The sequence below is a fragment of the Melanotaenia boesemani genome, chromosome 11, assembly GCF_017639745.1.
Source record: "Melanotaenia boesemani isolate fMelBoe1 chromosome 11, fMelBoe1.pri, whole genome shotgun sequence".
Lineage (NCBI taxonomy): Eukaryota > Metazoa > Chordata > Actinopteri > Atheriniformes > Melanotaeniidae > Melanotaenia > Melanotaenia boesemani.
Window position 1 is genome coordinate 19534140 of NC_055692.1, and position 216542 is coordinate 19750681.

General features: G+C 37.6%; 16 protein-coding genes across 32 annotated transcripts; 10 read left to right on the forward strand and 6 right to left on the reverse strand.

Annotated features, from left to right (window-relative positions):
• The first annotated feature begins 769 nt into the window (after window positions 1-769).
• On the forward strand, window positions 770-19934 carry LOC121649201 (apoptosis-inducing factor 3). 3 transcript variants are annotated; one of them, XM_041999849.1, is made up of 21 exons: window positions 770-1069; window positions 5894-6087; window positions 8853-9066; window positions 10442-10551; window positions 10636-10745; window positions 10849-10893; window positions 10982-11078; window positions 11219-11331; window positions 11620-11706; window positions 11786-11877; window positions 11974-12104; window positions 13605-13720; window positions 13982-14053; window positions 14978-15041; window positions 15124-15200; window positions 15297-15414; window positions 15528-15626; window positions 15817-15892; window positions 16013-16117; window positions 18472-18492; window positions 18605-19934. In XM_041999849.1, the coding sequence occupies exons 2-21, from the start codon at window positions 6057-6059 to the stop codon at window positions 18645-18647; spliced, it is 1821 nt and encodes a 606-aa protein (XP_041855783.1). In that variant the 5' UTR covers window positions 770-1069; window positions 5894-6056; the 3' UTR covers window positions 18648-19934. The 3 variants fall into 3 exon arrangements, with proteins under 3 accessions (XP_041855783.1, XP_041855785.1, XP_041855784.1); XM_041999851.1 differs by having other exon boundaries at window positions 8947-9066; XM_041999850.1 differs by lacking the exon at window positions 18472-18492.
• Window positions 19935-21255: 1321 nt separating this feature from the next.
• On the reverse strand, window positions 21256-36168 carry si:dkey-98f17.5 (uncharacterized protein LOC569123 homolog). The gene is made up of 12 exons (XM_041999852.1): window positions 35813-36168; window positions 32790-32901; window positions 31463-31556; window positions 30773-30827; window positions 27841-27981; window positions 27606-27766; window positions 27392-27490; window positions 26670-26815; window positions 26332-26503; window positions 24654-24766; window positions 23781-23868; window positions 21256-23491 (listed from the first exon to the last, which is right to left on the reverse strand). Exons 1-12 carry the CDS (start codon window positions 36078-36080, stop codon window positions 23438-23440), a joined length of 1503 nt encoding a protein of 500 aa, XP_041855786.1. The 5' UTR covers window positions 36081-36168; the 3' UTR covers window positions 21256-23437.
• A 3816-nt stretch (window positions 36169-39984) lies between these two features.
• slc2a11b (solute carrier family 2 member 11b) lies at window positions 39985-47835 on the forward strand. The gene is made up of 12 exons (XM_041999762.1): window positions 39985-40073; window positions 40198-40296; window positions 40599-40759; window positions 40958-41082; window positions 41762-41891; window positions 42135-42283; window positions 44243-44430; window positions 44530-44640; window positions 46334-46435; window positions 46518-46593; window positions 46963-47090; window positions 47189-47835. Exons 1-12 carry the CDS (start codon window positions 40002-40004, stop codon window positions 47381-47383), a joined length of 1536 nt encoding a protein of 511 aa, XP_041855696.1. The 5' UTR covers window positions 39985-40001; the 3' UTR covers window positions 47384-47835.
• A 1279-nt stretch (window positions 47836-49114) lies between these two features.
• LOC121649158 (solute carrier family 2, facilitated glucose transporter member 11-like) lies at window positions 49115-56008 on the forward strand. Its single transcript, XM_041999768.1, has 12 exons — window positions 49115-49292; window positions 49441-49539; window positions 49855-50015; window positions 50105-50229; window positions 50893-51022; window positions 51146-51294; window positions 51594-51781; window positions 51908-52018; window positions 52341-52442; window positions 52516-52591; window positions 52672-52799; window positions 54783-56008. Exons 1-12 carry the CDS (start codon window positions 49221-49223, stop codon window positions 54972-54974), a joined length of 1533 nt encoding a protein of 510 aa, XP_041855702.1. The 5' UTR covers window positions 49115-49220; the 3' UTR covers window positions 54975-56008.
• A 1907-nt stretch (window positions 56009-57915) lies between these two features.
• Window positions 57916-64396, forward strand: rbm19 (RNA binding motif protein 19). The gene is made up of 24 exons (XM_041999440.1): window positions 57916-58076; window positions 58153-58335; window positions 58426-58539; window positions 58679-58720; window positions 59090-59288; window positions 59762-60009; window positions 60098-60157; window positions 60245-60323; window positions 60421-60492; window positions 60816-61025; window positions 61138-61268; window positions 61405-61532; window positions 61625-61721; window positions 61847-61957; window positions 62056-62256; window positions 62345-62414; window positions 62522-62667; window positions 62769-62829; window positions 63011-63090; window positions 63177-63232; window positions 63428-63544; window positions 63626-63731; window positions 63872-63992; window positions 64105-64396. Exons 1-24 carry the CDS (start codon window positions 58041-58043, stop codon window positions 64185-64187), a joined length of 2751 nt encoding a protein of 916 aa, XP_041855374.1. The 5' UTR covers window positions 57916-58040; the 3' UTR covers window positions 64188-64396.
• Window positions 64397-64580: 184 nt separating this feature from the next.
• Window positions 64581-69747, forward strand: plbd2 (phospholipase B domain containing 2). The gene is made up of 12 exons (XM_041999441.1): window positions 64581-64824; window positions 65805-65898; window positions 65988-66146; window positions 66234-66334; window positions 66448-66662; window positions 67008-67102; window positions 67203-67363; window positions 68040-68135; window positions 68250-68321; window positions 68430-68582; window positions 68687-68849; window positions 69149-69747. Exons 1-12 carry the CDS (start codon window positions 64604-64606, stop codon window positions 69317-69319), a joined length of 1701 nt encoding a protein of 566 aa, XP_041855375.1. The 5' UTR covers window positions 64581-64603; the 3' UTR covers window positions 69320-69747.
• A 250-nt stretch (window positions 69748-69997) lies between these two features.
• On the forward strand, window positions 69998-73207 carry zgc:158398 (uncharacterized protein LOC568894 homolog). Its single transcript, XM_042000696.1, has 7 exons — window positions 69998-70119; window positions 70576-70768; window positions 70912-71182; window positions 71278-71377; window positions 71540-71681; window positions 71822-71962; window positions 72093-73207. The coding sequence occupies exons 2-7, from the start codon at window positions 70607-70609 to the stop codon at window positions 72111-72113; spliced, it is 837 nt and encodes a 278-aa protein (XP_041856630.1). The 5' UTR covers window positions 69998-70119; window positions 70576-70606; the 3' UTR covers window positions 72114-73207.
• A 566-nt stretch (window positions 73208-73773) lies between these two features.
• Window positions 73774-89794, forward strand: morc2 (MORC family CW-type zinc finger 2). Of its 2 annotated transcripts, XM_041999858.1 has the most exons (28): window positions 73774-73860; window positions 74469-74623; window positions 77209-77262; window positions 77379-77413; window positions 77498-77566; window positions 77687-77777; window positions 77887-77995; window positions 78441-78600; window positions 78721-78832; window positions 78985-79110; window positions 80761-80840; window positions 80922-81004; window positions 82348-82433; window positions 82881-83021; window positions 83103-83257; window positions 83541-83669; window positions 83766-83871; window positions 83996-84128; window positions 84268-84351; window positions 84835-85083; window positions 85178-85426; window positions 87128-87247; window positions 87542-87599; window positions 87683-87821; window positions 87912-88079; window positions 88183-88276; window positions 88478-88666; window positions 88788-89794. In XM_041999858.1, exons 2-28 carry the CDS (start codon window positions 74556-74558, stop codon window positions 88854-88856), a joined length of 3156 nt encoding a protein of 1051 aa, XP_041855792.1. In that variant the 5' UTR covers window positions 73774-73860; window positions 74469-74555; the 3' UTR covers window positions 88857-89794. The 2 variants fall into 2 exon arrangements, with proteins under 2 accessions (XP_041855792.1, XP_041855793.1); XM_041999859.1 differs by lacking the exon at window positions 87128-87247.
• A 1415-nt stretch (window positions 89795-91209) lies between these two features.
• Window positions 91210-99572, forward strand: LOC121649423 (acyl-CoA dehydrogenase family member 11-like). Its single transcript, XM_042000245.1, has 15 exons — window positions 91210-91287; window positions 91960-92255; window positions 94240-94463; window positions 95529-95628; window positions 96143-96260; window positions 96483-96625; window positions 96711-96863; window positions 97335-97429; window positions 97530-97629; window positions 97713-97853; window positions 97936-98028; window positions 98113-98220; window positions 98312-98483; window positions 98644-98710; window positions 98803-99572. The coding sequence occupies exons 2-15, from the start codon at window positions 91977-91979 to the stop codon at window positions 98915-98917; spliced, it is 1908 nt and encodes a 635-aa protein (XP_041856179.1). The 5' UTR covers window positions 91210-91287; window positions 91960-91976; the 3' UTR covers window positions 98918-99572.
• Window positions 99573-99707: 135 nt separating this feature from the next.
• slc8b1 (solute carrier family 8 member B1) lies at window positions 99708-107580 on the forward strand. Of its 3 annotated transcripts, none has more exons than XM_041998979.1 (15): window positions 99708-100116; window positions 101045-101197; window positions 101654-101706; window positions 102025-102082; window positions 102230-102335; window positions 102422-102589; window positions 103401-103514; window positions 103595-103669; window positions 104291-104421; window positions 104509-104650; window positions 104772-104893; window positions 106401-106554; window positions 106644-106724; window positions 106809-106873; window positions 106956-107580. In XM_041998979.1, exons 1-15 carry the CDS (start codon window positions 99970-99972, stop codon window positions 107142-107144), a joined length of 1758 nt encoding a protein of 585 aa, XP_041854913.1. In that variant the 5' UTR covers window positions 99708-99969; the 3' UTR covers window positions 107145-107580. The 3 variants fall into 3 exon arrangements, with proteins under 3 accessions (XP_041854913.1, XP_041854914.1, XP_041854915.1); XM_041998980.1 differs by having other exon boundaries at window positions 103598-103669; XM_041998981.1 differs by lacking the exons at window positions 104772-104893; window positions 106401-106554.
• A 535-nt stretch (window positions 107581-108115) lies between these two features.
• tpcn1 (two pore segment channel 1) lies at window positions 108116-119321 on the reverse strand. Of its 3 annotated transcripts, none has more exons than XM_041998977.1 (26): window positions 118660-119321; window positions 116022-116155; window positions 115707-115883; window positions 115036-115149; window positions 114722-114852; window positions 113480-113568; window positions 113307-113341; window positions 113107-113165; window positions 112891-112990; window positions 112653-112769; window positions 112403-112527; window positions 112270-112318; window positions 111052-111115; window positions 110921-110965; window positions 110780-110836; window positions 110631-110684; window positions 110436-110508; window positions 110077-110184; window positions 109814-109975; window positions 109510-109625; window positions 109292-109338; window positions 109130-109198; window positions 108935-109031; window positions 108624-108763; window positions 108467-108547; window positions 108116-108369 (listed from the first exon to the last, which is right to left on the reverse strand). In XM_041998977.1, the coding sequence occupies exons 1-26, from the start codon at window positions 118748-118750 to the stop codon at window positions 108226-108228; spliced, it is 2478 nt and encodes an 825-aa protein (XP_041854911.1). In that variant the 5' UTR covers window positions 118751-119321; the 3' UTR covers window positions 108116-108225. The 3 variants fall into 3 exon arrangements, with proteins under 3 accessions (XP_041854911.1, XP_041854912.1, XP_041854910.1); XM_041998978.1 differs by lacking the exon at window positions 118660-119321 and adding an exon at window positions 117102-117707; XM_041998976.1 differs by lacking the exon at window positions 118660-119321 and adding an exon at window positions 116280-117075.
• iqcd (IQ motif containing D) lies at window positions 117997-123835 on the forward strand. 2 transcript variants are annotated; one of them, XM_041998983.1, is made up of 5 exons: window positions 117997-118150; window positions 120970-121576; window positions 121691-121906; window positions 121995-122066; window positions 123044-123835. In XM_041998983.1, exons 2-5 carry the CDS (start codon window positions 120977-120979, stop codon window positions 123323-123325), a joined length of 1170 nt encoding a protein of 389 aa, XP_041854917.1. In that variant the 5' UTR covers window positions 117997-118150; window positions 120970-120976; the 3' UTR covers window positions 123326-123835. The 2 variants fall into 2 exon arrangements, with proteins under 2 accessions (XP_041854917.1, XP_041854916.1); XM_041998982.1 differs by lacking the exon at window positions 117997-118150 and adding an exon at window positions 119519-119573.
• A 19696-nt stretch (window positions 123836-143531) lies between these two features.
• Window positions 143532-156527, reverse strand: tbx5b (T-box transcription factor 5b). 4 transcript variants are annotated; one of them, XM_042000402.1, is made up of 9 exons: window positions 156198-156527; window positions 155190-155327; window positions 154773-154867; window positions 154398-154517; window positions 152768-152915; window positions 149329-149481; window positions 147646-147737; window positions 146396-146649; window positions 143532-145626 (listed from the first exon to the last, which is right to left on the reverse strand). In XM_042000402.1, the coding sequence occupies exons 2-9, from the start codon at window positions 155319-155321 to the stop codon at window positions 145046-145048; spliced, it is 1575 nt and encodes a 524-aa protein (XP_041856336.1). In that variant the 5' UTR covers window positions 155322-155327; window positions 156198-156527; the 3' UTR covers window positions 143532-145045. The 4 variants fall into 4 exon arrangements, with proteins under 4 accessions (XP_041856336.1, XP_041856334.1, XP_041856335.1 ...); XM_042000400.1 differs by having other exon boundaries at window positions 149329-149520; XM_042000401.1 differs by having other exon boundaries at window positions 155163-155327.
• Window positions 156528-162749: 6222 nt separating this feature from the next.
• On the reverse strand, window positions 162750-175070 carry plekha2 (pleckstrin homology domain containing A2). 2 transcript variants are annotated; one of them, XM_041999938.1, is made up of 12 exons: window positions 174832-175070; window positions 172291-172451; window positions 172102-172158; window positions 171688-171736; window positions 171457-171554; window positions 168608-168739; window positions 168201-168290; window positions 168057-168125; window positions 167879-167949; window positions 166084-166147; window positions 163789-163866; window positions 162750-163652 (listed from the first exon to the last, which is right to left on the reverse strand). In XM_041999938.1, the coding sequence occupies exons 2-12, from the start codon at window positions 172429-172431 to the stop codon at window positions 163224-163226; spliced, it is 1278 nt and encodes a 425-aa protein (XP_041855872.1). In that variant the 5' UTR covers window positions 172432-172451; window positions 174832-175070; the 3' UTR covers window positions 162750-163223. The 2 variants fall into 2 exon arrangements, with proteins under 2 accessions (XP_041855872.1, XP_041855871.1); XM_041999937.1 differs by having other exon boundaries at window positions 172291-172477.
• Window positions 175071-179778: 4708 nt separating this feature from the next.
• LOC121648930 (transforming acidic coiled-coil-containing protein 1-like) lies at window positions 179779-201415 on the reverse strand. 3 transcript variants are annotated; one of them, XM_041999423.1, is made up of 13 exons: window positions 201121-201415; window positions 193338-193429; window positions 188665-189088; window positions 185422-185476; window positions 185239-185320; window positions 184327-184379; window positions 183326-183460; window positions 183148-183224; window positions 182878-182921; window positions 182493-182653; window positions 181931-182037; window positions 181723-181843; window positions 179779-181597 (listed from the first exon to the last, which is right to left on the reverse strand). In XM_041999423.1, exons 1-13 carry the CDS (start codon window positions 201183-201185, stop codon window positions 181529-181531), a joined length of 1485 nt encoding a protein of 494 aa, XP_041855357.1. In that variant the 5' UTR covers window positions 201186-201415; the 3' UTR covers window positions 179779-181528. The 3 variants fall into 3 exon arrangements, with proteins under 3 accessions (XP_041855357.1, XP_041855356.1, XP_041855354.1); XM_041999422.1 differs by lacking the exon at window positions 201121-201415 and adding an exon at window positions 194824-195272 and having other exon boundaries at window positions 183326-183457; XM_041999420.1 differs by lacking the exon at window positions 201121-201415 and adding an exon at window positions 194824-195271.
• A 1582-nt stretch (window positions 201416-202997) lies between these two features.
• ddhd2 (DDHD domain containing 2) lies at window positions 202998-215943 on the reverse strand. 3 transcript variants are annotated; one of them, XM_041999973.1, is made up of 19 exons: window positions 215833-215943; window positions 215129-215302; window positions 213115-213307; window positions 212182-212375; window positions 211954-212043; window positions 211632-211752; window positions 210236-210325; window positions 209725-209866; window positions 209355-209563; window positions 209199-209260; window positions 208963-209082; window positions 208733-208828; window positions 208399-208554; window positions 207638-207793; window positions 207208-207310; window positions 206962-207123; window positions 206665-206763; window positions 205198-205366; window positions 202998-205073 (listed from the first exon to the last, which is right to left on the reverse strand). In XM_041999973.1, the coding sequence occupies exons 2-19, from the start codon at window positions 215246-215248 to the stop codon at window positions 204992-204994; spliced, it is 2364 nt and encodes a 787-aa protein (XP_041855907.1). In that variant the 5' UTR covers window positions 215249-215302; window positions 215833-215943; the 3' UTR covers window positions 202998-204991. The 3 variants fall into 3 exon arrangements, with proteins under 3 accessions (XP_041855907.1, XP_041855908.1, XP_041855909.1); XM_041999974.1 differs by lacking the exon at window positions 215833-215943 and adding an exon at window positions 215611-215741; XM_041999975.1 differs by lacking the exon at window positions 206665-206763.
• Between the last annotated feature and the right edge of the window lie 599 nt (window positions 215944-216542).

Consider the following 216542-nt stretch of genomic DNA (forward strand, 5'->3'; position numbering starts at 1 on the left):
TTAATATAACTTCAAAAAGATTTGATTACATTAAAATTAAGAAATTTGACCACAATAGGAATCTATCATCTATACTGTTCACATCATGTCTGTAGAAATAAATTTGCAATTCTCGGGTGAATGGCCATGTCCCAGCAGTTTTTAAAGGGGAGCCCGATTCTTCCCACAGTGGCTGCATAAGGAATGGAAATATCTTGGGAGCTCATTTCAGTAAGACTTAGTATACCTTTTTAATCCTGCTCCACTCTACCCCCTGACTGAAAGTGAGATTTACTGCAACAACCACACTTTCACTCTTTCACCCTCTGCTGATCACACTGAAAGAAGTGCAGCATACAGTAAAAGCTGTGTTAGTGCTTGTAGCAGTTTCACAGTAGTTCTTTTAGTATTCTGGTGGTCAGAATAAATGCAATCAATGCTGCGCTTTAAGGTTTTAACAAGAGCCGATATCCTTGCAGGATACAGACATGCAGCACAATGCATGGAAAGGAAGCAGGCAGTGCAGTGAGAAAAGCAGCAAGCCTTTGATCAGGTTTAACTGGCAAGTCAGGTCTTTGACATTTGAAGGGGGAAGCTGAAAGGGTCTGAATAGGAAAAAAAAAGGAGCTGAGAGAGAAAAAGAGAGAAATGGTACCGTTTCTGTTGGGGAAAGAGAAGAGGAGGGGTTGGAGGACAAGAGCATGGAACCTGTGAGGATTCATGCTGTGTTAGCATCCCCTCAGCAACTCCATCAATACTGCATACAGCTGAAAAACTGGCAAAGGTCCTACGTGCTGCATTTGCAGGCTCGACCAGAGAAAGAGAGCAACTCCCACAACCAGTCGGCTCAGTCTGCTGCTGGAGGGGGGCTTTGCAAGGTGCAGAGCACACACACAATCACACACTCTCAGGAACCTCTGCTGCATCAAGGGACAGAAGAGGAGAGCAGACGAGGGACACATAGACTGGGAATACTCCAATGAAGAGAGACTGCAAGCAGGCTCATGGTAATATGCTACCATGCTCCGCAGGGGAAACTGAGCCCCAGGGAGTTTGACAGGATCTCAGTGCACTTGCTCCATAAACACTGGTAAGCTGATTTATTCTTTTTACAGTCAGGAAAATGTTGTCTAGTTGTGTTACTGTTTACAAGCTGTGTTTCTGTGATGGTGTGTGTAAAGTCAGACTTATTTCTTCAAAAGCATTTTGCCTGCAGTGCTGGATTGTTATTGTATCCAGGACTTGCGGGAAGTTGCTTTCTATCTGGGACTCTATAGTGCTCCAGTTTATCAGATTAAATCCTAATAATATAATAATAACAAAAAGAAAAAAAACAAAGAAAAAATAAAACCATAACAAAAAGCATTCTATCAGAGTTTAGTTGATGTTTCAGTTCTAATAAATTCAGCTGATAATATATTATATTAAAGACCCAGTAAACACCACTAACTAACAAAAAAAGGAAAAACTAAACTAAAAATAGATGTTAACAAATGTCTCCTGGCACTTTAATAATTCTAGTAATTTGTTGTGGTTTTGTATTTGTGTCTGTTTGTGCTTGCTGAGAATTTGGCCATTAGCAGAACAATGACGTGGAAGCACAGCTCGTCTGTAGGGGTGTACACCTCACTCTATAAACCTCAATTCTTGTTTTCCATGACGTCATGGAGAGGTTATCGCTCAAAGCAAAAACATAATGACCCGATACAAATAAGTTCATCCTTTGTTCACCAGCTGTAGCTTTATAGAAAATGTAAAATCACAGTTTTGGTATTGTTTGGTTTTATTTGCCGTATACATTAAACCACTCAAAACTTTCTGGTGAACCATATGGTGTAAAATAATCTGAATTTGATGGTTTTTTTTAGTTCCACGTGGCATCTACAGTGTGCATTATAGGTAGCACTAAGGGTTTTTGAATTCCTTTTAAAGCTTAACTGTGACCACTGTAATCTGTTGAAAATATGGCTCACATCTCACGCATTATATTTAAATTTTTTGTCTCTTTTTCCAGTCAAGAGTTATTTGATAACTGCAATATGGAAAATCTACATGTTGTTGGAGTCACGTGGAGATGGTGTCCCTGCTGCCATTCAACAACAAGCAAACATATCAAACTCTTCACTGTGCTTCTCGTATTCATTGAAGGTTTCTTTAAGCTGACAGTAAACAAAATAAGTGAGCGCTAAAAGCCTGGTGAAAGACATTTGCTTCACAGCTTGCTTTGCAATCACAGGACAATTCCCCCAGGCTTATGTTGTACTTCAGAAACCAGAAGAATGAGCTGACCCCTTTTTTTTTTTACCCCTTTATCAATTTAGGATCAGATGACTTCAGTCATTAGCTGCAGGTTAACCCATCAGGATATCTGCCAAACAAGTTTATGAATAAATTAGACACCAACAATTTGAATTGCAAGGGGGTGATTGAGCTAGCTATTGGCAGCTCTTCTTTAATACATGAGCTACTACATATTCTGGGTTTAAGAAGTCTTATAGAATGACTTATAATTAACAAAAAATAATTAAATTTCAAATTTTAAAAATACAGATGTCACGGAAAGTTTCGCTTTTGCAAATGGGGTCAAGGTGAAGCTCAAGATTAATAACAAGATTTTTGATGCAGGTCATTGTGTGTTGTTTTACCTCTATGCAACAGTATAATGACTGCTTGAAAAACAGCTTTTGATTAAGGTTGAGTTCAGTATTGACTGCTGGTGAGGACTTTTAAAGGGCAGCAACATTAGGCCATTAATAGTCAGTTTACAGGTGGGCTTTCTGACCTCCTACAAGAAGCTGCATTTTGCTAATTCTCCCCTCCAGCATTCCAGTTACAGGTAATACATTTGTAGTGAAACTGACAGCTTGTTTGCTGGCAGGATTATTAGCACTGCTTGGGGACAAACCTAACAGTGAGAGCGCGGGATCTGCGTCATATGTTGTGAGGACCAAATCTGCTTAACCTACTTTAGTTTTTTTTTTTCTTTTTCTTTTTTCCATAAAAATATCTTGGATTTGCTGGAAATCCAGTATGGTAGCCTCTCAATGATCAAATGTGTTGTTCATCAAAATTTAATTGCTGACAAATTATTAAAGGGACAACATGGGTCCCAACTGTGTCTGCAGTTTCTAATCACTAAAACATGAATGATTAAAAACAATTGAAAAGCATAAAATTTAGGGCTGGGCATGTTAACAGTGTTAATTAACCAACGCTGTTATTTTTTACTTTTTTTTTTTTTTGTGCATCAAAGCAGTTTTTTTTTTCTCAAAGTTCTTGCTCACTGGCTCTGAACACAGAAACATCATGCAGGTTTGCAGTCCAGTGCCTCTTCCTCCATGCCTGGTCCTGCTGCAGCAGTGCATCTAATGTAAACAATCAGGAAAGAGGCTGCTAAATCTGTTTATTTGTTTAGTACAGGGGTCTGTAACCTTTATAATCCAAAGATCCATTTTCCCCCCATCCAAGCTAAATAAAACTCATTTAGAGGTGCAAATGTTACAAGACCTTTAAATAAAGCAAGACAACTTATAATTTTTGATAAATATCTACTATAGAAAAAATTTACCTACTATAGAATATATATATATATATATGAACTTTCATAGATGCGATGTTGGTCTTCAGAAAAGTTAATCCACTGAGTGCAACTAACTAAATTCTGGAAAGTACATGCTGCTGTTTAAGAATGTTAACTTTGCTCTTCAATCCCCAAGCATGATCTGTTTTTCTGAGCTTCTTGTAACTCCTCTAACATTTTGCTTTACAAAATTAATACAACTGAGTTTTTTTAAAAATATATTTTATGTATAATTTAAGTCAGCAGCTCATATTCTCTAGTTTTTGACATCCAAGAGAGAACCAGTTCTGTGATGTAGGGAGAACAGTTAGTTAATCTTTTAATGCCTAACCCAAGAATTAATAGACAGAAACTTCTTTTTTTTATCTAAAATATTTATTTGACCCTTTAACAAAATGTTTACAAATACATTAACAAAGATATTTTGTGTATGGCATGTATGGTAAATGTACATGTGATGTCAGAATTATTGTAGTGCAAAAGGTATCCACCAGGGGGCAGAATACAAGTATTAGATTTTATTAAACAGGGTTTTGAGTAAAGTTTTTATCATATGGTGGCCATATGTTGTTGCAGTAGGTCTTAAGAACTGTATGTATCAAATATTACACACACGACCTGAATGCAAACATATTTTAAATGGCAAACATAATTTTGCAGAATCAGGAAACAAGAATATAGTTGTCATATTTTTTTCCCTGATGGTTTAATGTCACTAGTTATTAATCTCAAATTAATTTATTGATTAATGATTGATCAATTCCTTACAATGAGCATTTGTTGACATTAAAACTACGAATTCACACCGTACATCACTACCGGTACACCTTACATAACTACAGCTCATTTTGATTTTAAACTATAATAAAAATGACTGCTCATTAACTTGGATGAGAAGAAAAAGATGACAGTCAGTCTCTAATGTCACTAACCTAAACGCTAATGACAAATAATTATTTGGAAAGGGATTGAAACTGTTGATCACAATTATCTGAATATAAATTAATTGTTAGCTAGTGTTTTATATTTAGCAATATGTTAAATGTGAGATACTGATATTATTAATAAAATAGGAGAGAATAGAGTGTAATCTCTAATAAAAACCTATGTTGTTATTTTAGAATTGATTAAATAAATATTAAGTTCATTTTTATCTTTTAGCTGTTATTGAAATTAAGCCATCTGTGCACTACTCTGTAAGGGGTAATCAGTCAATTTTCAACATTTGATTAGTTTTACACGAGAAGAAATCCTAGTGCTTAACAATAATAAAAATTAAATTAGTAGTGTGAACAGTTCTACATTTTTCTTTAAAAATGTAAAATACATTAATGTTATAAAACAAATGACTAAAACCATACTAAAATATTTAAGTTTATGTACATTGTTACTGTCAACCATTTCAAACAAATGCATAGTTTAGTCTCAACTTTAGCTGCAAAGTTAGGGACAATCAGGCGAATTCTTTCCATTTCTCGTTTGTCCTTAGGAACTTTTTCTAAGCAACACTCCATTCAGCACTGCACACTTTTATTTTTTCTAAAGTTCAAGGACATTAGGATGTGTTCAGAATATCAAGCAGTCTCTTGGTTGTACCTCAAAAAGGACAATTTGGTGATGAATAACACTACAGTGATTACAATATACACCTGCCCCTGTCTGTGCTTAGATTAATAATAGCCAGAGCTGTGTGAGTAACTGACTACAGTATGTGTGCGTAAAATACCAGAGCTGGTAGAAATGTGAGGGCAATGTGACAACAAAACAAAGGGGTTGGGGAAATGTTTTGAAACTTAAGGGGCCCTTCTCCCCTTTAAAGCACAGTGTGATGAGAAAGTTAATAGGTGTTGGAGTGCTGTTAATGTTTAAAAGTTTCCCATGCAATGTGCATGAACAAAGGTAAAAGCATGTGTGGAAATGTTCCTGATAACACAACTGTTTCGCTTTTACAAGCATTAACATCTCACATAGACCTACACTTCAGCATTGGATTGGTTTGCATTCATCAGCTCTAGAATATGTGATGGTGTGCTGATATATTTGGAATAACACACAAATGGTGACTTTTATTTGTGAAGAAAAATAAGCGGCATAAAATTTAAAAGTGTAGATGAGATGTTTCTGAATGAAAGACTAAAAACTTAAACTTAAGTCACTGTTACTTGCATATTGATGCCATACATCCCTTTTTAAATTTTATCTTTGCATAATGATAAATAAATTCAGTCAAATTAATTCCAATTTAGCTCCAGGAATAATAAAGTGTTTTTTTATTTTAAATTAATTTAATCCGTGTTTGTGTGTTGTCAAAAATGTTTCCTCGGTTCTATGCAGACTATGTGGAGGAGCTGACGTGTGGGATGGCTATCTTGGACATGCAGGTTCACATACTGCCTGTTCTGCATTACTGTTCCTGCCTCATCACACAGCGCAGCACAGAGATCTGACCACACCTCCCCTCCCTCTCCCCCCTCCCCCCCTCTTTCCTGGGCCCACCATGGGAGGATGCTTCTCCAAACCCAAACCAGGTGAGCAATATACATCCTAAACTCGAGCTGTGGTAGATTAGTTCAACCAGGCAACGTGAGTAGGTGAGATAAAACATACTATGTGGTACTTTGACCTGGTGGTGCAGTTGCAATGGTTCTTACTTATCAGGATGAAACCAAGTTACAGTATGTCATAATTACATGTCAGCAAAAGCCATTAAAAAATCATTGCAGATAAAAAGTGTATAAAAACATTAACAGGAGAAATGTTATCACAGCATTATTAAAACAAATAATAGTATTTAACTTTGCAGATTTTAGTAATAACTTCATAAATGACAAATATGGAGGGGGCTAAGGGGTCAAGATACTAAAATTCACTGCAGTTGGACATCTCTTGAAGAGATGCTGCAGTTTATGTAGCTGTGTGGAGGGAAATTTTGAGTATTAATATATAAACAATAAATAAGAATGTACCCTATTATGTTTTGTGATAAATTTCTGAGCTTTAAAATATGTTTACACACAGTTTAAATATTTCCTGCAGCTGCTGCCTCCAGATATTGCTTTAAACATCCTCTTAGCCTCCTGTATTTGCAGTGCAATGTCTTGTGTGGGAGGAATGTAAATGCGCTTTATGCCATCTTCAGTCAAAAGGATTACATATTACATGCTGACACACACGTACGCACACACACGCCCATGGTTGCTCTTAGTTGGGAAGTCACTGGTTCAGTGCTCAGCTACTGTGTGTTTTGGCACCTGCGTTGCTCCTCAACATGCTCCGTAATTGTAAGTTACTAATAATAAATACTTAAAAGAATATCTCTCCATTCATAGTGATACCATGGATGCTGTAGTTATCAGTTGACTAGGCAGCCTGCAGTCTTCAAGATGAAGTTATCATTATGCTGTCATTATGTTTCATGGAAATGATTTGGAAATCCTCCAAAAGTAACTTTATTGTCAAAAGAAGATTAGGTAAGGGTTACAGAAGCTCAATGTGGTGAACAACATGTCAGTCTAGGTGTGTTTGTGCTGTACTGGCACAGATACATTTAAATGCTTGATAGAAAATAATTATACAGCTAAACAGAAGGGAGAATTACTTTTTGTTTGTGTGGCTTGAATAAGAGACATCAAGGAAGAGCAGTTCTTTGCCCGTGGTATGTAACCACAGCTATGGTTTAACACTACAGTATATGGTAAAAGGAAGTTTGGCATGAATCATGACAATCAGCTTGGACAATGCTTATTCAATGTAGATATCCACTACATTAAAATATAAACTAAATAAAGTCCTTACAATATATAGTCTTGGTTGGAGGTCTGAAAAGATAATGTTTAGCCAGCAGTAAAAAGTGTTATTCTCGAAGCTTGAACTGACATAAAATGTTCATGATGAGAGCTTCCACCCTAGATATCCAGTAAGCACTATATGGATGTCTTTATTGAAGTGTAAGTGGGAGGAAACTGGAACTGTGACAGGATCTCTGAGCAAAGAGGCACTTCATTTGCATAAAAATCAGCAGAAAAAGAACAGTTAGGAAGTGTACTGATATATTGTATAAGCCTCAAAACACCCAGGGCTCATGCTTGAGAATATGTTGTCTAAATGCTTTAAACATCGTATTAAAAGAACAGCTGAAAATGTTTTTTGACACATTCTTAACCAGAAAACTACTTCGTACTAATGACATTAACCACCAGTGTGTTGACCTCTCATTAAGTCCCTGGTATTAAAGCAGCATCTGGAGATTCCCTTCAACTATGGAAAGCTTTCTCTTTCCTTTCCTCTGCAATTGCACTCACTATTATGATTTTCCATTTATTTTAATTAAGACTTGCTCAGCAGGAGAAAATTCCTGCCAGATTACTGTGTAAGAACCGGATGATCAGCACATTTTTCCAGCCGAACAGATAAAGCCTGCTGCAGTGAAAAGGGAGTTACACAACCATTTCTTAGTGTTCACAACTACAGAGCCAACAGCAGCACATCATGTGCCATCAAAGAAAACTGAACGTGTACAGAAAACAGGGATTAATAAACTCCACTCTGTTGTAATCCGTTGCTACTTAAGTAGCAACCATGTCATTTTCAATGTTGATTAATTGAGTGAGATCTATTTTCAGAAAAGAACATTAAAAGAAAAGAAAAGAAAAGAAAAGAAAAGAAAAGAAAAGAAAAGAAAAGAAAGGCCAACTGCTGGCATGCAGCAGACCAACCAAGTACGCATACTGAGGGACAAACACCTGCCCAGATATAAAGGCACCCTGCTCCGCCCGTCATCGGGGATGCGAAGTGGGAGGAAGGAAATCCTACTCCACCACAAAAAGAAAAGAAAAGAAAAGACAAGAAAAGAAAAGAAAAAAAAGAAAAGAAAGGCGAAAGAAAGAAAAATTGGAACAACAGAAATGTTTGCCTTCAGACTCTTAACTGATGTTCCTGTTTTTATTTGCTTCCGTTGGGGTAATGTCAGACTCAACTTTACACAAAGCTGTAAACGTCTCCAAATGTAAATGTTAATTTTTCTTCCAAAGCACCAGTGAAGGACAAACATAAAACAACAGAGAGTAAAAGTACAAAAAAACTGCACCTGTCGATGCCAATCGAATGTGGACTGAATTATCTGCCAAGATACCATAAACATATTTTTTAAACAGATGAACAAGATCTCTCTTTCTAAACATAAGCACAATCTCTGTCAGCTAGCAGAAGTTGTGAAGTATGAATGACTGCATTAGAGGTGTTTAGTTAGAAGTTGCCAAACAGTTTCTGAAAAAGACGTGTCTGTGTTGTGCAGTTGAAGTTAAAGTGGAACTCTCTCTCCTGGACAAAGAAAAAGAGGTGGATGGCCTCTCACCTAATGGTAAAGCTAGTCCCTTTGCTGACTGCAGACCTAATGGAGCCCTGGGTCACGGCTCCGATGACGACTCCACCCCACTCCCATTCAACCACAAGCCACGAGACTATGTGGAGGCATCTGTGTGTCATGTTAAAGACCTGGAAAATGGACAGTAAGAAAATGAAAAATGCTGCTTGTTTATTATCCCACACATCCACCCATAAAGATCACTGAGCTATGTGCTTTTGATGTACAAAATATATCAATGCCAGCATTATCAAACTGCAGATAGAAGGATATAGGCTTGCTCCTTGGAGTTAGATTAGAAAATGCAAAAATAACTTATGAGCTCACAAGTGAGGAAAGTGTCCAGATATAAATTTGAGTATGTAGTTTGTCCAGCGAGCATCCACAGTTCCCTTCTTACATTACAGAATGTCCCAGTGCTGGTTACTTTAGAGACAAATACAAGGGTCCATTATTAAATATTGCTAAAAACTAAAATCCACAGTATCAAATGGAGAAGAATTATTTAGTACTGTTTTTGAAGTATTTTTATTTAAATGATCATTTTGTTTTGAATTTGATGCAAGAGGCAGGTTGGAAAGGGGTTCACCTCTTTGTAAAATACTGCTTGATCAATAGATCAAATTACTGCATGGATAAACAATTTTAGAATATTGTTTATCAGCATCGACTACACAGTGATATGAGAATTAGGAGTTTTGTCTCACAAGAAAAGCTTTCTTGGTTTGTTTCTTGGCTGAAGTCTCTGTGTGGAGTTTCCATGTTTCCCTATGCATATGTGGGTTCTTTGTGTTCTCAAGCTTCCACAGTCCAACAACGTGCCTGTTAGATTAGTTGGTGATTCTAAAATGGCCTTTAAAGTGAGCATGCATGGTTGTTTCATTTCTCACTCTGTTGGCCGTGTGATGGACTGGAAACAGCCCCTGTCTCCCATTTGGGATAGGTTTCAACCCCCTTGCTTCTGTAAATGGGATAAAGCAGGTATATCTGAAGTATAATACTAAAGCAAGCTTCAGAAAATCTCTACAAAAATCTCTATATATTTAGGACAAGGCTTAGACCCAATTCTAAACAGCAATGACCTTGTGCAGCACTGCATGAATTACAGATTGGATTATGTCATGAAATTTCTATATGGGGCTCAAAAACACTGTCAGTGATTACATTTTGTTGTTAAATCATGTTAAAACTCCAAGGATGTCTTTGAGATGCAGAGAGGAGAAAACTACAACTAGTCTCCTTAGTTCCTAAATGCCTGCAGTGTAAAAGGAGCTGTTGCAACAGAATGACCCAACTTTTGTAACAAGCAAATGTCTTTCAAAAACAACTAAATTTCAGTTTTCATGTTTGATGTTTCACAAATTTTAATTTAATATAGCATCTTATAGTCTGTCTGACCTTCTAATTTAGCTGTAGCTTAAATTAACTGCTTACACTGCAGAAAGATTTTCTTTGCGTCTGTGTGTTTAATTGAAGCGACCATGAACATACACACACTCTTTTGTCTGTGGGTTTGACAGGATGCGCGAGGTGGACTTGGGGAGTGGCAGAGCTTTGTTAATCAAAGAGCATGGGGAGTTCTCCGCCATGGGCCACAAATGTCCTCACTATGGTGCACCCCTGGTCAAAGGTAAATTATATATTTTCTGTTGTGATTAGTATTCATTAAAAAAAATACAAAAGCATACAGATGACTTACTTTCTGTTATTCCAGGTGTACTTTCTAAAGGACATGTGCGCTGTCCCTGGCATGGAGCTTGTTTCAACATAGCAACAGGAGACATTGAAGACTTCCCTGGTCTAGACAGTCTGCCTATCTTTCAGGTGACCTTCCACGCTGGTGCTGTCTCATAATTTATTTTCTGCCTTATCATGTCTTTAAGCAGCATCAAAACGTGTACACACGGCTCATGTCTGTTTGCTCCAGGTCAGAGTTGAAAAGGACAAGGTGATCATTCGTGCAAACAAGCAGGTAACAGGAAAAATTAAGGTCTGGAATTTTTACGTAGACGTTAAAGAAGCTCCTCATGGACTAATAATCTTTCTTTAAACATTTACAGGCTCTTCAGTCACAAAAAATATCAAAACCCATGGCCCGATGTTCAGCTGTCATTAACTCCAGCACAGACTTCAGCCATGTTCTCATCATTGGCTCAGGTTGGTGTGTTAACTCTTTTAGCACTAAAGGGATTCAGGCCTGTTTAATGTCATAGCTACCCCTTAAATCCAACATCTTCCTTTAAGTTTTTCATTTTCAAAGACATCTCTGTAGGTAAAGTAGTGATTTTTTTTGGCAGGTCCAGCAGGTCTGGTGTGTGCAGAGACGCTGAGGCAAGAAGGCTTCACTGACCGCATTGTCATGTGCACCATGGACAGGCATCCTCCATATGACAGGCCTAAACTGAGTAAGGTTTGTACACAGACCTGCCCACATACACTAAAACACTTTGCCAGTAAAGTTATGTAACTGCAGAGATACTGCTGGGAAACAGCTACTCACTTTGCAGCAACCAAACTGAAGGAAATGCAGACGTAAACAACTATGTCTGAAAAAGATTGATAGTGTGGTTATCATTCACTTGTTTTAGGATCTTCAGGTTTTAATCTTAGCATATTTTTAGTCTGGGCCAAAACATAGTGGAAAGGATTGTTTTTAAGTTGAAGCATTCTTGTTTTATTTTAAATTGCTTACCCTTAGTCCTTAGACAGCACAGCAGAGCAGCTGAGATTGCGCTCCATAGACTTCCTGCAGGACCATGACATTGAACTACTCACAGAGAAAGAGGTGAGACATGGTGTCCTCTGAAAGACATTCCAAAAAATCCAACATTTATGACTCTGAAAGTCTGCAATATTTGTTTTAGGTTGTAGCAGTAGATGTGAAGACTCGATCAGTGACCTTTGAAGATGGCTTGAGGATGGAGTATAGGAAAGTCTTTATTGCTACAGGAAGCAAGTAAGAAAAATCTTTCATTCTTTTTTGATCCATAATCAGCTGAGATTATAAATACTTACCATGATATACGACTGCTTCCATTTCACTGCTTGAAAGACCAAAGCAGATGAACTACAAGGGTAAAGACGTCAGGAATGTGTTCCACCTTCGGACGCCTGAAGATGCTAACAGCATAGCGAGACTAGCCAACAACAAGAATGCAGTGATTGTGGGATCATCATTTGTTGGTGAGACAAAAGCTGCAAACACATTACTCATGTTTACTGTTAGAAATGATTAACCAGTTAGTTATTAGCATAGGCAAGTTTATTTGTATAGCACATTTCATGTACAAAACTATTCAAAGTGATTTACATAAAACTTTAAAAGCATTACAGCAGGGTGCAAAGGAAGAATTAAAAAGAACATTAAAAACAACGAAATAGAAGAAATTAAATAAAGAAAAAAAAAAAGCTAAAATAAAATAACATGCAAGAAATAAAGTTACAGTGTGTGGAATTTAACAGTTATTCTGATAAAAGGCAGCAAACAGAAAAGTTTTTAATCCTGATTTAAAACTGCTGAGAGTTTCAGCAGACCTGCAGGTTTCTGAGAGTTTGTTCCACATGTGAGGAGCATAAAAACTGAACGCTGCCTCTCCATGTTTAGTTCTGTCCAGAAGATCCTGAATGTATTTTGGTCCTAAACCATTCAGTATTTTGTAAACTACCAGCAGAATTTTATAGTAAATTCTTTGACAGACGGGAAGGCAGCGTAAAGATCTGAGGACTGGAGTTTTATGTCAAAAATCAAAGAATTAAGATTATGACATCTCAATAAAAAAATTAATAACTTGAATGGATTTTTTTATATAAAGTGCATAACAAGATTATTTGTTATGCACTTTCTAGTCTAGGAATTTTTCACAACTAAGTATGAAGAGTTTGCTACTTTGTGAAAACTATTTATTAAAACGATTAAGCCTAAAGATTGCCTTAATTGAACCTGAATTTATTTATTGACTGAGCTGACTTGAAGAGTTGTCCTATGGTCTGACTAATAAAAAAAATATTCTTTTGGGAAACCATAAACACTGCATCTTCCTGTCTTAGAAAGAGGGACTGTCCAGTCTGTTTGTGTTACGGATGGTGAAATTTTCCACAAATTGCCGTTCCTTGCTAAATTTTTCTAAATATATAAAAGGAAATTTAACCTTAGAAGCATGTGAAGTTTTATGTTGATCTGATTTTTCCCTCTATTAATAAAATCATTCATAAACTTTCAAATTTACTTTTATTCATCCTTATAACTTTCAGAATACTTTCCTGCACCTTTTTAGAAGAGCTGAAGCTGTACCAACACATACCATTAGTGCAGCTGGAAATGCATATGGGGATGCATTATAGTATGCATGCATCTATAAAGGCACCACTATGTTGGATAATATAGGCAGGTTTTGGCAACATTTTCTATCAGTCAGGTGATGCCTTTTTTCAAAGAGATAATGCATATTTTAGTAACACCATGTCAAACCACATTCTGCACACAGTACAAAAGTATGCCTTTATTATCAAAGACTCCCAGTTTTAAACTGTCTAACTGCTGGACAGATAAAATATATCAAGCAAGCATGAGAAACATTTCATTTTAAGAACTATATCATTTTTTGCATTATTCCGCTTACCTACGCCTCTGTCTCTATTTTGCATCTCTCTGTTTTAACCCTTGTGTAATTGCTGTGTTGGCAGGTATGGAAGTGGCTGCAGCTCTGACTGACAAGGCCCACTCAGTCTCTGTCATTGGGATCGAGTCCGTCCCCTTTAAAAAAGCTCTCGGGGAGAAAGTAGGGAAAGCCATAATGAAGGTAAAGGTACACTCCTGGGAAATCAAGCATTTCTTTTTCAGAACAACAAAGCACCTCCAGAATAACATCGTCAGCATTCTCCCTGAGAGGAAGCTGTTTGTTAAAATGCAAATCACTTTTTATTCCCAGTCAATGCTGCAGCACAGAGGGGAGGAGAGTTCGCATCATTAACAGTGATTGTTCATTGAGGCACATGGAAATTCAACTATAAACTACCTTTTCATGTACCATTTGTAACTGTGATATGCTTATTTTTTTCAGCTGTTTGAGGCAAACAGGGTGAAGTTTTACATGTTGAACGAGGTGTCGGAAATGATTGGTCATCATGGACAGGTATTCAGAAAGTGAGATAAACAACATGGCATGATGCTTGGGTGCATTATTCTCTCCTCTTTGATGTATGATGAAAATATGATAAAACTACACAAATAAATACCCCAAATTACAAGCCGTGTGAAAGACATAATACATTTTAACCAAAGGATGATGGTTTTACTACATAAAAAGGTCTGAACAGTCTATAGTTTCTCTTTCACAATGATAAAGTCAACTTCAGAAATGCATTAGGATTGAGAATTTAAGGTCTAAAACTTTGTCATGTCAACATAATTAAGTGGAATCGGTCGTTGCAAACTTGCCCAGTACTTAGAAACTGCTCACTCATAAGACATAAATACCCAAAGAGTGCCAACAGGGAAAATATTCAGATACCTAAAAACACCCATCCATTCATTTTCTGTACCTGCAGGATCTGGAGTCTGAGCTGATGATGCTAACCACCGCTGTGCAGCTCGACATAAATACAATAAAATAATAAAATAAAGGTTTAAACTCTGTTGCTGTTGTAAGGTGCTATGTTCATATTTTATGAATAACAAGACCTTCAAGAACACAGCTCTAAGAAAGGGAAAGAAAGACTGGGGGAGGTTACATCTTTTACTGTGTTGCAAGTTCAATGACCTGGAACATTTTATTTAAATATTCTATTACGAGAAATAGGTTCATTTGAATTTATATTGGAGAGCATTTAGAGTGATTAACTTAAAAATCAGAGGTGGAAAAATGTTCCAGGACCACATGGGAAAAGACCATTACAGCTATTACGTTTGAATTTTTTCTGTGTTTTGGACCCCAATTGTTATAAACCTTACTGATAAATATTCTTTCTGGGCCTTAATAGATACTTTACATGTAGTTTGAGAGGTGTTAATGAATGTATACACAGGACATAAGCATTATTTTTATTTTCTTACACAGCTAAAAGAGGTTGTACTGAAGAGTGGCAAAGTCCTGAGGGCTGATGTGTGTGTCATCGGAGCAGGTGATGTTGAGAAGAATGCAAAATATACTTTCACACATTTTTGCTTGTCCATATTTATCTGTTGACATGTCTCCTTCTGCAGGAAGTGTTCCTGCAACAGGTTTTTTGAAATCGAGTGGCATTCATCTGGACTCCAAGGGCTTTATCACTGTGAATAAGGTACTAGTAAATCCAGGGATCTACATTTAAGTGTTTTTGTTCCATTTTGTGGTTTTGTTATCTCTTTTTTTTTCTCTGAACTTTCCTCTACTGTAGATGATGCAAACAAACGCTGACGGAGTATATGCTGGAGGTGATGTAGTGATGTTTCCTTTCCCACCACGCAACAACAAGAAGGTGAACATTCCTCATTGGCAGATGGCTCATGTACACGGTGAGTGTGCGACAGCTTGTTCCAGACTACATGTGAATGGCTGTTTGTTAAACTTTACGGACATCCTTGAGGACAAACACAAGAGCGCTTCTTGTTTTCATCCCCACTGACAGGCAGGGTGGCAGCTCTCACCATGACGGACAGAGCCACTGAGATCAAAACTGTGCCTTACTTCTGGTCGGCCATGTTTGGGAAGACCATCCGCTATGCAGGTAAGAAGGCCTGTGTTTGCTGTATCCTGAGATCATAGCCAATTTGTATAATGAGGCGAGCATGGGGAAAGAGGGACCAAAGGTTGAAAGTGACGCTGTGAAGGGTTGTTACTACACTGCCATCTAGCTGTAAAACTAAGACCAAAGACTAAAATCAGAGCCCTACTTGTTCTTGTTTCTATTTGTGGAGGTTATGGAGATGGATTTGATGATGTCATCATCCAAGGAGATCTGGATGAACTGCGATTTGTCGCATTTTATACCAGGTAACATTTATTTACTTTGGATATTTGATGTTAGACAGCTAATGTCAGCCTTTTTTGTGAGCGTTCATGTAATTTGATGATGGTTCTTTCTGGTGGTTTCTTCTTCTTGTCCATCTGTAGGAGTGAGGAAGTGGTTGCTGTTGCCAGCATGAACTATGATCCCATTGTATCTCGAGTGGCAGAGGTTTTAGGATCTGGAAAGACCATTAAGAAGCGAGATGTGGAGTAAGTCTCCTTTTGAGATTTATATGTAGTCATGGTTAAAATAGCGATTATGTCCCTTAGGTCTACTAAGCCTGTTAAATGTCATGACTTAAACCATATGAAAAGTATAACAACCCCAAATTCAAAAACCATCGGTAAACTATGCAAATTGCAAATAAAAACCAAATGCAATCATTTACAAATCTCAGAAACATGTCAGATGTTGAAACTGAGACATTTAACCATTTCATGGAAAATATTGGCTCATTTTGAATTTGAGGGCAGCAACACGTCTAAAACAAAAGGCTGAAAAAGCAACTGGTACAAATCAATTAGATAGACATAAAGATTAGCACAGGTTCACCAATCTGCAACAAAATGCATTTAAAAATTGTGGAATGATTTCAGAAAATGTTTCTCAACATAAAACTGCAAAGGCTTTGACGATCCCACCATCAACAGTATATAATATCATCAAATCATTTGGAGAATCAGGAGGAATCTCTGTGCGCATGGGGCAAGGCCCAAGGTCAAAATTGGATGCTTGTGATCTTCGACCTCTGCAAAAGAAAAGAGGGAGCATCCAGCTAGCTTTGTAGCAAACAGTTCAAAAGCCTGAATATCTGATGGTGGGGGGTTGCATTAGTGCCATAGTGTGTGCAGCTTCCACATCTGGAAAGGCACCATCAATGCCGGAGGTTTTAGAGCAACATTTGATCTCATCCAGACATCTCTTTTAGGATTCTTACATATTTCAACAAGACAATGCTAAACCACATACTGCATCCATCACAACAGCATGGTTTCACAGCAGGAGAGTCCAGGTGCTGAACTGGCCTTCCTACAGTCCAGATCTTTCACCAACAGAAAGCATTTGGAGCATCATGAAACAAAAAGTCCAACATCAAGGACACAGGACTGTTAAGCAACTAGGATCCTGCATCAGACAGAAATAGGACAAGATTCCTCTCCTAAAACTCAAGTAAATGGTCTCCTCACTTCCCAAACATTTTCAGACAGTTGTTAAAAGAAGAGAAAGGGGCTGCTACACAATAACAAACATCAGCTTGTTCTTTTGTTTTTAGATGTGCTGCTGCCATCAAATTTAAAATGAGATATTTTACATAAAATGGAAAAATGTCTCAATTTCTGCATCTGAAATGTTGCTAATGTTCTATCAGGACTTAAATATGGGTTTATGATATTTGCATATCATTGCATTCTGTTTGTATTTACATTTCACCAAGTGTCCCAACTTTATTGGATTTGGGGTGTAAACAAGCAAGATGTTCTTTACCTGACTGATTAAACAGTTTTTATGGTTTCTAAAAACGGAAACCTAGGAAGTCTCCTAATTTAAAAAACAAAAGAAAAAAGAAAGAAAAGAGAGTGATAAGTATAGATTAATGAAAAACATATTTTTAAGCTAAAATGTACATACACATTTGTTAGATTTTTAGGAAAGCTCTTGCAGATCATTCTATTAAATGGCTTTTTTTTTTTAAAAAAAGTTATAAACTTACAATATAATTGCCCCGATTCAAACATACAGAAAAATAAAAGATCATGTAGAAAAAGAATAAAATAAAATGGATAATACAGTTATTTCAGAAACAACATTTTAAATTATTTTCATAGAACAGAATAATTTAATATATAAAAAAGTAACAATAATAGTAAAGCAAGGTTATAACCACATACGACTCACATGAGCAGCTCTTTAAAGTACATTGCCAAACTTTACATGTAGAAATCAACAACAGGATTTATTAAGATACCCTGAATTTAAAGACTTAAATCTCATCAAGCTTTTAGCTGCCGAACTTCAAAAAAGAATATAGCCTATCCATTTTAAATTATTTACTGACATTCATGGACATTACAATTTTCTGGATTTGGTTTTATTTTCATATTGGTTTAAAAGGTAGCATTGTTTCACAGAAGTGATAAAGTGGTTTAATAATACTTGTAGCTGAAGCCATAAAAGACTTTTAGATGTCAACTTATAGATTAATACTGCTTACATGTGTGTTGTACGGAAGTTCTGTGTGTTCAACTTAGTTCTTATTAAAATATTTTAACTCATTATCAGCAACCTTCTTTTCAACAGTATTGTATTAGAAGCAGTTCTACACTTATTTCTTCTCTAACTGCAACCAGTTGACATACTGGAGTTGTTTTAAAGTTGACTATCTTCAAATTATCACAGGGAGCCAACAAATGTTCATACACTGTAGTTTTGCTGCATTAGTGATGGACTAATGCTGTTGGCTGCTTATTCTTTGTCCCTGTGTTTTTTTTTAAATACACGACTGCAGTGTTCCTCATGTCTCTTGTGTCTTTTGCTTTCACTAATGCACACACAAAAACTGAAGGATGTTAGCACGGCTTGGCAAGTACGGACAAACATACGCTTTTTCCTATTTTCAGACATAATGATCATTGTAGGGAGCTGCAAGTGATGTCTTGAAGTGGTAAAGGTTATCCATCACTGTATTTGTGTTGCAGGACTGGGGACATTTCTTGGCTGATTGACAAAGGCTCTCACTGATGTTGCATCCCAAGTTCCTAAAGGACCGACCCAAAGTACACATGACATCTCACTACGGACACTTATGGTGCTGAGAAACTGAGCAGCTATCCCACTTTATTCACACACACAGAAACACACACTGGGCACATGACATTGCTTGTTTGAGACACCGACTCCGGGACAACATGGCAACTTGTTTTGCTCCTGGGAGACATTTTTATGTGACAAACTGGAGTTACAGACAGTCTGAACTCACTGTGGTGGAAGGTATTTTATTGACAATGTTTCACAACAAAGCAATATTGGATTCAGCTGCTGTGCTGCTGCAAGATGTATCTACCTGTACACTTGTTTATAAGAAGCCAGGGAAGGGCATTGGCTTTTTTTTTATTTTGTACAAATGACATTGTATATTGTAATAATCCTGAATGCTCTGTAACAAAACAAGTGCAGAGAATTTTAACTGAATAACAAACTTGGATGTGTGCTTGCATACAGACCTTGGATCTGCATGGTGAAACATGACTTTAAATGGCATAACAGGAATTACAATGAAGCCCCACATCAGACTTTTTACCATAGATGCAACAAAAAGCAACGCTTAAGAGCAACAGAAAAATCTCACTTATTCAGAAACCTGAATGCAGTTTTAACTGACTCACTAACTCACATGCACACACACACATAAATATATATACATGCAGCTTTAATTCATGACTAATTGTTAGAATCTTTTTGCATTGGTTGCCTTGCTAGTAGAGTGAAAATTAAATTCTAATCATACTTCTAATGATGCCAATTATCCACTAGTGCTTGAACAATAGATTTGTGTATTTTCTAACAGAGAAACAAACTCAAGATGAATGCAAAAGTAGCTTAAGGTTATTTTTTATAGCTGCCATCTCCATAGGGACATTATTTGTTACTAACTCAGGGAACTGAGGTTTGTACAAACAGAGAGAGTTGCTTCAGTATTTTCTTCCCACCACAGATTTTCTCATTTTCATTCAGAAATGCCTGTAATGTGCACTGAGATATAAAGTAGATGGCTGATTACATCCTGGTATGCTGAATATTCTGGCATATTTCAGCCCTGACCTGTCAATACAGCAATTTAAAAAGCATTATTCTTCCTACAAAGAAGCCTGGAATGGTGTTTTTATAACTAAACTTTAAAATAAAAATCTTCCAACAATAACTACACAATGGTATCAGTTTGTTTTGTTTTTCATGTCACTCTATGTGTGGTTCATGTACGTTTTTGACTGATGACAAAGCAGAAGCAGTAGATTCAAATCAGTAAAAGAGTTTAATAATTTCCACGTAGACAGAGCATAGGTTGGATGTTTTGACATTGATGTTTGAAACAAGATAACAAAAAAAACATTTCATACAATAAAAAGATTAAAATAAATGACACAAACTTTTCTAAACAATGCCTAAAAAGTGGGAAACCAACGGGAAATCTGACACAAAAGGAACTGAAAATGTTTACAATAATATTGCAAAAAGTCCAATCAGGATCACTGTAGAGAATTTAAGATAAGACATAAGGATGCACCGATCCAACTTTTCTCTTTGGATACAGATTCAGAAACTCGCATTTTATGTATTTTATTTTTAAGTCCACTCTAAATGTGGCTTAAATGCAACTGGCCATCTGATATATTTGTAAGTCTAAGTCTTTTAAATATAACTTCCTTTTCACTAGATAGGTTTATATTTCTACTGAACATATATGCAGTTTTTGGGATAATTTACAACTACACAATGATTGCTGAAGGTTTTATGATAGTAAAATAAAGAAGAACAAACACATTTTATGCTCATCTGAAATTAAAATAGCAAGAAGTTTAAATACAGTTCTACAAAATCTAGAAATGTGGTTCTTCTTAAAAACTTAATCCCACAATTTTTACCAAACAGAACTTTTGAGCCTAATTATCTAAAAGGTGTTTTGACTGTATGTTTTCTCAATAATTATTTTAAATGTCAAAAAATTTTAAAAATTGAAAGTTACTGTAAACCAGCACACATATGCAAAAAAAAAAAAATCCAAAGATCTTAAATTTCTTTAATTCTTAAATTAATCATTCAATTAAATAAATAAAAAAAATAAAAACAAACAAACAAAAAAAAAACAGCAATATTACATTCAGTGGATTTATTTCATAGGTAGTATTTTGTATGAGGTAAATAACATTTTAAAGTGTGTATATATATATATATATATATATATATATATAAAATGGACGAAGTGCTCGGTGAATGTCTCAGGCAGTGGAAAACAGATCATGTGGTGATAGAGGAGCCATCTTGGGAGGAAAAGCCCCTCCATGGGATGTACCACCGACAGATAACTGAAGTGGCTGATATCGAGAAATCCTACCAATGGCTAGAAAGGCCTGGACTGAAAGACAGCACAGAGGCACTGATCATAGCTGCACAGGAGCAGGCCTTGAGCACCAGAGCAATAGAGGCCCAGATCTACCATACAAGACAAGACCCCAGGTGTAGACTGTGCAAAGAGGCCCCTGAAACAATCCAGCACATAACTGCAGGGTGTAAGATGCTGGCAGGGAAAGCTTACAAGGAGCGTCACAACCAAGTGGCTGGTATAGTGTACAGGAACATCTGTGTGGAGTACAGACTGGAAGCCCCGAGGTCAATATATATATATATATATATATATATATATATATATATATATATATATATATATATATATAGTGGTATGATGTGGTGTAAGAAAGTTCCTGATTTCTAATTTTTTTGCATTTTTGTCACACTTAAATGTTTTAGATCATCAAACAAATTTGATGATCTGATACAGAAGGTTGCTGGTTTGAGCCTTGGGGGGAGGTTTGAACAGTGGCCGTTCTGTGTGGAGTTTGCTTGTTCTCCCTGTAATACTCTTTCTGGGTACTTCAGCTTCCTCATGCAATTAACCTGCATGTTAGGTCAATTGGTCACTCTAAATTCTCCATAGGAGTGAGCGTGAATGGTTGTTTCTCTCTGTGTTGGCCCAGCGATGGACTGGTGACCTCTCCTGGATGTACCCTGTCTCTTACCTGCTAAAATGCTGGGTTAGCTGCCCCGCAACCCTTTGTTGGACGAAGCGGTATAAGTGATAATGGATGGATGAATGAATGAGTAAGGGAGGAAAAACTGTGGTTTATCACACCTGAGTTCAATTTCTCTAGCCACACCCAGGCCTGATTACTGCCACGCCTGTTCTCAAACAAGAAATTACTTAAATACGACCTGCCTGACAAAGTGAAGTAGACCAAAAGATCCTTAGAAGCTAGACATCATGTTAAGGTGGCCCAACCAGTTATTAGGTTTAGAGGGCAAACAAAGGGATTTTTTTCTCCCTTAATAATAAAAACCTTCATTTAAAAACTGAATATTGTGTTTACTTGTGTTGACTTTAACTTTTATTTAAAGTTTGATCTGAAACATTTACAAAAAAAATAAATAAATAAAAAAGAGAAATCAGGAAGGGGGCAAACACTTTCTTGCAGCATTGTCTGTGTTGTGTATATGTATATATATATATATATATATATATATATGTGTGTGTGTGTGTGTGTGTGTGTGTGTGTGTGTATGAGAGAGAAAACATACATTTAGCATCACTAATTGCTGTATGAAATTCAGCACTAACTGATTAGTTACAAATTATCCTCATGCCATCTTAAATAATATAAAAAATGTTAACTCACTTGATGAAAAAACTCATAGATTTATGAGGTTTGGACTGGGATCATTTTGTGTTTGGTAATCTGACAGCGACTGCTGTGCCGAACTTGATTTTAAGTCCTCTTTGATTTAATTCAAACAAAAGGAAATGGCAGAAAATACAATTAATAAATTGAAATAAACATGAATCTGTAGTTAATGTGGCAACCAAAAGTTAATTTTCAACTCTGATAATCATGTGGTGTTGTGGATCAATGCATCCTTTAGAAACAGCATCCCCACCAACATTTGTTAAAACTAATAAAATATTTATAGAACACAAACACTAGAGTGAGAGCATGACAGGATGTTAAGAGTGAAATTATTCTGTAAACAACTTGCAGGGCTCAGTGCTAAGTAACAACTAGGAGGTACACATCAGATGTCACTGCTCACCAGCTTTATTAAACAATTTGTATGAAAATTATTCTAATTTTATAAAAATATTTGATGATTCACCAACACAAAAACCTACTTTACTGAGTTTTTGGAGTTTTTTGCAGTCTTAAGGTTTATGAACTCTACATTTCCAACTGTAATGCCCAACCAGGTGTAATTCTAGCACTGGTTATTGCGAATATGAGGGTGACATACAGCAAGAAAACCCACTCAGGTCACATGTTAGTCAGGATGGAGCAGTGAGGTTTTTGGACAGTGTCCACATGAGAACAGACATCACAAAAATATATTTGCTGGTAAAAGCAGAGTTTAAAAGAGAAAAGACGTCTTTCTAGTACTTTTTTACAACAAACGCTGGGAAACAAGTCATGAGTTTTAATTTGATCAAACAGCTACAATCACAGCTTTTCCTGTGCTCATTAAATAAGGCACTTTTTAAATCAGCTGTTGAGATGATAAAACTTGGCAGTGATCTCTGCTTCACTGGAGGTTACAGCGGTGACTGAGAGGAAGAAAATCAGATCATTCAGTGGACGATTGCCTAAAAAGTCCTGCTGATTCCATTATAAATGCCAACGGATACATTCTGACAGATGACCGGCTTTTTATAAAAACCATGTAGTAATATGCCGACATCAGAAAGCAGACAGTCTTCAGCTTACTTAGGGTCAGAGGTCATATTCTGCTGCGCACTGCTGCAGGTACCATTCATACAATTTTGCCTGTGAAGCAAAGTAAAAGTGTGAAAGATTATTTTCAGAAGCCTTGTTTGTTTTGTTTATTTTTTTAGGTGGGTAGGTAACGTATCTTGTAAATGAGACAGCAGCATAGTTATGAGGCATAAATTCAAATATTTTGAAGTGAAAGACATTAAAAAGCTCCAGAACTGAGGGGGAGCTGCAGATTTAGAGGTACGTTTCTGTCATCACAGTAATGTGGCTTTCACATTTGAACAACGCAAATAAAAGAAACTTGAACAGATGACATTATAATATTAAATATTAATCCAACCTTCTTAGTTTTGACGATATCATGGATGTAATCACTGTATTCTGCCATTGTCCTCTTCTCCTTCTTTGTCAGTGTCTTATTCCCTCGGCTGAATGTAAAAGAGATCACAACACTCAAAATCACATCACTTTACCTGTTTTAGTGTATGTGTGTGTAATAAAGAAAATAAATATGAATCTGATCAGCATGGAGGACACCTTCAGGACACACAATCTTGGACAAAAAGGACATCACTACAATAGTGGACACAGAAGTACCACCAACAATCTATAAACCTAATAAACTAGTTTCTGTTTATTGTTCATGGCAACTTTCCGTGTTTTATATCAGTGTAAATGGTTTTGGATTTACAGTTAGATGGGACAGTATCTGCTTGTAGTCACTAGTTTTTTAATTGATTCTTTTAATTATTTATACAAATGATTTAAAGTCTCAGACTGCATAAATGCAGATGTTCACTTAGCCCATATGGGACTTTTAACTATTTGAAATGGCTTAGTAAGTGCATGCATATGTCTCTCAAAACCTAGCTTTCAAATAACCAGCACTCTCGGGAAGATGCAAGTGTTTCGGCAGCAAAGGGATAACGCATTTCCAATTCAGCATTTCAGTTGCCATTTAAAGAAAAAAAGCATTAAACCTGGCTTATGGCTAAAGAACTAAATCCACCATTATTTCAGAAAATTAGCGATTGATAATTGTAACATATACACCAGACGTCCAACTGTAGTCTTTGCTTCTATGCATGTTTGTATAGAAATGGCTGAATGCAGCCAAAACCTTGAAAATTCAGTTTTCCTATCTTTTTTAAAGCAACTGTTTTAGTTTTTCATGCATTTTTATATGTCTATAATGAATTTTCGCAATACTTACCTTGCATAATGTTTGGACAGGAAAAGGAGGAAATAGCAAGAAGCCCCAAAAATTATCACAAACACCACTTGACCATCATCTGGTATCCAGTCCCATAAATACATAACTATTCCCTGTAAAACACATGTATAATAACAACAATCAGAGAACAAGGCACACATTCTACACATATGCATATTTATTTCTTTTTAATGCATGCACATGTAGTGTCAGGAAGTGATGCAGAAATGCTGGTTCTAAAGCAGAAACGAAGAATGTGTCTTTTAGTCTGATTGTTTAGCTTTAAAGCTCTGTAAAATGGTTCTCTGGACAAGACTAAGGTCATTTTAATCTACTGTCGATGTGAACTGAGTTACCACCATAGTATGTTGCATCTCAAACACCATTCAGAGAGCCCTCCTCCTCTTCTAAAGACAGCCCATGATGGATAGCTTCCAGCAGAGACGTCCTGATAATTCAACAAGCAGCAACCTTTCAACGGCTGATCTGGATAAACTAAAGAATCTGGAAACGGTGCTAGAGCCTGCAGGCAGTCTACTCCTGTTTATACGGTTGTTTCTAGATGAAGGTGAGGCTGTCAAAAGTGGTATTAAAGAGAGTGCATGTGTGAAAGGCGTGCGTGCATGTGTTTGTGTGTGTGTGTGTGTGTGTAAAGTGATTCAAACTCAGTGCAGTGCCTTATTCTATAACTGCATGTACATAACTGCTGACAGGAGTTTTAAAAACATGATAAATATCCTGTTATGGTACATTTAGAAACATTTAAATGCATTAAGAATTAATAATCTGTGATACATACATACACTCATATATATATATATATATATATATATATATAAGGGCTGTCAAAAATAACACGTTAAAAGCGTTAACTAATTTTTGTAATGATTGCGTTAGAGTTTGCGTTAAAATTTTTAATGCAATTAATGCATGCACGCCATGACAATCTCCATATATCCATCTTTTCTCTGTTATGAATAAACACAGCATTAATGGAGCAACCCATTAACGTCTCCTCCGTGGAGAATGGGGGTGTTTTAACACACTCTTTTCCCGGTGAGGGGGTTCCACACCTGCCCTTTTTTAAACTTACGAGAGCCCAGCTGCATTTTGCACCACTATGTCTGCTCCAGTGGCTCTCTAGTCGTTTCTGTTTGTACAGCGATGGCTGCAAGTGAACAGCTGATCGGCTTTTCTCTTGTTGCGTTTATGGTTCAGCTGAGAAGAAGGAAACTAGCGGTTCATGGTTCACACCATCACATATTTAACCCAAAGTATTTTTTTTTTTTTTTTTTGCAGGACTTTCTATTCTACAGTCATTTAGCAGAAGCTTTTATCCAAAGCGACTTACAATTGAGAGTAAGAACAACACAAGCAAGAATTCAAACAAGATGGGACATCATAACTAAGTGTTAGTCAGACTGTTGTGAGTCCAGTTGGATCCAGCTGCTGTCATGTATTGCTAGAGGTAGTGCATGTAATTTTTATTTTTTTTTTTAGTTTTCTATAAGTCATTTAGTTTAAATACAAGATCACGATTTCATCAAACAATATCAACTTGGGCATAAGTGCACGGTTTCATCACACAGTATCTCAACTTAACGATAAATGCAACATAAGAAAAGCCAATTAGCTGATCACCGACAGCCGTCAGACATCAAAGATTTACTGGACTTACTGCGAAAACTGTGACTGTACGAGTCGGCCCTTCACCGAACAGCTCATCCAGCTGCTCTTTAGAAAAAGTGTTCACAATGAAACTGAGGATGAAGAGGAAAGGTAGGAAAATGCCCAGAACCCCACACAGGAATGAGTGAAGGCGGACACTTTTGTTGTAGGACACATCAGTCCTGTTTAAACACAGAAAAAAAGTTTGCTTTGGGAATAACATCCTGCATGTTTACATGTCACGGTTTATTAAGGTCCCACCATTCAAACTGGATTTGGGTAAATATGAAATTTTTACCAGTAATTAAAGCAGAATAAAAGACCACACTGTAAGGTGAGAAGTCAAACCTGTCCTGTTCCAGTCTGCTACTGATGGTGGAACAAATGAGATCACAGTCTTTCTCCAGCTGATCCAAAGTTTTCTGAACAGCCTGGTTGATGGTCTTCTCAATGGTCTGACAAACGCCGTCGATCTGGTTCACACACCTGCTCGGCTAAACAGCAAAACAGATGTCTCAGATATGGAGGGTAAAGTCTTGTGCATCTCAATACAAGGTCTGGAAACTTCCACAACAAATCCCAAGGGAACTTTGACAGACAGCTTTGTGCACTTAGCAGGAAGTGAAGCTGCACTTGCTCAGCAAATAATAAACTGGAGCTCTGGAGGGACACACAAATCCACCACGCAGTGTAGCGCTTCAGAGTTGTAGATCAGAAGGTGGTGCGGCTATAACTCAGGACTGCAGCTGCCATTGTTAAAGGTAGCCCATAGTTTATGATCCCTGAGCCCCCAAGATTGGATAACTCTCATCAAAGACCACCAAGTAAACAGGATTGAAGAATTTACATTCAGAGTTTAATCAATGGCTCCTCAGGCCCTCAGACAGCAGAAAGCTTTGAAACCAGATACCTAAACACCACTGCAAGGTGGGCAGACAGCATCATTTCAAGATTTAATGTATTAATTTCCTGTTTTATCCATTTGTAAAACTAGATGTTACACCAGAAGCGTAACGCTTTATTAGCTACAGTCTGTGCAATAACCAGTACAGAGACACAGTTCATTTTACCTTTTGTGGGTTGGGGATGTAGATTGTTGGCATTTCGAAACCACATTTGTTCAGACCTGGACGGCGGCACAGTTCTTGGACAATCTGCATCATTACTCTCTACAGAAGAATAACAAAACAATGACTACTTTCCAAGATATTTCTTTAAATCACTAATAAAAGAATTTTTAAAAAGAAAAAAAAGAAATCTTAAACAGTAAGTGAATGCACCGACCTGTCTGTCTGTCTCCTTCCCAGCTTCATCAGCCTTGCTGAGGTAAAACAACAGTTTGTCGCCACATTTTTCACTCAACTTCTCCACTATGTTGAGAGTGCGTTTGCACAGTGCTTGGCCCATTGGGTCAAAGAACACAAATATCAAGTCTGCCTGTTCCCCTGCAAAATGTAATAAATTCCATTAGAGAAACACAACAGCTGCATATTTAACAGCATGACAAAAATGAACGTACCCAACCAGGTGATGGCGCTATTGACATCAAAGGGGTAGATCATGTCACCGTCCACCAAACCTGGAGTGTCCACAAATGTCACCAGGTTGAATTTCTTCTGCTTTGAGGTGGAGATCTCAGCAGAAAGGTAGTCCATAACACCTGGAAAATACAGATGCCGTGTGTGCAGGTGTCTCCTTTAAGATAAATAAACATTAAAGACTTCCTGCTGGAAGCTGTTGACTTTAACGTCTACATTATTATGGGCGACAGGAAGCCGCAGTGCAGTCAATACTTGGAGACCAGAGGGATATCGGTGACACCAAAGTCAAGAACTCAAAAGTTGACTTTTTGTGCTTGCAGCTTTGCATTTTCAGACACTTCGTCCTTTATGTGTAAAAACGTGCAGACAAAAAATCCTGTTTCTATTCTCATGATGAGACATTAGCAGCAGCCACACCCTCACTGTTAAATCTCATCATTTTCATACATTTTTTAAGTCTCAAATTTCACACTGTCCCCTCTGCCGAGAGGTCTGTTGTCATGGTTACACACAACAGCTCTTCAACTGGCAGCTTTAGTGTGTGGCGTGGGACATAAAGCTAGCCAGTGAAGAACGACTGTGAGGCAACGCACAGTGAGGTTATGATATTTCACCAAAACCACCATACAGAACAAGATCACCATTCCCACATATCACTAACTGCAAAGTAACACACCATCACTCCTCTACACACACACACTCACACATACAGAGCAGAGGCCTAATGACACTGAGGCTGTTTCTTACAAAAAGACAGGTGTCAACAGCCAGCACAAATCACATCCTCGTGCTGCAGAGAGCAGACCTACTGCTACAGAACACTTAGAGTATGACCACAATATCAACATAAATGCCTCATATCACACAAGCTAGAGAGTACTCACACAGTCTGGCGATATAAGGACACCCACATTGTCCAAAAGATGACTGCGATTTAAAACAGTCATTGTATTTATTGTGTAAATATATTATCAAAATGCCTCACGTTAGATCTCTTTAACCCTGCTGGTCTGAGCTACAGTTAGTCATGTTGACCTTCAAAACACAAATGCGTGCATCTGCTGATGAAATCTGTCAATTAACTGCCCTGTGTAGATATATCAATCCATGAGAGTTAAAGAGAAATCAAAAAGAAAATTAGAGTGGTGCTCGACAATAGCTGTTAAGTTCCTCCACTAATCAAGTGACAGGGTTATGTAGAGGATCCGGTACACGTGGAAAGCTGCAATAACGCTGCATTGTGCAGGACTTTTAGGAAACAAGCAAACTAAATAAGCATAGTCAAAGATCTTTGCTGTGTCAAAACCCTAGACAACAGGTTGAGATATGAAGACAAGCAGATTTCTTTTAGGCAATTAAAAAAAATAAGCTTAACAGGTTGCTGAAAGTATATCTTAAAAGATAAACAGCTGCTCCCAGGTAAGGATATATGGTGCTTTTCTGATGAGTCATCCTCAGTCACTGTGACAGCACAACAAATGCCCGATGTGGCGTTTCCAGAGGCAGCGATGAAGTTGAAATATAAATCCTGCTTGTGGTGGTAGCAGATCGCTCAGGCCTGCAGAGTTGAGCCGCTTCTGCTGCTGCTGCTGGAGGAGTCTGGGCTGTGCCGTCTCTAATGGCTGTGACATTTCTCAGTAGCTCCTCCTGACTACACTGCACTGCTGTCGATGGGGCGTGTGACTCATACGCCACGTTGTTAGTCCGCGCCCAGTGAGCCCTCACTCTCCCTGCACTCCCTGTCAGTGTACACACATCACCCCCACCACCATCTCTGCACACCCCCACTCAGGCAGTGGGCACACCCAGACATTCTCCTACAACCAGTGGCTGTCCAGTGACTCCCCATCACAGCTGATGCGCACATGCTCCCTCTGTTTTCTTGTACTCAATTCAATACATATGCACATATATATCTATATGCACGACACTAACAGCACATACAGTTTGATTTGAGAAGATCAGGAGACTGGTGGGATTTCTAACTGTGACATTAGGTCATCGAGGTAAACATAAAATCATAAAACATGACCCTGATCTGCGACTAGCAAAAATGCATAAATAACTTAAACTTCACAGCTTTGTTGTGATGTCATTGTAAAAAGAGATTTTTAAAAAAAAAATTGCTCAACTTTAAATACTTCATTTTATTCTTGAACTGAGTTTATAACAAGCACTTAGATTAACCAGATTCCAGAGGAAATATTCATGGGCCACACAGCAGAGCATGATCTTAAACCTACAATCTTTCACAATCCTGCTCACCGTTCCTGCAGAGCCTCTGGACTAATTTAACACTTTACCCTCATTTCTTCACTCTTAAATGTTTTATTTCATCGGGCCAACAAAAATAATTCCCAGATCAGAATCCACAATCAGCAGAGCACAACCAGATGCGCTTCTTTCATTGTATGCACAACAAAGGTGACATTAATTATGCTCATTCCAGCTTTCAGACAAGTTAATGAGACTGTCGTGCAGACTGCAGTGCTGATTTTATCAATAAAAGGGAGGCTATCTGGCACCACTTTCAACATCAAAGAAAAGAAGATGCAGAAGCCTCAAGATTTAATATATTAGCCTCATCAGGAATACTGCATTTAAAGCATGTCTTACACTCTTCTATTCTGAGACCTTTTAGAAATGAAAATTCTTTTCTGACGCATTGCACATTGAGCTGTACGAAATCTCCATGCCTACAACAGATCTTTACATAATGTATAGCTTACATATATATAATATGATTTGAATAAGAAAACGTTGCAGCTGAGAGGCCTTGGCTTTTCTGTTTGCAACATTATCACCATGCTTTCAGATAAATTCAGCACCCCCTCCAAAGAAAAAGAAAGTAAAAAAAGCACTTTCTAGTGACCTATTTAAGTTTGTAAAGAAAAAAAAAGAAAATCTTACCTTTAAATTCAAGGAGTGGTCGAAAGTGAGGATATAGATGTAGCGTTGCATTCCCCTGCAAAAGAATTAAAAATACAATGTGAGAGAGAATCTGATGGGACAAAAACTAACCACATCTCTACAGCAGATGCATTTTTTTCAAAGCATTTTCTACTCATTATGACACCAGCTGCTGTGCTGCAGCTCGGTATGTCCACGTTAGCCACGCTGCAGTCCTGCACTGTAATATTCATTTTCATCACTTTCACCACAGCAGGATATGAAAAGAGAGGCTGAGTTAAAGGATGAGAGAGGATGGATCGACAGGTGTCTCCCAAGCCTGTTTATGTGCTGCAAAGATACCTATGTGTGTCTGCGTGCACGTGTGTGTGCACAGCTCACACAATGAGAAATCACCACTAACTGTAGGAGTGCCTTTCATGCACAGTGAGCGTATTGCTTCATCAACCTTTATGACTGGCTGCATGTTCGGTTACCGTTACTGCAGTTAAAGATTCAATCCCTCTAGCATTAAAGTGAGAAGTGATATCCATACAGGAAGTATTGATCCGGGAAAGATACAAACGCGATCAAACGAAGGAGGAAAGGTCATCATAATGGTCTGCTCGCTAAGCATTAGATCTGCATTCTGAAATCCAAGTGCTTCTATAGCACTGCTGGACATGTCTGCAGTCTTTATGTTGTACTTACCGTCAGTGACTCTCTCTTGCGACCACTTGTGATGAAGGTAAACCCCTGAGTTTCAATGGCCACGCCTGTTTTCTGAATGTGCTCTTCAACATACCTAGAAAAAAAGCAAAATGCATCAAATAAAATATTAATTGTGACATCACTGTATGTGTAAATTATTTAGATCTGAAGCAAAAGTTTAAATTGGGTACAAAAAAAAAAAAAAAAAAAAAATAGTACGACAAACCATCACTTCATATTACTCATTTTATCAAACCACTGATTTTAAAACCAGCTTGGAAAAAGCTCATTTCCTCACATCCGAGATGCTCAAACAACAAAGGTTTACTTTATATTCATTAATAACAAGCAATGACTGAGTTGCTGGTAATTTTAATCAAATTTGTAAATTGTAATAAACGAGCCAGGTGTCTATAAAAGCTCAATTTTCTGTGTTAAAGGATAAACAAGGGTGAAATATAAACCCTTAACTGGAGTAACTGGAGAAATAACAGCTCAAAAGGCTAGACAAAAAAACACACAATGTCAAGTAGAAAGAAAAATTACATTTTATAGATAGACACAAAATAAAACATTTTTCAATTAAAAGTTTAATATTTAGCCAAATCACAAAATGAAAAAAACAACTAAGTTAGCAGAAGAATCACTGGAACACAGTGGTACAATATTCCTATTTCTCTCACTAACACTCACAAACATGCTCAAAGCACATACAGACCTTCAGATGGGTTCAACTGAAAATTAAAAATACAATTTGAATATTATGTTCCTTTAAAAAGATTTTTACAAAAGGTTTTCTTTGTAATTTGTCTTGGTGTATAAAGCCCTACTGGGTTCTGTGTGCAGAATGGAGTAATAATGTAATATTGAAAAATTTATTTCTGATGCTCTCAGATAGCTGTAAAAGTGCACAGTGAACGCATCATTCATGGCTTAATTCTGGTCTTTTATTATAAATAATGAAAACTAACCATAGGAGAGCTGTTATTTTGTTAGAGGGACAAATTCAGACTGAAAAAAAGACAATAACTCAGGATTTACTTTAAGTGTGACAGAATTTGAAAGACATTTTTACATGACGTTCTACCACTTTAAGCACATTTGTTAACATATAAAATCCAAAAAAACTTCTAATTTTTTGTTGCAAAACCCCCGACAGCTTTTAAAGTACAAAGCACCATTTTCAAAAAAAAAAGTGTGAGGACAATATTTTTAACTCAGATGCAGCCAAACACATAAGAAGAGACATCACACATTTTTCCATACATCACACACAATGTGATGTGTGTGGCGTCGTATTACTGAATCCATTGAACAGATGTATTACCAGTTAATGAAGGAGCTTTTTCCTGCTGAGTGGTTACCCATTATCATCACAATAATTTTCTTTCTCGGAGGAAGGAGCCGGACTCCAAGGCTGCTGGCAATCTTCACCAGGCCTGAAAACACACAAGTGCACAGGTTCCAACAGAGATTCAAAGACTGCAGAGGTATCTCCACAATGCCATGCCCTACGCTGGCTGTCATGGAAAAAAAACAAGTAACAAGGGAGCTTTCTTTACATGCACAGATAGCAGGTACACAAACGTGATTTCAAGACTCTGATTCTTGTTTGAAATACAGTCATGTTCTAATGACCTGAAACCTAGATTTAATTGGAGATATGAAAAGTGGAGGGGAAAATTGTCATTTTGAACTTTATGTCAGCAATATATAAACCTTTATACAGTGGCAACATAAGACTTGAAAAGTTGTATTATGTCAAGAATTTCAAGATTTGATCATCTACAGTACGCAACATCATTAAAACATTTAATTAAACAGAAATTATACCTGTGCAGGTTTTGAAAACCAACATTGTATAGCTAGGATTGTCAAGCTCTCTGGCAGCGTTCTATTAAAAACAGTCACAAGTTCAGAAATCAATACATGGGTTCAAGAATGGAAAAATTGAGCTGGGTCCCAGATCAGTTACGGTTGACTGAGGCACAATAGTCTGACCAATCAAACTTTTTTTTTTTTTTTTTTTTTAAATGGACAGTGTTCTCTTAGCTAGAGGATGAGGGACCATTCAGCTTATCAATAAAGTGTTAAAACGCCAGAATCCATGATGGCATGGGGGTCCATTAGTTCACATTAGTGGTAACTTGCACATCTGTGAGGGCATGATCAAAGCAACACTGTAAGCCTTAAAACTATGTGCTTCTGACTCATTTTGAACTACATCAACCTTTATTATTTACATTTTTGGGTCCAATATTGTCCTGGAGGCTGGTATATATTCAATAATTTCTCCTTTCTGTTGTTTGTTTCATGCTTCCATTAATAATGTTCTCTTGCATTTCTCTGAGTCTTTCCCTAGGTTTACAGAGGGGACGGCGATAGTACCGGATATAGGTAATAATATAGTAACTACACTATAGAATAGACTATCATACTACTGTATAGGAGAATCCCATGACTGAACTCATCAGTCTGAGTTTCATCTATGTTACCTACATTTACATAACAGGACATGCTAATCTCAGCAAGCTTAAAATCATCACTAAATCATGTTTTCATGAACTCTGTAGCTGTAACTGGTAGCCTACCCATTACATCATTACAACCTGTCAATATAGCACAGGTTTTTCCATCTTCACCACCCTGGAAGAGTGTAAAAATGTAGATATTTTTGTCTTCTTTCAGGGTGATATGTTTTCTGAGACCAGTCTGTCACAGAGGTGAGGAATGTGCTCACATGTGTGTGCGTGCACAAGTCTGTGAGGGAACATCGGGGTGGAACTCTGTCATGCATGATACAGAGAGCAGATATGACGTACTGTGGTTTAAATAGGATACACATCATCAGATTGATTATTTTTTTGTTTAATTTCTTTTTTTTAATGAAAAGAGAAAGCATAACCCTGTTCTAGAGGAAATGGAACCTGAAATGCCCTCTCTTGTCATAGAAAAAATAAGATTTTGTTGGGGAAACAATGTTTGCTGAATGAGCCATAGTGCTCATCCAAAAACAGCTAGTGTGGTGATATCCAACTGCTGGTTTGTGACATGGATACATAAAGCAAGACACAGCTGTCACGTGATGCTCCAGGCTAGAATATAAAGTTAGAAGTGCAGTTTCTCAACCCTGGGACTCTGCAAGGCAATGACAACAGGAATGTGTATAATGAATGCAGTGTGTCATCAAAACAAGTCAACGGCTCAGCGTTTGGAAACTGAAAACTTATGTTGTCTTGCTTTAAGAAAGAAGGCTGATTTCTGAGCAACATGTGCTGCCATCTGGACGATTTCTTTTTTAGGCAAGGCCTTGCTTATTTAAGCACACCACACATTTTACAATAACATGGCTCTGTAAATAAAATAGTTAAACTGATCAGCATGTAGAGGCTTGTAGTGAAAGCATATGCCATATTATAAAACAAAACAAACAACATTTGATATGTTGTCTATGTCCTATTTTTTACACACACAGGGGCTTTCAAATGAGTTACAAATCCCTGCAATTACATTTTATATAAAATATATAAAATGTCCCAGTTTTGATTTTAAAAGGGGGATTTGCACATGATTAAAACAAAAACAATGACAATTTTAATTTAATAATAATAATGATAACAATAATAATAAACACACTACAGATTCTGCATCAAAGGTTTTGGGTCTCATGTTTCTAAAATACAATCTTCATAGGGAAAGTGAGAGCCACTCTGGCCTCATTGCCTTTGAGAAAAGCCTAAAACCAGAAAAAGGCTGCAGTAAAGCTGCTGCTGGGTGTGGATGTGCTGAGAAGGCTGAACGTAACCAGCTTTACTTCTCACGTGTTACGCTTTTTTCTGTTCTTTCTGTTAAAAATGGGACCTTAATAGCTAAGGTAGATAGCAACAATGTGGAAGTTCCTTGAAGTGATTCAAAAGTAAAATTTCCACACAGATACACTGTGATTAAGGAAAACATGCACAGCAACAAGATTGTTATTGAGAACACCAGCAGGCATCTATATGTAAAAATAAAACCATAAATCCCCCATTAGGAGGCTGTGTTCAAGCACATTTCTAATGTTTTATATACAGATCATGTCTGACATTGACATCGTGTGCTTGTGCAGCAGCTGCGGGCGCTGCCCTGCGGAGCTGCAGAGGAGCCTCGCGCTGCTCGGTGTCATGTGTTTGACACTGACAGCAGCTGCTGGAGGCTGCAGACCTCTCTACAAACTGAACAAGAAGCGTTTCAGTATCAACTTTACAACATAAACTTCAGCCCGGGAGCACTCAGTTCAGTAACAAAACTCCTGTTTGTTACCTCTGCGTGCTTCAAACTTTGCTGCAATCCAGGTTACTGGTTATTTACCGTTTTCGCTGTCGACGTACAGACTGTGACATTCTTTCAGTATCCTCTCACTCGGTGTAATGATCGCAGACTCCAGAGGGTTTGCCACAGACCGGGGCTTTCTGCCCGACATTGCGAACACAGCCACTAACAGTGAATCTGCTGTTTCTCGAGGGGGAATGATTTGGGGGTTGCACGCACACTGTAATCCAGTACGGAAGAAGCGCCACCCCGCGGCCATATTAGCTGATACCTGTGCGACGCCTTGTGTTGGGTGGCACCGACCCATTTTGAGGGTTTAGAGTTAAAGAACCGTATAAATATCTCTGTTGAACCGAGGCTTTTTAACTTTGCCAGGATTAGGAACCTCTGTTTCATAAAACGCTCTTGTTGGAATGACAACCTTTGTGTTTTTAGGGTCGATTTTGGTCCAGTTGTAAAAAGAAGATTATAAAGCAATAGAGCCAAAGCTGAAATCATAGGTGCACTGTCGTCCAGCACACTGACAGCCTGCTCCTCCCAATCATTGGAGCTAGAAGATTCTCTTTTTCTGTTGTTTTGCAGTATCTGCATACAAACAAAACAAATAAAACTGGACATGTCCCGCGCTCAATATAAAATTTGTGACTTACAGAGTGAACATTTTCAGTGAGAAAAGTTCTGGATAATATTTTTGGTGAAAATAAGTGAAAATCGATACAGATGAGTGGCTTTCTGAGGAACAAGACAGTTTCTTCAAGAAGACACATCTGATAGAAGAGGTTATGACATGATTTGAGCTATTTATGCTAATTTCAGTCAAAATAGACATCCTTGGTTTGAGAAGCTTATGGGAACACTTTTTTTGGCCTTTTTCTTGAAGCAAATGGGTCAAAACTGACTTGTAACACCATAGGTGTTACTATAGTTAATAATATTAAAAAGAAACAATAAATAAAACACATTTATTTAAGAAATGTGTTCTAATATATTATTTATTTCTATGATTCCCTTGAGGCTCATTTTACCATCTCTTTTTATTGAAACCGAGAAGCATATTCTGACAAAAAAGAAGAAAAAAAAAAGGTCCCGGAGGCACACACCAACAACATTAAAGTCAATATTTTCATATATAAGTAAGCCTAACAAGGTAACCAAGAGATAAGAAAAAAATGGATGACAGATAAATGTTTTTGTGTATATTTAACAGCAGATTTAAGAAATTGACACATTATTATAAGAGATGGTAACAGAAAACTAATACAAGAGGAGGGTTAAGTGGTGAAGTTCCTGATTATGAGGAAAAAGAAGGAAATCTCAAGAACAAGAAGTAGGCCCAGCTAGTTGAGTAGATGTTAAAAATGAACATGGTTCAAGTAGTGTTTTAGACATTAGGGTGTCAGTTTTATACTCAAGTTTACTCAGCTACTTGTGATAAGGTCATTTCTAATTTCTCACATTAAATGTTATAAAAAAAGTGACCCTTCCTCTATCCGTCTAGGTAAATAGTATGAAGAAGTCCAAATTTACATACGGTCACTGCGCACAAAAAAGTTTTCACTTAAACTGTGCAAAATAAAAGCTGGTGAGAACAAAACACACATATAAAAATAAATAAATGAATAAATAAAATGTTTAGGATTCACAATGTGCAAATATATATACTGTATATAGATCATGCATGATTTTTACCATTTGTAAAACTCAGCTCTGACAAAAAGATGTAATCGGAGTTAATTGGAGATTTTGTACATATTTTCTGGAATTTTGCTCAAACAGTTTGTTGTAGGACAAACAAATGACATCAAAATCCCTCCCTTTGGAAGAATTCTTCCCAGAGCTGCAACAAGTAGTATTTTCACATGAATGGATCCTTTATTTTTCTTTGTGAAGCAGATCTCATTCAAAACCTGTCTGCAGACATTACTACACTCTGTCCCAAAATTAAAACCTTATGTAAAAATAACATCTGTTTGAGATGGACTTCTTGCTCAAAGCACCAACCATGTGACTGAGTAAGTGAACACGTTTATACAGATATATATAATATTATTGGTGTTTGGAAGATCAGTTTTGATGTCTTAAATGCTCTGCTAATGTAACAATAAATTTAGATAGACTTATAGGCTTTGATTTAAAATATTTAAAGCGTGTTAATGGTATGCTTCTTTTAGTAAATACAATACATTACACAAAAACTATGCTAAAGACAGTTTGATGGCAGCTGAATCTCTCAACTCCAGCTCTTATTATCATACCATTATTCTGGCACCAAAACAGAGTGAAATCACATCCTTGTGCTTCTGCCAAAAGGCAGAACAAGCTGCAAGTGTAAAAGTAAAACAAAGCCTGGATGATATTTTTGCACTTGGATCACAAATCCCTGCATTACCAAAGGAGCTCCAGTTCAGCACCAAGCAGGAATGTGCTTGAAGGATTTAATCAGCCCACGCCACCCAGAGTTAAGGTCATATGCTGCACCAAAAAACTGGCTGTGATTATATAAGTAGGCATACCCCAAGTGAGGTAGAACACACATCATTAATGGTGTGTTTAAACACCATTTTACCACAGCTTTCAAAATGACTTTAAATGAGGGATCCTCAGAACTGAAGAAGGAGGTAAGTTTAACAGCAGTTTGGTTTGACAGCTGAACACTAGATTTTTTTTTCTAAAGTTTTGTCTTTGTAGGTTTGAGTTTTTTTTTTTGTTTGTTTGTTTTTTTTTTTTTTATGAAAGTTATTTAAGAGATTAACACAAGAATTTATTTTGCAGTTTTGGTTCTGCAGCAATGCATTTCACATGTTTGGTGCTATTTGGGTTAATGCCTTTTTTTAAAGGTGTTTAAACTTGAGCCAACATCTGTAAAGGTTTGCATTTTTTTGGGAGGTTTCCAAGCAGGGATTGATGATTAAAAATAAATAAATAAATCAAATATATGAATCAAAGTCAGTTTTTAGAAAGAAAAAGTAAATGTGGCATTGATTCAAATTTGGGGTCTAAAAGTAGACTATCATTTTAGTCTATTGCTTTTTTACAGATACAGCTTCAGAAAAGGTAAATAAATGCATTTTATATGCATTATAATGTATTGTGAACATGTGATTCATTTACAGGTAAGAATTTATTTCAAACAATTAATTTTCCTGATGTTTAAAAATGTTAAAATCACTCTTTGAGACAAGTCCTGGCTTGCCAGGTTTTAAAAATCCTTATAGCATACATAGCTTATCATTGTTCTTTTAGTTCCTATTATTACTGCATGATTTTCCAGCTTGTAATCAGAATATAATCACTTATAATCAGAGTATTAGTGAGCTGCACTGAAAGGACATTATCTGAACATTTCTCAGCATTATTACAAGAAGTCCTTATGATAAAAGAACAAAGACACAATAGCAGCCAGAGAAACCATTTAAACATTGCTTACCTCAAACTTGTCTTAATAATGACAGTAATGTCCTTCACATCTTTAAGGGGATATTTGATTCATTCTGCAGTAAACCAAAATTTAATTAATTAAATAAAAGAAGATGGTGCATGTCATTGCTTAATTTCAATTTATGCAATAAGCAGTTGGAATGATGAATTAATGCAGACAGACACCAAGCCTTTGTAACTGCTCCTCTAATGTTTGAAACCTAGGGGGAGTCAACACAGCATGTTTACTGCTCATGGTTGTATAAAGGCATGTTGTCTTACCATTAGGATCTTATATTCTAAGTCTTTTGAAGTTGTCAGTTTTAAATCTTCCCAAAAATATATATTTGGCTACACTTTATGATTCATAAGGTTTGTAATTTGTGAAGAGGGGAGAAGGTAAGATCCATGTTTATTTTGATATGATGTGGTCATTTTGACTCTTTGTTGGTAAAAGCTTCAATAATGTTATCTGAACTGAATTAACCAAGGTTCCAAACTTTTTTAAATGTCTTTGATATAAGTTTGATTTGCTTAAATTCTGTTCCTTCATGTTTAAGTAGCAAGAGTGGGGATTTAAATCCAGTTATAATACCATGAAATCCTGATAAATATGGCAGAGCCAAATTGTGGAGCAGATTCTCTTCACTTCACGCTCAATTTCTGACAACAGTTCAATTGTATTGACCAAAGCATAAATTCCTCCACTCGCCTGATTTAAGTTTACTGTTTAGAAGAAGCACTTGCATGAAGGATATTCCGCACACTAACAAGACTATTGAAGTTAGAGGAACTCTGATGCAGCAGCAAAATGCCAAAAGAATATGTGGGTGAATACGAGCCTCTGCTCATTAAGGGAATCAAAGATACAAAGCGACTAAAGGTATGTGAGCTGTACTGAATTAAGACTTTTGAAGCTGGATGCGTTGGTGGGTGTGATTCAGGTTTCTGTTAATGCTTTTTTTTTTTTATCTAAAAAATGTGTTTCAACTCTTCTCTATTTTCAGTTTCCAAACAAATCACTACTACTAGCTGTGTTTGCCTCTTGTGTTGGTGGAACCTTCCAGTATGGATATAATATATCTGTCATCAATGCACCCACAAAGGTAAAAACAAAGCTTCATCTCTCTGTTATGCATTTATAGATCCAGAGAGGATGAATATGTCGGTCAGGATGAGTTTACTGCATATTTAGGCTATTATTGTGTTATTGGAGTGCATAATGGAAGGTAAAGTTAAAGTAGTCCACATCGGTCCTTTGCTACTTGCCTGCACAAGCATGCTACAAAAATTCCATAGAGTATAAGGCTTAACTTTACTGACTAATAATGAGTAATTTGGTATTTGTGAATAAAAAAAATTTATGCTCCATTTTTTTTAATGAATTGTCTTCCTCCTTTATCCTCAGTATGTACAAAATTTCATCAACATCACGTGGATGGAGCGTTACCAAACTGGCATATCAGAAGAAGTTCTTACTCTTCTCTGGTCCACTATTGTGTCCATTTTCACCTTAGGAGGACTCATAGGAGTAACAATTGGTGGGACACTGTCTATGAAGTTGGGGAGGTATGGATAAAAAAAAATGCTGGGTAATATAGTTTGATGTTTTGTTTTCTGTATCAAATATATAACATTGCAATATGGTTGTTCCAGGAAGGGAACACTGCTGACCAACAACATGTTCTCATTAACGGCTGCTCTGCACGGCTGTTTTGTTGTATGTATCAAAGAACTGACATTTTACATGTTATGTGGTTGCTTTAGGAAAGGGACTCTGTTGACTAATAATGCATTTGCGTTAACGGCTGCTCTCCTGATGGGTCTGAGTTCATCTGCTGGATCATTTGAGTTACTCATCATTGGACGATTAATCTGTGGGATAAATGCAGGTAAATATTTCAGGAACACAATCCTTAAAAAAGATGTAAGATATATTTTCCAAAGCACATCAATTTTATAATTAACATCATCTTAAAGCAAAGACTGCCGCTGAATTAAGGGTATTCACATCCAAACCCCAGGAAGAATTTTGGAATAATGGCTTTTTTGAGGGACCAAAAGAAGTCAGATATTTAACTCAAAAACAGTTTCGTGAGCAGGCTTGGTTGAGCTATTCCGTTCGTATTTCTTCAGCTGAAAAATTTGGAGTTGGCTCAGTGTTGCATTTGCATGTGGAAGCTTTTTCTGTAGACCTTCAGCATGTGGTCAGAGGAAAATTGGTTCTGTCTTATCAAATGCTGATGTGACAGATGACAGAATGACAGAAGCCGCTGGACACTCTGAAGTGTACAAGTACTGTCTTTCAAAACCAAAACATGTTCAGAAACTAACCAGGAATTTTTGAAAACTATTAAGTTATCATATATTTTCCAATTTAATTTCATAATCTAAAAAAAAAATAAATAATAATGTACTGAAAAAAATGCAATTCCCAATACTTCTACCAATTTAGTTGTGAATACTGTGAATAAAAGCTGTCTAAACATTTCCAGAACTACCTGAATCTATATAAAATTAGACTTGCAAACTTCTGGAAGAGTACTTTAAATTTTTTTCTGATTTTTGTAGGCATTGCTTTATGTGTTCAACCTTTGTACTTGGGGGAAATAGCTCCGACTGCACTGCGGGGTGCCATGGGAATGGGAACCTCAGTTTTCATCACTGGTGGGATCTTAACTGGACAAGTGATGGGCCTCAAGTAAATACTGAAGACTAAAATCACACCATGATCATAACATATAAATATTTACTTTCCATGCAGACACCGATTGCTGGTGTATATTATTAATCAAGCATGACTGGTTAACCATATGTGTAAATGGGAATCTATATATAATTCTCGTTAAATGAACTACACCAAATTTCGTTGCATGTCACATGTGATAACAGTAAGCAAATTTTATTGTATTCTATGCTGATATGATGATGTGTGATTGTGCAGAGAAATCCTGGGCAAAGAAGAGTTCTGGCCCATCCTGCTCTCCACCACATGCATCCCAGCTCTTCTGCAGCTCCTGCTCCTCCCCTGGTTCCCAGAGAGCCCACGCTACCTGTTTATTGATAAAGGAGATGATGAGGGATGTAAAAAAGGTAAAGCACTGCAAGTGTTGATACATTAATTCCATTTTTTAAAGATATTTTTATTTTTTATGTTAATTTGCTTTCTAATTTTTGGGGCCTACTGTGATTCAGGGGGAGAATTATTGTCTTTCAGTCCATAAATCATCTACATGTTGAAGTGTAATTCCAATTCCCAAAAAGTTAAGTCACTGTGGGAAATACAAATAAAAACATTTACTTTTTTGAAAAACATTAGCACATTTTTAAATTAATGGCAGCAACACAATTTTAAAATGTTGGGGTGGGGACAACAAAGTCCGGGGCAATATCATGAAATCTCTGTAATATAAGAAAGATGTTATTTCACATTATCTAGCTCAGTGGTTCCCAACCTTTTATCCTCAGGGACCCCCTACATGCATACTAAAATGCCATGGACCCCCTGCTCCACCCTGAGCTACAACCATGCTTGGTTTTAGACTTTCAAAAGTGAGATTCTCACCATATATAATGTATTCTGGTGTTCCTGAAAAAGCCAAAGTTAAATGAATAACATACAGCCATACTTTCTTTTTTTTTTTACCTTAAACTAGGGATCATTTGTGGACATAAATCACAATGGCTCTAATGTTCAAAGCCTCGGGGAACCCCTGTTCTCTTTGGGGGACCTCCTTGGGGGATCCCGGACCCCAAGTTGGGAACCACTGGTCTAGCTGAAATCTAAAAAGCCCTAACTAAAAAAAGAAGGTATCAGGACGATCGTATAATTTGTTCTAAAAGGTTTAAATACCTTTGTACATTAATGCTGCATTTCCAGATGTGTAAGTTTCCAGTTCCCTTGCCACATGTGCATTCCCACCACCAACAAAGATACCGGCTTTTAAACAGTGCACTATTAACAAGCCAGATAGTCTCTCTTCTCCTTAATCTGAAAGATGAGATGTCCATGATTTTCAAAAAGAATTTAAAATTTTGTTTAATCTGACCACAGAACAGCCCTCTGCATTCCCTCTGTCCATTTTAAATGGGCTTTGCCTCAGATAAGTTGTTATGTTCTCACATGACTTCTTATGTGCATGACAGAGCTTTAACTGAATAAGTGGTGTGGTGAACTGTGTTCAGAAATAGTGATTCCTGGAAGGGTTCTTGAGCCCATGCAGTGATTTCCATGACAGAATCAAGTCTGTTTTTAATTCAGTACCACATGCGGGCCCAGTGACTAAGGACATCCATAATTAATTTTCCTCCATATCCCTTGGACACAGAGATTCTCCAGATTCTTAGAATCTTTCAATGAAATTATGTTCTGTAGATGATGGAATAATTTTACATGCTGGAATATTCTTCTGAAATTGCTTTCTGATCTGTAAACACAGCTTTTCATAGACTGCCCAGCTTTACCTCTGAGAGGCTCTGCCTCTCTAAGGTGCTCTTTCTATTCCCAATCATGTTATGACCCATGTCCACATAACTGAAGTAGTTGCAACAGGTTATTGCAGACGTTTCTTTACAGTAACTCTTACTTTTCCAGGCTTTTGTTGCTTCACCGTAACTTTTATGAAACACATTGTTGCTATCAAATTGAAGATGAACTAATATCTATCATGAAACAGAAAAATATCTCATTATCAGTGCCGTGCCCCCCCCTACATTAACCAGATTAATTCATAAGTGCATGTGTATGATAGGGTTATGTGCTCATATTAAAGTATGAAATTTTTTGTTTGGATGACTGAATGTGGTTCGTAAAGCTTTTTGAACAAGAGAAGTACAATACTAATGGAATCCAATCCATTAACCATTAACTATACTGCCAGGGGGAGACATTTGTTTCTTAATGGCATGTGATCGTGTTCCCATGTGAAAGAAACCTTCTGATTAGACCCTGAAAGTTAGACCCTTGTAGGCTGATCAGATGAGAAGAATCGTGTCTTCAGAAAATTTCAGTCACTGTGTCATGTGTTTTTTTTTTTTTTTTTTTGTCTGCAGCCTTGAGACAACTGTATGGTTCAGCTCACTATGATGGCGCACTGGAGGATATTGAGAAAGAGAGAAATAATTTAGTTGGCTTCCAAGCTAAAAAACCCTGGGATCTCTTTACTGATCGCAGCATACGCTGGCAGCTTCTCACCATTATTCTGCTCAACATTGCACAACAGCTAAATGGCATTAATGCAGTATGACTTCTCTTTCAATGGCCACTTTAATAAATAAATTCATAAAGTTACATTTCTGTTTTCTTTTTTAACTTATTCTTCTGCTTATTTGTCTTCCAGATTTACTTCTATGCAGATTATGTGTTTAGACAATCTGGTATTCCCGCAGAGAAAATACCATATGTGACTGTCGGCACTGGTGCTTGTGAATGCATCACTGCTTTAACATGTGTAAGCATGTGTTTTTTCATAAAATGTGTAACAACACTGTTGGAGAATGCCTTAAATGTCTGTTGTTGTTTTTTTGTTTTGTTTTTTTTTTTTTTTTTGTTTGTTTTTAGTTTTTTTTTAACTTCTTGTTCAAAAAAAGAAAAAAAAAGAAAAAAGAAAAGAAAAAAACAGGGACACTGAGGGCAATTGATAGTAAGGGTGAAGTTCATTGCTCTATTTAATTAATTTAATTTAAATTAACTACAAGTCATCTAATCTAACCTGATATTAAAAATAATTAAATAGACAAAATGTACAATGTTAAAACTGAGAACTTTTCTACACTGAAAATGCCTGCACCTTTTGATTTTTGAGAGTAAAAAAAGTTTGGTAAGTAACACTGAAAATGTCATAAAATGTTCAAGAGGGTGAAGGATCACCTTGTAACTACTCATCCATTTAGTCATTCCCACTTCATCCTGTTCAGGGTCCAGGGGTCCTGGAACCTATCACTAATCAAACACAGGACCAATTCAACTCCCCTTGGACTATTGCCTTGCCTCACTTCTCTGTTTTGCAGAGATACGGTCAATGTTTTCTTTTAAGGAGAAAGAAATAGTGGTCATGTTGCCCTTAAAAAATGGCTGATCTATTTGAATGTCTAGACGATCTACCCCTTAATGTACATGAAATGTGCCATATAAATAAATTTGCCTTGCCATGCTTAAAGAAAACTTTACCATTAAAATACAGAAGTAAGGAAATGGGAATGGGCCAGTGAAAAATAAGAATAACAATTATGCACGGTCACACATGTGTACAGTCAATTTAGAATCACAAATTTACCTGCAATGCAAGACTTTGAACAGTGGGAGGATATCGGTGTATCCAAAGTAAATCCATGCAGAGGTGAGGAGAATTTACAACTCAATGCAGAAAGGTCACACCACAAACCCTCTTTCTGTTAGGCACAAACCCCTGCACAACCATGACATCTGTGTAAGGTAGACTTAACAGGTCAGTAACATGATTCAGAGAAATCTTTGTACACAAAGATGAAAACTGGGACTAAGTGGACTAAGTCAATGTGATTGTATGGCCCTCTGGCAGCACAATTTAAAAAAAAAGTCAAAATTCTGTGCTGGAAATCACAGCATAGACTCAGGATGAAAACTAGTTAAAGTGAACATAGACCATTGATTCTTCAGTAGAAGCAAGATGAAACACATTCATTAGGAAATATCTAATGATACCATATGTCATAAAATGAATAAATGTATAGAAGCTTCAAACTCTCAGTAACTGCTGCATCACACACCTCTGATCCAAGTTTCCAAAAACCGTTTGTTTTTAAGTTCAAAATTAGAATAAAATTTTCATGAAACCGTAAACTTTCTTTAGTATTCAATGTGTTTGTACTATTTTTTTTTTTTTTTCAAATTAAAGTAGTTTTAAAAGGTTTGCAAACAACTGCATCTGTTTATTTACATTTCACAAAGTAGTTTTTGAAGCAGGCTTATGGAAAAAAATTTACTCAATATATATTAAAATGAAAGACATTGTTTGTAACTGGAACTGTGAATTAAGAGTAAAATGTTAAAAGATAGAATTGCATGAAACAAGCCCATTACACAAAGGTCAGATTAAACGTGAAAGCACGTGTTTGTCTGGAGTGGGGGTTTTTTGGTCTTATGACATGCTGTGTGTCTCACAGGGTATGCTCATTGAGTCCTTGGGAAGGAAAGTACTCATCACAGGAGGATACATTCTGATGAGTATCTGCTGTATTTTATTTACACTGACGCTCACTTTTCAGGTAATTAAATTAAAGATCAAATAATCAGAGGAAGTGTGAAGCTTGTGTTGACATTTTCTCTGTGTGATTTCCCCTCTTTCAGGATGCCAGTCCAGTTTTTCCATACTTAAGCATGACATGTGTTTTTGCTTTTATCTTGAGTTTTGGCTTAGGACCGGGTAAGTGAATAAGATTGTGACTTTTCTCTGTACTATTCTCAGTTTAGTCAGACAACTCATTTGAATATTTATGAAAGGAATATGATTGGGGTGGTAGAGTAGCTGAAAAAAAACATGTAGGAATATTGTGAGAGGTAGCAGCAGCAGGAATTGGGGCGTTTAGAGCAGGCTGTGTATCATATTACACTGCAATGACAGCTAGCTGCAAGCAAGACAGGATCCAGATTGGATGTGTATGTTTGACATGTAGCATGTCATGTGTGAGGCAGATCACATGGTTAGTAGCAGGGCAGCTTGAGCTGCCTGGCTAACCTACGTCACAGATGATTCTTCATGCGTGGTTCATGTACTGTTTCTTCCTCTGTGAAGGTGGTGTGACTAACATCTTAACCACTGAGCTGTTCACACAGACCACACGCCCTGCAGCCTTCATGATTGCAGGTTCAGTGAACTGGCTCAGCTTCTTCTTCATCGGCTTGGTCTTCCCATTCATTGTTGTAAGGGTTCAAGAATTTTGAAATGTCTGTCAGATAGAGTTTGGAAACAGATGCAAGCTTGCATGTTTCTTGTACTGACTTTTTAAATTTTTTCACAGATCGGGCTGCGGCATTACTGTTTCCTGGTGTTCTTAGTCGTCTGCTCTTTGGTGACAATCTACATTTTCCTTGTTGTTCCTGAAACAAAGAACAAAACCTTTGTGGAAATTCAGAATGAGTTCCAGTCCCAGAAGAAGAGAAAGCTCTGCAGTTCTGATGCTGCAGGGACAATACTCTTATCAACCTCTATGTGAAACGTGACAACACTGTCCCTCTCCGTCACATTTATGTCACACAGTAATTAGGAATTATAGTGAGGACATTATATCTTTTAGACCTAGAAAAAATATTGAGTTATACTATGAACTAAGGTGTCCTCAGAGATGTACTGGGTAACTTTTTTCATTTACATACATAAAGTAAAGATATTTTAACACATTATTTGACCATTTTAAATGTTGGTTTGTACTACCTCCATAAAGAGTGTTTTGCTGAGATTTTTTCAATAAAGATCAATGAATTAAACATTTTTTTTGTATGTGAACAAGCTGAAAGTACATTTTACACACCAATGCTGCATGTTGTTTATTTTCTTTAATAAATGCATGATTTTTACTTTAACTGAGTAAATTATTTATTACTTCCTTTTGATGTGTTTAATGCTTAATTGAGTAATTGCAGTTATTGGCTGTGGGACTGTTTCCTCCTGCATAGCTACATTTCACCAGAAACAGACTGTAAACTACAAGTGTCAGACTCATTTAGCTTTTAATAATGTGTGTCCACTGGGCTGTGTGGGGACAAGGGTCATTACATAAGAAACTTGAAGTGCATGTCCCTTGGCAGCATCACAAAGGATGATGAACAATTCTGCTCCCCCAGAGACAGTTCCCAGAGTCAGAACCAGACACGGAGGAACTGCATTCAGCTTCTATGCTTCACATGTCTGGAACAAACTCCCAGAAAGCCTCAGATCACCTGAAACACTCAGTTTATTTAAATCCAAGTTAAAGACCCACCTGTTCTCTGCTGCATTTCAATAGTTTTTATTTAGTCCAAATCTGCATCTTTTTCTTTTAAGCTTGAATTTTTAAACTTGATCATGTTTTTAATACTGTTTTTCCCACACTGGAACTTTATTTCTTGCATTTTGTCTATTTTATTTTAGCTTTTTCTTTCTGTTTATATTTAATTTATTTTATTTCTTTTCTATGTTTGTTTTCTTAATGCACTTGTTATTGCTTCCTGCACCCTGCTGTGATGCTTTTAATGTTTATGTAAAGCATTTTGAACTGCCTTGTACATGAAATGTGCTATACAAATAAATGTGCCTTGCCTATATATAAGCATAGCACACTTTATTGCCATCTCAAGTAATTCATTATTAAGTTTGAATGGATTCTAACTATGGCTGCTGTTTAAACTAACTGCTCTTCTAACATTTGAAGCATAGGGGGAGTCAACACAGTATTTTTACTGCCCTCCATTGTACAGGGGTGTTCTTCGTTTACACATAACTGGAAATTGTTTTACGATTCTTAGCCTTTTCTGTGTTGCTTTTAGGACATTATTGCATCATGAATGACAAGCCATTTGTGGCTTGTCATTCATGATGAAATTTAAGCATAGCTACACTTACTGAAATATTGAGCTAATAAGGGTAAAAACAGGTGGGAATTGACATGTTTCCTTATTCGACCGATCTTTCGACACTCCGTCTATTTTATGAGCTTTCATTCTCATACCAGTATCTGAATCTATTTCATTTTATTAGCCTATTATTCTAGTAGGTATACTTTTAAAAAAATCTATATTTTTGCGTAAACTGTCTAATCAGCAGTAGCCTACATTTATTTTACGTCTTTTTTCTAAATTGAGGAGAACTTAAGGATTCAGCCATCATGAAATTCCGACAGCCATAAAATACTGCAGCTGATTCTTTAGAGCCTGGAGTCATTTTATTACAGTAGATCAATTGTATCATCCTCAGCACTAACCTGTCCCTCTGTCTATTTAAAGTGTACTGGGGAGAGCATGCGCCTGCATGAAGGATTCTCTGCGCGCAAACTTTGAGACAACAGAGACGGCGAGATGCCAAAGGAATATGCGGATGAATACGAGCCTTTGCTCATCAAAGGATATAAAGATTCAAAGCAATCAAAGGTATGCTAGTTGTTAATGATCACTGCTTTTTACCTGGAGCTGAATCTCGGTGTGATCAAGCTTTGTGTTCACAATTTTATGGAACTATTTAATCCTAACGATATGCTTGTGTGCGCGCGTGCGTATGTGTGTGTGTTTCTGTTTGCAGTTTCCAAACAAATCTCTTCTGCTGGCTATGTTTGGTACATGCATAGGAGGAACTTTTCAATGTGGATACAATATATCTGTCATCAATGCACCCACACCGGTAATATCTTGTGTTGCGTCTGTCTGTGTATAAGAATATAGACACCAAAGGGATAAATTGGTTTATCAGGATGGATTCACTCTGCAGATTTAATAAGAAATGGCCCAGAGCAGCATGTGTAATTTTCTGTACAGAAGTTAAATTTCTTCCTTACATGAATGGGAATCTGTGTGCCTGCACGTGCCTCATCCTTGCATCAATCTAAGCTCTGTTGAAGCCTAACAAGCACATAATTCGATTTGATGGCAGTTAGAATTAATGGTGTTCTACAACATGGTGGCATTGCTATTAATTTTCCTCCTCTTTCATCTTCAGTATGTACAAAATTTCATCAACCGCACATGGATGGAGCGTTACCAGACTGGCATATCAAACCATGTTCTTACCCTTCTTTGGTCCACTATTGTGTCCATTTTCACCTTAGGAGGATTGGCAGGAGTATCAATTGGTGGGACACTGTCTGTAAAGCTGGGGAGGTAATGGCTAGCAGTAATAAACTGTGTAATATAGTTTGATGTTTTGTTTTCTGTATCAAATATATAACATGGCAATATGGTTGTTCCAGGAAGGGAACACTGCTGACCAACAACATGTTCTCATTAACGGCTGCTCTGCTGATGGGTCTGAGTTCCACTGCTGGATTGTTTGAATTACTCATCATTGGACGACTTTTCAGCGGAATAAATGCAGGTAAATATTCAGGAACACATTTAAAGCCTTTAAATGAATGTTGAATAAGGCTCTGAGATGTTTGAACCAAGTGGACTAAATGTACTTGTACTAAGAACAGCATCCTAGGACTTTTTAAATGCTCTACTTAGTCACTTAAAGTCAGTTGTCACCAAAAAGATCAAAACAAATTAAAATAATAATAATCAAAGATAATAATAATTTAGATATTTAGAAAATACAGAAAGAAAAAAAGACTCCATATAAATAAACAAAGCAAACTAACCTTCCATTAACTGGCAAGGTTAATTTATTAGCTTTTATATAGTGTAAAATAGATATGTTATAACTTTGTCCTTCAGTTAACCAAGTTGTTATGGATGCTATTGTGGCTGAGATAAACTGAGACAAATGCTTCTGTTTATATTATTTATTAATGTTATATTTAACACTGTATCCCAGCTGTGTGTGAATCTACTCAAGCAGCTGAAGTTGTGACTGTGTTTTTGTATAGTTTGTTCTCTAGTATTCTGTAGTAGGATTTATTAGTTTCATGCGCTGCTTTTTCTCTTTGCCATAATAATCTGATCAGACTGAGCCACTCGTCACATTGTCTCCAGTCACATTTGCTGAAGGTTCGTTAAAAACGCAAGATGCACCTTTTCTTGTTTATTATCATTGCAGGCATTGCTCTGTGTGTTGAACCTATGTATTTGGGAGAAATAGCTCCAACTGCGTTGCGTGGAGTCATGGGAATGGGAACGTCTATTTTCCTCACTGTTGGGATCTTGTCTGGACAAGTGATGGGCCTTAGGTAAATACTGAACTTCAAAATGAGACCAAGAATATAAAATACTTATTTACAGTGGAAATCTGTTCTCACAAATGTCTACATTATTGAAAAAAGCATGTCTGATGACTTTGCATGATTTTACAGAGAAGTCCTGGGCAAAGAGGGGGACTGGCCATTCTTGCTTGCCACCACTTGTATCCCAGCATTTCTGCAGCTCATGATCCTTCCCTGGTTCCCAGAGAGCCCACGCTACCTGCTTATTGACAAAGGAGATGATGAGGGATGTAAAATAGGTAAAATGTCTCTGCAAGCTGTGGTCCATTATGTCCATTTAAAATTCATAAAACATTTTCTCTTTAAAGACTGACTTAGTGCACGTGTTTGTGACCCTCAAAAGGTTGGAAACTTCTCAGAAATTCCTAAGGGCTTCTGGTTAAAGCATGTGACCTCTTTCTTATTTCACAATGATGGAAAAGAAGGTGGTTTTATGAAGATAATGTTAGGGGTGAAGGGGGAAAAAAAGCCTGTAGTAGCTTGATCACATGAGACAAATGGTGTATGCAGAAGACTTTTTTTTCCCCCCTGTCTGCAGCTCTGGATCAGCTGCATGGTGTAGCAGCCAGTGATGGTGCAATGGAGGATATCCAGAGAGAAAAGAATAATTTAGTTGGTTTCAAGGCCAAGAAACCCTGGGAACTCTTTGCTGATCGCAGCTTACGGTGGCAGGTTCTCACCATTATTCTGCTCAACGCTGCACAACAGCTGAACGGTGTCAATGCTGTATGTATTACGTCCCTCACAGTGACACTTTAATAATTTTGCAAAACAAGGGGAAGAAGTTTTAAAAGCTCGTTGCTTTTCTATCAGTTTCTAATTTAGTGCTCTTGTCTTAATCTGTTATTACAGATGTACTTCTATGCAGATTATGTGTTCAGACAATCTGGTATTCCCACTGATAAAATTCCATATGCAACTGTAGGCACTGGTGCCTGTGAATGCATCACTGCTTTAACATGTGTAAGTATATGCTTTTCATATATTTAAGTAAATCACTTCAGCCAGACTTTCATCTCTGTTCTTTATTTGCTGCCACAACAAACACAAGTAATGACATTGGTGGTGAGTGATGACAGGTGACAAATCATATTCAAATGCTCAGAACTTCACACTTTAAAAACTAAACTATCAAAGGATATAGGCCATAAAATGTGGAAAATTGCTGGATTGAAACCATAAAGAGGTAAAACAGGAAGTGTGATTTCATTGAATGCTCTTGATAACATCTCATGAAAGATCAGTAGAGTGTTTTTGGTCTTGTGACGTGCTGTGTGTCTCACAGGGTTTCCTTGTTGAATGTCTTGGAAGGAAACTACTCATCGCAGGAGGATACATACTGATGAGTATCTGCTGCATTTTATTCACACTGACGCTCGCTTTCCAGGTAGTTAACCTCCGGACCAGATATTCATGCTGCGGTTTCAAACTTGTGTTGACATTTTTTCTGTGTCTCACAGGAGGTCAGCCCAGTTTTTCCATATTTGACTGTGGCCTGTGTTTTTGCTTTTGTCTTGAGTTTTGGATTAGGACCAGGTTAGTAAGTTAAGAATTAACATCTCTTGTCACTATATTCTGCAGTCAAAGCTTCTTATGTTGCTTCTTCTTTTGTGAAGGTGGTGTGACTAACATCTTAACCACTGAGCTGTTCACACAAACCGCTCGCCCGGCAGCATTTATGATCGCCGGATCAGTGAACTGGCTCAGCTTCTTCTTTATTGGCTTGGTCTTCCCATTCATTGTGGTAAGTGTTTTACTTTACTGAGAATGTATCTTCATTTTTAAATGTTTAGTCACTACCTCATACATTGACACTTATCCCCTGGAACTGTTGTGTCTTGAGATAATTGGACAAGCATTTAATCTTTAACACGTAACTCATAAATAATAATGATGTTTAACAACAAAACCACTAAATGAGCCTTTATTCAGCTAGGTTATTAACTTAAGTTAAATGTCAATAGATGTAATTCCTTTTGTGTTAAAAGAAAGAAACACGTGCAAACTTTGGTATCCCTTTTGGTATTTGGTATCTTTTGCTCTCAGCTGTCTCTACAGAGACAGTTCTGAACAAATTGGTTTTCATTTCAGATCCCTGTAACTTGCAGATAATTAACTTAATTTGAGGAAAAATAACATTAATCTAATTGGTTCAACTTCAACAGTCCAACCAAAAGTATAATAAAATATATATATATAAATTATTTCCTCTTCTGTTCAGGCAACATTTTCAGTAATGTACACATTAGTTCTGAAAGGAACTCTGTGTCCTTCCTGGTTCAGGGAGTTTTAGATCTACAGCTAAACTTTCCAGTGACTTAAACGATTCCACACCAACCAAAGGGGTTGAGGGTAGATTTGCTGATGTCCTGTCATATGGGTTTCTTGAAACCCATCTTTAAGGGAAGCTATGGTACCAAAGTTTCTTTTTCCTCAAATGGGAATTGCTGAATCTCATGTGCTGCCTGATGCATCACCACTGAACCAAGAATACACAAATGCTTTCAGAGCAATTATAATGACAGGGTTCAGGAAGATTCTGGCATTGGATTACAAACCACAGCAGGATCTTGCTTTGGCTCCTATAAAGTAGCATGCTCAAAACTTTAAAGAAATGCAAATAGTTCATGCAGTCATGCAACTGAGCATTTAAATACAGTCACTCATGTTTGGCTCAAAGGACAAGCGGAGCTTATTGAATTAATAGATGGTTTACTTTTGGATACTGTTGCATTCTGCTGGATGCACTTGGATTTTTCTAAAGAAGTTGGACAGGTGGTTGTTAAGGCCCTGCATTGCCAATCTATACAGATAGCTATTAGAATTTATTTTTCTTCAGACTCCAATCATGCAACCCAACACACAGCACCAAATAAGAATAGTAGAATAAGTAGTGTGACATTGGGAGAAAAGATTTGGTAAGTTTGTTATGGGCACAGCCTATATACTCAACTCTGCTGCTCATCCCATAAAAGTGTTTTGCTTACAAATGCAGCACTATTTCAAAAGGAAATGAAGATATTTTCTAGTGGTATATGATTTATTGCGAAGAAGCATTGTTCCAACAAAGAAATGATCCACCAAACACAAATTTCATTACTGTTTGTTCTAAGTTTATAAACGGTAATAACTGCAAAAGTAGAAAATAAAAACACAAAAAACACATAAAAATTGTTGGAACCTGACAATGAGACTGGAAGCAGGTTTAACTTAACTGAGAATTTATTACAAAACACACTGAAAACATGACTAAATCAGATATTATCAACAATGTCGAACAATTATTTAGCAAAAGAACTTGGGAAGTAAATATATTGAGGGAATAATGACAAATCAGAAGTAAGCGAGGTAATCTGCAACTAATGACCAGGTGTAAAGGGGACACAGAAATAAACTCTACAAAACAAGACAGGAAACAAGTTAACACAAGGGACTACCTGAACACAAGGGCAGCCTAGACTAAAAACATAGTTTCAGAAATCAAAACTAGGACCAATTCTGACATTAGAGCTCGAACACAGTTCATTCAAATAATGGAAATGAAGACATAAAAATAGCTTTGTATGCTATTTGTTCCAGACGTTCACCTGTAACAAAAGTTACCGACAAGGTTATTTATTTCAATTTTCCTAATAAGTTTTTCATTGTATTTACTTTTTCCATGTCAACAGGAAATAGACAAACAAGCTTGAATGTTTGCAGATTTACTTTTATTTCATTTTCACAGATTGGGCTGGAGCATTACTGTTTCCTGGTGTTCTTTGTTGTCTGTTCCACGGTGGCCATATACATATTGCTTGTTGTTCCTGAAACTAAGAACAAAAGCTTCGTGGAAATCCAGAATGAGTTCCAGTCCAGTAAGAGAAAGGCCAGCATCCCTAATGGATCAGGGGCGATGCTCATATCAACTTGTTTATGAAATGCACCTGATTCAAATGTTTAGCTGACAAAGGTTCCTTATCACCGTCAGTCACAAGATGAGTAGATTTATATATAGATTTATAGTCCCCACACCACAGAACATATCAATAGTTGCGTAATAATGAATAATGTTGTATCTTACTGTTTTTGAAGATATGTTTGTAGTTATAATTCAGTCTTTTCTGTTCATCATCAAACAATATAGTGCATTTTAAAATGGGAAGTGATGGTCTGTACAGCCTTTATAAGGGGTCCTCTATTTCAATAAAGCTGAGCTTACAAAAAGGGTTTTGTAAACAATGCACACTTTGCATGCCACTGAAGTTACTTGATATTTCAGTTTTCTAATCCTGCTAGGGGGACATGTGATTTGTTGAACAAAGCTTTCACTGAAGTGTGTGTTGTGCCAGCATTTATAGAGGAGGAAATAGTTTTAGCAATAGTAATTAGAATAAACATTAGAAACCAATGCAGATTTTCTGAAAAATCTTTTATCAAGTTTTTAGTTACATGGTTGTTGCACCAGATCTGACATCATTCTGAATACATGTGCTCAGTATACCAGACTTTTTTTATTACAATAAATTCCAGTTGCTTCAGAGGTTTTGTTTGTCCAGAAAGAACATAATTTTACTTCAATTAAAGTTTCCTATAATGTTCTCTGAAGTAAAGACTGGCAAAGTAGACTGGCCACTCAGTTTCAATAATCTTTCTGCTCTTAAGTACTTGGTTAATTTCCCAACTCCTTTAATAGGCTTAACTTCAAACAAAGCACAACAGCTTTGACTGAGTTGTAATTAGATTACTTTGTCTATCAATAATTGTTTTCTTTTTTTTTTTCTTTGTAGCCAGTGGAACATTTTATTTTAAGATCATATGTGATCTGTAATGAGCCAAAACTAAAAGGATGACATGAAGGCCTATGTAATGCAGAACAGCAGAGGCTCAGTGGTTAAGCACCACAACTAGCAGAACTAACACCTGACTGAAATGATACGCTTCACTTAGCGTAAAAAATGTAGGCAGCCAAAATATCTGGGCTACTGATTTTAAGCAACAAGCTCCCGACTGTGCTCAGATTAACCCACAAGAGGATAAGACAAAAAGACTAAAGAAGAAGAAGAAGAAGAAGAAGAAGAAGAGAAATAAACAGTTGACAAAACAAGCTTCAGGCTTTTCATCCTGTTCTCTTTGGATTGTGTGTGCCATGAACCCTGTTGTCTTCAGTCACCCTGAAAATGTGACTGACTGTGCTGACTGCAGGCTGATGTCAAATTAATGATATTTCCCCCACTTTCAGAAACAGTATTCTTATGCTGCCGTACTACACAGGCCTTATTTATAGTAACCAAACACTACGGAAAGTATTAAAGATGCTTTAAGCTGCATATTATTTCAGAAGATGCTAAAATTTTAATTCAGCACTCTAAAAAATTTAATTTGTTAAAGAAAAACAATAAGGAGATGAAAAAGAAGAAAAATAATTAGGCTATCTGGATATAGTTTCTTATGACAGCATCTCATCACATTACCATCATGTTGGGGATTATAAATGCCTTTTATTGCAACTTTGGCCCATCCTCAGCTGCTGGTTTCTTGTGTTCCCCAATCCAGCAGGTGACTATTGTACATTTAAACATAACATCATATTAACCATATGATCTAATCCTATCTGAGTTGTGGCCTTGTGAGACTAGTTTAGGTGTTGCACAGTAAATAATAGATCCAGTTAAAACAAAAAAAAAAAAAGAGAGAGAGAGAGAGAGAGAGAGACATTACACTGGTCATGTACAGTTTTTCATACAAGTTCAAATGATCCATAACAAAAGTAGAGAGGGGCATGTGTTGTAATGCTCAGCAACCAAACCAGGATCAATAAGAAAACACAAGTTAGTTTGACTTACCTACAGTTGTGTCTTACCAGAGAAGATATAGGAGGCGAGAGCAAGTAAAACTATTATTTGTGTTGACTTGTATCAGCAGTGTCAAATAAATTGTTCAAACAAGATTAGCCAGGTATCACCAATACTTAAAATAGTTTCTCACTTTGAAAAGTAATAAAAAACAAACAAAACATTACTTTTATGGGTACTAAAAGATAGCAGAAAATAAGTGGGCAGAAAATACAGGAAGATCTCAGGAGAGAATAAGTGGACATGATGGAATAAATGCTAAGAAAGCTAATGGAAAATATAGAGTTTCAAGTCAGATGATTAAACAATGACAAAATCCCAGTGACAAACAACAGTAAGACATAAAATATTAAGTAAGACTGGTACAATGAAGATGCAAAATAAAAAAAGCAAGCAACTTTTATAAGGATTAAAACCTGATCACAGGTACTTTGAGTAGTCACACTTTTTATTACGTCTGTTGTAATCAGTGTTTAGTAAAACAGGAAGAAATGTAATGACGAAAGTCTGGATTTAGTTACCGATCTGGAACAGAACAGAAGAGTTAAACATCTGCTCAGTATACTTCAACAGAAAATGTCAATGTATCATTAACTTGTCGTGTTCTGTGTTGTCTTTGTCTAATAAAGTCTACATGTGAGCAAGATGATGCAAAGAGACTGTTTAGATACAAGCTGTCATTGAACCGGAACATTTAGTGATCCGTTCATGGCTCAGACGCTTGTTATTTATTTATTTATTTATTTATTTATTTATTTATTTATTTATGCTGTGGTTAATCATCTTATTACAGAACAGCTTGCTATTAAATAAGAATTTAAACATTAAAAAGTTCTACATTTGCACTTAAAAGTTTAAAGAGGGTCATATTAAGTTCAATAAATTAAGTTCAATAAATTTTAGTTTCATTATATATCAAGATATATAAAAGAAAACGGATTTAACATAAAACTGTAGCAAATCAAGAGTAAAACCCAGGAGTGGCAGTAAAGTTTTTTCGGAAGACGCACCCTGCTGAAAATCCACAAAGAAGAACCGGAAGCCACGCCCACAAAACATGGCGGCTTAGAGGACTTGTCCACGTTGGTTTGTTGACATTTATTTTAAAGCCATTCATATGTTATACTAGTGGATTTACACCTACAAAAACTATGTCGAGACTTATCGTTAAAAACCTTCCTAATGGGGTAAGTAAAAACATTGTCAGCACACAGTAAATGTAGTTTAAGTCCCGCTGAAAATTAAAATGTATGTTGTGTTTAGATGAAGGAGGAGAGGTTCAGGTCCATGTTCGCTGCCTTTGGCAATTTGACAGACTGCTCCCTGAAGTTCACCAAAGACGGCAAGTTCCGCAAGTTCGGTTTTGTTGGGTTTAAAACCGAGGAAGATGCGGGTAGGGCGCTGAAACATTTCAACAAGAGCTTCGTGGATACATCTAGAGTGACGGTACTATTTCCTCAGCGGTGACACGGCCAGTCTGCATGTTGCTTTTACATTTTTATGCACGTGAATTTATAGTGTTCGGTCACCCTTTAGGTGGAAATGTGTAAAGCATTTGGAGACCCCACTAAAGGGAAAGCCTGGAGCAAACACACTCAGAGCTCAGTGCAGGACAAAACCTCCACTACAGCTGCCAACGACAACAAAAAGGTTCGTAAACCGGGTGTGAAATGGGAGAACACCACGAAAACACCAGTATGAAAATGCTGCAACCAAGAAGAGAATTGAATAGGCACAGAATACAGCTTTTAATTAAATGACACCAATTTGTCTTTGTTTTCAATTTTAGAAAGAGAAACAGAAAAAGATAACCATCAGTGAACCAGAAAATGTGAGTAAACAAGTGACTAAGTCTGTCCCTGTGATAATGATAAAATATGAAATCTCTTCATGCCATTTTGTTTGTTATATAGTGAGGTCATGAATTAAATGTCACATTTTCAGGCTTGTTTGAATTGAAATGAAAAATACTATATTTATTCCAGAGAGAACGTACAGTTTAATATCATGTTCTGATAATTTTCTATATCTTTTAGTCTAAATTTTGAACTTTAATCTTTTGATTTAAATAGCACTATTCACTGTATCGAGTATGTTTGCATCTCAGTTATTGAATATGTATGCATGTACCATATATGCATATTTTATGAACTGATGGATGAATGTGAATGTTAATTTCTGTGTTCTCAAATCACGCCAGCTTGAAGAAGAACAGGGCTTTAAGGAGTTCCTGTCAGTGCACCAGAACCGCAGCCAAGCACCAACATGGGCAAATGACACGGCTCAGGAAACAACTGATGTTAAGAACAAAAAACCCAAGAGCAAGAAGAAGCCTGCTGCTGATGATTATCTCAACTTTGATTCAGACCAGTCTGAGGACGATGAGGATGAAGATGAAGGTTAGCCACTTCTTGTGCTCCAATTATAGGGTTACATCTGTTTAAATTTGCCTAGGCCCTGTATTACAAAAACAGCATAGGTATATAATCTGAATTTGAAATGAAAGTAAGCTTGTCAGGGCTCCACACTGGTGTGATGGTTAACACCTCACAGCTAAAAGGCTCCTGGTTTGAAGATCAGCTGGGAACTTTCTGTGTGGAGTTTCCATGTTCTCCCTGTGTATGTGTGGGTTTTCTCCTGTTGATTTGGCTTCCTCCTCTGCACAACAAAACATGCATATTAGGTTAACTGGTGTTTCTAAATTATTCCTATGAGTAAGTGTGAGTGGTTGGTTGTCTCTGTGTTGGCTCTGTGATGAACTGGCAAGCATCTGGGATTGGCCCAATCACCTCCATGACCCTTATTTGGAATAAACAGGTATAGAAAAGAAAAGGATGGATGGAAATAAGCTTGTACACATTGTTGTTTTCAGCTCCCACTAAAGAGGCTCTGAAGTCTGGCTTATCAGATATGGACTACCTGCGCTCAAAGGTAGCACAAGTCGAGGACACTGTGGAGGAGAATGATGAGCAGGATGATGATGATGATGAGGGAGACGATGGTGGTCCTATTCAACACCCAGACAGTGCCTATGAGAGCGGTGACAGAGAAAAAGGCTCAAAGAGTAAATCCTCTTCTGAGGATAAAAAGCAAAATAAACTGAAGAAAACCCCCAGACAGGTTTGTCCCTGTCTGCATGTTAAACAGCATCATTGTGCCACATTTCTTTTTATTTCCATTTATTTACACCCACATCTGTTTGTTGCAGATGGAGCCGACGACAGAGTTCACAGTGAAGCTCAGAGGAGTCCCATTCAATGTTAAAGAGGTGAGCTTCCTCATTTCAACAGTCAAGGTATTTTCATTTGAAAACAATCAGTTTATTTCAACATGTTTTTACATATAACGTTTTCAGCAACAAATCCGAGAATTCATGACCCCGCTGAAGCCCGCAGCTATCAGAATTGTAAAGAATGAAAGTGGAAGTAGGACAGGTATGTCATTGAACATTTATATATATGTAATATCACATCACCTATAAATGGTGTATGTAAACTGCATTTAGATTGTTGTATTCCCGTTTTATTGTAGGCTATGTATTTGTGGATTTGCGCTCTGAGGAAGAAGTGGAAAAGGCCTTAAAGAAGAATAAAGATTACATAGGTGAGAAATATTAGCATTGTATATCACTGTAAGTACAAATATAAAGCTATTTACAGGTGTTATCATGGTTTATTTTATAACTGGCAGTAAAATATTTTTAAATGTAATTTAAAAAAAAAAGTCTCAGTTGGCTGTAATGGCTTGTTGACCAATTTGACTGAGAAATTTTACCAAAAAAAAAAGGTGTTTATGCTCAATGCCTGTCTTTACAGATGCTGTATCTAAACTGAGCTTATTATTTTGAAATGCTCTTTATAAATACCATCTGAACCAGTGTGTGTCAAAGCTGTTTTAACTAAAATGATCTGTGCCTGTGTTTTCAGGGGGGCGATACATTGAGGTCTTCCGAATGGATTCTTTTGGGGGAAATGACAAGAGGGAGGGAAAGGACAAAGAAACTGACAGAAACTTCCATAGGAAGCTTAAAGAGGATGAAGAGGAGGAGGATGTTTCAGAGTCCGGCCGACTCTTTGTCAGAAACCTACCTTACACCTGCACAGAGGAAGAGATCAAAGAGCTGTTTGATAAGCATGGTAAATTAGAGATCAGTATAGTTACAGTATATACACATTCACTGCACAAGTTTTCACCTGCAAAAGTTGATTTTTCTCTCATCCAGTTGTTGTGCAACTATAATCTTTACAGGTCCTTTATCTGAGGTGCTTTTCCCTATTGACAGTCTAACAAAGAAACCTAAGGGATTTGCTTTTGTTACATACATGATACCAGAGAGTGCTGTAGTAGCTCTAGCTCAGCTAGATGGACATATATTTCAGGTAATTGTTGATATGTCTTCACTTTGTCACATTCCAGGAATCTCAATTGATGTGTCCTTACTTCTGAATTCAGTAGTGTACCATTATAGATTCTCATTGTTTGGATACACAATGTTATTGTTTGTCCTTCTTTTAGGGTAGAATGCTTCACCTCCTTCCCTCCACAGTGAAGAAGGAAAAGTCTGACTCCTCAGATGCAGGTGGCCCTGGCTCCTCATCGTACAAACGACAGAAAGATGCTAAAAATAAAGCTTCAAGTTCCAGGTATACGTCATAATTTTAACAACCTGATTCCCAAATGTGTGTGTTGTGTTTTTTGTTATAAGTTGAATATAATTTTTCTTCCTTCTTTCTAGCTCACACAACTGGAACACTTTGTTTTTGGGAACAAGTGCAGTGGCTGACGCCATTGCTGAAAAATACAACACCACTAAAAGCCAAGTCCTAGACCATGTGAGCGACTTTAAATACACTTTTTTTACGTATAGCCTGCCCTTAACATAATGTGTATCCACTGCATATGCTGTTCAGCGGGTGCAGCTACAACATTATTAGAGGTTGGTCCTTGCTCTCTGCAGGAGTCAAAGGGAAGTGTAGCAGTAAGGATGGCTCTGGGAGAGACTCAAATTGTTCAGGAAACTCGACAGTTTCTTCTGGACAACGGTGTCTGTCTGGATTCCTTTAGTCAGGTAAGTACAGTATAATTTTTTTTTTTTAAACTGTAAATATTTAACTTTCAATACGTTTACTCTGATGAGTGCATTAAGATTCTGTCCTGTTTGTACAGGCAGCTTCAGCAAGGAGCACAACTGTGATCCTGGTAAAAAATCTTCCAGCTGGAGTGACAGCATCAGAGCTGGAAGGACTCTTCTCACCTCATGGCTCTTTGGGTCGAGTGCTGCTGCCGCCTTCAGGACTCACCGCCATTATCGAGTTCCTGGAGTCAACTGAAGCCAAACGCGCCTTCACAAGGCTGGCTTACAGCAAGGTGTGTTTAGCTCGTCACCTGCATAACCTTGACCACAAAGTTTGTGACACTGATGACTGATGGTTTTACTATTTTTCTCAAACCTCAGTTCCATCATGTCCCACTATATTTGGAGTGGGCACCTGTTGGAGTGTTTGTAGCAGCCAAACCAGAACCAGGTAAACTCACCAATACACTTGGCCGTATTTTTAAAGTGTAGTATTTTCTGGACATGAAAGAGACAATCTGAATAAACCAAATATATACTGGATCTGTTTTAAACAAGTACTTAATAAAGAGGAAGCAGTGAAAGAGGACAAGAGGGCTGATGAAGAGGAAGATGAAGAGGAGGAGGAGGAGGAAGCTATTCCAGGTTCTACACTTTTCATTAAGAATCTTAATTTCAGCACAACTGAAGAGAAACTACAGGAGGTATGTCACTTCATGAATAATAATAATAAATAATATTTTAGTCACAGTTAATAAGGGATTAAAGATGTTTAACATTGTTTTTTGTTTGTGTGTTACTGCAGATATTCTCCAAATGTGGCAAGGTCAAATCTTACAGCATCTCCAAGAAAAAAGATAAATCAGGTACTGAATATGATATCTAAGATCATGGGTCTAAGATGGATGGATTCATTTGTGGGAACATTTTTGTAAGAATTTTTGATTTGATAACATTTTAATACAACCTAATACCTAATACCAACGCTAATACTTAGCGACAGCAATAGCAAACTTAACCTTTCTCCATTTTTATTTTGATTTCCAGGTAAACTTTTGTCTATGGGTTATGGTTTTATCCAATACCAAACAGCAGAGGCAGCACAGAAGGCCCTGAGGCAACTACAGGTAATTTCCCCAAACATACTCACTGTTTCTTTACAACCTACATTTTAGCTAATCTCTGTTCTCCTTTTCACCCAACACCCCACCAGCACTGTAATGTGGATGACCACCAGTTAGAGCTGAAGATTTCTGAGAGAGCCACAAGGTAAGAAGTACATTAGTTTGTTTTTTTTAAATACATTTGTTTTTTATTATAATGAAGAATAAATTAGGTGTCCATTACTGAAGAAAGCAGGTGCTAAATTTAAGATATCTGATTCAGATGAAATGTGGAAAACTAAATTTTATATCCGCCTGCTGTCACTACTTCTCCTGCTACTCCTCCTCATCCTGTGTGCAGAGATACCGAGGTATCGCGCAAGAAGAAGCAAGTGGAGAAGAAGCAGAGAGGCTCCAAGATCCTTGTACGCAATATTCCCTTCCAAGCCACTGTCCGGGAAATTCGAGAGCTTTTCTGGTAGTAGTCACACACCTTTTTTCTTTTTCATTTTTTTATTTTATCGTACTGACAGTTATTATTTTATCGCCATCTTTTTAGTACATTTGGAGAGCTGAAGACTGTTCGTCTTCCAAAGAAAGCAGCTGGTTCAGGAAACCATAGAGGCTTTGGCTTTGTTGATTTCCTTACCAAACAGGATGCTAAGGTATGGCAGAATTATTTTTAGGTTATTTAAGTTTCTAGATGTGTATTTTAATAAACCAAAACATCAAATGTCTTGAAATATAGTATACTATGTTGCATTATGTTAATATTATAAATTGTCATCTTCTGTTTTCCTTATAGAAAGCCTTTTCTGCACTCTGCCACAGCACCCATCTGTACGGGAGACGTCTTGTACTGGAGTGGGCAGATGCTGAGGAAACAGTTGAGACACTGAGAAGGAAAACAGCTGAACATTTTCATGGTAAATCACTTTTATTTAAAAAAAAAAAAAGTTCTAACATTGCATCAACAAATTAAAGTTAATTTATTTTGTTACTTGATCAATTAATTAATTGATGTCCTTCCCATGTCAGTGGCTGCCAAAAAGCAGAGAAAAGCAAAGGTTTTGGAAGGAATTCTGGAGACGATGGAAACGGAAGATGGTGTTGAAGACTGAAGACTATAAATGCCTCTTTGCTTTGACAGAGACTGAACATATTATTGATCTGTGACAGTTTTTTTTTCTGTGGGAAGGACTGTGAACTAAATATACACCTGACTACTCTCTGTAGTAGCAGCAAGTTAAGATAAGTTGTATTTAGCTAATGGACATTTCATTCTGAATTTTCTTCCTTTCATCTGTTTTGTAATTAAATAATCCTTAAAAGAAATAATATGACTGTAAAGTTTGTATTTAAAAATAACAGTTTTTTGTTGTTTTTTTTTTTTTTTTAAGGCTCGTGTGTCATTTTATGTTGTGTTTTGTTTTTGCGTCTACTTTCTAAACTTCTGCATTTGAGAGCGAGTTAGCTCTTCCGGGTGTGATCAGATGACAAAAGTCACGTGTTATCATGTGACTTCTTCATTCCAAACATGGCGTCCAGGCAAAACAAGACGTTCGCCTTCAAACGCATTACAGCGGTTTTAGTTGTTTTGCTGCATTTAAGCCTGTTGTCTTGTTTATTTGTGCCTGGTCGTGCAGAAATACAAACTGCTGTTATTGACAAACATAGCGGACGATTGTCTGTCGTTGAAGGATACCAAGAAGACTTTGTGGCCTGGGCGAACTTCACAGACGACATAAAAACGTCAGGGTGAGTTGACGTTTACGTTTCGTCTAACTCTTCATTAATCTTAAGAAGTACGACTATTCGTGCAACTTTGCTATTCGAAATAACCAAACGATCGTCCTAAAATTGTCCAAATTATCCGCGGAAAATCATCAAAATTTTAGTAGTTAGACCATAAAATTAAAACCAAATCAAACCCCTAAAAATAATTTTCTGTCAGCTGTGTTTTCGGAACTACTTCTGTAGACATTTTAATCTATGACAAAGGCGTTGCAAGATAATACATAAACTATTCACGCATTCTGAATTTTAAAAATAAGTTTTTAAGTTTTGGGGGTGGGGGCGGATTGAGTACCCCAGTTTGTACGTCAACCATAGCTCCACACAAATAAAAAAAGGCTTGAAGTTCTCCGAAATGTCTTGTTATTGATTGTATTTGAGAATTTTGCTGCTTGGAAGGGGTCAAGAAAGGGTCCCTGAAAGTATCTTTCAGTTATATTAAGTATTGTAGTACTTGAATAAAACCACTTGGTTACATTACATCTTTTAAACACATAAAATAAGAGATGTTAAAATAAGAAATGTTACTTTGTAGCCTCTGCAAATTTTGAATAGTGGCTCTTGGTTAAATGCACTGATTGTTTAAACAAAATATATATAAAAAATAATGAAACTGGAAGAAATAAAGGAAATGAAAACTGCAGTGATTTTGTAAAAAAAAAAAAAAAAAATTGCCCAGCATTTAAGAGGAAAAGTGGACATTGCAAAATGTTATGATTGCCATGATGTCTTGGAAGCATGAAGCTCTACAGCAGAGGTTACCAGGTTTAGTTGCAATCACCTCTGAGATAACAATGAGTGGATTAGGCATGATTTGCTAACTTGTGGCCTTTTACCCTCTCACCATTAATATTATTTATTTATTCATTCATTTACAAGTGATTTAAAACATGCACAAAGATAGATTAAGTCCCTTCTTTTATTTTCACATGCTCACTTTGTAGCTGGTCCTTCCTGGAGGTCACTACTAGCAGTAAGTACAATGACAGCATCCAAGCTTATGCTGCTGGTGCAGTGGAGGCTGCAGTCACATCTCAGGTCAGCGTAAACCCCATCCTGTTAAAAGGTTATCTCTTTTTTTCCTCTTTTCATATTTTTGATTTAAATACCTGACTTCTTATGTTTAGCTCATCTATAAGCACTGGATGAACACTCTGATGGGTTACTGTGGGCCCTTCATATCTGAAACTATTTACTGTGAGCGTCTCCAAGCTTTCATCAAAGCCAATCTACAGTGGGTTCAGGAGCAAATAGAGAAGGAGCCGACTTCACCTTACTGGTACCAGGTACTCAAAAATCTTTGGATTTTATGTTGTGAAAGATACACTTAGCTCCTAGAGAAGAGATGTTTATTTTCTGTCTCTGCTTTTCAGGTGCGTCTGGCGCTCCTGCAGTTAAAAGGCATGGAGGACAGTTACAATGACTTGCTGTCATTTCCAACAGGGCCCTTCTCTCTCAATCCATTTGGCTTCCTGTGAGTTCTTGCCTCCATTTTGAATAAATCGAACATATTTATTGTTCCTGAGATGATAAACTTTGTTTCCTTCTCTCTATCTGATATGCTCTACAATTACTTTTTCAAACTAGGCTTTTCCAAATGGGTGGGGATCTTGAGGACTTGGAATCCGCTCTGAATAAATCCACCAAAACCCAGCCCCTTGGATCTGGTTCCTGCTCTGCTCTCATTAAGCTGCTGCCAAATAATAAGGAACTGCTGGTGTCACATGACACCTGGAACAACTACCAAGCCATGCTGCGCATCATGAAGAAATACATCTTTGCTTTTAAAACTTCTCCTTTAGGTATTTTACTAGTTGTGTTCGAAATTAAATACTAATATAAATATGAAAGGAATGGTTTTACAAATAAAAATGCTTTTTTTAATTTCTTGAGACTTAAAGAAGGAAGATAAATATATGTGCTGTATCTTTAAATTGCATAAACCAGCTAAGGTTGGCATGGCTTAGCTTAGCGCTTCAAACAGAAGAAAACAGATAATACTGACTGTGGTTAAAAAACATCTAGACTTTCAAGAGGGTCTTAGACTGGCACAAAAAACTGCCACGCTTTCTTTTTTGTAAGGACCAGTGACAATGCATTTGAATAAATGTCAGTCTGAGTTTCTTAGGTGCTCTGACTTTTTCTAGACAATGTCCCTCTTCCCGGGGGAACTCAGGCCTTCTCATCTTACCCTGGATCCATCTTCTCTGGAGATGACTTCTACATCCTAAGCAGTGGTTTGGTCAGTACTCTGCCATGGTGATAATAGAGCTGATAGTAAAGGAAAAAACTTCACAATGTGTTGTTATTATGTCTCTTATATAATGCTTTTGTCTCTCCAGGTTACATTGGAAACCACCATTGGCAACAGCAATCCTGCTCTTTGGAAGTTTGTTCAGCCCACAGGAGCGGTCATGGAGTGGCTACGGAACATTGTTGCCAATCGACTTGCAACTACTGGCAATGAGTGGGCAGTTATTTTCAGCAAGTACAACAGTGGAACGTGAGTTTAACCAATGACAAGCAATTAGCTTGTATAACAATAGGTTTTAAATAACATTGACCCTTTGTCCTATTTTAAGTCTTCAAAGAAAGATGCAGACTTTTAAAAAATGAGTGTACCTTTTCCCTCCATCTTTTCACACACACTTGCACATAAAAAGTCCCCCTACATGAGAAAACCGTGCTTGAGCTCTGTCAACAACATGCAAGTCCAGCATGAATCTTGTTTTTATTTTTGTTAGATGGTGGATTGCACTTCCAGCTCTAGTTTGAACTATAATCTACCAAAGTCATATAAACAAAGAAGATAATGATACACCCTGCAACTTTTTTTTCAAACCACAAGTCTCTGATTTGTGTCAGTGCTGTAGAACTGTGTTTTGCATGTCGATGAAAGAACTGAATGTTAAAGAAAAGAAAGCCATACTCCATATAGTTGTAGACAAGCCATGTTGATTGAGCAGTCAAGGCAAAACAAGACTGGTTATGATCTGGAGTCACATGAAAAGTCAGTTGGGTCATTATGCTCACCATGAGTGTTAACTGTGAAATGCTGAATCGATTACTTGAACATCAGTTGCATGGGACCAAAGTCAATAAATGAATACCACTGAATTCTGGTTGGTCAAAGGTACTATGCACATTTTGGTCTGTTTGTGTGTGTTTGCACTCTTTAGGTACAACAACCAGTGGATGATTGTGAACTATAACCGCTTCATTCCAGGAAAGACTGACATTAAAGAGGAACTTTTTGTTGTGTTGGAGCAGATTCCGTAAGTTTTTGCCCTAAAATTATTACAAACATACATCATGAATTCATAATTTCTACAATAAAAGGTTAACCTGATCCACTTAAAATAAACATTTCTTATCTTCCAATACTGCAGAGGACTTGTTGTTTACAGTGATAAGACTCAGGAACTGCTGAAGAAAGGATACTGGGCTAGTTACAACATACCGTAAGTGTCTTTAGAAACTTAACATGTGTGATTCTGCACCTCACTTAAAATGTTTACTGTTGTGCTTTTTTTATACAAATTTCCTTGATTGTACGTGCTCATATATAGATACTACGAGGACATATTCAATGCCAGTGGCTGCAATGAACTGGTTGAGAAGTTTGGCTCTTGGTTTTCACTGGACCAAAATCCTCGGGCTCAGATATTCAGGAGAAACCAGACGCATGTCACAGATTTGGACTCCATGGTCCGTCTCATGAGGTAAAGTTTGCTAAACACAAATAACCAATTATATCATTTTAAGTGAAAATTAGAAATTCATTTTAAATTTACAAGTGTATATGTGATATACTGTTATTCCTTAGGTATAATAACTTTAAAGAAGATCCACTATCGAAGTGTGAGGGCTGTAATCCAACCGAGAATGGAGAGAATGCCATCTCAGCCCGGTCAGATCTTAACCCAGCTAATGGAACATATCCGTTTGGTGCCTTAAGGCAAAGACCACATGGAGGAACAGACATGAAGGTTTCCATTTTTGTTTTTCAGTCCTCTGCCATCACACATCATACTTTCTTTTTAATCATTGGCTCAATCAAAAAATTACTTGTGAATGAGATGCTTTCTGTATCTAATGCATTGTAATTAAGGTACTTTGCACTCAGGCACTGCCTGAATCAGGTGATTCCCAGCTGAAGGACATCAATAAAGCAAAAAGAGCTGGAACTCACTAATGGATTTACACCTTTGTTGTGCAAACTTCAGAGGACAAACCTTTCGACACCTTCTGTGTCTTCATCAGATGCATTGTGTTTGTGTCTCTGCAGGTGACCTCGTATGAAATGTTCAAAGAGTATGCCATGGTGGCAGTTAGTGGGCCAACCTGGGACCAGGTTCCACCCTTCCAGTGGAGCACTTCTCCCTACGAAGACCTGCTCCACATGGGTCACCCTGATACTTGGAATTTCAAACCTGTAAAAGTCAGATGGACCACTTAATTGTTATCATAATGTGATGCGAGTTACATACCGTAAAAATGATTAACAAAATCCAGGGATTTTCAGAAAAGGGATGAGAACATTCTGGAAGTACTGCATTGTTTGATAAAGATTTGAAAGTTTTGAATGTGATGTAGTAAGGACAAGAATTAAGAATCTTTGTTCTGTAGGAGCTTCCATGTCAAATTTATCTCTGGTTTGTGTTTTCAAAACATTAATTTGCACAAATTTTTTTGATAATTAAAATAAAGTGGGTTACAGTTTTAATTGATTTATTTGATTTTATGCTTGTATGATGCTTCTCTGCTCTTTAGCTGATTTGAAAGCAATGTTTTTAATTATGATTTTATTAATTCTTTTAATATTTGTGAAGATTTTTATTTTTGAAAATTTTCTTTAATAAAAAGTTCCCTGGCAAATTTGTTTGTCTGTTTAATATGAATTTGACACAAAAAAAGAAGGAAATTGTGCATTTGTGAATTTGTGCAATAAATGTGTAGGTAGTGGACCCCCAAAAAGTTCCCTTTTATTCATTTCATTAAATGACAAATTATGCTAAAGCATTAGAAAAAAATAATGGGTTGAAAAGGAGCACCACAGCAGTTTTGAATAGCGTTAAATCCTGGGATGACCACGCCAGTCACGTGATTTGCGTCATGGCTGTGCATTGTCGTAAAGTGACAAAGTTGTCGTGCTAGCCAAGCGTTGCTGTTACTGAAATGACGAACGTTCGATTACTTTCCTTGAAGAAACTGGCTTTCGGGAAACCTGATTACGTTATCTCAAAAAAATTTTTAAAGGTACGAAAATATCTCTTATCTGGCTAATAAGTTAGCAACATTGCGCTGTAATGTAAGGAGCCCATTCACTTGGAAAGTTAGTAATGTTATCTGACAAGATACAACTGTTTTCTTCGGACAGAATGGCATCAGCAGCATAACTTTTTGTGATTGTTTATAATTTAGTAGTTTGGTTTGAATTCCACTTTTGATCACTGACGTTGTCATTTTACTAATACCTGAGGAATAATAACCGTATATCTAATACTGTCATTCAGAACCTGTGGAGTGATATTCAGTACCAGAATGAGGGGACTAGCTTGCAACTGAATAGCCTTGGTTGGATTGAACAGTTTAATTGGCTATCTAACTAATTGCTCAACAAACTTAAGAAGCTCCAATTCGTCTACCAAAGACATTGTGATAGAAAAAAGGTTATCACAACTCCTTTAAGAGTAGTAACTCTTCTTTTTACAGTTTGCCGCATCAAGTTGTATGTGGAAGTCTGATGATGGGTTTCTGGCAGCCAGTCTCAAACCTTAGAGAATATGTATCCCATAATCCTCCAGGAGCAACCTTTTTCCTGTGTCTGTTGAGTCTGGCTATCTCATTCATCTGCCTCAACATTTACAGCAGTACTCACATTCTGCCTAACCCTGACGTGGAAAAGGTAATGACTTGTTTAAATTCATGTTTCACCATACACTATTCTTAGGAGGTTGGTGTACATAGGAAAACATAATGTTTTGCAGGAATGTGGCTCAATGTATGCATACTTTTATCTAAGATTCACGTTTTATATTCTTCTTGTAGGACTGGAACCATCTCTTCTCCTCCTTATCTCAATTCCAGCTGTGTGTGAAAGAAAATGCAAGTTCATTTGCAGAGGTTTCCTCCAATTCTCCACTTTTGATGGAGCAGGGGAAGGATCAAATGACTTCCGTTAACTCAACAAAGAGTTCTACTTCTATCACTGTTTTGCATCTCAGGGTTCCCCTGACTGTGACTACCAGCTCACCAAATGGCTTGCTGAAAGATGTTGGTTTATTCACTACTTTAAAAGCAAGTCAACTTTATCTTGAAGGTAGGTTTTGCAATGGAAAACCAACCTATAAAGTAGAATTATGTTTAATATATTCTTGCTGTGTTTAATACCCATTGCTGTATTTAACTTCCCAGACAAAGACCATTTTAATTTGACACTGGAGATTGTGCCTGGAAACAGCAGCCACACTTGCCTCTCCATAAGGGCTGCAACACACCTCCTGCCCATGAATCTGTAAGTCCATTCACACTTTAAAGTCTGTGTTTCAAAGCTTATTTCATTTAAACAATTGACAATCTAGTAACTTAAAAAGAAAGCATGTAAAACAACAATTTTATATTTTTTATGTGGCATTTGGACAGATTCTTTATGAATGTGTGTGTTTGTATAAAATAGACTTCCACCAGAGTGCCCTGCATCAGGGAGAAATATTTCAACCATCCATGTAGAAGCACGCAATCAGCAGCCGTCAGCATCACAAACCTGCTACAGTCTTCACTCCAAGAATGACCCTGAACTTACTGTGATGTTAACACCGGTACAGTGTATCCCATCTGAACTATATTACTTGCTCAAAAAAGATAGAAATACTGTTTTTATTGTATTTGATTAATTTTTTTTTAAATATTTAGTCATCTGTGGTCTAATTCATTCATTCTGTGCCTTTTTATATTTCAGGAGGAGCAAAGTGTGGCAGCACAACATGTGCTGGAAGTCAGCATGTGTCTGCTTGTAGTTTGTTTGATGCTCTGTTTAGCTGCAAGTCGGCCACATTCGCTCACACAGCACCATCCCTGGAAGGAACTGGACCTCCAAAATGTAGGTCTTTTTCAAATCTACTATAACACAAACAGTGTTGAATTAGTCTTTTTGTCTTTATTATTGTTGTATAGCATGTTGAAAATTGTACTGACTGTTTAGCCCAGTTTGACCTCTGTTATATTTACAGGAGCCCTTGATTGACAGCTGAATAATTTTCATCCTTCAAGGATGAAGAAATCAGCAAGTGAATGAAAGAAGACAAAGTACAATATTACTTGTCAGCTAGCATCCCACAGGGTATACAAAAGACACATCTTTACATGTTGAGGGGAGTGCTGTTTGCTTTGTGAAAACAGTGATACGATGTCTTTTTTCCCTCTGGTGAAAAACTCTAAATCATGATAAATTAACCCTGTATTATAATCAGGGTTACATCAAGTTTGGTTGGTTTCATTTGGATACCAAGTATTAATATAACCTTTAGCTATTTCCAAATTTGATTTACAGAAGCTGCCAAACCAGCACATTTGAGTCCCTATTAAATCAACATTGCAGGACACGTTTCCCAACTTAATGAATGTGCAATATATGTAACTGTAATGGGACCATATTCCCAAGATTTAACTATTTAGGTAATGCCTGCATCATTGTCTATCATGTGCAGTGCCTGTTTACCTCACCTCTCCAAGTAAGTCTCAATAAACGGGAAAAATAATAATAATATTGAATGTAAGAAAATTTCTTTTGAAATTTTATGGGTCTAAATGTGTTTGAATGGACTGAACAATTTTGATAGTCAGCTTTTACAAATTTCCTTTGGAATTTTTCAATTTTCCATTTGGGATTAATAAAATACTTCTACCTTTTTAATTTATTTTACTTTATTTCTTTATTTTATTTCTCACCAGATTCAGTATCAATAATCTACAACTTTATTATTCTTATGTCTACCTGAATGAATAATTGGAGTTAACATTGTTGATACATTTAAATGTCTCTTCTTTAAAGATTAATTAAATTTGTTTTGATACATTAAAATGAACTTTTGAATTAGTAATGTAAAATTAACTTATAACTAAGGTAGGTCAAATTAAAAACTACAAATATTATGAATTGATTTATGCAACCAGAAATATGACTGCAATCACATTTTCTTAGACATGGTTTCCTTGCTTTAGGAACCTCAAAAAATGTTTTCATTTCTATTGTAATTTTAAATACAGTGTAATCATTGAATTAGATCCTTTGTAAATTCATGTTTAATTTTTAGATCTCCCATTTGAATAAAGATATATGTATGCAGTCATGTTGCTTGATTCCATACTGAATGCACACACAATATTGGAAATGTTAACAATTGATATATTAACCAGCTACAAGAATCCCCAGGACGACTGTATGTAGGCAATATTATTTTATAGTTAAACCGAATTATATATTTTAATATGTTAGTTAATTTTGGCAGTGATTTATTTTATCTATTAATTATGGATTGATATGTTGGTACTTTTTGCCAGAAACTGGTCATGCTTTTTGTCGGAGCTTGGATGTGAAAGTTAACAATGATGACGTGTGGTTCTCATTTCAGAAAATATTAGTTAATTTAATGTTCAAATTAAATATTGGAAATGGATTAACAAAGGTGGTGGTGTTTGTGTGCCTCGTGTTTTTTGTATGTGAATAAGCAGGAAAGGCTCTATAGATTTTGGTCCATATTTTGGCGCCACCATTAACTGGTGCACTGTCAGACCCCCGGTGCACTGGTATGTACAGCGTTCTACGTAGCAAAAACTCTCATCCAATCAGTGTTTACAATGTTTTTATGGTGAGTTTCTATTGGCTTACAGTAGGGAAGCAGGGGCGGGATTTGGGGAGCAGGGGATTCTTCTATCGACGTCGAAAAGATTGGATTGATCAAGGCCTGTATGGTTATTTCATGGCAAGGAATAGAAAACGTAGGTTACAAAGTATTTATCATTTCTTGGAATAATTATACTTGTGCAAGGCAATTCTAAATTTGTTGTCACATAATACAAGCCTACAAAAAAATGCAAAAACGTATTGACTTCGCTAACGTTAGCTTAACGTTTCCACAGTTTGAAGCTAGCTAGCAGACGTTACCTCAAACATTCTGGAAGACGCTAATATAGGTTAGCTACTAGCCTAACGCTGAGCATTAGTAACATTTGCTGCACAATGTGTAAAGTGTGTTTTCATCATATAGTATTATGTAAAAATTGTAAGAAATTAGTCTACAGTAATCCAGCCAGACTAGTAACTGACTAACAAAAATCTAACATTAATGGCTCAGCAGCGAACATTGCGTCTAAAGACGCTCTTAGCTACAGTCACAACATTTTGTTGTTCTCTCGGAGGCCCCCCCACGTGGTACATGGGTTGTTCCTTCACCTGAGGGTGTTGCATAATAAGATTTTGAGTGTTTTAGGTTGCATGAGACAATGTCAATTCTTCTACCGATTGTCGACCAATAAAGTTTAGAACTGTGCAGGTAAAAACACACAGTATTTGTGTTGGTTTTATTTATTGTCTCTTTTGCTTGTAGGATAATGACTCTAGCCTAGAGGTCGTTGGATCAAGAAGACGACAAATAGGAGGCAAGGAAGGGAATAGGCAGTAACTTTGGGGGGCCATGGCCTATTCAAGCTACAGCAACCTGAGCAGGGCTCAGCTTACCTTTGAGTACCTGCACACTAATTCGTAAGTACCAACTTTCCCATTATTAATGTTTTGCAGAGGAGCTTCTATCACATTGCACTCAGTTAAATTCAATAAGTATTGAAATTGGTCTCAAAGTACAGATCCCCATCTTGACAAAGATAGCACATATTGTAGATAACACATATCAGCCTGTGCACATCTTCTGTAAGGTACAGAGTTGGATAAAAAGTTGACATCCGAGCAATGCTCAACAATACTTTTATAGGTAGACAGAACACTGTTAACAGTTCCTATATCAGAGCTTAATCAGGCTACACAGGTCTTTAAGTAGATCAAGTTTAAAACTGTTTAACCTGGCTACGAATTCAAAATAGAGAAGAACAACTAATTTAACAGTCATTACCATTTTATGGGGCTATGCAGTTCCTCAAAACTAATGCCTAATTTGTATGCACTATTTGACATCATGTTTGCAGGATGTATTAGCTATTTTTATAGACTACCTATATACTACACAAGTGCAGAACCAGGATGCAAATTAAAATGCACTAGTGCACATAACACCTTTAATCATTGTCATAGTGGTGTCATGTCATGACAAAAGTTTCAAATTCAAACAGTTCAAAACTAACAACCAAGCCAGAAATCTGGGAATTGTCGTAGACTCAGACCTGAATTTTTGCCATTATATTAAGACAGTTGTGAAATCACTTAATATTATCACTTAAAGAACATATCTATTACATGGCTAATGACTTAGCAGGATTTAGAAAAACTTGTCCATTCATTTATCTACAGTAGACTGGACTACTGTAATGATGTCGTCACAGGGCTCCCTGAAAAGTCCATCAGACAGCAGCAATTAGTCCAGAACGCTGCCACTCGAGTTCTCACTAAGACCAAGAAAGTAGATCATATAACTCAAGTCATCAGATTTTTTACACAAGCTTCCTGTTGTCAAGGAATTGAATTCTGGTTTGTTATGAACCAACCAGATCCCTCAGGTCATCAGGGTCAAATCTACTTTCTGTTCCAAGTCAGATCTAAACGTTAGAGGCATCGTTTTGCTTTTATGCTCCTAAAATGTGGAACAAACTTCCAGAAAACTGCAGGCTTGCTGAAACTCTCAGCAGTTTTAAATCAGGGTTAAAAACTTTTCTATTTGCTGCATATTATCAAAACAACTGTTATTCCTCATACTGGAACTTTATTTCTTGCTATTTATCAATTTTATTGTAGTTTTTTTTCTGTTTTTATTTAATTTCTTTCATTTATTTTAAAGTTTGTTTTAATGTGCTTGTTATTGCTTTCTGCACCCCTCTGTAATGCTTTTATGTTGTATGTAAAGCACTTTGAAGTGTCCTGTACATGAAATGTTCTATACAAATAAACTTGCCTTGCCTAATTTCATGACACCAACACAGAAAAGGACATTGAAGTGACATTATGGTAACCCAGTAATAACACATAAACTTGGACAGTGTTTCTATTCAGACTTGGCATATGCAACAATAATGTGGGTTTTTTTTTTTTTCTTTTTTTGAATATGTAAATCTGTTTAAGTAACAGCATTTAGTCATTTATACACATGCCCCAATAAAACTAATGAACCTCATTAACTTGTTTAGACATACCCTTGAAAGTTACCAAAAGCACAACTGTGTGCATACTTTTTTTGGGTTCTTTGCATGAAATTTGTCGGTACATCAAGTGAGACATAACAGCAAAGCCCTTTGAAAGTCAGTTTCCTTAAAACAGTACACAACATGTCAACTTTTCATACTAACACATTAATTATTTATGTAAAACACACCCAGGGCCTCCTGCAGGATTTTAATCAGCTGAAATTGTAACTTGTTATAAGAGTGGTTGTTATAATTTCAAGAAAAATGTTACCTTTTGCTTCACTTTGAGAGATGTTATGCACTTTTATCTTAGTTATGTTCACATTTAATGACGTGAGAAGTCATTGTAGTGATATTTTGTTAATATTCAAACTAGGATTGGGACCAGCCTGAATCCAACATCTGATTCGCGGATGGGATATATGAGGCTGAATTCCCCAATCAACCTCATTGATATACAGAGGGACCTTTCTGGTCTTGTGGTTAGAAATTATGAGTATTATTCAGATTTATGTCTACCAAAATATGTTAATGCAGAATGAGTTCATGAAATATATCCATTAGAGCTTGTATGTATATATAAATAATTATATATATGATTTAGTTTTTAAGCCAACTGATATCTCCAAATTTTCCCTAGTTGTTAGTGTGAGTGGTTGTTTCTATGTTGGCCCTGGAATAGACTGGCAACCTGTCCAAGGCAAAACCTTAATTGACAAAAAAATGGTACATTAAATTGATAGATGGATGTTGTGCATTATCCTGTCACTTCTGTTCTTATTCTTCTGGGCCTGTTGCCCCAAAAGAGTATTATTTTGGATAGTAAAAATTATTATGTGAGTGGGTTGCCAGATATGCTTTAGTGGTTGTTTAATATACCTGGGTGGGCCACATGAAGGTAATTGTTTGGGAAACACTGGTTAGTGAAGTGAAGATAATTTTTTGCTTTAACAGCTTGTCCTGTTAATTGTCTTAAAATAATTATTTGTTTATTTTCAGGACAACCCATGAGTTCCTGTTTGGAGCCTTAGCAGAGCTTGTGGACAATTCAAGGTATCAACAATGAAATGTGACGGTGCCTATACTCATTGACAAATCATGCTGGAAAATCTTCGTAACATTTTACTTGTAAGTAGAAAGTCTTAACTTTTGGTTTATTTCTTCCCCAGGGATGCCAGTGCTACACGAATAGATATCTACACAGGTATGTTAAGAATAATTCACAAGTTACCACACTGAAGCCGTTCTTACACTTAATCTTTCTCCTGCCTATGTGTTATATTTACAGAAAAAAAGCCAGAACTGCGTGGTGGTTTTATGCTCTGTTTTCTGGATGATGGTATTGGGATGGACCCTAGTAAGTGTGGTTAAACTGGTGTTATTTGCTATATTGAAAGGTGCTTTGTGTAGATTGATAATGATGATTTCCGTAATGTATGGTATGTATTTTGGGTGTAAACCATATTTCTTTTATTAGATGAGGCAACACACGTGATCCAGTTTGGAAAATCAAACAAACGGTCTCCAGAATCCACACAGATTGGCCAGTATGGAAATGGGTTGAAATCGTAAGTCGTTGATCCAGTCTTTGTGTGATGAGATTTTGCAGTTGGCACCATAGTGTGTAAACAGTTTTACATAATATTTAATTACTTTTTTTACTAATTTATCCTGCAGGGGCTCAATGCGAATTGGGAAAGACTTTATCCTGTTCACAAAAAAGGATAATGCACTGACTTGCCTTTTCCTGTCAAGAACTTTCCATGAAGAGGAGGGACTCGATGAGGTGAGAGTTTACTGTTTTCTAAAATGTTTGAGCATGGTGTGTAATACCCCCCTCGAGATTCTGATTAACCCCTGAACTTATAACCAGGTTTAGTGTAGCATGGCTCGCGAACAGAATTTTGCATACAGTTTTTGTTTCAGTTTTATCCAGACATACCACTTGTTATCCCCTTTGCTCCTCAACCATTTATCGCCTCCATTTTATTACAGTACCATAGAAAAGACAAATCAAATAATGGCTCTGCAGCAGGGCTGTCAGTTTTTTTAATGCTTCTTCTATCGTAGCACTGTCATTTGGGATATGCAGCAAGTAAAATGCAAACTATGTTGAGTAAGAAATTAATGACAATCAGTATTTAAGTTAATATTAAAATGCCTCCTCAAAATGTGGAACTTCAACTTTTCATGGCATTGTGCCTAAAGGTTTTGTGTTTGTGTCCTTACAGGTTATTGTGCCTCTCCCCTCCTGGGATCTGAAAACCAGGGAGCCCCTGACTTCTGATCCTGAGAAGTATGCGATAGAGACAGAACTCATCTTCAAGTATTCACCTTTTAAAAGCGAGCAGCAACTGATGGAGCAGTTCAAAAAAATAGAAAGCAGCAGCGGTGAGCAAGACTGATGTTTTTATGAGCATTCATTTAATAAGTTCTATGATATTAACTTCTGGGTTATGACGTGATTTATATTTATTAATTATATACCTTTATGTTGTATTTTAATTAAAGGCACGCTTGTGATCATCTATAATCTAAAGCTGATGGACAACGGCGAACCAGAGCTGGATGTAGAGACAGATCATCAGGACATACTGATGGCTGGGACACCTCTTGAAGGAGTGTGAGTTTAATTATTTGTGATTTGCAAAATAACATGAAATCGTTTAACAGTGACTACAATCTGTGGTGAACACAATTATATTTAGTGTCTAATTTATTAACCCAGATTACATTGCTTGGAAATGCCCTCAATGTTGTATGTACCTTTCACAGGAAGCCAGAGCGGAGGTCCTTCAGGGCTTATACTGCTGTTTTGTACATTGACCCTCGCATGAGGATTTTCATCCAGGGTCATAAAGTCAGGACTAAAAGACTCTCCTGCTGTCTTTATAAGCCAAGGTAATATAATATCCATGTGCAGCGTACGCAATAGGGGAGTTGAATTTAATCGTTTGTACAATGCATCACAATGCGTCCGTGGCCGGTTCTGCATCGAAGCAGCAACAAAACAGTGGATCATAAGTTTGTAAATATTCTGCCATTTCTTGTGTTGTATAACATGATCTAGCCCTGTGGTTCCCAACCTGGGCTTCCCCAAAAACCACGGGGGTTCCTGAGGCTTTGAACATTCAGAGCCATTGTGATTGATGTCCACATATTGTCCCTGTTTTAAGAAAAAGAAGTAAGGCTATATGTTACCTTAACTTTGGCTTTATAGAAGGACATGACTCAGCCAGAATGCATTATTTATGGTTAGAATCTCATTTTTTGAAAGCATAAAACCAAGCATGGTTTCAGCACGAGGTAGGGCAGGGGGTCCATGACTTTTTAGTATTTGCATGAAAGGGGTGCTCAAGGAAAAAAGGTTGGGAACCACTGATCTAGCCTGCTGCAACAGCTTGGCAGATGGATAACGGTCTCCCAAAAAAGATCCGATGCTGAATCCGTTTTGAAACATTTACTTACAACAACTGTAAAACTAAGCAAACAAACAGAAAATGCATCAATATCTCACGGGAAATACATTCATTGTCTCAGTGAAATCACACAACACTACACATCAAAATGTATAAAACCGACTAGTTAGCTTAAGGCTAACATCTGTGGAAAATACCATTGGCAAGCTAGCGATAAGCATGCACAAACGTACTAAAGGGATTAAAACAACTGTCCATCAACAAATGTGCCTTTATGTGCAATGAGCAATTGACCCGTTTATTTCCTTTTTTGATGAGAAACTTCATCCGTTGCAGGGTGGGGTTGTGCAAGGGATGGTGTCCGTGTCTTTAAATTCCAAAAACGATGTAAACGTTTTCATACTTTCTCAGCACCTCATTCAGCCGTTCATTATATAAGTATTATATATATCCAAGCCACCTTTAGTGACATCCTGAGAGACCATGAGTTTGGACAATGTAGGGGACTGGTGGCACCGTCAGAACCAGCGGCCCAATTATCTGTATAGATAAAGATAAAAAAAATAATATTTACAATATTTAATTCACAAATAAATGTCCAGGTAAAAATATGAATATTGAGACAACATGGGTAACACAATCAAAAACAGAAGTACAATGGTGCATAAAGAAAAAAATAAAAAACAATTTAAAACGACAAAATCAAATACTCTGTCTGGTTGCAAAGTGGCCATTTGATAAGGTTATATTATGTTTGCTGTAAAGAAATAATTTATAAAGTTGCAATACATATTTTTCAAGGGGGTTGCAAAGCCCTCCCCCACAGTTTAAAAACATCCTGGAGGAAACCTTGTTTGTCAATGTCAGGACATTCAGATTGATTTCAGGGAGTTCTTAATTAGCTGACTGCTTGTATTCAATGATGAAGAAAGTAGCAATGTGTAATGATAAAGAAAATTGAGGATGTAACACATAGTGATGCATTGTTGAATCGAATCGTTGACAAGATAGTCATTGAATTGAATCGAAGATGCACAGCCCTAGTATGTAACTTCTTTTCCCAGTTATTAGACCTTTATTGATATGTTGTTTTTTTTTCTGTTTTTTTTTTTATTTGTTTGTGTTTCTTAAGAGTTTATAAATACACATCAACTCGCTTCAAAACCCGTGCTGAACAAGAAGTGAAAAAAGCAGATCACCTTGCAAAGATTGGTGAGTCAAACATATATTCTATTAATTCAACTTTTGCTTTAGTTTTATCTCATCTTGACTTCATGATGTTCTGTTTTCCAGCGGAGGAGAAGGCCAGAGAGGCAGAGAGCAAGCGTATAGTTATGGAGGCCAAATTAGGAGAGGACCTGTCAAAAGATTCAAGGGTAGGACAAAGAAGCTGTTCTTCCTACTTTTTCAAATGCAAAGGACTACTTTGATAAGGTTTTAAAAACCTATAGACATTTGTTACTAATATTTGTCCTAATTGATCAGATCACAAGTGGAAATTGTTACAGTTGGGTTTGCAGTGCAGTCCCACATGCATCCTGAGTAATTACTTGTGCATGGATGTTAGAATACATATCAGGGCTCTAGAGTGCGTCCATTTTAGCTCCATATGTGACCAAAAATTTGTTGAGTGCGACTATCTTTTTGTTGGTCACGCTGGTGCGCCTAAAATTTTACATGTCTGAATGAAAGACTTCTATTGTCTCTGAATGTCTGTCTGTGTATTCTGTGTTCATTCCCTCCTTCCCAAGCTCAGAGATAGTCCTGATAATCATACAATTGTTATTACTTTGTTGACAATAATCATACAGAGAAAATCTATAATCATGACATCCTTTTTTTGCAGAAGTAATTTTTTTGTTTGTTTGCTTGCTTTATGTTTGCCAGAAACTCAGAGAATGAGGGGCAAAAAAAAAAAAAGACATCTCATTTGAAACACCAATTCCTGAATGGAGTCGTGTCAGGCTAGGAGGTGGTTAATATGCATAGTAATATGTACAGATACATGAATATGCAAATTAGTGTCATCTGTCTCCACCTGCTTTCCTCAGCTCTAATCAGTTGCCACTGTCATCTTGGCAAGACCGACTAACTGCTACTGTCAGATAAAGCTTTTTCCTGCTCATCAGGTCTGACACGTTCTGACTGTATGGATCTTTTTTCCCCCCTCAGACTGGATATCCATTTTGTGGCAGAATTTCTAGGCTGTAGTGTTGACTGCTTGTTTTACACTTTATGCCCTATAGCTTACAGAATCAACATGTACATAATAACAAAGTTAAAGATTTATTTACTTTAGATGTTTATCACAGCAAAGAGTTGGAGCTGAACCTAAGTTTATATCTGCCTCAGAAAAATATTCTTTGTATTTAGTTTAGACTCTGGGAACAGAAGCTAGACCAATAATGTGAGAACTTCATAAGGCAACAGCAGTGTTTTGTTTCAGAACCAGGATGTAGTTTGTAAACTGACGGGCGTCTTTTAAAGTCCTTTGACTATCAATAAGCTAGTCCAAAGATGTGAGACTAGTGGAAGGTTAGAAACATAAAATAGTCCTCTCTTTATAATATTAGTTGCTATAATGCCCATATAGAGTTTATTTAATGTTGTTATAAATGTAGGTTATACTTGGCTCTCTAGTTTCTAGCAAAACTAAACCATTCGCTTTTTGACAAACTCATAACCACCCTGTTTGTTGTTTTTGTTCTTGTTACTTTAGGCAATTCTGAGAAAAGTGCAGGATTCAGCCATGATGCTGCGAAGAGAGGCTGACATGAGAAAAAGGAATCTTGAAGCCAAACAGAAGTATGTTAAACTACAGAAACTGTTTTGATATGCATTTACTGTCGGGATAGGAGTTATAGTGTTGATTTTGTTTTTTCTCAAACAAGATAAATAGCATTTATATCAATATCATTTGATGCTGCGTTTAGATGACTTTTTTAATTTGTAAAACAAATTAAATCAAAGTTGCATTTGACACTTTCAGAGCAGCTTTGCTCAGTGATGATAGACATGGATAGATGGTCAGTCTACATTTATTGTAAAACATTTGATTTCAGAAACTGAACTGAACACTAATCAAAATAGTGTGTAAATTAACATTTTTAAGATAAATTACAATTATTATGTCTCAATAATTTCATAACTATTAATAATAATAATTTTATGTTACGATATGAAAGATCAGCTAAACAAAACATTTTAAATAATTGTTTTGTTTTTTTCTATCTCTAATTTCTTCTTCATCAGAGCATTAAAGGAACCGAAGGACCTAAATTTTATTTTTGGAGTGAATATTAAACAGAGGGATCTTGACGGGATGTTTGTGTACAACTGTTCTCGTCTCATTAAGATGTATGAGAAGACAGGGCCTCAGCTGGAGGGTGGCATGTAAGTAAAATGTCCAAAACGACTGAATAGCAACATAATTCTTAATTCTAAACTTTTATTAATATGTTTTGTGTGTTTAAGGGCGTGTGGTGGTGTGGTTGGAGTTGTAGATGTCCCATATTTGGTTCTAGAGCCTACTCACAACAAACAAGACTTTGCAGATGCTAAAGAGTATCGACATTTACTGAAATCAATGGGGGAACATTTAGCTCAGTATTGGAAGGATACCAACATTGGTAAGTTTTCTTGTCTTCTGTGTTCTCAAGTGGCTTGAAACAGAATCTTTCTGTGAGCGTTTGCTAAGTTATTGGGGCACATAATGCACTTGAAAATTGAGCAAAAATTAATCATGAGATGGCAAGTTTAACTTTATTGTTTGCAAACCTTCAGCTTTCTGCAGGTGTGTTAACAGGTGGACTACTTTTTATGTTAAAATACCGACTTCAACTCACCTCTCTTTCTTTTTAACAATGAAGTTGTTGCTGTATAATGTGTTTATGTAGTGTGTTTGTTTTGCAGCCCAAAAAGGCATAGTCAAGTTTTGGGACGAGTTTGGATATCTTTCTGCCAGCTGGTCTGCTCCGCCATCATCAGAGTTGAGATACAAGCGACGTCGTGCAATGGAGATACCACTCACTATCCAGTGTGGTAAATTATCCCTCTGTGCACATATGGACATTCTTATTGCATTTTTTTAAAAAGTGACATATTACAACAAACTTTGGCTATGCATTTCATTTTCAGATAAATGTTTGAAGTGGAGAACACTCCCCTTCCAGATGGATGCAGTGGATAAACGTTACCCAGACAGTTGGGTGTGTCTCATGAACCCTGACAGTAACCAGGACAGGTACAAACACAATGCTGCTTTACTGGAGATGTTGCTCTGTGTGCCAGTTTTGTTACCATTTTCTATAAATTTCTCTTATTGTGGAATTTTACTGTGTACCTAACTTTGCCATTTGTGTCTAAAGGTGCGATGCTCCAGAACAGAAACAGAATTTGCCATGTGGTGTTTTAAAGAAAGACAAATTGACAGCTGAAGAGAAACAAAAGGATCTTGTAGAAAAAATCAAACTGCAGCAGGAGAAACTAGATGCCATGCAGGTGTCCCATCCTTTTCTTGCCATTACTTTTTTTTTTCTCAATTTGTATTTGAACATTTGTATTCTGTTGATTAATTTGTGTTATTTTTTTGTTTGGAATAAATAAATAGAAATATTAATATTTTATTTCTTTCCATCAGAAAACCAGCACGATCAAATCTGCAGCAGACATCAAAAAGCTGCCCCTGGAAGTCAGCATGAAACCCACAGAGAGCACCTCTCAGGTACAAACTGGAGACTTTTTGCTGCTTGCATTTTTTCAAATTCTTTGTTGAATCTTGGATTATTTCATTAGAAATACAGGTAATAACAAAAAAGCTATTGCAGTCATTTTAGAAAGAGAAAAATCAATAAAACATTTTAAATTATGTTTTTCTTAATAGAAGCAAATATTTCCTCTTAAAGAGAAAATCATTTTACATTGGACAGAAAAAAAATCACATGTATTTAAAATTACAACACACTGTCATGAATAACACAAGAGAAAAATTGGTGTGTCCCTTAATTGCATTAAAGAACAAATGCACAGTTGGCACATGGAAGAAAACGTTCCATTCTGAATTTACTTTTTCTTGTTCTTTTCTCATTAGTAATTTACAATTATTAGAAGTTTATATAATTTACACATAAAGTCAGGACAAAAGAGACTCCCTGATAAGGTATTGTTGCTCCAATTAAATTCTTTCTTTGTTGTGATGCTTATTTAGACAACTAGATCCTCTGAAAGGTCCATAACTCGCCCACGCTCCCCACCACTCCCAGCTCACCTAAAAAATGCTACAAATGCTCCGTCAGCACGTACAGCATCTCAGCGCACCACTCGAACCCCTGTGCCCCCACCACCTCCTAAAGTTGAACCATCCAGATCCAGAGCTGCAGCGAAGTCTTCTCCCTCTTCAGCAAAGCCTGTACCCAAAGCTACCGCAAAAACTCCTCCACCAAGCCGCACCGCACGAGTAAGTTAAAGGCACGAGGTACTCAAAGTAAAAGCATTCATCAAGTTAAAATCTAATATGATATATAATCATCAAAACTGTCATCCTTACTTAGGGCTCGACCAAAGCATCACCTGTCAGGCCAGCAGCTGCTGGACAGCGCAAGAGAATAATTGAGCAGGAGGACAGTGAGGAAGAAGAGGAGGAAGAAGAAGAAGAGGAAGAAGAAGAAGAAGAGGTGGAAGACAGTGAGGAGAGTGAAGAAGAACCACAGACAAAGAAATCCAAGATGGCCACAGCTGCTAGTAACCGTGGTAAAGTGGTGGAAAAGGTCCCACCTCTCAAGCGTGGCAAGTTAGATGAGGTAAACACACACAGTAGTTGCCACATATAAACAGATTCTTCTTGGCATGGGGTGAAAAGCAGTATGTTGCATATTTAGCATTTCAAACCCACATCTGTTAAATGTAGTTAAAAACAACAGAAGATGGTGAATACAGGGTAAGAAAACAAGAACACAATGCTTCAAGGTTTTTTACGAGCTTAAGCTTTCCTCACAGAGAGTTTGCATAGATGGATTATAACGGTGATGAGAAGATGTCTTTGCTGTTGAGCATTTTCCTTGCTGTTCTCACTCTGAGCAGACAGCAGTTGCAGAAAACAGACAATGTAACACTAGTGTTTGGTTTGGCATGCTTGTTGTGCTAGTTTTAACTTAAACACAAACACAGACAGTGATTCAGGTCTTGTGTAAAGTTATTGCTATTTAACGTCTGTTCCTTATCTGGAGTCCTGCACACATTGACAATTTTTTGTAGTCTGACATTGTTTTTTTACATTAGGCTATACTCAAGAAACTTCCCATAGTCACACTCAGTACAATATGACATGTCCTATCCTTTAAATACAATCTCAGAAGATCTTAAAAGATCCTAATTTATTTTGCATTGCAAACTTTCACTGCCCAGTAGCCTGGTATGCACACTACATCTTCTCTGGTCCTCTTTGCCTTTCCTTCTGCACGGACATAGTTTTCATTCCGCTAGTGAGTTTTGTATTTTTTTTTTAATATAAATTTTATGTAAAGAACAGAGGAAATATGATTATTTTTACCTATTTCTGCCATCGGAAGGGGAATGTGATCCTTCCAGAAATGACAATATCTTGTTAATGAGCCGCGGGGGTTCTATGCTCTTAAAACTAGATGAATGAAAAATACTATACAGTGTACATAACAAAAATATAGTTGTGCAAAATGTAAAAAGATAAGCTTTTAACTCAAAATGAGCTATCGATGTAAGCGATATTCCCTCATTCTATATCATGAGTGACAAAGTCTGGATATATTTAAAGATCTTTGAGATATTGTTTAACCCTAGAACCTACTTAATACTAAATATATAATTAAAGCTTATATTGCCAGTATGAAGAAGAGTTTGTTTACGTTTTGTTGAGTTGAGGCAATATTATCTATATAATAACGCAAGTCTCGCAGAAATTATATAATAAATTGAATTTTCTATAATTTAAGTGCGTAGTGCAGCCCCTGCCATTTCCCTCTACCCACCACCAAACATTTAATTACGTGTGCGTTGGTTGACCTTTTCCGAACCTAGAGATTTGTTAGGCTTTAACATGCTATAAACAAACTGCTTTTTTATGGGTTATTTTTATTTTCTTTACGGTGTTTTCAATTCTGTTATTCACTTCCTGAAATTCTGTTCTCATATGAAACTTGAAGTATTATGAAGTTTTGAGGAAAGAAAAAGAAGGATCTGGGAATAACTTTGAATATTTAAGTGGAAAAAGCTGTAGCATAATTTTCATTTTCACTCATTTGTCATGTACCTGATGATGGTAGCTTGAACTAAATATTCATCCTTAACAGAACATTAGTTCAGCAGCAGAATCTCTCCTACTGATTGTATTTATGATTGCATGCACTTGTATTGCTTAGACCAAACTTAATTGCAGTTTTATAGAACTGCAGCAAGCACTGCATGTTTGAAGGATCCAGCCTCCATCTGAAACTCCAGCCAGAACCAATCTGATGTTAACCTTGCAGGTTAAAACACAATCTCAGCCTGAGAAGAAAGGGATTTCTTCTCCTGCACGTCAGCAGCTGACCACACCAACCTCTGTTCTTAAACCTATTTCCACGCAACAGCAAGGGGCTAAAGAAAAGGTAGCTTTACAGGGTCCCTCTACTACTGTCAAATTAATCTGGGATGCTACTCACACAAATTTTAACAATCAAGACAGCTCATCTTTCAGCTCATGGGTGTATTGCCTGATTAACATTTTCTTTTCTAATATTCCTCTCTTTAAACTTCCTTTTGAAGCGAGCATGCCACCCAATAACTTACCACTTTGGGACCTTTACCTCTTTTATTTAAAGGCATATGGATGATTTTATCGCTCTCTTCTCCGTAAAACTGTTCTGCTATTTCTGTGGTGGTAATACTTTTTTTTTTGGCAGGTACCTGAGAAAGCTCCACAGAAGGAGCTGGAAAGTGACACTAAAAATGCTCAGAAAGGTGAGATGATGTACTGCTATAACTAATTGTCTTGAGCAAAAAATAAGGCATTTTCTAACAATGTATGTTTTTTTTCCCTATAGATAAGGGTGTGCTGGTTGAAGTTCGTGTCAATAAGGAGTGGTACACTGGCAAAGTTATTGCTGTGGAAACAAATAAACAGAGTGTTCGCTGGAAAGTTAAATTTGATTATGTCCCAAGATGTACCCCCAAAGACCGATGGTAAGATACTCAATCTGTCTGGTTGTATTCTCAACAGCTTTGCTTAGCAGATAATGAATGTCCTGCACATGTATGTATGTGTCTCACAAGGGTGTTTAAGGGTAGTGATGAAGTTCGGCTGATGCGGCCACCATCTCCAATCTCTCAGACACCCGACACCCAACAGGAGACTGAAAAAGGTCCAGCACCTATGGAGCCAGACACCACTCAACCTGGAACCAGTCGAGAGGTGACAGACAGTCTGGTCACCATGTTGAGGTGAGCTGGTTATAATAAATGTGTATTGTTAGCTCAGTAGTTTCAGAATCATTCCTCACTGAAGTCTTTTAGCGCTGCTGCATTCACAATGTTCATGTTCCAGGACGATGCTGCGCTACTTCTTCCCGCCTGCTTTTCGCATTCCAAAGGATGATGTAAACGGCATGACAGCTGAGGAGTTGGTGGCCTTTCCTTTGGTGAGATAATGCGTTATTGATCCACAGCCTAAAGAAATAAAATATAGATCACGCAAATGAGTAGAGCAAGGAAAACTATCTACAAGGAAATGTTGTTTAACACTACACATTCCAGAGATACCTATTTATTTTCATTTGGCATAACTGCAGTTATTTATATTATTTATAACTTTTATCATTTGCTTTCCATTCTCCATTTAGAAAGAGTATTTCCAGCAGTATGAGTCTGGTCTTCAGTCGTTATGTAATTCATACCAGAGCAGAGCTGATGCTAGGGCCAAAGCTGTGGAGGAAAAGAGTAACAACAATGAGCTCAAACTGAAGGAGGCAGATGAGAAACTGCAGAAACTGCGAACAAACATTGTAGCGCTTCTGCAGAAAGTACAGGAGGTAAGGCTTCTTAATCTTTACTGCACATTACTTTGTACAGTGATAATCTCCAGGAAAAAACATCATCAGTCTTGTGTGTGCAAGATAATGCAAAGTAATGTTTATCTTTTGACACTTATAGGACATCGATATAAACACAGATGATGAACTCGATGCCTACATAGAAGACCTCCTCACCAAGGGTGATTAGAAAATATGGAGAACTTTAACAAAAGTGGAGGAAGACATAAATAGACTTGATTTTGTCCAGCTGTCACTTGCTGATAACTTTCCAAGGACCCGTGCTTATGTACAATTGGCTGTGACTTTGGGAATTTTTTCATTTCTTCATCCCTCCTCTTGTTAAATCATAAGTTTGATTTATTTCTATGTGGTTGATTAGCCTCCTGACCTGTGGTTTTCCTTTTATCCCTTTTTATATATTGCACCTACTCATAGACTAAATGTTTATCTACGTTTAAAACATGCTATCCCAATTGAACTTTGGAAAGGTTTGTGTAGATTTAATGTACCAGTATACCATTTTTATATAGTCTGCTTATGTGACAGGGTAATATCTGTTCTTCATTTTGGTCCTCCATAAGGTAAGTATTACCTACTGCAAGTGACAACATACACTGTCTCAGTACTTGGGTTTAAGTGGTTTGTTTGTTTTGGTTTTTTTTTTTTTTTTTTTTTTTTTTTTTTTTTTTATTATTAAACTAAGTTTTATTTGTGTACTTAAAAAAAAAAAACATCAGTCTCACTTTTATCTTTCTCCATCCTGGTCAGTGAACCAAGTTGTCCTTTTACAGCTGTGTTAGATTCTACATACACATACTGGGTTTTATCAGTATATCCTTTCAAATACTGTCTACGCCTGAGATTCAACGGTTTTGTGAGTGTTTTTTTTTTTTGTTTGTTTTTTTTTTTTTTACGAAAACAAAGTTTAGTTCAGTACAAAATTCTATGTTCAGACATATACAGTGCCTGTGTACTTCTTTTTTCAGAGATTTTTAAACATGTTATGGAAACGTTTTATCCACCACTGCATGCGCTCAGTCTTGTCTTGATCAGATAAAAGAATTCTGTATTTTTGACAGTTCTTTATTTAAACAATAAAACAGGTTCATTCACCGTTTACTTTAACATGTGTGTTCTTGGTAAATTAAAAAATATTGTTTGTGGTAAATTTAAAGTGTCTAAAAAGCATTTTTTTCTGCACTGGCTTAGTTTGCACATGGTTTGAGGTTTTTAAAAAATGAAATTCATGTTGATGTTTACAGCATTCAAATTTTTAGTTTAAGTCAGTACTGTGAGTTTTTTTTTTTTTGTTTTTTTTTTTTTTACATCTTAGACTATGTATTTCTGCATTATCGGCCACTTGTTTTTAAATGAGTTATGTCCCTGAGTAGTTTGTCTCAAGCTTTTAGAAACAGGACACAAAGCTGTTGAGGTAACACCTTGCCCTATCACCCCACCATGTGTACAAAAATGATCTTATATCTAACACTCAATCCTGATGATGGGTTCCTCTCAGGTTTATTTAATGTTCTTTCATCTAATTTGCAGACAACAAACCCAGTCCCCTTCACCTTCAAGATGTTTATTGTAATGCTTCCCGGAAGGATACAGTTATTTATGTATTTTTTTATGTTTATGGAACTTTCTTTGGAGGTACCATGCATTATTTGTCTAAGAAACCACTCGTGAGAACATCTAATGATCATCTTTAATAATCTTTGGAGTGTGTTTAAGGAAGTCTCAGCTAAAGTTCCCTGACAAAACAAGCACTGCTTGATGAAGGTGCAGAGGATTTTAAAGATTCTTTGTGTGTAACCCACCAACTATTGGCTGCTTCACGTACATTAATAATCCTTGTATTGAGGAAGTATTTTAAACTGTTAGTTTATCTCTGGTAGGTTTCCTATAAATAAATACATGTCTGTTAGTCATGGGTAAACGGTCTTTAATTCAAGCTTCAAAGCCAGGCCATTTGGTTGCTTGAAAGTGAGCTTTACACTTTTTTCCATTTTTTTGTGTTTGGTGCCTTCAGAAATATTTACAATTCTGATTATTTAGCACAATCATTCAATGTACCACCGATTCATTGTTCAGATTGTGCTGTTAATTTAAATATCATTACTTTGGTATTCATATTGATATGATTTTCTTGAGTCATCAACTGATAGCCTCCTGTGGAGAACCAAAATTCAATCAGGAACACACAAAATTCTATAATTGAAAATAGACAATGAACAATTTCATATATTTGCACTAATGTAATTTTTATTTAGTTAGTTATTTTTGTGTTTATAGTAGTAGTCGTAGAGCGAAGAGACGAAGAGATAGGTCAAATAAATGGAGAAATACATAAATGAATGTAAAACAAATTAATGGGGTTTAAGTGAAAAATTATTTAAAATAAACAACATTTTAGGTTGATTTCTATTTCTGGAGAATATATTAATATTCCTGGATATTTCAGATTTGGTCCTCCGTCGTAGCCATCTAGGATTTACATTTATATGCCTCGTTTATCTTATTAGTCCTTGTGGAGTGTAGTTTTATCTGATGACTTCCCTTTAAATCCACAGCCAGTGTGCTGCTTTCGCTGCTGCTTGCTGTCGGGCCAACTTCCGGTACGTTTTCCACACATTGTTTACTAGCATTTTTATTGGATTTTAAGTTTGTCCAGTACTCAAACGGGTATTAGTGTAAACTTAAAAATAATTGAATTTAACTTAAACCTGTATAACTGTTGGGTGGTTAACTGAGCTAGCTTGTTCGCTGTCTGAGTTCTTATGTTGCAGAGCAAAGATTCACGTTGAAGCAGAAATATAAGTCAGAAATGCTATTGCATTCACCTATTTGCCATCCGCTTATTAATAAAATGTAAAATAGAAAACTATAATAAAATGCGTGGTGTACAAAACGGACAACGGAATCCAATGAACTTTCACCCACTTCAGTGTGTTTGCCAGTCAGGAGGAAAGCTGTTTACTTTCAATGCTCAAATTTCTCATTATTATCCGCGAACTACTTCATTTTAACCGCTAGTATAGAGCATAATTTATGTTTTATTATATGTATCGATGATTTATAGAAAATGTCACATATATAATTTTTTGAGAAAAAAAGACTTCTTAAACCCTAAAACATAATTAGAATACGTATTACTAAAGTTAATATTTTGGGAAAAGAAAAGTGTGACCTCCTAATATTTTGTGAATAAAACCCAGTTGTACTTCAGTTTAGATAATAATGTAAATGTCTAATGGTTGCATTGCACTGACTTCCTCTCCTCTGTTCAGAAAACACATCTTTTGCCATGTCGGTGTGTTCAGCCCTCTCGAACAGACGCTTAGCCAGAGGCTGCTGCAGGCTGCTGGGCAGTGGTCCTCGACCACTGGTGCACATCAGGTCAGCCAGTGTAGCTGAGGCAGGCACACGATCTGATGAAGAACAACTCTGGGAGGCACCAACAGGTTACCTGCCGTTCAGCAGAGCCAAGATCGGAGCGTTTTTTCAGGAACGATCAGTGCTGAAGAATCCATTTCTGGAGGATGCTTTGCTCAGAGGATATCTCAGGAGACACCTGCCCCATGAAGTACACAAAATGATAATGACTTAATGTAACTTTAGTTTTAATTCCTCTTTAATACTAATGGAAAAGTTGTTACTATATCTAACCCCTTGTCTGGAAGAATCTTGTTATATAATCTTCTGATCTTGTGTCAGCAAGATGTTTGTCTGGTACTGATGAGCTGCAAAGGAAATTAAAGCCGCAAGCGGCATCCATCGGGTCCGAGCTGCCTGGACCCCGCCACCCGTGTCCTCCACCTTTTCGTAGCATGGTAGGAAACCTGATAACATCATAGTTAACATGGTAAAACACCCAGCTGAAAATCTGAAATGTTGATATCCTTAGTTAGCATTTTTTCCTAGCATGGTAATTTGCTAGCTAACATGCTATGTTGCCATGACAACAGGTGTTGTAATGCGTTAGGGACCCAACAAGTATGAATCCAGTCAAGTTTGGTGCAGTTCCAATGTATTCCTGTGGAGATATGAGCAACCGTGTTTCATGGTGAGAAGGGGTTTTCTATCAGTTGCCACGGTAACACGGTTTTTCCTATTCGAAAGATTTGAATAGCGTTTGGTCCCCAACGTGTCAGGAAGGTTCCCACCAAGTTTGGAGTCAGTCGCACGAATCCCCTCAGACTAGTTCGTAGAAATGGCAGTGAAATCCAAGATGGCGGGCACCCCGTTGCCATGGCAACAGGTGTTCATTTGACTTTTGTGCTGGACTTGGGGTGTGACACGTATGAGTACTGTGAAGTTTGGTGCAGATCCCGTGTATTTCTATGAAGATATGATCAAACCGTGTTTCATGGCGAGGAGGCTTTTTCCGTCGGTTGCCACGGTTACAGGCTTTTTCCTATTAGAAAGATTTGAATAGCGTTTGGTCCCCAACTTGTCAGCAAGCTTCCCACCAAGTTTGGAGTCGGTTGCACGAATCCCCTCAGACTAGTTAGTTCAAATGGAAATGAAATCCAAGATGGCGGGCACCCCGTTGGCATGGCAACAGGTGTTCGATTGACTTCTTTGCTGGACTTGGGGTGTGACACGTATGAATACTGTCAAGTTTGGTGCAGATCCCATCTATTTGTAAGGAGATATGAGCAAACCGTGTTTCATGGCGAGAAGGTCATTTTCCGTCAGTTACCACGGTAACACGCTTTCTGCTATTGGAAAGATTTGAATAGCGTTTGGTCCCCAACTTGTCAGGAAGCTTCCCTCCAAGTTTGGAGTCAGTGGCACGAATCCCCCGAGACTAGTTCGTTCAATTACGATGTGTGTAAAGTGCCAGAAATGGCCAAAAAATGGCCGCACATGGCAAGCTGGCGGGCACCACGTTGCCATGGCAACAGGTGTTAGATTGACTTTTTTGCTGGACTCAGGGTGTTACACGTGTGTGGCGAGTTTCGTGTTCCTGCGTCGAAGTAGACATTTGGGTCCCCATTATATTGGGGGTAATTTATTTTTTCTAGGTGGCGCTGTTGAGCCACTTTTACATTGATGTGTATGTGGACCTTAGAATATTGCGATTTTCACCGGGCTTGACGTGTGTGCCAAGTTTCACAACTTTTCATCTGTGTTTAGGGGCTGAAATTTGGGGTCGAAGCGCTTAGGAGGAGAAGTATAATAATAATAATAATAATAAACATAGCAGAAACAATAGGGCCCTGCCATACTTTGTATGGCTCGGACCCTAATAATTTAGAATAGGCAAAGTGTGGTAAAATTGCTACTAGATAAATACTTTTTTTAGATTTATTTGTCAAATTTGTTTAAGAAATCAAAGTTTCCCACATGTGACACATAATTATGCTTTATGTAGCATCCACAACACTTTATAAAATCAAAACACCAGTCATGAAGTAAATTGTATACTGGTCCTCAGTATCCCCAATTTTAAACGCCTAAATTTGAGATAGAAAAAACCACTGAACAGGATCTATCTTCTCAAGCACATAAGATGAGAATTTTTTCAAAATGATACGATTGTAGGCATTTCTCTTTGTTCTCAGGCAGTTTTTTCAGACTTGAGTGCCTTTGGAGAGCGTGTGGCAAATGAAGTGGACGGATGGGGTAGAGAGTGTGAGGTTAACCCTCCACAGCTGGTGCATTTTGATCCTTGGGGTCGGAGGGTGGACCACATTGTGACATCTGCAGCCTGGAAACGCATGAAAGACCTATCAGCACAAGAAGGGCTGGTTGCCATCGGTTATGAGAGATCATTTGGGGAGTGGAGGTTCGTCTGTAATGCTTCCTTTTTCAGTTTATCTTCCAGTGAATTGCAAAAGTATCCATACCACTTGAATTTTTCCATATTTCGTCACATTACAACCACAAACATAAATATAATTTATTGGAATTTTATGTGAAAGACCAACACAAAGTGACACACAACTGTCAAGTACAAAGACAATTATACATGATTTTAATTTTGGTTTTTGTTTGTTTTTTTGCAGTATGCAAAAGTATACAGCCTCTTTTTCTCTGAGTGCAACCAGTTGCCTGATTGTTGAATGATTGAATGTTAACATGATGGCTAAATATAGTCAACCTTAGTACAAATACAGCTGTTTGCCAGAAGCCATGTGGGGGACACAGCAAACATGTGGATGAAATTTCTCTGGTCAGATGAGACAAAATTTGAACTTATTGGCCCGAATACAAGCACTATGTGTGGCAGAGAACTAACACTGCACATCACTCTGAACACACCATCCCCACTGTCTAACATGGTGGTGGCAGAATCATGCTCTGGGGGAAGACAGAGTTGGTGAGAAAATTGATGAAGCAAAATACAAGACATTCTTGGAAGAAAACCTGTTGGAGTCTGCTAAAGACTTGAGACTGGATCAGAGGATCACCTTCCAGCAGGACAACAACCTAAACATTAAGCCAGGGCTACAATAGAATGGTTTAAAACAAAACATATTAATGTGTTAAAATGGCCCAGTCAAATAAAGACGTAAGTACAATTGAGAATCTGTGGTAAGATGTGAAAACTGCAGTTTTAATCTGACTGAGCTTGAGTTGTTTTGCAAAGATGAAAATTATAGTAATTGCAGCAAAAGATGGTTTGCTTGTCTTTTTCTTTGTAATTCACAATTGTGTACCATTTTGTGTTGGTCTTTCATATAAAATTCCACTAAAATATATTTGTTTGTGGCCATAATGTGACAAAATGTGGAAAAGTTAAAGGGGTATGAACACTATTGCAAGCCAATGTATGTCATGCCAAAGTTCAGTTACTCATTTTTGCCAGTTTCTAGTTGGAAACATTTTTGTGTGTGCGTGTGTGTTCCAGTCGTGTGTACCAGATGAGCAAGTTGTACATTTTCTCCCCCTCATCCGGTCTGTACACTTGCCCTCTGGCCATGACTGATGGAGCCGCAAAAGTCATCCAGGTGAGTTCACACAATTCAGACTAACATGCTGAACATAATCTGCTGTAATCCAGTGCAAACATGGTATTTACTCGCCGATCAAACTTTATTTTATATATTAATCCCAAAGGACTCTGTAGTTATACATGCAAATGTTAAAACCAAAGATCCGATTCTTGTGTTTTAATTCTGTTAGGTAGAGTGAGACCTAATCATGTAAACCTAAACAGCATTAATACTCATACAGCACATGAGAATAATGAGACAGTATTTAAAGATAATGATGACAGAAATCATTTTTACTTCCCAAACTTCAAATCATATAAGGACCTCCAAACAAGGGTTTTTACAGCTTGTAGAGTTCACAAACTAATGCTCACCATGATGAGTAAAATGTTCATATCTAAAAAATGTGGTTTCTATGTAATGGAAACACTTCTACTGCATGAACTTGGATCTTAAACTAATGTGATTATTGCAGTGGAAGCAGTAGCAGGTATAATTAGTGTCTGATCGTCTGGCTATGTGTGTGAAGTCCATAGGTGTGTCACGGCCAGTCGAAGAAGCTTACAGCCGTTTGACTACCCGTCAACCTGAACGTTTCTGGACGTCAGGACAGTGGATGACTGAGAGACAAGGAGGATCTGATGTGGGTCAGTAGTAGCACATTTGCTTCATGTGGACCAGAATCACCTTCATCCTAATGAGGACGGCTGCAGTGGGCACTCTGTAACTGAGATGGTTCAAAAGACATGACTTTTAGAGTCAAACTCAGAAAAAATGTCATTAGATCATGTAGATAAGTAATTTATGTCATTTATTTATATATTTATTTCCTATATATTCTATGTGTAAATGCCTCTCATTGTCCTCAGGCAGCGGCACTGAGACAGTAGCTGTTCCCCAAACAAATGGCTCGTACAAACTGCATGGCTTCAAGTGGTTTACATCTGCCACAGATGCAGACATGACTCTCACACTGGCCAGAGTGCAGGACAGAACAGGAGCAACTACACCGGTATTGCTGAATTCCATCTTCTGTCATCGGTCACCTAAAATGAATTATGTCACTAGATGTCTGTGTGCTTGTTTCTTTGTGACAGGGTAGTAAGGGTTTGTCTCTTTTTTATGCGGAAGTGAGTCGAGATGAGGATGGCCTGCTGTGGGGCATAGAGGTTCAGAGATTAAAAGACAAGCTGGGAACACGACAGATGCCGACTGCCGAGCTACTGCTGGATGGCCTGCCTGCATATAGGGTCAGTTACAAGCATAGAGTCATTGTTTATTACAGAAAGGAGAAACTGGAAATTGTTTATTGCAGATCTGTGGTAGTTAACTAAGCAACTAGTGACCACAAGTTTTCAGTGTCATCTTCATGTCGCAACTTTTGATGTTCCTAAGAAAATTATTTGGGTCATTCTGCTTTTTTTTTTTTAACATATCAGTTGCATCTCACCTTAAAAAAAACAACCCATTCTCATTAACTCCTGACTCACAGTTCAAAGCATTTCCCAGTCATACAACTCTTTTAATGACTTATTGTCTGAGATGGGCTGTACTTGCTGTTATCTTCTCTTAAACAGGGTGTATTCATTTGGTTGCAGTCTTTTTTTTTTTAACTCTAGATGTTCCTAAATCTTTAATTCAGCTTCTTTAATCTCTTCAATAACTCTGATATCAAATGTTTAAAATTTTTTTAATTCCAAATATGTTTTCACCAACAACAGCTCTCTGAGGAAGGGAGAGGTGTGGCATCCATAGCTAACATGTTAACCATAACCAGGATCCACAACAGTGTCTCTGCAGCAGCTGCAATGAAAAGGCAGGAAACCAATTAAACTATTACACCACATCCCGCACTGATCTCTGAAAGCACACCTAAAGTAAACTAATTAAATGTGTGTATTTGTGTCCATTCACAGGGTGCTCCAGTTAGCCCGTGACTATGCCACTCGCCGCACTGCCTTTGGAAAGCCTCTTAAAGACCACCCGCTGCACATGCAAACTCTTGCAAGGATGGAAGTAAGCTAGCAGTGGTTGTGAACAAACCATTCAAACTCTATTTCCCATCATTCCTAAGTCAAACTTGCTTCTGACTTGTGCAGGTAGAGACCCGTGGAGCTTTTCTTTTGGTGATGGATGTGTGTCGTCTGCTGGGTAGAGAAGAGAGTGGCCTGGCTTGCGAGCTTGATACACACCTCCTACGTCTGCTCACACCTGTGGTGAAACTGTACACAGGGAAGCAGGTGCGCAGTTTGTGCATATGTGACAGTAGATTTTCATGAGTGTTTTGATCATTGCATTGTTTTGATATTGTGTTTGTCTCAGGCAGTGGCTGTTGTGTCAGAAGGCTTAGAAAGCTTTGGTGGACAGGGCTACATTGAGGATACTGGGTTGCCTGGAATACTTCGTGATGCACAGGTGAGGTTGCTACCTCGTCAGTACCTACTACTAGTATTTATTTAGTATTTAATGTTGTTGAGGCTAACTTATTTTCTCTCTCAGGTTTTGAGCATTTGGGAGGGTACAACCAATGTCCTATCACTGGATGTGCTGCGCTGTGTGGCTCGTAGTTCAGGAATGGTTCTTCATGCTTACTTTACCCATGCCAAGGTACAGATTGCAGAACCTGTTGGGCACGTTCAGGTATTCGTGACTTTCTTTAACATGACTGTAAGGCACTCTTGTTTTTGTCTCTTTGTAGTCATTGCTTGCAGGAGCCTCTGGCATTTCCTCACTTGCTCCAGCTGTGAAAGCAGTTGATCTTGCTCTGTCTAACCTGGAAGAGTTTGTTCAGGTAGCAGCCACCAGAACACCCAGCTACCTGGAACTATCTGCAAGAGATCTGGCCTACAGCCTGGCTCGTGTCTATGCAGGTCAGTACCTCACAGATAAAATACAAGCTGCAACATTTAGTTACTGAATAGTCTGAGGGCATTACACTGTGCTGATAATATTCTGTTGAATAAAACAGTTTAATTCACATTTTATTGCCTACACCTCACTGGTATGTTTTAACTACTTGTGTATTAACAGGTGCCCTTCTCATTGATCATGCCTGTTGGAAAAGTGCTTCTCCACACGACATCTATGCAGCTGTCAGGTAAAAAACAAAATTAAACAAAAAAACATAAACATACATAAAACATAAATGTGACATTCATTCCACATTTATGTTTTCATTATTTCCTTCAGGTGGTGTGAACAAGACTTGTGTCCTGTGGCATCTAAACAGAAGAGAGGCTGCTATGACTCCAGCACTGCAACACGTAATGCTGCCTTGGTCTATGAGCAGCCGATTCAAGGCTAAATGATCATTGAAAACTGAAAAAATATGGCTTAACTTCTTGTTGAGTCCCAGTCTAACAAAGTTGCATTCAACATCAATTAATTCATTTTTTTATGCAACAGATCATGTTTTGGTGAAAATTAAAAGCTAATCCTGAATAAGCTGAACAATAATACTGAGGATCATTTTCTAAATGCAGTTTAGGTGAGGCATTTGTAAGATTTGTATTAATGATACGTTGATAAGGTATTTGCATTTTGAGTACAGTACATAACTATATATACTAATTTTGTTTGCAAAATAGATGATTTTGGAGGGTTGAATGCCTTAAAAAGTGGAGAAGTGATGAAAACATGAGGCCAAGCTTTGTACACCACATTACGTCATGTGTTTAAGAGATTAAAGTAATTAAAAATCATTGATCAACTGATGAGCTGACTGATGCAAAAGGCTTACTTCTATTACTGTTGATAAAACTGCATGTACTGGCTGTTGTCTGAGCTCCAAAGGAACTGTGATGACTTTCTTCATTTATCTGCCTTCTAACTGTTTTGCATTGTATTTAAATTTATTTTAGATTAAGTTAAACATGTTAGCAGTTCTGTTAAGTAATGCATATCAGGTTTATTAATGTAAAATCGTATATAAAACGCATAATAAAGTAATGTTTTCTCAGTTTCTCTAGTTTTTATTTGTATTTCACTTTTATATATATTTCTGGTGCCCTTTTTTAATGGCAGAAGTCTAAATTTACGAGCATTCCTTAAACGCAGCACAAGTCTGGCTGGAAAACAATGGGCGGAGTTTCATATGAAGGTGTACAGAACGTACACGGACATTTAATCTGAATGTTGCTCTTTAAAGCGTTAAACAGGATAGCGTAGAACTACCACTGGCGCAAAAACAACGCAATATATTTATTTTATTTGTCTAGTTTAGCTCTTTATTTGTTTTTTTGGTTTGAATGGAAGCAGTCAAGTCTGGAGTTCAGGACTAAGCTAAGAGGAATACACTAACCTGTCACTATCCTGTTAACGCAACACCAGCATAGACATGGCACCAGGATAGAGAATATGCCTTTCAGTGTTTTCCTGTTACTTGGTGTGGCGTTGTGTAGCCAGGGGGTTGCCTCAGGCTCCCACAGCCTCAGAAACAAGCCTGGTGTCGGACTAGCTGGGCAGCTCTCAAATACCACGATGTCTGAAAGCAGCAGCGATGAGGTCGGTGAGACTTAATAACTACATCATAAACATGTTAATAGTGGAAAATTAATCGATCAGTTGACTGGTTACCTATATATAGAACAGATGTATTTCTGACTATTTTACACTGAGGGCATTATAGTGTGTTTTTCACATATTCCCTAATTTTGTTAAAGGCAAAGGTTTTTTATGAAGATAATACATCAAGTTCTGATTTACTGGAACACATCAAACTTGTGATTTATCAAATAGGAAAGAGTGAAGTTTGCTCTGGGTCCCAAAATTGTGTAGTATTTTCATTAAAGTGCTAACATAAGAAAACTGCTACACAACTTTGTAGTAAGTGTTTCATTATTCTAAGGAAAAGGTTAAGAATATGAACGATTTAAAATTTGTACAAGGTTAACTAGATAGTCAGGCTCTCAACTCTTCTTCAGATCAAACAAAATGAATTTTTAAAAACCTGTATTATTACAGTTAATAATTGTAAACTGTCATTTTCATAAACCCTTTAAGCTCCTGTATGATGTAGTGAAAATCTGATATTTCCCCTGTGATGGCTGTCTCTTCAGTATATTTGTTACATTAGATATTGAAGAAAAGGAAACTAAAATACCTAACATGTAAAAATGTATAGAATTTCTGTTAAATCTGTATGTTACAAACATACAGAAATGGATGATTTTTATCAGTACATACTCCATATTGTCAATGTTTGATCAGTGAACTAAAAGGTTGTTTGTAGTAATAATTCTACATAGCTGCATGTGTAGTCTGTGATGTGTCTTGTACTTTGAATTATAAAACTCTAACAAGTAAATATTTGTTATCTTCTCATTGATAAATCATTATAATGATGAGACAAAGATGGATGCAGATGTTTATACTTTTACTCTTGTCTCGACAGTAATTTCTGCAAACCCATGTTTGTTGTGTGTGTGTGTAGTGTGACCTTGTGATGAACCACAGTGCTGCAAACCGCTGTGCATTTGTGAAGGATACACCAGACTGTGGCATGGAAGATGGCTTCATCAACTACCTTGATGTGGCTTTTTGCCTACTACCTCCCAACCTCACACCTCTCACCATCACTCTCTGCGTAAGAACTATGTGTGTGTGTGTGTGTGTTCGTGTGCATAAAAATATGCCACTCAAAACTAGTTTATGAGGAAGTTGGCTTTGCTGTGGGAGAAGCAGGAATGTCGAATCATCTAAACACCAAAACACCAATTTCACTGTTTCCCAAATAGTGCATTTTCACAACTTTTAAACTTCCCCAGTTCCCTTCTTTGCATCATTATAAAACTGTCTCAAACAGTAAGTGAGGCGTGCCATTTCAGAGCACAGAGGAAACTGTTCAGCTAAAATGTAAAAGTGTCCACTACAGATAAGGAACAATGACAACAGTGTAGTCACACAAGGCCATTTCTATCCATGTGAATGTACTCAACTCTTGTTTTAAGACCACTTGAATAAGTAAGACAGCACTTGTGCCTCCACTCTGCATGTGTCATTAAAATAACAATCTCTGGGACTTTACTCTGCTTCTCCACAGGTTTTATGGCTGCTTGTCTTATTTGTTATACTTGGACTTACTGCATCAAAGTTGTAAGTGTCTCTCATGGTACTAGTTGCAATATGTCCTCTCTATGTGTCCATAGTTTCAGCTAAATACAACTTGTGCTGACTTCAAATACATTATGATGCTCTCACTTTAACAGTCACATGAATATAAGTCACATGGCTGGGGAGAGTTTACATTTCTGAGTTGTGAGATTGTGAGATTTCCTCAAAGGAAGCACTGCCTCTTCTGTTTTTTTCTCTCTACCCCATTGTCCATCTCTTTTGAAAAGATAGAGAAGCTACTGTTTAGTAAACATTTTGTGGAAATTAATAAATAGAAAATATTTCTTTGTTCTTTCCCAGTTTCTGTCCCAACCTGTCAGCCATCTCCTCCAGCCTTCACCTCACTCACAACGTGGCCGTATCCTTTCTACTCAGCCTTTAAACTCCAACAGCTGGTTTTTCAGCTTTCCATTTATTATTTTATTATATTATTTTATTTTATTTATTTTATTTTAAATCATAACTTTCGTGAGGGATTTTGTCTTTGACTGTGGTCTGTGCTGAGGGCGTGACATTACTGGCTCTGGGTAATGGCGCTCCTGACATCTTCAGTGCCATAGCAGCGTTTTCCCATCCACACACCGCTGGGCTGGCTGTTGGAGCCTTGTTTGGTATGCACATACTCTCTCTTTGTCTCATGCACTCCAAGACATAGAAATGCAAATCAGTAAAATGTGAAACCTGTCTGTTCTTTTAGGAGCTGGTATATTTGTTACTACAGTAGTGGCGGGCAGCGTAGCTATGGTCAAACCTTTTGCTGTGGCTTCCCGCCCGTTTCTACGAGACATCATCTTCTACATGGTTGCAGTGTTTTGGACTTTCCTCGTGCTGTACAGAGGAACCACAACGCTGGGAGAAATATTGGGTGTGCCCAAATTATGCATGAACACACATACTCTGTTATACAATTAAAATATGTCATTTTGGAACAACATCTTACACATAACAGAATCTTTAGTTGACTTGACAAAAAAAAGATGTTTTTTGCCTCGGTGACCTAGTCCTCCAGCGTCAGCAATTTATTGCCTCTATCTGTTTTGTTTGTTTGTTGTATTCCAGTTGTCAGGCTGTTTAAAGACCTATATAAAGATTTCTGTTACAAGTCAACGAGGATGCACTTTAAAGCAGTAACTACACCTATTACACTTCAATAACAGAAAGGATTTTTATCCTTTTTTATTATTTTATTTATTTATTTTATTTTTTGCTAAGGCAAGCATCCCAGAAGCAAATTGTTTTGTCGTTGTGGTGTCTTCCTCAGCTGCGTCAGACTGCAGTCTCACATATTCAGCTTAACAAGTCAACCACCCATAAGTTTATTCTAACTATGTACTCTGTGACGGCGCAAATCACCAGCTGAATAAAACTGAAAATGTGTTGAACTTTGGCACACAGATACTTTCATACAGTTACAGTTTAACCTGTAAAGGTTTTTTCATAACTATAATAAATATACACATTAAACTGGTCAAATGAGAAATCAAGAGAATCAAAACTTGTGAAAGAGAGAAAATTAATGCATGAAAAGTCAGAAGCAATCATCTTAAGTATATCTGGACTCTAGATGCATGCATAATGTGGATCATTCCCCTCACATCCAGTAGACCACAGTATCAAAGTACAACAGCCATTTTACTACAGGGTTTCACTTTGCTTCTTTTCCTTTTGTTTTCCAGGGTACCTGGGGCTCTATGCGGTGTATGTTCTGACTGTTATCATCAGTGCATACATCTACAGTCGGCAAAAGAATTTAATGAACACAAGTGTCCAAAATGTTCCACATATACCAGGTTAGACATCATATACTCAGGCAACATGACCACCGTTATTTTTCCATCGTTCTCACTGATGCTGCACATTTTCTTTAAAGCAGAGTTTCATTCATCTGACTCCTCCGATGATGATGTTCCCTACTTAGCAAGTGGGACAATTCAGCAGGAGTACGGTAAGGACTCATCACTCTTCAACACAAGAGTCTGTTCTTAAAATGCTGTTTAGCTTTATGAATAAAACTTTACAAATATGCATACAGAACTTTACACTAGATTTATGAAACTGATATGATTATCTAAAATAAATTGTATTCATCATGTAGTATTAGATATGTGTAAGCCTGATTCCCCTCCCACTCCGCTTTAGCCATGTCTGTCAACACTTCCCAAATTAATCATTATTACGTACTGTAAGGTAGTTTGGACCACAAAAAAATTAACATGACAATGACATCAGCTCAGAGACAAAGCACTGTTTCACCTCTACTGAAACTAAGACAATCATCAGTGAAGTAAAGAAAATTAAATCAGTTTTATCTGGTGATATCAATTACAGATTGATAAATTGCTGAATGGAAAAAACAAACAAATGATCAGCTCTGTGAGTTCAGAGCTAATGAGCATGCAGAGGTAAAAAAAAAAAGAAATTGATCACAAACAGGAAGCAATGAAATATGCGAGGAGTGCATATTTTTTCTTTCTAAACACCAGTTAATGTGTAGTAAAATGAGTGTTTTTGTGCATGTACATCCTTTGTATCTGGCCCATAATGTTTTGTGATGTTTGTGTTGCAGAGTCAGAGTACAGGCCACTTCTGCCTTACTCTGAGTCCACAAGTCAAATCCTGCTGAGCTCTTTGAATCCAGTGGACAGCAGGCAGTGGAGGAGGAAATCATGGACCTGGAGAGTCCTTAAAGTCCTCAAAGTATGTGTAAACTGGGTTCATACCGCAGGTTGAATCAGTCCACATGAAAACTCTTGTAATGTTTAGCTTTTATCCTCTGCCCCTCAGACACCTTTGGAGGTGCTGCTGCTGTTGTGTATTCCTGTAGTCGACCCTGACAAAGAAGACAAAAACTGGAGGCGGCCATTAAACTGCTTCCATCTAATCACTGCTCCGCTGGTGTGTGTGCTCGCCTTCCAGTCTGGAAAATGTAAGTGCATCATTTTTTATGATAAAGGCAAGATATTGTGTGTAGCTATAATCTGCTGAAATAACTGAGTGATTAGCTGAGCTTCGGTCCTAATTCTTCTTTTTGTCTCAACTAATGTCAGATGGAGAGTATATGATCCAGGGGCAGTTTCCTCTCTGGCTGCTGACTCTTCTGCTGGGACTATTCTTGGCTGCTATCGTTTTTTGCACAACCACCAATGACTCTCCTCCCAAATATCATGCAGTATGAATGGTTTCTTTTTTTATTATTTAAAAATACAATAAGGTAACATCCAAGATATATACCCTTCTCCTATGTAATATTATCGCATATTACAGAGGAGAAGATTTGAAACTTTGCTAGCAGCAATGTGAGGCTCTGCTATGGCACATCAGATCTTTAAGCTAAGTGATTACATCAGCATCCAAACATGCTGCAAGTATAATGATTACCATCCTAATTGGAATTTGACCATTTGTTGATAGTGAAAGCAACACATCAGTGCATCCAATTGTTGTTTGGATATTTAATTACTTTGAGAACATAGTACTCTTTGCAGACACTCAACTCATTGTAATTGTGTGTTTAATACATGATTTGCAAACTGTGTAAACTAATTTGTGTGTAACTTTGGGTAGTTATATGTGTAACACGTGGTTTGTAAACTGTAAAAACCATGTTGTGTACAACTTTGGGTATTTGCAAATGTGTGTTCAAACGCACACACAAATAATCTAGAAATTACACTCACAAAAAATCCATGAATCAGCTGGTACGTACAGACATTAATATTAGTGTCTGCTTATGTAACGGGAATGATGATATACTGTAATTGTAAAGTTGTGATATTAGGGAATGAAACCCCCTTTTAAAGCATTGAGACGGTGAAAAGACCAGACCCTTCAAATCCCTGAGAAGCAACTCGACATGCATCAGACGCACAGGGTGAAGCAGAAGTGTTGCGGCCGCCTCCTCGCAGCACTTGGGTTTCACAAGGTCCATGCAGAATCAAGCTGACAGGCTTGATCATAACCTCACTATTTAACAGGAATCTATATAACAATTACATGAATGAAACACAAACAAGAAATGAAAACTATCCATCATGAATAGCGGACTGTTCTGTCATACAGTGTCTTTCCCACTTTGAGATAAACGTAGAAGTAAATCTGATGACAATCCAGATGACCCAGCTTTCTACAAGCACATAAATGCACCATCTACACTAAGCTGTGAGGCTCTTGAAAGCGTGAAGTCTCAAAACCTCTTGAGCACTTGTAAACTGATCTGTACGTAAATGCAGTTTTGCTCGTGTGTACCAGGCAGTTTGTGCACACATATTTAGCAATTTGTATCCATAAAAACCTTTTTGAAAAAGAAAACTAATAGATTCATGAGGCTGAAGATAAAAATATTTGTTTAAAATATAAATATTTGCATTTTTGTAATTTGTGCATGTGTACATTTTTTTGTGAGTGTAATTTCTAGATATTTGTGTGTACATTTGAACACATTTGCAAGTACCCAAAGTTGCACACAACATGGTTTAGATCCAGTTCACAAACCATGTGTTACACATGCAACTACCCAAAATTACACACAAATTAGTTTACACAGTTTGCAAATCGTGTGTTAAACACAAACAATAATGATTCAATTTTCTCTCCATAGTACATCTTTTCTTTTATCCAGGCTCTCATAAAGTGTGACGTGCTGGTGTGAGTTTAATTCTGTCCCCTTCTCTCTACAGCTATTTGCACTTTTGGGCTTTGTGGTGAGTGCAGTGTTGATCAGTGCAGCAGCTTCAGAAGTGGTTAGTCTTCTGCACATGCTCGGGGTGGTGCTGAGTCTTAGCAACACTGTGCTGGGGTTAACGCTTCTGGCCTGGGGCAACAGCATTGGAGGTGATACGTGAGAACCAACAGCTGATTCTTTCCTGAATACACACATAAACGCTTGAAATGTGCGACCTGACGTGATCTCACTGTTTCAGACTGCTTTTCTGACATCACCATCGCTCGACAGGGTTACCCTCGGATGGCTATATCTGCATGCTTTGGCGGAATCATATTCAGTATCCTTTTTTTGTGTCACTATAATCACACACCTTATTGACAGGTATTAAATAAGACTGTGTCCTTGACTATATCCTCTTCAGACATGCTGATTGGAGTGGGTTTGGGATGCTTGGTTCAGATGGTTAAAACAAAAGCTGATGTGCAGGTATTTCTAACGTTCAGAGAATTTTTAGACGGTTTTATAAAATATGGTAATGATGCATCTTTTGTCTTTTTGTCTTCCTCAGTTTGATTCAGTGGGGCTGTTGACGTGGATTCTTGCAGGATCTCTTGGTTTGTCTTTGGTCCTGTCTTTTATCATTGTTCCACTGCGGCAGTTCCACTTGGGTCGAAGCTACGGGATCTTTCTCCTCGTCTTTTACGCCATATTTCTTATCATTGCACTTCTCACGGAGTTCGGCAAGATCCATACCTGACCTGACAGCAGATCTGCAACCAGTCTTAGGAGGTTTACCACACTCTTATGCAAAAAATGGAATGATGTCAGCAACAGTGGCTGCAATGAAATGAAAAATATTTATCCCAGAATGAAAATGCAAATGAGTGCAGATTAATTATATCTTTTGCATAATTAATGCACTAAACATCAATCAGGAGTACACTTTGTTTCACATGCTTGCTATCATGGATAGTTTGTGAAAGCAAGCAGCAAACCAACAAGAAGCTAAGACTTATCTGCTCAGGGACTAATTGCACTGTGCCTTTTTTCAGCTTCTTATTTCTGTCACTGGAGCTGACTTTTGTGTCCAGAGAGACACTAAATGCTGTAATTTAAACCATTGTAAATGTACTGTAAGTCAAAACATTAATGACCTTAAAGCTGCTTTTGGGTAATTAAAAAAATATATACAGTTTTAGTATTTGTTTTCAAACATAGTTTGAAGGTGGATGCTCACTTAATATACACGTGAATAATTTTCATCAGTATCTTAATACAGCAACAAAACATAGATGCACTTAAATTTGAATAGTTTATTCAAATTTCTTATTAACTCAAATACATAACAGAATGAGAAGTTATATAAAATACTTTAAGTTTGCTGGAATAGTTAGGAGAATCTGTACACTGTAATTTGCTGGGCTGAGCTAAAAGGAGTGTTGGTTTTTATTTATTTTTTTGGTATATATATACTCTAGTAGAAGTAATATCTGTGTTAATACTGAACAGATGAGCTGTTAACTAAGGCATCATGTTTAAGTACTACATGATTAACAATAGGGCACACAAGCCCTACATTCTACATCAGAATACATACACAACAGGTTGTGGTAGTACAGGTTTTCTGGTAGCATCTGGCATTCAACACTCCCATTTGGCTCAAGGATGGATTCACCATTAACCCGTCTCACTCGCACATCAGTCCAAAAGGCCCCAGGATTTTTTTTCTCTCCTACTCAGGGTTAGGGTAAGTGTTGGAGAAATGGAAGTGTCTGGGTTTCTTTGCTTGACATTAGTTTTTTTGTTTTGTTTTGTACATACAGCTTGCAAAATGTGCATTAGTTAACACTGTAATGTCCAGTCTGTGAGTTCAGCTGAGGCTCTGGAAGGGAAGATTGTTCCGAGATTGGACTGTCCAAATCTGGCTCCAAGCTTTGGTCTGGTTGAGGAAGGGTTTCCCTTGAATATTCTGCATACCATTCCTAGACAATAGAGACGACAATCAAAGCAGGGATCACTAGAAGTCACAACAGTCCATCTACTATTATGTTACACAGCACGATTTCTTCGGTCTCTCACCTGTATCTCTTCCTCATACATTTTCATGCTTAGGTCGCTTTTTGTCCTCGACCTGCGACCCAGGTACACCAGTGATGAATGCTGTACAAAGAAGGAGGATTTAGTAATGGTTTATATGCAAAGCAGAGGACAAAGACTTTCCAGTGCATGTATTTACCCCACTCCTGTCCATAGCTTGTAGGACTCCTGCCAGAGAGCTGAGGGAGGACAGTCCTGGACATGTCTGCTTGTATAGTTCAAGAGTGGCCAGAGCTTCATCTCGACTCACCTCTACCTCAAACACTATCCCATTCTCATCTAGAACATGTAAAATTACACATGCTAAATTAGTCAAGGGTATTTTAATCAGAGGTAAATCTCTCTTGCCGTTCCCAGTGAAGGAAATTATATAAATATTTGCATGCACAAGAACATAACACATGCCTGAATGCCAAATGTGCACATAACTTCATAAAGAACTATACACACCCTCTGGATTATCCACTGGTTCCTGGTTCTTGCGGCTGTAGTTCATACGAAACACAAATGCATCCAGAATAAAAGCCACAATGATTGTCATCACCACCTGATGAGGGGACAGACACAAACTCAGTAACAGCAAAAGAGGAAAGATGCATAGCATATCAGAAATAATAATGCACAGAAAACGTTTACAGGCCTCACCATCGTTACTATGTAAAAAGTCATGAAGTACAGACGACTCCAGTGGCTTGTCATAGAGGTGACTCCTTCCTGGGGGAGAGAACACAGCTGCAGTCAAAGCACAAAACCCACTGATCAGCTGTAAGACTGCAGAGCAACCACAGATTAATGACTTGATGTTACCATGGTGATGTACCAGTTGTTGACCACAGTCAGCTCAAACAAAGTCACTGCAGGTGAATGAGAAAACATGAAAAATCTAATTTACACAGAAAGAGAAAACTCCAAGAACAAATACAACAAATGCATTATTTATACTTTAAAATCTGAGGGTACTAATAAAAGCAGTGACTACTCACAAGAAAAAAAAAAAGTACTGCTTTAAAAGTAGGAGAAGTTACCAAAGCTGCTGAGAATGTTGTTGAAGTTATTGAGGTAATAGTAGCCCTCTTCCAACACTGTTTTGTTGCCGTAAGTGATGTTGATCTGTCTGTAAGAGTCAGCCACTGTGCTGGTGCTGGAAAAAAACAAAGTTCAATAACAAAATTTTTTATCAATTTTACTAACTCAAGGTGTAGAAGAACTCAGGACATTATAGTTAATTTCAATGTCTTTAAATAGGCTAGCATGTAGAATTACAAAGGACAAAACACAACTCTTTAAATTTAAATTTCTACAGATGATGATGATGATGGCATAACTTACTTGCAGCAGTTGGGGTAAACAACATTTGCAAAGAACTCCATTCCCACAATGGCAAAGGAGTAATAGAAGATGATTAACGTCAGTCCCAGACTTGCCATCCTGGGGAAGAGCTCGAACATGGTGTCCAGCACATTACGATATCTCTGCTTGATCTTAAATAATCTGTGAAGAACAACAGTTATAGGTTGGAACAAAATATACAGTATATAAGATTACACTTACAAATGTATGCTCTGATCTTAAAAATAGGAAAGAATACACACCTGAGCAGCTGGAGTGGTCTGAGCACTACAATAAAGTAGAAAGGTTCCATATTGAAGACGAGGGCAATCAGGCCCAGGAAGGCAAACACCGTCACTGAGAAGTCAAACCTGGACACACGAGCACAGTAAGGGTGACCACCAACAGCATGGAAGCATATAAGTTGTTTTCTCAATACATTTAATTACTTTTCACAAACTGTCATGTAAAAATACTGAAATACTTCCATAACAAGGTACTGACATTCATTAATACTCAATCCAAACATGGTGACAGTGCGAAAGTTAAAATGTGTTGTTTCAGCTTTGTTTTTTTTTTCTTTTTTCTTGAATAAAGAAATGTAAGAGGAGGTTTTACTTACAGATTCCACCCAGAGCTGAAATAAGCCAATGGCCCCAAACCGGTTATTTTCAATAACACCTCTACACCATAAACTAAAAGTAGGACAGAGGCAGAGCTAGTGTTAGTGCCAGTGGATATCAACCACTTCGATCATCTCCAAGTAATTTTATACCATTTAAGTGTTTGAGTGGGAGATGTCACAGGCTTTACTCACTTGTCAGGAACACAATGTAACTCCAGGGAATAACTTTGGACCAGGAATGACCACCTGCAGGAAGAAAAGGAGGGTAATAAATCATCAGCATTAGACCTTCTATCCTTTTATTATGCGTGCCACTCATTTATGATTGAAGAAGAGCTTACTATTCAGAGTGTACGTCTCCACAAGGATCCACACACCATTGATGGCTACCACCACATCTGCAGTCACAGTAAAAGGTTAAAAGGCCTGTGATGGCTAATCCTTCAGTAGGCAGCTGGGAGAATGTATATTATTACACTTACACATGGCATACTGGAAGGCCTTGGACTTCACAAGCAGGTTGATGCCTGTTAAAGAAGAATGCACTTATAACTAAGATTATTAAAAAAATATGTAAATACAATAAACAGAAGAAGAAAAAAGGAGAACTTGCCCTTAAAAATAAGGAAGGTTGTGTGTGGAAGATCATCAAACCAGTGTTCTCCACTCCGCCGTGGCTAAACAACAAACAGTTTCAGTACATGCTCATGGCAGTCAGTCAGCGGGACTGGTTTCAAATCAAATCAAACTTTATTTATATAGTGCTTTCACATACCAAGAGATACCCAAAGTGCTGCACAGGTAAAATAACGATACAAAATAAAACATCAAGCAACAATAAAATAAACAATAAAAGACAAAAAGATGTGCAAAGCCTGGCCTAATGATTGTGCTCTCTGGAGTTAAAAGCCCATATAAAAAGATGAGTTTTTTAAAGAGATTTAAATTAAGTCAAGGTTCTGGCAGACCTCACAGAAAGAGGGAGACCATTCCAAAGTTTAGGAGCTGCTGAGGAAAAAGCTCTGTTTCCACGAGGCGAGTCCTGGGGACTACTAACCGCATTTGTTCTTCAGATCTCAGAGCTCTACAAGGACGGTGATAGTGCAGAAACCCAGAAAGATCAGGAGGTGCCAGACCATGTGAGGGTCAAACGTGAAATAAAAAAAAAATTCTAAAATAGACAAGCAGCCAGTGAAGGGAGCGCAGTACTGGAGTAATTTGCTCCCACCGCAGAGTTATGGATCAACTGTAGACGGCGGAGGAGAGACTGGTCAATCCCAGTATAAAGGGAGTTGCAGTAGTCCAGTCTAGAAAAGAGGAAAAGCATGAATGACCCTTTCTAGGGCATCATGAGGAAGATAAGGCTTAATTTAACTAAGATGAGAAAAATTAGACTGGACTACTGCACTGACCTGCCTGTCAAATTTGAGGTTAAAATAACAACCCCAAGATTTTTAATAAAAGGTCACGTAAATGAGTCCAGAGAGCCAACAGCACTGTTGCATCCTGCCAGCAGGTCAGTATTCCCAACAATAATGACCTCTGTTTTATTCTTATTTATGCAGAGGAAATTAATCTCTATCCATGTCTTAATATCCCACAAGCATTTCTGTAGGTTCTCTATGCATTGATCTCCAGCAGATTTTAAAGTCAAATAAATCTGAATGTCATCTGCATAACAATGAAATGACACGTTATGTTTTACACAAATGGACCCCAGAGGAAGTAAATAAAGTGAAAATAAAATAAGGCCTAAAATGGAGCCTTGAGGTACCCCATTTTTGAGTGACTGTGGGTTTAAACCAATAAACACAAATGTAAAATCAATTACCTTCCATTTAAGGCCAATGACTTCATAGAACTTATAAAAGTCCTGAAGGCTGTAAAGGAACAGACACTCATTCATTTATGTTGCAATTGTAAATAAATGCAGAAAGGTTTTAATAAAAAAATATCTAAGAAACCTCAGCATAGAAGCCCCGGATGTATTAAGAGCTTTATACGTGAGGAAGCGGTCTCTTGGAGACATCCGTGGTCTGTAAAATCGCATCAGACCATCAAACTGTTTTAGAGAGACACCCATCGGCCTCTGGAGGTAAAACAGGAAAAAAAAAGAAAAAGAAACAATAAATGGCAACATTATTAAAAAGTTTACAGAGTCTATGAGTATTTCATTTATTAAAATATTTTTAAATATAAAACTAGCAAGTATACCTGTCTGCTGACTAAAAGCTGAAAAGCATGGTCAATAGCAGAGCGTTTGTGAAGCAAAAGAGATTTAAACTTCATCTTCTCGACACCATTAAATGTATCAAACACCACTGCCAGGAGCTGAAGGGGAACAGATAAAAAAAAAAAAGCTAGAAATGCTGGTTTGAAATTATGCAGCTAACTGGAAGCCATATTTTTAAAAAAAAGACATTTTAGAAGTAAAGAAAGAAACCATTTGTACCAGGTTCATGATGAAGTAGAGCTCTATGGAAAGATAAACAATGAAGAAAACACAAGACCATCGGTTCTTAGAGTACGCCGGCATCATCACGTCAGGGAAACTATAAGAGAGTCACGAGATACAAAAGAAAAACCAGCTTAAAAGTAGGAACTATACTGTTTGCATGCCATGAGTGTAAAGATAACTAAACAGTACTATATATGCTGTTGTGCTTACTTTGCTGTGGTCAGCAGCACGAACAGGCTGACGAGGCTGTTCTCCAGAGTGTTAAAGTACTGCGGTGAAAGAACAGAATTAAACTCAGGAAATCTCACCAAACAATAACAAACACATGAGTTGCACAGGCAGAAGAACCATCCAGGTCTCCACACTTGCATAACATATACAAACTACTGTCAGGCAGAGTGAAGACATACCGGGTCAGCAGTGTTTGTAGAGAAGAGGCAGAAACCTGGAGAAGGCAAAAGGCTGATTAAACACACGTACTAACAAAAACATAAATTACTTTACAATACAGTCCATGCTCAGTTCAAGAAGACAGAAAAGAAGGAAGAACATACATATGCATTACATTATTACATATTCTTACCCAAGATAGCAAATATAACCATGAAGAAAAGCAACAGCAGGAGTATGTCAATAAAAGGTGGGAGGGACTGGAAGATCTGGCGCAGGTTTCTGATTGGATGAAACACACCTTGTCAGAAACTATTACATTTAACAGGTAACCAATTTATAAAATAATTACATAAAAAACAAATGTCAGTAAATTGTGATGTCTGAAAGACATTATCAAATATAAGGGAAAGGTCTTGCATTTCAGATTCTGATAATAAAAACATTCCAAAACATCTTTACTTCTCCCTCCAAGCATTTAGAAAACCTCCAGACACTCATTTCTCCTCATCAAATTAAAACATGCACAACTGTAAAATGCAAATTTGCTCTGCCTCTATCTCAACGCTCGCCTGCCTGCAGCTGCTCACCTTCACCTCTGCCCAAACACTCTTGATTCTGTGAAATCAATAACATCAACCAACACCTAATATGTTGCTAGTGTTAGATAAACGCTGTTTTCATCGGTTCTAACTAGTCTCTTCCTACAAGTTTAAATGAATTGTTGGGGAAGTTTGTTACATATGAAACCCTGGCTGTCCAAACCCAACAGTCACAAATATTCTTGAGTCACAGCAGTGAATGATTGCAATTATATCCTTATAAATAGCTCTTATAGAACATTTTCAACATTACTAAAAACAAAGTTATGGCATTAAAAAATTGCTTCTGTTGGATGTTTTTAAGACAAAAATTGAAACTACAGGGGAAAGACAGAAACTGACTAGAAGAAGACAATCAGCTTAAAAAGTTTACATTTTTCCCGAATCCTCACACTGGATACAGTTTTAAAAAGAAAATATTTTTATGGACCTTGGAAAGATGCATTTTGAATTGTTCTGTTACTGGCTGTGCCACTACACCTAGCTGCTGCAGCCAACTCCATTTGTCACTACTATCACTCCTTTCATCAGCTGTGGTGAACCAATCATTGCGACTTGAAGTAAATCAAGACACATTACAGAAACTTTGGTAAAACACCGTGCAGTGTACTGTAAAATACAGATTTACTTGGTACTGTTGGGGTTTATTAATATTGTGTGAAATTAAAGTTTAAACTGAGGGAGTGGATAGCTCCTAGTTTGTTTCAAGTTTGCTAGAGTTTTAAAAAACAAACAAACAAAAACAGACAGGACAGATAAACTGAAACTTATTTTCTTTGGCTCTGATTTTGACCTGTGTGTGTGTGTGTGTGAATGTTTAGATAATCTTGTACCTCCGTACAGCCCCACAGTATCTACAGTCCACCAGGAATATGGGTCTGAGCGCTCTGGTTACTCGCACATGAGATGTTTGCCTGATTAGAACCACGATGGCCTCCACAAACTGTAGCAGCAACACACACGTCTGCACAAAGAGAGAAGACAACATGGGCAACACAGCAAATCTTAATGACAAAGCCTGAGATATGCAGGCAGCATGGCCGCCTTCCCATAGCTCAAGGATAGAAAATAACAAGACTTCTAAGTTGCTACTGTAAAATGATTACACTTCGACTTCATCAGTAAATATCCAGCATGTATATGTTACCTTCACCATGGTCCTCTTGTGCCGTATGAAAGTGTGGAAACCTAACCAGCGGAGTTTCATGCATAGCTCAAATGCCACCATAACCAAAGCCAGCAGCTCCAGAGTGGCATGAACCTGAGCAGAAATAAAAAAAAAAACACACGAGTCCTTGCATAAAACTGGGCGTCTGTTTTGTTTTTCCCTGAGGTGATAACATGTTACAGTTTCATCATTTGCTGTGGTAAATTCTCATACACGGATATCAAAAGAATATTCTGGTAAACTGTATTTAGATCTGTTTTCATTATTCCGATGATGATCAAACATGTAGAAAATGCCTGTAGAATGTGGCATTATAGCAGATTTTGACCATGTGATGGCCTGTTCTTTGAACCTGCCACCTTCACAGAGCCCTTTTTCTTCATTCACATTATTGAACTCACATTTAATCACAATTTAACAGCAGCTAGTTCTGCTGCCTTCATTTGCCTGATTTCATTTAAGGTCAAACTTGTACAGGCCAAGAAATGTTTAACTACTTTAGCTGAACGTGAGAGTAAATCAGCCAAATGAAGACAACAATCAGTGGCTGCAGTTTTTTTTTTGTTTTCATTTGGTCATGTGTAAAAAATAAAAGCAGAACAATTAAAAAGATGTTCAAAGAACAGGTTACAGCTCCAAATTTAACTTACGTAGACATCCATGCGCAGTGAAGGAACAGCGGGAGCTTCACACAGAGACAGCATCATCAGCAGCAGGCCTGTCAGGAGCTCCATCATATAAAACACATGGTTGTGGGCAAACAGGTATGCTGCCAGTGCTTTTGGGTTTCGAGGATGAGTGAAGAACTTATCATTGTTCTCTCCCTCCTGTAAGTTAAATGCAAAAGTTCTGACACTTATCTGTGGCAGCAGGTAAATAAAATCATTTTTAATGATAACTTTAATACTTTTATTGCCATATTGGAATGATTCCTTATTATGAAAAGTCCACTTGCTTGTGAATACCTGCAAGTAAATGGCAGCCTCTTGGTAGTTCATCTCCCAGCTTTGTCTTAGAGACACATTTTGGGCTCTGTTGTTTTGTGGCCCTGGTGTTGAGACCACAGCATTGTTCACTATGTCATAATTATGTCCTCCGTCTGAGAAAAAAGCAAACAAAAAGAACAAAACTTGAGTGTGTGTGTGTTGATCCAGATCTTCTTAATGCAGATAAATCACACACACACACACACACAAACAGTGAACAGAAGGGTTTATGCCTACCAGCGCAGTCTAAACCTAACTGTAAGGTATAGGAGGAAATCACTACTGGACTCTCACTGCATCTCTGATTGTCATGGAAACCAGTTGGCTGTCCACATAAGGACTCCATTGATCAGTTTGGATTTGTCTGAGTGCGTCAGCTGTGTGAATGTATTAAGGTCCCTGATGTTCGCGGCACAACAAGTGTGCATGTCATTCACACTATGCTGGTCTTGTTCCAGCATCCACACACATCTGGAGGTACAGAGGAGCAAACATTCCACTCAGGCCTGATGCAAACACCAGAAACAGAGTCAAGAGTAAAGTCCAACTGGAACACTCAGGTTCAGAAATGTCCCGGCAGTTAAAAGAACTGTAGACACAAAACCATTTCAAACATTAAAACTGCTTATGAAGTTTATAAGAAACCCAAGGAAAATTGTCACATGAGAGGTACTAACATGAGGAATAGTGAAAGGGAACTTAAACACTTGCACAATGAAGCAAGCCTTCAGCCCAGTCTAAACTTTAAACTAAGTTCTGCCTGTCAGTAAGAAAAAGTCGTGTTTGCACTGATGTCACATTGCCTATCACGCCTTCTTCCTGCCACAGACAGGATACAGACATGAGACAAAAATACCAAGAGGAATTAATGTTGCGTTGCAACAAAGACAGTGACTAGCATCAAAAGCTACAGTAAACATCAAGAATCCTAATAACATGCTATTGTAGGACTTGACAGACACATTAGTTTTGAACCAAGTTAAATGTACAACTGAAGAAAAAAATCCACAAAATATTTACTATTTCATGTCATTTACAGAACCAAGCTTGATCTCTCACTATGGTTTAGTCACAGTTTCTTTCTTGAATAAGTGGCCCCTCCAGGCATCTCTCTGCAGCTGCATATTTCACTCATGCGCTGGTCTATCTGAGTAAGTATCCCACACACTGCACATCACATGTTTCCGCCTTGGGCGCCCAACTTCATGGAATCAAATGAAATGCTGCCCATATAAGTCTCCATAAAGAAATCACAGCTGTCCACAGCAGATTGAGCTCAAGTGTGAAGATCCAGTTCCAGTCCAGCAGCAGCCTGTCAGATGTCCTGACGGGAGTGCACCCCGTGTCTGCTGTGTGCCATTCAAACCATTCATTTGTCTGAGAACAATAACATGTTTGGAGCTCCCAGTCGATAACACAGTGAGGTCAGGCTCGCAAAGACACAAACACACTCTGCAGTCAGGACCACTTTTTCCACTAGAAACACACGAAATCTACTTTTGTGATCACCAGCAATAAAAATCAAACTCCACGCTTCCAGTATCCAGACATATTATTTTTCACTCAAGTGATACAACGTCTTATTATCCTCAGTGTCCAGGTTGAAACTCTCCTTAGTTCCAGAAGGCTCCAATAGCAATCAGCAGCAACAGTGTGATACTTTCCATCTGTACACCACTCCCAGATATTCTGAGGGGGAAAAAAAGAAAGAAAGAAAGAAAAAAAAAGATATTCTTCTCCCTCTTCCTGTTTAACCTTGGAGCCAAACCAAATGATGTGGTAAGCTCACTCGCAGACACACTTACACCACGGCTGCAGACATTCACAAACACAACACACACATGCTGGCCAGGGAGGGGCAGAGGGGTACGTGGTCTGCTGAGCTAGCAGTTTTTCAGATGGCTCATTTTCTAGCTTATATGTGAGGAAAACAAAGGGTTACGATGTTCAGTAGATGTGTGGATTCCCATACACACCGCACACACTTGCACACGTGACCTTTGATTCTGGTGGACAATATGTTTTAAAGCAGCATAGTCTGCAGGTGAAGCCCACACACAGCTGAATCTCAACATTGGATGGTTTCAGACTGCACCAGTGCAAATATGGTGAGTAGATGAGGATTAACTCCAGCTCATAAAATATGCTCAGACTGTAAAATAAGCCATTTACAGAAATGAAAAAAAAAACATTCACATTATTCAAGTGCTGTTCAGATTCTACTGTGAGTTAAAGTCCTGCATCAAAATCTCACTTGTGTAAAAGTATGTAAATACTACCTGCAACACTTACTTTAGGGTCTCAAATGTAAAAGTACAAGTGAATCTGAAACTAAATGTTTCTGTCAGAATTTAACTATCATATATGATACTTTAAAAATTTATTTTTAAGATTTATTTCACAAAGTTTGTATTAATGTTGAAGCTAAAATTTAGCTTCATCACGCACACACACGCACACAAAAAACCCTTCATAGTTTGTCCTTTCTCTAATTACATACTGTATCCTGCACTGACATCAGCAACACCAAATCGTCTTCCATTTCATATGCCTAAGTATACAACTAATTTACTTGACTCCGCGACAGAATGAATAGTTTTACATTGTACAAACTTACTTTGGTCTCCTCTTTCGGTCTCTTCATTGAGCAGACCACTGTTTGCTTCATCCCAAGTTAAGATGAGAGGCACATCGTCGTCAGACTCCATGCTCGCAGATAAACAGGCTGCAGTCTGCTTTAAATTCCAGCCCCAGCTGGAGATATTCTAAGCTTCACTCTGATAAAATAACAGCACGGTTTATTTTGCAAACCCCATGACAACAGCACATCTTTGTGCTCGCAGTTGAAGAAAAGACGAAAGGTAGCTGTTAGCTAACAAACCAAATACTTTCTACGCAGTGATGAGACGCTAGTTGTCTATAAGTCCAAATGTATAATGTGTAGTGAGCACTATTTAAGTTTTGTTAGGCGGACAAGGAGCCAGTTGTTTGGCGATTTGATCTTTATCCTCTTACGCATGACATCTGTCACCGATATAACATATGTAATGTCACTCGGGCTAACAAGCGTAAGCTGTCCGTCTGCATCCATTACATCTTCGGCGCGCGATCTGTCTGCTGGATAACAAATGCCGAGCGCATTCTGAAAGAAAATATTAACTACAACCAAGTAAACAACTGCACACGTGTTTTAATCGAAAGAGTAATATGTTTAACCTTTTCCCCAAACAACGACACCAGCGTTACAGCAAAAAATAACTACATGTAGATCAACAAACTTTCACGACACTAAAGCAGTTTACGGCAGGCAAGCAATCCCATTTTCGATAGTGCATTGTAAAGTTATTCATATTATTTTATTCATATTTTTTTAAACAATAAATAAAAACTCTCCAGCCAACATTATTATTATTATTATTATTATAATTTTAAGAAATTACATTAATGAGTGATTATTTGACTCTTACTACCTCCTGGTACCATAGCAACAGAACAAACATTTGCTGGTCAGTGGAGGACTGTAGTCAACAGGTATGTCGATTAACTTTTATTAATTACGTCTAAATAATATCTTGTTCAAAACCCAAAACAGAAGAAAACCAGACTCAAAAAGCAAACTGGCCATTTTTCATAAACCTCGTGGAATTTATATCAATGTTAACTGAAATGATTACAGAACAACTTTCTAACCAATCCTACCTAGTTAGCAGTAGTTTTAACCAGAGGCTCATCAGGCGGAGGAAAACTGCTAAAACAGAAGAGAAAATGTCACTGATAGGAGATACTGCTTAAATCTTGTCACTTTGCCATGATTTTTTAATTATACATTCAGATCATTCATATAATAACAGCATTTAAGTAAAAGTATTTCTTTGAAAAACATTTGAGATGAAGTGTTTTATATATAGATTGTTGGAAATGTGAAATGTGATCTGTGCTGTTAAATGAACTCCTTATAAAAATCAGTTTCCCCATTTTATTTGTATTATTTGACATTTTAGATAAGAAACTTAACATCTCTCTCTGTCTGTCTGTTAGCAACATAACAAAAAAAAGTATGGATGGATTTTAATTAAATTTTCAGGAAATCTCAAAAATGGAATAAGGAACAACTGATTAGATTTTTGAGGGTGATCTGAGCCACCACCTGGATCCAGGAATTTTTTAAAGGATTCTTTACTGTGGGAAGATAAAGTTTCTCATAGTTTTTCTTTGTATACGATATTTGTTCAATAATGTACATGTCAAAGAAGAAATTATGCTTGAAAGCATTTTATGTGTGTCAAGATTTTGTTTTTTATGGAAGTTGGCAAGCTTAAGAAAGGGCCTTTCCATCACACCAGTCACTTACATAGTTATGGATCCATAACCAACCCTGGCAAAGCATTAACTAGAGTGACACCCTGTGTTCACCACATAGATATTAGCCGCTCTTTGTTACTTGATGTGGTACTCTATTACTTTTTGCGTCCTGTCTCGCTGTCTCTGCAGCTTGACATGGCAACAGAAATTATTAGGAGCCGAACCCACAGTAGGGAATAGTGTCAAGTCAAGTCAAGCAATGCTGTGCATGGAAAAATGGTTCTCAGACACATCCACCCCTTCCTTACTACAATGACATAAACAAAGATGATAGTGGTAGAAATGCCTGTCTCACAGTAGCTGTATCTTTTCATTCAATGATGCTTCATATTTTGAGGAGTAAAAAAGTTTTAGAAGTTTCACGTGATGGGTCATTTAGTTTTGACAAAACTGGGGTTGGTTATCCACTTATAGTTGTTTAAATACTTAAATTATTTGATTTGTATGAAGACAAAATAAATATAAGCAGATAATAGTCAATATAGATCATAGTTTAATTTTTTTTTAATGTAAGCCATGTATAATTTTTAACACTCCTTTTTTTCCCATCATTTTTGCCATTAAGTATCAGTATGTTCGCAAGAGGAGCAACAGCACCAGGAAAAAGTCAGTCAAGTGATCCTTTATGGTTGGAGAAGATGGGTCTCTCTCCTGAGGCTCAATATATTTCAAACATTATAGAAAACTCCATCAGTAGAGTTGAAATTGCAGCAAGCCTGCCCAACATCCTCCAGGTTCACAGCTTGACTGATGTGGACGAGGACTTGAGGAGGGTACTTCAAGAGCATCAAATATTAAATGAAAAACTAGAGAAACTGGAAGGTCTCAAGCAAGAGTCAGAGAAGGATCAAAGAGGAGAAGCTGAGGAAGCAAGCAGGAGAGGGAAAGTTCAGCTTGAGAAGGATATAAAAAGCTCGTCCAGAAAAGTGCTCAGATTTTTCAGAGTCAATCCAAATGCATTTTTTAGTTTAAGAGCAGAGCTGGATGTGGAAGTTGGGGAGAGTGAGTCCATTTTAATCAGAGCGCTTAAGTCATTTCAAAGCCACATGATGAAAATGTTGATCAGTCCAGATGAGGAGCCTCAGCTGTCTTCAGCCGCTGTTCGAAATCTGGAGTACTTGATTCCACAGGAGGAAAAAGTCGCTACAACCCTAAAGAAAACAAATGAAGAGGTGAGACTTCAACCTGAACATTAAAAAAAAGCAACCTGGAACATGAGGTTAGTTTGACATGTGAAGTACATAGTCCCATTCGTCACCCATAAGATAATTCTTTTACCATTGCAGTGTGCACAGTATGAAAGGGAGATAAAGGATCTCCAGAATTATCTGAAGAATATAGAAGAAGAGGATTTGCCACTCTTTCCAGATAAACCAGACCAGAAAACTACAGAGACACAAAGCCCAAAGCTAACCAGTTTACAACAGGAAATTGATAAACTGAACATACAGCTCAAAAGTTTGATGCTTGAAAACAGACAGGTAGAGCGAAATATCCAGGAGGTGAGTTTAATGTGGCACCAGTAAGATACAATACTTTTACTGTAGAAATAACATTATTGTTGACTGGTATTGTTTCCTTTCTTGGCAGAAAAATGAAATTCTGAGGAAGGAAATTGAAAACTTAATCCAGGTGTTTGATGATAAAATGGAAGAAACCCAGGTACAAACTGAAACAAACTTGCCACCACTACAGGCTTAAAGTTCATTTCAAGTGTTTTACAAGCCTGTCTTTGACAGCTGGTGGAACTTAGCATGTTGATTGTATTTTTTTTTTCACATCACACAGAACAATTTTTTAAATATCATTAAAAAAATAAAAGCACTTGTGATTAAAATAATTAACTTGCCACAAGCTTTTAACTCACGGTTGTCCTAACCAGGTTCTGCCTGCAGTAGTCCCAGTAGTGTTTTATGGTTGCTGCTTGTACACATTTGTGAGATGATTGACGTTTGTTTACCTAGTTATATTCCCTCTCCTTGGTCCATCTTTAAACTGAATAATGACTGTTATGCATATAGATAATCAAGAGTTTATTTTATGGTCTTTTAAAAGTCTTGCTTTGTGAGGGGTCAAAAGATTTGCTGACTTAAGGAAACTTCTCAGCTTAAGAGAAAAAAATCTTCTGCTCCAAGTTAGTGAGGTTAAAGGGATGTGTTACCATTTATTCAGTTAATTTCAGTTAATTAATATAATGCCAATTCATAGTTAAAGTAATCTCAAGACACTTTAAAGGTACATCATACAAATTCAATCCAGTTATAATCCAGTTAAATACAATTGGTTATAATTTAGTTCAACCCAATTTATTATAAATCAAATAAATAAAACCTTGGCACTTGATTAAATTACCTCAGGTGTGTTTCTAATTTGAAATGCATGACAGGAGCATTTACACTTGTGTACCATCTGCTAACTGTTTCTAAATCACAATACAGATAAATTTATGTTGTTTTATTATAGCACGTCTCTTTGTTCACTGAATGGAGTGTCTTTTTAATTCAAGGGGATGTTCATTATTATTGAAATCTTCAAGAAAAAAGTGTATTCCATTTTTGTTTATCTGCTTGATATATTCACCCCTATGTCTGTCTTCTCCATCCTTTCAATAACCAAATGTCCACCATCACATGTGTCAGACCAAGCTGGACCGGACTGAGAGTGAATATGCAAATGAACAGGAGGTGTTGAAGGAGCTGGAGAAAACTTTTCCTGCCCTAGAGGTGAAATACAACCAGATCCTGGAGAAGCGGCGGCTGGCAGAAGAGAAGATAAGGGAAGAGATGAAGGAGCTGGAGCTAAAGACCAAAGCGGCTATTATTGCCCAGTCCTGGTGGAGAGGTTACCGTACTCGTATGGCCCTAAAGAACAAGGGCAAAGGCAAAAAGTCCAAGAAAGGAAAAGGCAAAAAGGCTAGATAAACTGCTAACTAGTTTCATCACATTGTGTTTTTTTGGATGTTGTTTAAAACATTGATCTACTCAAGCTATTCCAAGGAAATAGGACTGGTTGGGCAAATAACTTTTATCTAATGTCCACATGGAGGCAGCAGAAGCCTCCCGTTCAGAATTACCTACATCCTGCTTATTTTGTAGCCACTAGCACTATTGACAGTTGTAGTTTTGTAAACTGAAATACACCAAATGAGTACAAGCCCACTTAAAATGATTAAACTGATATAAGATTTATGGCCACGCTCTGATAATTACAATGAAAGGCTACATGGGTATATTTAGCTAAATTATTGGGCCATTAAAGTTTATTTTGTTTTATTTTGTTTTTTCCAGCATTCAGTGCACCCCATTGATTGCACAATTAGCTTTTAGTTCAATTTGCAACAAAAAGTTAAGGACACTGTGTTATATGTGAACAAAAATGTAATGCAGTCATTTTAAAAAGCATTTTTAATCTGTTTATTTAATTAAAAATATAACGGCTAAGTAGCAATTTGGAACCAAGAGTCTTTAATTTGATAACAGAAATATTTTTAAAAATGGTTGAAGCAATTAAAGACTAATAGGTGTTATAGTGCAGAAACAAACAGGAAAACACAAATATACCTTTTGTGTGTGACAAAAATCCAGTAACATGATTAGCTATTAACAAACAAACAACAACAAAAAACTCAGAAAGGCTTTTAGAAGTAGAGATTAGATTTGGAAATTAAAGAAGCCTTGTTTAATAATATTTCTCAACGCAAAAGGACGAGGCTGAAAATCAGTATCATGGCTGTAACCTTTAGCCCCTCAGGTGGGACTGCATTTAAAGGAAATCACTAGAGTTAGCCAAGAAAATAAAGTAACTGTTCTGTGATCTGATGAGTAAGGCTTTGAAATTACTTTTTGAAATTACGAGAATGAGTAAATTACCCCGTCTTGGTCCTCACCCAACATCTGATGTCTTTTCTGAGTGCAGAAAAATCTAATCAATAGCATGAGGGTGCATTAGCAGACATAGTCTGGGTAACCTCTGTGAAGGCTCTTTTAACGTCAAATTACACATTGTTTTGGGACAATGCTGGCATCCAGGTGGTTGCTTCAGCAAACAATATACCAAATCACATTCTTCAGCATCGTGACTGCAATGAAATAAATAAGCCCAGTTGCTAAACTGGCCTGTCTGTAGTCCAGAATAGTCACACTGTAAACTTTTTGTCAGTGAAAACACATCAAATGAAACCCTAAACTGATGAGTAGCTGAAATATTATGTAAAGTACAAATGGTGAAAAAGACTATCAGAAGTACAAAAATTGGTTTCCTCAATAAGACAGAAAAAACTGACATTAAATCAAAGGCTAGAAAACCTTTAGGCAGTGTCTGATCTAATCTTAGCTTTGATGCTGAACTTACAGGATACAGTCTGGTACCCATGTTAGAGCTTCACAGCGAATGTGCTCTGTCATGAGCTGGAACAGCTGGTCGTCTTCTGCAGCCACATGCCGTGCAGATCCCTGGTGTCAGCAGAGCTTTCTCTGCTGCTCAACCTGCTCATGCACCACATAGGGCTTTGGTGTTTTCAATGGAAAAGACTGTAAATGACCCATGAGTGTCTCCACATTTTACAAATCCAACGTTTGTATACATCACACACAGACACATTGAAGGTGTAGTCCCAAACGTAAACTTAACTTTAATTTTAGCAGATATGTGTCTGTTCACCTTAAGAAATTAATTCCATTTAACATAATTGGTAATTAGGGAAGGTTTTTCCCTGAAATGGTAACTATTAAACTGTTGGGAGAAAGTTGCATGAGTGCTGTTCTTGTGGCTAGTAGTTAGTTATCTCCTTATCTCCAAGCTGACATCTTATTAGAATAGAATAGAATAGAATAGAATGCCTTTTATTGTCATTATACACATGTACAACGAGATTAAGCCATCCCCAGTGTCAGTGCAGAGAGAGCAGTATAGAAATAAATAATAAATAAAAGATCTAAGGTATAAAATATTTACAGAAATAAAACAGATGTGCACACTCTAGTTATTTGCAGATATAAGTATGATGTCTATGTCTGAAAAAATAAAATATATTGCACGTTCAAAGTATTATTGTAACTCATGACAGTTTATCACTTCATTCAATCATCACAGTATGCTGCAAAATCTTATAAAATCTAATATTCTGTCATAGCCGTTGCTTGCAGTGCAAAAACTTCCACTTTTAAAGTGGTTGAAGTGGGCAACGTGCGCACTTCAGTTTGGGTGCACTGCCTGGAAAATTTGACGACAGAAGGAAATATGGGAGCTATGATGTGACAGTGGCCATGTTAATGAAACAAAGACTGATGGGTGAAAGTTTAGGATTACCAAATAAAGTAAGTGCCTTCTGCAAAAAAACACAACAAACATGTGCATATCTCCTTTTTAATATATGTTTTCATCTTCAGTTGATGTTTAAAGTTATTATACATTGTTTTAACACTGGATAAGTGAAACAACATGGAAAGACACGTCACAAACCCTTTCATGAGCAACATCTATAATGCATGGACTTTAAAGTGGACATCAAGCAGTAACTAACTGGAAATTTCTCAGGTTCAACTTTACACAACATTTCCTGTACTAAGGAACGTATTTATTATGCCATTTTATGATTCCAATAAAAATTTCAGAGGCAACGATTTGTTTGACAGATTTAGCAAACTGGATGCTGTATAAATTTTATAAAACAAATTTCACATTACGGTGAATTACAAAATCTATATAATGGGTAGATAACTTAAAATTAATGACTTATTAAATCACTTTTTGAACCATGCAAGTTTCACGCAAAAAATATCCTAATTTCAAGAACTATTTTTTTTTTGTTTATTAACTTGGTTTAAACTTTTTGCCAAGCAGTTTCTGGGTAACTATAACCTGACTTTCGTTTGATTTTTACAAATCGAACAATGTCGTTATCATGCCAATAAAAACAAATGGCTCTAAAAAATTATTTTCAAAAGATTTTCATCTTTAAAATTGCAAGAGTAAAAGAAACTTGCACAACCAATGAAGTCAACATAAATTTTGAGAGCTATGATCTGATGTCTGAGATGAGCAATGATGGAAATTCCTGACTTTCAATCACATGATTTTATGCTCTGCGTCTTGCAACTCGGTTACATTGCAGGATTTATTGCAGGGGGTCTACTTAAGATTTTAAATTGGATTAGTGCTTTTAAGTTGGTAAAGAATCAGAGTGCTTCTCTCAGCTTTAATGTATGAGATTGCTAATTACCCAAGCTTACAGTTTGCAAAATACTGATTTCTGCAACTATCCATGTCCCGCCTTTAAGCTCTTAGGAAAGCTTCTGCTTCTGAGCTTTTCATCTGTTGATCAGATGAAAGGCAAGGAAGCTACTCTCACATTCTGCTGCCCTCACAACTCTCACCCTGTCAATCAACATCATATTCACCCACAAACATAATGAAGAGTTCTTCTTAGCATTGATTGCTCAGATTGATTTTGGCTAGTCTTCTTACACTCAAACCACTCTGCATTCACTCACTCTGAAACCTGCTTCTCATTTTTTATATATTTATTTATTTTTTGAGTTTCTCTCAGGCAACAAAGAACCTCACATTACCTCCTTAGTAATTACTTATTTAATATCCTATTCTGCCACAAGACATGTTAGCGTCCATTGAAATGAGGAACTAGAAAGATTGGACCCTTTCTCTGAGGGTGGAGCCGTGCCTTCAGAAGGCAAATTTTGCAGGGGACTTTTTTAAGCACATGAAAATTTAAATAACTATATAAAATGTGGTTGCATGAGTACGTTAACTGGTACATCGGGGTCGGTGTTTTTAATCCTACTTCCCAATACAGTTTGTGGGTGCTTCAGCTTTTCTGGGTGGAAGAAACATGATCAGACTGAGCGGGCTGTTCCCTTTGACAATGAGGACAGCTGACAGGAGGTGAAAGGTCAGGAGGAGTAACATGTGTATGTATGTGTGTGTGTGCACGCCTGTGTGTGTGTTTGTGAGGGGATGGACAGGATTATGTTGTACAATGCATCCTCATTTGATGCTTCGCACTTTCTAAAGGATGTTTTCCTCTCTGAATTAGAATCACAATCCACTTTATTGTCATTGCACCAGTGTACAATGAAACTGAGGTAGCAGTTCTTATGTTAAGATAAATAAAAAAAAATAGGACACAATATGCAACACAATAACAAACACATACTACTGATAAAGTCATTATAAAAATAAAATACATTTAACATTTCACAGACAGCAAAAATGAATGCACAGGCTTTATTGCACAAGAAATGGCTCAGTGTTTTGTGGAAACGGAGTTTAGGGATGTGAACTTCTGATTCTGATTCTTCTAAGTGCTGGCTAACCCCATTGCATGCTCACATAGTCAGTTGGATGCTGGTTTATTTAGGGGTCAGCTTAGGTCCAACCATCTGGCAAGCTAGAGTTGTTTAACAAAGTGCCAACATAGATTTACATATGCCTGGCATTGTTCTGTCAGACATCGACTCAAGAGTGTTTTACTCCTTTTTTAGTTGATTTTAGGGTTCTGTTTGAATTCTTACTTTATATATTTTTTTCCAGTAAGTGAGGACTGACAGCTACAGCAGCCAACTGTCTTTAATGCTTTACAATAATTCTGTGAATATATAGATGAACAGCTATTATGTTACAATATGATATTTCCTGGGATTTACACACGTAAAACTTGTGATGCAAATTATAATTATACTAAACATTAGCTAATATTTTTTGGACTGCTGAATTTGGTCCACAGGCCACTGTTGCACACTTATAAGAATTGTTATAGTTAGTTATAGTTGTTATATTTGTTTAAAAAGCACATTTGCTTGTTTTCTCTTTATTTCACTTGTCACATATACAGCAGAAATTTTAATAATTAATAGTTGTTAAACTTTCTCATTTTGTCCACTCCTTTTGTTCCTATCCACAATGTCTTTGGCAACACATGACAAATAGTGTTACAATAATTAAACCAACATCTCAAAATAATACCACACACATCTATGCTGACCACTTTCAAACCAAATTTTCATTTCATTTCATCTACACATTAGATTCAGCTAGAAAACAGTAGTCTGTGTTATAGCTTATTCAGTGACAAGAAAGTGAAATGCAAATCAAAAGGAAAACCTGACCAAGAGCAAAAAAACAAAACCTTTGTATTATTTTAATATGTGTGTCACATATTTGTATTAATCAATTATGCTGTTTATTTTAGGTAATATCAGAGATGAGCAGAGTGACATTTAGTTCAACTCCATTAGTGGCCACCTCATATTCCAAAGCTACAGCTCACACAGCCGACCCAGGTCCAAATCCCAGCCTGGGGATCATTGCTGTATGTCACTCCCTACCCTTTCTATCTACTCTACAATAAAGACTACTCGACCCAAAAGAAAACCTTAAAAAAAAAGAAAACAGGTCAGTTATTGATTGGTGGAAAATTATTTGACAGTCATTTTTGTTTTCTATTTAAAGGTACATCTGGAAGATTTGTAAGACTGAACGTATCAACTTTATCTATAACAATTTGTAATTTATACGTTTTATGTAACTGGGAACCTGGTAGATGAAATCTAATTAAATCAAATTAAATGTTAAATGCTTTTTTATTTCCATGGGAAAGTAGTAGTACTTACAGAAATTTGGTTTGTTCTCAGTTTTTGTTTTGATTGTTTTTTTTTTTGTTTGTTTGTTTGTGTTTGTAATTAAATGGATCTATTATAATCTAAATAGTTAATTAGTTTCTTGTTCTGTATGATTATTGCTGCTGGCAGGAATGACCAAAAAAAAAAAAAAAAAAAAAAAGAAGGAATGACCTCTTGCACTGTTCTTTGTTAAAGGGTACCTGAAGAAGCCTCTGACTGAACACCCTCATCACTGTGTTGTGTATAGAGTGTGAACAATTGTACATTATGTTCAGCATACGTTATGGGTCAAGGGAAATATCTTTTTTTATTTTTCAATAATATTAAACTAATTAGCTAGTTTTCTCAGGTTTCCTTTGATTTCTACCATGTTTTGTTCAATGATCAGCAGTACTGGAGATCCTATGGAAAAGGTTAGAGAAAAATTTTCACCTCCAACAAATGCTGGTATAGGCACTCAGTTTTAAATGGTGCTTAACATGGTCAATTTCAAAAGCTCTACTACAAACATGGTGCAGTCTGCAGGGGATTTTTAGCTTATGTCATAATATGTGTATACTACCTGTATGATTAAAAATAACTGGAAATGTGTGTACAGCCTGTGCTCCAGTGATGTTAGTTTTAGACATCTGATTGACAGGTGTTACCACAGAGACATGTGTGATTTTTTACACCAAAGTCACACTTATTGTCACACCTTTCACAAGAGACTCTTAGACAGCACTGAGCATTGCACACCAGTGTGTGTGTACCACTCTCCTCACTATACATTAGACTGATGGACACAGACACACATGGTGACACTTTGCAGTAAACATTTCAGAAACAATATCAGATGTGGAATTACTCAACCTACTGGAGATCAAACAATATAGGTTTGATGTGTGAAAGGATTTCTTGGAGTCTGACAAGTTCTTTATATTCTGAAGCATCTTATTAGATGTTTTGGACTTGAAGAGTGGGTACTTAACTGAATCTCCAAAACCAAGCAAGAATTTATTCTAAATCCCAGTTGGCTAAAACACGATTTCATAAGCTAACCATATGACTTATGTAAAAACATGCACAGCATGTTTAAAACACATGTGTTTTGTTTGTGTACCATAACCAGAAAGGGCAACAAAAATATTCCCATTATTCTCTGCACAACTGGAAAAATTAGTAAAGTGAACTGGATAACTGAGTGGAATCAAGAACAAAAATCAATCATTAGAAGACAAAAGATTTGAGAGAGGAATAAAAGAAGCTCATTGTGTTTATCTGGGAAAAACAGCTATAAACAGAGTAGGTGAATTCAGGTCTCACCTACCCAGCATTTACAATGCGACCATGACTCTCCTCCCAAGAAGTTTTACAACCATTCACAACCTGCATCATGTGACTAACATGTTGGTAAACAATTCACAGGTGACAATGACCCAAATAATCTAAACAACTCTCAGAATACTGGGTCAGGGACTCAAATGTGACCTCAATGACTCATATGACCTTAACGACTCTCCTAATGTCCAAGCTACATGTTAAAAGCCTGAAACCAAGTCTTTTGGATAAGAGGTGAAATGGTTTCTAGAGTTAAGAAAATATCTCCATTTGCCTTCAGTCAAGTTTTTGAGATTCTCTTGAAAAATCCAAGGTCACTTTCATGCATCCATTTAAATAAGTAGTTGAAGACTGGCCATCAGATCTGCTCATTCACCTCACAGTTAAAATAAAGCAGACTTGGAGTTTTAATATCAAAAGAGGCTTTGTCATTTTGATACTGTAGTTGTGTTTTTAGTTGTGAATATTCAACTTTGTCAACAGATATAACCTTCAGAGTCCTGATCCCTTCTGGCTGCCACAGTGTTTAACATGTTGAAGGAGCATTTATGGGAATGAACCAAATATTTAGAGTGCACAATCATTAAAAACTGATCTTTATAAAATGCTTTGTTATTGACCGCCATCCAAAGCTTCTTCTGTTTTTTAAGCTACTGGCAGAAAAATGTTTTGACCTCAGCTTTTCATCACCAAATGATGAATAATGCCACTCTTCCAGGACATTTATGACATGATTCTTGGCTTTCACTATGCTGGAAGACTTGTTATCACCCTAAAATAAGAATAAGAACCATTTAGGAGTGGGGTAATGGTAATTTTACAGTACATGTTCATACTGGTAGCACTGCTCTGTATGGTGACAGAGGAAGGTGGCATCTACACACTTAATGGAAATGCTGTGTGATGTTATTTTTTGCATAATATTTCCCAGGTGTGGTAAAAATGTGCATGATGACATTAACATCAGGGGCAAAATGCATCAGATGTAAAGTGTCATCCACACACACACTAACACACAGACACACACATACAATTTACTAAGAAAATTGGAGAAATGGAAATGAAAGCATGCCCAAAAGTTAATGAAGGGGAAAAACAACAACACAGATAGCCGCAGGCACATATAATGCTTTATCCATTTTTAATGAGCGGGGTGGCTTGCTGCACACACACAAAGTACTTTATTAATACTAATGGAATAAAAGAGCTTTGTGTCAGGTGATGGGCACAGAGTAAGGCAGTGGAGATAGAGGTATCACACCCATGTAAACAGCAGTAGACCTTTTAACAGCTGAGGAGGATGAGGAGAGGAAGATGAATAGGTCAGAATCCATTAGACACTCAGTCCATGAGTACAATAAGATACAGATGGTATTGTCCATATTTATTAACCTTGATATTTATTTTCCTTGTAGTCACTCTCTTAAGTTGCACATATATAATGTAGTTATTCGGCATCACAGAAGTTAGATTATAATTTCAAACTTCCCTATTCACTGTTTTTTTTTTCTTTTTGAATTAATACATCATTTTATTAAATTGAAATATTGAGCATTTCTGTATGATTTATGGACGTAGTTGTGAATCAGTGTCTACATTTGTGGTATTCTAACAATAGCAAATGATAGGTAATATTTCCGTTTAATAAAGCTCGGGGTAAAATTTGAAAAAGTGAACTATGTTTTTGTTATTGTTTATTTGTTGATGTTTTATTTCAGATGAACATCTGTTGGTGTTTGCAGGAATCTAAACTGACTGTTTTAAAAGAGTAAAACTTGCTAATGAGGGATGCAAGCTTACATTATCTTTGTTTTATCTGAACTTTGTACAGATTTTACACCAGATTGCATAACTCTTTAGGAGGTATATATCATAAGTGCAAAATAATATGTTATCTAGTTTAGTTTATCTAGTTTAACTAATAATAAACACCTTACAATTGATCAGCATTAATGAAATTACATGGGCAATTATCAATCCCAGAAGGAAAATACAATGTTGTATATATTTGTTTCTTCTTTTAATATATAAACAATAAACCTTCACTTCCAACTTCTTCACTTTGCTCTTATATCTCTCTCTCTGCCATAAGGAAGACAGACTCCATACAAGCTAGATAGATATGAGATTATCTGAACCTGTTTTTATCAAGACATACAACAGAATAAAACATGATATAATGTTGCCAAGATTGTTTCATTTAAATCAGCAGTAGATGATTATTGAATAACTTGAATGAGCTCATTTTGTCTCTTCATCTGATCATCTGATCATCTTGACATAATGATGGACCTGCTGCTGTGTCTGAAACTGAGGACCGTGTTGTCTATTATGTTCAGCTTTGTTAATACTGATGTTCAATATATATGATTGTTATGCAACAGAGTATTAGCTATGCTATGCTAACAAACCCCTCAGTCATGTTTTGTATTGAACCTCCTGTCAGACTGCAAACTTATTTTACTTTTGTGTCTTGTAACATGCAGGCTGGACAGCTTTTTGATTCATGTCACTCCCTTTTTTCTAGTTAATTCACTGAATGTAGTGATTCAGTGATAATATTAATAATACAGCACTTTTTCCCATTTCTATGTTGGAATTTTTATAAGGTAATGAATCTGACTCAGAAGATTATAATAATCAGACTCTGACTTATTCATCGGTCATTGAGGCCTTAAAGTTGGGAAATTCTCATTCTCTCAATTAAAAGATGATAGATAATTTGTCATCAACATTACAGACTTCGAGGTCTGGTGCATTCAGTTTTTCAGAGAACATAATGTCAGTGGCATCTTCACAATCCTAAAATTACAAGGAATCCATTGATACCAATCAATGATCACTAGAAAAGGGCTTGAATATTGATACAAAGTGGAATTGTTTTTATTGTGAGGTTTGTAAAAATCAAATGATTTGCGGTAACGACAATGAAATTCATTTGTTGTCTCCAAACGTGTGGCCTACAGACAACTATCAGCTCAAACTGTGTGTTAGTTCAGGTGCTGCTCACTTCTCTTCTCTAAGAAGGCAAGGCTAATTTATTTGTATACCACATTTCATGTACAAAACAATTCAAAATGCTTTATATAAAACATTGAAAGTATTACATCGGGCGCAAGAAGCAATAACAAGTGCATAAAAAACAGACTTTCAAAGAAATGAAAGAAATTAAGTAAAAACAGAAAGAAAAAACCTAAAATAAAATAGAAAGCACAAAATAAAGTTCCAGTGTGAGGAATTTAACAGTTATTCTGATAAAAGGCAGCAAATAATAAAGTTTTTAACCCTGATTTAAAACTGCTGAGAATTTCAGCAGACCTGCAGTTTTCTGGGAATTTGTTCCACATGTGAGGAACATAAAAACTGAACGCTGCCTCTCCACGTTTAGTTCTGATTCTGGGAACAGAAAGTAGACCTGACCCTGATGACCTGAAGGATCTGGTTGGTTCATAATGAACCAACCAGATCTACTTTCCTGTTCTTAGTGAGGACTCAAGCAGCAGCTTTCTGGATTAACTACAGCTGTCTGATGGACTTTTTAGTTTTTACTTTAAGAAATTAAAAAGAAACTGTTCCTCACTTCATTTTTTGTCCTCCCTGTTTTTTTCTCCCTTTCTGGTATTCAGACTTCATTTTCTTGGAGAAACACATGACTTTCTCATCTGGTTGTCTTGCTGCACACTGTGTTTAACTAGGCTGAGTGAGGTATGGACCAAACCATTTTTCACAATTGTAGAGGGGTTATTGGCTTACAAAGAACATCCATAATTGTCATTACTGCTAAACTCATTCTCTCTGCACCTTCATTCAGGCAAACTGACTTTGAGTATTATGTTAATTAATTATTATAAAGCTTTTCATTCCAAGATTTTCAAGGGCCCCCACCCTGCATTTGGCCCTGGGTAAATGGTACCGTTTACTCCCCCAGTCTAACACCTCTGCCTCCACCTCTTCTCCCAGTATGTAAACAGTGTTTTGTTTATGCCTGTTCATCCTGAAGTGAACAATCATCTCTTTAGTTTTGTTGAGACTTAAGATGAGGTTATTATTTCTGCACCATCTCATAAATTAACTGACCAATTCTCTGTTCATCACTGAGTCATTTTGGAAATTTGATGAGTTCTGCCAGGGTTACAGTGTGGATGAGGTGGAGGTGAGGACCCAAGTGCAGGCTTAATGCCCATTTATGTTCGCTTACGTATGTAAACAGTGACATCTGTTTCAAGCATTGTCAGATGTCGTCGTCCTCATATTTCTATGCGTCTTTTGCGTTGCCATGGTTGTTAAGTCAATTTCTCTACTAGTAGGCAGTGCAAGGTTCAGAGTTCACTACCTTGAGCTGATATCAGTTACAGGGTAGCTCACCGCTTCAGCGACAGAAGAGACACACATAGCCTGTGGCGAGGGATACAGACCATCATGGACTACAAGCCCCCACTGCAGACCTTTGATAACTTTTCTGCTAAATGAGCTAAATTACTTCTTTGCTCGTTTTGAGGTACCCAACAGTACACCTGCACAGATGTTGACACTGTCCTCGGACAGTGTGAGGAGGACACTCAGCAAGATCAGTGCTCACAAAGCTTCTGGTCCTAATAACATAACTGGTCGTGTGCTGAAGGACCGTGCCGGGGAACTCACTGATGTCTTCAACATCTCGCTGGGCTCGCTGTCCCCACGTGCCTCAAAACCACTACTATCATCCCTGTCCCCAAGAAGTCGTCACCCTCCTGTTTCAACAACTACTATCCAGTAGCTCTCACTCCCATTCTGCTTCGAAAGGCTAGTGTTGAAACACATATAGCCTGTCCTTCCACCCTCCCTGGACCCCTTCCTGTTTGCAAATTGGTCCAACTGCTCGACCGACAATGCCATTACCACTGCCCTCCACAGAGCCCTCACACATCTAGACACAAAAGATTCTTACGTCAGAATACCGTTCATAGATTTCAGTTTGGCATTCAACACAGTCATTCTCAAACAGCTCATTCTGATGCGACTCTGTGGTGGCTGGTGTTGCCAGATTTGGTGTTTTTCACCTATAAATTAAGGCCTGTTTACAACGTGTTTTAGGCTGGATTTAGCCTGGAAGGCTCCATGGAAATCTGGCACTCTCTTGAACAAAATTCAACTGTGAAAGAATGCCGTTCACAAACGCCAGAATGAGCACGCTCAATATAACGTTTATCAGGCAGAAATACAGCACCCTCAGTTCACGTTCAACCAAAATGTGAACGAGTTCATGAATGATCGTTCAATGAGCTCGGTTAGGCACAACATTGAGGGTCCAAGTCTTTTCAACACCATCTCACCAGTGTGTGAAATAAAGTGTGATCTTAGGTGTGATAGAACTACAAAAAAAAAAACAATTTAACATGTATATTTTACTAGTGCATTGAGTTTTGAAAGTATTTGTACATATTTTCACATTAAGTTGAACATATTTCATTTTTGTATATCTTTACACCATTATGATTTTTGCTGTAAATATAATTATATAACTATTTGTGAGCATTTGTCTCTGTTTCTTTTAGTGTTATGAGCATTTGTCATTGAATTACCCAAAGTACACAGAGAAATCACTTAAGCAGCACAGCCTCCAAACCAGTGTGAAAAAATCTTCTTGAAAAATCAACTTGATAGTGATTGTTTTGAAAAAAAAGTCTCTAAAATGAAAGCAGTACAGTCGGACTTGCTATGGTTTGCTGCCACCATGCTATACATTTTAGATCCATCCAGAAGCCCCCTGAATGGATTAAAGGACATTAATTATCTCAGATGTTTGCAACATACAGTCCTTCAAACACAGTATAATTTGTTTTTAAAATAATTAAAAAATTCTGTGTAACACCGCATCTCCTTCTGTTTTTCCCAGTGATGCTTTTCTGGCATGGCCCATGCCAGATCTGTTTGTGAAAAAAAGAATAACTCATCGTTGGGCGTGCCCTGCTGAACATCCTGTCCATTCCCTCAAAATTGCACCTAGCACATTACAGACACTCAATGGGCCTTGATGAAAGTCAACCTATATCCGAATTTTTGCAGCTCATCTTTGCAAGCTAGGGGGTCATCAAGCCCCCTGAGAAAGAGGAATGTAGGCCATTAGCTGCTCTGACGTATTTTTCTTCCGGTTGGTTAATTTTTTGCTGAATGCCTGGGTCAAAATCTGGCCCAAATGAAAATCAACAGAATTAAGTGGGCCAATCGAGCCAGAGATGTCTTAAACGTACAGTTGCAACACACATGCAGCAAACCTGAGGAATTTAGGGAAAAGGTTGCCACCTTGGTCTGGAACTCCATGGCATTTTCATTTCATCACACGTTCAGACTGCTGATAGCCAGCTGGAGCAGGACTAGGGTGAGTGGACTCGTCCCTCTCCCCCTCCTGGTTGTTCTCTTTGTCATACTCATCCATTAGCTTGAACCTGAGCTTACTCCTTTGCTGGGACAGAATTAGCACTTAGCTGAAATCAGGCAAGAGATGACCTTGGACTCAAGTTTTATTTAGTTTCAAAGTAGTTGAAAGACAAAGGAACATGAAGAACATGGCTACTTGAGTTTTATAAGGGACCACAATATGTAGTTGCCATCACCTTATTGGATGGTAAGACTTCGAACTTCGAAAGATCTGTGTCAAAGAGCAGAAATATTTGCTTAAAAGCATAACTTACCCTAGAACTTATTTTTTGGAATAAAAAAAATAATAAACTCAGCATTGATATGTGATAATTATGTTTGACAAATGTAAACATCAAAACCTACACATACCAACATACAACATATTTGTCAGTTTTTTTAGTACCAGCACAAATTTCCACTTCTGAAACAATGAATGACAATCTGCTTAGTCTGACTGGAGTTCTTTTTATTGACAGTCACTGGATTAGGCAGTTTCCCCCCCTTAAATGCAATCTGAAAATGTCCAGATTAATGATAAAAAGGATAATAATAAAATCCTCTATGAACTGTCCTCCTGGTAGAGAAGTCCGCTGCAGCTAGGAAGGGGGCGTGTCCCTCTAAAGCGCCCAGGTGTCGACTCCACTGTCTGCTTGACGACCAACCACACCCGTTCTGTTGCTGCCAAAAAAAAAAAAAAAACACAGAAGAGGCGCTGAGAGACGCCAAGCGAGACGAGCAGCCCACCTGCACAACAGTTTATGGCGTGTCAACATCCCTGCACACTCATCTGTTTATTGCATTGCTCCATTTCTTTACGGTCCGGTTGGCAATCCCTCCAGCCGCCTCCAGCGTCACTCCTATCCGTAGCTGAGCTGTTGGCTGTCGTCTCCAGTGAGACTTGACTCATCTACTGCTGCCCGATCTGCTTGTGCCCTGTTTTTGCACACCTTCTAGGTATCTGTGCCAACATCAGTGAGGGCGAATACCAGGTGTCACTTATCACTATCAGCTGTCATGCCCATTTTCAGACCCAAAACCAAATCAAATACACAGCAAACAAATAAAGTGCACAACAAAAAATACAAATCAATAATTAACTATACAAAAAAAAACAAAAAAAACAACAACAACAAAGGGACAAGTCTTACTAACGGTTCCATTTCTGACTTACTCCTTCACATATTTATATTCACTGAGTCAATAAAATTGTAAACAAGATCAAATTAGGTTAAAAAGGAAAGATATATCAACACAACAAGCTGTTTTTGCTTCAGACTTATTTTTCTTCCTGTATGACTTTTACTAGAGATTCTTAGATGTGGGAGCAGCTTCTCTAACAAAACAAGATGGCCGACATTGAGGTTGGTGACATAGGATGGTCCGACTCCACCTTCCTATTGTTTACAGCAAGAGGCTACTCCTTAGTTGGGCTCTAGATGTCAGTGGGCTACTTGTTGCATACTGTTCCTTTAAAAACACCCCCTCTTCTCATTGTTTTAGTTTCAGCATACTTGAGACTTTTTTGTTGTATTTTCTCCTCAAGATTCAGCCCCTTACCTCAAAAGAAAGCAGAATATTACAAACTCATTTTATATGTTATAGGAGCAAAAAACACATCTGCAAAGGATACATCTGTGTATTCTCATTATAGCTCCTTTGTCTTTCTCAAGCTTCACCTCTCCTCCCATAAATGTGCTGCTTGTGTTTGCACTAAGTCTGCTGCCTGTTCCTGTAGCAGCAGGAAAGAGCAGACAAGGAGAAGCTTTTAGTAGTAGACATTACTTGTGCTTAAATTTTGAGATAATTTTAAAGTTCTACTCTGCACCAAGTGGAGTTCCAGCTTTTTTAAACTTTGACTTGATGATGGGATGTGTTATGTGAATTTATAGACAACAGTTTTAAAGTTTTCCTGACAATATCTCTAATAATTGGGTTGCTTTGATAACCCACCAGTTTAACTGTGTTACCTGCTTTCCACAAAAAGCATTTTAGACATGAGGTTTAGTTCTGCTTTTGTTTGCAAGCTTATATCCAGATAAATGTTAAAACAAATCAGTTATAAGCCTAGTAAAAGCCTTTACTTTCATTCTAGCTTTTGTGAACCAGCACATACTCACACAGTTCAGTGGAGAGAGAACAAACATTTCAGCATCTATAATTAAAGATCAACATAGTGGTGCAAACAGATTTTGAGAGGAAGACTGTGTTTATGCTAATGCCTTGTCAGACAGAGAGGGCAACGATTCTCTGACACCATCTATTAATAATAAGACAAGATCATAGAAATGCACTGGGAATAATCCAAACAATGCTGCCTCTGGCAAACAGTGGGATCTGACAGCTGGCAGAGTGAGTGCTTTGAAATACTGCTACATGTGATTGGAGGTAGTGGGGTGTATGAATGGATTTGTTTGTTTATTGATATTTGTGTTTGTCTCACAGCAGTGGTCTTGTTCGGCCTGTTTGCAAATGTGTTTGTACAGGAGTGACTGCAAGCTTGTAAGAATGCTCAAGTGACTAAAATGTTACAGGAAAGGGAAGCCAAGGAAGAAATGTTGAGGCAAATTGTGTATCTACACCAAAAAAAAGCAAACCTATACTCTTTTTTTATATCCCTGAATACAAAGATAAAGTACATATTATGTAGTTTTCTTATTTAAAAAATTCTTTCTTGAATTACTGTAGCTTCAGCCTACAGGTTAATGTCACTTCCTGTGTTGACTGTGAGGGCTGCAACTATCAGCAGGGTTCTTGTTTGAGTTTTAAAGAATAAAAGACAATAGTTACATTATAACATAATGATTAGAAATGTGGCATTTATATCATGTCATTTTAAAATGTGCATTCAACATTTTGTGACACTGAAAAGTTTTTTGTTTTTTTTTAACACTGAAAATAAACTTCTAGAAAGCGGAACAGAGTATGATTTAGATCCATAGAATTTTCCTTTGTTGTAACATTAATTTATCTTTAATCTCCTTTCCCAGTGTTAGAAGCTAAAGAAAAAAATTAAAAACTCTGGTTTATCATGTAAGATTCTGCTTTATTAAGTGTTTCGGTGTTGTGTAAAAAGTAAGACTGTGGAGATGCATTGCAAGAACTTGAACTTAAAAGTATTTTTAAAAACTTTCAAGCCCTGCATTTAACACACACAATAATAGCAGGACTTATTTATCCAAACTGAGAGACTATGAGGTTGTGGCCAGTTTGTTTTTTTTGTTGTTTGCTTTTTTTGTTTGTTTGTTTGTTTGTTTGTTTGTTTTTTCAGAGACCAAACAAGCATGGTGGCAACAAAAAGTCCTGCTAGTGATATCATTATTTTATGTCCTGCCTGGAGAAGGCGAGTGAGGTCAGGGTGCTTGGGTTATAATCTCTTGATTGAAAAGGTCTGTGCGTGTCAGAATCAGCATGTGTGCACATCTCTCTGTCATGCTGGTTGTTTCTTTGTCTTCAAGACAGCGTACTTGTGCATCTGCGTTTGTGTTTGTCTGTGTGTGAGTGTAGGATTAGCTTGCCTCTCCAGTCCTCTGGCTGTAATCGGACGGGACATTGGCTCCATGACGGCCTGAAGCCCCCACCACCACCCACTGTGGAGCACCTCTGTCCCTTTCACCCTGTCATGTATGTTTGGCTGCCAGTCTTGGGACTCTGGTGGTATGTTAGGAGTTAAAACAATTATTCCTGTTCACATCACAGAGCACCCCCCCCCCCCCCCCCCCCCTCCTTTTTTTTTCTTTAGCTTCTAACAGCAAGAGCAAAAGAAAATGTTCTCCTCAGCTTCAACATGTTATTGCATCTGCGGTTATGCTGCATGTTGTTTCGTTCAGTGGTATCAGCTGTTTTATAAACCTTAAAAATATTAGATGAATAAATAAAAACAACTCCAGTTCTTGAGCTGATCTAAAAGTGAGAGTCCAGAACTTAGCAAGTAAGCTGCTGCAGCTTTATCAGGATGATAGTTCAGAGGTCTTAGATAAACAGACATCACTGATCAGGTTAGTCTGAGCCCTCTGACCCTCGACTAGTCAGTCTGCTGTTAGTTTGAACCTTAACCTCTTCTTTTGTCTTCAGACTCAACGCCCAAGCACACGCACTTACCCATACACACTTTTACTTGGCCTATTATCCTTGACAGCCCTTATGCTCATATTAAGATCTACTTCAGTGATTTCAGGGCTGTTTCAGCCATAAACTCTCATTTAGGGGGAAATTAGCTTGGGTCGGAGTCTTGTTACTATACAGTCCTTAACAGCATTAGGTCTTTCTTGTGGCTTTTAAATACCAACAAGGATAGATAGCATCATTCGAATAAACCCCCACCATCATACTTTGTCACACCATACGTAATGGCAAGCATTTATTGTTTTACATTATTGTATTGCCATTGTAATGTTCTCTTAGTGCTGCACCGCATGCGCTGATTCTAATTACAGATACACACATGCTGAAAGAAGGGTTAATGCATCCATGAATCCATTTTACAATGATGTCCTCATCCTCCGAACTAGCTCACAAGGCTCTTAAAGCAGCATCCATTAATCTGAACAAACCATGGGAGCTTGGAGATTCTGAAATTGAAAAACAACAATTCTTGAAGGCTCAGATATGTGGAATTTTAATCATTGCTTTCAAACCGTTAAGACATGAAAAACTTTAACTCTAAGCATCTTCATCCCATCCCAGTGTAACAGTTGTTTAACGGGGGCTAAGCCAGTAAGTAAGGAGCACCATCAGTTCCATGGAGATGAACCATAATCAGCTTTTCCAATTACACTACATCTCAGACCACTTCTTGCACACAGAATGGCAGCTCTAATGCTAGACATCACACAAATGTCTTTTTAGAGTTTTTCAAGAGACTCCAGTTTATACATTCAAAGAAATTGTTTAGCCTGTAATGAAAAAAAAGGCTTAATAAGTCTTTGATGCTTTTTTTTTTTTTTTTTTTTAAAGCTTCTTTGCAAGAGACATTGGTCTGCATAGCTGGGCATAAGCTTTAAGTTACAGTAGAAACACAAGCGGTCCACAGCAGCTTGTCTTGTTTTTATAAAACAAGACCAAATGTGGCATTTAAAAATGTTAGTCTTGTAACATAAGGTGACTCCTCTAAAAAAAAAATGTGGTCTTCTGTTAGAAACCATGTTCAAGTAGATTTGGGTGAGGAAATGAGTATGGCAAGAGAAGAGGGGATAGTTGCGTATGTGTATGTGTATGTGCGTAGGAGGGGTGCAACAAGGAAGGGGGTAACGATAAGCACCACTTAGGCTCTTTGATTGCAAAGGTTCATCAATCTGCTGTCCAACTAGTGTGTCTGAGAAAGTCTTCTACTAATAGACTGAGGCGTTTTATACACACACCACTTCCATTTGCTGTGTTTGATATCACTTTGCTACACCCCTTACAGCTTTACTTGCTCAACTCATTCCCTGCAATACAGAGAGTTCTATAAGTGTATGATCAAAAGTATAGCAATGCAGCCCACCTTTTAGAACTGGAGCCTCCTAAGATTCTTTTCTCTTTCTTCCCCCTTTGTTTTGTGAGCTAAGTTTGTCTGGAGACATAAGGGTTAAGGAGGATCAGAGCCTCTGAGGAGCAGCCTGATTAGCTTCTGACCTCATGATGTATGAGAGAGAGACAGAAAGGCCAAGAGAGAAAAAGAGACTGATGGAAAGGGAGGGCTGATAACTTGTAACACATAACAATATAAATAAAATTAAAAACACTGGGTTAGAAGTTTAACCATTTGTCTGTATTTGCAAATAAATCTGTCTGTATTACATTCTTCTGTTCTTTTCAAATATGAAAGATTTGAGGTTTGATGTCAAGACTGTAAATTTTCTCCAAAAGACACAGAAACATGTCAACCAATAGGCACTGGTGTCTTTCTTTGTCTTCCCTCTTGATAGACCCCCTCCCCTCTCTGGGCAACAGGTTCCTGGTGAGGTGGTCCAGCTGGTGGAGATTGGGGGCGCTAAACAACCTGTCAGAGATAAGAGGAGGTGGACAAGGTATGCACGGCACAGCCAAATTTCTTATGGGGGTTTCACTGCTGAGCAGAATAATGAGAAACACTGAGGTTCAATACACTCTATATGACAGCTTAGTAAACATTGTTATAGCACTGTTGAATGAGGCTTCACATGTTATCAGGTTCTTCATATTCATACATGCATTGAATCCGATAAAAAGCACTGCACTTAAAAGAGTTTCCACTAAGACATGCTGAACATACTTCAAATAGCCCACTGGGAATGTTAATAGCTTGTCTCTGCCATATTAAAGAGGAAGGCTACAACCAGTTGGCTTTCTCTTGAAAAATTTATTCAGTTTCTGTTTACAAATCTGTATTTATTTTAATAAAACAGAAAAGTTTGTTCATCACAACTATTAATCATCATTTTTGGGGATGGAGAGTAAAACAGGAGACAAACCCTCAATCAGAAACAAATATCTCACGTGGTAGAATAATTGTCTTGTTTCACAAGTTAACAACAAACTAACAAATCTAGAGCAATAAATACTATTAGCAGAAATGATGCTTAAAAAACAAACAAACAAAAAAAAAACAAAACTGCAAAACAATTCTTATATCTCATACACATACACACCCACACACACATAAATCAAATACATATAGACGAATGATGCGGATCTTATTTCTGTTATGTTAAAGCACCTTATGACAAGTTACTGCATGTTAAAACAGCTGGGAAGATATATTGCTTTATGATACAAAAAAATAAACCAGTATCGACTCATCTGTGTCTTTTGCACAAAAAAATGTTCACAGAATATTTGATTACAGCTATAAGGGAAGTATACTTAACCCTTTATTGGCCAAATGACCATATTTGTACACACAAAATGCCTTTGCATGCTAGTCCATGAAATCATAGAACCACACTGCACACTGAGTTCTCCACACCAATCATGAAAAATCAGGCTACATCCAAGTTACTTCACTGAGATCTGTCAGCATAATAAATCAATAAAACAGTTTCATTCTGACCACTTACTACTGTATAACTTTTCTTATTTTAGAGAAATGTATCTAAGTGTTAAGTCTTGTAATATCCTCCAGTATCATAATAACACTCTTATGGTTGGAAATTTAAATTTCTAAGCATTTCAATGAGTGCCCAATAAAGGGTTAATAAAATGTAATCAAAACAATTAATGAAATAATGCTGCGCACGTCTGTCAGAGACCGCTTCGATTTTTTAAATAAAGAGATCAATAAGAGTTGGTGCGTCAACATTATAACATTCACAGCATGACGTTTCTTTTGCTGAGCAATTCTCACATGTCAGGAATCAACACGGGACTCATGAATAATTCACAAACAAACAAAATGGGCCAACAAACACACACAGAAAACACTCCAGCTTTAACTGGTCAGTTAGGCATAAAAGAGAGCTGCATCTTCATTGGCCACCTCTCATAGAACAGAATAAGCTGATTGGTCAGATGGGGGTGACAGAGAGGACAGCAATGACAGCTGTGTGAGGCTGAATTGTGTAGTTACCCAGAATGCAGTAGAAATACTGTTTACAGGTCCTTCTGCCTGTAGCGAGGTCTAAACAAACTGTTTATCTCTATGGTGCAATGCCTGCAGCTACCACTGCCTGTCTCATTGGAATTTAACTCAAAGCATCCTTGAGCTGAACTAAGCTGACATAGGTTTTGCATACACACATACACACACATTTAGACAAACCATGCCTTTTCTCCTTCACTGAGACTATGAGTATGGAGCTGTGCTTTGCTCCACTACAGAAAAAAGCCTCCCTCAGGTTCTGTTGGGAGAGCTGAGATAATTTTGGCCAGTAAATGTTACTGCCTGTCTGACAGTGGTCACAATTTACATCCTTCACAATGCATAAAATGGGACACATTGAGAGGAAAACTGCCTAGCATTGTTAATGGTCTGGCCTTAAAAGGGCTCACAGTGCAAACATTTGGATGACACCAGTCACTGAGTTTCGCAAAGAAGATAAAATACAACTTTGATGTTCATTGTATTGCCTGGAAGGAGCTTAATTTTTCTGTCCATCTAGTGCATTATCCATGTCCAGGGCTAGTTCTAACAATCTACTGCTCCTTTCAGCACAGAGGAAATACATGAAATACAGAAGAAATCTCTTCACACAGCACAAGATCCTACTTGTCACAATAATTTTACAAAAGTATCATCATATTTAGTCTGTACACAGTGCAGCATCTCTTAGAAGACCAGAAAGAGGGGGAACTGAATTTATGTAGAGGTAAAGTTTGTCTGTGGTTCAGTTAGGAGGCTGCGCTCCATTCTGGGACGCCACTCCTAAGGTGTGTGTGCGTTTCTAATGTGTGGTAAAGAGGCGGTGACAGATTGTAGCGTGGGTACTCTTTCAAAGGAGAGCTGAGCTGCCTGCTGTGAATACTTTGAGAGTTTTGAGATTGAGGTCCAGAGCTCTGGCTCTGGTAGGGATCGTGGGCAATGTGCTCTCCCAGTGGTGGAGAGCTCGGATGAGCTATAGCGCTGAGCCGAGAGCCCTGAGGGCTAGAGCTGTAGGGAGGATGAGTGGTATAAGGTGGGTAAGGTTCCATGGGGGTCATGGGAGTGGGGAGTGGGCAGGCGTATGACCAGGATGCACAGTTGAGTTCATCCATTCTGGACTCTGAGCCGGCATACATGCACGCCTGACGCTGTCCCATGTCTGAACTGTAAGGGGAGTCAGTGAGACTGAGGGCAGGGTTGTTGCATAAGCCAGGTGGAGGAGGTGGGTAGGAGGAGGGATGAAAGTAAGGTTCACCTTCACTTGGTGAGCCACCAGTGAAGGGTTTCTTGTATGGATGCTGGTGGTTCCTTGAAGCGCAATTCTCCTCCACTGCAGTGAGACAGAGATAAAAAAAAAAAAATGTTGATTTTACATTTGATATCAATTACATGTGACAAGTCAAACAAGTTCCCACTTAAAGTTACTTTTAGCCACTAAGATAAGAAAAAAAAAACATTTGCAGATTAAGTTAAATGTATGTAGTTAGATTTTTGTGTTAGAAAAGATTTGAAAATCTATACATTTAGGATCTTACACTATCTTTCTTTGAATTTATTGATCTAAAATGATGCAAACAATGGCAACTCTCTTCTTATCTAGCAAAGTGCCAAAGTGCTTTCTAATTTTTTTTCTCTGCCATTGATTAATGTTTCTAAATAAACCAACAAATGGGTGCAAATGAAAACAAATCATTTATTTATTCATTTAACTGCTGCCTTTGTAAGTCTGATGCTAATTAGATTTGCAAAGAAAGTAAATAATAGAATCAGCACAGATTAATAGAAATTTGTCATTTAGTTGCTTCTTTACTTTCCAGGGAGCCATTTGTTTCCATTCATCATATTAAGCAATAAAAACAAGCAGAAACTATTTAAAATGCTGCATTCAAGAGGGACACAACCATTGTTCTCTTTTGTTGCCTACAGCCTGTCTGATGGTGATGATGTTTGGTGTATAAAACTATAAAATCCTAGATGATGGAGCATCCTTGATTGCATCACTGACAAAATATTAATATTAAATCAGTTGAGTAATTAAAGACCTTGGTCAAAACACATTTCTCTGTTTATTGATATCTTTTAACACATCTTTCTCCCACCTTTCCTCTTGGTGCAGTGATAGACCTGTGGGTGCTGACCAGGCTGCAGGTGTGGATGAGGGTGGGTGTAGTGTGCAGGTGGAGCACTCAGCAGCTCGTGAGGACTGCCACTTTTCAAGCCATTCTCACAGCTGTAAGGGGACCTGACAGCCTCAGGGGACCCCCGCAGACCCCGACTGTCCACACTGAAGGTACTTCCAGTGGAGCAAGCTCTTTGACGGACAGTGCTGCGAGGCACCACAGGGTAATCCTTACTGAAACCGACAGAGAAAGCTGGATTCAAGATTATGGAAAAAGAAACAGTTTTGCATTTGATGCTGTGATAGGTGTGAGAATGGTGCAAAAAACTGCCTTTTCTGACCCTCAAGAGGTTTTTTTTTTTGTTTTTTTTTTGTTATAATTGGATTTTGCTTGGCTGCATGTGTGTGTTCTCATTGTTTTTCCCTTTTCTCTCAAGTCTACTTAGATATTCTCCATCCTTTCACCTCTGATTTCTCTCTGCACTCACTGCCCTCTTGGTGAACTTTGTGGTATGTAGGAGACAGCGGGCCACATCTCTCATGACTCTAGCAGAGATACACACACATGCGTGCACACACACACACACACACACACACACACACACACACACACACACTCAACCAGTGCTGTTGTGAGATAATTCACTGCTCTAAAAATAAACATCCATCCGTGTGTCACTTCAGATAGACTCTCCTCTGCTCTTGTCTCTTCTCCTGCAACAACACAGCAACATTAAAAACAAGGGTGCTGCATTTAATGCCCTGCTCCCTTTCTCTTTCTCCTCCCTTGTCTTTCATTTCTCTCCCTGCCATCAGTAACAGCGTCTACCACAAATCTCTGACCTGCCTGCAACAGCACCACTTGAATGGAGATTATTTCAGCATGCAAACAGATACCATGTAGGGCCATCAGCTGATCAGTAGTGACAGCCTAATAGACCAGCAGCAACATGATATCATGTGTTTATCGATGCAGCACTGGTGCTGATTCTTGGTGTATGTTTGCACTGCATGTTTGCTTGGAGATCAAACTTCAGGTGACAAAGACACATCTTTTCATACCACTGGGTTTCTCTCTCACACATACCCTTGTGGCTTAGACCATATGTACTCTATCATAACAACCTTTCTCCTCTGGCTACGAAAGGATGATCAAGAGGAATAGTTTCTTTAAATCCTCACAAGTAAACAGTAAAAAAAAAAAAAAAAAAAAATCAAGACTTTACTTACCCTTGAAGCTTGGCCATGCGGTGTAGTTCATTGTCGTCACTGCCTCTGAAGCCCTTAGCAAAAGGATTATTCTCTATCTTCAGCTGTGTAATCTGAAGACAAAACAGTTCTTGTATTTCAAGCACCGCAGCAATCATACAGACCCAGTCAAACACAATGTCATGCATGCACAGGCACCCAAAAACCTAAAGGCACGTTCAGTTTTTAACCGCTTCCCTAATTGACTGAATCAGTGGTTTACTATCAGTCAGAGGCCCTGCACATGTTAAAAGCAGTCCTGCTGGAGCTCTGCACGGCCAACATTCCTCAGCTGCTGACACTTCCAGCCGAGCAGGACAGCGTTCTCACCAGCTGACACAGAATAAACTGTTTACCCAAACAGTCGCTGGGTTTAAGGGTTTCAGGCCAAAGCTTTTAGAGGTCCAAAGCTTTGAGCTTTGATGTTAAGTCTTCAAACTTTTCTCGATGATGTCATGGAGCTAAACCTTTCTGTTTTAAGGGATTTCATTTGGCTAAAAGACAGGGTTGATCACACAGCATGCAAGTGAGCCAGAGATCAGCTCCAAACAAACTTTGAAAAGCCTCCACCCAGTGAAGCCTCAATGGCTCTATTTTCTGTACAAGAATACCAGAATATTAGTGATAGAAGACGCTGTCTTCTTTTAGGAACAAGGCTATTAAGGCTCAGTTTTCTTAGACAGTAAACAAACAGGATATTTGCACAGAAAATTACTACCGATTTATATTCCCTTTTTACTACTCTGACTGCTACATAATACGACTACTAATCATCATCATTATTGTTCTCTTTGAACTGAATGGACAGTTTTGTTGTACTTTTTTGTATACTGACAATAAAGAATCTGATATAAGAATATAGCTTATTTTTATTACCATACAACTTATAGTTGTATGCATGCAGGCATCAGCACTAATAATAATAAATACTTTATTTACTTCTTTACTATTATATTGTACTTCATCTGAATAAAATCTTCATATATATTCTGTCAGATAATGCTAAAGTTATTTGCTTTCAAAGTGAAATGTGATCAAAGTGAAGCTTTCTGAAAGGTAATCAAATGAGCGGCTCAAAGCTTCAGCAATCTGTCTTCCTGGTGGATATTATGTCAGCAAAGCTGGATCACCCAAGATCAAGGGAAAGAAACAGGTCGTTAGAGACCGACACTCACATAAGCATGAAAAACACAGACACACACAAATGCTCTTTCTCACACACATACATGCATGCCAGCACAGGAACGCAGTCTTTATCGTGTTTATATTTCACATCTATACATTTGACTACATGCATAAGTATACATATACATATGTATGTATACGTTTATATGTTTTTTTTGCAGTGTGAATGTGTGTGTGTGTGTGTGTGAGAGAGAGAGAGAGAGACAGAGAAAGAGGTTTGCCTGTAACCAAAGATAAAACAATTTTTTTATGAAGAAAGAATCTGACAACTGTAAGAATAATTATGAAATCATGGTGCAGCTTTTAACTTCAAACAATAGGAAAACACTAAACGTTCACAATGACAACTGATGCCTGGAAATCCTTATAATATTCCAGTGACAGCACAGGGATTTGCAGTGTCCCCATTATTGAGGATCAAGCTTTAAATATATTTAATTTTGTGTTCTTTTTCCCCTTTACACCGTGATCATTGCATACCTTGTGGTTCTGATAGGACGTCACAGCAATGAATGCAGTTTCAGAGAAGACGTGGGTGCAGAAAGCTGTGTTTTTTGATCCAAAGCCGTTGTTTTCATCCGCTTTGACAATGTGTAGACGAGGCTGGTATTTGTGCATGGAGTTAAGTATGATCTGCACAGGGAAGATATAGTGAAGGGGATGGTGAAAGACCTGTCATGTTAACAGAAAGCCACCAGAAAATGATTAGACATGGACAGTCTTTACAGTCAAGATAAGAAGGTTTCTTGGCTGGGGTAAATGTTACACTAGATGTTACACTCAGCTTTAAAAAAATATCAGTCTCATGATAGTATTGCCACTCTTGAAGGATGTTCATTGAGCTGTTTAATTTTAAAAAATAATAAACAAAATATTATTTTTATGACAAAAAAAATGTTTAATAGCTGTACATTCTGTTATTGTAATGCATATCTATGAAAAAAACTTTTTTTGCTATTCTTTTCAGATCAAAGAGAGGACAAATGATGAAATGATGAACCAACATAAGTCAAAATTAGTACTTTTTTGCGCCTTGTCGGACTTATCACAGTTTAATTCTTTGAGTCATGAAATTTACTAATGAAAACTAATTCTTCATCAATCAGGTTCCTACTTCCTCACACAGCCGGCAGGTCAGCTCTGCAAGAGGGAGCCTAGTTATGAACTGGCTTTAAAAAATACTTGTTAATCTAATTAGATACTAAATATCTTAACACAATTCATGTACTCAGTAATTCATCAGAAAGTACCACAAATTTAGGGGTTGTTTCAGATGAGCGAAAGTACATATGCTATATGAGGTAGAAGCATGCTAAAAACATCTATGGTAAGAACAAAAGCAAAATATTATTGTATCACAACTATAGGAGTTAAATTATGGAATAACTTAAGTGATGATATGAAATCATACCAAACTCTTATTAAATTTTAAATTATTTTGAAAAACCATATACTACATGAATACAGGACAGAACCATGTACGTATGCATGTATGTATATATATATATATATATATATTTATATACATACATACATACATATATATATATATATATATATATATATATATATATATATATATATTTATATATATATAATGGGGATAGGTTTAGATAAGAAATTTCTTATTCAGCCTACTCCCTTTTTTCAGACCTAAGGGACAACTTTGTAAATTAATTTATGAGTTTTGTTTTTGTTTTTATGCATACGTTTCACTAAGTACATATATATATATATATATATATATATACATACATATATATATATATATGTATATATATATATACATATATATATATAAGCTTGTATATTTGTATCTGTGTTTGTATTTATGCACGCATATACTGCTTTGTTTCTTTATTATGTTCGAAAAAGAATTTAAAAATTTTTCAAATGGATTCACATCCATTACTTTCTTGGGAAAATTGCTCTGTGACAAGACGAATTATCATCCAGAAAAAGTATCTGAACATCCCAACTGTTGACTGATAGAATGAGAAAAGTAATTAGTATAGCTTCCCCGTGCATGTACTCCCCTGGTCATGTACCTGACATCAACCCCATATCATCAGTGACTGAAGACATTTGTTTCTTTTCTGCATTCATGTTTACATATTTCACTAGATGTCCCCCAAACAAATGTTCCTGCCTAATCTCCTTACCCAATTCAGATTAATGATTCATCACTGAATATCATTTCATCTACAGTCCATGACTGCTTCTCTTTAGATTGCTGTAACCTTGTTTACTTCTATTTAAATGATTGTTATGGATTACATTTGGCTTTTTTAGGTGTAAATACCATTTTTCTCAGCCAGTTTTTTTACAGTTCAGCCACAAACATTGCCTCTTTTTTACTTGTTTTTAATCTTTCTTTTAAAATTTTTCTGCTTTCAAGAAATATTGCTTTGACTTTTCTCTTCTTACACATTGACATCTTCCTTGGTATACTCGTATGTTTTCTGTTTACAACCTTCCTAACTTGCTCCAAATTATAGAGAAAGCTGCCTTGGAACATCTAACATCTTTTACTGCACAACGTTTTGAATTATTTTCTTGAAGGAGCTTTGAAATTTCTTTGTTTCTGCTGACAGCTCTCTTGTTGGTGCTGTTTCCATGTTGAAGCTAAAGGCTCTCTGAGCTCTAGTTTTTTTTTTTTTTACAGATTAGATTTTTTTTTTTTTTAAGAAAACAAATTACAAAGTGATACCATATTTATTTTCACAACTGAGTGATTCCATTTATTTTCAGCTTTTATTCTCCCACAAAATAAAATTGCAAAACAATAACAGTTCAACCCAACTGTTGTAAATTTAACTTTTAAATTCATACTAATTAGAGACACTTCTACGCATTTATTGCTAATTCTTATTGATCACTGTTGTATCTGAAGGATGTTGAATAAAGAATAAATTCATTCTTCAACCTTAAACAGCTGACTACTTCAACTGCTTGACAGCATCACTTCATAACCACATAAGATTTAATTCCAAAATTATGTAAGATTTGGTTTTGACCAACCAGAAATGTACAACAATAATAACACTGTGAATTCAGTCAATCAACTCCACAAGTGTTATTTACTTATTTATTTAATTTTTTAGATCGTACTTTTTGTTGCACTTACAAGCGCGCCAGCAGTTAGTTTATGGGGGCTCAGGGAACTGGGATGTGGTGGCTGCTGGTGACATACAGTAGCTGATGGACTTTAAAGTCACTGCAATTATTGTCTTTAACTTAACGTGCCCAAAAAGATTATTGAATCTTTTTGTTTGCATGCGCATGCAGTAACCATTTTTTTTACCTGGCTCTCACGTCGATCAGTATGTATGCAGACACGCGTATATAGATGTCAATCACTGTAGGATGGGTGGAGCTGTGGAAGCCGGAAGTGAGTGTCTGCTTGTGGAGGTTGAAGTGTGTCCCTCATTAGAGTTTGTGTTGTGTTATGAGGTGGAAGTTATATTGAAAAGAGGCCTGAAGGTAAATGTGTGCGTCCGCGTGTGCATGTGTAATGCAATACCTGCTTAACTAATTGCTTAACTAACTAAAAACTTATTTCTGCTCGGCCTATTGTTGATGTTTTTCATACTAATATGAAATACAAACTTCAGACTAATCATCTGGATTTATTATTAGTTCCAATAGCTACACATTACAGTTTAGTTTAAATACAAGAAAACGTTTATTTGTCTCGTAAATACCCTAATATTTAAAAAGAAAGGGTTGGTTATAATAATAATAATAATAATAATAATAATAATAATAATAATAATAATAATAATAATAATCGAGTCTGTTCCTTCATATATAGCAAAAAAAAAAAATATTAAAAGATAACTGGAGCAAATACAGAGCATGAGCATGCACAGAAAATGAAAATCATCACATATGTAAGAGGTTAAGAAGATGGACTCACGTGTCCAAACGGGTCCAGGTGGTTGTTGGTGAGTTTGAGCTTCTGAAAAGAAACGAGCTGACGGCTCCAGTGGGCTCCAGTAGCGGGAGAATCTGGGTGAACATAAAGCCTGCCGGGCATCGCGGGCTCCGCTTTACCCGTTATCGACCTATAAATGGCCAAAAAGATGCAAAGCAGATTGGAAAATGGTCAGAGACTCCCAAGGGGTCGCAGTCCAGTGGTCTGTCTGATGAGCAGGCAAAGCGTCGCTCTGCCTGGCGCACAGCAGGCCGCAGCTGCAGAAGGCCCGGCTGGTGCTTTAATTAGACACACAAAATGCGTCACAGTTTTTTTTTTTTTTTTTTTTTGCTTTGTTTTGTTTTGTTTTTTGTTTTTTTCCTGATTGTTTGTTTGTTTGTTGACTTTTGTAGAGTTTGGGCAGATTGTCACATCTGTGCCACACCTTACGCACACCAAAATGAACTCTGTCTACTCCAGATCCTGTATTCATAACTCCAGCAATTGTATAGGTCAGACAGGTGTTAAGCAAAGAATCCTACAATCTAAAATTGTTATTAAAATCGTGATGGCATATGACCAAATATTTTAAAAGTTGCTGAACGTATCACTTGTTCTTGAGATATTTTGTTTGACAGTTGCGCTCACATTGTTGGAGCCACTATAGCCATACATTTTAAATAAACTACAGGTGAGTTTCACTAGGCTAGAACAGTTGTGTCACATGTCACAAACAAAACGACTTATTTACGTCTGCTATAGCGGATGCTAATCTTCATATTTGTTGCAGTATAGCCGAAGTCATTTAGCTCTAAGAGAAGGACAAAAACTAAAAATAAAACGTAATGGAAATTGGCAAAAAGGCTTTAAACACCCCATGTAAGTCTGTGCATTCTTTACAAAAAATGACAGATTAAAGAAAATATTCAAGAAACTCAGCCCAACACCAGTTGGGCCTCCGTCTTATACAGCATTCATTGTTTTTTGTCTTTGTTTTGTTTTGTGTTTTTTTTTAACCTTATAAACACACATGCTTTGTAAACTGGCACGGTATATGTCATATCAAGTTTATCCACAGCCGCCCCTCCTTTTTTCATTCCAATAAGGGAGCTTGTGTATGATGCTGAAGCTGCGCATTGATGGATCTCATTGTAGAGTCAGTGGTCCGTTCGGATTTTCCCCTCAGCACAAGTTGAATGAGAGAATTTAATCCGGTCTGTGCCGTCTGTCCGCCCCGTGAACCCATCATATTCTGATGTAACCGGCGGGCAGACACACGGGGGGAAACGCGGGGAACTAGGCCATCACAGTCTGCAAGAAGGACCCGACCTTTACGCAGGGCAGAGGCGGGGTGGAGTGGAGGGTATAAACCCACAGCAACATACGCAGAGTTCAGTTTAGAGGCTTCTGCTGCAGAACTGACATCAAAACTAGGAGGACTGAGAAAAGCTTTGACAATTTATCTCTATGAGCTTATTTTAGACAGTATTATTTTATTTGTTGATTTATTTTGGATGGATTTCATATGGTTTCATTTGGCATGCATCCCAACTTTCTAGGTTTATCGTGACAAAGTTGACCTGCCTCAACTATTGCAAATGTCGTAAAACGTTGATGGATGAGATGCACAAACCATTTGTTATCTGCGAATTTGTAGCGATGGTCATCACCGGGCACGATGTCCATTAGGAGGATGTACTTGGTCTTCGGGTTGAGTCCTGTAACTTTGACTTTGTAGCTGGGGAACATCCTCCTGGAGGGAAGACATTCAAGGAAAAAAAATAGCACTAACTTTCCAGCTATGAAATAGATTATAAAAGTACACATAAAAAAGGTTGGGAAGGGGGATCAAAAGCCTTTCCACTCTCCTGAGACTAACCGTCCCTTTGGGCCAACAAAGACATGCACATTTTATTACAGAGGTATTGTTATTATTTCAATATTCATTCAGCTTTATTGGTATTAAAATATCATAATTCATAAGCAGAGCATTATTTTTCTTTCTTACCTCCCAGCTTTAGTGATGATCATTTCAGTTCCAACTTCATCGAACTTGGTCCAAAGTTCCCTGTCATGAAGGACAACTTTGATTGCCTCCATCCCCTGCAGCAGAATACAAACAATTCTCAGTACAAATGATGACGTTTTCGAACAGAAGGACAGATATATTAAATTTAAGGCTTTTTACTGTCAAGTTTGGAGAAGGAAGTTGTATAGTGGTTTACTATAAACAAACAGGTAAATAAAACCAGCCATTGCTAAAGTTAGAAGTCACTGTTTTGTCACGCTCAATCCAATAAGATGTATTTTCTATTCAGTTTTTAAAGAAAAAATAAAAACTTAGAGACTATTTAGTCTTTGTAAGCAGTTATAGCTGTAATAAATAATCCATATTTACATCATGGTCATCAGCACAGGCTGCTACCTGCTGGCTGGACGCTGTTTGTGGTGAAGAAGCAGAGTTTAAAGTGAAGCTGGGAGTTTCCTGTTTGCTCTCTTTTGGAGAATCCATGTCCGGGCGCTCCGCAAGGCCGAACTGGTCCCCTCCGTTCGCCATGTCCCACTGACACACACATACACATACATAAACAAATGTATTGTACGCATCTCACGCATTATATATATATATATATGTGTGTGTGTGTGTGTGTGTGTGTGTGTGTGTGTGTGTGTGTGTGTGTGTGTGTGTGTGTGTGTGTTTTATATAAATCAGACATTTCACACTCTACTGTGAAATGTCGGATTTTGTTTCATAAAAGAACCGTTTTACAAACCTTTGCTGACACCAAACATGTAATAAAAAAGTTGTATATTTGTAAAGAAGTTACTAAACTTAGTTTAGTTTTAGTGAACTTTACTCAAAATAGCATTTTAGAAATGTTTCACATTTGGATATATATATATATTTTTTGCTATCTTTGAGGCTCATAAATGTATTTCTGTTAATAACAATATGAAGATAAACAAGCCCTTTGTTATGGATGCACAAAGAGGCCGTTAAATCTGACGCTACTTTGGCGATTAATCCTTTAAAGAAGTATGTGAATTTTAAAAAAAAATATATATATATTACCTTAGATTATCAAGCCTCAATTAAGTGTAGGCGAATATATTAATCAAATCTAATTAGATGCTTCGCTTAAAAGGAGATTATATTTGTCACTTGAGCATATTTTTATCAGATTTTTTTATCTTTATAGATTTATATCGATATTATAGGTGTATGTTTATTATCGAATCTATAGATGCATAGTAGGATAATCCTGTCGTAATAGCATCAAATATTTGTGTTTCAGCCATGATAAGTGGGTCCAGCGTGTCAGCAGCCAAGTTTAGAGTTAAAGTGTAGCTTTTAAGGTGCTCGAGTAAGCTAATCACACAGTATGTTTATATGTGCGCGTGTGGGCATTTTGAATGCTAAGGGATCCTTTACCTCAAAGCCCCGCACTCCCCGCAGAAAACACGCTCATCCTGCTCCTGTGTGCTCTGTGGCTGTCCGTGTACTCTTGTGACTTGCTTGTATTCCCAGTTATTTATATTTTCTAAAAGCACAGCTCTCCAAATGGTCTCAAAAATCCACCGTGTTCCCAGTCCTCAGACATCTCATCTATGGTCGTTTATACCCCACTGTCCGCCTCCTTGCGCGCATGCAGCGGCTCGACCTCCACGCTGCACGAGCTCGGCAGAGCTGTTCAAAGCGAATAAGATTTCTTTCTTTTTTCCCTCGCTGACTCCTGATGATCCCCGTAGACCCAGCGGCAGCTACAGCCCTGGTCTGAACCCCGTCTCTCGGACCCTTCATTACAAATGTAGGCAAGTCCGCCTCGCATCTTCTGCCCACCCCCTTCTGCATTCCCTGCTCTGCCATAGGTCTGCGTGGTGAATTGCTATTTCCGCGAACCAAAAGATGGTCATGACACTGGCCAGTGACGTACACAGACGCACATACAGACACATACACAGATCCTGTACTCACACACGTTCTATAGAGTTATTTGTGTATAAAAAGATAATCACTCATTCTTACAAAGTCTGCTTGCTCATAGAAGTAATCCTTTATATCGCAATCTTTTCGTCCACACACACCAAACTAACAGTGGACTCATTTTTAAAACATTATCAATCTAAATTTCCTGATGTCCTGATGGATCACAAAAAACTGCTCATAAAAACATTAATTAAACATTCTGATTGGTGATGATGGGCTGTATTAGGATCTTTAACCTAATATAAAGGCAATTAACTCTAAACGCACATATTGAAAGAGGATGGCTGATTGCCTCTTACAGAGTGATTAAAAAACATACATGTGCCATTCTGGTTACTGGGGAACAAAACACAAATGTAGGCTAATAATTATTATCCATCAACCAGTCAACTTATCCTGTCGATCCCCAAGATAAATCCCTGAAGGTCTAATCTACGCAGCCAAGAGATATCTGTTAATAGATCATAGATTTGGGGACGGACAGGCTGATAGAGACTACAGCAGCGTCGGCTTGACGCGGACGCGCATCACTTTGACTGGATTACAGCAGATCCTGATAACTGGAGGCAACCAGAAATGAAAGTTGAAGCGGTCATTGAGAGGTCAGCATGCCTCCGTCACACATTTCCCGACGTAACTCCGCTCGCTCACCACGCAGACTCTAATCCCTTTTTTTAAAATTATTATTTAAGTAGCCCTATCATTAAAGCTTCTATGATCAATAATTTACTGGAAATATGTTAAATTGTTCTACATTGACAGCTCGTGTGATAATGTGAGCGGTAGTCTTAAAAAGCCACAAATTTTAATGGCTTATATTTGCATATATTGATTTTTGATATAATTCAAATTAAACATATCGTGTAGGAAACATTTTTGATATTTAAATTTATATTAGATTATTTATCTATATCTATATATAGATTAAAACGTATTATAAACCCAATGGGGAAAAATCTCGCTCATTAAGAGGAAATTCTTACGCGCGAGATTTTCTCGTTATATGTATATCTTCCTCTGCCTATCATTGCACCAAAAATAATCTATAATTTAATTTCTTACCGTATTTAATTATAGAAATTCCTGGAGAGAGAGCTCTGTCTCCACAGCTCCGTGCAGCTATAAAGCGGGTGCTTCAGTGAGCGCGCGGCCACTGGGAGAGACGCGGTCTGCAGGCTACACTCTGTGGCTCTGTGCGTGTGTCCGTGAGCGTGCGCACGCGTGTCCAAAGACAGATACTTTTTAGTTTTCACGTGTGGCTCTGATACTTAATCAACAAGCCCAACACTTTACAAACCTCTAGAAGTTTGAGCCCTTTTCAGCTGTCAAAGAGTTGACATGTGAAATTTGATGTCATGTATTCAATTATCTTGTTTTGATTATTAACAGAGTTAGTTCATATAAGAAAATCATACAGACGAAGAATTAAACGATGAATTTATTGTGAGCAAACTACTGGTTAACCAAAAGAATGATTTTGAAATAAATTTAAGAAATGAACTGAGAGAAGTTAGAGATTACAGGTCCGTGCCATGGATCAGACAATCTGCGTTTTGCTGACAGTTTCAAACGCGACAAATATTACTTATGGCATTAATTTCCCTTATATAAAATAAATCTATAGACATGACATTTTTTTACATTGTTTCTCGACTAAACAAATAATCTCAATAGTGTAGCCTTTGTTACGTGACACAATATATTTTCTAAATGGAAGAAAAATGTGTTTCTACAGACTTATTTATTTATTTAAAATGCTGAATTTGAGATATGTTCAGTGGGACCCATGATGACCCCTGCATCGTTAAAACCTCTAGAAAAGTAACATATGTTCTGTCTTACCAGTATTTGTATTTTTTTAATCATTTTTGAACCAGACAGAAACATTTGATTTGTGAAGATTTAAGTGTTAAAATGCATAAATAAATAAGTTGGATATTTAAAGTAAAATTGATGCGTCATACTGCTGGACAAAATATTTTTCTTCTCTTAAAATTCATTCTGTTAGCTGTATTCTGTTAAATACCTTAGTTTGGTTTTGGAGTTTTATATATATATATATATATATATATATATTTTTATTTTAATACTTTTACAGTTTCATGGAAAAAATGCAAATATATATTAGATAATTTAGGGCGGGTCAGTAAATTAGAATCAAAGTGAAAACCGGCATACAAATACAACCCGTCCAATCACGGCCTACCCAGTTAAAAAAATTCAGTTGTTGTTTATAAAATCATATTTTATTAGTCTTAATAATCATTTTTTTAAAAGCAAACATTTTGACCTATTTATATCAATGTTACTCTTAATTTTAGGTAACACTTGTTGCTTAATTGATCAATTATCCAAGTGTCATTCAGTTTAATAATGAAACCATTTATATAAAAGCTTTTTCTTCTGCCTAAAATACTGTTGGTACTAATCAAAAATAACATAATGAATAAAGAACATATATTTAGACCTCAAAAAATAAAAAGTTATATCTATATATACAGGGATGCATTAAAGTTATAGTGAGTCTTTATAACGTTCAAACATTTCAAAACTTTAATGTCATTTGTGAAAATTCATTACAATCACTTTTCTAACTTTTTAAAAATTAATTGAGTTAGTTGTTTTTTTTTAACTCTTTTTGCACAGCCTTCTTTAATTGGGTATGAGTTTAACACTACATAAAAGTGACACCAGTGTTAACATTTGTATTTGAGTAATTTTCTTTCCTGCAAAATAGCACTATTTTCATTATTTTAATATCTACATTTCACACATTATTTCACTTTTCAAGCTAGATATTGCTTTTTGGGTTAAAACTCTTCATTCTGTCTCATTCTAGAGTTGCTTACAGTGTAATGGTAAGAAACAACAGCTTCAATCATACCTGAAATGAGGAGGTAGTGGTGGCTGGAAGGCTCATTACTGTCCCATCCTGGCTTCAGCTGACTGGATCCTCTGTTCTCTGTCTGGAGGAAGTGGTGAAGGGGTCCCAGACCTTCTGCACTCAGCAGGTCTGTCTCACACACCTCCAGCCTGGCCAGAGTGTTTGTGTGCATGTGTGTGTTTGTGTGTGTGTGTGTGTGGTATTAGAGGGCAAGGTCAACCCATTTCTCTGCAAACAATCACATCACACAGGGCAAAATACATTCCAACCTCCCCCCTGCCTCTAGTTTGTAAAGTGGCCTGATGTGGGAACAGCAGAGGGTGGGGGTTTGGCAGCGGTCCAGACGGGGCCCTCTGAGTCTGAAGGGAAACCTGTTCCATATTAATGTGACTTCATATTGCAGATGTTGGAAAGATGCTGCTTTCTGCACAGGTCTAAATGTTGTGTTCCTCTTTAATATCAGAGAACAGTCAGACCCATGTCCCCTCAGATCAGATCACTTAATGGTTGATGGTTGATGTTGCATCATGCATCAGAGGCCTTTTCGCAATTACTTAAACTTTTTAAAAACTCATTGCATGCTTGCATGTATACAACAGAGAACAATGATATTGTCCCACATATTCACAAGATTAAGTGCTTTATAACTACCAGCATATTGACAGGTTTGTACAAACTACGGGGATTTTCTAAAAACTCTTTAAAAGTATATCATATATCTGCAATAAAGCTCTACAAAGAGCAGCTTTTCTGAAAATCTGCAGGCCTTAAATACTGTTGAAAGTTAATATCAGTCTTGAATTCCATAATTTAACAGGGTATTAATGTTAAATAGATAAATAAATAATCCAGTGTGAAAGTTTCTTGGCTGCTATACAGCAGACTCATTACATGTACATTTCTAGGCAGCTGAATTAATAATAAAACTGGAAACCACTGCTTTAATGGCCAACAGGGTTAAATAGCTTAGGTTTATGTTGATATAACAAAGTGGGTAGATGTTTTATGTTGTCTGATTTGGCACCCAAATTTCATAATTGGGCATTATATTCGAGGGCTAGAAGTACTGCTGATAAACAGAGGAGAATATAAAACTTTGTATTTGTTTGCTGTGCATCATATCTATCATATGTGATCTTTCTATGATGTCAGACTCGAACACTGTCATTGATAAGACTGAAACCTCTGGTTAAAACTTTATTTTAAAAATACTTTTTACAAGTTAGTAAAACTACTCTGAACAAACAGCACCTCAGTTTACACCAGCTGGCAGCTCCCTCTAGTGGTTTTCTTCTGTAAACGGGGAAATGATGCTTAAGCAGACAAAGAACAAATAAACTTCATCATCCTAGTTGTTATCAGTTAGGCAACTGTGATGTCAGGGTGCAAACAATAAAAAATACCTCAATTGCCAAGGCGCTGGAAGCAAAACTATATTTTGTAACATTTAAAATCACCACACTGAGACCGAGGGAGGCATGAGGTGTGCAGATTCATCCATGTGGGAACATTAACATTTAGGCCAGCAGTGTGTGCACCCTGTCACTCACAGGCGTCACACTGAAGTGCTAGGTGACCTTTACATTATGCTTGTGCACACGAGGATGAGAAAACCTTGAAGGCTTCAATTACAATGCCACATTTCTCTCTTTGTTTCTCAGGCTGTTTACAAACACTAAGAAACCAGGAGTTCACCAGACAACTTGATCATACTAATTTAGCTTTCAAGTGTCCAAGGTGACATATTTTTATACCAGCATGGTGTTTCCCACATGCTGAGCCCCTATCAACACTACCTTATTTAACTTTCCTCTCAGCCATTAGCTCCATGTTTACTGCTACATTTGGATTTCTCTCACTACCTGGAGGAGATTCAGCTTAAACAAAGTGAAAACTCATTGCAGCACAGCTGACATTTCACAAGCACTCAGGGCCTTTTTCTGCCTACTGAAACTATTTAAACCGTTCAGTGGAGACATTTTCCTCCACTGCAACTGCACAGTTGCGCTGGGAGGCAGAGGACATGGACGTAGGTCAGGACACAGCTTTGGGCATTTTACCTAATAGACTTTGCACTGGATGTGTGAAAGACTTCAGTTAACACAGCCTCTGGTTACCAGATTGGCATGTGTGTGCACACTTGTACCTACGGAGTGTGCATGTGTTTAAGGTGGCAGGATTAAAGGGCAAATTTGTTGTTAGCTGTGACCCTTTGCCTGTCTAGCAGTTAGCCATTTTTGCCTTTCAGGGGCAAAACACATGAAGGTCTTAATGCCAAAACCAGTATTAAACAGTGAATTAGAAAACTTTTTTTTTGTGCACTGAAGTGTAACATGCACTGACATGTGGCATTAGATGGCTGAGCAAAGAAAAGATATAAATGAAAAAAAATACTCAGATTTGAGTTGATCACAAACAGCTCAAACAAGACAAATAAAAAGCATCATTTAATGTACAAGAAAGAAAATGTACATGACACACACAGGGCTGATGAGTGCACACAGCTTCAGAGAACGGAAACAGGAATGAACAAGGGACCACATCAATGAAGTCTCAAGCTGAAGTTAAGAGGTTGAGACTACTGGTATAAAAACACAGTTTCTAAGAAAGCTGTAGTTACCTGCTATGAAAGCTGAGCCAAAAACATATAAAAATAGCCACAAATAAAAATACAAAATGCAAAGTGCAGAATTACAGTTAAATTACCAGAAGTAGTGGCAAATATTTCCACATAATGCTGCAGTCAGAGAAATCACATTTACAAAGCTGCTGAGCTGAACAAGCTGATGAGCTGACCTTGATGCTACAAGTTCTTTAAAAAATACAAGTACCATTGAAACACTGCAATGTTACTGTGGTACCACGCTGGAACATTTGACAGGAGTCACATTTTACAGAGAATTGATCTTTAAGCCAAGTTAAGCCTCAGCTCAAACGTGGAGCAAATATGTAGAAGATGATATGAATAATATGCTTGTTAATCATATGAAGACAATGTGACAAAAGACAGAAAAACACTGCTAGACCCAAAAGAAACTAAAATATTTAGCAGTATATATATATATATATATATATATATATATATATATATATATATATATATATATGATATAAGTGTATTAAAACATTTTTAAATACCTTCTTGCAAATACTTTTAGCAGGAAACAGTCCTGGTGAGATTGATAAAAAGCCAATGAGAGCCAAGTGCAACAGGCTGAAAGCATGTGCCATTATTTTTAAATCTTCAAATACATGTTCAACTGAATGGATTATTCAAGTTTTCAGAGGACGTTGCATTAAAAAAAATAACAAAAAAAATTAAAAGAAACAAAGAAACAAAAAACTCCATCAAATGTCTTCACAGTCCTGCAAACAACAAACACTGTACCTCTCTTCTATCATCTTCCAGCTGGGTACATCCTTCATCTGCAAAAATCTACAACACCAGAAGGGGGCCTTAATAGCATTGAGGCAGACGGTCACAGTGTCTCTTCATTAGCAGGGAATACTTTCATCACATTCACCATAGCAAAACCAGTACCAAGACTTTAGTCCATACAGGAGTCTGATGACACCTCTATGCTGAACTAGACATCAGTGGTGCGAATGCCGTCATCATCCACTCTGAAGGGAGAGCTGTAAGCAGTGTGAGGCTGAGGCTGCGAGCGGTGCCGCCGCCGCCCACTGGCCACATCTGCTGTCGCTGTAAGGATCCCCAGCCCGCTGGTTGAAGGGGCTGGAGAGGAAAGGGAGTTGGAGGAGGATGAGGTGGAGGATGAGGTGGAGGAGGAGGAGAGAGAAGGCAGATTGGGCACAGAGCTGAATGCGCTATCTTCATCTTCTGTGTCCAAGATGATGGGCTCACATGGAGGAACAGGCGTCCAGGGCTGCCAGCCTGGTGCCACAGAGCAGGACTTGATCAGTGGAGGTCTACGCTCGTCACTCTGCTGACCACGAGATGTACAGGAGGCATTTTGACTTCGATAGAGGGAAGATGCACGCTTAAATGAAAAGCCCTGCAATCAGAGACAGAACAGCACAGTTATGTACTTACCAAGATTTTTCATTCTGTCTTCAGCAACACAAAAAAGAAAGGATTTACTCATTTTTGCTGTTTTGTTCCAAAAGAAAGGCGAGAAAAGGCAGACTTACCTTGGGGGGACCTCTGAATTCCTGGATTTTCATCTCGATATCCCGGATCCAACCGTGCATCTCCTCAGGAGAGTCTGTCTATAGAAAAAAAACAGAAGAACAATTCTAGCTGGGCAAAATGTCTGATTTAATTTTAATAAGAGCTACGAGCTGTACATATTTACATATTTATGCATGCAAAAAATTTTTGTGATCGAAAATATAGAAGAAAAATCTTAAATTAAGGTGACACACAAACCCTGACTTGGTTATAACTTTAAACTAAGGCTGTCAAAAATAACGCGTTGGCAGTGGTAACTAAGTTATGTAATTAAGTGCGTTAAAATTTTAACATAATTAGCACAACCTCATCCCCCACACTTTTCCCAGTGAGAAGGTTCAACACACTCCTGCATTTAAAAAACAACAAAAAAAAAACTTTTCCCGCAGTTCTGTGCAAATGTCGCTGCTCTGTCTTCACCACCCTCTCCCGTTGTTCCGTGATTCATGGCACCAGCTGTCAGTGATCAGCTGATTAGCTTTTGTGTCACAGGTATCGTCTCTCTTGTTACGTTTGTTTATGGTTCTGCTGAGAAGGAGGAAGCTAGAGGTTTATGTTTCACACAGGCTCATATTTGCCCCAAAGTATTGTTTTTAGAAGCACTAGCAATAGTAGGCAAAATGTGTCAGTCTCATGTCACTGTCACGCGAAGCTGTAACCAAACACAGCCTATCTCACTTAGATGTTATTTGCCTTTATTTCATAGTACTTTTCAGTATTAATGGGGTTTGCTAGAGACACAGCTGTAAAATCCACTAGTCATCAGACAGCCATGCACACATCTATGAAGACAGATCAGGTTCAGACATCTAGTGAATGTAAAACAGCAAAGGAAGCAAGGGAACGTCTTCTCTAAATAACTGGTGTTATGATCATTTAGGGGCCATGAATGTGATGAGAGAAATTATTAACAGGTTCTGAGATACAAATTTATTTATTTATTTGAAATTTATTTATTTAATGGAAAACCACTTAAGATACTTAACTTACTTATGCAGGGGTGGGTCTAGAAAAGTTTTGATGGGGGGCCAGGCAGGGGTACTGGCCAGAAAAAGGGGGGCACAATTTTTTTTTTTTTTTAGATATAGATTTTATGAAATATTGAAATGAAAAAAAAATGTGAGAAAAAAACCAAGTGAAAGTCAAATAAGGAGGTGCAAATAAATGGTGATTAATTATTTAGTAAGCTGTGAATAATCTGATTTAAAAAATGTAATCATTTGTCTTCACTATTTTGAAAAAAAGAATAGGATTCTGCCTGCTCTATCACATCTTATATTGTATTAATATTTATCTTAAATTCTCTCTAACAGAAATATTCTGCATATTTAGTTTGCCCATAATTTTATCATTTGGTGTTCATTGGTGAAATCTGAACCATAAGTATATTTAAAGTTAACAATTCAGGATTCTCTGTGACTGTGAATTTAATAGAAAAGTTCCTCAGTAAGACAGCAGATGCAAAAACCCTTTTCTAACGTTTATCTTTCTATTGATTATTGATTAATTTATCAGATGGTTTACTGAAATCATTTGAGTTAAGTCACTTATTATCTGATTGGTAAATTAATCAATTACAAATAATCTGAACCAGAGGTTTCAGCCTCTTAAATATCTTTTCTTTTTTTCAGACATTTCGGTAGACATCCAATTTATTCTAAATTAAGTGAGGGGTAATACATAATTCATTAACTAGATTAATCCTTAATTCTATTTATACATTATTAGAATGGTCAAACTTAAAAAATTAAAAAGAGCCCCAATTTTAATATACACTACAAATGAGACTTTTCTTTGAGACGACTCTTTCCATGTTAATGTCAGTGTTTAGGCCATGACAGTTATTTCTGTCTGTTTTTGTTTTTTGTTTATTTGAGTTTGTTTTTCACGCTTCCTTTTTGTCACGCACCAACAAACAGAAAATCGCTCATGCTTGCACCCTGTTTCTATCTCTCCCAGCACTCTTAGGGGTAGGAACAGGATATTATTGTTGTCATGGTAACAGATGTCTATGCTATTCTCACAAAAACAAACTGTCCAGGCCTTCAAAAAAAAGAGCCCCCCGGCTACACACATCAGCAGCAGAGCATTTAGAAAAAACATGTCAAAACATCAGAATAGATACACCTGGGAATATACTGTAGGCCTTCTCCGTTCTTACTGGTGTAGCTAAATATCCTCTATAGTTACTCTGCAATGTACATATGAATAATAATTTTTAAACAATGTGGTGAGTAAAAGCATGGGGATTTTACCTGGATGTAGAAAGTTCGGGAGCTGGTGATGATCTCAAAAAGGTTGTCTCTGAGCAGGAGGTCCCTGATGGCACGGAAAGTCAAGAATTACCTCACCTAAACTTTTGTTTTTGTCACAACTGTCACCATCAATCACTGCAAATCAAAATTTACCTGAAAAATGACACAAGAATTTCACCATGTACCTACGAACACATCCACATCCATTTGTAACTGAAGTTCAACTTGTTTTGACAGTCTAAAATTTGTATTGGCTCATGTTGCTTAATTTCTGTTTGAAAAATTAAAGGTGTGAATATAATATCATTAAAAGCTAGAATGTATTTCATTTGAGAGAATACAAAACAGCACAAAAATAATACAGAAAAAAAAGAAGCAAGAACAGTGTCGATATGTCAGTCCCTATAAAAAAATTAATAAAACAATTTCTTTTAAAAAAAGGAAACTTGATATTTTGTTTGAGCGTGTTTTGCATGAATTACTGCCTCAACGCGGCATGACATGGGTGTTATCAGCCTGTGTCCCTGCTGGGGTGTAATGGAAGACCATGAGGCTTCAATACTGGCCCTCAACTCTTTTGCACTACTCGGTCTCATGTGTCTCATCTTTCTCTTGGCAATGAGAGTTTGCTGGCCAATCAAGCACAGTAATCTCTTGGTCATTGAAGCAGGTTTTGGTTCTTTTGGCAGTGTGGGCAGGTGCCAAGTCCTGCTGGAAAATGAAGTCAGAATCTCCAAAAAGCTTTTCTGCTGAATGAAGCGTGAAGTGCTCTAAAATCTCCAGCTGCATTGACTCTGGACTTAATAAAGCACAGTGGATCAACACCGGCAGATGGCATGGCTCCCTAAATCAACACAGACTGAGGAAACTTCACGCTGCACTTTAAGTGTCTTGGATTGGTGTCTCCATTCTTCCTCCAGACACTGGGACCTTGATTTCCAAATGAGATACAGAATTAGCTCTCATCAGACAAGAGCACTTTGGACCACTGCTCAACAGACAAGTTAATTCTTTCTTTAGGCCAGGTAAGACGCTTCAGATGTTGTGTTGTTCATGAGCGACTTGACAAGAGGAATACGACTTTTGAAGTCCATATCCAGGATCCGTCTGTGTGTGGTGGCCCTTGAAGCTTAACTCCAGCCTCAGTCCACTCCTTGTGAAGCTCTCCCACATTTTTGAATGGCCTTATACTGACGATCTTCTCCAGGCTGCGGTCATCCTTCCTGGTTGTTCCACCTTTTTCTTCCACACTTTCCCTTCCACTCAACTTTTTATTGATGTGCTGTGAAGCAGCACTTTGAGAGCATCCGACTTTTATTGCAATTACTTTCAGAGGCTTTCCTTCCTGACAACTGTCAGCTCAGAAACCTTCCTCATGATTGTTAATTCTGTTTAAACAGACCGTGAAACCATTTAAATGTTCAGGAGGCCTTTGCATGTTTTGGAATAGTTAGATTGACTAGACTGATTAGAGTGGGGCACTTGGAGGCTACAACATTGAACCTTTTCACACTATTCTAACTTTATGAGACTTAGATTTTGGGGCTTTCATAAGCTGTAAGCCATAATAATCAAAATTATGACAAATAAATTATTGTAATGTCTCTCTTAGCATATAATGAGTCAATATATTAGTTTTTAAAACTTTTTCAAACTAGTTTTTTCTTTTAAAGTTGAATTACGGAGATAAATTACGTTTGTTTGTTTCTAATCTTTGAATTTCACCTGTAAATAACCAGATGGAGAAGAAGCAGAATCAAGACAGAATCTGACTGATTTATTATGCACGACTCACCCCGACTTGACGAGACATTCATGGACCTTTTGAATCTCTCTCAGTGCAATAGCTCGGAGAGGCTCCTTGTCCTTGGACACAACCACACAAAGACCACAATCACTTAAGGGGCATCAACTGGAGGCAGGAAACCAAAAAGCAAAAAAAAAAAAAAAAAAAAAGAAGGCTGTTTCCTTACCATCTCAGTCTTGTAGTAACTGACTGCAATATCATCCAGGGTGAAAAACCGCCTCTTCCAGCTCTTCCTCTACAAATAAACAACTCATTAAACTCTTTTCATTCAAACACAGAGTTAATCTGTAGTTACAGGCTGGGCACTCACCACATTTCCTTGTTTGACACAGTAACCACATCTCAGCACACCAGGCCTGTTTCCCTTCCTCTCCCTCCCGTTTGTGTCTTCGCCCTCATTCTGAAACATTTCAACATAACTATCTTTATAACCAGTTAATCACAGTCACTGTTAACCATCATTTTCAATTATGCAACCATGTGATATAAGTACGTGCTCTTGCTCATGTCTTATGGTTGCTGTCCATATATTATGTTATTACATGTTTCTGTCCATGTATTATGTCATTCTATGTTACAAAGATGTAAATTAGCTACTGGCTATAATCTTGCATAATTCCATGTAAATGTTCATTAATATGCATGGTTTTTCAACAGACATGTCACAGTCTAACATTTTGCTTTATTGGGTTCATTGCTGCAGTTACTCTGCTTTACCTGGATGGGCGTGTGCACCACCACACCACCAATGATCTCAGTCTTGTAGGCCTTCTGTTTGTTTCCTCCCTGTGTGTCACTGATCACTGCACTAACATCTGTTCTCGGAGGTACAGGGCAAGCTTTTGGAACCTGTCAAAAGTAAGATGACATCAATAATACAGACCTGTAAGGAGAAGCCGCATTTCAGATTTCAATTGTATAAGCAAGCACATTTGGGCCTAATTTAGGCTACTTTTGGCACTTATAGGTCAGTTACAACACTGGTATATGTTCATGTGGGCCAGATGTGGACTCAAGATCAAGACCTGTGCTTAACATAGGCTATGACAAGTGTTGTGTGGCAAGAAATGGGCCATGTCTGATTTGTCACTGAGTTTAAGCATCTACACTCATCTTGAATCAGTGTTCTTACACAAAGCTGAACAGGGGGGCAAGGTAAACTTAAAAAAAAAATACACAAAATAAACAAGCACAAATTACAAAAACACACAAACATTTAAATTCTACACACTATTTTTTTCACCTTCAACCTCACAAATTTAATAGTTTCATGTTTAAAAAAGGCCCCTTTGCATACAAACTGTTAAATCCGTGTGCACGAATCGCCTGATACACACAGACAAAACTGCATTTTTGTGCTGATCAGTTTACAAGTGCATGAGGGGTTTTGAGACGCTTTTAAGACTTTCGGGAGCCTCACAGCTTTGTGTATACATGGTGCGTTTAAGTGCTGGTGGAAAGAATTTGGCGTGGACTTTATAAAGCACTGTTTCAATGCTTCAGCAGCATGCCAAAAGTCACATGACCCCACGGTGCGTCAGATATGTATTGACTTGTTTTTCAGGGACTTGACGTGCCTGGTCACTGTCTCAATGCTTTAAACTGAGTTTCAATCCTTTTCATTACAACTTTCTAATGACAGGAACACAATCATTATTCCAGTTACATAAGCAGCCCTTTTGATGACTGTAGAATGACCTGTTTTCTAACAGAAGTCTAATATTAATGTCAGCTTTAGACCAAAAGTAGAGACAAATAAACATTTCAGACAAGTGATGTTTCATAAAGTTTCTGATCATTTACATCAAGTCTGTTCTCAGTCAGAAAGTATAGAACTCTTATACAATCTATCTATCTTTGCCATCACAATAGATGCAGTTTGAAGTTTAGTGTTGTCTTGTCGGATTATTCAAGCCTTACTTTAAAAAAGATATCATCTGGGAGCATATGTTTCTGTACAAAAATTTCAGCATAAATGGTGCTTTTCCAGATGTGCAAGTTGCAAGCTCCAAAAACACGGATGCATCCACATCAGAAATGCAGACTTTTGAACTGAGTGCTGATAGTATTTACAGACAATGATTTCTAGAAGTGATCCTGAACAGTGCATTCATTTCAATGACAGAATCAGGCTCGATTTTAACAAGGTGCTGGCTGAGAACCTGAAAGTCATGGGCATCCTAAACTGAGTTTTTCGGCCGTGCTCTGAATTATTCAAATTCATGAAACTTTTGATGATTTTATGTAGTGTAGCTGCTGGAATATTCAAAGTCTTTGGAAGTTTATATTTACAATTTTTTCCACAGTTTGCTGATGTGGTTGTTTGTGGAAATTGTCCATTTCTGCCCACTTTTACTTCACCACTGGGAGTCTATGCCTCTCTACAGCACTCTTTTTATACATTTACAAATGTATAAAAATACTGCCTGTCAACCTGAATGATATCAGTGGTTTATCAGAAAGCAGTTAGCTCACATACCAGATGTCTCGGGGCTGTTAACAATTTGTTAAATAATGTCTTTTCCTTTTTATATTCTCACATGGTTTAATACAAATAAATGAGAAAATGACCCAGTATCTCACAAAAATCAAAATGAGAAAAATTCAAAAACTGAAATTTCCTCAGTGTCCTTCTGCAAAAAAAAAAAAAAAACTGTACTTCAACTAGCCCCACATCCCGCAGCTACAACAGTAGCATGCTGCTTGCACGATGCTATACAATGATATTGAACATATTGATAAATCAAGGGGAACTAAATTAAGAATTTTAATTTGACGCCTTTATTGATATTTTGCTGCTAGTAGATTTTTACTTTATCTTAAAAAGTTAATGGTATTTATTTGTAATGAAGTGCTGTTAAATTTCTGAAATTGTACTTTTTTGTAGTATAGCATCTGTTTGTTCCTCCTACAATGCAAAAAATAAATAAATAAATAAAACAAAACAAAACAACTAACCTATCCCAATGAAGAAGATTAAAATAATGTCATTTCAAGACTTGATCTTAATTATTTCTCTAGTCTTCATTTCTTTTTATTGCTGCATCTACATCCTGTCCAATCTGCTTCACACAACTTTTCATTGAGGCCAAGTAAGCTCAGAAAATGCTGCAGAGCAACCATCGATTGGGGAAGTGAAAGAAAAAGTTAGCAGCTCTAGCAGCTCTTGCTTCCTGTGTTAGTGAGCAGGTGAGTAAAGAGAAAAAAAAGTTCGTTCACCTGCTGCCATAAGACATCTGGCTGCCACTGGTCACATAAGCTCACCACAGAAAACACAAATATTATGCAAATTTGCAAACTAAATTTTGACACCTTGACCACAGTGACGCATATGTGTTATCACTCATGTTCTTGCACATTCACAATTTCCCCATTCATCAAGTATGACAAAGGGCAACTGTGGGCAGCATTATGCACGTTGTTGGACCAAACCTTAAGTGTCACTGCACAGCTTCCTGTGCTAAGGTAGAAACAAATCCCCATTAATAACTGCCTTTATCTCACAACTCATAAGACATCTGGCTGTGCTAAAAACGTTTTTGTATGACTTTGTGTGTTGTACTTACAGTGATCTTACTGGCCTTGTTGAGGGCAGCCACCCAGTCTCTCATGTCAGTTACATCATTGGCTTGAAGGAAGTATCTCCGTGAAACTGCATTTATGACTGCGTAAATGAAGATGAATTTCATTAAATTTCCAGCAACCACACTATATATAATTATACACATGTAAATGAAATTAAAGTGATAGTGTACCACTTAACTAGCATGATTTAGTGGTTTTACTAGAAAACTCACCGAAGCAGAACTCTGTCTTTGGCTTTTGCTTTGCTGTAGCTTCACTTACCTGAGAGGAGATGAGAGGAGAGGAGAGGAGAGGAGAGGAGAGGAGAGGAGAGTAATTTGTATCTTTGATGTTTATTTAAGACAGGAGCTGTCAGCACTGCAGTGTAGTGAAGCCAGATGTCATTATCTTTGCAAGTGCACTCACATCTGGAAAACTTCAAAAAGTCAGCTTCAGCTGTGAGTGATGTGTACCTGTTACTGCAGATAACACAGAGCTTGTGTATCTGTAAATCTCTGAGTGAATTTGTGGGCATTCGGTTGATACCACACAACCTAAATATCTAGATTTGTGTAGTTAGCAGGTCATATGTTACTACAGCAAACAGCAAAGAAAAATAAAAAAAAATAGAAGAGCGAGTGGTTTACCTTAGAGATGTAGGTTAATTTCAGGCTGCCAACAAAGCTGGCTCCACTCGGTAGGTTCTGCATGCAAACACAAACACACAGTCACCATTAACTCAGAGTCCAAGGTCCCATGGCTGCTATTGATCATTTTCATTTCCTCTTACTGTTTTTGCAAGTGTGTGTCATGTATGCAGCTTATGTGTGAAGCACCTGAGGATTGTCCATATACCACAGCAGAGCATTTCCTTGTGTGTCAAGGATGAAGTATCTTCTCTGGAAGCGGCAACTATTTTCCTTCTCCTCGATGTCCAGGAAGCCACACACACGGTTCAGCCGGTCCACATACGGCATACTGCCACTACCACATATCACTGAGGCAGACAGACAGTTACAGACGCTGTAGTGAGATAGGCAATAGGTGGCAACATGTAAATAGAGCAACATACTTAAAAGACAGTCAAAGACAGTGAAAATGGAGGAAAAAAATCTTCTTATTTAGTGTTCAATTACTCACACACACACACACACACACACACACACACATATACACAGGAAGAAAGAGACCCACTCGCACTCAGCAGTTTTTCATGTGACGTGATTGAGGCTGAGCAGCAAACCCTGGAAGCCCAAGGCTGAGTTGAGGCCCTTCACCACAGCCAAAAATTACAGAGTGCACTTAAGATCTGCACACACGCATATTTCCACTGGTAAAAGAAGAAGGAAAAGAAGGATGGAGGGAGGTGGAGGGTTGCTGGGAAGACACATTCATTAAATGATGGTGTGCCTGTGAATCACTGCATAAACATCAAGCATGCCATTGATGTTCCATGAGATTTTGTCTATGGGATAAAATAAAATGTCAAATTGTTTCTTTTATTATTACTATTATTTTTATTATTATTATTGTTATTGTTGTTGTTGTTGAGAGAAGCTGGAAGGGTTTTTGGCTCTGTGTTTATTTTTGGTCTCCTTTTGTTGCCAAGGGAACTCCACGTATTTTTCCTTTTACATCTCTCCAGGCTTAACGTGAAGTAATCGTTGTGACAAACTGCACATTCTTAGATGCACAACATAAATAGATCTAAAAGAGGGTTTTCAACACCTTTTGCATTTACAGGCCACAGAAATTTAATTAGATGAAAAGCACAAAGGTAATGTTGCTAGCTAGGCCACATCTGCAACAAATCCCCCTCCCCTTCTTCTTTCTTTTTTTTTTTTAACACAAAATAAATTACAATGTCATGGTCGTATAAAATATATAATCAGGCCTGAATAACTATCCCTTCTTCCAGTACTTTTAGAGGACTCAGTTGGCTCACAGCCCTCCACAAGATGGAAGTTATCAACATTTCCATGAAAACATTCACGCAAGTCACCCAACAGAGCACAAGACAAACAAAGAAATACCAGCAGGCACACAAACTACATCTTCGTAGGTTGGTGGAACTCCTGTTGAGCTATTTTTGAACTGATGGGTAAGAAAAATGCCTCATTTTGAAACTAAGCTGTGCTGCAGATGCATCAGTCATGAATGTTTGCCTTTGAAAAAGGTCAAACAATCAGAAGAATGTGCAGAAACTCAGGGTGTATAGGAAAATTAAGCTAGCACCACATAATGCACACAGATATTGATGCTGATACAGGCAACCCTACTCATACACACACACACAAGAAGACACACATAAAAAAACACATTTTGGACATAAGAAAACATCTGGCTTAACCATAACATGGAGGAGCAATGGTGAGGTTTGGCAACTTTGGCTAAATCTAACTGATAAATTTAGATAGCACAAGTACCCTGGTTTTTATTGAACAGTCACCCAGAGATTATGTGTTCCATGTCAAAACCCACTGCTCACAGATCACAGCATTGATATCAGGGTTAATGTCTTTAACCACATACAGGTTACTGAAGTGAAACCTTCCTGCACTTCTTATCAGATTTACAAAAAGTAATAGCAAAAATGGTATAAATGAGATTCAAATTAACTGCTTTTTAAGGATCAGGAATCAAACTCCAAAGAAGATCAATATGTTTTCATGTTAAAAATAGTGCTACCTGTGACAATAATATAAACTCTGAAATGTGAAAATCAACTATTAAACTTGTACCTTATGGTGTTGGACGCTTTAATCGGTCAAATTAAGCATTTTCAAGATGTCACTTTGGGGACTTTTGGCGGTTACTCACGGGCATTTATAAATTATTTTTTTATTCTGTGGACATACAAAATGCCTCTGCATGATAATCCACACCAATCATCAAAGATCAGGCTACATCACTTCTACTTAATTGAGATCGGTCTTCTGCATAAAAATGATAAAAGCTGTTAGTATTGACCACTTGCTACTCTATAACTTTTATTTTTGGAAAAACAATCTAAGTTTTAAAGTCTTTTAATATCCTCCTGTATTATAATAACTCTTTTCTATGGTTGAAATTTTTTAATTTGAAAGTATTTCAGTGAGTGCCCGCTAACGGGTTAGGCGCAGGTCGCCACCGAAAGCCAGTTTTAGGGTAATGGGCGAACATGCACAACGCACATATGAGCATGACATTAAATGTGATCAAAAAGAATTACTCAGCAACACATCACTGGCATAACATTTGTCCAGCTCGGATGACCTACACTTACTATGACTAACGACTCAACGGCCTGCCACACCTAGGCTACTGTACCGCACGCACACACATACATGCACAAACAGAAATTAGTTGTCACAAAGTGCCCGTGTCTCCAGACTTACCCGCTGCAGAGAGTCAGTGTGCGCCACAGCCAGCGCCCCGCAGCTGCGCTACGAAGCGGAGAGGAGACAGTCAAGTTGGGCAAGCACGATCATGGCAGATAAACTTTTATTTTCTGTTTTTAATAACTTTTACAAACAGTAGATATCTACAAGGCCGGTGTGCAAGAGGTTCTCACACTTTCGTCTGTTTGTGTGATCGGATTACAGAAGACTTTCTTATTTCCGGGTTGGACGCTCCGTTATTAGAATAAACCAACCCCGGATGTGCTCTACGCGTCCGTCCTCCTCCTCCTCCTCCTTCTCCTTCTCTCTGCAGCGCTTATTGTATACAAGAAATAGTTAGTGGAGTTTAGCAGACTTTTCTAGCAAATTTTAGCATCGGTTTTGTGCTGTCGTTTTACCAACTTTCAGGAAATAAACTTTGGCTTATTGCTTATTATTTTTTTTATTAAGACTTATTCAACATAATGACTGGAGCATCTTCCAGTCTGCAACTACATGCCATAAATGTTAACTCTGTCACCTGAGGGGGAAAAAAAACATAAATAAAACATTTATGGAGAACTGGATCAAACACACAGACACACAATCTAATCAGGTGGTTCACGTGATAGAGCTGTAAAGGAAGAGACTGCACACCTGGACAAACTAACACAGTGAAGATGGTGTCACTGCTTCACGTGCTATGTGAAGTGAGTATGACACAGGTACTACATAATAAAAAAAATGGTGGTTATACCATAAACACTCCTTCCGCCATTAAAATTCCCTCACAGCATAAGGTGTCACATGACCTCAGTATCTTAAATGGAAACCACATTCCTGAATAAATGTTCCACGTCTACAAAAAGGTTACACAGAAAACTGGTGGTTTTCAGTAAAATTGTGATGTGAAGTTTGTACCCATTGCATATTACTAAATGCATTTATTTGCTCCTTGCTGTTTGCATTTCGGGTGCAGAAAGGATCTAATTTCTTTCAGTATTTTACATCATGTGAGCATTATGTTCTCTTTATGTTCTTTTAGTCAGCTCTGTCTGACTATGGTCTGCTTCTGACCTTTAGTTTTGTTCTGTGTATCTTTGCCTATATTATTAGTGTCTTTCAGTTGTTCAGCATCAGATGTGATGTGCTCTCATGTGTGGTCTTGTTGGGTCTCTTTCCGTTATGTAGGCTTTTTCCAGAGGCAAGTTTAGAAAGTTTTTGATAGGAGGGACACAAACCTGGAAAAGGATGGTACATGTAAATTAGAGGGTGTAGATTTTAAGAAATAATTAACTGATTATTACAAGTAGTCATCAAGTCATCAAGTACAACAAAACTTGTAAAAGCAAACAGCAAATGATATATTTTAATTAACTTTTTTTTAAACTTCAGACAATCCTGAATTGTATATTTTTAATCACTGCTACACAAATACATATATAAAATATCTGACACGTTATCCCCCTTCCTTGTGAAAGTTGTATATTCAAACATAAAAAGAGATTGCAACTACTTTTATTTAAAAGTTGTAGTCAGTGTCTTCTGTATCATTTTCACATTAACCAAACTCATCCTACAGGCCAGACTGGACTGTCTGGTGGGCTGGTTTTGGCTCACGGGATGTATGTTTGACACCTCTGACACATGAGTTATTTGACTTTCCAAGAAGAAATGTGAACAATCACCTGGAACAGACTAAGTCATGAGCTTGTTAAATGGCTTTTTCACTTATCCTTCAAGGTTTTCAGTACATTATATTTATGTGCATGTGGTTTGTTTCAGCTCAAACAGCATTGTGTTCTGTTTAAACCATGTTTTGTTTATTTTTTTTATTAATTTTGTATTTATACTATGTATAACAAACAGATACCTTTCTAACAAGGTAAGATTAAGTTCCCTCAGAGGATAACATAGACTAATTTTGTGTCAAATGTTGTTTGCTAAATGTTTCCTCACTGGATGTCCAGTACCTTAAATTGTACCATACAGCACCTCAGGATTACTTTAGTTTTTCCACCTTAGAAAAGGGTAACCGCATTTACAGTCCTATGATGTAACTCAGAGGCAGAAAAGGAGCTCAGAGAACAAACTGGCGTAACCTCCTTGTTTCAACACTATTTGTTATTTATTCAAGATTTGAGGTTTAACATTTTCAAACAGGTACAGTTTCTAAGTGGTGAGTCTGTAAACCTTTTAAGTCTTGAAATAACAAATTCATACATTTACAGGAGAGTCTGCATTTTCTTTTCCTTCTTTTAGTGAAATATTTTGGTCCTCCTGCTAAGAGGAAGTGGTTGCACGTCATATGACCCGTCTGAGGACAAAGACCTACCTCGCTGATTTCATATCCCATGGCAACTGCACAGAATTGAAGTCACACTATTGAAGGTGGAAGTATAGAAGTTTCCACAGAACCCCCTGTTTCTGATGAAAATGACAAACTGTCTTTACAAGTCTTTACATGTTTCTTTACATGTACACCAGAAATGCAAACACAAATCTGTGAAATCAAGGTGATCCTAAACACAAACTGTATGCAAGCAAAAATAAGAGTGTGAATATGGTTTTATTCTGGTAAGCTTGCAAGCACAAAATAGACAGATTGCCATGGCAATGACACCGGTGAATAATGCGGTTCTATGGTGTGAAGTGAGCTGTGCTCTTTAGCACCCCAAAACAAACCACAGCTGAGTCTGCCTGTCTATACCAGAGCTGTGAGTAGGAGTTCTTCACTTTTCACATATTTATTCACCACAAATACTCCTAGGTTCACATGTTGCTTTAAAGCATTACGTCTGAACTATTCAATGCTATTCAAGTTTTAGATGATCAATAAAAACTCAGACACAGAAGCTGCTGAAATGCAGCTTGTACTTGTGAAACATACCACACTCCTTTCATGCACCAACAAAGCCTTTAAATTTATGATACATTTTACAGTTTCACCCCATTCTGAAACCACCCAGAGCTCTCTGCGACTTCAATCCTCTTTTGTAGTTGGATGGAAAACAATAACAACATAACGAAAAAGGAAAAGGTTGTGAATTACTGGAGAAAAACAGACGAGGTGGAAAAGTTCAGAGCTGACTAAAGGCAATACGCAGCAGCAAGGCTGCAATCAGCACGACTGGGCTGGAGGCCAAAGCCCCTGAGCTGTTGCGGTGATTCCCGTGGCTGTGACTCCGGTGGGGCCCGTTGCAGTCATCGCCAAAGCAACACTCCATCTTGGCTCCAGAGTTGGTGCCGTGTGCCTTGTCACAGAAAGCCTTATATGTGCATGACTTCATCACGGTGTCTGAAAGAAAGTGATACACAGATGTCAAAGACTGACTGTGAATCAGATTAACTGCCTCTCACAATCCCACTCCTCTTCGAGCACACAAACACATAGACACATAGGAGTTTTTTGATTTTCTTAAAGTGCTGGGACAACGTTTACCAAGCTGTGAGTGGGACATAGAGGCTGGATTATAATCATACAAACATGCACTAACATGCCAAAGTTTTAGGCGATTTAGTACTCTAAAAGAACATTCAGTAAGAGTAATAAAGATTTATCGCCAGTGATAAGATGTCCCTCATACATAATAAACAAAATATCCAAATTCCTGTTGCCTTGCATTATGCATTAGAAATTTCTTTGTAAATACCTATGGAAACAGCACGGGTTCTATTCTAAGCACTATGGAACTTTCCTAAACCTTAGACAGTGACCACAGTTGGTTGTCAGCATTGTGCTGACCTCTAGTGAGACTGCCTGTGTTGCATGTTCTCATTGGTGTGTGTTTGTGTGTGTTTACTCACTTGGCCCTGTGATGGTGGAGCAGGCATCAGCATACTGAGGACAGGAGGTTGAACCCTGTCGGTTGCAATCGTCCTCACTTGATGCCACGCAGGTGTGACATTTGAGAGCATAGCCTTCACACACAGAACAGGAGAGAGCACCTGGCTTGAGACTAAGCATGCATATTCACAAATGGGCGCAACCATGCATACATGCCACCCTTCATTCTCATCACTTCATTCATTCCCATATGCATCCACACACAGGAAATAGCTCTTGCAGACAAATATGTCTATTCTAAAGTGACGGTTCCAGCCTCAAATTTAAAAAAAATTTGCATACAATTATAGCAGTTTGGTTACACAAATGTATAGATTTGTCTACGACACAGACTGAACTCACTACTCATGAACAAAATTATACAGTATTTGCACCATCCTGGTTTAAATCGATGACGGTCTTGTCACAATCTTCAACATAAGTCTCCTTTTTAAAGTGAGAAAATTCTGGATCCTCTGTATCAAAGTGTTTCAGGAATCTCTTAGCAATCAGTCTGCCAGTTGCGAATTGACTCAATCTTCCCAAACTGCTAAAAGAACTTCATCATCTAATATTATACAGACTTACTGTGGCAAGCCACAGAGATGAGCACAAGCAGGGCCAAAGCAGTCTTCATGGCAGCTGGCTGATGGGTTACTGTGTCTTCGAAAGTCCAGAGATAAGAATGTATGAGTGTCTGATGAAGGGGACACTGGGGGTTGATGTGGAGAAGGAGGGGGTTTTACCATGGGAAGGTGTCTGAGGGCATTAAAGTCTTATCTGTATAATCTCTATCTATGCTGCACAGCCAGCACCCTGCAGTAATAGACTTAACTGAGCAAGCTTTAACAGAGCGACACAGTTACTCTCCACTGTTATGCAGTTATCCTGTTCAATAACATTAACTGTGAGGTCATTTGTTAGATTATATTCTACAAGGCTATTTTTGCAATTATTAGTAGTTTTTAATGAGTCGTACAGAATGTTGGATACAGGATGTAGTCAATGAGCATCGTTGCTGGTTTTAAAGCTTTACTGACCTTCATGCACACGGAAACACAGATGGAGCTGCAAACAAAAACGTTCTCACATCAGCTGTTGGTCTGAGTTTTATAAAAAGCAACAAAAAGCAGAAAATGTAGAGTATATTAATGTTTATTCAGGCATACATACACAAATTCACACTACTTCAAAACAGGTGTGAGATTGCCATTTCTTAACCGCAAAAACAAACAAATTCATCAAAGAAAGCAACTTGGGTTACAAAACTATATTTCATAGAACAAAGTAGCTGAGAAACAACAGGTAACGAGAGATCAGTGGCACAAGTACACAATGACTCATCAGTGGACTTATGTTGTGAGACAATTTCATCGTTATCAGACATTTAACCCCAAACAACAAAGATGGCAGACTACAAAAGTGAGATCAAAAACTTTATGGTACCAGAAAGAATAGATAAATGTACATTTCCATCTTCAGTTGGATTATACTTCTGATGATTTAAAAGACAGACTTGCAATTCTTATAAACATGTTATATTGAGGCAAAGAGGAGTTCATGTAAATCCATGTTGATGCATTAGAGTTGTTTGGCTTATTTTTTTTAAATTTAAGAGCATTTTTGTAGAAAACATGTAAGAACAATATAGGTATTACATTGGGACAACCCCTTATCCTGCTTTTTTTCTTCTTTTTTTGTGATATTCACTGACACTAACAGCCAACTAATCATTACAACACTGTGCCAAACACAACCTGTGTTTAGTGGTGTGTTAACAAAACCATCTGTGAGAGATGCAAAATAGTGGAAATGAACATGCAAAGAAACATCTTTATTTGTGGAATGGCTAGTGCATCACTCTAAATACAAGAATAGGGGCTCATTTCATCATCATATGAGTAAACAGACAAAAATAAGTTCCTTCACGATAGCAGGTAAATGTGATCTTTCAGTGACAGTGACAGTAAAAAAAAAACAAACAAACGTAGCAGCACTTGCAAATCATATATCGTAAATGTTCTCAAAATATAGTAACTTTGTTTTCTTTTCCAGTTCAGGATTTTTAACAAGATATTTCACCAGCAGTGGTGTACAGTCACAGGAAGGTCTACGATTGTCAGATTTATATGCATCTCTGTGCGTTTTGGAGCTACTTAAACGTCTAGAAACTGAAACATCTCGTACTGTAAACCAGATTAAGCAAATGCAGTATGTCTTTTCCAGCTTGGCTTTAGTGCGAATCCATAAACTATGAGAACGACAATACAACTTGTCCTCAAACAATCCTTTCCTCCCTCCTCTTCTTGTGCTGTTTGCCTTTAACCTTGACTTCATTTTGCTCCAAGCAATACCTCCGAGCTTAGGTCTGTCAGGATAAAAATTAGTGTGAACTGCATATAAAAATATATTTAATCTATTTTTGCTTTCAAATAAAATAATCCTCATCAAAAGCCCATCAAAGCACAAGACCAAATGCTACTTCAAAACAAACCCTGATCAGAATTAAATCTGATGTCATCCTGCAGGCGGAGTTGTTGAGAATTTAGCTGTTAAGCTGCTGGGAATTTATATTGAGTCACAAGGGGGCTGCTGTTCACTGACCTGATGGGCAAAATTTCAAGGGCTCCAAATGGCCTCATGACAGGCACAAAATGCAAACAAAATAAAGTGATCACATGTAATCAGCATGTACAGAGCCTTTGAGTCTCTGGTCACACATAGTGCAATTGCAAAATACAGAAGGTTATTTCAGACGTCTGTACAAGCATGCTCTGAGAAGCAGGGCAGCACGAGGTACAGTACATGAGCTGCTTCTGGTTGGGGGGCATGCACAGGGCGTCACTGCAGGGCTGGAAGGATGATGAAGCCTGATTCCCATGAAGTAACTCAGTCTGTTTTTCCCATTTTGGCTATCAGCTCATCACAGATCTTTGTGAGTTCCTCGATCTCTTGATTCTGTACAAACACCACAGAAGAAGATAAGTATGTTCTATATATAATTTGTTCAAAATTTGTCAAATCAAATTATATAAAAGGTCTCATGTAGAATTAGTGCGCAGCATGATGAAGGTAAATGTTACCTTCTGCTGCAGGGCTTGTTCCAGGGACTCATTCTTCATCTGCTCCTTCCTCAATGTGGCGGTGAGCGCCATGTTCTCAGAGTCTGCCTTTACACGCACCTGAGCAATCTCCTCATTGGCCCTGTGGGACACACAGAATAAGGGAAATCGCTAGATGCTTGATTCAAGTATTTGGTGTGTTGCAACTTTCTCTGGAGTCTTGTCCTACTTGTCTAGTTTCTCCTCTGCATGTAGTTTTAGTGTCTGGTATCTTTGTTCCTCCTGCTTGACTCTGGCCAGATAATCCTGAGCACATTTCTTCAGCACCTCTTCATTCTGTATGAGATCAAAAACACAGGTTTGTTTATTTATAGTCTCTATGAGTCTTCGTGTTGTCTTGTTTTCCTACAGTGCATCTTCTCCTGCTTTAACACACATCCTCTCCTGGAAACTGCCCAGTATGATCCACTCCACAGCTGTCTGTTCCCCTGAAAGCAGTGGCTCTGAAAAGGCCTCATGGGGGTCAAGAGTTGGGCATAAACTGCTTTAAGGAAAATATTTTGTGTGGTATTTGTTGAGGGACAAAAGTTGATTGAGTCAAACCTATCAATGTAAACCCTGTCACTGTTCATATCACCCCTCTCTTTAATCGCAGGATACTCTCCAACCTTATACTGACCTTAATCCTCTTACACCCCCCTACAGTTTGTGCTACCGTTAGCAGGTCATCCCAGCAATGACCCTTTCTGCAAGTCAGTACCAAGACAGGAACTTGTCCTAATATCGCTTACTTTCTTAAAGCCCTCAAGGGTGCTCTTCATGTTTTCATACCGACGAAACATGTCAGAGAGAGAGCGCTCCACGGAGTTCAGATCTGCCAGAGCAGCGTCCTTCTCCATCGTCACTGCATGCAAAGCTTTCTGGGAGCTCAGAGTGTTGCGCTGCTCATCCTCTGATAAATGAAGAATGTACAATTACAGAGTGTTAAGTCACACATCTCACAGATTCAGTCGTTTGTGAAATTTTCACAAGTTTTTTTCAAATGTTTTGTAATACAAGACAATTTGGACTGCAAGAATTATGATGACATAAATCATAATGTATTCAGAAGTCAGTTCCGCATTCCTGATCACACAGCTCAAAGATTTTGGTGGATTATATCTGCGTTTTACTTACCAATCATCTGAGCAACTGTCTTCTCATATTCTGCAACAATCTTTCTGTAATAATACATAACACAAGGTTATTTTTATTACTTTGTATTACTTTCAAATCTGTTTAAACCCCTAAATTGCTGTTATTGAAATTGAAAAAAGATAAAACAATAATCACATAATTATTTCAAAAAGTATATATCTATTCAGTCTGTTAAAACATCGTGTGCACTGTCATGTTCAGTCTCTCCTCCATGAAAACAGTGAAATTAACTGTGACTTAAGCTCTGACCTCATCTCATCGACTTCTTGTTTGCACTGCTCATACTTTGTCTTCCAGTCATTGACTTCAACCTCCTTAGTGATGATCTGAAAGAAAGCGTTGTTTGTGAGCAGAACGGTGGGCATGAATCGAACTTTGTCAGTAACCTGTATGGCCTACTCAGACTCAGAAAAACACAACTGTGTACCTCCTCTCTGATAAGGGTGAGAACTGCCTGTTTTTCTGCCTCACTGATGCAGATGGAATCCAGGACCTGACTTCCCGTTTTCTGCATCTCACTTCCCCCTGATGAACTCTTCACTTTGCACGTGTCTTCATACTGCTGAGAGCAGAAGGAAACCAGTTATGTACATCTCCTCTTGCACACCAAGCAGACCAAACGGCTTCATGGGGTATGCAAAGCAAAAATACATTTATTTCTGTTTCCACAAACAGGAATACTGGCAATACTGCCTTACCATTTTATTTTTCTACTGTCTTATTTTTCCAAATAGGTTAGAGTTAAGAAAAAAAAGGGTTATTTCCAACATTTTATCATTATTTTCTGTTGTCTCATATCACCTCATCCACATCATACCTTTCAGTCATTGTTCTTACACATCTCGATTATTTCTTCCCTTCATCTCTCTCTCCTCTCTCATTTTGCCCTTCCCAGGATTATGACAGTCATATTCTAATCTCTTGGATAATCTAAATCCATCTGTCACCTGAGCAGACTAACATGGTGGCAGACAGTAATTACCTCGTGCTGCCCTACAGCACAGAGCGGCTGTCATATGAGATCATACTATAGCCAATAATGCAGTGGGTCCAAACCAGGTACAGAAGTGCACCTTTAAATCATCACAAAACAACTTTGTTGACCTGTGTTTTTTTTTATTTACTGTCTTAATGCAGTTGACTCTGCCTTCATGCAATGAAGCACATGGAGGTTAAAGTATCACTTGCTAGTACATGACTGGGCTTGTCAAAGCTGCATCTTTTTTCCCATCTGGTGCAAAACAGAAAAAAGAAAAAACAAAACTCAGAAGGCACCGGTTCCGCCTGGTGGTCACTGGCGGTACCATTAATGTAGGCGATTTAAAGGCACTAAGTAAATGGTAGAAATAAAATCTGACTCAATATTCATGACAGTGTGCCACTGAGCGGCAGATGTAGAAAAAAGTGATGAATGTGACAGTGCCTTACCACAGAGCAGCAGTCCGTCTCCACAGGTTTGGATGTCACATGGCAGTCTTGGACTGCAGAGAGAGAAAATTAATAATAGAGAAAAAAAACAAAGAAAACACAAGGAAAACAATGATAAAAACAGTTTAGCACAATCATTTAGATTAATAAGTCACTAGCATGACCAGCAGGTGGCAGTAAAACTGTTTAAATCTCATCTCTTTGACAACGAATCTTAAAATAATCCTAAACAGACCTGAAGGACATATTAACGTTATATTATGAGTGAAAGTGAGCTTAGATGGCTACTGCCAGACTTTCATTTATAGCCCTTTCAGAAACAATGTTCTCAGCAGATCCTTGAAACAAAAATAACTATCAGGTAAAAAGCCATTATACTGGACACCACAGGACACATCCTGAGGTTAAAAATACTACAGGCATCAAACTCTACAAACACACCATTCTGATGTGTAAAGAAGTAACACATTTAAACGGAGGGGGTTACAAGGCCTAAAGTAAACTACAGAACAGAAGACTCCTGATTGTACTCTTTGATTGCATCTAATGTTTTAAATACGTTTACAGCAAAACAGCTCAACTGGAACAGACACAGCTAAACAAACAATAGTTTTTAACAGACCATTCTTTGTGCTCATGGCTCACAAAGTTTAAATACATCACATGAAAAGTTAATGATTAATTAACGTTGTGTGTGCACATCAGACCTTGTCGCTCTCCAGTATTGATTGACCATTACTGATTATTTGCCGGAAGCTAATGTAAGTTGACTGAACTTTAACAATTATCTGAACTCTGTACAGCAGAGTCCTTCACTGTGTTACAACTGATCTATTCACTATTGTAACAGCAAGCATTGTGACTTTTAAAACATTATGAGTAAGGTAGACTTCCATCTATCCTTTTACTCACTCTTTAGGTCCTTTTCTGGTTTAATGCCGGCACCGCTTGCCAGCTTCTCCTCATCTGTAGCGTGGCCTCCATGATGCTCATCCTTAAACAGCAACAACAAGCTGTAATGCTAATGCTGCATGAATCATGGGAATCATGGGACATCACTCAAAATTGAACAATAAAATCATCATCAGAGCTTACCTGCCCACCTAAGTCCTTCTGCATCTGCTGGTTTTGCTTTACTTTACAGGAGTTCCTGAGAATAAAGATGAATAACATCATCAGAGTTAACACAAACCAAATCATACCACTGATAAAAAGAGAAAGAAGAAGACACAGAGTATTACAGCTGGACCACGTAGCTTTGCTTTTTGTGTGCTGACCTAGCATGCTCTTCTAAAATGCAGAAGAAAAAAAAAAAGACTAATGGAAGTGTTTGCTAAATTTGCACAGAGCTTTAGTGCGGATTAAAGAGTTCCCATTAACATACTCTGTCCGCTACTTTGCAAACATATTCTTTGTGCCTTTTTGTCCACCTAAACTTTGCAAACGAAAGCAAGTTTATGAATGTGTTTAAAACATAAAGCAGCAGTTACAAACACATAACAGTTACACAGTACTTACAACAGAATACAGAGGAAATGGACTTGCTCAGCAGTCCTGATGCCACACACAGAGAAGGGAAACAAAATGACAGGTAGTTGAAGGAAAAGGAAGGAAAAGACGCATGGTGGGACAGGGGTTAGGTTCAACACAAGATGAGCACAGGGCTTTTGTAGTTTGCCAAACTAAAACCCTGAAACCAGACAAATAAAAATCAAAAAGACAAATTTATATTTGTCTGTTCAAATTTGATTAAGTCCTTCTTTGTATAATTTGATGTTGGAGGGATACTGGGAGAATGACCCGATAAGGAACCACGGTGCCTCACGGTGAAACACAAACTGTAATTTCAACATCAGAAATATCAGTTTGTTGATTAATCTAAAAACACTATATCAGAATTAATATGTACATAAGTGTATGATATTTAACTTGGGAGAAGAGAAGATATATGACAAAACAAACCACAAGAGGGCACTGCTTGTCACTGATCACTGACTGGGATTTTATTTTTTTTTATCCCAAAAAGGTAGTCTATCAGAGCTTTCATCCCCACAAACTCAGCAAATTCTTATGACCATCATTCTTTTTGGATCATTTTAAATTACTTTCCTACCATTTTAGAGTTTTCTCATATTATCTCTAAAATGTAAGAGTCTTTAAGTCCTGCGGATGTACTTCCTACTAGGTTTTTAACTAAATTTATTGAATCTGTTTGCTATCTATTTTTAACAGTTCTGTATCAACATGTGAGGTCGTACTGGGATGTGTCCCAGACTATTTTAAAGTTTGACAACCTCTTTTAAAGAAATCAGGATTGGACCCTGTTATCTGCACGAGGCTGCAGGGTGGAATGGAGTTTGCATGTTCTACCTGTGCTCCTGCTTCCTCCCATAGTCCTAAGACATGCATCTTAGATTAACTAGTCACTCTAAATTCTTCCTATGGGTGAGTGGTTATTTGGCCCTGTGATAGACTAGGGACCTGTCCAGGATGTGCCCTGCCTCATGCCTGCTAATTGCTGGGCTAGGCTCCAGCTTCCCTGCTACTCTGAATTGGACTAAGCGGTTTAGAAAATGGATAGATGGTATATAAAACAGCTGGTTACGAGGGCTGGAATCTTCTGTTCTTCATAATTATAGACCGATATCCAAGATCCTTCAAGAAAAATATTTTGTTAAACAATTGCTTTTAAAAACTAAAAAACAAAAACCTCTGTCAGATGTTTCTTTGTGGTTTTTGTAAACACTGCAGTACTGTAACTGCCCTGCTCAAGATCACTAATGATCTTTTACTTGCGACTGATGATGGTCTATGTTCTGTCCTGGTTCTATTGGATCTCAGTGCTGCTGTTGACAGTGTTGATCATAGTACCTCTTACTCAAACTGAGGCACTGAGTTGGGATATCTGGTACAGCTTTACGGTGGTTCTAATCATATTTAACTAGACAATTTTGTGTTGCAGTCAATAACCACAGGTCCAGTATTTCTTTGGTTAAATATGGTGTCCCACAGGGGTCAGTTTTTAAACCACGTTTATTCTGCTTTTATAAGCTTCCTCTTGATGGTGTTTTATTCCACTTTTATGCTGATGATCCACAATTGCCCTTATTCAAAAGAGTCATTGATTCTGGTATGCTGAGCACAATACACAACTGCCTTCAAAATGTTGAAAACTGGATGTCACAGAATCTTCTGCAGCTTAATATAAGAAAAACTGAAGTTGTTGTAATTGGTCCCCAGCAAATTACTAAACATATACTGCCATCTGCTGGCTTTCTGGGTATAAACATTAAGAATCTCTGTGTTGGCTTTGACAGTACGCTGAAATTTGAGGCTCACATCACAAAACTTGTCATGTTTTTATTATTTAAGAAATCGTTCTAAATTACAGTCAGTTTTATCTTTTGAAGATACAGAGACCATTTACATGCTTTTGTCTTCTTACATGTCTCACACTATTAATCGACTCCAGATTGTTCAGAACTTAAATGCCCAAATTTTAACTAGAACTAGAAGAAGAGAGAGTCCATTAGTCCTGTTTTAGCTTCTTTGCACTGGCTCCCGAAATATTTTAGAATTGATTTTAAGATCTTACTCTTGACTTTTAAAGCCCTTCATGGCCTTTTATCCTCCTATTTATCATAAATTTTACAACATTATGAACTTGGCAGAAGTTTGAGATCTTCTGATAGAGGGCTTTTAGTTTTCCCAGAGACTCTTAAAACATAATTTTATTGGAGAGCATTTTCTGATTGTATCTGATACAACTGATTATATTTGCTGTGTGATTTGCTGTACTACAATTTTATTATGTTGTTGTGGTGGTTTATAAGTTGTTTTAATTTATTGATGTGCTGTGAAGCACTTAGAAACATTTGTTTAGATAAGGGCTACACAAAATAAAGTTAAAATCATTATTATTATTATTAATATTATTTTACCACCTCATTGCCATGTTTTGAAAATGTTCTGCCCTCAAAAACAAAGCGCTGGTAAAAAAAAAATAGTTCATCTGGCAATATATACAGAACTGTAATGAACGCAATTGCAGGAAAGAAACAACAGCTGAAGGGCCTTTTTAAGAAGCACACCACAGTAGTTTAAAATAGGAACCATTTGATCACTTGAGGTTTATTGTGGACAATAGCGTGCATTCACTGCTGTTCCCTGCAGCCACTGAAATAGAGAAGCATTTGTTCAGAATGAAAAACTGAGGGTCAAAAAAGTTCAGTTTCAATCCCACCTGTAACTACAGCCATGAGGTGAGGGGGATCATGATTAATGACTGAGGAGGAGTGGGCTCTGTATATGTGTGTGTTTCTCTAATGTCTTACTCACGTGATTATTGAATTGTTGGTCTCATGGGCCATTTTTCTTTCTGAGCTCACGTTGCCATTAAGTAAATCATGATCCAAGCAAATGTCAGGGCTGACGGTCAAGTTTAAGTCAGGGCTGGAGTCAGACATCATCGGGGCCTCATCATCCACCTCTGTAGGATCAGGTTTGTTCAGAGGAGAGACAACAGGCAAGGATGGGGGCCGTAGAGCTTGAGTTTGGGGCAGGGGACTGCATGTGGAGAGGTCCTCTCTTGGATCGGGTTTGATGCTGAGGGTGAAATTGAGATTCTGATCCAAACTGAAGCTGCTATTGTTAGATGATGAACCAGTAAGGTTGTTAAGGGAGTCAACCTCATGGGATGCAGCTGTGGCTACATTTTGGTTGGAGTTCCTGTCCAGAATCATGTTTGAAACTTCAGGAGAAACTGTAGGAAAGAAAAACACAAACAGAGGACAGGTAATTTAGTTTACAGAGTATGGGAAAAATATAAAAACAATATAACTAAACATCTGATAAATTCAGATCGAGGTAAATATACAATTTCCAGCAGACTGGACCAGAGGAACTTCATAATCTACTGACGATGAGTTACTAGGATATATCTAATAATCAGCTCTGAAGATCCCTCAAAATAATCCCTGGAACATTGAAGTCACTTCCAAACATGAGTTTAAAGAAATCAAGAGATGAGACACACAAGGTCCTATAGAAGATGAAGCAGTGTTTAGAACCATTTGCAATGGATCCAAGGAGGATTTAGCAGGTAAACAGAGATTAAATAAATAAATAAATAAAATAAAAAGCAACAAAATGGAAAGAAAAAAAATCCCAACCTTGGACACAGTGAACTTGACATTTTTTGATAATGTCATGCTCACTTTGATAAGAAATCAGCATCTGCTCCTTGGTAACACTTGGATTCTACCTAAGCTACAAACACAACATTCATACTTCATCACTTATCAAGCCAATTCTGACTATTTTTGGTTTCAGTCAACTCCTTCATTAAAATAACTTGCTTTTTAGCTTCTAAATGCCTCATTATTTTCACCATCAACAACAGAGAAATCCCCTCCCTTCAAAAGAAGTACTCAAGCAAGCACTTTCTACAACCCTTCTGCTAATAAACCATAAATCCTTTCATCTTCAGCCTGAGTCAAACCCACGTTTTTACCATCAATCAGTGATTTAACCTTAAAATGATTCATGAAACTTCTCCTTCTCTTGTTAGAGCTCTTAAAATGGCTGCTGGCTTCCTCCCAGAACACTTCACTTATGTCCACATACATCCCGTTAACAGCTAGCTAACGACCACAGCGGGCTGTTCGGAATTGAGTCACACTGCTGCTGAAACACAGGAATCTCTGTTGCTAAAAATGATCACGCCTACACAATATAATGCTCATACAACTGCACACAATAATAAACCGACAACAGCCTCAACTTTTTTTCTTCACAGCACGTAAGAAGATTGAAGTCAGTGTGGTTTCAGCTCACTGGGTGACCATTTCCCCACATAGTTTGTCATTTATTACATCATATAGCCTACTAATCAAAGTTTAAATTAGCCTCAGCTCAAAATCTTGGTACTTTCAGACACACAATGTGCACACCCTTTGGAGACAAGGAACAGATGTAGATGAACCACACCCAGTCATGTAGAGTACACTCCACCACAAGGCTTAGCAACACAAACATCATTAGACTTTATTACAGTTTCACAACTCAACAAAAAAAGGGGAAAATGAGACAGAAAAGGAAGTAAGACTGTCAGAGAGAGAGAAACAGATATAAGTAGACACACAGCATTCTCAGGTTTCATCTGCATTATTGTTCAAAGGCACATGAAAGTAGAATGTGGCTTATAGTTGTTCCCATCAACATGCACAAGCATTTGAGTCCTTTAATTATAGGGAAGCTTGGTATCAGTTTCTCTACACAGTGGATCTTTTATTTATGATACAAACCCAGATAATGCATTGAGCATGTGACTGCTTGGACATGAAAAACAGATGCTGTCTGTAAACAAGACTCAATAATAAACATATTAATGTCTGTTGCTATCTGGCATCTTTTCCCAGATACTGTGTCCAAAGCATGTTAGATTTCAAAAAGCTGAGTTTTTCAATCCGAGCAAACTGATTTTATTTACAATTAAGCTCTACCAAAATCAATTCATTTTAATGATTACTGATACAGAGTCTAAATTTGCAAACACTAGCTACATTCATCTTTGGTATTGCATACCAAATGAATTGTGGATTATCCATTATGATGGCAGTGTGTGTTTTGTGGATGAAAGCAGAACAGCTGAAGTAGAGGAGAAAGAGGAGGAGAAGGGTGGACTGGAAACCACTGAGCCTCTTTGGCAGGTTCATAAAGGAAAACTTAACCACCAGCCATTTTATTCAAAAGCCTTACAATAAAGAGCTCATTTATTTTTTTAATTTCCTTTTATATTTACACTTTAAGCAGATCAGATTCAGTCATGTTATCACCAGTCAACACACTGAACAACATAATGTTTCTAGTACTGGAATAAAACTCCACTGTCACATGTTCACAGAATTATGAAACATACATGTAATTAGTGCTTCTGCAATGAAAGTGTCCTTCAGTGTTTATTTGTAAAGAAAAATATTTCCTTACAAATACAGAAGTATTTTGAATGATTAAAGGTCACATGTTCTCTTGTACCTGTAGGGTTTTTTTCTCTGCAGGTTCAGTGGAACATTTTTTTTTGAGCTCCCTGTGACCCTCTACAGTGAGTATAGCTCATAGGTGGATGATTGGATCGTCACATTATGAGCCAGCAAGCTACTAATAATTAAAATAATGATGATAACTTTGTTGCTATTAACTGAACTCAGTCCTTACGGAGACTTTACCCATTATCACCAACTGAACCATATATCACCTGAGCTTCACTGCAATTAAAACGTGTGTATAAAAACTCCACTGATGTTAAATTATCCTCCAGGACACTGTTATCCACACTTTCCACCACACAGTAATGCTTCTGCAGGGGAAAATGCTGCTCTTCAACACCATGACTTTGTTAAACCTCCACTAGGTGTCTTTCTGTATCGATCAGTCTGAACCAGTCTGTCTCAGGTTCTTCAGGTGAGTTGGTAAAGCACAGGAAAAGCTGAAGGCTGAAGTTGCTGTAAATAGTAAGCAATAATGTGATAGCTGTCTCATGAATAACCCAGCGCAGGTCAAGCATACCATGTTATTTGCACGTCTACTGACAGAAAGTCACACTCCGATGTGATGTGTAAATGCAAAAGGCCATACAAAAGACTTTATTGTTTAGATTTTAAATAAAATACAATCTAAACACTGAAAACGTATAAATTATAATGATAATTCCTATAATATTCCAGTAGTAAGAAGAATTTGATTGAAAGACAGACAATAATACCAATGTGACTATACATGTGTCTACTTTGCCAGTCAATATGTTAGTACTACAGTCACATTTCAGTTAGCATCAAAAACACCCTAAAGGTTTGTTTCAAAGGGCATTCTGGGAATTTTCAGTGGAGGGTCAGTCTTTTTTTTTTTTTGTTGCTGATTTGATAAACTAACCAATCAACAAATTTTAGCCAATTAGAAAAACAAAAAACTACCAGCTGAGACAATTAGGAGAAAAGTAAAACAAAAAAAAATCATTATTGTCAGGAAAAGTTTTCAATGCTGTTCTTTGTTCATCTTTCCATGAGGCTCTATTCCTGTTGTTGTATAAGTGATCTGTGACACCATGTACTGTTGCAACTATCCCACCTGAAGCCTACCCAAAGCTGCCAGTACAGGACACTGGTAACCTTTTTCAAACAAAATGGAGTGCTGTTTCAGGACTGGTGCTGGAGCCAATTCTGAGTTGGTTTGATTTCCCACAGTCATTACATCACTTTAAACATCTCTATCAATAAATCAGTGACACTCCCTTTAGTGTATTGAGAAAGTCTGTAGAGGACCACAGTAGTGAGACAGAAAAACAGCATCATATTACAGTGTTTGCCTCATTTTCTCTGCAAAGTGATGACTTAATATCACCAGTATACTTTAAAGATGGCTATAAACAACAACCGGTGTTCTCAGAAATTTCACAAACTGCTTAAAGTGAAGCTGCAAACAGTGATTTTGAAGGTGGCTCTGTGTGGCGTGTTGGACTGGGTTCTAAGACACAGCTGGTGATATTAAAACATTAAACGGCAGGAATATAACAGGAGCTCTGATCTCATCTTCTTCCACTGTTGCTTCAACTTTACATCCATACTGCAGTTTCGTTATTGTTCTCTGTTGAATAAAACACACAAAATGCTACACTGGCTCTGGATTATTGAGCATGGAGATCACAATATTTTACTTGGTCTCCATGACCCCACCCACAGCACTGGTTTTATTTCTGCTGGAGTCAGAGCTCTGGCAGTTGAAACAGAGACAACCACTTCTATGCTAGAAGTTGGGTCCAAACCAGCACTAGAATTGCTCCAGTAGATCAAAGCCCTTGGTGGGTTAGATTGATCTAAATGGTCTGAACCGTTGATCCAAAACACAAGGCAACCTGATATGACAAACTGTTTCACGATTGTAAGGTAAATGTGCATTAACCTTCTTGATAATATCAAATGTGAGCATTCAGGTAGGGCTGGGCTGCAGTACCTCACCTGTCTGGTTGGAGTTGTCCAATTGACCCATCAGCTTCACAACACCTGGAGACTCAGCCTCTGGAGTCTCGAAGGTCCCCTCTGAGTCTGAGCTGTAGAAGACGAGAATAAACTGTTATTTTATTTCAATTACATAAAATAACTCACATCAAAACATAGATGAGGACAAAAACTGATAAAACAGACACAGAGGGAGAAAACAGAGCTTCAAATGAGCTCAATTATTTGCGATATACTGAAACAATCTACAATTTACAAATAAAATGAGCTGAAACTGAGAAAAATGGCCAACAAATTTGTGACATAAGACAACATACACAACTCCTCATTATACTGACTACCTAAAGCTCAAATAACAATTATGAACAGAAAATGTTGAAAATGTTGATGAAATCTCTGGTCATTCGTAATTGTGTCAGAAACAAAGAACAAACAGCTTTCCAGTACCAGTTTCTTATTTTCTTAAAGTGACATGAAAACAATGGACTTCAGAGTTCAATGAAGCTCAAAATAAACAAGCTGCTATTATTTTAAAGGAAGTCAGAGGAAGGGAGAGGAAAGGAAGCAAAGCCCTACAAGGCCACCTGCATCCTTTGGTCCTCAATAACGAAGCACTGTGTCCCACAACAGTGATTCACACACACACACACATACAGAGTTTTTGGCTTGCTATCTAGGCTGCCAAGACAACCAGTCCAAATGTATTCCTAAATTGTAGAGAATAGAAAAGAAGTAGGAAACATCAACAGTGCGTGCGTGTGTGTGCATGTGTGCCTCAGCTGTTTGAATGCACATCAGAATGTTTGCACTCTAATGAAAAAATGCACAAGAACGAACACACACTTCATCTCTGATAACCAGTACACATAGACACATTCAGGCACTTTGAGGCTCTATATAAGATGACCATCTAAGCTAATCCTAATATAAATACACCCCAAGCCACACACACACACACACACACACACACACACACACACACACAGGGGCACATACCAGCGATGGCCCCAGCCTTGGATGGTTACTTAGAAACTAGCTATGGAGAAGCAAGAAAAAAAATTCAAAAGCTTTGGAAACTGTGGCTTTTTAGTCCATCCCCCACCTTTCATCAAGTGTTTCCAACTGCCACAGAGCCCCCCCTCCAGGCTGAAACAGGCCTAGACAGCTCAAATCAGCTACTCACATAACAGATTTAGTATTTTCACTAAAAGTCTGTTATTTTGGCCAATGAAAGGAAACCAGAGCAGAGGAGAGAATCTGAGATTACACCACAGCATCAGTCAGTTTCTGCATGTGCGACGCTCTCTACTTGTGTACACATCCACCACCTGCCTGGATGACTCAGGAAAATCTGCACCCACCGCAACACCCACATTCACAATATACTGTATATCTATCCAAGTAGCACCAAAAATCTTTTCTTAATACAGAACCAATCATCTTCCTGTCTGCACTCACACACATACTGATAGCAGATCCTTCTTACTTGTCCTCTCTGTCCTCATTTGTTGCCATGTGTCCGTCTTCTCCTGCACCTCCAGTGACTGCTGACCACGTCCATTTGGCCCACTGGACCGGTGACAACCAGGACATCTCTGCTGGATGACGATGCCACCTCTAAGATTTAATAGTGAACTTCCTCTTTTTATTTAATAAGTTATGATAGCTGCTGCTTTAAACAAACAAGCAACTTTGTGATCTATAAACAGTCTTATCTGTAAATTAGCAAGGCTGTTTCCTGTCTTGCTTTCTGTGTGGGAGTCTCTTTTCCTCCTCTTGCTTAGCTGCTTAGTTTTCCCATCTTGCTCCTCTGAGTTGTTGACGCTCGTGCAAGCAAAGTGTATCTCACACGGCAGCTGCTTCTGTTTCTGCTTTGCTTTCCACAGCACTGACTAACACAGTGCAGATTACTGGAGCATCAGTAGTCACTCCTCCCTCCGCTCCCCTCCTTCTTCCTCTCTATGTTCCATCTGGATGGACGATCAGCTGGTAACACACATCTCCTCACTCTGCTCCCACGTGCTTGCTAACTCACTTGCTTTGCCTCTCCCCCTCTTCTTTAGTATCAAGGTTTAACGTTTGTGAGAGAGAAAAACAGGGGGAAAGGAAAGGTAATGTTTCCTGTTTTAAGAGGAAAGAAGAGTCTGGTTTCTCCGGAGCAGACTACCAGACGTTTGTGTCTCTTTAGTGAGCAGACAGACAAGGATCAGGATAGGGGAAAGGAAATAATGTGATGCACAGTGTATTTAAAAAAAAATGAAAAGATGTGAGCTTTGATCTGCTGCTCATATAATCACTGTAAGTGTATAAAGTATTCTGAAGGTAATCTGAGATGTTCATTTGTTTACTTGGGAGTAGAGACAGCTGACAATTATGACAAAGAGCGTTGCTAAAACAGAGCAATTATCGTCTGCTGCTTTTCTCTGGACAACAAGAGCGCATGTTCCCTTTAAATGTACAACTTGCACAGGCAAATAAAATCGGACATGCTGTTAATGCCACGAGGTGGAATCAAACTGAGGCTCCATTGTTCACCGAAAATATCCAGGCCAGACAACAAACAAATCAATACGACCAACCCAGATTCAGCAGTGACGAATCATCTGCCCATCACACTGGAAGAAAAGTGATTTAGATAAAAGCTCTCATCACTGCTCACACATGTTCCTCTGAGGCTGAACATTGGTGGCTTATGTAACTTTAAGTCTATGCTTTCACATTAATACATCTTTCTCTCTCTCTCTCTCTTTCTCTCTCTCTTTCACACACACAGAGAACCACACACAAACAGAGTATCTAGGCTGGATGAGATGTGTTCTTTGAAAAAACTTCAACCATGACTAATCTAATAACACAAGTGAAGATTCAGCCACTGCGAAAAAGGGTGCGCAGAAAAAGAAAAAGTAGCAGTTTCTCTTTTTTATTTCCATTTAAAGCATTTGTCCTGATGTTTACATCTCACACAGAAAGAATATATTAAATAAATTATTACATGGATCAACACACTCATGCAATTTTATGTGATTTTGAACAGAGAAAGCACCTCAAAACAAGTTTTGACAGTCAAACAAAGAAGTGCACAAATTGCAAGCAGTAAAAGGAAAAAGTGGGCATGGTCACGGGGAGTAATAATGAAGATGATAATAGTTGGATCAAGGAAAGAAACACAGGGAGTGTTGGGCAGGATTAGAATCTCAAACGTTTGTGTTTCTATAACATTCCTAACATTGCCTTCTTTCTCTTCTTTGTTTATCTGTCGGTGAAGACAGCTGAGAAGACAAACTTGTTACAGAGAAAAGTCTGCTCAGAGTCTACAATGCCTTTCTAGACTTAAAGGACACCTAAATGTTTAACCGTTAAATCTGCCACACCTTAAAGTTGTGAATTGTTTTCTGGACAGAAACACAGACAACACAGTGGGAATATCCCTGACTCTCTTTGGTGGGGTTAGCTACAGACAAACAGAGAAGAAAAAGACAGGAAAATGAATCAGCTCTTATGCAATACCTTAAAACCACAAATAGCAATGTGCTAGCAGTAAAACCCACACATACATACATCCATAAAAAATACTGTTGCCATCTAAGCACAGCAGATAAACTGGCAAACTTCATTAAATACACACAAGCCTGGTTATCTTATGCATTTGGAGTCAGTTAATCCAATAAGAATGCACATCCCTATCACCAATTAGAGTCTGACTGAAAGCAGCATGTGTGGTTATGAGCTAAGAATAAAATCAGCCATGATAAACATGCCTGCAAGCCACAATAGAGGGGATCTGATGCTGGATGAGATAACTATAAATGCACCCACACTGGGAAGGCATTGGAGAGGCATGTCAACTGTTTTTATCTCTGCTGTTAGTCCCTTCAATGCTGAGTTCATCCCTGTGAATCGTCCTGTAGAGATCTGTTCAAGTCTAAATGATCCTCCTAGCCAATATTATGGTCTAGATTTATATATGAGCTCCAAATATTCTTCGTCTAGGTGATAAATATAAGTGATACTTTTTATGCAGATTAAACCATAATCTCAAGGGCCAAATCACATGGCGTTCAGCAACGTCAGCAACTTTTCATTTGGACTTTTTTCCGATCCAAATAAATGAAAAAAAATAGCTTTATATTTGCTTCTTCCACTGATCAGATTGGTATTAAATATTGTACAGGATTGTACATCAGGACAATGCATCCCACTGCAAAACCAAAACTGCTTAGGAATGCTTCAATGAACACCGCACAGAGACCAAGATGCTGACCCTGCCTCCAAAGTCCCAGTCTAATGACAACAAGCCTGATCCAAGGAGTGCCACAGCTGCAAAACCCTGAGCACCAAAAGAACCAACATCCTGGTGCCCGACGGTACTGGACACTGCAAGAAATCGCCTGTCCAGGTCCCAACAAGGAGGATCTCTATGAAACCAGACAGCTGTCTTTATGTGTGTTGACTGATAGTTTATGATTAAGCATTTGTGCCAGCTCTAAGTTTCACTCCACTGCAAGACAAATTCACCCTGGAAGAAAATAACCTAAAGTGAAACCCATGACTAACTCATGCGCTGTCCTCAAGACAAACTGCACAATTCTCCAGTACAGCTTAAAATGACAACTATCAGCATGTTTTTGTTGGACATTTTCATATTGCAGTGCATAATTGCAGCTTTCATTATTTTAATCTTAGGCTTCACTTTTGTATTCTTTCTAAATTAGGGGTTATTTACATAAAAATATCCTCCAATGTTTACAGAACACAGATGTCAGACAGCAAGGATGTGATGTTGGGGTCTGCAATTACAGTCCTTTTTGTTATGATCCAAAACCCAAACAACTCAGAAGTTATTATAACTAAAACAGTTGTGCAGTTTGTCTTCATTTTTAATCTGGTTTTCTGAATTTTCGCTAAAGTAACTACTTTGATCAACTCATAGTGAAATTCTTAAAAAAAACTTCTAAATGAAATTTTTACACGTTTTTACAATCTAACATACTGTCTTTCCACATTAAACTCCTACACTAAATAGAATATAGGCGTCTGGAGCCATGTTTGAAAATATCTTATGTGATACGGCTCCATCTAGTGGTGATGGCTAATTCTTCACAAGTAAAATAGAAGATCCCTGAAGATTGGAGCCTTTACTTCAGCTACCAATTCATTGATGGAAAAGGAGTTGAGGATAGAAAGCAGTGAGTTAGAGAAGGCGAAGGGGCTGTATGTGAGAAAAGCTATCACCTCAGGGAGCATAAACAGAGCTGACAGGGGTTCTACCATCACCATGGCAACCACTCAGGAAGGATCCCAAGGATCCCATCTCTGACAACATCTGCACAGACTATATATAAAATATATATAAAACATATATAATATATAAATATATATTATATATATATATATAATATATATTTATATATAATACATATAATATATATATATATATATATATATATATATATATATATATATATATATATACATAAATAAAACAAACTATATATAAAACAAAGGTGATGCAATTAAAGTTTTCTAACAGATTTACATAGAAGTTAATGCTGTTCATGACACAGCAGGTTCACAATTATAATATAAAATACACAGAGATTCATGCTCCAGTTCGTTGACATCCTTTTGTGAAGCACATCAGTGTTAACCTTTCTGAAGCCTCATCTTTTATAAAGAACATTCAGCTATCTGCAATCAGGGCAGAAAATAGCACACAGAGTGAAGAAAATCAAGACTCAGTGGAGATGAGGCAGTAAAGTAGCAAATGTGACAGAGAAGGTACAAAAAAGAAGACAAGATGTAGAGACACCAGCTGAGCTACCGTTCAGGACTGTGATAGAGATACAGGAGCATGCAATTCCCAGACAACAGTGCATACACTGTTAAGGCTGGTGGTGGTGTGATGGTGTAGAGGATATCTTCTTGGCACACTTTGGGCCGCTTGGGACCACCTGAACATCGTGTAAATACCACAGCCCACCTGAGTATTGTTGCTGACCATGTCCATTGCTTTATGTCCACAGTGTACCCATCTTCTGAAATCATCTCAGGCTGCTTTCTTATACTCCAGTGGCCTCCATAGTGACGTTCATATCATGGATGCACAGCTGGCAAATCAGCAGCAACTGTATGATGCTAACATGCCAACATAGAGCAAAGTCTCTGAGTAATGTTTCAACACCTCATTGAGTCTGTGCCACGAGGGATTGTGGCAAAACGGGGTCCAACCCGGTGCTAGAACGGTGTCCCTAATAAAAGGCCTGCTGAGTATAGATTTTTAGTCAGCTGATCATTTTTCCCTATTAGCTTTTTTTTCCACAGCAACATGCATCAGGTATAAGTGAAAATTTCCAGATATTAAATTGACATTTATTTAGCTCAGTTTCACTTACATGTTTTGTCAGTGAAGGCGTATGTATCATCAAAAGGTTATACCTTAAATTAATCTCTGTATATTCAAAATTCATGTTTCTCCCAAGAGAAAAGATTTTCTGCCTACACTGGCCTGAATTTATACCACCACAGAAAGTAATGAGCTCCAAATGCGGGTCAGTTTGCTCCCAGTGTGGGACTATCAGTAAGTTCAGGGATTTTGTAGAGCATTTCATCCAAGACTGCCCCAGTTAAGACATAAAATGGATGGTTAAGCTGACTAAAATTAGTCCACAAGGTGAATGCTCATACTACGGGTTAGCTTTTCATTTTTCCCACAGGGAGGACCTCATCCCCCACATGGTCAACCACAAATACATATAGATAGACCGTCCTTGCGTTGCATGAAAGAGCAACTAAAAAGTGCAAAAATAGAAGCATTGCTATTTTGTCTTTGAGCTTTTCAATCCTCCCTCAAGTCTGCATGTTTGTATTCCTTGCTGTGTGTCATGCTGCCATCTTCAAAACATCTGCCTCCTTACATCTCAGCACTGCTTCTCATATTTAGTCTCTGTCATGACTGGAGCCACTGAGAAATTTAACAGATGAGAATCTGCATATAGCTCTGGGCCCTTTATGTGCACTGAGAGAATGCAATCCACAACAAGGGACTCCAGGAGCTTTTAGAAATGGAAATGAAAAGCATGACTGGCAGGACAAAGTGAAAGCGCTTGCTCTTACTCACAACAGATTAGAAAAAAAAGAAAGGAGAGTGGTCCTTAAATATATTTCATTTAAGCTCAGACAAATGCCTGAGAATTGCACCATCTTCATTCCCCATCCTTACATATTATTTAGAAAATGAACTCTTCTTGACAGTATTCCACTATTCTAAGGAAGATAACCACTCTGCATGATTAAAACAGGTCTTAGTGGCACCTTCTATCCCAGAAATAAACTACACAGCTTGTTTGATTAGCATACCATTTTAGAATTAGGGTCACAGTTGAATAATTAATAGCTGAAGGCAGCATTATCTTTTGCACAGTTAAACTACAATGGCAAAGTCTGTCGAAGCCAAGGAAAGTAAGGTCTGTCTAATTTGCAGAGCATGTCGATTAATTCATGTTCATCACATTACACCATCTACCAAAATTACCAGCTGTGACACTCCTCTGTCTTGCCATCCGCCTCTCTTTAGATTTGAATACCTAAATAGCATTCAAACTAGCGGAGCAGCAGAGGCTGTAAACAAGGTGGCATGATGAGCTAATTAGCTTCACTAGCAGGGAAAGTCCTCGTACTGCCCTTCAAGTCCTGAGCTTCCACCTTTCTTCCCTACCAGACAAAGCCAACAAGCTCACTGAGTCTTTACACACAGATATAAAAACAACGATGAATCTGGTCTTACATGCTGCTTTGCTTGCTAGGAGAGCTGACAGATCCTTTCCTGTGCTGGCTGAGGGAGCCCCCCATGGCAACAGCAGACTGTTTGTTTCAGGTTTATTCCAGATGCTTTTAATTTTCCGTTCTCCTTCCAAGGTTCATCTCTGCTTCCCCTCCAGACACGCTGCCACAGCTTCACAGCCCGACGACGTGCTGCTTTTCATGGCTGAGTAAATGTTATTTAACCAACCAGCATCTTCCCTAAAATCTTTCCCCTTTCAATCTTTCCGCTGCTCCACAGCTTCTGGAGTAGACTACTATACATGAACAGCTCTGGTGGCAGTCCCGCCTCTTCACTCTACTTCTCAGCCTCCATCCTCTCTCTCTCTCTCTCAAACATCAACCAGAAGTAAATTAATTCCCTCATTAAGCAGAGCAAAGCCTGTAGATGGAGAAAGATATAGAGGCTGAGTGTGTATGAAGGAGTATTTTTAAATAAAACACTAAGTCCAGGGACTTGGAGAAGGGGGGTATGTTGTGGGGTTATCTGGCAAGCTTGAGAGTATTGTTCAAGAGAGAAAGAATCTCTTCTATTGTTACCCAGCTGAATAACAGATCTCAGATCCTAGGGGGAGGGAGAGTTGGTGGGATTAAACACAGTTCCATTTGTACCACATTCCTACTACCTGCTGTGACCTACAACCCACCCCTGCAGCCCACCACCAGCGTTAGCATGACAACACACATGCCTGTTCCTGCTCTTGGCTTTTTCCTCATACTTTCATTTGAAAATCTCATTATTAGATCCATTTTTGACCTGATGCACAGAAAAAGTAGACATTGCAACAATATCCACAACACAAACTCAATAAATAACTTTTCTGATTTTCATTGTTTTCTGTTCTGATATTTAAATCTTTATTGCTGGATTTAGTCAAATATTCTTGGTTACTTTTTTAATTATATTTTAATTTTTAATGTGTTTTCTGAATTATCTTCTGAAATGAAACTGCTTTTACTAAAATGTTGCATTTCCTTAAATAATTAGTTGTTTTGCAAATTGTGGCTCATACTAAAACTACACTTTTAGTTTATGCACTTCAAAGTCAGTCAATTAAATTAGGATGTTATACTTTTCTTTAATAAATAAATAAAAAATAAATAAAATGTATAAAACAAATTCCTGGAACATGGTTTTATATATTATGGGCCTTATCCACGGACAGAGCACTTGTAGTGTAGCAGGGAATCAGTCTGTCCTAATCACTCCCCCTTTGACTAAACGAGTAATAGTTAAAATTCTCAGACTTGGGTCAGGCCGTGGTGTCTATGTGCAGGATAAACCAGTCTTTGAGGACTACAGAGAACCTTTGGTTCAGTTTACTCCCACTGAAATGGATCACATGAAACTCACTATATGAAGGTCTTAGATTTCCGAGGGATTTGTCCACATTTTCTACTCAACTGGGGCAACAACCAGCATTTTCAACAACGTGGCACTAAAATAAGCACATTTTATCATTTATAACTCATAGTTGAATATCTAAGTTTTGTGTGCTATATGATTTAGCCATGACTTTATGGTCAGTGCAGCCATGACTGTTGCTTAGCTGTGTTTTTGTTGGATTTAAACCTGTAAAAATATGAGCAACTACGCATGGTTCCCACATAAAACCAAACCGCTTCAGGAAAAGTTTGATACAAGTTGGATGACTTAAACCACTGAAGACATTTGACATGGTCATGGATGCTGTAGTCTACTACATATGTTAAGTTTAACATTGTTGCTCAGCTTTTTCATTTTTAGAAATGGGTTATAGGTTTATAATAATGTCTATAGGATAAAAGAAAATCTACAATAAGTCTACAATGAGTACATATTTCGACATCAAAGACACAATAGAGATATGTAATATTTTATTATGGCACATAAACCATGTAACCATATTCAAAGGGTATGTATTCTGACCAAAAAAGTGTTTTTTTTTTTTATTATTTGGCATATAACAACATATAAGAATCAAATACCACAATAGTTATGGAAATGAAAAAGGTCAATGATCATGAAATCCTGCTCTTATTGTTTAGATACAAAACTCTATGGTGGCATCCAGAGGAACATTGTGGTTACTCCTTGTTCGGAGCATTTCTAAAGGAAGAAAATTAACAATCCTGGTAGGTTTATTCCTTAAATGTGCAGATGTTACAGCCAAACAGCTGCCAAACAGGTAATTTACAGCTCTGGTGGTAAAGAGCTCTATTTCTCCAACAATACATAACAAATCAGTCTAATAAAGTTAAATTCTTTTTACACAAAGTTTTTTGTTTGTTTTGTTTTCTGGACATGAATTTGTTGATATACAGATCTGGGTTATTTTGTCACAGACATTGTGCTGATATACAGTATTTTCATATATTTTTCTTATTAAAATAAACTGATTAGCATTGAATGACATAATTTCTATATAGTTAGCTCCCTTTAAATAAAATGTGTAGAATTTCTGTTTGACCATTCTCTTATTGCTGGCTCTGTGAGATAAGCTTTTGAAACCAATGCAAAACTGGTTAGGACCAGAATATGCTGAGAAAGGCTCTAACAAAACAAAAAGTGCATGCAGTACAGAACAGAAAGAGGATTTAGAATATAATGACTACATAAATAGGTAAGGGAAAGGTGTATGATTTGGCCCCTAGATTACTCAAGATAAGTTAGGAGTGTCAGTGAGATGTCAGTCTGTCTGACATTCAACCACATTTTAGCAGACATAGTATATTAGTGTCATGGACTTGAAGATAAAATGATCACTCAAATGCCAAAGTAAAGAGGAGGAAGTGGTAAAGGAGGAATGGGACTGACCTGGGAAAAAAGTGGGTTGTCCAGTTTGTTCACGTCACACATATTACACACATTCACACATTTAAAGTACACGCGTAAGCCATGAAAAGACAATCCTGCTGTCTTTTTTAAACTCTCTAACCTCTCTATTTCAGCTCTGAAACAATTCTTCATCAGGATTACTTCATTCAGACACATCTGATAGGTATGATCAAGCTGGCACACATACCACCAATCAAAGATGTGATTAGAATTAAAGGTGCACATCACTTTGATTTACACTCTGGGTTATGCTTTGTAAATAAAAGGGGGAAAAAAACATTTCTATAACACTGAACACATGTAGGAGTGTCTGCTTTGAGTTACAAGTGCTGTGATGCAGGATGAGAGAATACAGCTGCCAGGAAACTTCTAACAGACTAAATGTCAACCTTCATTTTCTTAAGCAGACAAACAACCTCAACCAGACATTCATAAGTGGTAATGTCTCAGAGTCACAATAAAACAGGTCCCTTGGTCAAGAAAACCTTTATATTTAAAATCTAATTTAACTTATCTGCCATTTTGATTGAATTCTGGACATTTTAAATATATTTTCCATGTGAATTGCAAAGCAACATGTTTTGATATAAAATCCAGTTTCATGAGCAATGTTGTGTGTTTTCTGATAATCATAGTAATTATTTTGCTTCAGACAAAAGCCTGATGTTTTTCACTGAAAGTGCAAATTCAAGTACAATACTGAAAAAAAAAGTGCAAGCAGGAGCAAAACTGATGTTTTGGTGCATGTGAATCAACTCTCAGTACTTCAGTCTGCAGTGGGAGGTTAGGAAACACCAAGACTTTACCATTACCACAAATTAAGTTTGACAAACACACATCAACCAAGATCACCTGACTAACCAAACAGGCTCCTCTGTTGGAGGGGGAGGAAGGCTGGTAGTCAGGTTACCCTCGGACAGTAAGGCATTCTGGAGGATGATTGTCAAATTTCTGTCTCTGTCATGTCCTTCATGTTAAAGTTACTGTCATGCAAGTGGTCTACATTCTTACAGCTTTATTACAGTTGTGGCTGTTCAAAGGCCACACCTAGCTTGTCGTAAATTTCCTTGAGCAGCAGGAGAGCCGTATCTTCAGATTCCCTAAAAGACAAAATAAATTCAAGTAGCAAAAACTTTGAAGTGTGATACATAAAAAAAAATGTAATCAGAAATACACAATACAAAAGGGTCCAATTACTATAATCCATGGACATGCATGACTCACCAGTAACACAAATGTGACTGGATGGCAAACAAGTATTCATTGAAGCTTTCAATGGGTTTTTCCTGAAGCACATAATCAATCCGTCGTCCTCCATTCAACATCCCCATTTTAATCTCAGGTTGCGCTGCCCGCTCTGCTGACACTGAGCATTCAGCATCGGAAAACACTCCTGCAGGGACAGAAGTCGGTACAGATGAGACTGTATGGGCAGATAAAACATTAACCAGCAGCATCTGTTTAGACTTATCAAACACACAAAAACAAGTACACATAATGAGATAACAGGGGGGAAAAAAGAAGAGTTATTGTCTTCAGCAAATAACATTAATTCAGATTGAAAGCAAAACTGTGCGGTTTTATTCACCTTTGATATGTTGGGGAACAATACACACATAACTACTCAACTGTTTGCTCATGAGATAACTGAGGGTCTGAGTGATTTAAGTCCTGAGATGAGAAATGCTTGATGTTATTAAACCTTTAATGTCTTAAGAGTAATTTTGTTAAGACTACACAATCTTACAATACTCTAATCTGCCAGTTTCTTATCCATTTTGAGGGTCTATACTGTATTTTGAAATTCACCTGTGTAAGGACTGGGCTGTAATTGACATTACATTACACTATATCACAGCAATGAATTCAAGGATGATCATTTTAAAGAAGCGAGATTGCAAAACAAGAATACAAAAGATATTGTGATGTCAAATGTGCAATCTCTACTTACAGCTGCATTACTTTTAAGGGTTTTAATGTACACATATTGTGCTAACATTGCAAGGTGTCCACAAGCATGTAGCTACCATAGATGATCTTCTAATAAAGAAAAACATTGCATGCATGTTCAGCTTCAACCATGTTATGAAACAACTAAAATCACTGGTAATGCTACTTGTTCAGCTCATACCAAAAGTGTGCCTTAGGCCAGATACTTGAATGGTTTATGATGTTAATGATCAGTGAAGCGTTCAGTGAATTCAGCCAATCATGGCTTTCAACAGAATAGGGAGGAAGAGGCCTGAGGGTGATGCCGATAAATTACATGTTTAGCAGGTGATGCTGTTAGGCATGGGGAGGGGGGAGAAGAAGACAAGTCGTGAGAGCCTGTGGCAATAATGACATGTACGGTATTGCATAACGTTTGCTCTTTAAGAATGTGCCAAAATAAACTTTTGTAAATGAGCAGAATGTTCTTTTAAGAAAGCAGGTATTGCTGGCATTTCATTTTTGCCTCTTTTTGTGCATGACAGAAAAAAATCATACACTTTTCCAGATAATAGTTTTTTGCATTGATATCTAACAAACATAAATAATGTTTCTATGGATTCACAGGCTTTCACAAAACTTTTGAGGGTTTACAGAGATTACTCCAAGTGCAAACCAGATTATGAAACTACTATCACAAATGTACGACAGGAGAACATTTACTAATGTTCTTTATTCATTCCAGCTTAGCCACTACCTTACCTTTTAAGTAATGCACATGAAGGGCCCTGGGCCACTCCAGTATTTTAGTCCAAAAATCAGCACTTTTGTCTTCCCTCTTTACAGCAGCGGTGTGTACCACTGAGGTTCAAGTCAAAGTAAGAGATGAGGGAAGAAGCAGAAACCACCAGAAAGGAGGGGGAGGGTAACAACATGCAGAGAGGGGTGAAAGGAGTATGAGGAGACAGGGTTAGACACACTCTTGTGCACATTCTCTCTCAGACATGCACACAGAAAGCACCCAGAAACAAACATAGGTAAATTAAAGTACATTCCTACCCTCTGCCTCCTGTGGGTTTGTCTCATTTGTAGTTTCTCCTTCCTCTCCAGGGGGCAGTGCAGCAACAGGCAGCCTGGCAAAGGACTGCCATGCTGTCCGCAATGATCCCAGCACATTGTTCTTTAAGTCCATACTCATTCGGGTCAAGCTATCTTTGAGTTCTACAAGAACAAAAAGAAATGGATGTCTATAAGACTGAAGTTCATCAACAATACCGGTCAACAAGACCAAGAAAAGAGTCATACCCAAATGCATCCTCTTTCGGCCTTTGTGGTGAGGTATTAACATTGGCTCCAGATCCACCTCTGAAACAATCATGGGTTCTATCCGATAGGCAACAGGATCATACTACATAGGAATTACAGGGATAATAGATGAGCTCCTTCATCATGTAAGGAGAAACTTTCATATGCACTTTTATTACAACAGTTCAATTTGGTAGCCCAAGTTGGTTTGGTATAACCTTAGATGTAACAACCAGTTAAATGGGTAATAAAGTGAAGTGAAACTACATTCCCATGAAATAATGTGAAATTCTGTATTGCATATTTAAAGCATCTATGCAGATTTGAAAGAGAGACATCTGTGGCAAATAAAAGCTAGTCAAGTACTTTTTGGGGTGAGTCCAGGATATGTGCCTGAACTGGCAGATGGCGTGCATATTTGATTACTTACTGGATGGTAGATGTTGTAAAAGCTTTTGCAGGTTGGGAAAGAGTAGTTTGGATCGATGCGTTTCAGTCCACGTACAGTCAGAAACATCCCAATAGGAGAGCCAAAAGCAAAAAATGTCTGAGGGTGGAATGCTAGCTGTGGGTAATCAATGGATACCTGTGGAGAAAAGGTACAATCAGAAACTTGAGCTACCAAATTAGCTATTTATAGTGTGATTGAAATAGTTTTTTGTCTTTGATTTAGAGGATACATGTACATCCACCTGAAATTATGAAAATTAGATAACACTATGGTCTTATAGATGTGGACAGGGAGGAGACTGGGAAGATCGCCACTCATGCATGACTAATAGGTATGTGAATACAGATACAGAGTGTGACTTTGGGTTATGCAACTGAGTTTTAATCATGGCAAAATGTGACCAAGCCACTTCTATAACTTAGAAAACTGGCACTACAGTTCAGCATCAAAGAGAATTCTCTGACTAGACTCAACTATATGGAAATGGAAACTCCAGGCAAAGTGAGATCAAACACAAAATAGAACAAGGCCAGAAAGAAAGTGGACACCAAGTGAGACACACCTGTCCCTTTGCTATGGCTCCATTGGTCTGTCCAGGCAAGCAAGGGGGAGGAGAGAGGCAGGGCGGTGATGCGTCAAAGCTTCACCTCCCAATCTCAAAAAAAAAGCCCCCCCTCACCACAAAAACAAAAAACAGAAACAAAAAAGCTTTATAAGGCATTTGTGTTTATGTGTGCTACCTGTCCAATGCCGACATCAAAGTATTCGTAGTCCACAGCGCTGGTGACAGACTGCGCTCTGTGGAAATGGGACTGCTGGGGTGTCAATCCTGAACACTGGTTTCCATCATTGGTCACATGAGGAGGAATTTGTGACTCATGATGCACTGCAGCTGTCTATTTACAAAAAGAAATATAAAGTTATTAGAATTTGGAACCGTATATACAGCAAAAGAACAATTTGCCATAAATTAAATAAAATGCATCTTGCAACCACACATCTTAAGAAAAGGAGTCTTAAGATGTGTGGTGGTTGTAAACCAGAAAGCTCCAGAATAGTTTGGTTATGCCTGACCTCTGAAAGTCCCTTTCTCTTGATGTAGTTTAAGATCTTTTTCCGAGGTCCAAGAGGAATTCCTAAATCTTTGAGATCACTGTCTTGGCAGAGAGCCTACAAGAGGAGAACCACGTTTTAATCTAAATGTATAAAAGATACAAAATCACTGGTTTTCCAGCCCTTTGGTTAAAGCAGTACATTAACCACATTTAATTTGCACATTTATTATGAGTGTGTGTTTGTGATACCAGTGATTCCAGGTCAAGGTTTTCTGCCTGTAGTGTATCCAGGAATTGCTCCAGGCCCAGTCTGGTCAGAATCTGCTCTAATGTGCTCCTGTTCACACAAGAGGGCTCACCAGGAGGCACCTTATGCACAAAAGGGTGACAGTATGAGACTAAGTCTTCTAAAATATGAAAAAAAATGCATCTTGCAAATCTTCATCAATCTGTTGTTATCTTTTTGTGAAAATGTCATGTCCTACCCGCCCTCTTGCTTCAGATTCATTTCTCTGATTGGTTAGCAGGTCAAATAAGATCAGAGAGCCTGAAGAAAAAGAAACAAAGAATAGGAATTTGAAGGATTTTTCTGTTCCACTTGCATGCAGATGTGTGTGTTTCTGTGTTGGTACAACTCTAACCCAAGCTATGGCCCACTACTGAAACTGCTCCATTAAACTCTGGATGTCTCTGCTTAAAGAGAGCATGCAGCCTGTTGATCTCAGAGGCCACTGTGTCCACAATGGTCTGGCAGTAGGTGGGGCTGTTGTAGAAAAATAAGTCCAATAACGTATCGTTGGTAAAATGTCTCAGTCTGCTGATGCTCGGTAAAGTGATCCTCTGAATGTCCCTAGAAAGTAATGAGGACGGAAGGAAAATAAAATAAATAAAAAAATCCAAGCTAGACAATTTTCAACAGTTAGAAGAGAAACCAGTATGTTGTTTTTTTTTTTTGTTGTTGTTCTTTTGGTTTTTTTTTTTTGCTAAATGCGCATTTCTCATCATACTCACTCGTCCACACCAGTGGCATCACCATGGAGGGCACTGTGCCAGTTGACTGGGAGGAACTCCACTCGTCCCACTTGGCCACCCTGCTGAGCCCGCTTGTAATGAGAGGCCAGCAGGGACAACGAAGCACTTCTGAAGTCATGTACTGCAGACAAACAAGATAAAAAAAGAGCCATAGATGCACACAAATACATTAATATTATAACTGTATAAAGGTAAGGCAAGCTTATTTATATATATTATTATCTGTATATATAAAATATTAAAGCAGTACAGAGGGGTGCAGAAGAATCATTAAAACAAACCTAAAAAAATAAATAAATAAAAGAACTTAAATAAAGACAAAAAGTTAAAGTAAAATTAGATAAAAGCCAAAAAAATAAAAGTTACAGTGTAAAGAATTTACAGTTGCTTTGATAAAAGGTGGCAAATAAAAACATTTTTAACCCTGATTTAAACCTGCTGAGAGTCAGCAGACCTGCAGTTTTATGGGAGTTTGTAAACACAAACTTACCACACTGTATGATAGATCTGAAGCGCAAGTCACATGCAGGGCCAATCCCATGAACCATAAAGACAAGGTGGTCCACATCATCTGGTTCGCCTGGAAACATGCATACAAGCATAATTAGCTCAGACGTTCTGACTGGATGATACTTTTTATCATAAATATATGTTACTTTTAAGGCTCTCAAAAATAACAGCGGTAACTAATTATGTTATTAATTGCGTTAAAATTTGTAACACATTTAACGCATGCGCAGCATCCGTTGTCTATTATGCCGAGACATGGAGGTGTCTAAAGGTGAGCTGGCTCCCTCCATGGATGGATTTAAAGGCGTCACACATGTAGGGGATGAGGATGTTTTAACACCCACACTTTTCCTGCATTTAAAAAAAAAAAAAAAAGCTTTTGACGTAGTTTGCACAAACGTTACTGTTCTGGTCGTCTCCATAGCTGTACAGCGCATCGCGGCAGCCTCCTCCTCTCCCCCTCCTTTTATGAATCATGACAGCTGTCTGGCTTTTCTGTAGCTAGCACCAGCTCTCTCACTTCTTTTGTTTATCGTTCAGCTGAGAAGGTACAAACCAGCAGTTCATGGGGCACATATTCACCAAAAAGTATTGTCTTTGGACGGACTAGCTAAAGTACTAAGCTACAGCTTTCAGTCTCATCTCAATCAGAACCATGTTATTGTCACGTGAAGCTGAAGAATGAAACATGTTGGTAACAGCAGCCTATTTCACTTAGATACAGTTTGTTTTTACTTCCTATAACTTGTAAGTAAAAATGAGGTTTGCTAGTGGCACAACTGTAAAATGTACTAGTCATCAGACTTCCATGTAAACATTTGTGAAGATAGATCAGGCTCAGATATCTAGTGAAAGTTAAGCAGCAAAGGAAGCAAGGGGACGTCTTCTAAATCATTGCTGCAGTGCAAATGTTGGACACAGGGCTGATTGTTTATGGGCCATCTGTCGAGAGAAATTATTAACAGGTTCTGAGATACAAATCAGAGCAGGAATTTTCACTAACAAAGTAGTTAACAGGTGGTAAAAAGGATTTATACTTCAGATATGCAGGGGAGAGTCTAGAAAAGTTTTGATGGGGGCCAGGCAAGGACACAGACCAGGAAAAGAGGGGCAAAAATTAGATATATTTATATGGTCTTGATTTTATGTAATATTGAACTGATTATTACAACTAAAGTGATCGTTGATGTAAAAATATGAAGAAAAACCCAAGTGAACATTGGCTTGCTCTTTCTGTTTATATAACGGGCAATTAACCATGATTAATCATGATTGATCATGATTAATTTGTAAGCTGTGATTAATCTGATTAAATTTTTTAATCATTTGACAGCCCTAGTTACTTTGTTATCTTAAAGTGCATTGCATTTACATACCGTCAGGTATTTCTACAGAGATGCTATCTACTCCTCTCTTGACTGTGCGTGGCCGTGTCTGCTCTGAGGGGGAAGACACCCATTCTTCCTGCAATGTTATTGGCTGATACTGCATTATCAGCTGAAAGAGAGGAGAGGCCCATTAGACAGGAACTGTGCTTGTGCTTTCTTCTATCAAATAAAGTTTGCTTTGACTTTATTTTATAATATTTTGAAGATTTTTTTCTTTAATGTAACTTACACTAAATGTCCAAATAGCTCACTCTATATATTTAGACATCTCATGATTCGCTTTGTAATGTTCCAAGTTTTTACAGCTCACCTTAGGATTGTGTAAGATAACAGTTTCTCCAGTTGGAAACTCCAGTTTCCTCTTCCATTCATCCAAGGTCACTGCTATCATGTAGGCTTCCTGGAAAAATAAGGGAATGGAAAAAACACAGGCAAGAAATAAGACAAAAATTAACAAAGTAACAGACATAGTTAAGAAGGAAGTGATGACAGAATCTGTTGAGAGGAGCAGTTATGCTCAGCATCAGTGTCAGGACACCTCCAGACTTTTGCTGAAGTCCTCAGGGTAAGGCATGAATCTTGTGTCCTTATCTCCTTTGTAAAACCAGGTACAGCGGCGGACTTCAGTGGGAGCTTGCTCCCAGTACACAGCGTAGCGCTTTCTCTCTTTGACACGTACGTCATATCGCTCACCATCCACAGCAACCACCACATCCTCCGCCTTTTCTCCAGCTGCAAATAAACAGCAAAAAAATGTAGGGGCTGATCTTCTTAAGTACAAATATATGAAGAAAAGTATGGAATCTGGGAATCCTGGTTTCAAAGCTCTGTGTTTAAAAATACTAAACATATTTTTAACCATATAATTGAATATAAATACTACAAAGACAGCATAATAAAAGGTTTAACGTGAATTTTTTTAAAACAAATATACTACTGAGCATCTTAAATCTTATACAAAACAATAACGGGAAAACATTTTATTTTCACCGCTACAACTGGTCTTATTTTCCAAACTCTTACACATGTCTGTGTTGTTTTTAGCTGTTTTTTCAACCTCATGGCACTGGCTTCAAATTCATAATTAGCAATATTATTTACTTGACTATATTACAATTACAATTTTTTCAATTCAATATAGGGATGGTGAATGAATTCACAATATGTGTTTTCTAAAACACAGGACTCCAAAACCTTGAATATTAACAGCAATGAGGTCATTGAATCACTTCTAACAATGACTCTGTCCTGACAAGAACAATAATGGTTAATTGGGCATAAGTCAGGTATGATGATAATCCTTGAGAATTCAATATTTCCAAGAGGTTTTTGTAGAAAATAAACCTTTCCAGATTTTATAGTACTAGCTTAACTGATCATCTCTGGCAGCCTACAATACTGGCAACAATATGTTTGTATTGTGTATATTATACAAAGCACATGTAAAATTAAAAATGTTTTTTTTTCTTACCAGTTTCGATAGCATTCTCTAGTTTGTCAGAGTCCTCTCTGCTAAAAGGAAGCCAGGAAGTGCCATCATCTGCTCGAAGACAGAAGAACCAGTGAGGCTGCACTTCTTGATAAGGGGCTGGAACCGAATCCATGTCAAGCATCTCAAAAGATGACGTGGATGAAGGAGAGGCCCCATTAAACACAGGTGAAACCTGAACAAAAATGACGGCAAAATGATCGAGATCTGAAATCAATACATCCTCTTCGGCATTAGTAAGCATAACTGCTCGATAATTAAGAGAAAAACAAACACCAACAGGAGACTATACAACTGTGTTTTCCCTCTTTAGAGCAGTCCTGAGTATATATTGTAGCCTACACAAAGTCTGTGCCCTTCCCCTTAAATCCAATCAAGCAAGCTGAGACTTACAGACAAAGGACAGTCGGGAAACAAAAGATCAGTCCTCCTCTTGACCAGACACAAAGCCCTGTTTCATTCTGCCCTCCTCTACAAGCTGTGTCTTGTCTCCTCTTTCCACAACTGAAACAGCTACAGCTGGTAAACAATTTATTTCCACTGAATTTCTCGTGTCTACAAACAAAGCAACAAGCAATACAGCTCCTGTTTCAGTGTGTTGTGAAAGTGAGAGCCTGCCACCGTTTGACACAACACCAACCCTCCCAGGGCACAACTGCCAAATCAGTAATGACATTTGCAGTACAATGTGAATAGAGTAGGTGTACGGATTTCTAATAAGATTTGGAAGAAACTGGAATGTGACTGGAACACCCTTCCTAAGAATTAAATCTTGTTGATTACTCAACAAATAACAGCTTTCTGTGTGTATAGTGTTTACCGGGTCATCAATAACAAGTCAATATGGAATACATTTGTTTGCAACATCTTTTTGACAGTAAAACTACCATCCTTAGACTTATGCCAGTTATATTGACTCACACTGCTATTTCCACATCTTTAACTATAAACCATAAAGCAGGACAGTGTGCAATGTCTAACTTTAGCCTCAATCTTTTCCCTAAATACAAGCTCACCACTTCTATCATAAAGAATGCTGAATCAATTTTTGTCTTAGAGGACAGGAGCATAAACAAACAATTATTTTACACTTTTTTTCTTTTCAATAGAATTTACTGAGAGATGGATTTAAATAGATCAGTGTGACAATGCAACATTTCTCTGGAAAACTTCAAATTAGCAGCTATACTTTTGCAAACTCCAAAGCCTTATGTATTTTCTTTTTTATTTATTTATTTATTTATTGTCATACATGTAGCACCAGCCTAAGGTGAAATAAATAAAGGCAAATCAAGTAATGTCACTGGCTAGGTGGCTTGTAAATAATTAGAAATTAAGTGTTGTGGATTTTAAGTGTAATGGCTAAAACTAATAGGTCCATGATGTCAGCAAATCAAGTCAGAGCATGTTACTGCTTTATGGTGCTTTCTATTTTACTGTGTTGATGATGTTAAGAAAGGATGAATATAAGTTGAAATGAAAAAATATATTGTACACAACTTGAGATACAATTTCATAAGAAGTAATACAGTACAAGAGCAATTTAAAAACAATGTTCATGCCTTTCTATTTCACTTTGAAGAGACTTAGTGTATACTGTAATGCAAAATAAAAGAACTTGTTATTGTCAGCACCCAATAAAAAAGTATAATATATACTGAGGCTGAGGTGGACTAAAATAACCCTTTTATCTGAACTTGCTGTTAAATTGCAATTACAAGCAATTACATCATATAACACGAGTCAGATCTGGATACCAAGACTGTGATAAGAACAGAGTGTTTTAACATAATCCTTGAAAACAAATCAGCTAAACCAAGGCATAACATACAAATAACGAAAAGACTAATATAAGTAAAATGTGGCATACATACATCTTAGAATAAAAAGCTGAACAATCCTGAGTTAAGCTCCAAGTCTCTGTTTAGTTTTTGTGACACCAAGAGACTTTAAATAACATTTGTACCTACACACTCAATCACACATACATCCTCACCTGCTCCTCGGGTATGTTGCCTGTAGCTACACTATGAGTGGGGTTGTCAAACAGGTCTTGGGTGTTGTCGTTTGGGGCAGCCTGTGATAGACCCCCCTTCTCACCCTGATTGATTGACATTAGCCCTGCCCTCAACTCTTGCCTGAGGGAGGGGGCAAAGATCCCATGCAGAACCTGTAACAACCAGTATATACATTAATGAACAATCAGGAGGCTAAAAGAACTTATTCAACATATGACCTGTAACAATGCCATTTAAACTCGTGACAAAGCAGCAATTGTTATGGAACAGAAAGACAAATCAGATTACACAGGCTAGCACCTGCCAAGACAACAGTTTAGTTTCAAATCCTGACAGCTGTCCCCCAGCGACGTTTAAATTAAAAATTTAACAATCGGGTCCCCCCGTTTAAGACATGTCACGTAATGAGAGTATTTCCAGTAACAGTGTCATATATGGCACCAGTAAATTTTGACATTACCTTAAACAACACTAACACATTTTATCGGTTACTTCCCATTGCGTTAGGGTATTTTAAAGACGCAAAACATCAACAAACACAAGGTTGAGGCCATGGGTTGTTGTGTATTATGCTAGCCGAGTTAGCTGTACAGGACACTACTGTTAAGGTCTTCGTTTTCATATTCTCTTTCTGTTTAAACATCACAGAACTATTAACAGATTCTTGTTTAATAAAACTCACCGACAGCTTTACACAGACTGACACTGAGAATTGTACGTTGTTTAGCTAGATATAGCTAACACGGCTAGCCAAGGACGGCCCCCTGTCAAATTCAGCTAAGCCAGATTGCGGTGCCTCAGGAAATACGAAATGTGCTAAATGAGCGGAAGCAAAACGTCACTGGAAAAGTCAAATAAAGGTTTCTGACGAAGCCAAACGTTCAGAAAAAATTTATGTAAATGTCCAAGTTTTCCAAAAGTGACTTTTGTGTACTGAGTTTCATGAACAGAGATTCCAGATCGAAGGTATAACAAACCCAATACAACATAAATAAATTTCCTTCAGTATTACATCCTTACACAACGCAGCTGTTAATAATGTTAAATTCTAAAGTTAAAAGGCATCCAATAATATCATCTGTGGTTTAGGAGAGCTTAATCTTTTTGTACTACTCTAAACTTTACGAGGAACACTTGAAGGTAGCATTAAACACACAACAGCTCTCGGACACCGCCCCCAAATTGAACGCTGACGTCATGAATTTATAATAACGGGAATTTGATTATTGTTATTTTTCAGGGAAAACGGGGAAAATGCATTTGGAAATTCACAAAACACAGCACATTAATTCATTTACATGCTAAATAATAAATTACATAGATGCAATCAACATTTTCTTTTTTTTCCTGCATGACTTTAGCATCTTCAAGCCAAGATACTTTTTTGACCTA

Bases quoted from the DNA above. Each gene is read 5' to 3' on its own strand.
- iqcd (XM_041998983.1), top strand. From the start codon at position 120,977: ATGTTCGCAAGAGGAGCAACAGCACCAGGAAAAAGTCAGTCAAGTGAT. The intron at 121,907-121,994 runs GTGAGTTTAATG...CTTTCTTGGCAG, and splicing joins TAGAGCGAAATATCCAGGAG to AAAAATGAAATTCTGAGGAA. The intron at 122,067-123,043 runs GTACAAACTGAA...CACATGTGTCAG, and splicing joins ATAAAATGGAAGAAACCCAG to ACCAAGCTGGACCGGACTGA.
- slc2a11b (XM_041999762.1), top strand. From the start codon at position 40,002: ATGCCAAAAGAATATGTGGGTGAATACGAGCCTCTGCTCATTAAGGGA. The intron at 40,760-40,957 runs GTATGGATAAAA...TGGTTGCTTTAG, and splicing joins CTGTCTATGAAGTTGGGGAG to GAAAGGGACTCTGTTGACTA. The intron at 46,436-46,517 runs GTAATTAAATTA...CCCCTCTTTCAG, and splicing joins CACTGACGCTCACTTTTCAG to GATGCCAGTCCAGTTTTTCC.
- zgc:158398 (XM_042000696.1), top strand. From the start codon at position 70,607: ATGATGGGTTTCTGGCAGCCAGTCTCAAACCTTAGAGAATATGTATCC. The intron at 70,769-70,911 runs GTAATGACTTGT...TTCTTCTTGTAG, and splicing joins CTAACCCTGACGTGGAAAAG to GACTGGAACCATCTCTTCTC. The intron at 71,378-71,539 runs GTAAGTCCATTC...TGTATAAAATAG, and splicing joins CACCTCCTGCCCATGAATCT to ACTTCCACCAGAGTGCCCTG.
- LOC121649423 (XM_042000245.1), top strand. From the start codon at position 91,977: ATGTCGGTGTGTTCAGCCCTCTCGAACAGACGCTTAGCCAGAGGCTGC. The intron at 98,221-98,311 runs GTACAGATTGCA...GTCTCTTTGTAG, and splicing joins CTTACTTTACCCATGCCAAG to TCATTGCTTGCAGGAGCCTC. The intron at 98,484-98,643 runs GTCAGTACCTCA...GTGTATTAACAG, and splicing joins CCTGGCTCGTGTCTATGCAG to GTGCCCTTCTCATTGATCAT.
- tbx5b (XM_042000398.1), bottom strand. From the start codon at position 155,321: ATGGCGAACGGAGGGGACCAGTTCGGCCTTGCGGAGCGCCCGGACATG. The intron at 152,916-154,397 runs GTTTGTGCATCT...GGCCATTTATAG, and splicing joins AAATTCGCAGATAACAAATG to GTCGATAACGGGTAAAGCGG. The intron at 149,521-152,767 runs GTGAGTCCATCT...TTAACATGACAG, and splicing joins ACCTGGACCCGTTTGGACAC to GTCTTTCACCATCCCCTTCA.
- tpcn1 (XM_041998976.1), bottom strand. From the start codon at position 116,388: ATGGAGTCCTTATGTGGACAGCCAACTGGTTTCCATGACAATCAGAGA. The intron at 110,685-110,779 runs GTAAGCTCTTCT...TTCTTCCTGCAG, and splicing joins GGAGACGTACACTCTGAATA to GTGGTCATTCCTGGTCCAAA. The intron at 108,764-108,934 runs GTGTGTATAGTT...TACATGTTCTAG, and splicing joins ACCAGTGGATAATCCAGAGG to ATGAGAATGGGATAGTGTTT.
- plbd2 (XM_041999441.1), top strand. From the start codon at position 64,604: ATGGCGTCCAGGCAAAACAAGACGTTCGCCTTCAAACGCATTACAGCG. The intron at 66,335-66,447 runs GTGAGTTCTTGC...TTTTCAAACTAG, and splicing joins CTCAATCCATTTGGCTTCCT to GCTTTTCCAAATGGGTGGGG. The intron at 68,583-68,686 runs GTAAAGTTTGCT...GTTATTCCTTAG, and splicing joins TCCATGGTCCGTCTCATGAG to GTATAATAACTTTAAAGAAG.
- LOC121648930 (XM_041999420.1), bottom strand. From the start codon at position 194,930: ATGTCCTGGTTGTCACCGGTCCAGTGGGCCAAATGGACGTGGTCAGCA. The intron at 185,321-185,421 runs GTAAGCTCTGAT...TTGCTGTTTAAG, and splicing joins AGAAGGACTTAGGTGGGCAG to GATGAGCATCATGGAGGCCA. The intron at 181,844-181,930 runs GTAGGACAAGAC...TGTGTCCCACAG, and splicing joins GCAGAGGAGAAACTAGACAA to GGCCAATGAGGAGATTGCTC.
- morc2 (XM_041999858.1), top strand. From the start codon at position 74,556: ATGGCCTATTCAAGCTACAGCAACCTGAGCAGGGCTCAGCTTACCTTT. The intron at 77,567-77,686 runs GTAAGTGTGGTT...TTCTTTTATTAG, and splicing joins TGGTATTGGGATGGACCCTA to ATGAGGCAACACACGTGATC. The intron at 78,601-78,720 runs GTGAGCAAGACT...TTTTAATTAAAG, and splicing joins AAAAATAGAAAGCAGCAGCG to GCACGCTTGTGATCATCTAT.
- LOC121649158 (XM_041999768.1), top strand. From the start codon at position 49,221: ATGCCAAAGGAATATGCGGATGAATACGAGCCTTTGCTCATCAAAGGA. The intron at 51,295-51,593 runs GTAAAATGTCTC...CCCTGTCTGCAG, and splicing joins TGATGAGGGATGTAAAATAG to CTCTGGATCAGCTGCATGGT. The intron at 52,800-54,782 runs GTAAGTGTTTTA...TCATTTTCACAG, and splicing joins TGGTCTTCCCATTCATTGTG to ATTGGGCTGGAGCATTACTG.
- si:dkey-98f17.5 (XM_041999852.1), bottom strand. From the start codon at position 36,080: ATGGGTCGGTGCCACCCAACACAAGGCGTCGCACAGGTATCAGCTAAT. The intron at 31,557-32,789 runs GTAATACATCTG...CTTTTTTTCTAG, and splicing joins AAAAGCTCCTTCATTAACTG to GTATGTTGAAGAGCACATTC. The intron at 23,869-24,653 runs GTAAGTATTGCG...TTTTACATTCAG, and splicing joins CTGTCCAAACATTATGCAAG to CCGAGGGAATAAGACACTGA.
- rbm19 (XM_041999440.1), top strand. From the start codon at position 58,041: ATGTCGAGACTTATCGTTAAAAACCTTCCTAATGGG. The intron at 60,158-60,244 runs GTGAGCTTCCTC...TAACGTTTTCAG, and splicing joins TCCCATTCAATGTTAAAGAG to CAACAAATCCGAGAATTCAT. The intron at 61,533-61,624 runs GTATACGTCATA...CCTTCTTTCTAG, and splicing joins AATAAAGCTTCAAGTTCCAG to CTCACACAACTGGAACACTT.
- ddhd2 (XM_041999973.1), bottom strand. From the start codon at position 215,248: ATGTCAATCAATCAGGGTGAGAAGGGGGGTCTATCACAGGCTGCCCCA. The intron at 212,044-212,181 runs GTGTCCTGACAC...TTATTTTTCCAG, and splicing joins ACTTCAGCAAAAGTCTGGAG to GAAGCCTACATGATAGCAGT. The intron at 209,564-209,724 runs GTGAGTATGATG...ATTACTTTCTAG, and splicing joins GATGCCACTGGTGTGGACGA to GGACATTCAGAGGATCACTT.
- slc8b1 (XM_041998979.1), top strand. From the start codon at position 99,970: ATGCCTTTCAGTGTTTTCCTGTTACTTGGTGTGGCGTTGTGTAGCCAG. The intron at 101,198-101,653 runs GTAAGAACTATG...GCTTCTCCACAG, and splicing joins CTCTCACCATCACTCTCTGC to GTTTTATGGCTGCTTGTCTT. The intron at 104,651-104,771 runs GTAAGTGCATCA...AACTAATGTCAG, and splicing joins CGCCTTCCAGTCTGGAAAAT to ATGGAGAGTATATGATCCAG.
- LOC121649201 (XM_041999849.1), top strand. From the start codon at position 6,057: ATGGGAGGATGCTTCTCCAAACCCAAACCAG. The intron at 11,332-11,619 runs GTTTGTACACAG...GCTTACCCTTAG, and splicing joins ACAGGCCTAAACTGAGTAAG to TCCTTAGACAGCACAGCAGA. The intron at 15,042-15,123 runs GTGATGTTGAGA...CTCCTTCTGCAG, and splicing joins TGTGTGTGTCATCGGAGCAG to GAAGTGTTCCTGCAACAGGT.
- plekha2 (XM_041999938.1), bottom strand. From the start codon at position 172,431: ATGCCGTATGTGGACCGGCTGAACCGTGTGTGTGGCTTCCTGGACATC. The intron at 171,555-171,687 runs GTGAGTTTTCTA...TCATTTACGCAG, and splicing joins AAAGACAGAGTTCTGCTTCG to TCATAAATGCAGTTTCACGG. The intron at 168,126-168,200 runs GTGAGTGCCCAG...GTTTATTTGTAG, and splicing joins GTGTCAAACAAGGAAATGTG to AGGAAGAGCTGGAAGAGGCG.